The following is a 227,077-nucleotide window of genomic DNA, read 5'->3' as shown; positions in this document are numbered from 1 at the left end:
TAGAGGTCAGGAGCAGAGATTTGGCTTCGCAGGAGGGTGCCAGTGTTCAGGTAGGTGGTTTGAAGTGTGTCTACTTCAATGCCAGGAGTATACGAAATAAGGTAGGGGAACTAGAAGCATGGGTTGGTACCTGGGACTTCGATGTTGTGGCCATTTCAGAGACATGGATAGAGCAGGGACGGGAATGGTTGTTGCAGGTTCCGCGGTTTAGGTGTTTTAGTAAGCTCAGAGAAGGGGGCAAAAGAGAGGGAGGTGTGGCGCTGCTAGTCAAGGACAGTATTACGGTGGCGGAAAGGATGCTAGATGGGGACTCTTCTTCCGAGGTAGTACAGTAGTCCCCCTTTATAACGCGGGTGTTGGGGTCCAAGACCCCCACCCGCGTTGTAATCGAGCCACGGATATCCACGATGGGGGTTTTAAATTTATTTAAAATCTATGCTAGCGCTTCCCATTGTGAGTCTACGGGGGGCGGGGGGAGAGGCCAGACCCCCGTAGACTCACAATGGGAAGCGCTAGCATAGATTTTTAAATAAATTTAAAACCCCCATCGTGGATCTAATTAAAACAGTGTCAATTTCAGCGGCCGGCTCACTTTGATCCGGAGAGAAGCTGCTCTCAGTGAAATAATCAGCCGGCCGCTGAAATTGACACTGCCGGCTGCTCTCTCCCTCCAATCCAACTTTTAAGTTTTAATGTTTCTGATTGGAGGGAGAGAGCAGCCGGCAGTGTCAATTTCTTTTTTTTCCTCCGGCTTGCCCCCTCTCCCCCCACATCCTCCAACTAGAACCCCTCTCCCCCCACACCCTCCGGCTCGCCCCCTCCCCCCCCCCTCTCCTCCCCCGTCCCCCAACACCCGCAGGGCCCTCCTCTCTCCCCCAACACCCGCAGGGGGGTCTCCCCCACACCCGCAGGGGGGTCCCCCCCACACCTGCAGGGGGGGTCCCCCCACACCCGCCCCCCCTCCTCTCCCCCCAACACCCGCCCCCCCTCCTCTCCCCCCAACACCCGCCCCCCCTCCTCTCCCCCCAACACCCGCCCCCCCTCCTCTCCCCCCAACACCCGCCCCCCCTCCTCTCCCCCCCAACACCCGCCCCCCCTCCTCTCCCCCCCAACACCCGCCCCCCCTTCCTCTCCCCCCCCAACACCCGCCCCCCCCCCCCCCCCCCCCAACACCCGCCCCCCCCTCCTCTCCCCCCCAACACCCGCCCCCCCTCCTCTCCCCCCAACACCCGCCCCCCCTCCTCTCCCCCCAACACCCGCCCCCCCCAACACCCGCCCCCCCCAACACCCGCCCCCCCCAACACCCGACCCCCCCAACACCCGACCCCCCCCAACACCCGACCCCCCTCCTCTCCCCCCAACACCCGCCCCCCCTCCTCTCCCCCAACACCCGCCCCCCCTCCTCTCCCCCCCAACACCCGCCCTCCCTCCTCTCCCCCCCAACACCCGCCCCCCCTTCCTCTCCCCCCCCAACACCCGCCCCCCCTCCTCTCCCCCCCCAATACCCGCCCCCCCTCCTCTCCCCCCCAACACCCGCCCCCCCTCCTCTCCCCCCCAACACCCCGCCCCCCCTCCTCTCCCCCCCAACACCCACCCCCCCCAACACCCGCCCCCCCCAACACCCGCCCCCCCCAACACCCGCCCCCCCCCCAACACCCGCCCCCCCAACACCCGACCCCCCCCAACACCCGACCCCCCCCAACACCCGACCCCCCTCCTCTCCCCCCAACACCCGCCCCCCTCCTCTCCCCCCAACACCCGCCCCCCGCCTCCTCTCCCCCCCAACACCCGCCCCCCCTCCTCTCCCCCCCAACCCCCGCCCCCCCTCTTCTCCCCCCCAACCCCCCCCCCCCCTCCTCTCCCCCCCCAACACCCGCCCCCCCTCTTCTCCCCCCCAACACCCGCCCCCCCCTCTTCTCCCCCCCAACACCCGCCCCCCCCTCCTCTCCCCCCCCCAACACCCGCCTCCCCTCTTCTCCCCCCCAACACCCGCCCCCCCTCCTCTCCCCCCCAACACCCGCCCCCCCCCCCTCTCCCCCCCAACACCCGCCCCCCCCTCCTCTCCCCCCAACACCCGCCCCCCCCACCCAACACCCGCCCCCCCCCACACCCGACCCCCCCCAACACCCGCCCCCCCCAACACCAGACCCCCCCCAACATCAGACCCCCACCAACATCAGACCCCCCCCAACACCCGCCCCCCCAACACCCGCCCCCCCTCTTCTCCCCCCCTCTCTTCTCCCCCCTCTTCTCCCCCCCCCTCTTCTCCCCCCCCCCTCTCCCCCCCTCTTCTCCCCCCCCTCTTCTCCCCCCCTCTTCTCCCCCCCCTTCTCCCCCCCCTCTTCTCCCCCCCCTTCTTCTCCCCCCCTCTTCTTCTCCCCCCCCTCTTTCCCCCCCCTCTTCTCCCCCCCTCTTCTCCCCCCCCCTCTTCTCCCCCCCTCTTCTCCCGCCCCTCTTCTCCCCCCCCCTCTTCTCCCCCCCAACAGCCGCCCCCCCCTCTTCTCCCCCCCCAACAGACGCCCCCCCCTCCCCCCCCAACAGCCGCCCCCCCCTCCCCCCCAACAGCTGCCCCCCCTCTTCTCCCCCCCCCCAACAGCCGCCCCCCCTCTTCTCCCCCCCCCAAACAGCCGCCCCCCCTCTTCTCCCCCCCAAACAGCCGCCCCCCCTCTTCTCCCCCCCCCCAACAGCCGCCCCCCCTCTTCTCCCCCCCCCAACAGCCGCCCCCCCTCCCCCAACAGCCGCCCCCCCTCGGCAGTGTCAATTTCAGCGGCCAGCTGATTGTTTCAGTGAGAGAGCAGCTTCCCTCTCCGGATCAAAGTGAGCCGGCCGCTGAAATTGACACTGCCGGCTGCTCTCTCCCTCCAATCAGAAACATTAAAACTTAAAAGTTGGATTGGAGGGAGAGAGCAGCGGGCAGTGTCAATTTCAGCGGCCGGCTGATTGTTTCAGTGAGAGAGCAGCTTCCCTCTCCGGAGCCGGCCGCTGAAATTGACGCAACTGACAGTTGGGGTCCATCAGCCCCCCCGCGGTATATCGCGAACCGCGGTATTGCGGAGCGCGGTATAACGGGGGACTACTGTATGGGCTGAGGTTAGAAACAGGAAAGGAGAGGTCACCCTGTTGGGAGTTTTCTCTAGGCCACCTAATAGTTCTAGGGATGTAGAGGAAAGGATGGCGAAGATGATTCTGGAAAAGAGCGAAAGTAACAGGGTAGTTGTTATGGGAGACTTTAACTTTCCAAATATTGACTGGAAAAGATATAGTTTGAGTACATTAGATGGGTCGTTCTTTGCACAATGTGTGCAGGAGGGTTTCCTGAAACAATATGTGGACAGGCCAACAAGAGGCGAGGCCACATTGGATTTGGTTTTGGGTAATGAACCAGGCCAGGTGTTAGATCTGGAAGTAGGTGAGCACTTTGGAGACAGTGACCACAATTCGGTGACCTTTACGTTAGTGATGGAAAGGGATAAGTATACCCCGCAGGGCAAGAGTTATAGCTGGGGGAAGGGCAATTATGATGCCATTAGACATGACTTAGGATGTGTAGGTTGGAGAAGTAGGCTGCAAGGGTTGGGCACACTGGATATGTGGAGCTTGTTGAAGGAACAGCTATTGCGTGTTCTTGATAAGTACGTACCGGTCAGGCAGGGAGGAAGGGGTCGAGCAAGGGAACCGTGGTTTACCAAAGAAGTGGAATCTCTTGTTAAGAGGAAGAAGGAGGCCTATGTGAAGATGAGGCGTGAAGTTTCAGTTGGGGCGCTTGATAGTTATAAGGAAGCGAGGAGGGATCTAAAGAGAGAGCTAAGACGAGCAAGGAGGGGACATGAGAAGTCTTTGGCAGGTGGGATCAAGGAAAACCCAAAAGCTTTCTATAGGTATGTCAGGAATAAAAGAATGACTAGGGTAAGAGTAGGGCCAGTCAAGGACAGGCCCCATACGCTATTGAAGTAGCAAGCACCGACTGAACTCTTTCGGCCGTGCTCCTCCAGGATGCCATGACCAGTTACGACCCGTGGCATACGCCTCATGAGTTTTAGACCCTGTCGAGCAAGGATTTTCCACCTGTGAAAGGCGCCTGCTCGCAGTTTTTTGGGCAATACAATACTTTGCATACATAACAGGACTCAACCCCATCACCATCCTCACTGATTCACCCGAGGAAGGAGCAGTGCTCCGAAAGCTCGTGTTTGAAACAAACCTGTTGGACTTTAACCTTGTGTTATAAGACTTCTTACTGTGCTCACCCCAGTCCAACGCCGGCATCTCCACATCATCCTCACCGAACACACCCCAACACAGTTATTGTTAGACGGCCGACTTAAAGATGGAACAGTAAGCCAAATCCGCACCGCCCGTTGACCCTTCTTTTACAGGGACGGGACATCACAGTTGAACGAACAATGACCCACACTTTCCTCGCCGATAATTTACAGTACTCAGGTTCCCCTCATGAATGTGAGACCATCACCACACAACATAACACAGGCCCATTTATTCCAAAGACACCTCCCAAGAAAATAGGTAATACACCCCAGAGACGCCAGCCCACAGACACGTACGCACCCCTGAAGATTTATGTGGATGGCTCCTCCACAGTTTTGAATGGAAAAAGAATAACAGGTTGCGCCATTTATGTAGAGGACGTGCAGGGACGCGCCCAAGAAGAGATTTCCCTAATGTTGCCAGGGCACTTAGGCTCACAGGCAGCAGAGCTGGCAGCGATAGCATATATAGTAGACTACCCCGACTCGTTCCCGACCCCAGCAGACATCTATTCGGATAGCTTGTATGTCTTTAATAGTCTCACGGAATTCCTACCCCTGTGGGAAACAAGAGGATTTGTTTCCGCAGACGGAAAACCCCGACCCTCAGCCCCATTACTCCGCCATATTTTAGTGCAGGCAAAAGACAAACAAGATGGAATTATTAAAGTTCGCAGTCATCACTGTTCTTCCCCACCCTGGTAACGTTAAAGCAGATGCCCTAGCGATGGCAGGTTCTAGACACGGTTATTTTTGGAACTCCCCCGAAAGCACCCCAGTACACCGAGGTCTCACAGACTAACATCAGGATTTAGCACAGGCTCAGAAGGAAGATGAGAAACTCAGGGAAGTTTTAAAGGGAACCTTCCCAGTACCTTATGACAGGTTTAAGAATTCATTAACCACATATGACGGTGTGATTCTGAAGGACAGCATTTACGTAGTACCAAAGCAGGACAGGAACCAGATCATTTGTCAGTGACATGACAATCATGGACACCAAGGAATTGAGCCCACTTTAGCCCACCTCAGACCGCTCTACTGGTGGCCAAATTTAAAAGCCGACATCACCCACTATATAGAGAATTGCTTGGTCTGTGCCCAGAACAATCCGGACAGATATACAAAAAAGGCTCAACTTAGTCATACCTGCCCCGTTAATGGCCCCTGGACTAATCGCCAGATAGATTTCATAGGACCCCTACCCCCCTTGCAGAAACGGATGTAAGTATGTGTTGGTGGTCATCGACACATTCACAAAATGGGTGGAAGCTTTTCCATCGCAAACAAATACAGCAAAGACAACCGCAAAAATCCTAACCCACCACACCTTTACAAGATGGGGACTCCCCGGCAGTATAGAGTCCGATCAAGGCTCCCATTTTACAGGGCGAGTTATGAAACACGTCCTCACAATTTTTGGTATAACCCAAAAGTTTCATATTGCATACCACCCCCAGTCAAGTGGTATCGTCGAATTAATGAACAGGACATTAAAAGCCACCCTCAGGAAAATGGTACAGCAAAATAATAGCACCTGGGATTCAGTTCTCCCATTTGCGTTAATGTTTTTAAGAAACACGTAATCCACGTCCACAGGATACACCCCCCACACCTTCATTACCGGAAGCCCCAAGAAAGGGTCAGAATATTTATTAGGATTGGATTTGGCCAGCCCCGCAGTCACAGCCCTCACACATGAAAACGCTGTACAGCAGCTAGTAGGGAACATTAAAGCAGCCCAGCTCGCAGCATTTGTGAGACTGGGAACACGGAAGAAACAGAGCAAGGCTTGTTTCGATAAGACAGTGCGCGCCATTGAATTTGCAGTAGGGCAGCAAGTGATGCTTTCCCTATACAACCCAAATTCATTCCTTTCCCCAAAATTCTCAGGTCCGTACTCCATTTCGGACAAAGTAAGCCCCTCGGTATACAAGATCACATATTCCAATGGAAAGTCTGCGTGGTTTCACATAAACCAGCTCAAGGCTTATGGCTCGCAGAATAGCCACATACACCACATCCTGCTCGCAGCAGCAGACGAGCACTCCCCACCCATAGATGATGCATTCCAACCCTCCCCCAGCCAGTCCAGCCCGTCCACAGACACAACTTCAACTCCACCCCTAGAGACACAACTCCGCCTCTCCCCGCCTCCAACCAGCAGCGACAGCGACAGTGATTGCGACAGCACTGACGACAGCCACAGCACACCATGTTATGACTATCCCCCTGCACCAGGCCCCACTCCCAGCAATTCCGAGCATGATTCTAGTGATCCCTTCGAAATCACATACATAAAAGCCCCTGACGCAGACCCACCGCCCGACGATTACGGATTGAACGCCAGCAGTTCAAAACTTGACACACGATTCTGGCACCGATACAATTCATTCAGACTCACCCGGAAAGATGAGATGGACCCCAATTTGCCCCAAGCAGCTTTGGCAAGGTTACTCCAGTCGAGAGTATGGCAGCCGGGAGAAGATGATGATATTGTGTCTGACTCCCACCAAACAAATCCCTTTGCGACTCTGTTCGCTACCGAAAACTGAGGTGTCCAGATGATGGTAAAAAGGAACCGATAGAGAGATACGGTGTCCTTTCTGATGGAACCTGCACCATGTTTGTTGCATGTTTGTTTGTTTGTGTTTCTGTTAAGTGTTGATCGTTTAGAATTTGCACGTTTTTCACAGCCCCACGCCACCACTCCTTTAACGCCCCCTGGCAGTTAATGGAACACGTTTGACCACGGCAACCAGCTAGTTTGTCCGCAGAAACCTCTGAGAACTTGAAAGTTCACCCAGACACCATTTCGTAACTGCTCTTCTGATTCGAGAGAAGAGGCATTATTGCAACCCGCACGATGACCACATTTGTACCCGTTCTTGCCGGTTGCTCAGGCAGTGGAGAAACGGCACTAATTCCCGCCCTGCCTGAGGATCCCCCTCTGGTCAGCTACGCTCGGATAGAGCACATGCGGCACTGATCACCGTCCTACCCGAGGAATCCATCCATTTCTTACCCGCCACGGCCCATACGCACCTCATTTTGGCTCTTTTAGTTCAAACATTTTTTGGTTTGTTTTACGGCGACCCTTAGGTTGCTCTCCACATCCTATTTACATCCTCAAACATTGGGATGGTAAATCGCACAGGCTGTGAGACGGCTCGCACTGTGTCAGTATTTTTTTACTAGAATGTCTTGTCCAGCAATTCGGTTTTTAAAAAAATGAGGGAGTCACAGATGGTGACCAATTATAAAGGGTTATTGGCAATAAAGGACAGACAGACAAACACACAAGATCTTAAGAAAGATAATAACAGGTATTATGCTTGTGTTCACAGGACTCCAGAAACTGAAAGAATACAAGAAGAGAAGAAAAGAAGAAGAAGGGCAACAAGGTAGCATGGTGGTTAGCATAAATGCTTCACAGCTCCAGGGTCCCAGGTTCGATTCCCGGCTGGGTCACTGTCTGTGCGGAGTCTGCACGTCCTCCCCGTGTGTGCGTGGGTTTCCTCCGGATGCTCCGGTTTCCTCCCACAGTCCAAAGATATGCGGGTTAGGTGGATTGGCCATGCTAAATTGCCCGTAGTGTCCTAATAGTAAGGTTAAGGGGGGGAGTTGTTGGGTTACGGGTATAGGGTGGACACGTGGGTTTGAGTAGGGTGAACATTGCTCGGTACAACATCGAGGGCCGAAGGGCCTGTTCTGTGCTGTACTGTCCTATGTTCCACCCCTCCCATTTCCACCATTAGCCCAATCAATGCCTTTGATCACCCTACTCAAACCCACGTATCCACCCTATACCCGTAACCCAACAACTCCCCCCCTTAACCTTACTATTAGGACACTACGGGCAATTTAGCATGGCCAATCCACCTAACCCGCATATCTTTGGACTGTGGGAGGAAACCGGAGCATCCGGAGGAAACCCACGCACACAGGGGGAGGACGTGCAGACTCCACACAGACAGTGACCCAGCCGGGAATCGAACCTGGGACCCTGGAGCTGTGAAGCATTTATGCTAACCACCATGCTACCCTGCTGCCCTTTGATGTATGTATTTTAAATGATTTAGGTAAAATTGTGTTGCATAGTATAGGTCAGTGTAGAGCCTAGTCATGGGTGCCCCGTTTGGTCAGAGAACAAAGACGACGCGGTTATGTGATCCTTCACGCTTTGCATTGAGGATCACAAGGAGGGACTGTAGCCACCTGGGGTGGCCACGTCCCGATTACAAAATGGACACTTGCCGAGAATGAAGGGAAAATTGGACAATGCTAAGAAAGTAGGCAAGTGCAATGTTTGTCCGTGGATTGAAGTTTGCAGCTCCCAGACAAGACCGATACTGCAAAGCCATTAGCATACTAATGAGCTATCTCTGGGGACAAAAGAGAAACATTTAAGCAAACGATACCAAAGCAGACACCCCGGCACCGTGGAGACTAAAACAAAAGCAGGCCAACGGTCACCTAGGGCCCACCCAGCGATCAGTTAATTATACTGATTAACTCCTTTATTGGAGAAAATCAATACCGGTGATTAGGATATGGTCCAATTAATTGGGGCCAAGTTCAAGGCCCGCCCAAAAGCGCGCGAAGTCCCTTTGGGGTATAAGAGAAGCTCCCAAGACAGAATCATTCTTCTTGGCCTTGACTCTCAGCGACGAGAGACCTGCCCAGCTTCTTGGCCTTGGCTCTCAGCAGCGAGAGACTTTCCTAGCAGCTGCACCAGACAAGTAAGTCCAAAGTCAACGCACGCTACGAGATAGACGCTCCTAGCTACTATTCTATACAAGTTCGATGCCAGCAGCCTCAGAATCGGACAACGGCCATTGTTCCTCTGACTGAGTGGACACCCGAAGCTAAGTATAGGCTTTTAGTAGTAGTGATAGTTTAGTTGGTAGAGTTTGTGCATGAGTATAATTAACTGTGTGTAAATAAATGAGTATTGATTTTGAACTTACTAACTGGTGTATCGAGTCTTTGATCAGTATTCGGTTTTGAACCTTGTGGCGGTATCGAAAAGATACCTGGCGACTCTTGAGCAAGCTTAATTAGAATTAAGGACGGTGACCATATTAACCGCCATAAACAGAGCCAATTAAGGAGAGAGCATAACGAGCAACACACTGTCTAGTCTGAGTGAGGCGACCTGGTCTGAGCAAGACCATTTGGTCTGAGTGAGACTGTCTGGCCAGAGTGAGATGGTCTGGCCAATGTGAGACTGTCTTGATCTGCTGGGCGGCATGGTGACACAGTGGTTAGCACTGCTGCCTTACGGGGCTGAGGGCCTGGGTTCGATCCTGGACCGCAGTCATTGATGGTGTTGAGTTTGCACATTCTCCTCTTGTCTGTTTGAGTCGTAACGCCATAACCCAAAGATGTGCAGAGTAGATGGATTGGCCACACTAATTTGTCCCTTAATTGGAAAATAATAATTTGGTACTCTAAATTGTTTTAAAAAGCGTGTGAGTTGTGTATGTTGTGTAAGTGTGTAAGTTGCATGTACGCGTGTGAGCTGCGGATGTTGTGTAAGTGTGTGAGTTGTGTCAGTGTGACAGTTGCGTAAGTGTGTGAGTTGTGTAAGTGTGTAAGATGTGTAGGTGTGTGAGTTATGTAAATATGTGAGTTGTGTTAATTATGTAAATGTGTACATTATATAAGCTGTGTGTGTATGTGTAGCTTGTGTGGAAGTGTACGAGTTGTCTCAGTCATGTAAGTGTGTAATTGTGTGAGTGTGTACGTGTGTAAATGTATGAGTTTTCTCGGCTTTTGGACCATTTATTTCCGATTTATTAGTATTGTCCCTGTTGGTCTGTACTCTGAGCCACCACCACCCTCCTGTGATGCATTCCAGTAACTGCACCTGTATTTGTGAATCAAAACATTACATCAAACATTTGAATGTATAATGATATATTTCAAACGTTGCCTCATAGAATTAACAGTGCAGAAGGAGGCCATTTGGCCCATCGAGTCTGCACCGGCTCTTGGAAAGAGCACCCTACCCAAAGTTAACACCTCCACCCTATCCCCATAACCCAGTAACCCCACCCAACACTAAGGGAAATTTTGGACACTAAGGGCAATTTATCATGTCCAATCCACCTAACCTGCACATCTTTGGACTGTGGGAGGAAACCGGAGCACCCGGAGGAAACCCACGCACACACGGGGAGGATGTGCAGACTCCGCACAGACAGTGACCCAAGCCAGAATCGAACCTGGGACCCTGGAGCTGTGAAGCGATTGTGCTACCCACAATGCTACCGTGCTGCCTCCTGCAGCGTCCAGACATCATGGTCTGTTTGCGATGCCAGACAATGACTCCCGCATGCCACATGGCCCGTCAACTCCCGGGAATGCACTTGGGTTGTATGAAATGTTCACTTAACCACGATTGCCAATTCCCTCTTGGCAACAGAAATCAGCTTCACGGCCAGAGGCCTTAGCAGCCGGAGTGGGTTATGGGTGTTCTGGGGGCAGACAACAGGGACAAGGGTTGCCCCCCCGAACGGGTACAAATTATTCAGGGATTGGCATGGAGGTGCAGCGGCCGGTTGCCCCCACCCAGTGCCCCCCACCCTCTAACGGCGGCCCACCCCTGCGGAGGGTCCCGAGTGACTCCGTCCCCCACCGAGCACAGGGGAAGCTCGCCCAGACACCCGGGCTCTTTGTCTGTGAACAAAGATTGCTGCTCTCCCCTCGGAAGTCCTTCAGTCAGGTTCACGTTTTTGAAAAGGAGTACTAATCTGCGCTTGTGGCAGCACTTGATGGGTCGCTCGTTAATTGTGTGGAAATGGGGCAGAAGTGGTGATAATAGGTTTCTCATCATGGGGGGGGGACTCCAAATCCGCCGACAGGAGTGGGCTGGTTGCATCGCAAACTGTTTGTCGCCTGGTGTGTTTTCCGTTTTTAGCCTCTTCCGCTATTCACCAGCCTCGTTACGCTTGAGTGGGAGTGTAACAAGGCCGGAAGATCGCGCCCAGAAAATGCTGGAGAAACGCAGAAAAATAAATCGAGCAGGTTGTGTCCCTCCACTTCCACTTTTGAATCTCGCTGTATCTATCGTTCATTTTCCACCTCACCGAAAATCCTCTGGGCAGCAGCACCTTCCAAACCCACGCCCGCCACCATCTAGAAGGAGAAGGGCAGCTGACACATGGGAACACCAACACCAGGATGTACCCCTCCAAGTCGCTCACCACCCTGACTTGGAAACATATCACATCGTTCCTTCAATGTCAGTTGGGTCAAAATCCTGAAATTCCCTCCCTACCAGCACTGTGGGTGTACCTACACCTCAGGAACAGCAGTGGTTGAAGAAGGCAGCTCACCACCACCCTCCCAAGAAAAAATAGGATGGGCAATAAATGCTGACCTAGCCAGTGACACCCACATCCTAAAACATAATTGTGTAAAAAACGTTTTCTGTTCTTGTTCAGATTTCACAAACTCGCAATGGTGCTGCAATATTGGGACTTGCCACTAGGCGGTGCTATTTGCTCATTGAATTATCGAATGTTAAAGGTACAGATGGAGGCCATTCAGCTCTCAGTGCCTAGAACATACAGAACATAGAATATACAGTGCAGAAGGAAGCCATTTGGCCCATCGAGTATGCGCCAATGCACTTAAGCCCTCACTTCCACCCTATCCCCGTAACCCAATAACCCATCCTAATCTTTTTTGGGCACTAAGGGCAATTTATCATAGCTAATCCACCTAACCTGCACGTCCTTGGACTGTGGGAGGAGCCCGGAACACCCGGAGGAAACCCACGAAGACACGGGGAGAGACTCTGCACAGACAGTGACCCAGCAGGAAGTTGAACCTGGGACCCTGGCGCTGTGAAGCCACAGTGCTAATCATTTGTGCTACCGTGCTGCCCTGCAAGAACAACTCAGTAAGTCCCATCCCCCGACCTTTTCCTGTTGCCCTGTGAATATTTCTGCTTCAGGCCTTTTTGAGAGCCATGGTTCAATCTGCCTCTCACAAAGAAGTGCATTCAGATCATAACCACTCGCTGTGTTGAAAAAACATTTTGCCTCACGTTGGTTCTTTTGCCAATCACCTTACTTTAGCGTCCTCTCGGACTCGACCTTTCCACCAGCAGAAGTAATGTTTCTCTCTCTATCTATCTGGGCGGCACGGTGGCACAATGGTAGCAATACTGCCTCACAACTCCAGGGACCCGATTTCAATTGCGGCCTCGGGTGACTGTGTGGAGTTTGCATTTTCTCCCCGTGTCTGCGTGGGTTTCCTCCGGGTGCTCCGGTTTCCTCCCACAGTTCAAAGATGTGCAGGTTAGGTGGATTAGCCACACTAAATTCTCCTTAGTGTCCAAATGTTAGGTAAGGGGTATGGGTATACGGTGGGTGGGGTGCTTAAGTACAGTGCTCCTTCAAGGGCCAGTGCAGACTCAATGCTCCTTCTGCATTGTAAATTCTATGATTCTATCTCCTCTGATGAGGCCGCTCGTTATTTTGAACACCTTTGTCAAATAGCACCTCAGCTTTTTCTTCTCGATCCATGTATTCATTCCTCTCTGGAATCGTGCAGGCCTTTTGCAAGCCTTCACATCATTCCTAAATTGTGGAACCTCTCTGGATTCAATATTCAAGATTCCATTTCATGCTGAACAAGGTTCATTGTGACCTTTAGTTCCTTTCGTATTCTATGCCTCTATTTATAAAGTCCAGGATCCCAAATGACAATTTGTGCGCATATACATCGAGGTTGAAAAGTGGATGGGTAATTTGGTCATTGACCAGACCCTGGGCCTAGCCAAGGTGGCTAATAACAGGTCCAGGTGGGTGGTCGAAGAGGTTGTCCGATACAATTGAAGTCCGATTATTGTTACAGCCGTTTCCATCGCTCTCCTCCCCACTACCCACCAACTTCTCATTAGTTTAATTAATCGATCACTTGTTTAATTTTAAACGAGAATGCATCCAGGTTGAGGTGGGCAGGCAAATTCGAAGGCCTCCTTGTTGGACTTCTTCTGGGCCGAGACAAGGTGGCCATTAACAGGGCAAACAGTTGAGGGGGTCACTCAACCCCACTGTCTGCCCACTTCTGTGGTAATATCGGTGCCTGGGTACCCTTGGGGAGAGTGAGCACACGGTGTTCACTGGTACATTTGAGGCCTTCCATGATCAGTGGGTGCCACCACAGGGGTTGAAATGCATCATCAGTCCCAGGAACAATCTAAGATTGCTTCACAGTTTCCAACCCATCACATCTGGATTCACAAAAGGCAGTTGAGAAAGTTCCACATAGTAGACTTGTTCGCAAAATTGAATCTGAGGTAGTTAAGGGGTCAGTGATTTTGTGAATGAAACTGGATAGAAACAGAAAACCAAGGGTAGTGGTGAATAGTTGCTGGTCAGATTGGAGGTGAGTGTAACGTGGTGTCCCCAAGCCTGGCTGTTGAGAGCACTATTCTTTTTGATGTATATTAATGATCTGGACATGGATGGAAAGGACATAATTTCAAAGTTTGCAGAACTCAAAAATGTGGCAATCAGTGAAGAAGATAGTAAGAGTCTTCAGGAGCAGCCAGACTGGTGAAATGGGCAGACAGCAGGCAAATTAAATTTAATACAAAGAAATGTGAGATCATTCATCTGGGGAGGAAGTATGAGGAGAAGCAGTTCAAACAAAATGGTCCAATTGGTCTAATTTTAAAGGGAGAACAAGAAAATAAATTGCTGGGGGTAAATGAAGGTGGAAGGGCAAGTTGAGAAGATGTTAAACATGCTTACAGGATCCTTGGCTGTATAAATAAAGGCAAGAACCTGAATTGAGGAGGTGGGGGGGATGCAGACAGCATAGATCTGACACGCACCATGGTGACTGGCCCCGTGGTGGTAACGTGATGAGGGCTGGGCTCCAAGTGGGACTCCTGCCCCCTGGAGCTGCTGACCAAGCCAATTGACTATCAGTCCTGGAATAAGTAGGAGGGCATCAGTGGCTGGTGCCAGAACAGCTGGCAAAGAAATGGTCCCAAAGTAAGTCTGGGATCTTGAGTCGGGAGGGCTAGGGTACGTTAGCGACAGGAGTGCAGGGAGGGAATGGGTGGGTTGATGGGTGTGAAAGAATAAGAAGGATAAGAAAGCTAAGAAGGGAAGCACGGTAGCATGGTGGTTAGCATAAATGCTTCACAGCTCCAGGGTCCCAGGTTCGGTTCCCAGCTGGGTCACTGTCTGTGCGGAGTCTGCACGTCCTCCCCGTGTGTGCGTGGGTTTCCTCCGGGTGCTCCGGTTTCCTCCCACAGTCCAAAGATGTGCGGGTTAGGTGGATTGGCCATGCTAAATTGCCCGTAGTGTCCTTAAAAGTAAGGTATGGGGGGGGGGGGGTTGTTGGGTTACGGGTATAGGGTGGATACGTGGGGTTGAGTGGGGTGATCATTGCTCGGCACAACATCGAAGGCCGAAGGGCCTGTTCTGTGCTGTACTGTTCTATGTTCTATGTTCTAAGGTAGGCGAGGCTCATCCTATGGGTTCGTCCTATGGGGTGGCTGCCCCATGATCGGCAAAGGGCAGCCTATGAAGAGTGAATAGCCAGTTTCTTCATGTCCGTCAAGTACTGAAGGTGCAAAAATTGTGCTTCGCACTCCCACCGTGCTCCGCAGGCCAGAGCTTTTATGGTGTGGGCAGCGTCTTAGGTTCGATTGGCTTCTTAACCCTTAATTGTTCCATTAAGTGTGGTGAATGAGCTACCTACTTCAGCACCTGTCTGTCCCCCACCCTCCCCGCGTGGGAAACATGTCCGCCAGGGGCACGGCGAATTCAACTCACGGATGTGATTTTCCTCTTTTGACAAACTATCGACCCCTGATGACATTCTTTGGACCGTATATAGTTATTCTTTCTTTAGCAGCTAGTGGGTTACAGAGATGGGGACCGGCGTCAATCCCTCCCCACCGTGTCCCGAATTCTCCGACCGGCAAAATGTCGGCGAAGCGTCAATCCCGCCGCCCGCCTCGGAGAATGGCGGGGGCCAGTGGGAGGCCATGGGTCCCGACGCTGCCCATATTCTCCCGGCCGGATAGGCCGAAGTCCCGCCGACGTGACCACGGGCACGTCGGCGTAAATCACAACAGCTATTTAATGGCGTCAACCAGTGCTGATGGTTGCCGCCGTCTCAGCGCGGAGGTAGGACACGGCGTGGGTGGTGGCCGCAGGAGAAGAGACAGCATGGCTGCAGTCTGTGGGTGGGGGGAGAGGGGACAGGGGGGTGGAGTGGGATTGGTGGGGGGGGTAGTGGGAGTGAGTGCCGGGGGGGAGGTGGGGTTGGGGGGGCTGGCGAGCGTGAGTGCCGGGGCGGTAGTTGGGTGGGGTGGTGAGAGCGAGTGCCGGGGGAGGGGGGGGGTGGCGAGAGCGAGTGCCGGGGGGGTGGTTGGGTGGGGTGGTGAGCGAGTGCCGGGGGAGGGGGGGGGGTGGCGAGAGCGAGTGCCGGGGGGGGGTGTTGGGAGGGGTGGTGAGAGCGAGTGCTGGGGGTGGGGGGGGGGGGGGGCGAGAGCGAATACCGGGAGGGGGGGATGGGAGGGGTGGTGAGAGTGAGAGCAAGTGCCGGGAGGGGGCGGAGGTTTGGGGGGGTTGGCGAGAGCGAGTGCCGGGGGGGTGGTTGGGTGGGGTGGTGAGAGCGAGTGCCGGGGGAGGGGGGGGTGGCGAGAGCGAGTGCCGGGGGGGGGGGGGGGGGGGGGGGGGGGGGGGATGTTGGGAGGGGTGGTGAGAGCGAGTGCTGGGGGGTGGGGGAGGGGGGGGGGGGTGGCGAGAGCGAATACCGGGAGGGGGGATGGGAGGGGTGGTGAGAGTGAGAGCAAGTGCCGGGAGGGGGAGGGGGTTTGGGGGGGTTGGCGAGAGTGAGTGCCAGGGGGGGCTGCCGGGGACGGGGGGGAGAGTGCTGCGGAGGGGGGCGGAGAGTGCGAGTGCCGGGGTGTGGGGGGAGAGTGGCGGAGAGGGGGGGGGGAACGGGAGGTCGTCCGCCTGGCCAGGTGCAATCCTCCCACAGTTGCGCCGATGCAGCCAATGGCACCTGGCTGCCTGGGCGCGGGGGGGGGGGGGGGGGGGGGGGGGGGGGGGTCATAATGACTGCAGCCATTATGTCCCCCCCCCCCACAGCCCATCATATTTTCTGATCAGCCAGCGATGTTGGCCAACGTGGCGGCAGCCGCTATTCGACATGTTGCCCTGGAGGAGGAGCGTGGCAGAGAGGCGGCGTAGGCTGCCGCAGAGGGGCATGCTGCAGGCGCCCAGGCTGGAGGGCCACCCGCCCGACAGGACAAGGAGGAGGAGGAGGAGAGGAAGCACGAAGAGGAGGAGCACGGGGAGAGGGTGGAGGACGTCGTGGCGCCACGGCGACGGAGACGCCCGAGGATGCCCCATGTGTACCGGCCCCGTTCATTGTACCAGGACCTCACGGACCGGGAATGCAGGAGGAGACTCCGGATGAGCCGGGAAACTGTGGCACACATCTTCCACCTGCTGCCACACGTGGCACCGCGTGGCACTGGGGGTGGACACTCTCTCCCCGTGTCCGTCAAGGTTATGGTGGCCCTGAACTTTTATGCCACGGGGTAATTCCAGGCGCCGAGTGGGGACCTGTCCGGCATCTCGCAGACATCGGTGCACCGGTGCATCCAGGCAGTGACAGACGCCCTTTATGCCATTGCGGGCCGCTATATCCGGTTCCCTGTGGACCGGGCAAGCCAGGATGCCCGGGCAGTGGACTTCTCTGCCGTGGCCGGTTTTCCATGGTCCAGGGTCCGATCGATGGGATGCACGTTGCCGTGCGGCCACCTGCAGATAACAGGGCCGTGTTCACCAATCGGAAGGGGACCTATTCCGTGAACATCCAGGTGGTCTGCGACCACCGCATGATTATCCTGCAAGTCTGTGCCCGGTACCCGGGAAGTGTTCATGACTCATACGTGTTCTTGCGGTCTTACATCCCCGACATGTTCGAGGGACGTCACCCCCGGCTGAGGGGCTGGTTGCTGGGCGACAGGGGTTACCCGTTGCGGTCGTGACTGATGACGCCTATACGGAGGCCACAGATTGACGCGGAGAACAGTTATAATGATGCCCATGCAGCAAAAAGGGGTGTGATAGAGAGGTGCTTTGGGCTACTGAAGATGCATTTCAGGAGCCTGGACCTCTCTGGGGGGGCCCTCCAGTACCCGCCAGATAGGTTCGGCCACATCATTGTGGAGTGCTGTGTCCTGTACAACATAGCCCAGCAGAGGGGCGATGTGCCACAGGCAGAGGAGGGGGGAGTGGAGGAGCAGGAGGAAGAGGCGCAGACCTCCCCAGATGAGGGAGATGGGGGCAATGGTCAGGGCAGACGGGCTGGACATGGGAGGGTCCCTGCCCACCGTTACCGGCTGGGCCAGCGGGCACGGGACAGGCTGATAGCCGCCCGATTCACTGACTAGGGGGCGTGTGAATCGGCGAGTATGGCCACATACCGCACACAATGGCAACATCTGACCACCTTCACCCCCACCCTCACCCACCCAGCACCAACACCCTAACCCCCCCAACCACCACTAACCACCCCCACCCCACCCGCATGCACACCACCCCTCCATTGCACATCCACCTGCGGCACGACGGGCCGGGCTCACACGGTCGCTGGTGGAAGCATGTCTATTGCAGGCCATGGAGGATGATGACGACCCGCTCTGTGATGAGCTCCTGGCTCCACATCGTTGGACAATGTCTGACCCATGGCCACAGTACCACCATCCACTCGGACCATCCCTGCATGTGGCCGTGATACTGCAGTGCACGGTCCCGTCTTCTGCCCAGGGGGATGGAGAGGGCGGCCCAGGTGAAGGGGGGAGCACACTCACCTGGGGCCCACATCAGACCCCCCTCACACGCACACACTGGCGCTCGTTTCCTGGGGTGACCCGGCCTAGATGGGCCAGGCTGCGGCTCGGGCGACTGAGATGGTGAGCTGCCAGCCTGTCCTGCCTGCTGCCCACCAGATGCACCTGGGACAGAAGGGGGGGAATCCGACCTGCCGCGGTGTTCCGGGACCTCCCCTACAGGGGGACCCAGGACGGACGCAGCACCTCCTCCTCCCTCGGGGTGCCCGATGGCTCCCGGGCCTCTACATGGGTCAGCGGTGCGAGCAGACCGGCCATCCAACGCCCCCCCGACACCTGGTGCTGCCAGTCCTGGAAGCCCGTGCTGGTATCGACAAGGGTCTGCAGTTTTCAGCCATGGAGCTCAGGGAGTTGGCCATCCCTGTCTTTGTCTGGGCGACGCCGGCCAGCACCTGGGTATTGGGGCCGATGCCCTCAGCCATGGCCTGCAGAGACTGGGCCATTCCCTGCTGAGACTGGGCCATGGCCTGCTGAGACTTGGCCATGGCCTGCTGAGACTGGGCCATGGCCTGCTGAGACTGGGCCATGGCCTGCTGAGACTGGGCCATTGCCTGCTGAGACTGGCCCATAGCCTGCTGGGACTGGGCCATGGCTGCTGAGACTGGGCCATGGCCTGCTGAGACTGGGCCATGGCCTGCTGAGACTGCGCCATGGCCTGCTGAGACTGGGCCATGGCCTGCTGAGACTGGCCCATGGCCTGCAGAGACTGGCCCATGGCCTGCTGAGGCTGGGCCATGGCCTGCTGAGACTGGGCCATGGCCTGCTCAGACTGGGCCATGGCCTGCTGAGACTGGGCCATGGCCTGCTGAAACTGGGCCATTGCCTGCTGAGACTGGCCCATAGCCTGCAGAGACTGGGCCATGGCCTGCAGAGACTGGGCCATGGCCTGCTGAGACTGGCCCATGGCCTGCTGAGACTGGGCCATGGCCTGCTGAGACTGGGCCATGGCCTGCTGAGACTGGGCCATGGCCTGCTGAGACTGGGCCTTGGCCTGCAGAGACTGGGCCATTGCCTGCTGACAGGGCCGGCTCAAGGCACTGGCAACTCGGGCAGTCGCCCGGGGCGCCATGTGCTAGGGGGCGCCAGAGACTCGGGTCCCGCGCATGCGCAGTTGTGCCGGTGCCAACCAGCGCATGCGCGGTGGCCGCCCTCCCCTGCGGTCCGCCCCCTCGGCCCCCCCCCTCGGTCCCCCCCCCGCGGGTCCGCCCCCCCCCCGGGTCCCCCCCCCCCCGGCCCCCCCCCCCTCTCGGGTCCCCCCCCTCTCGGGTCCGCCCCCCCCGCCCCCCCCCCCTCGGGTCCGCCCCCCCTGCCCGGGTCCGCCCCCCCCCCCCCGCCTGGGTCCACCCCCCCCTCGGGTCCGCCCGCCCCGCCTCGGCCCTGCCCCCCCCGCCCCCTCACTCGGCCCCGTCCCCCCCTCGGCCCCCCCCCCCAAGGGCGCCGAAGTTCAGCTTGCCCGGGGCGCCAGCAACCCTAGGGCCGGCGCTGCCTGCTGAGACTGCGCCATGGCCTGCTGAGACTGGCCCATGGCCTGCAGAGACTGGGCCATGGCCTGCTGAGACTGTGCCATGGCCTGCTGAGACTGGCCTATGGCCTGCTGAGACTGTGCCATGGCCTGCTGAGACTGGCCCATGGCCTGCAGAGACTGGCCCATGGCCTGCTGAGACTGTGCCATGGCCTGCTGAGACTGGCCTATGGCCTGCTGAGACTGTGCCATGGCCTGCTGAGACTGGCCTATGGCCTGCTGAGACTGTGCCATGGCCTGCTGAGACTGGGCCATGGCCTGCAGAGACTGGCCCATGGCCTGCTGAGACTGGCCCATGGCCTGCTGAGACTGGGCCATGGCCTGCTGAGACTGGCCCATGGCCTGCTGAGACTGGGCCATGGCCTGCTGAGACTGGCCCATGGCCTGCTGAGACTGGGCCATGGCCTGCTGAGACTGGGCCATGGCCTGCAGAGACTGGGCCATGGCCTGCTCAGACTGTGCCATGGCCTGCTGAGACTGGCCTATGGCCTGCTGAGACTGGGCCATGGCCTGCTGAGACTGGGCCATGGCCTGCTGAGACTGGCCCATGGCCTGCTGAGACTGGCCCATGGCCTGCAGAGACTGGCCCATGGCCTGCTGAGACTGGCCCATGGCCTGCTGAGACTGGCCCATGGCCTGCTGAGACTGGGCCATGGCCTGCTGAGACTGCGCCATGGCCTGCTGAGACTGGGCCACGGTGTTGAGCGCCTCTGCCATCTGCCGTTAGCTCTGGCTCATGGCTTCCTGTGCGAGGGAAGCCAAGTCCTGGGCCATGGACGCCGCCTGCGCGGAAAGCCCCAGACCTCGCATCCTGCTCCCCATGTCTGACACCGTCGCACCTATTGCCTCCACCGCGGACGCCACCCTTGCGGCTTCGGCCTGGGTGGCACGCATGACCGGCACCACTCAGCTCCTGGACGCGGGTGGACTCCTCCACCTGCGTCTGCAGCCTCCGCAAGTCAGTCATCATCCTCTTCCTCCGTCCCAGATTTGGTGGCTGCATCGGGTCTATGGGTGGGTGTGGTAACTCCAGGAACCCAGGACCCATCTGGGTGGCAGATGTTCACTTGCGTCAGGATGCCCTCCGACCTCCCAGCCCCTCTGTGCTCTAACTTCACCTGCTGTACCGGTACCGCCGTGTTGTGCGCACCAGTGAGTGTACCAGACGCCTCATCACTAAAGTGCCCAACCGAGGTGAGTGTCTCTGCGATGGTGGAGGGTGTTGGAGAAAGCAGTGGCGTTGTGGCAAACGCAGCGTCAGACTCCGAGTCCATGGTCCCCTGGGGTGGCGCCTCGTCTCTGCCTATCCATTCTGTCTCACTGTCCTGTCGTCCAGTCTCATGTGTGTCCGTGTCCTGGGTAGGGCTCTCCTGGGTAGGGGTGTCCTGGCTAGGGCTATCCTGGGTAGGGCTGTCCTGGGTAGGGCTGTCCTGGGTAGGGCTGTCCTGGGTAGGGGTGTCCTGGGTAGGGGAATCCTGGGTAGGGGTGTCCTGGGCAGTGGTGTCCTGGGTAGGGCTGCCCTGGGTAGGGGTGTCCTGGGTAGGGCTGTCCTGGGTAGGGCTATCCTGGGTAGGGCTATCCTGGGTAGGGCTATCCTGGGTAGCGGTGTCCTGGGTAGGGCTGTCCTGGGTAGGGCTGTCCTGGGTAGGGCTGTCCTGGGTAGGGGTGTCCTGGGTAGGGGTGTCCTGGGTAGGGGAATCCTGGGTAGGGGTGTCCTGGGCAGTGGTGTCCTGGGTAGGGCTGCCCTGGGTAGGGGTGTCCTGGGTAGGGCTGTCCTGGGTAGGGCTATCCTGGGTTGGCTATCCTGGGTAGGGCTATCCTGGGTAGCGGTGTCCTGGGTAGGGGTATCCTGGGTAGGGCTATCCTGGGTAGGGCTGTCCTGGGTAGGGCTATCCTGGGTAGGGCTGTCCTGGGTAGGGCTGTCCTGGGTAGGGCTGTCCTGGGTAGGGGTGTCCTGGGTAGTGGTGTCCTGGGTAGGTGTGGCCTGGGTAGGTGTGTCCTGGCCCGGCTGCGACGGGGGCCTGTGGCTGCTCCCCTCGTCGCTGGGTGTCACACGCCTGCGTTGCCGCACCCGCACGAGATGCGGGCGTCGCCTCCGTGGTGCTCTATGTCTCTCCCTCTCCCGTGTCCTCCCTGGGGCATCCTGCGGGCGGTCGGCTTCCGCGGGAACGGTGCCTCGACATTTGGTTCTGCCATACACAATACAGCATGCATGGTTAGACACGCGGGTGGTGATCGGGGGATATGGGGGAGAGGGGTTATGGGGATATGGGGGAGGGGGGATATGGGGGATATGGGGGAGGGGGAAGGGCCGTGGGTGGCTCACTTTCTGGCGGGCCCCCAGCCTCTGCATCGGCAACCTCCCGGTCCTCAGGTCCGCTTGCCAGTTCCAGGGCCCTTTCCTCATGGACGGTGAGTGGTCTCTCATGAGCTGGGCCCCCTCCAGTCCTCTGACGCTTCCTGTTGTTGTGTGCACGCTTCTCCTGTGGGGGGCGGGCTGGTGGGTGTCAGGGATGAAGGGCAGCGACTGCACGACAGCGGTTGCGCGTATATTGGCAGAGGTCGCAGCACATTAGGGTTAGGGTTAGGGTAGGGTCAGGGGTAGGGTTAGGGTTAGGGTAGTGTCAGGGTCAGGGCCAGGGTCAGGGTCAGGGTTAGGGTCTGGATCAGGGTCAGGGTCAGGGTCAGAGCCAGGGTCAGGGTCAGGTTCAGGGTTGGGGTTAGGGCTAGTTGCACGTGGGGATGTGCCGCTCATCGGGCGGGGGAGGGGGGGGACTCACCCTGGCTGCCCTGACGAGGTTGTTCACCTTCTTGTGGCACTGGGCGCCGGTCTTCAGTGTCACAGCCACAGCGCTGACGGCCTCTGCACCTCCCTCAACAGGCGCCGGCTGAGGCGTGAGGTGAGCCTGCTGCCATGTCCGGGGTTCAGGGCCTCCCCTCTTTCTTGTACAGCATCCAGGAGCGCCTCGATGTCACGCTCCTGGAACCTCGGGGCTGCGCGGTGGCCGGCCATGTTTGCAGACCTTCCGGGGGGGGGGCCGTCTTTTGTGCTGTGACGCCGAATGGCATTGATTACGCCGCCCGGCGTCGAGTGACGCGCCGCGTCCACAACGGGTGACGCCGTCGCGAATGGCTTCACGCCGCTGCTAGCCCATTCGGGGCCGGAGACTTCGCGACGTTTGGGGGCCCGACGCTGGAGTGATCCGCGGCGTTTTGGGCGCCGGGTCCTGGCCATCGCACCGATTATCGGAGAATCCTGCCTCTGGTTTTTGATATTATCGGCACACATGCACTATATCCAATATTGTAAATCAGAGCAACATATGCAAATGCTGATGCTTCGTCAAGATTGCCATTAGTAATCAAGCAAGAAGCTGAAGACAATTTCGACAGCATCATATATTTCTCACATGTGGATAATGTACCTGTGACTTCATCCCAAGTTCAGAGATATACTAGAACCGATACAGTGATGGGGAAGGTTATGGACATGGTACAAAAAGCAACGGTGATGGACGTACGTTGTAGAATTCCTCTGTCACATGAAGACTTGAGTTGACATTCCAGAATAGAGTTTTATTTTGACGAATCCGAGTGATTATCCGCCCATGCATAAGTAATAATGTCCTTGACCAAAATGTACACAAAGAGCCACTAAAGGCAGCTGGTCTCAGAAGTATATAAGGGATGATGCAGAGCCTTGTGGGACAGAAGCTTGGAGTAGGTGGTAGGAGCAGGAGCTGGCTAGAAGGACCGAAGATAGTGAGAGAGCAAGAGAACATAGAACATAGAACATTACAGCGCAGTACGGGCCCTTCGGCCCTCGAAGTTGCGCTGACCTGTGAAATCATCTGAAGCTTATCTGACCTATACTATTCCATTTTCATCCATATGTCTATCCAGTGACCACTTAAATGCCTTTAAAGTTGGCGAGTCTACTACTGTTGCAGGCAGGGCGTTCCTCACCCCTACTACTCTCTGAGTAAAGAAACTGCCTCTGACATCTGTCCTATATCTACCACCCCTCAATTTAAAGCTATGTCCCCTCGTGTTGGTCATCACCATCCGAGGAAAGAGACTCTCACTGCCCACCCTATCTAACCCTCTGACTATCTTATATGTCTCTATTAAGTCACCTCTCAGCCTTCTCCTCTCTAATGAAAACAACCTCAAGTCCCTGAGCCTTTCCTCGTAAGACCTTCCCTCCATACCAGGCAACATCCTGGTAAATCTCCTCTGAAGGAGATGTTAGTGAGTTAGATGTAGATGAGTATAGTGAGCATAGTTTATGTGTGATCAATCAATTGTTTGTTTCTTAGTGATAAGTGTCGAATCCAATTAGTAGCCAAGGTTGGACAGGTCACGGCTACGCTCGCTGGTCCCATCAGGGGGTGCAAAGGCATTGGTTGGGCTAATGGTGGAAATGGGAGGGGTGGAACATAGGACAGTACAGCACAGAACAGGCCCTTCGGCCCTCGATGTTGTACCGAGCAATGATCACCCTACTCAAACCCACGTATCCACCCTATACCCGTAACCCAACAACTCCCCCCCTTAACCTTACTATTAGGACACTACGGGCAATTTAGCATGGCCAATCCACCTAACCCGCACATCTTTGGACTGTGGGAGGAAACCGGAGCACCCGGAGGAAACCCACGCACACACGGGGAGGACGTGCAGACTCCACACAGACAGTGACCCAGCCGGGAATCGAACCTGGGACCCTGGAGCTGTGAAGCATTTATGCTAACCACCATGCTACCGTGCTGCCCCCTTGGAGGTTTCTGCACTCGAGGGAGCGGGAGTACTCGTTTTTCTCGTCAGTCCATAAGGTATACTCGCGGGTTGACTTTTTCGTGGTGGGGAAGGCTTTGCTGGCTGTAACTCCTGTCTATGACTTATCCGCCACCTGCATGCTCCTAAGTGCTTCCAACGGCAAACCTGCGCGTTGTTCCTTATCAAATAACCATCTGAAGCCCTCTTGGATGCCTGAAGTGAACATGCCTCCACTACATTCCAGACCCCAACCACTCCCTGTGAGAAAACATTTTTTTCTCACATCACCTTTGATCCTTTTGCAAATCTCCTAAAATCTTTAAATAGAGTTGTTGTCCAGCCTAAGCAATTAGAGTTGTAAACCGGAAAGACCAGCTTTCCAGGCAAACCAGAGGAACTGTTAGCTTGACGAGCTGGAATTCGAGGACAGATTGACTGACCGTTTCAGAGCTGTTGCTTGGCAAAGCTGCATGGGTCCAGTTTCCTCTCCTGCTGCTCCTCCAGAAACAGAATCTATGGTTGGAAGAGCAATCAGGGCAGGCGAAAAGAAACATGTGGTTGGAGGAGAAGGAGCAGGTGTGCTGGCCATTTCCCTGGGCCACCGTACAGGAATCCTTCGCCCACATTTTTGGAGACATCTTTTAAGAGGCAGGTGGGAGCCTCCGCCAATAGCAAGGTGCTTAATGTGCCGCAAAGAGAAAAGGTACAAAAGTGCCACGCACTTGTATTTCTGACAAACAGGATACAAAGTTTATGGGGAAATATTGCTCATACAGAGTTAAGATGGAGAACTAAAGCCTGGGTAAATGCTCTGCTGACATCACTACAGGTCACGTGACTTTCCACCAGCGGGGAAGTATCACTTAAGTACATAACACCCCTCCCGCGTTACATATTTAGTATAAACGACAACTTTTCTTAATGTTTACACAATAGACCCAATCATACATTGGATACGTGCCTTTACACTATTATCTTTTCACATATGTATAACTTAACGACACAGTCTATCAATGGTCGTTTATTTATTTTGGGTTGTGCGCGACGTTCTCGAATCTGGCTACTCGAGGCCTTTGCAGTTTTCTTTTACTTCTGTTGGTGAAACTTCCTGTGACATTACTTCAGTGTCTGTCTGCATTGGTGTTGAAGATTCTTCAGAAACGGAATCAGAACTTGTCTGTGTGTTTGATCTCTGTTCACAAGTTTCACTGTTTAGATTTCCCGATGGAAATATTTCTGGAGATGATTCAGCGCTTTCACTTCGTGAAGATCGTATTTGGTCATTATGACTTAGCCAAACTCCTTCATCATCTGTCTGTATGGTGTATTAATTGGGCCTGACCTTGTGAGGATAATTGCAGGTACCCATTTCTCATTGGTAGTGTAACCTCTTGCTCGCACTCGCTCCCCTTGAGTGAATATTCACTTTTTAGTATTTTGTTACCTCTCAGCCATCAGTGCTTGCCGTTGTTGTTTGACAATCTCTGAAGTATCAGGTGGAATCAAAAGGTCAAACTTTGTTCTTGGCTTTCTTCTGAATAGCAGCATTGCTGGTGATCTCAGTGCCGTTGCGTGTGCGGTGTTCCAAAATGATATCAAGATATTCATCTTGACAATGTATCTTGGTCCTTTGATGCCTTGATTGGGTGTTTTAGTGACAGTATTAATGGTTCAGCCAATCCATTTGTTGCAGAATGGTACAGAGCTGACATGATGTGCTGTGTACCATTTCATTTTAATTAGTCTTCAAAATCCTTGGATGTGAACTGAGTTCCATTGGCACTTCTGACCTGCTCCAGCCGGCCAAATCTTGCAAATATTTCATCCAATTTCATAATAATTTGACCGATCATCATGGATTTCATAATCACTGCTTTGGGCCATTCAGACTGTGCATCCACAATCACGAGGAACATGCTTTCCTCCACTGGGCCAGCGTCACCTATGTATATTCTCTACCATGGCTGTGTCGGCCATTCCCATGGGTGTAAGGGTTGCAGTGGTGGAATGTTTCTTAGCTTTTCACAGCACTGACCTTGCCCCCAATTTCTCTTCAATTTGAGCATCTAATCCTGGCCATCAAAAATAACTTTGTGCCAGTTCGTTCATCCTCACCACACCAGGATGTCCCTAACAGGATTTCCCTATTCTGAGCTAACTGTGTGACAGGTTCAATAATCTCGACAGAAAATCTCGACAGATGCGAGCCAGGGTGGCATCGGCACAGTGTTGCTCCAGCGTAATTACACCTCATCCTGGGCACCGGTTGCCTACGCATCACGGGCAATGACACCCACCGACCAGCAGTATGCCCAAATTTAAAAGGAATGCCTGGGCCTGCTTACTGGAATTCTCAAGTTCCAGGATTATGTCTATGGCCTGCCGATCCACAAGGACCTGAACAACATGACGCCCCGGCTGCAGCGCATCCTCCTCAGACTCCGGAGGTATGAATTTGAACTCGTGTTCACGCCTGGCAAGGAACACTACCCCATCCCGAAGTGGGAGGAACTCACAAGTGCGATGGCACACACCAGTTTTTCACAAAGCTAGATGCGGCATATTATTGCGGATGCCTTGTCTCGCTCCGTAACCTTGCCTGCTGACCCGCCGCCATTTGTCCATCAGATCGAATCACAGGTGCAGCTGTGGGCCAGCAACCTCCCGGCGTTGGATGAAAATGTGATGCACATTCGCGAGGAGACAGCCAAAGACCCTCTTCTGCAGCGTGTCATGCGCCATCTCGCCAATGGCTGGCAAAAAGGGCAGTGCCCTCAATCCTTCAATGTGAAGAATGACCTGACGGTAGTTGATGGCATCCTCCTCAAGCTGGATCTCATTGTCATTCCACTCAGTCTCCAAAGCTTGGTGCCCCGGCAAATCCATGAGGGACACCTGGGTGTCGAGAAGTGCAGACACAGAGCCAGGCAGGCTGTCTACTGGCCTGGGGTTAGTCAGGATATCTCAAATATGGTCCTCAACTGTCCGACCTGTCAATGCTTCCAGCCAGCACAGGGCAAGGAGACGCTTCAGCAGCACAAAATTGTGACCTCCCTGTGGTCTAAGGTGGGCATCAACCCCTTTCATGCCAATGGTCGTGATGATGTGTTAATCAGTGATTATTTTTCTAACTACCCAGAAGTTGTGAAGCTCTCTGACCTCACATCCAAGACCGCCATCAAGCCCTGTAAAGCGACGTTCTCCAGGCATGGTATTCCACTCACTGTCATGAGTGACAACGGTCCTTGCTTCAGCAGGCAAGAGTGGTCAAGATTTGCCCAGCAATATCAGATTCATCACGTCACTTCCAGCCCACATTACCCGCAGTCCAATGGGAAGGTTGAGAAAGGGGTGCACGTAGTGAAGCAGCTCATCTGCAAGGCTGCAGATTCTGCTTCTGACATCAACCCTTGCGCTGCTTGCGTAACTGTTGAAGAAAATAATTGTCAGCAGTCCGAGTTTTCGCGAAAGGTTCTTTATTTAACATGAAGTTCTTGGGGGATTGGATAGACCAAAGTCATTCCAAATGTCCCCCCTCTACAGAGGTAAGGCAAGTAATTTATGGCTAAGAGCTAGTCTGGTTCAGTCAGACTGATTAATCACACTAGGTTAGCAGAGAGTCAAACTCACAGAGGATTGAGCTAACTGTGATACATTCAATAAATCATATTGAACTAACTTCAAGGTGTGGAGTATCTCTCGTGTAAAGCTGCATCCAATTGCAGCCCGTGTTCTCTTACTGTGCTTAACACGACAGCACCTTCCTTGACGACAACTATTTTCACATTTTAGTCTGCCAGGCGACACCTAGACTTCCCTCTGGTTGGCATTTCATAAGCTTGCAACAAAGACTTCCACAAAATCATGTGTGCGTAGACACCTGTATCTATCCTAAATGGTGTTGCTTTGCCATTCAGATCTATATTTTCATTCCATGATTTCTTCTGGAGAGGCGTAGTGGATTCTTCATCGAAACCCTTGAAGAAACCTCATTGACTGGTGCTATCAGGAAGGTATTCTCTGCTTCCAACTGCCCAAGTTCGCTATTTTCATTCAAGTGGCGATACATTTTTTCTTTACATTGGATCCTTCTGATCTTCCTATAGTCAGTGTGATATTTTTACATTTATTTCCTGGACCAACTGCTTCTTCATGCTATGTACTGTCATGTCAATACTGCTGCAAAAGTCTAACTACCCTGCTGCTGGTGGAGATTTACTCAGTTTTCTGCACTTTAAATCTGTTTTTTCAATTGCCGGGTACTGCCTCTTTAAGGGGGCGCGGTGACAACATCCTAAAATCATCACGTTCATGATGTCCCACATACACCCCCATTGCGCATGGGAAGGTCGATCCTCGTCCGGAGTGCGTTCTTATGCAAGTCCGCATGCGCAATTTTATGCGCATGCGCAGAACGGTCATCTCCCGAATCGTGTAATTTTTCAATGTGGGCATGTGTGAACTGGTCCCGCACATGCGCAGAACGTTCAACTTCCGAATCGTGTTTTTTTTCAGGTGCACTTGGCCTTCAGTGCAGACTGGTCTTCTTTTTCACTGCAATGAACGTTTAGCTGCACTACAGCTTTCCCGGCATTGCACACTTTTGTGCCACTTTCCAGATTCATTATTTGGGAACCTCTATTTTTCAGTGCGCGAGCAGCATGGGAGAATTTAGAATCTTCCAGCATTACTTTTTTTTGCTTTTGCAGTCGTTCACTCGGCTTTTCCTTTGTTGAAGACTACAATAGTCATCAAATTTTACCATGACCACTTTGAACTGAGTCTTCTCATCCTCATTCTGCAGCCAGCGGTCCAGCCAAATTTAAGAGGAGTGCTAGTTTCCTGTGTTCTGAGGCATCTTCAAGCACAGCAGCATAAAGAAAAATTTCAAACTGCTGCTTTAAAACGCCCAGTTTTTACATAGTTTACCACCTGTACTGAGATGATCCGGTTTCTGTAGACTCTCCATTTTGCTTCACGGATTTCCCTTAGATGTAGAGGCTTGATTGCTTTGTTCAATCGTCTTTTTCGTTTATGTTGTCCTCTCTAATCTACCTATTCTAGTATTGGAGGGACAACTCTTGGTACCATGTGTTGTTCTCTGCCTTGCTCTATCTGGACGGCTCCGATGTGTAATGTTGATCAATGAATAACGAGTCTTGTAAACCCACAAAACTATTTTATTATACACTACTAATTGGATTCGACACTTATCCCTAAGAAATAAACAATTGATTGATCATAAATAAACTATACTCATGATACTTATCTAACTCACGAGCATAATAAACTGCTCTCTAACTGTCTTCAGTCTTTCTAGCCAGCTCTTGCTCCCACCACCTACTCCAAGCTTCTGTCCCACAAGGCTCTGCATCATCCCTGATATAATGCTGAGACTAGCTCCCTCTAGTGGCTCTCTGTGTACATTTTATTAACCCTTACTTTACTGGCATGGATAATAATACCACAGAGAGAAGGCGGGATAATGGGGATGAAGAACATATCAATCATGATCGAATGTAGAGCAGACTTGATTGGCGAAATGGCCCAATTTTGTTACAAAATATTATGGTCTTATGGCCTAAGATGCTTAGTTGAGAGAACCACCTGTGCCACCAAACCATTTGATTTTGAAAAGAGGGGACTGCTTGTGATATGCTCCAAATCCAATGTATGTACAAAGTTGAGATGGATTGGCGAGCGTTGTCTGTCATGAGCCTCTGACGGATACCATATTTACTTATTCATGTGACAATGTGTCTCTTAAGGTTCATGACGATAGTGGTTCTCATCATGTTTGACACATAGTCAAGTTCAAATCACCCAGAATATGAATCAAATAAGACAAAATGTTGTTTACCATTACATTTGAAGGCATCAACTGCTGTGAATGATCAGGCGAGTGTTGGGATCTGCGTAAGTGGGATGGTCCCTTTATTTGATGCGGCTTTAGTGCATTGCATGCACTCAAACATCCCTTTCCTTGGCTGTGTACATGAGGAGCCAGTACAGTGATCCCTTGGCCCCGTTGTTACCAACCCGAGATGCCCCTGGTGAAGTTGTCGTGTGTTATACCTTTGGAGGGCAACAGGGATCAAGTGTCACTGGCCATGTTATATCAATCCATCCGGTATATTTGGTTCATTTCTGATGGCCAAGAGTGTGCAGAGCTCGTGAAAAAGTTCCTTGGAGGGCTCTGGTCAACCCCTCAAGGTGATGTTGTGTAGTTGTGATGTTTGCCTGTGAGGCAACTTTGCGTTCCTGAATGCAATGAGAAGACAGCATCTCTATTGTCATAATGTCTATGGGCAGGATTGTCCGTTTGGGAGACTATAGACTGGATTCTCCATCGGTGGGATCCTCTGTTTCGCCGGCAGTGCACTCACGCCCACCAAGGGGAATGGGAAACCCCATTGGCCGGCTGCCGGGACGGAGAATCTCGCTGCCGCCAGGGGTGCTCCACACCTGAAAACGGGTGTGGCAGGACAGAGTTTTCCGCCGTATGTTCTCCTGCCGGAGCTGAATTGCACCTGTTTTGTACTCCCACTGGAGCGCAAATCAGGAAGCGATTCCCAATTCTTAGTCATGAAACTTTTTGCATGGTGATAATTGCGAGGGATTTCCCAGGGAATGTTTAAGAGGTCTGTGGAGGAGGTATCTTTATTTAGGGGCCCTGTGGGGGCTCTCTTAAATTAGGGGATCTCTGGTGGGGGGGGGGGGGGGGGGGGGGGGCTCTGTTGGGGATGGGGTGGGGAGGTCTTGCATTGCTGGAGGTAGTTGCTGGCCCTTTGATGGTCTTTGGGGGCACACCCTCTACACCCATAACAGCCAATCCCTCACACCTTTCAGAGGATTAAGGCAGGTGGAACTTTGGCGAAAAGAGCTATACTGGTGACTATACATATTATTGTCCCGTGATCTTTACGTCCAACCTATGTGCTGCACCTGTACCAACTGAACTGGTGTCTAACTTCCTTATTTTACATGGCCTACCATTCCTTCCAGGTGTGACCTGAGACAGCACATCAAACATAGAGGCAGCCTGGTGCGTATATCGCTCTTTGACCTGAGGTGACTTTGGCAGCCAACCTCTCAAGGGTCTGGACCTAGATGGGCCAGGCTGACTTTTCAATGTCACAGGTGCGACTCTGTTCTGCCCACTGCCCATGAGATGCAAAAGTGTCAGGTGAGGGGAATTCAGAATATCTGAGGTGTTCCAATATTTTCCCTGCAGCAGGCCCCATTATTTCCTTCTCCCTCGGGGTGCTCGATGGCCCCCGGGACACTCCATGGGACAGAGGTGAGGCCGGAGTGAGATCCAGAGGCTCCACGTGGTGCTGCGAGTCGTGGAGGCCTGCTCTCATCTCAACAAGGGTCGCAAGGCCCTGAGTCACGGAGCACAGAGACTGAGCCAGATCCCTCAGCGAGTGAGTCTTGTCCGTCTGTGCCTAGTCCAAGTCGGACACTGTCCGGCAAATGATCTTGATGCCCTCAGCCATGACCCTTTGTGTCTGGGCCAAGTTCTGGGGTGCTACAAGAATGTCCATGTGGGCCAGGTACACAGTGTGCCCCAAGCTTGGATGGCTGTGACTTTTTGACACAAGGCTTTCACTGAGGACGCCACACATTCAGTGTTGGCCTGGGACCACATATTGTCGGCACTGCCTCTTGCTCCTGAAGGTGGCTTGACTCATCCAACCACACCTCTAGGCACTGAAAAACTGCTGACTCCACCACCTGTAGATCCTGGCTCTGCGTCTTCATCTCCACCAGCAATTGAGCCAATCTTTCCAGAAGTGCGATACCTGTCCAGAGTGCAGCTGGTTCTTGGGATCAGGCAGCCCTCCGGCAGTCCACTCCCTCGGGTATCCCTGCCTCCACCTGATGTGCTGCAGCATGTGTTACGTGCACACCCACATGGTGACCCAGGAGCCTCTTTATTACAATGCCTCACCGAGGTAATAGTGTTTGCTCTGGTGGAGGGTGCAGGCGAATGCAGTGCTGAGAAGTCAGTGTCATCCCCGACTGGTCCTCTGGGGTGTGCTGGACTTGTGACAGGTGGGGGGCGAGGTACTCCAGACAGGCCGGCATGACAAAAGACAGGACAAATGGTGAGATTTGGGAAAGGAGTTGTCTGGGTGAGAGGAATGACTCACTTGCTACAGGAAAATAATTTTGCATTAGGGGTTCATTTGGCATACTGACCTCCAGAGGATGCTTGCCAGAACATGGGACGTGGCAAGCAGTAGGTTACATCTATCTCTGATGTGCATCCTGGGGACACACCTAGATGCAGCGGCTGAGCACGGTAGGCTAAGCAGGTCGTGGATGACTGAGAGGGCACTGGAGGGAAGGGGGGAAGGATCACGGCAGGCTGTTAGATAGTGAGTCGTTCTCTTTAGTTGTATGGAGATGGCTTTAAGTTTGGTTTCTCGCCATGCCACAACGTTGCCAATGGGAGCAGGTTGGCTAGACAGTAAACCGATCGGCGTCCGGCAATCTGACGCTCCCACTCAAGCGTGACACTGTGGTGAAACTGTACAATTTGTCACTTTGTTTGGGCCCTGAGAAGTTTTTCTCCGCTCAAGCCTACACTTGGAATTATTTTTGGCACTGGGGAGCTGAATCACTGCTATGCCGGCTCCTCAGAGATCAGACACCATTTTGTCAGGGTACCCCAATCTCTAAGTGGGCTAGTGGGCCCCCCACACACCCAGGCCATGGGGAATGACACCATCTACACACATGGCATTGCCCCACTCGCACCCAAATGGTGGCATCTCACTGGGCCCCCCCTTTTCAGGCCTTCCAAGCCCCCTTTCGGGCCCCCCTTCCAGGTCCCCCACCCTTTAGCTTCCAACCTTACAGCGGTCGCTTCATACCCACTCTGCACCCCTTCCCCACCCTTCATACCTACCACCATCCTTTCATGGGCACAGCCTCCTTCAGCCCTAACCCTCGGCAGTGCCACCCTGATACCCAGGCACCATGGCACTGCCACCCTGGAACTATGGGAGTGCTCCTACCAGCTTTGCGTTGCTACCCGAGTATCTTGGCAGTGCCAAGGTGACAACCTGGCAGTGCCATGGTATCCACATTCCAGTGGGAGGGCCGGGGACCACCCCGCCCTACCCCTGACCACCCAGGGGCCTTCAATGACACCCAACCCACGTTTGTGTGGACTAGTACTCATCGGTGCCCATGTGATCACTCACTGTGGAGCCGGTTAGATGATGGGAGACTGTTAAGATATTGGGTCATTCCTTTGGGATGGGGATTGGCCTTGTGTACCCAAACCGGTGCAGGAATGTGGCGACTCAGAGCTTTTTACAGTAGCTTCATACTTGTGACAGCAAAAGATTATTATTATTAACTGGTAACCATTTGTTTCTCACCACGACTCAGTGGGATCTGGATATTGCCAACGGGAGGGTGTTGGTTAGATCGGAAACCCATCAGCACCTGCAGTGGTTCCCGATTTCGGACTCTCCCACAATCTAACCAGCTCTCGAATTCGTGCCCGGCACGAGGCATTCGTTAGATTGCACCCAAACCCTTTTCTTCTATTATCCCCTATTATTGTCTGATTCTTTGGTGCAATTTTACTTTCATACATTCTATCCCTTCCTTTTATTTTTAGCCAACAATTCACCTCATCATTAACCGGCACTCTCATCTTCTCCTCTTAATTGATTTTCTAATTTTCCATACAACTGACCTCCCCCCCCCCCCCCCCCCCCATTCAGTTCAAAGCCCTATCTACAGCGCGAGTTCTGCGGTTCGCCAGGACTCTGGTCCCAGCATGCTTCAGGTGAAGCCCATCCCATCGGAACAGCTCCCTCCTTCTCCAGCACTGGCGCCAATATCTCATGAATTCATAGCCATTACTCCCACACCAACCTTTGAGCCACACATTTACCGCTTAAATCTTATTGACCCTGTGCCAATTAGCTTGTGGCTCAGATAGTAATCCAGAGATTATGACCTTTTTGGTTCTAGTTTAACCCTTAGCTGCTCATATTCCTTCAGCAGAATCTTCATGCTTGTTTTACCTATGTCATTGGTATCGACATGGACCACGACAACTGGATCTTTACCCTCCCACTCCAAGTTCCTCTGCAGCCCAGATGAGATACCCCGAACCTGAGCACCAGGCAGGCAGCACAACCTTTGGGACTATCGACCATGGTCACAGAGAACCGTGTCTATGCCCCGAGTGAAACCATCCCTGATTATGACTACATTTATTTTCTCTCGCATTACTTGAATGGCTCCCTGTACCATGGTACTCGGGTTAGTTTGCTCATCCTCCCTGCAGTCTCCGTCCACACAGGGAGAAACAATCTAAAACTTGTTGGCAGGGTCAAGGGCCTAGATCCCTCAACCTACCTCACTCATATTCACACCCTCCTGTCCATTGACCACTGGCTGAATTCAAGGTAGTTAATCTAAGACTGCCTCTTGAAACACAGCATCCAGGTACCTCACCCCGTCCGTGATCTGTCGCAGTGTCCGAAACTCAGACTCCAGCTGATCAATTCTGAGCCAAAGTTCCTCGAGGAACCAACACTTGCTACACATGTGTTCAGCAGGAACCACGATGGGATCCACCAGATCCCATATCATGCGGGTACAACACATCGCCTGGCCTTGCATCTCTATTTTATTTAATTGTTTTTTTTTTTAATTTCCAGTTGGTTTTCAGATTTCCTAATCTGCAAAATATTTCTCCTTTTTACCTTCAATCTGAAAGCTACTGAAAGCACTGTAGCTGTCGAGAAACAGCCTGTTTAACACGCCCAACAGGAGAATTAGTTTTAAGTACATTGAAGGGCCTCACGGTAGCATGGTGGTTAGCATCAATGCTTCACAGCTCCAGGGTCCCAGGTTCGATTCCCGGCTGGGTCACTGTCTGTGTGGAGTCTGCACGTCCTCCCCGTGTGTGCGTGGGTTTCCTCCGGGTGCTCCGGTTTCCTCCCACAGTCCAAAGATGTGCGGGTTAGGTGGATTGGCCATGCTAAATTGCCCATAGTGTAAGGTTGATGGGGGGGATTGTTGGGATACGGGTTACGTGGGTTTAAGTAGGGTGATCATTGCTCAGCACAACATCGAGGGCCGAAGGGCCTGTTCTGTGCTGTACTGTTCTATGTAAATCTATATATGAATCATGCCTATAATCGATATTCTCAGGCTGGTGTGAGACGTAGATGGGCTGTGCGTCAATAGTAAAAGATTTTAATCTTTCTCTCGGAATAAGCTGATGTTGCCTCTTTTTTAATGACTTTGTTCTCAAAGAATGAGGCTTGTCTGGGGAGTGGATGTTTTGTAATAGAGAAATATGTGGAGTGCTTTGAATTGGATGACCGAAGAGTGCTAAATATTCCTGCACTGTCATTGTATGGTATAGGTTTCTGCATTGTTGCTGCATGGTATGGATTTTTGCTCTATTGCTATATGGTATAGGTTTCTATGCCATTGCTGCATGGCACAGGTTTCTGCGATGGTTAGACTCGAAAAAGTAGACAAGGATCAAGTGTGACAAATTCTACGCAGAGGCTTTATTGAAGATCTTAAAGACAGCCAGGGAATGAAGTCTACCTCATCCTACACGCAAGGTGTCAGACAAAAATCATCTCGGCTTACAGGCACAAGTTCAAAGAAGAAACACATTTTAGACATTCTTTACCACTCCTCTTTACTCCACCCACTATCCTAAGGCCTGACCTTTTCCTAACAATTAATGTTTATTCAAAGACCCTCAAGGTTTACATGGTGACACTATTATTCCCAATGTTCGAGGAGTGTTCCGTAACCTTTAGAATTGATAATAGGTCACGGTTCGAGATATTTGCTAGCCAGAGACTCCATCATCCTATAGTGGAGGAATTTATTGCTGCTAATTCATTCCCCTTGATAACAGCTAATGCCGGCAGCTTGGATTCCTAAAGAAACAAAGATTTCCGTATTTCTTATCAGCTCTCCGGCCATGAGGCCGCAAAAAGCTTTTTACTGCAGATCTTAAAAGTTACACTAGATCATTTCACTTTTATTACAAAGGGTAATATAGTCACGACTTCTACTTTCCAGAAAGTTTCATAATGCTTGGTATAGAAAGATTACAATACAAAATATACTTAGGGTTATACAAGGTGCATCCTTAGTAGAAGTCTGTAGCTGTAATCACAATTTATAAATGTTATACAGAGTGGCTTCATAATATGAATATATGGCATTAGTCACAGTTTATAATGTGGCCCCTGGTTGTGCAGAATGCCACCGGACATATGGGTGTCATGACCCTATTACGTCCCACACCCCAGCACTCCCGACTAAGCCCTTTCCCCCCAACCAGCCGCCCCCCCCCCCCCCCCCCACCCCACGGGTGGGGCTTTCACCCCCTGCAGACAATGGACTTCGAAATTCAATGAGGAATGGTGGCCTTCATCCTGGTGGACGCAGCCTGAAGGAATGCACTGAGACTGTATGAGTTAGAGCTGCTCGAGAAGCACCCTGCAGCAGCGGAGCCTGCCCCTGAGGAACAGGAGATAGCCGGTGAGGATTGAGAGCCGGCCACTCAACAAGTCGAGGAGGAGAAGGTGGGAAGGAGGCAATGCATGAGGCCTTGTGTGTACCGGCAGCATCTGTCATTCAGGAATCTGCCAGACTGTGCATGCTGTGGCTGAGCTGGAGCGCAGTATGACATACCTGGGGTATGGGGGTGGACATCTGCTTCCGGTGGCTGTCAAGGTGACAGTCACCCTGGAGGTTTACGCAATGGGGTCCTTCCAAGTGCCCACTGGGGATTTTTCTGGAATCTCAGATTTCGGTGCACAAGTGCATCTGCTCTGTCATGGAGGCCCTGTCGCCACAATATATCAATTTCAATATGAACCGAGCCCACCAGGATGACCGGGCAGCGGAATTCGCTGTCATCGTCGAGATGCCCCAGGTGTAGGTGGGTAATCGATGGGATGCATATTTCCTTACGTGTACGTGCAGATGAGACACAGGTCTTCTCAAATCATAAGTGGTTCCACTTGATAAAGGTGCAGCTGGTGTATGACCATGAGCTGTGCATCATGCACGTCTGCGCCAGACACCTGGGTAGCGCGTACGGCACCTTCATGCTGGCACACTCGATGGGTGAGGTGTTGGCTCCTGGGCAACAGGGGTTATACGCTGTGGTCCTGGCTGATGACGCCTATTCAGGGAGACCACAGACCGAAGTAGAAGCCGCAACAACAATGCCCTTGAGGTGACCAGGGGCATGATTGATGTGATCATCCGACAAAAAGGATGTGGGGTAGGGCGAGGATGCTCAGGCCATGGGCATGAACAGGCACAGAAGCCAGCACAACGTGTGACGTGTGTTGCAGGGCTGACGCACTCCAATCGTCTCCAGGTTCACCAATTAGGGGCTTGGCCAGTGGTATGGATGTCCCATTTGCCCCTCCCACCCCCACAACACCTGCCGACCACCTCCTGCAACCTCCTCCATGATACATACCTCCCGCACTACAGGGAGCGGACCCGGGGTTGGCAGTATCACTGGGTCCATAGGATGGAGGATGATGACAGCCAGTTCTGGAATTAGCTCCGGCTTTCTGCATTGTTTGACAATGTCTGAATCCTGCACATGGTAGCAGTTTCCACCTTCCACCTGGGTAATTCCTGCATGCAAGCTGGACATTACATCATACGGTCCCATTGAATGCCTGGGATAGCAGCGATGGTGACAGTTGGCGGGGGAGTGGGATGGGGGTAGGATACCAGAGTGGTAAGCGCTGTCTGAACTGGGGTACCGAGGCCACGCCCACCTCAATGTGATCCCATCCCTGCCCCCCTGCCCCTTCTGTGGCAAGGCCAGACCAGTCCATTCCTGACACCCTTCTGACAGAGCACAGAGGCAAATTGTGACTTTGTGCACAGGTGTTTAATGTGAATAAATATATACAGCTTTGTGCCCTAGCCCCTATTGCCATACTGTGCCCTGCACCCGGGCCGTCTTAACTGGTGTCTACCTTTCTGGCCTTATTGGCCTTAATGCCACACCTTGGTGGATTCCCAGACGTACATCAGAAATGGAGGCAACTTGCTGCAATTCCCTGAGTCCCCTTTGGAGCCCCTCATCTGGGGCGAAGGGACCTCGACAGGCCTGGTTGCTGCTCAGGTGTCCCTGGTGGCATGGTCTGCCCTGTTCTGTCCACTGTCCACCATTTGCACCAGGAACAGGAAGGAGGGAGTCTGGGGCTCTATGGTGTTCAGCACTTACCCTGCAGGAGTCACTGGCATGAACCCAATCACCTCCTCTTCCTTCGGGATGCCCGATAGCCCCGGACTACTCCATGGGATAGGGGAACGAGCAGAGCTAAACCATGAGGCTCCCCCATCAGTTGGAGCTGCCACTCCTGGAGGCTCATGCCCGCCCAGACCATGGACTTGCTGCTCGCGGCCATGGATCACATGGAGTGGACTACCTCCCTCTGCAACTGCACCACATCACACTGTGACTAGCCACCACCTTCTGGACCTGTGCCCCATCAGCCAGTAACAGCACCATCCCCCTCTGGATCTCTGCCACATCAGCCAGCACCCGGGCAATGCTGCTGACGCCCTCAGCCATGGCCCGCTGTGACTGGCAATGTTCTGGATTTCCTCTGCAGTGGTCAGGTGGCCCTGATACATGACTGCCTATGATAGGGCAATCCTTTCCCGGGCCTCGGCCACTGCCCGCACAGAATTCCCAGGGCCTTGACCTTCGTCCCCCAAGGCCTCCACCGCGTACGTCAACCATGCCATGTTTGCTTGGATGGCACTCATGGTTGGCACCACCTACTGCTCCGTCAACTGCACCCGCAGGCACTGGATTGTTGATGACACCCCTCACGCAGTCCGTGGCTCTGAAACTGCATCTCCACTAAAGATGGTACCACTCTTTCCAGAAGCCCGAATCCCGTCAGGACGGCAGCTCGTCCCTGGGTTCGGGCAGTCCTCCGATCATCCGCCCCCCCTTGGTGAGAGGGGTGAGGGGTTGTGGGATGAGTTGGGTGAGGGGAGTGTGGGGGGGTTAGGTATCCGCACATGTTTCATGGGAATCCACAACAAAGGAAGGTCTCACTTCCTCGCCCGTCGCCAAACTCCACCTTTTTGAATTCCCTTTCTGCCGACCACATCCAGTGCCCTCTGCTTGGGCATGTTGGAGGGCCGCAGTTCTGCTGGCCCCCCTCCGATCTTCTCCCTCTCCCGGCGGTTGTGCGCAGACTTCTCCTTGGGGGGGGGGCACGGAACACACAACTCATCCTGGCCACCCTGAGGAGGTCGTGGAGTTTCTTCCGGCACTGCCTGCCAGTCTGGACAACGTTGCCCATGGCGATGACTGCCTCTGCCACCTGTGCCCAGGAACGGTGAATGGCAACGCCTGGCAGCCTTCCTCCCGGGCCGGGGTACAGGGTCATCCTTTTCTCCTCCACGGCGCCTAGGAGAGTCTCCAGCTCAGCATCCCTGAACCGTGGCACTGCTCTCCTTCCCGCCATCTTGTTGGCTGTGTGGGGGGATGGATCATTTAACTGCGGCTGCGGCGTGTGAGCCTCATGTGTGCCAATCACGGACCCGGCAAATCCAGCACCGTTTTCCATGGAATTGATTGCATTCCACGTGCCAATGTAGCTAGCCCATTTGAAGTAGCTGAAACGGTGCAGCTGTTGCGCTGTTTGGGAAACTTAATACGCCAAGGGAAAAGAGTAAGTAAAGTGAGTTTTGATGCTCTAGAGAATGAGAATGGGGAGTTATTGGGAGATAAGGAAATGACGGATGAAATCCTTTGCTTCTGTCTTCAGTATTAAAGATACAGAAACAAGGGGCAGCACGGTGGCCTAGTGGTTAGCACAAACGCCTCACGGCGCTGAGGTCCCAGGTTCGATCCCGGCTCTGGGTCACTGTCCGTGTGGAGTTTGCACATTCTCCCCGTGTCTGCGTGGGTTTCGCCCCCACAACCCAAAAACGTGCAAGCTAGGTGGATTGGCCACGCTAAATTGCCCCTTAATTGGAAAAATGATTGGGTACACTAAAATTAAAAAAAAAGATACAGAAACATTTCAGTGACAGCTTGAAACCAAAAGGTGGAAAGGAGAGGGCAAATTGGTGAAATTACAATCACTAGGGAAGCTGTACTGAGAAAACTGATGGAGCTTCAAACTGATAAGTCTCCGGGTCCCTGTCAACTTCTTTTTTTTAAAATAATTTTTATTGGAATTTTTTACAAAAAATATAAAATATAACGACAAACAATGAAATGCAACAAAATAACCCATAATAACTGTAACACCCCCCAGACCATATCAACGCATGTATCATATCCCCCCCACCCCCCCAACCCCAATGAACAACAAGAGAACTTAAAAATAAATTAAAATTAAATAAACAAACATAGTCATCGTCGTCCCCGTCCCCCCTTTTCCCTCCCCCTAACCCCCCACCTCCCCCCCGGGTTGCTGCTGCTACTGTCCCCGTACCCTATCGTTGAGCCAGAAAGTCGAGGAAAGGTTGCCACCGCCTAAAGAACCCTTGTACCGATCCTCTCAGGGCGAATTTGACCTTCTCTAGCTTAATGAAACCCGCCATGTCATTGATCCAGGTCTCCACGCTTGGGGGCCTCGCATCCTTCCATTGTGGCAAGATCCTCCGCCGGGCTACTAGGGACGCAAAGGCCAGAACACCGGCCTCTTTCGCCTCCTGCACTCCCGGCTCCACCCCAACCCCAAAAATCGCGAGTCCCCATCCTGGCTTGACCCTGGATCCCACCACCCTCGACACCGTCCTCGTCACCCCCTTCCAGAACTCCTCCAGTGCCGGACATGCCCAGAACATATGGGCATGGTTCGCTGGACTCCTCGAGCACCTGACACACCTGTCTTCACCCCCAAAGAACCTACTCATCCTCATCCCAGTCATGTGGGCCCGGTGCAGCACCTTGATTTGGATGAGGCTAAGCCGCGCACACGAGGAGGAAGAATTAACCGTCTCCAGGGCATCAGCCCATGTCCCGTCTTCGATCTGTTCCCCCAGTTCCCCCTCCCACTTAGCTTTCAGCTCCTCTACTGACGCCTCCTCCACCTCCTGCATAACCTTGTAGATATCAGATATCTTCCCCTCTCCGACCCAGACCCCCGAAAGCACCCTGTCACTCACCCCCCTTGCGGGAAGCGAAGGGAATCCCTCCACCTGCCGTCTAGCAAATGCCTTTACCTGCAGATACCTGAATATGTTTCCCGGGGGGAGCCCAAATTTCTCCTCCAACTCCCCCAGGCTCGCAAACCTCCCATCAATAAACAGGTCCCTCAGCTGTCTGATGCCCGCTCTGTGCCAACCCTGAAATCCCCCATCAATGTTCCCCGGGGCGAACCTATGGTTCCCCCTTAACGGAGCCTCCATCGAGCCCCCCACTTCTCCCCTATGTTGCCTCCACTGCCCCCAAATCTTGAGGGTAGCCGCCACCACCGGACTCGTGGTATACCTCGTGGGAGGGAGCGGCCACGGCGCCGTTACCAAGGCCCCCAGGCTTGTATCTCCACAGGACGCCCTCTCCACCCGTTTCCATGCTGCCCCCTCCCCCTCCAACACCCACTTGCGCACCATCGACACATTGGCCGCCCAATAATACCCCGAGAGATTGGGTAACGCCAGCCCCCCACCATCCCTACCCCGCTCCAAGAAGACCCTCTTCACCCTCGGGGTCCCATGCGCCCAAACAAAAAATGATGCTGCTAGTCACCCTTCTAAAAAAGGCCCTAGGGATAAAGTAGGGCAAACAGTGAAAAAGGAACAAGAACCTCGGGAAAACCGTCATTTTGACGGACTGCACTCTACCCGCCAACGATAGCGGCACCATGTCCCACCTTTTAAATTCCTCCTCCATCTGCTCCACCAGCCTGGTAAAATTAAGCTTATGGAGAGTCCCCCAACTCCTGGCCACCTGCACCCCCAGGTATCTGAAACTCTTCACTGCCCTCTTAAACGGGAGTCTCCCAATTCCCTCCTCCTGATCACCCGGGTGTACTACAAATACCTCGCTCTTGCCTAAATTTAACTTATAGCCCGAGAAGCCCCCAAATTCCGCTAACAGCTCCATCACCCCCGGCATTCCCCCTTCTGGATCCGCCACATACAACAGCAGGTCGTCCGCATACAGCGATACCCGATGCTCCTCCCCACCCAGCACCAGACCCTTCCATCTCCCTGACTCCCTCAACGCCATAGCCAAAGGTTCGCCAATGCAAAGAGCAAGGGGGACAGTGGGCACCCCTGCCTGGTCCCACGGTAGAGCCTAAAGTACTCCGATCTCCTTCCATTGGTAACTACACTTGCCATCGGAGCCGCGTAGAGCAGCCTCACCCATGAGATGAATCCCCCCCCGAATCCGAACCGCACCAGCACCTCCCAAAGGTACCCCCACTCAACTCTATCAAACGCTTTCTCTGCATCCAGCGCCACCACTATCTCCGCCTCCCCCTCCACTGCCGGCATCATAATAACATTTAGCAGTCTCCGCACATTTGTGTTGAGCTGCCGTCCCTTGACAAATCCTATCTGATCCTCGTGTATCACCCCTGGCACACAGTCCTCTATCCTGGTGGCCAGGATCTTCGCCAGCAACTTGGCGTCAACATTTAGGAGCGAGATAGGCCTGTATGATCCACACTGCAAGGGGTCCTTATCCCGCTTCAGGATCAGAAAGATCAGTGCCCGTGACATCGTCGGGGGCAAAGCCCCCCCCTCCCATGCCTCATTGAAGGCTCGCACCAACAGGGAGCCCACCAGATGGGCATACTTTTTATAAAATTCCACCGGGAACCCATCCGGCCCGGGCGCCTTACCTGACTGCATTTGTCCAATCCCCTGACTAGCTCCTCCAACTCTATCAGCGCCCCCAGCCCCTCTACCAGCTCCTCTTGAACCCTTGGGAAACATAGCCTGTTCATAAAGCTCTCCATCCCCCCTCTCCCCATCGGAGGTTCCGACCGGTACAGTTCCTCACAGAAGTCCCTAAAGACCCCATTTACTTCTGTCCCCTTCTGCACTACATTCCCACCCTTATCCGTCACTTCACCAATTTCCCTAGCCGCATCTCGCCTACGAAGCTGATGCGCCAACATCCTGCTCGCCTTCTCCCCATACTCATATACCGTGCCCTGCGCCCTCCTCCACTGTGTCTCCGCCTTTCTGGTGGTCAACAAGTCAAATTTGGCCTGCAAACTACGCCGCTCCCCCAGCAACCCCTCCTCCGGTGCCTCCTCGTATCTCCTGTCCACATCCAGGAGCTCCCCCACCAGTCTCTCCCTCTCCTTCCTCTCCCTCCTTTCCCTATGGGCCCGGATGGAGATCAGCTCCCCCCGGATCACTGCTTTCAGAGCCTCCCAGACCATCCCCACCCGGACCACCCCCGTGTCGTTGGTATCAGGATACCCCTCAATACTTCCCCGGACCCTCTTACACACCTTCTCGTCAGCCAGCATCCCCACATCCAGGCGCTGGTCCCGCGCCTCCCCCATCTCCAGATCAACCCAGTGCGGAGCATTGTCTGAAATCGCTATGGCCGAATACTCGGCATCCTGCACCTTCGGGATCAATCCCCTGCTCAGGACGAAAAAATCTATTCGGGAATAGACCCTATGGACATGGGAGAAAAAGGAATACTCCCGCGCTCTTGGCCTCCCAAACCTCCAGGGATCCACCCCTCCCATCTGGTCCATAAATCCCCTCAGCACTTTGGCCGCCGCCGGTCTCCTACCCGTCCTTGAACTGAACCGGTCCAGTGTGGGATCCAGCACTGTGTTAAAGTCTCCCCCCATGAAATGAAAAATGAAATGAAATGAAAATCGCTTATTGTCACGAGTAGGCTTCAAATGAAGTTACTGTGAAAAGCCCCTAGTCGCCACATTCCGGCGCCTGTTCGGGGAGGCTGTTACGGGAATCGAACCGTGCTGCTGGCCTGCTTGGTCTGCTTTCAAAGCCAGCGATTTAGCTGTGTGCTAAACAGCCCCCTAAACAGCCCATGATCAGGCCCCCGCCTCCAGGTCCGGAATGCGGCCCAGCAAGCGCCTCATGAAGCCGGCATCATCCCAATTCGGGGCATATACATTAACCAGCACCACCTTCTCTCTCTGCAGCCTATCCTTCACCATAATATATCTGCCCTCCTTGTCCAACACCACCTCAGCCGCCTCGAAAGCCACCCTCTTCCCCACCAGAATCGCCACCCCCCCGGCTCTTCGCGTCCAATCCTGAGTGAAAAACCTGCCCCACCCACCACTTCCTCAGACGAACCTGGTCCGCCACCTTCAAGTGGGTCTCCTGGAGCATAGCCACGTCCGCCTTCAACCCCTTCAGATGAGAAAATACCCTAGTTCTCTTAACCGGCCCATTCAGCCCCCTCACGTTCCAGGTAATCAGCCGGATCAGAGGGCAACCCGCCCCCCTCCCCCGCCGGCTAGCCATAGCTTATCGACTGCTCGCCCCAGGCCAGCTCGCCCCGACCGACCCGTTCCCCATGGCGGTAACGCCTCTCCTCTACCCCCCCGGCCCACACCAGCTCCTTCCTGGCCATTCCAGCAGCAACCCGGTATCCCCCCCCCCCCCCAGGCTAGGACCCCTCCTAGCCGCGACGCACCCTCCATGGTCCTTCCGTGAGTCAGCTGACTTCTGCTGACCTGGCAGCTCCTGCCAGAACCCATCTCCTCCTGGCATGGGGTCATCCCCCTCTTGCCACACCTCCTTGGCACCGCTTCAGCGCGGGAAAGAAAACCAGTAGAGGCCACGCCCCCACCGCCAGCTCCGCCCCCCTGCCCCGCAGCGCGGGAAACCAGAGGAAAGCCCGCGCTTTCACACTGCCACACCCCACCCTTCTGACGCAGCTCCCCAAAATCCAGTTTCACCCCTAATAAACAAGTTTAGGGAGTTAGGCTGGAAGTTAAGGGCCAGGACAGACAGAGTTGTCATCTCTGGTTTGTTGCCGGTGCCACGTGATAGCGAGGCTAGGAATAGGGAGAGAGTGCAGTTGAACACGTGGCTGCAGGAATGGTGTAGGAGGGAGGGCTTCAGGTATTTGGATAATTGGAGCGCATTCTGGGGAAGGTGGGACCTGTACAAGCAGGACGGGTTGCATCTGAACCAGAGGGGCACCAATATCCTGGGGGGGAGGTATTCTAGTACTCTTCGGGAGGGTTTAAACTAATTTGGCAGGGGAATGGGAACCGGATCTGTAGTCCAGCAACTAAGGTAGACGATAGTCAGGACGCCAAAGCACGTAGTGATGCAGTGGGGAAGGTAACAATGACAAAGGAGAGTACTTGCAGGCAAGGAGATGGGTTGAAGTGTGTATACTTTAATGCAAGAAGCATCAGGAATAAGGTGGGTGAACTTAAGGCATGGATCGGTACTTGGGACTACGATGTGGTGGCCATCACGGAAACTTGGATAGAAGAGGGCCAGAAATGGTTGTTGGAGGTCCCTGGTTATAGATGTGTCAACAAGATTAGGGAGGGTGGTAAAAGAGGTGGGGGGGTGGCATTGTTAATTAGAGATAGTATAACAGCTGCAGAAAGGCAGTTTGAGGGGGATCTGCCTACTGAGGTAATATGGGTTGAAGTTAGAAATAGGAAAGGAGCAGTCACCTTGTTGGGAGTGTTCTATAGGCCCCCCAATAGCAGCAGAGACGTGGAGGAACAGATTGGGAAACAGATTCTGGAAAGGTGCAGAAGTCACAGGGTAGTAGTCATGGGCGACTTCAACTTCCCAAACATTGAGTGGAAACTCTTTAGATCAAATAGTTTGGATGGGGTAGTGTTTGTGCAGTGTGTCCAGGAAGCTTTTCTAACACAGTATGTAGATTGTCCGACCAGAGGGGAGGCCATATTGGATTTAGTACTTGGTAATGAACCAGGGCAGGTGATAGATTTGTTAGTGGGGGAGCATTTTGGAGGTAGTGACCACAATTCTGTGACTTTCACTTTAGTAATGGAGAGGGATAGGTGCGAGCAACAGGGCAAGGTTTATAATTGGGGGAAGGGTAAATACAATGCTGTCAGACAAGAATTGAAGTGCAGAAGTTGGGAACATAGGCTGTCAGGGAAGGACACAAGTGAAATGTGGAACTTGTTCAAGGATCAGGTACTGCGTGTCTTTGATATGTATGTCCCTGTCAGGCAGGGAAGAGATGGTCGAGTGAGGGAACCATGGTTGACAAGAGAGGTTGAATGTCTTGTTAAGAGGAAGAAGGAGACTTATGTAAGGCTGAAGAAACAAGGTTCAGACAGTGCGCTGGAGGGATACAAGATAGCCAGGAGGGAACTGAAGAAAGGGATTAGGAGAGCTAAGAGAGGGCATGAAAAATCTTTGGCGGGTAGGATCAAGGAAAACCCCAAGGCCTTTTACACATACGTGAGAAATATGAGAATGACTAGAGTGAGAGTAGGTCCGATTAAGGACAGTAGCGGGAGATTGTGTATTGAGTCTGAAGAGATAGGAGAGGTCTTGAACAAGTATTTTTCTTCAGTATTTACAAATGAGAGGGGCCATATTGTTGGAGAGGACAACGTGAAGCAGACTGATAAGCTTGAGGAGATACTTGTCAGGAAGGAAGATGTGTTGCGTGTTTTGAAAAACTTGAGGATAGACAAGTCCCCCGGGCCTGACGGGATATATCCAAGGATTCTATGGGAAGCAAGAAATGAAATTGCAGAGCCGTTGGCAATGATCTTTTCGTCCTCGCTGTCAACAGGGGTGGTACCAGAGGATTGGAGAGTGGCGAATGTCGTGCCCCTGTTCAAAAAAGGGAATAGGGATAACCCTGGGAATTACAGGCCAGTTAGTCTTACTTCGGTGGTAGGCAAAGTAATGGAAAGGGTACTGAGGGATAGGATTTCTGAGCATCTGGAAAGGCATTGCTTGATTAGGGATAGTCAGCACGGATTTGTGAGGGGTAGGTCTTGCCTTACAAGTCTTATTGAATTCTTTGAGGAGGTGACCAAGCATGTGGATGAAGGTAAAGCAGTGGATGTAGTGTACATGGATTTTAGTAAGGCATTTGATAAGGTTCCCCATGGTAGGCTTATGCAGAAAGTAAGGAGGCATGGGATAGTGGGAAATTTGGCCAGTTGGATAACAAACTGGCTAACCGATAGAAGACAGAGAGTTGTGGTGGATGGCAAATATTCAGCCTGGAGCCCAGTTATCAGTGGCGTACCGCAGGGATCAGTTCTGGGTCCTCTGCTGTTTGTGATTTTCATTAACGACTTGGATGAGGGAGTTGAAGGGTGGGTCAGTAAATTTGCAGATGATACGAAGATTGGTGGAGTTGTGGATAGTGAGGAGGGCTGTTGTCGGCTTCAAAGAGACATAGATAGAATGCAGAGCTGGGCTGAGAAGTGGCAGATGGAGTTTAACCCTGACAAGTGTGAGGTTGTCCATTTTGGAAGGACAAATCTGAATGCGGAATACAGGGTTAATGGTAGGGTTCTTGGCAATGTGGAGGAGCAGAGAGATCTTGGGGTCTATGTTCATTGTTCTTTGAAAGTTGCCACTCAAGTGGATAGAGCTGTGAAGAAGGCCTATGGTGTGCTAGTGTTCATTAGCAGAGGGATTGAATTTAAGAGCCGTGAGGTGATGATGCAGCTGTACAAAACCTTGGTCAGGCCACATTTGGAGTACTGTGTGCAGTTCTGGTCACCTCATTTTAGGAAGGATGTGGAAGCTTTGGAAATGGTGCAAAGGAGATTTACCAGGATGTTGCCTGGAATGGAGAGTAGGTCATACGAGGAAAGATTGAGGGTGCTAGGCCTTTTCTCATTAGAACGGAGAAGGATGAGGGGCGACTTGATAGAGGTTTATAAGATGATCAGGGGAATAGATAGAGTAGACAGTCAGAGACTTTTTCCCCGGGTGGAACACACCATTACAAGGGGACATAAATTTAAGATAAATGGTGGAAGATATAGAGGGGATGTCAGAGGTAGGTTCTTTACCCAGAGAGTAGTGGGGGCATGGAATGCACTGCCTGTGGTAGTAGTTGAGTCGGAAAATTTATGGACCTTCAAGCGGCTATTGGATAGGTACTTGGATTAGGGTAGAATAAGGGAGTGTAGGTTAACTTCTTAAGGGCAGCACGGTAGCATTGTGGATAGCACAATTGCTTCACAGCTCCAGGGTCCCAAGTTCGATTTCGACTTGGGTCACTGTCTGTGTGGAGTCTGCACATCCTCCCCGTGACTGCGTGGGTTTCCTCCGGGTACTCCGGTTTCCTCCCACAGTCCAAAGATGTGCAGGTTGGGTGGATTGGCCATGACAAATTGTCCAAAATTCTATGATTAACCTAGGACAAAAGTTCGGCGCAACATCGTGGGCTGAAGGGCCTGTTCTGTGCTGTATTTCTCTATTATCTATTATCTATAACCCCCAGCCCCGTAGAGAAGAGAACATATAAAACACAAACCTCCAACATTCCCCACATATCCCACACCCATACCCAACAGACAGACCCACTCGGAAACAGAGCAAAAAGAAAAACAGCATAAAAAACACACATGTCAAAGTTGAAGAACAGCAACAGCGAAAACAGCAACGGCCATAGTATGTCCCTAGACCCTAGTTCAAGTCCAGCTTCTCCGCCTGTACAAAGGCCCACGCCTCCTCCGGGGACTCGAAGTAGTGGTGCCGGTCCTTGTATGTCACCCACAGGCACGCAGGCTGCAGCATTCCAAATCTGACCTGCTTGGCATGCAGCACCGCCTTCGTCCGGTTGAACCTGGCCCGCCACTTAGCCACCTCCGCACTCCAGTCCTGGTAGATTCGCACTACCGAATTCTCCCACTTGCTGCTCCTCTCTTTCTTGGCCCAGCGCAGCACACACTCCCGGTCGCTGAATCAATGGAACCGCACCAGCACTGCCCGCGGGGGTTCATTTGCCTTAGGCCTCCTGGCCAGCACTCTGTGAGCTCCCTCAAGCTCCAGGGGCAAATGGAAGGACCCCTCCCCCATCAACGAGCTCAAAATCGTGGTCACATCCAACGGGAGATCCGACCCCTCCAGCCCCTCCGCCAGGCCCAGGATCCTCAAGTTATTTCGCCTCATGCGAACGTCCAGCTCCTCCAAGCGGTCTTGCCACTTTTTGTGAAGTGCCTCGTGCAACTCCACTTTCCCCACGAGGACCACGGCTTCCTCCTCCCGCTCAGCGGCCTGCTGCTGCAACTCCCGAATGGACGCCTCCTGGGCCGCCTGGGTCCCAAGCAGCTTGTTGGTAGTCGCATTCAGGGAGTCCAGCAGCTCAGCCTTCAGCTCCGCAAAACAGCGCAGAAGAGAAGCTTGCTGCTCCTGCGCCCACTTCCACCAGTCCTCGGGTGTTCCGCCGGCCGCCATTTTGTCCTTCTTCCCCCGCTTTTCTTGGGGAGCTGCTGCAGCTTTTTCCTTTGCCCCACTCCGGGTGAGCACCATAAATTATGGGGAATGCTCCTCTAGACAATTTCCCCCACCGGGATTTGTCGAAACAGCGCCGTTTGGGGCCCTCAAATCGGTCCAAAAGTCCTTAAGTAGCGGGAGCTGCCGAACGTGCGGCTTAGCTCCGCATAGCCGCAACCGGAAGTCTCGTCCCTGTGAACTTCATCCCAATGGCCGAAAAGAGGTTGATTAATGAGGGTAGCAAATATGTTCGAGTTAATTTTTCAAAATTGGCTAGGTGCTGGAAAGGTTCAACCGGGCTGGAAAGTAGCCACTATAAGTGTTCTATTCAAGAAGGTAGAGAAGCAGAAAACAGGAAAATATAGAACATAGAAGAGTACAGCAGAGTACAGGCCCATCGGCCCACGATGATGTGCCGACCATTTATCTTAATCTAAGATCAACCTAACCTCCACCCCTTCAATTTACTACTGCCCATGTGCCTGTCCAAGAGTTGCTTAAATGTCCCTAATGACTCTGACTCCACCACCTCTGCTGGCACTGCATTCCACGCACCCACCACTCTCTGTGTAAAGAAACTAGCTCTGACATCTCCCCTATATCTTCTGCCTATCCACTCTATCCATGCCTCTCATCACCTTGTACACCTCTATCAAGTCACCGCCCTTCCTTCTTCACTCCAGTGAGAAAAGCCCTAGCTCCCTCAAACTTTCTTCATAAGACATGCCCTCCAGTCTCGGCAGCATCCTGGTAAATCTCCTCTGCACCCTCACCAAATCATTCACATCCTTCCTTAATGAGGCGACCAGAACTGGACACAATATTCCAAGTGTGGTCTTACCAGGATTTTATAAAGCTGCAGCAAAACATTGCGGCTCTTGAACTCATTCCCCCAGTTAATGAAAGCCAACACACCATACGACTTGTGCTAGCGAGTCGAGGAATAGGGAGAGAAAGCAGTTGAACACGTGGTTGCAGGGATGGTGCAGGGGGGAGGGTTTCAGATTCCTGGACAATTGGGGCTCATTCTGGGGTAGGGGGGACCTCTATAAATGGGATGGTCTACACCTGGATCAGAGGGGTACTAATGTCCTCGGGGGGAGGTTTGCTAATGCACTTCGGGAGGGTTTAAACTAGTTCAGCAGGGGATTGGGAACCTGAATTGTAGCTCCAGTACACAAGAAGCTGAGAGTAGTGAGGTCATGAGTAAGGTTTCAAAGTTGCAGGAGTGTACCGGCAGGAAGGAAGGTGGTCTAAAGTGCATCTACTTCAATGCCAGGAGCATCCGGAATAAGGTGGGTGAGCTTGCAAGCATGGGTTAGTACCTGGGACTTCGATGTTGTGACCATTTCGGAGACATGGAGAGAGCAGGGCGAGGAATGGTTGTTGCAGGTGCCGGGGTTTAGATATTTCAGTAAGTTCAGGGAAGGTGGTAAGAGAAGGGGAGGGGTGGCATTGTTAGTCAAGGACAGTATTACGGTGGCAGAAAGGACATTTGATGAGGACTCATGTACTGTGGTAATGTAGGCTGAGGTTAGCAACAGGAAAGGAGAGGTCACCCTGTTGGGAGTTTTCTATAGGCCTCCGAAAAGCTCCAGAGATGTAGAGGAAAGGATTGCAAAGATGATTCTGGATAGAAGCGAAAATAACAGGATAGTTGTTATGGGGGACTTTAACTTTCCAAATATTGACTGGAAACACTATAGTTCGAGTACTTTAGATGGATCCGTTTTTGTCCAATGTGTGCAGGAGGGTTTCCAGATGCAGTATGTAGATAGGCCAACAAGAGGCGAGGCCGTATTGGATTTGGTACTGGGTAATGAACCAGGACAGGTGTTATATTTGGAGGTAGGTGAGCATTTTGGTGGTAGTGACCACAATTCGATTACGTTTACTTTAGCGATGGAAAGGGATAAGTGTAAACCGCAGGGCAAGAGTTATTGCGGGGGGAAAGGCAATTATGATGTGATGAGGCAAGACTCAGGATGCATCGCCTGGAGAGGAAAACTGCAGGGGATGGACACAATGGCAATGTGGAGCATGTTCAATGAACAGCTACTGCGTGTCCTTGATAAGTATGTACCTGTCAGGCAGGGAGGAAGTGGTCGAGTGAGGGAACCATGGGTTACTAAAGCAGTTGAATCACTTGTCAAGAGGAAGAAGGAGGCTTATGTGAAGATGAGACGTGATGGTGTAGTTGGGTCGCTTGAGAGTTACAAGTTAGCTAGAAAGGCTCTAAAGAGAGAGCTAAGAAGAGCCACGTGAGGACATGAGAAGTCTTTGGTAGGTAGGATCAAGGATAACCCTAAAGCTTTCTATAGGTATGTCAGGAATAAAAGAATGACTAAGGTAAGAGCAGGGCCAGTCAAGGACAGTAGTGGGAAGTTGTGCGTAGAGTCCGAGGAGATAGGAGAGGTGCTAAATGAGTATTTTTCATCAGTATTCACACAGGAAAAAGACAAAATTGTCGAGGAGAATACTCAGATACAGGCTACTAGACTAGAAGGGCTTGAGGTTCATAAGGAGGAGGTGTTAGCGATTCTGGAAAGTGTGAAAATAGATAAGTCCCCTGGGCCGGATGGGATTTATCCTAAGATTCTCTGGGAAGCTAGGGAGGAGATTGCTGAGCCTTTGGCTTTGATCTTTAAGCCATCTTTGTCTACAGGAATAGTGCCAGAGGACTGGAGGATAGCAAATGTTGTCCCCTTGTACAAGAAGGGGAGTAGAGATAACCCCGGTAACTATAGACCAGTGAGCCTTACTTCTGTTGTGGGAAAAGTCTTGGAAAGGTTTATAAGAGATAGGATGTATAATCATCTGGAAAGGAATAATTTGATTAGAGAGAGTCAACATGGTTTTGTGACGGGTAGGTCGTGCCTCACAAACCTCATTGAGTTCTTCGAGAAGGTGACCAAACAGGTGGATGAGGGTAAAGCAGTTGATGTGGTGTATATGGATTTCAGTAAAGCGTTTGATAAGGTTCCCCACGGTAGGCTATTGCAGAAAATACAGAGGCATGGGATTCAGGGTGATTTAGCAGTTTGGATCAGAAATTGGATAGCTGATAGAAGACAAAGAGTATTGTTTGATGGGAAATGCTCTGACTGGTGTCCAGTTACTAGTGGTGTGCCACAAGGATCTGTTTTGGGGCCGTGGCTGTTTGTCATTTTTATAAATGACCTGGAGGAGGGCATAGAAGGATGGGTGAATAAATTTGCAGATGACACTAAAGTCGGTGGAGTTGTGGACAGTGCAGAAGGATGTTACAAGTTACAGAGGGACATAGATAAGCTACAGAGCTGGGCTGACAGGTGGCAAATAGAGTTTAATACAGAAAAGTGTGAGGTGATTCATTTTGGAAGGAATAACAGAAAGGCAGAGTACTGGGCTAACGGTAAGATTCTTGGTAGTGTGGACGAGCAGAGAGATCTCGGTGTCCATGTCCATAGATCCCTGAAAGTTGCCACCCAGGTTGAGAGGGTTGTTAAGAAGGCGTACGGTGTTTTAGCTTTTATTGGTAGAGGAATTGAGTTTCGGAGCCATGAGGTCACGTTGCAGTTGTACAAAACTCTGGTGCGGCCGCATTTGGAGTATTGTGTGCAGTTCTGGTCGCCACATTATAGGAAGGATATGGAAGCATTGGAAAGGGTACAGAGGAGATTTACAAGAATATTGCCTGGTATGAAGGGAAGATCATATGAGGAAAGGCTGAAGGACTTGAGGCTGTTTTCGTTAGAGAGAAGAAGGTTAAGAGGGGACTTAATTGAGGCATACAAGATGATCAGAGTATTAGATGGGGTGGACATCGAGAGCCTTTTTCCTCGGATGGTGATGTCCAGCACGAGGGGACATAGCTTTAAATTGAGGGGAGATAGATATAGGACAGATGTCAGAGGTAGGTTCTTTACTCAGAGAGTAGTAAGGGTGTGGAATGCCCTGCCTACAACAATAGTGGACTCGCCAACACTAAACGCATTCAAATGGTCATTGGATAGGCATATGGACGATAAGGGAATAGTGTAGAGGGACTTTAGAAGGGTTTCACAGGACGGTGCAACATCGTGGGCCGAAGGGCCTGTACTCCGCTGTAATGTTCTATGTTCTATGTTCTATGTTCTTAACAACCCTATCAACCTGGGTGGCAACTTTGAGGGATCTACGTACATGGACCTCAAGAGCCCTCTGTTCCTCCACACTTCCAAGAATCCTGCCTTTAACCCTGTATTCAGCATTCAAATTCGTCCTTCCAAAATGAATCATTTCACATTTATCTAGGTTGAACTCCATCTGCCACTTCTCAGCCCAGCTCTGCATCCTCTCAATGTCCCGTTGTAACCTGCAAAAGCCCTTGACACTATCTACAACTCCACCAACCTTCGTGTCATCCTCATCCAAGTCATTTATAAAAACCACAAAGAGCAAAGATCCCAGAACAGATCCCTGTGGGACACCACTGGTCACCGACCTCCACTATCACTCGCTGCCTTCTTTCGGCCAGCCAATTCTGTATCCAGACAACCAAATTTCCCTGGTCTCCCATGCCCCCCAACTTTCTGAATGTACCTACCAAGGGGAACCTTATCAAATGCCTTACTGAAATCCATATACACCACATCCACTGCCCGACCTTCATCAATGTGTCTCATTGAGGAAGTGAACAAACAAATATGATGGACAGTAGGACCCTGAGGGTACAGACCATGTGGGGGTGTAGGAAAAGGTTGTAGGGGAGAGAGGAGGAATAGCAAGAGGACGGAATGAGTAAGAAGGGAGGCACGACCAGAACGCAAGTTATCAGGAGGTATACTTACTTCACTTAGGACCTAGAACGAAGGGAACATGGGCAGCATGAATCTCTTCTACCAAATCTACCACTGCATGTATGGTCAGGAGCCGATTGTCTGCTACCCAAACCCCGCATTGGTGTCTAGGTTATTTTCCGTCTCACCACTTTGGGGAACTCCCCGACACGGTGGCTCATTGTCAGAGTTCCGAGCCACCGCCCGAGCAAGTTACTCTTCCTTACGATCCAGGTTCGGCCCCACCAGCTATTCGCCTTCCCCTTCCTCGGGATAATTCCCACTCACAGTATGATAGTCTGCAATGGTGGAGGGCGTATGTACCTAGCCCCTTCACTCCCAATAGAGACTCCCGGTCATGCGAGAATTGTTTCAGCAGTGAGGGGTACGGCTGTTTGCTGGTAGAGATGAAAATGAATATAACATGTCTGTTCTCCACTTGTACTGATCCAAAGTGTTGCCCTGACATCAGGTCAATGCGCTTGGTACAATGCCACTTGTGTCCTGCTGACGCCAGGCATCCAGCTCCTTTGTAGATGGGCAAATGTCTCTCATATCACTGTTGGAACTAGGGCTTTCCGCATTGCTAGGAGGCCTGAATGGGCGTTCTGAAGTTGGATGAACTGGGCTACTGGGGAATCCCTACTTCACCAATATACTGATTGTGATGCTAGCCTGTACATGGAGCGAGGAACTATTTTTAATGGCACAGCGACCAATGTTTTGTCAGCCCCATTTCCCCACCAAATTGCTATCGGGACTCTAGTCCCTATTACGGTCCCTTGCCCCTCTGCGTGGATACTGCACCACCAGTTGGCACGCTGGGCAGGTTCAGTTATTTGTGGCCTTACCATCCTGGGCAACGAAACCTTGGGGGCTCTCGGGACAATAACCAAGGAATTATCTCAACTCAGGTTGTTTGCCATGCAGAACCGGTATGCTCTTGACTATCTCGCCTGCATCTTTGTGGGCCTGGCCATCCTTAAATGCGTGATGGGTAAAATGTAGGGTGCGCTGGAACGGATAGCCGCCCCTAGAGTCTTGACTGTTAGGGTCCACGAGGGTGCAGCGGCCGATGGGGTGCTGCAATAGGATTTGGAAATGCAGCAATGAGTTTTCTTAGCTGAGGGGCCACAGCTACAGCTTGGACCGATGGGTTATCATGAAATGATAAAAGGAGGGAATGAGGAAGTGAACAAACGAATATGATGGACAGTAGGACCCTGAGGGTAATGAGTTCACAGACAGAGAACAGCATGGCTAGGAAGGGGGAGGGGAGCTTTGCCTCGTGGAGAGAATAGTGAAAAGGATGCTGGGTAACAAGGGCCAGGACTGCGAAAATGCGAAGTGAGCCAATCAGGATATATGGCCAGGTCAGGAGGTGTGTAAAATGATCAATGGGAAGTTTGTATGTGAATCTTGATGTAATTTGAAGTATATCTCCAGTGTTCCTTTGTCCTGAGGTTCTCTTTATCCTGGGCTCTCAGAAGACAGTGTGTGTGTCCTGAGGTCCTATGGATTGAGTCAGCCTTGCAAGTTAGTTATTATTAAATGATATGATACCTGCAAATCCATCTCAGATTTTATTGAGTCCAGACCGGCCACAAAGAATCAGGAATTAACATCATCACATCCTCAAAGAATTCAATGAGGCTTGTGAGGCATGACCCGCCCCTCACAAAGCCACGCTATCTTTAATCAATCTATGTTTTTCTAAATAATCATGAACCCTTTCTCTCAGAATCCTTTCCAATAGTTTGCTCACCACAGACGTAAGACTGACTGGTCTGTAATTCCCAGGGATTTCCCTTTTCCCTTTCTTGAACAAGGGAACAACATTCGCCTCCCTATAATCATCCGGTGCTACTCCAGTGGAGAGTGAGGACGCAAAGATCATTGCCAACGGCGCAGCAATCTCCTCCCTCTCTTCCTGTAGTAACCTTGGGTATATCCCATCAGCTCAGAGGACTTATCTATCCTGATGCTTTTCAAAATTTCCAGCACATCCTCTTTCTTAATATCAACCTGTTTGAGTCTATTAACCTGGTTCACACTGTTCTCATGAGCAATAAGTTCCCTCTCTCTGGTGAATACTGAAGAAAAATATTCATTTCAGGCCTCCCCTATTTCCTCAGACTCTAGGCACAAGTTCCCTCCACTATCCTTGATCGGCCCTACTCTCACGCTGATCATCCCCTTATTTCTCACATAAACCAGTGAGCGTGACGTTTGTCATGGGAAAGATGTTCGGGAGGTTACAGCTGTAATTGGGAAGAGTCAGCTGTATGGGGAATCACTCTTAACCAATTTATTGGTGTTATTTGATGGAGTGACATGTGCTGTTGATAAAGAGGAGCCTGCAGACATGCTGTACTCCGACTTCCAGAAGACATTTGATAAGGTGCCACATCAAAGGTTATTGTGAAAAATAACTCATGGTGTAGGGGGTAACATATTAGCCTGGGTAGGAGATTGGCTGGTTGGCAAAAAACAGTGTATGCAGATACGGGTTGTTTTTTGATTGGCAGATCGTGAGGAGTGGAGTCCTGTCGTGGTTTGCTGTGAGGACTCAAATTTTACAATTTAAATGAGGGGTGTGAAGGCATGATAGTTAAATTTGCAGATGACAAATTTTGTTATGTGGAGCACAAAATGAGATTGCAGACAAATATGGATAGAATGTGACATTGGGGAATAAAACCTGGCAGATGGAGTGTACTGTGGTATTTACAGCAGTGCTGCGCTCTCTGATAGATCAACATAGGTACAGTGTTTACCGATGTACGTATTTACCGATAAGTCTGTCTGTCACAAAATGAAAATCTGTCAATGAAAACATATACTTTTAAAAGTGAAGGAACATCTGTTTCCTGATTTTAGAAAATGTAATCCTTGATAGACATGTGTTAAATTCAGTGATCAAGGAGCAGATGAGCCAATACAATCTTAAATGGCCACCCTAAATATATTGGTCAAAAATCTGTGTTTGAACTCTCACCGAAGACCTAATCAGGGATTGACTAGTTTGTGGAATATATAACGATTTGTTTGCAAGCAGTTACTACAAGAAAAATACTTCACATTACAGGCAGCTATCAATGTTTGGATGGTAAATGAGCAATCAGAGAAACAAAGCAGACATTTATAATGGGAAACTGAGGTATTCACAGTTCTGGGACCCCTTGCTCAAACTGCAGCAACCCACATCCAACAAAGAGAACCACCTTTTTTGCATATCGTGAAAGATGCACCAAATGCAGGAAATGGAACCACTTTGCTACTTGCTACAGGTCTGAATCACAGCAGTCCTCCTCTGCCATGAGCAACATGGTAGCTGCTTGATCTTCCATGGGTAGGAGTGTCAGTAAGGAGAATGAATTGGGGCTCAGCCAAAAAAGGGAAGCTGCAGAATCTCCAACAACACTCTATTGTGACAGTGTTGACAAAATCACAAGAAAGGGTGAAATCTCCACCACCCTCAACATAGTGACCACTAACTCCAGATTTAAAATCAAGGTGGACATAGGAGTGACGAATAATGTACTATCCAGACAATGGTTACAGGAAATAGATCCTTATGCATACTAGATCACAGCATCTAGACACACCTTGTGGCTTATGGCAGACAGACCATCTGCATCAAAGGTGCAGCAACCCTCTATTGCATACACAGAGAATTGAAGTTCCAGACAGTTGACCAGAATGTAAATGAAAATGAAAATGAAAAATGAATGAAAAGCCGCTTAGTGTCACAAGTATACTTCAAATGAAGTTACTGTGAAAAGCCCCTAGTCGCCACATTCCGGCACCTGTTCGGGGAGGCTGGTACAGGAATTGAGCCTTGCTGCTGGCCTGCCTTGGTCTGCTTTAAAAGCCAACGATTTAGCCCAGTGTGCTAAACCAGCACCCTGGTTGTAGATCCGCTACAAGGACTTTGGGACAGTATTGCATTGGGGCTCATTCAGCTTCATTCAGAAGTGCATGCTTTACAACACCAAGCCCCAGATATGAGACCATATGGAGACCTCTCCAACAGTGACATGATTGGTAAGCTACCTGGTGTATACTGCATGAGACTAGATGATTCGGTACCACCAACACTCTGTGCTCCAAAAAAAGTACCAGTAGCCATGAAACAGAAAATACAGAATGAGCTGCGTTGAGTGACAGCACTAGGTGCCTTAACTCCCATAGATCACAGCATCCAGACACACCTTGTTTCAACAATGGTGACGCAGAAAAACAAGGTGGCACGACCAAGATCTGTGTTGACTCAGTGCATTTGAACAAGGTGCTGCTCAGACTACATCAATCTATGAAGTCAGCCTATAATGACTAGCCTTACACTCACATCCATGAATCAATAGAAACCAATGCGTGTGCTCTGACTCATTGGACATGAGAAAGAACAGGTAGTTATTTTAAAACTAGTTAAGAACATAAGAACATAAGATCTAGGAGCAGGAGTGGGCCATCTGGCCCCCTTGAGCCTGCTCCGCCATTCAATGAGATCATGGCTGATCTTTTGTGGACTCAGCTCCACTTTCCCGCCCGAACACCATAAGCCTTTCTCCCTTTATTTTTCAAAAAACTATCTATCTTTATCTTAAAAACATTGAATGAAGGAGTCTCAACTGCTCCACTGGGCAAGGAATTCCATAGATTCACAACCCTTTGGGTGAAGAAGTTCCTCCTAAACTCAGTCCTAAATCTACTTCCCCTTATTTTGAGCCTATGCCCCCTAGTTCTGCTTTCACCTGCCAGTGGAAACAACCTGCTCACATCTATCCTATCTATTCCCTTCATAATTTTATATAAGATCCCCCCTCATCCTTCTAAATTCTAACGAGTACAGCCCCAGTCCATTCAACCTCTCCTCGTAATCCAACCCCTTCAACTGTGGGATTGACCTAGTGAATCTCCTCTGCACACCCTCCAGCGCCAGTACATACTTTCTCAGGTAAGGAGACCAAAACTAAACACAATACTGAACACAAGGCTTCAATAACACCTTATACAATTGCAGCATAACCTCCCTAGTCTTAAACTCTATCCCTCTCGCAATGAAGGACAAAATTCCATTTGCCTTCTTAATCACTTGTTGCACCTGTAAACCAACTTTTTGCGACTCATTCACTAGCACACCCAGGTCTCTCTGCACAGTAGCATGCCTCACTATTTCTTCCTTGATGATAGATTCCAGTATCTTCCCTACTACCGAAGTTAAGCTAACTGGCCTATAATTACCCGCTTTCTGCCTACCTCCTTTTTTAAACAGTGGTTTGCTAATTTCGAATCCGCCAAGACCACCTCAGAGTCTAGTGAATTTTGGTAAATTATCACTAGTGCATTTGGAATTTCCCTAGCCATCTCTTTTAGCACTCTGGAATGCATTCCATCAGGGCCAAGAGACTTGGCGACCTTTAGCCACATTAGCCTGCCCATCGCTACCTCCTTAGTGATAACAATCATCTCAAGGTCCTCACCTGTCATTGCCTTATTTCTATCAGTCACTGGCATGTTATTTGTGTCTTCCACTGTGAAGACCGATCAAAAACCTGTTCAGTTCCTCAGCCATTTCCTCATCTCCCATTATTAAATCTCTCTTCTCATCCTCGAAAGGACATAAATGTACCTCAGCCACTCTTTTTTGTTTTATATATTTGTAGAAACTTTTACCATCTATTTTTATATTTTGAGCAAGCTTACTCTCATAATCTATCTTTCTCTTCTATATAGCTTTTTTCGTAGCTTTCTGTTGCTCCCTAAAGATTTCCCAGTCCTCTAGTCTCCCACTAATCTTTGCCACTTTGTGTGCTTTTTCCTTCAATTTGATACTCTCCCTTATTTCCTTGGATAGCTACGGTTGATTTTCCCTCTTTCTACCGTCCTTCCTTTTTGTTGGTATAAACCTTTGCTGAGCACTGTGAAAAAATTCTTGGAAGGTTCGCCACTGTTCTTCAACTGTTTCCCCATAAAGTCTTTGCTCCCAGTCTACCTTAGTACATCCCATTGTAATCCTCTTTGTTTAAGGTCAGAACACTAGTGTTGGATTTTAACTTCTCACCCTCCATCTGTATTTTAAATTCCACCATATTGTGATCGCCCCTTCCGAGAGGATCCCTAACTATGAGATCATTAATCAATCCTGTCTCATTACACAGGACCAGATCTAGGACCGCTTGTTCCCTCGTAGGTTCAATTACATACTATTCTAGGAAACTATCGTGGATACATTCTATAAACTCCTCTTCAAGGCTGCCTTGACCGACCTGGTTAAACCAATCGACATGTAGATTAAAATCCCCCATGATAACAGCTGTACCATTTATACATGCATCAGTTATTTCTTTGTTTATTGCCTGCCCCACCATAATGTTACTATTTGGTGGCCTATAGACTACTCCTATCAGTGACTTTTTCACCTTACTATTCCTGATTTCCACCCAAATGGATTCAACCTGATGCTCCATCGCACCGACGTCATCCCTTACTATTGCCGGGATGTTATCCTTAAGTAACAGGGCTACACCACCTCCCTTACCATCCACTCTGTTCTTCCGAATAGTTTGATACCCTTGTATATTTAACTCCCAATCATGACAATCCTTTAACCATGTTTCAGTAATGGCCACTAAATCATAGTCATTCACGATGATTTGCGTCATCAACTCATTTATCTTATTCTGAATACTACGAGCATTCAGGTAAAGTACATTTATGTTTAGCACAGGGTTAAATCGCTGCCGTTGAAAGCAGACCAAGGCAGGCGAGCAGCATGGTTCAATTCCCGTACCATCCTCCCTGAACAGGCGCCAGAATGTGGCAACTAGGGACTTTTCACAGTAACTTCATTTGAAGCCTACTTGTGACAATAAGCGATTTTCATTTCATTTTATACCTTTGTTTTGAATCTTAACACCTTGATCTGTAACCTTTCCTAAGTTATTTTCCTCTTAACTTTTCTCCTAATTTTCCTTGTCGTTGTTCCCACATCTTCATGTAACAACCTGCTGCGTCGCTCTCGATTTATGTTTTTACTTCCTGTTTTATTCCTTTTAGTATTACTGGACCTATTCACTGATCTCCCCTCAGTCACTGGGCGGAATTCTCAGTTCCCCACGTGGCCTGGGAGAATCATGGGAGGGCCTCCCGACATTTTTTACGCCCCCCCACCGGCGCCCCTGCGATTCCTCCCCCCCCCTCGGAAAAATCGGCGCTCGCCGTTTTTCACGGCGAGCGGCGATTCTCCGAGCCTGACGGGCCGAGCGGCCGGCATTTCACGCCCGTTTCACCATGACAGCAACCACACCTGGTCGCTGCATTCGTGAAACGGGCACCGGATGCCCGTTTGGGGCATCCAGGGGCCCGATTGGGACGGGAGCACCGCGATTGTGCTCCGGAGGGTCAGGCCCGCGATCGGTGCCCACCGATCGTCGGGCCTGCGTCCAAAACGGACGCACTCTTTCCCTTCCGCCGCCCGGCAAGATCAAGCTGCCACATCGTGCCGGGCGGCGGTGGAGAAAGACGGCACCGCGAATGCGCGGGTTCGCGTCATCTGCGCGCCGATGTCATCCGCGCATGCGCGGGTTCCTGCGCATGCGCGGATGACATCCACGAAGCACCGTTCGGGCGTCATGTCCGGCGGCCGAGGTCGCGGCCGGAAAAGACGGGGGCCCACTCCTCGCCCCCCAGGTGGGGGTGAATTAGGTGCGGGGAGCGGGCCCCGAGGCCGTCGTGAACCTCGGCCGAGTTCACGAGCCGGTGGAGAATACCGCCCTCTGTACCTTGTACTGTCACCCTTTTTGATTTTTGACAATAGCTTCTCTGCCTTACGCTTTCCCCCTTACTGCCTTGTTTCTGTCCCTGTTTTACTAACTTCCAAATTCCTGCACCGGTACCCAGCCCCCTGCCACATTAGTCTCAACCACTCTAGCAAATAGCCCCCCCAGGTCATCAGTTCCAGTCCTGCCCAGGTGTAACCCATCCGGTTTGTACAGGTCCCACCTCCCCCAGAACCGTTCCCAATGCCTCAGGAATCTGAAACCCTCCCCGTGACACCATCCCTTCAGCCACGTATTCGTCCTATATATCCTGTCATTTCTACTCTGACTAGCACGTGGCACCGGTAGTAATCCTGAGATCACTACCTTCGAGGTCCAATTTCTTAACTTCCTTCCTAGTTCCCTGTATTCTGCTTTTAGGACCTCAACCCTTTTTTTTCCTATGTCGTTTGTACCATTGTGTACCACAACCACTGGCTGTTCACCCTCTCCCTCCAGAATGTCCTGTACCTGCTCCAAAACATCCTTGACCCTAGCACCGGGGAGGCAACACACCATCCTGGAGTCTCGTTTGCAGCAACAGAAACGCCTGTCTATTCCCCTTACAATTGAATCCCCTATAACTATTGCACTGTCACACTTACCAACCCTCCCCTCTGCAGCAGAACCAACCATGGTGTCACAAGTTTGGCTGTTGCTGTTTTCCCCTGAGAGGCCATTCCCCTCAACAGTATCCAAAGCGGTATATCTGTTCTGCAAGGGAATGGCCACAGGAGATTCCTGCACTACCTGCCTCACTCTCTTGCTCTGTCTGGTGGTCACCCATTCCCTTCCTGCCTGCGGTGTGACCACCTCTCTATACGTGCTATCCACGATACTCTCCACGATACTCTCCGACTCGCGGATGCTCCACAGTGTCTCCAGCCCGGCGCTCCAGCTCTGAAACTCGAGCTTCTAGGAGCTGCAACTGGAGACACTTCCTGCACACATGCTGACCCTGGGGACTGAAACTGTCCCCAGCCTGCCACATGGAGCAAGAGGAGCAGACCACACCTCAGAGCTGTCCTGCCATGAATTATTCCTTTAAATTAAACCTTTGAAATTAAACTTTAGAAATATGTTTTTGTGTCAGATTAAATCCAATCCCTGTGTACTATTTCATTCGATTTTTAAAAAACTGAGTATTTATCCCTCTTGATCTGACAACAAATTTAAAATAGTTATTTCATTGACATTAAAAAAGTTATTTAAATCAAATTAAAAATAGTAATTTAAACCAACCCAAAATAATTATTTAAGTCAAATTAAAATTTTAAAAATAGTAATTCAAATCAACTTAAAAATCAAAACTAGTATTTAAATCAGGAACTCCACATATTCAAATTTACCGAGTCTGACTTTTAGCCAATCAGGTCACAGTCCCGTGTGACATCACAATACTGTTTTTATTTTCAATTTTGAAACAAACAAACAGCTGTCTTACCCGAGAGCGCTCTTTACTGAAGTCTCACCTTCTCTCTCTCCGCGCTCTTTACTGAAGTCTCACCTTCTCTCTCTCCGTGCTCTTTACTGAAGTCTCGCCCTCTCTCTCTCCACCGCTCTTTACTGAAGTCTCGCCCTCTCTCTCTCTTCTTACTGAAGTGAAAACACATAATAGCACAGGAATCAGGCTGAGAAACACCTGCGATTTAGCCAACTAAAATGTTAAATGAATTACACCAGTTTTTCCAAGATTTGACAGTTAAACACTCAGCCCATGGGAGCGCGAAGGAGACTCAAAAAGAACTACTTAAAAATGACCTAAGAACATAGAACATACAGAGCAGAAGGAGACCATTCGGCCCATCGAGTCTGCATCGATGTGGGAGGAAACCAGAGCCCCGGAGGAAATTCTCGCAGACACGGGGAGAACGTGCAGACTCTGCACAGACAGTGACCCAGCGGGGAATCGAACCTGGGCCCTGGTGCTATGAAGCCACAGTGCTGTCCACTTGTGCTACCGTGCTGCCCAGTCGGCACACAAGCAGCTTCAGGACTACTGGCGCTGCTCATTCTGCAAATTGGACTGGCGGAATAATCGCGACGTTCTCTAGCCGGCTTAGCTCATCATCCACTTTTGACAGCTGGGTGTATGGGACTGAGCAGGCCCAGAAATACTGGGCATTCGGGTCAACGTCAATTTAGCCGCAGCCCCCTTTATCTTCCCGAAACCTTCCTAGTATTTTCCCAGAACCTCATACATTCAACCTGTACCCATTCTAAAGATCTGTTGTCAATCTAGGTGAAGTCTCTGTAACCAGAAGAGACTCAGAAGACTGGGTTCGGGACCCTGCACCACTACCTGTGGCAGTCAAACTGACTGTTGTCAATCGGTAACCGGGATCATCGTTGTCCCAATAGTTGTTAATGGTTCTCCAATATAGGACGGCAGCCAAGCCTTAATGTCCTTCAGGCCCAGGTGCTGGGTCCCCAAACTATCTGTTGTCCAGTGACTGAGATAGCAGCCCCGGATCGATTTCCATATCCAACGATTGGCTGTTCACCTGGATGGCTATCTTGATTGGGGCTACTTTTGGTGCCATAATACAATTTAGTTGTATGCGAAGAACCTCATCAGGCTGGGCAATGTGTAATGCTCTGGCAAGTGCAGCACCATTATGAGTCTTCTTCCTGGCCTCAGGGGAGATGTCCCGTCGGGCTGCAGAGGTTCTTGTCGAATAGGTCTGAGCATGACGCTGCTCAGGTGGTGACTGGCTCTGAAAGGCTGTGCTCTTGGGTGGGGGAAGTCTCTGGACCCCTTTTCCACATTACAAGAGAGGGATGATTCACAGAATCATAGAATAAAAGAATACCTGCAGTACAGAACGAGGCCATTTGGCCTGTCACGTCTACATCGACCATCCGAAAGAATACCCTACTGAGGGCTGTCCCCGTAACCCTGCAACCCAATTCAACTTTGAAAACTAAGGGGCAATTTAACATGGTCAGTCCACCTAACTTGCACATCTTTAGACTGTGGGAGGAAACCGGATCACCCAGATGAAACCCATGCAGACATGTGGAGAATGTGCAAACTTCACACATACTGTCACCCGAGGTTGGAATCGGTTCCCTGGCACTGTGAAGCAGCAGTGCTAACCAGTGTGCCACCATCCTACCCATGGCCCTTTTGAAATCCAACAATAGTTCCGTCAACGATTTCTGCAGGGTCACCATGCTATTAATGCCACACACTAGACAGTCTCGTAACATTTATGGGGGGGGGTAGGGGGAATGGGTCATCGTGACAATGCTCAGCCAGCTTGGAAAGGTGCGTCAGGAATCCCACTGATCCCCCGGGGTTCCCCTGGCTGTGTTGAACCAGTAACTATGCGCTATCACTGATGGTTTTGGGTCAAAATGGTTTGCAAAAAGTTCTACAAGCTCATTAAACAACTTTGAATCTGGAACTGCCGGCGAGGTAAGGCTTTTGATCACACTGAATGTTGGGTCTCTGCAGGCAGCCAGAAGTATTATTTTTTGTCAGTTGTCTCCTAACATAGCATTTCCCTGGAGGAAATGTCACATCTGTTCATCATACTGGTCCAACCTTCCATACCTGTGTCAAAGGCCTTTAGCCTTCCAAGACGCAGTGTCTTTTCATTCTCTCCAACCTCGGGTCCAACCTCCAGAATCTCAGCCATAGTTTTTTTCCTCGTCGCCAGTATTAAAGCTCAGGAGATCTGCGAAGGTGATTCAAATGGAGGTTTATTTATAAGCAAAAGAGTAGGCTGCAACTTGGGGGCTGCAGGGTGGCGCAGTAGTTAGCACTGCCGCCTCACAGTGCCGAGGACCCGGGTTCAATCCCGGTCCCTGTCCATGTGGAGTTTGCACATTCTCCCTGTGCCTGCATGGGTCTCACCCCCACACCCCAAACAGATAATCAGGGTAGGTAGGTGAACTGGCCACTCTAAAGTGCCCCATAATTGGAAAAAATTGGGTTCTCAAAATCAAGAAAAAAATAGAAGAGGCTGCCATTGGATGACAGCACAAAGATCCCAACTGGGACTACCGATCATGCCGGTCCCAATCCAGGCCGACTTTTAAGGGTTGATTCTATGATCACCAGCTGATAGTGGGGCAGCTCGTACTCCACGATCAATCGGGTCATCCATGTGGGTCTCTTGAGTGTTGATACAGAGGAGAAGAATTTAGGGGGAGTGCAAAAAATATTCAGGAGATTGGCTCCAGGGATGAGGGACGTCAGTGACAAGGATTGATGAATATGGGGACGTTCTCCTTGCAGACAAGAAGGTTGAGAAGAGATTTGTGAGATATGCTAAAAATCATGAGAGGCAGTGGAGTAAATAGGGATAAACTGTTCCCATTGGGGGAAGGGTCAAGAACCATTGGATATTGATTCAAAGTGATTGGCAAAAACAACTAAAGTCAACCTGAGGAAAAGATTTTGGAATATAAATGTAATAATCCAGGAGCTACAAAGGGGAAAGTTTAAACAGATTTATTGTGAGCTCAAATGAGCCACACCCTCAAAGTACAAAACGCATGCCCCAGCCCGGGACTAGCAGAACCCCGGTCTGGTCTGTGATGGCCTTTAAAGGGGTCAGCAATGCATTACAGCTTGGTGGGCTACCACCCATTACCATGGGAACCCATACCATGGTAATTATAGGCCAGTTAGCTGAACCTCGGTAGTAGGGAAGATGCTGGAATCTATCATCAAGGAAGGCATCTGATTGGAAATTGTCCCATTGGACTGACGCGGCATGGGTTCATTTGATTGGACTTGATTTAGATTTTGTTTATTTTCACGTGTACCAAGGAACAGTGAAAAGTATTTTTCTGCGAGCCGCTCAACAGATCATTAAGCACATGAAAAGAAAAGGAAATAAAATAAAATACATAATAAGGCAACGCAATGTCCACATGTAACAACATAAATACCGGCATTGGGTGAAGCATACAGGGGTGTATTCAGAAAGGGCAGCTCGTGCCGAACTAATTTAGTGGAATATTTTGAGGACATTACCAGTGCGGTAGACAACTTTGAGCCAATGGATGTGGTATATCTGGATTTCCAGAAAGCTTTTGACAAGGTGCCACACAAAAAGTTCCTGCATAAGATGATGATACATGGTGTTAAGGGTAAAGTAGTAGCATGGATAGAGGATTGGTTAATTAATAGAAAGCAAAGAGTGGGGATTAATGGGTGTTTCTCTGGTTGGCAATCAGTAGCTAGTGGTGTCTCTCAGGGATCAGTGTTGGGCCCACAATTGTTCACAATTTACATAGATGATTTGGAGTTGGGGACCAAGGGCAATGTGTCCAGATTTGCAGATGACATTAAGAGGTGTGGAAAAGCAAAAAGTGCAGAGGATACTGGAAGTCTGCAGAGGGATTTGGATAGGTTAAGTGAATGGGCTCGGGTCTGGCAGATGGAATACAATGTTGACAAATGTGAGGTTATCCATTTTGGTAGGAATAACAGCAAACGGGATTATTATTTAAACGATAAAATATTAAAGCATGCCGCTGTTCAGAGAGACTTGGGTGTGCTAGTGCATGAGTCACAGAAGGTTGGTTTACAAGTGCAACAGGTGATTAAGAAGGCAAATGGAATTTTGTCCTTCATTGCTAGAGGGATGGAGTTTAAGACTAGGGAGGTTATGTTGCAATTGTATAAGGTGTTAGTGCGGCCACACCTGGAGTATTGTGTTCAGTTTTGGTCTCCTTACTTGAGAAAGGACGTACTGGCGCTGGAGGGTGTGCAGAGGAGATTCACTAGGTTAATCCCAGAGCTGAAGGGGTTGGATTATGAGGAGAGGTTGAGTAGACTGGGACTGTACTCGTTGGAATTTAGAAGGATGAGGGGGGATCTTATAGAAACATATAAAATTATGAAGGGAATAGATAGGATAGATGCGGGCAGGTTGTTTCCACTGGCGGGTGACAGCAGAACTAGGGGACATAGCCTCAAAATAAGGGGAAGTAGATTTAGGACTGAGTTTAGGAGGAACTTCTTCACCCAAAGGGTTGTGAATCTATGGAATTCCTTGCCCAGTGAAGCAGTTGAGGCTCCTTCATTACATGTTTTTAAGGTAAAGGTAGATAGTTTTTTGAAGAATAAGGGGATTAAGGGTTATGGTGTTCGGGCCGGAAAGTGGAGCTGAGTCCACAAAAGATCAGCCATGATCTCATTGAATGGCGGAGCAGGCTCGAGGGGCCAGATGGCCTACTCCTGCTCCTAGTTCTTATGTTCTCATGTTCTTATCACAGAGACGTGGCTACAAGGAGATCAGGGCTGGGGTCTAAATATACAAGGATATCTAGGCAATATCAAGGAAAGTACAGGCAGATGGGCAAAGGGGTCTGGGTTGCATTGTGAGTAAGGAATGAAGTTAAATCGTGCTCGCTTCGGCAGCACATATACTAAAATTGAAACGATACAGAGAAGATTAGCATGGCCCCTGCAGAAGGAATGAAGTTAAATCGAGAGCAAGGAGCGATATAGGATCAGAAATCATAGAACCTCTGTGGGTAGAATTGAGGAATCGCAAGGTAAAAAGACCCTAATGGGAGATATGTCCAGGTCCCCAAGCAGTAGTCAGGATGTGGGGCAGAAAATAAATTTGGGAATAGAATAGGCATGTAAAAAACGCATTATTACAATAATCAACAAAGAACAAAGAACAATGCAGCCCTTCGGCCCTCCAAGCCTGTGCCGATCATGTGTCCCATCTAGACCAATCACCTGTATCCTTCTATGCGCTGTCTGTTCATATGCCTATACAGGAAAGTGCCAAAGGTTGCTAACGTATCTGTCTCAATCACCTCCCTTTTGGCAGTGCATTCCAGGCCACCACAACCCTTACATCTCCACTGAACCTTTCCCCCCTCACCTTGAAATTGTGATCCCTTGTAATTGTAATTTCCGCCCTGGGAAAAAGCTTCCAACTGTTCTCCCTATACCCCTAATAAGTTTATGAACTTCTATCAGGAATCATGGGGGACTTCAATATGCAGGTGGACTGGGAAAATCAGGTTGGTAGTGGATCCTAAGAAAAGGAATTGTCGAATGTCTAAGAGATGCTTTTTTGCAGCAGCTTGTGACAGCCTACTAGGGAACAGGCAATTCTGGATTTGGTGATGTGTAATGAGGCAGCCTTGATGAGGGAATTTAAGGTGACGGAATCCTGAGGGAGCAGTGACCACAATATGATAGAATTTAACCTGCAGTTTGAGAGGGAGAAGCTGGAATATGATGTAACTGTAATACAATTAAATAAGAGTAACTACAAAGACATTATGGAGGAGTTGGTCAGAGTTGATTGGAAAGGGAGCCCAGCATGGAAGACAGTGGAGCAGCAATGCAGGTGTTTTTGGGGGTTATTCGGGAAGCACAATAGAAGTTCATCCCAAGGAGGAAGAAACATGCTAAGGGGAGGACAAGGCATCCATGGATGACGAGGGAAGTCAAGGACAGCATAAAAGCAAATTAAAAGCATACAAAGTGGCGAGGATTACATAGAACATAGAACATAGAACACTACAGCGCAGTCCGGGACCTTCGGCCCTCGATGTTGCGCCGACCTGTGAAACCATCTGAAGCCTATCTGACCTACACTATTCCATTTTCATCCATGTGTCTATCCAGTGACCACTTAAATGCCCTTAAAGTTGGCGAGTCTACTACTGTTGCAGGCAGGGAGTTCCACACCCCTACTACTCTCTGAGTAAAGAAACTGCCTCTGACATCTGTCCTATATCTATCACCCCTCAATGTAAAGCTATGTCCCCTCGTGTTGGTCATCACCATCCGAGGAAAAAGACTCTCACTGTCCACCCTATCTAACCCTCTGACTATCTTATATGTCTCTATTAAGTCACCTCTCAGCCTTCTCCTCTCTAACCAAAACAACCTCAATTCCCTGAGCCTTTCCTCGTAAGACCTTCCCTCCATACCAGGCAACATCCTAGTAAATCTCCTCTGAACCCTTTCCAAAGCTTCCACATCCTTCCTATAATGTGGTGACCAGAAATGCACGCAGTACTCCAGGTGCGGCCGCACCAGAGTTATGTACAGCTGCAGCATGACCTTGTGGTTCCGAAACTCAATCCCCCTGCTTATAAAGGCTAGCACACCATATGCCTTCTTAACAGCCCTATTATCCTAGGTGGCAACTTTCAGGGATTTATGTACCTGGATGCCGAGATCTCTCTGTTCATTTACACTACCAAGAACCTTGCCATTAGCCCAGTACTCTGCATTCCTGTTACTCCTTCCAAAGTGAACCACCTCACACTTTTCCGCATTAAACTCCATCTGCCACCTCTCAGCCCAGCTCTGCAGCTTATCTATGTCCCTCTGTATCCTATAACATCCTTCAGCACTATCCACAACTCCACCAACCTTCGTGTCATCTGCAAATTTACTAACCCATCCTTCTACACCCTCTTCCAGGTCATTTATAAAAATGACAAACAGCAGTGGCCCCAAAACAGATCCTTGCGGTACACCACTAGTAACTGAACTCCAGGATGAACATTTGCCATCAACCACCACCCTCTGTCTTCTTTCAGCTAGCCAATTACTGATCCAAACCGCTAAATCACCTTCAATTCCATACTTCCTTATTTTCTGCAATAGCCTACCGTGGGGAACCTTATCAAACGCCTTACTGAAATCCATATACACCACATCAACCGCTTTACCCTCATCCACCTGTTTGGTCACCTTCTCAAAAAACTTAATAAGGTTTGTGAGGCATGACCTACCCTTCACAAAACCGTGTTGACTATCGCTAATCAACTTGTTCTTTTCAAGATGATTATAAACCCTATCTCTTATAACCTTTTCCAACATTTTACCCACAACCGAAGTAAGGCTCACAGGTCTATAACTACCAGGATTGTCTCTACTCCCCTTCTTGAACAAGGGGACAACATTTGCTATCCTCCAGTCTTCCGGCACTATTCCTGTCGACAAAGACGACATAAAGATCAAGGACAAAGGCTCTGCAATCTCCTCCCTGGCTTCCCAGAGAATCCTAGGATAAATCTCATCTGGCCCAGGGGACTTACCTATTTTGACATTTTCCAAAATTGCTAACACCTCCTCCTTTTGAACCTCAATTCCATCTAGCCTGGTCGACAGAACCTGAGTGTTCTCCTCGACAACATTGTCTTTCTCCAGTGTAAACACTGACGAAAAATATCCATTTAACGCTTCCCCTATCTCCTCTGATTCCACACACAACTTTCCACTACTATCCTTGATTGGCCCTAATCTTACTCTAGTCATTCTTTTATTCCTGATATACCTATAGAAAGCCTTAGGGTTTTCCTTGATCCTATCCGCCAACGACTTTTCGTGTCCTCTCCTTGCTCTTCTTAACTCTCCCTTTAGGTCCTTCCTGGCTAACTTGTAAACTCAAGTGCCCTAACTGAGCCTTCATGTCTCATCCTAACATAAGCCTTCTTCTTAGTGGGAAGCCAGAGGATTGACAATGCTTTAAAAGCAAGCAGAGGGCAATTAAAAAAGTATTATAGTGATATAAAAGAAGATAAGAACAAAGAACAAAGACAATTACAGGACAGGAACAGGACCTTCGGCCCTACCAGCCTGCGCCGATCTAGATCCTTTATCTAAAATCTGTATCCTATTTTCCAAGGTCTACTTCCCTCTGTTCCCGCCCATTCATATACCTGTCTAGATGCCTTTTAAATTATGCTATCGTGCCCGCCTCTACCACCTCCGCTGTTAAGCGTTCCAGGCACCCACCACCCTCTGCGTAATAAACTTTCCACGCACATCTCCCTTAAACTTTCCCCCTCTCACCTTGAAATCGTGACCCCTTGTAACTGACACCCCCACACTTGGAAAAAGATTGTTGCTATCCACCCTGTCCATACCTCTCATAATTTTGTAGACCTCAATCAGGTCCCCCATAAACCTCCGTCTTTCCAACGAAAACAATCCTAATCTACTCAACCTTTCTTCATAGCTAGCACCCTCCATACCAGGCAACATCCTGGTGAACCTCCTCTGCACCCTCTCCAAAGCATCCACATCCTTCTGGTAATGTGGCGACCAGAACTGCACGCAGTATTCCAAATGTGGCCTAACCAAAGTCCTATACAACTGTAACATGACCAGCCAACTCTTGTACTCAATACCCCGTCCGATGAAGGCAAGCATGCAGTATGCCTTCTTGACCACTTTATCAACCTGCGTTGCCACCTTCAGGGTACAATGGACCTGAACTCCCAGATCTCTCTGTACATCAATTTTCCCCAGGACCCTTCCATTGACCATACAGTCCGCTCTAGAATTTGATCGTCCAAAATGCATCACCGCGCATTTGCCTGGATTGAACTCCATCTGCCATTTCTCTGCCCAACTCTGCAATCTAGCTATATTTTGTTGTATTCTCTGACAGTCCGCCTCGCTATCTGCAACTTCACCAATCTTAGTATCATCTGCAAACTTGCTAATCAGACCACCTACACCTTCCTCCAGGTCATTTATGTAGATCACAAACAACAGTGGTCCGAGCACGGATCCCTGTGGTCTGTGTGTCACCCGTCTCCATTTTGAGACACTCCCTTCCACCACTACTCTCTGTCGCCTGTTACCCAGCCAGTTCTTTATCCATCTAGCTAGTACACCCTGAACCCCATACGACTTCACTTTTTCCATCAACCTGCCATGGGAAACCTTATCAAACGCCTTACTAAAGTCCATGTATATGACATCTACAGCCCTTCCCTCATCAATTAACTTTGTCACTTCCTCAAAGAATTCTATTAGGTTTGTAAGACATGACCTTTGTAAGACATTCCCTGCACAAAACCATGATGCCTATCACTGATAAGTCTATTTTCTTCCAGATGTGAATAGATCCTATCCCTCAGTATCTTCTCCAAGTTTGCCTACCACTGACGTCAAGCTCACAGGTCTATAATTCCCTGGATTTTCCCTGCTACCCTTCTTAAACAAAGAGACAACATTAGCAATTCTCCAGTCCTCTGGGACCTCATCCATGCTCAAGGATGCTTCAAAGATATCTGTTAAGGCCCCAGCTATTTCGACCCTCGCTTCCCTCAGTAACCTGAGATAGATCCCATCCGGTCGTGGGGACTTGTCCACCTTTATGTCTTTTAGAATACCCAAAATCTCCCCCTTTCATATGACAACTTGACCTAGAGTATTTAAACACCATCCCTAGCCTCAACATCCGCCTTGTCCTTCTCCTTTGTGAATACCGATGCAAAGTACTCATTAAGAATCTCACCCATTTCCTCTGAGTCCACGCATAAATTCCCTCTTTTGTCTTTGAGTGGGCCAATCCTTCCTCTAGTTACCCTCTTGCTCCTTACATACGAATGAAAGGCTTTGGGATTCTCCTTAACCCTGTTAGTCAAAGATATTTCATGACCCCTCTTTATTGCACGTTTGAGATTCGTCCTACTTTCCCCGATATTCCTCCAAAGCTTCATCAGTTTTGAGTTGCCTCGATCTTATGAATGCTTCCTTTTTCATCTTAGCTAGTCTCACAATTTCACCCGTCATCCATGGTTCCCTAATCTTGCTATTTCTATCTCTCATTTTCACAGGAACATGTCTGTCTTGCCTCTAATCAATCTTTCCTTAAAAGACTCCCATATTTCAAATGTGGATTTACCCTTAAACAGCTGCTCCCAATCCATATTCCCTAGCTCCTGCCGAATTTTGTTATACACTGCCTTTCCCCAATTTCGCACTCTTCCTTTCGGACCAGTTTTGTCCTTGTCCATGAGTATTCTAAAACTTACGGAATTGTGATCGCTATTCCCAAAGTAATCACCGACTGAAACTTCAACCACCTGGCCTGCATCATTCCCCAATACCAGGTCCAGTATGGCCCCTTCCCGAGTTGGACTATTTACATACTTCTCTAAAAAACTCTCCTGGATGCTTCTTACAAACTCTGCTCCATCTACACCTCCAACACTACACGAATCCCATTCAATGTTGGGGAAGTTAAAATCTCCCATCACAACCACCCTATTGCTCTGACATTTTTCTATAATCTGTCTGCATATTTGTACCTTTACATCATGCTCGCTTTTGGGAGGCCTGTAGTAAAGTCCCAACAATCTTACTGCACCCTTCCTATTTCTTAGCTCCACCCATATTGCCTCAGTGCTCGAATCCTCCATCGTGCCCTCCTTAATCACAGCTGTGATATCATCTCTGACCAGTAATGGAACTTCCCCCCCCCCCCCGCTTTTACCTCCCTCTCTATCCCTCCTGAAGCATCTATACCCTGCGATATTCAGTTACCAATCCTGCCCTTCCCTCAACCAAGTCTCAGTAATACCAATAACATCATATTCCCAGGTACTGATCCAAGCCCTAAGTTCATCTGCCTTACCTGCTACACTTCTCGCATTAGCAAATGCACCTCAGACCACCTGTCCCTTTGCGGTCATCAACTCTTCCCTGTCTACTCTTCCCCTTAGTCACATTGAGTTTATTATCTCGTACCTTACTGGCGTTAGTTGCTGCTTCTTTACTGACCTCTAACTTCCTAATCTGGTTCCCACCCCCCTGCCACATTAGTTTAAAACCTCCCAACAGTGTTAGCAAAAGCACCCCCAGGACATTGGTTCCGGTCATGCCCAGGTGTAGACCATCCGGTTTGTAATGGTCACATCGCCCCCAGAACCGGTTCCAATGTCCCAAAAATCTGAACCCTCCCTCCTGCACCATCTCTCAAGCCACGTATTCATTCTGACTATTCTTGAATTTCTACTCTGACTGTCCCGCGGCACTGGTAGCAATCCCGAGATTACTACCTTTGAGGTCCTACTTTTTAACTTATCTCCTAACTCCCTAAATTCGGAATGTTGGACCTCATCCATTTTTTTACCTATATCGTTGGTGCCTATATGCACCACGACAACTGGCTGTTCACCCTCCCCCTTCAGTATGTCCTGCAGCTGATCGGAGACATCCCTGACCCGAGCACCCGTGAGGCAACATACCATTCGGGAGTCTCGTTTTCGACCACAGAAACGCCTGTCTACTCCCCTTACAATTGAATCCCCTATGACTATAGCCCTGCCAGACTTTTTCCCACCCTTTTGTGCAGCAGAGCCAGCCACGGTGCCATGACCCTGGCTACTACTGCCTTCCCCTGGTGAGACATCTCCCCCAACAGTATCCAAAACGGTATACCTGTTTTGGAGGGAGATGACTGCAGGGACACCTGCACTGCCTTCCTGCTCTTTCTCTGCCTTTTGGTCACCCATTCCCTGTCTCTCTCACCAATCCTAATCTGCAGTGTGACCAACTCACTGAACGTGCTATCCACGACCTCCTCAGCATCGCGGATGTTCGAAAGTGAGTCCACCCGCAGCTCCAGAGCCGTCATGCGGTATAACAGGCGCTGCAGCTGGACACACTTCGCACACATGAAGAAGTCAATGGCATCGGCGCGTCCCAGAGCTCCCACATTGAGCACAATAGGAAGAGTTTTTTCAACATATAAAAGGTAAGAGAAAGGCAAAAATAGACATTGCACCACTGGAAAATGTGGCAGATGAACTAAATAATTACTTTGCATCAGTCTTCATGGTGGAAGACACCAGTGAGATGCCAGAACTCCAGGAGAATCAGGGGGCAGAGGTGGGTGCAGTGGTGAGTGCACTGAAGAGAAGGTTCTGGGAAGCTGAAAGGTCTGAAGATGGATAAGTCACCTAGGCCGGATGGACTCCACCACAGGGTCCTAAAAGAGATAGCCGAGGAAATTGTGGAGGCATTGGTGGTGAGCTTTCAGGAATCACTGGAGGCAGAAGGGTCACAGAAGACTGGAAAGTGGCAAATGTAACACCGCTGTTTAAGAAAGGTGGGAGGCCGAAGACAGGAAATTATAGGCTGGTTAGCATGCATTCGGTCATTGTTAAGATATTAGAGTCTGTTATTAAAGATGAGATTGCAAAGTACTTGGAAGTGCATGGCAAAAGAGGACTGAGTCAGCACGGCTTGTCAAAGGCAGGTCATGTCTGACAAATTTGTTAGAGTTATTTGAGGAGGAAACAAGGAAGTTGGACATAGGAGAACCAGTGGACGTGATTTATTTAGTTTTCCAGGCCTTTGACAAGGTGCCGCATTGGAGACTGTTTAATAATTTAAGAGCCCATGATGTTAATGGTAAGATCCTGGCATGGATTAAGGATTGGCTCACTGGCAGAAGGCAGAGATTGGGGATAAAGGGTCTTTTTTCAAGATGGCAGCCGGTGTCGCTGGTTGGGGGCCATTGAAAGTGGCCACTGCGGCAATTCTCCGCGGACATCTGACCGCGTTCCTGCTGCCGTGGTTCACGTATGTTTCCACCTGGAGGGAGCTCGGAGTCGCGGCTGCGGTGGCTGTCCTGGTGGGATGGTGGGGGATCTGACACCGGACGGGGGCATCCACGACAGCCAGGCCCTCGATGTAGGGCATGAGCGATCTGGAGGGGGACCTAATTCTTCGGTGCCGGCCCGCTGCATGGGTCCGCCATGTCGCGCGGGGCTGGCACCTCAGGCCTTCATGCACGGACCCACGGCCGGAAGTGCAGGGCCCCATATCGGCAGCTGGATCTGCTTGGATCACTCCGGACCCTGCAAACCCCCTTAAAAATGGAGAATGACCCAGATTTCCAGAACATAGTCCGGAGTGATTCATGTCCGTTTTCTCACCGGCGTGGGAACATAGCCCCATTATTGAAGAATCCCGCCCCTTGCTCACGATTTCTCCTAAGGTTATCATGCAGGTTTAGTCGGCAGTTAAGTAGGCAAATTCAATGTTAGCACTCATGTCAAGAGGGCTAGAATACAAGACCAGGGATGTATTCTGAGACTGTATAAGGCTCTGGTCAGACCCTATTTGGAGTATTGTGAGCAGTTGTGAGCCCCATATCTAAGGAAGGTTGTGGTGGCCTTGGAAAGGGTCCAGAGGAGGTTCACAAGAATGATCCCAGGAATGAAGAACTTGTCGTATAAGGAATGGTTGAGGACTCTGGGTCTGTACTCGCTGGAGTTTAGAAGGATGAGGGGGATCCTATTGAAACTTACAGGATACTGCGAGGCCTGGATAGAGTGGATGTGGAGAGGGTGTTTCCACTTGCAGATAAAACTACAATCAGAGGACACCATCTCAGACTAAAGGGACGATCCTTTAAAACAGAGATGAGGAGGAATTTCTTCAGCCAGAGGATGGTGAATCTGTGAAACTCTTTGCCGCAGAAGGCTGTGGAGGCCAAAACACTGAATGTCTTTAAGACAGAGATAGATAGGTTCTTGAATAATTAGTGGATCAGGGGTTATGGGAAGAAGGCAGGAGAATGGGGATGAGAAAATATCAGCCATGATTGAATGGTGGAGCAAACTCGATGGGCCGAGTGGCCTAGTTCTGTTCCTATGTCTTATCAACTTATGGTCTTATGGGATGAGGGACTTCAGTGACAAGGATTTTTGAATATGGGGGTGTTCTCTTTGCTAATGAGGAGGTTGAGAGGAGATTTGTAAGAGATATTCAAAATCATGGGAGTCACTGGAGTAGATCAAGAGAAACGGTTTCCATTCGGGGAGGGTCAAGAACCAGAGTGCAGTGATTCAAAGTGATTGGAAAAACAACTAAAGTCAACATGGGAAAAAGATTTTGGAATATAAATGTAATAATCGAGGAGACATGAAGGAGAAGGTTCACACAGATTTATTCTGAACTTAAAAGTAAAGCCACACCCTCAACATACAAAAGAAGTGCCCCAGCCCAGGAGTAACAGGACCTCGGCCTGGTCTGGGACGGCCTTTAAAGTGCTCAGCCATGAGTTCCTGGTGGGTAGGCCTCTGCCCGTGACCTAGGGAACCCATACTCCACCAGCCACAAGGGAGGTTCTTCATGAGGAAACAAATGATTAGGATCTGAAATGAATTGCCTGAGGACATGGTGGAGACAGATTCAATCATGGAATTGGACAATGGTGCAAAATGAGGAAGGTTCACCTGGTGACATGACAAGGGAGGGGCAATGGGACTAGCTGAGTTGCTCTTGCAGATTGGTTGCACATTTTAGATGGGCTGAATCCTCTCTCTCTCTGGTGTAGTCAGTCTATGCTTCTTTGCATGGCAATGGAGGGTTTTGCTATATCGGGAGGGAAATGAAGGTGAGAAGGCGTAACATCTAACTGAATGGTGGGGCAGGTTCGAAGGACTGAATGACACAATTCTGTTCAAGTGTTATTTTTGCTAGAGGCTCAATTTGAGGATGAATATTTGCAATTGCAGAAAAATTTTAAAAAACACAATGAGTTTAACCAGCACCGTCAGCATAAATAACACTCTAAACTGTACTTGAAATGAATATCACTTATTGTCACAAGTCAGCTTCAATGAAGTTACTGTGAAAAGCCCCTAGTCGCCACATTCCGGCACCTGTTTGGGGAGGCTGATACAGGAATTGAACCGTGCTCCTGGCCTGCCTTGGTCTGCTTTGAAAGCCAGCTCTTTAGCCCTGTGCTAAACTGTCGTATTCAATATTTTCCCCGCTTCTTGACTGTGATAGAGAAATTCAAACAGCATTCATTAGGTAAGCAAAACTGAACTTTATTTACGAATTAGAACTGACTGCTAGCAGTAATGGCTGAGACTTTTGAAGTCGGGAGGCAGTCAGTACAAACTGCTGAGTCCGTCCCAAGTCTGCGATATTACAGAAGAATAAGGCGATTTTTATACATTATAGGATCAAGATAATATGAATACAACTTGGTCAGGAATTTGATCGAAAGTAAAACATAAGTAATAATCGTTACAATGGCGTCACCTTGCTGACCTTTAGGGGAATGGAGTTTCATATCATTATCTTGTCTTTGCTTTAAGAAAGGGACAAATTTGTTTACGAACAGGAAGAGAACAGCTTGGTATTAATTGAGACTGCTTCTAGGTTCATGACGAACAAGCATTATCTAAAATGTCAGAGTCACCCAGTTCTCAGGTCATGTTGACCTCGGCTGTATCTGCGTATTTTGTATCTGTACCTTAGGTTTAAATTCAATTGTACCAAGAAGTCTTGCCTAGTTTTCCCATCATGCCATTATTTGCTTCACACAATACCGCACTCCCCCCTTTTGTCATATCATGACAACCAGCTAAATAGGTATATCCATGATTCGTTTGAAAATGCATTTACACAAGCAGGCAAGCAATCCTATCCCTAGTAGCATTAGTAGCAGTAGAATAAAGGCCTTAAAGATCCAGTCAAATAATCCATGACCCAACCACCCTAGCCAACCCGGCGGGTTATAGTCGTGAAATTCACTGCCAATTTCTTGAATTTGAGCAGCCTGTTTCTTAATATGGTCGGCCAGGTTAGTGATATTTTCAGAGCCATCTGGAATGTAAGTACAGCACTCTTGGCCTATGATAGCGCACGTTCCTCCCTGCGAGGCTAACAGATAATCCAAAGCCAGTCGATTTTGTAATGCCACGGTCCGGACAGCCACTAGCTCAGCTGAGACCTTGGCCAGTGCCTGTCCAATTTCCCTGGCTTCTGTTGCCGTTACGTTTGCCAGATGTTCCAATGCTGAAGCCATGTAGATCAGTTCGTTGGAAGCCTTGCCTGTTCCATACAAGGGAAACAATTCCATACAATTTTAGAAATTGTTCTTTTTGCTCGCGAGGGGGAGTGCTTAAGGGTGGGTAGGGGACGCATTTGGGGTACGACATATCCCAAAAAGCAGGATCCTGTCCAATCAATGGGGAGCCACGGATATGCTTTAGTGCCGCATATGAAATAGGTTCCATTGTAGGCTGTAAAATCATCAGATGATGTCATCCAGGGGATTATATTGGTAGGTTGTACCTACTTTGCCCCATTAACTTTCCTTTCCCTGATTTATTAAAACATATGGAACCTTGAACATTATATGAGTGGACAGTGAGGGAGGGTGGAGTCAGGGCATGATTATAGGTAGGTTGATACGAAGCTGAAAATTTAGTCATGTCATAGCCAGCAGATCTCCATATTTTCATATTCCCCCTATCTCCCCTGATGCCTGTTTGATTTTGTCATAAAATCCATTCAACTGTCTCTGCGGTATGAAAGGGGAGGGATTGGAGAGGTATTCCTTCCCTCGAATGGACGAGGATGTGGGTACAAACCCAACACTTACTTATGTTCAATTTTTCGGCGTAAAGATATGACATATGTAAATAGGTATTGGAAGGCAGGTCTCGTTTAGTTTGTTTTTTTTTACTACCGAGTGGCCATTAAGGCTAAGTAGTCCAGAAAGTCCAAAAATTATACTGAAGATCTTCATCCTGTGTTCTCGTCTGGGTTGGAGACTATCTTCTTGCAATCGGATAGATGTATCCAACTTGAACGTCCTTCAAGCTTGACCGAAGTTGGTGTCGTCAGTAGTACGAGGAAGGGTCCGCTCCAGCGTTGTCCTAGTTTCTTTCTGCCCCAGTTTTTTACCAACACGAGGTCTCTGGATTTGACCACTGGATATCGAGGGACGGCTGTCCCTGTCGTTACTGGTAGATGTACCTGTTTTACCTGTGAGTGAAGAAATTTCAAAGAAAGTGTTAATTGCATCAAATAGTTCTGCATTTGTTCCCCCATCACATGGAGGTCTACTCCCTCAAGGGGTTTTTCATGGGCATCCCAGGGAGTCCTCATTGACCGACCATAGACTATCTCTGCAGCTGACAGTCCGGTCCGCGAATGGGGAGTCACTCGCATGTGAAACAGTGCCAAGGGTAATACTTTTTGCCAATTTTACCCAGTTTCTTCAGTTAATTTAGATAATTATTCTTTTAAAGTCCCGTTGGCTCTTTCCAGAATTCCTGCTGCCTGCGGGTGATACGCGCAGTGCAGTTACTGTTTAATTACAAGTGCTTTGCACAGTTCAGTATTGAGCCGAGCTACAAAATGTGGTCCATTGTCTGAGCTCACCATTTTGGGTACCCCAAAACGAGGAATGACTTCCGTTAACAACAACTTCACTACTGTATGTGCCGTACAATTAGTGGTGGGGAATGCTTCAATCCATTTACTAAACACATCGACTATTACTAAACAATATTTATAGCACTGTGCTTTTGACAATTCGATAAAATCAAGCTGTATACAAGCAAAAGGATCATCTGGCAAGGGGGTGGTTCCCGGAGGGCATTTAATACCTTTACCTTTATTATGTTTCATGCAAATGACGCATCGATCCAGCCGCGTTTGCGCTGCTGTATTCAAATCTGGGTGCCACCAAGTTTTTAGGAGTAGCTGTACCATTCCCTCCTTGCCAAGATGGGTACAAGAATGCAAATAATCAACAAGTAATGGCAATAAAGAATTCGGAATACAAACTTGACCAACTGGAGTCAGCCAGAGGTCTCGTGTCAAGGAGTGCGAACACCTCATTGACTTCCATAGTGTTCGCTCAGAATCAGAGGCGTCCCTCTGCAAATTTTGAACTTCAGCTATCTCTGGCATACCGTCGTCCGTAATGCAGGTACCTGGTTTAGAGCCTGATTAGCCCCACTGGGAACAATTAAAGAGGTTGATGAAGCTGCAGTTTTAGCAGCTGAATCAGCACGGGCATTTCCTAATTGAACAGGAGTGTCACCCTTTGTGTGCGCAACACATATAATAATTGCCAATTGATGGGGAAGCTGAATAGCATCGAGGAGATTTTTAACCCAAAGTGCATTTTGAATGGGAGTTCTGGCAGAGGTGAGAAAACCTCGCTGTTGCCAGAGGCGGCCGAAATCATGGGGTCACGCCAAAGGCATACCTAGAATCAGTGTAAACATTAGTACTTTTGTCTGTGGCCAAAATACATGCTCGAGTAAGGGCGAATAGCTCGGCTTTTTGTGCAGAGACAGGGGTCTGGAAGGCTGCTGCTTCTTGCACGTCAGTGTCGGTTACCACGGCATATCCCGACTGTGGGACGCCAAATGGGGAAATGGAAGAACTGCCATCAACATAAAAAATTAGATCTGGATTATCAATAGGCCTGTCTGTTAAATCCGGGCGAGGTGCGGTAAGGAAGTGATTCCGAAGCAAACAATCGTGTGATGGGTCCGCAAGGTTATCGGGGGGCTGTTCGAGGAACACAGCAGGATTTAAGGTTGAACAATAATGAAAAGAGAGGTAGGGGTTTTGCAATAGTGAAACCTCAAAGCGGCTCAATCGCGCTTGAGTCAGATGCTGGGTTTGCTGAGACGTTAGGAGAGCCACGATAGTGTGTGAAGTATGCACTTGTACTGGTTGGTGAAGGGTTAGATTGGAGGCTGCCTGGGCTAACAAATGGACAGCAGTAAGAATTTGGGTGCAGGGAGGTAGACCACAAGCTACAGGATCTAATTTAGTAGAATAGTAGGCGACCGGACGACGCCGGTCACCGTGTTCTTGTGTAAGAACACCAGTGGCGCATTTATCAAGAACATTAACGTACAGCTGAAAAGGTCTGTCATACATAGGTCGTCCTAGCGCTGGGGCGGTAGCCAGGGCGTTTTTCAGAGTAATGAAAGATTGCTTTGCTGAATCAGGTAGTTCAAACTTAAGAGGAGCATTTTGAGAGGAGTACGGAGTTAATTCTTTAGTATATACAGTAACATTCGGAATCCATTGTCTGCAAAAGTTCACTAATCCTAAAAAGGCTCGCACCTGCTTGGGCGATGTAGGAAATGGGGTCTGCAATATAGGAGTCATGCATTCCTGAGTAAGCGAGCGATCAGTAGTACTTATTAGGACACCCAAAAATCTGACTTGTCGTTGACATTTATGAACTTTAGCGGGCGGGATCACATATCCCCATAAATGGAAACGGATGAGCAGCTAAAAGGTGTCACGCTGGTTAGCGATGAAATCAGGGCTGGCAAGGAGTAAGTCATCAACATATTGAATGATGGTGGAGCCACCAGGAGGTGCTAATGTCGCTAACTGGGAGTGACCAAATGCCATTCGGATGGTCTACCTATCTTAGGAACTGGAAGAATCGGGGTATTACAGGGCGATTGGCACGGTATCAAAATCCCCTGTTGAAGGAACGATTGAATCATGACCGAGACTCCTTCTTCAGCCTCGGGCCGCAAAGGGTACTGTGAAATTGAGGGCAAGGGCATATCAGGTTTGATTCTAATAACAACGGGAGGGACATTAGTGAGACCAACTTCGTGTTTGGAGGCTGCCCATAAATCTGCAGGTAGTTCAGGAGTCGTAGATTGGGTTGAATGATGATGGTGCAGTGTGCCAATGTGGACAAATGGGCGTTTAAAATATTCTAAAGTGCCTGCGGGTAGGGTTTGACTATTATTAGGAAAGGATCAGCTTGTCCTCTTAGTGCAGCTGCCAGAAATCCCAAGGACTTGGCACTGTAGCCTTCGTTGACAGAAAGGGTCACGTGGGGTGATACAAGTCTCGACTGACGCCATAGGTTGTGGGGTAAATCGACAAGAAAGGCAGACCCTTTTTTTGTCTTGGTAAATGCTCTCCAAATCGGGCGAGGTTACTGTATGATCGTAGCAAAGAGTGACATGTGGATTGGGAATATCTAAGGGAGGTGAAAAGTGTGAGGGATCAAAATCAATCGACCACCACTGTGGAGTAGTGAATAGGGGAAAGTTTCGAAGCTGGGCCTGCGGGATAGGTGATATAGTAATGCCGTTATCAAGGCTTGGGTCACTATATTCTCTCATCTGGACTCTATCGGGTGTTTTAAACAGTGGTACTCAGGGTTAACGTTAGCTGCCAGCATAGAACACAGAGCAATCAGGCGCAGGCACAGAAGTTATTAAATTCTGCAGCTGGTGACCTCGTATTTGAGACAGTTCTATAAACATACCATTATCAATGCACTGTATTACCGCTCCGAATTTGCAGTGTCTGTCTGTCTAATAAGGTCAGGTGTCGTTAGTTGTTGTACATCTTTACTGCGAGAAGGCTATGAGTGGGACATATTTCAGTCAATTTTCAATATTTGCTATTTAACCAGTTTTTTGGAACGAGACATTACTGGATGTTTATTATTTCTTTTTATTTCAAATGAACTGAACCACCGCCGAGTCTATCTGGACGGCCTGAAACGATCTGAAGTTATTTTAGACAAGAATCCATTGTTAAGTTCCTAACCGTAATCTTGTATTGACTTTGCTCCCCTTTTTTCATTTTGGGAGATTTGTCATCCTCAGATATTCCTGAACAAAAACTAATGGAGTGTTTTAGCCCCTTTCTGATCAAGGTGGATAGCCTAACTTGGTTCTTTTCCCATATGAAAAATGAAATGAAAAATGCGCATTCCGTTTTCAAGACCTGTCAATTCTATTCCCAATTTTAATTCTTTATCCTGCCAGCTGGCTAACAAGGAGGCATCCTTCAATTTTGGACAATATTCCCTCCATAGAGCAACTAACATTTTAGCAGTTGACCCCCTATTATTTTCCTAAATCACTTGTTGAGCTTCTATTACTGTTGATAGGTCTTTAGTTGTTCACACAGCGTTTGCAGTACGCTGTCATTTTAAAAAGTTGTATCTAAAGTTTTACCCATTGCACACTTTGTCTGATGCCAGATGGTCCTTCCGATTACAATTTTAACAATTGATTAAGGAAATTACGTGTGTGATGTTTTATGTCAGGGTCCGCACGCATTTTGCCCTGTTTATGTGTTATTAAGCAGAGTTATCCACATCTGCAGGAGATTATAATTTAAATCACGGAGTAATCGCACTCCGTACAAACCAATTAACAGCTCGAAGGTGACACTGTAAAGATTCTATGTCACCCGCCTTACAAAGTTAACGGGAACCTTTTATCGCGAAGGTTTCAGGTAATAACAAGGACCATGTTGGCATCGATATCTCTTTACCTCTTTCAAATCATCACAGCTTGAAACATAATTTTTAAAGTCAAAGTCTGAAAAATGAAATATGAATTCTTTCCCTCTCTCTTATCTCTCTCTCTCCCTCTCTATGTAACTCTATCTGTCTTTGGAACTCTTGTTGCTCTTTCTCTTTATCTGCCTACCTCGCCATCTCTGCCTCTCCCTGACTCGCTCTCTTTCGCTATCTCTAACAGTTCCTGTCTCTTGTCGCTGGCTCTCTCTCTCTCCTTCAATCTCTTCCTCTGTCTCTCTTTCTCTCTCTTGGATTCAGCCCTTGTCCTTGCCGACAAATTTTGAACAAAAATTTTTCATTCTCTTTCGAAAACTCTATCTGTGTTATTCCATTTAAGTCAATTTGCACTGATTAATCTTAGAGGCATTAGCTGTTCTCTGAGATGTATTTCTTTGTTTGTCAATTCAGAAAAGACCAACTGTCTGCTGAAATGGTTAATGTTTCCTGCAGAATCTAAGGGGCGGAGAACTTGGCGTGATGCCATTTACATCTTTTCACGCAATCTAAAAACTTATTCATATTTCAATTACTCTTATTCGTAAAGTTACTTTCTTTTAAACTGATATAGTGTGAACTGAACAACTTTGGGAACATTTGCAAGAGGAAATATGAATGTTTTGCCATTAGTTTTAAAACAATTTGAGTACTCATTTTGTTGTCCTTTAGAAGAACCACTTGTTATCATAATAAGGCCAGTACAACATTCCAAGCAGTAGTCAGTTTACATTATCTGATGTACTAAATTTCGTTCAAAAACAATGTTAAAATCCAGTCATTATTCCCAGCATGTTTCTAAATTGGAAACTCATTAACTTCACTTCTATAATTCCCTTATTGTGGATCTTTTAATCAACATCTTTTAGTCAATTATCATGTTTTCCGTAGAGAAGTGTTGTTCGATATTTACGGCTTGCATCTGTGACCGAGTGTGTGTCGCTAAGGGGGCTACGTTAGCGAGAGTTTCATTGGTAATGGGATCAGAAGTGGGAGTCAGGATTTGGGAAAGTGGAATTGTAGGATTGGGGAGCGCAAAATGAGGGTGGGGTCCAGGGTTCAAATTCTCCTTGTCTTCCGTATCGCTTGAATAGGGGAACATCGGCATGCCAGAGCAACTGGGAGGATCCTCCTTTCCTATAATCTGATTGGCCAGTCCTACTTTTCTGGTAACAGGAGATTTGTTATTGCCAGATTGCTTTTTTAGTGTTTTGACTGTTTTCTATCCCAAAGCTCACATTACAATTTTAAAGTCTTCCAATCTTTCAATTTACTGTTCACACACTCATTAATATCTCTTTTGCGGGCGTTATCTCTCCAACTCATTGTGATTGTTCGTTGCGTTAAGTGGACTTTTTTTTTCCACTGTAAAATTAAACAATTTGAAACCGGCATTTTTTTTTCCAGATTGCTTTTTTTTCTTTATCAATGCTATTGTCAAAGTTCCAAGATCCCTGTGTAACCTAGTGGCCAGATATCGTTACCTAATTTATTGTTTAAAGCAGCGCTGCAGACAGTCTTCGAATATTACGTTCTTGAGAAGGGGTTTCTAAACACATGTAAAATAGAGGGGAATTGCCGCTAGTTTTATCTAAAGTTTGTCCCATAATGTCAGTAAAAATGTGCCCCTGGCAAAAAATGTTCAAAACAATTTCTGGTACCAAATCAAATTGGAGGGTCCTTGACCCCAAAAATTTACTGACAGGGTCCCTGACCCCAAAAAATTACTGAGAGGGTCCCTGACACCAAAAAATTACTCAGAGGGTCCCTGACCCCAAAACATTACTGAGAGGGTCCCTGACCCCAAAACTTATTGACAGCCTGTATAAATCTGATGCGGATGAAAAACGAGATCAAAAAGGTCCCTGACCTGCGACTAATTACACAAAAAAATGTACTCACAGTCAAATTTAGATTCGAGAATCGTCACCTGTTTAGTTACTTCCGTCAGGGATGCGGGGTCGCAGCACAGATCCGAGAGAGAGAGAGACCAAGGTCAATCTTACCTTGTGCCGGCGTCTAGCTCTGTACTCCGGTCATGGCTTTGATCACTTTTTCTCAGTCCCTCATGGAAGCTCACTTCAGGATATTGGATTTTTTTCTCGCAGCGCCAAATGTCGTATTCAATATTTTCCCCGCTTCTTGACTGTGATAGAGAAATTCAAACAGCATTCATTAGGTAAGCAAAACTGAACTTTATTTACGAATTAGAACTGACTGCTAGCAGTAATGGCTGAGACTTTTGAAGTCGGGAGGCAGTCAGTACAAACTGCTGAGTCTGTCCCAAGTCTGCAATATTACAGAAGAATAAGGCGATTTTTATACATTATAGGATCAAGATAACATGAATACAACTTGGTCAGGAATTTGATCGAAAATAAAACATAAGTAACAATCGTTACAATGGCGTCACCTTGCTGACCTTTAGGGGAATGGAGTTTCATATCATTATCTTGTCTTTGTTTTAAGAAAGGGACAAATTTGTTTACGAACAGGAAGAGACAGTTTTTCAGCTTGGTATTTATTGACACTGCTTCTAGGTTCATGACGAACAAGCATTATCTAGAATGTCAGAGTCACCCAGTTCTCAGGTCATGTTGACCTCGGCTGTCTCTGTGTATTTTGTATCTGTGCGTCAGGTTTAAATTTGATTGTACCAAGAAGACTTGACTAGTTTTCCCATCATGCCATTATTTGCTTCACACAATACCGCAAAACCAGCCCTTAACTAAATAACGTCAGTTATTTGGAAACAGAGTGACATTCAGAAAGTTTCCTCTCTGGGAGTTGCCCTTCGAGAGATACAGTTGGCAACATTTTATTCAATTTTTGAGAAGAGATATTCGGAATTTGTGGTCCTGTTGACAACTGATTTCAATAAAAAAGTTTTCAGTTGAGTCATAAAGTGAAGCAATGTTCTCAGATTGGTGAACAGCTTTTGAAAATTCCTCACCAGCCCCCAACCCTGTGAGGTGGAGCAACAGGAACAATGGGAATCAATGAGAACACACGGATATAAACCTAGGTGCTGGGAGCTGAGTGAAGCTGACAGTCTGTCTGTGGGTGTGAAGGAACCTGTTTTGGTGACTCGGATTCTTCAGTAACGAGGTGAGGTTATCTTCAATAAAGTGGCACAAACACCAGCACAAATGCTCAAAAGACAAAGTTTCACTCGTTTGGAATGACAACCCTCATCCTTGAATAAGGTAAGACACAGTATTAAGTTAATGAGAGAGCTTAGAAAAATGCAAGAAAAGTGGATCCACCGAACCCGCACATCTTTGGACTGTGGGAGGAAACCGGAGCACCCGGAGGAAACCCACGCACACACGGGGAGGACGTGCAGACTCCGCACAGACAGTGACCCAGCCGGGAATCAAACCTGAGACCCTGGAGCTGTAAAGCATTTATGCTAACCACCATGCTACTGTGCTGCCCCAATATTGAGGGTATTAGGCGGGAACCTTCAAAAGTTGATTGGGGTTGCCTATTTGCAGGCAAGGAGACAGGTGGTAAGTGAGAATCTTTCAAAAAGGTGTTAACTAGGGTTCAAGGTGAGCACATTCTCTTAGGGTGAAGGGTAAGGCTCTTAGGAGGAGGGAACCCTGGATGGCTCGGGATATTGAAGCCATGGTCAAAAGTAAGAAGGAGGCATATGACATGCATAGGCAGCTGGATCAAGTAGATCTCTTGAAGAGTATAGGGCTTGTCGGAGTAGAGTTAAGAGAGAAATTAGGAGCGCAAAAAGGGGACATGAGATTGTCTTGGCAGATAAAGCGAAGGAAAATCCAAAGAGCTTTTACAGATACATAAAGGGTAAAAGGGTAGGGCCTCTTATGGATAAACAAGGTCATCTGTGTGCAGATCCACAAGGGATGGGAGGGGTCCTAAATGAATATTTATTGTTAGTATTTACAGTTGAGAAGGGCACAAATGTTTGGGAAATTGGGGAAATAAAAAGTGATGTCTTGAGGGGTGTACATAGAATCATAGAATTTGCAGTGCAGAAGGAGGCCATTCCACCCATCGAGTCAGCACCAATCCCTTGGAAAGAGCACCCTACTTAAGCCCACGCCTCCACCCTATCCCCGTAACCCAGTGACTCCATCGAACCTTTTTGGACACTAAGGACAATTTATCATGGCCAATCCACCTAACCTGCACATCTTTGGACTGTGGGAGGAAACCGGAGCACCCGGAGTAAACCCACACACACACACACAGATCGTGCAGACTCCACACAGACAGTGACCCAAGCCAGAAATTGAGCCTGGGACCCTGGATCTGTGAAGCAACTGTGCTAACCACTATGCTACTGTGCTGCCCTGTACATATCACAGAGAAGGAGGTGCTGGAGGTATTAAAGCGCATCAAGATGAATAAATAAAACAGGACCTGATGAAATGTATCCCAGGACGTTGTGGGAAGCTCGGGAGGAAATTGTCGGACCACTAACTGAGATATTTGAATCATCGACAGCCACAGGAAAGGTGCCTGAATATTGGAGGGTAGCAAATGTTGCGCCCTTGTTTAAGAAGGGCTGTAGGGATGTGCCTGGGAACTACAGACCGGTTAGCCTTACTTCTGTAGTGGGTAGTCTGTTAGAACGTATTCTGAGGGACAGGATCTACAGGCATTTAGACAGACAAGGGTTAATTCGGGAAAGTCAGCATGGCTTTGTGAGGGGAAAGTTATGTCTCACAAATTTGATTGAGTTTTTTGAAAGGATAACCACGATGGTAGATGAGGGCAGTGCAGTTGACGTTGTCGACATGGACTTCAGCAAGGCATTTGACAAGGTACCGCATGGTAGGCCATTGCAAAAGGTTAAACCTCACGAAATCCAGGGTGAGGTAGCCAATTGGATACAAAATTGGCTTGGCGACCGAAGCCAAAGGGTGGTTGAGGATGGTTGTTTTTCAGACTGGAGGCCGATGACCAGCAGTGTGCCTCAGGGATCAGTGCTAGGTCCACTGTTATTTGTTATACATATTAATGATTTGGGTGAGAATGTAGGAGGCATGGTTAGAAAGTTTGCAGGTGACACCATGACTGGTGGCATATCTGATAGTGAAGAAGGTTATATAAGATTGCACGGGATCTTGACCAATTGAGCCAGTGGGCCGATAAATGGCAGATGGCATTTAATTTGGGTAAATGTGAGGTGATACATTTTGGTAGATCAAATCAGGGCAGGACCTACTCAGTTAATGGTAGGGAGCTGGAGACAGTTACAGAACAAAGAAATCTAGGGGTACAGGGGTGCTATGTCTTTTCGTCCGACGTCATTTCGTCCAACGACACTTCGTCCACGTCTTTTGGTCCAATGTCTTTTTGTCCGCTCGTCTTTTGGTCCAACGTCATTTTGTCCGGTGATTTTTATCGTCAAAGAATTTTTGTGACTTTTTACGTGTTTTTGTCGGATGATTTTCTTGGTCAAAGAATTTTTGTGACTTTTTGAGTGTTTTTGTCGAATGATTTTTTTTGTCAAAGAATTTTTGTGACTTTTTACGTGTTTTTGTCGGATGATTTTTTTTGTCAAAGACTTTTTTAGTAGCATAGTAATTTAGCATGACCAAACTTGCTTAGTAGCACTCCACTCCACTTTAACTTTTGTAAATAGAAATCTTCTCAAATGCACATAATATACAATAAAAGGATCTTTATTACCAGCCTCTTTCCTTTAACGAGCCTCGTTAAAGGATAGTTATTATCGTTCTCTCCCCTTTAACGAGCCTCGTTAAAGGATAGATATTATCGGTCTCTTTCCTAATCCCGAATTCGCCCATCCAGAAATGGCAAAGTTCAGGGAAGGGCTAATAATAGGCAAAAAGGCTCAAATTCTTCGGGGAGATCAGTCGACGTCATGTACGCGATACAAGAAAATAACTGAACGCCTCAAAAGATTGGTCGTTGAATATGTTCCTACAGCGAAAATTGATTTCTTGAGGAATGTTGCTCACAAGTTACATCAATTTTAAGTAATTTCGGGAATTCATCCTTAGTAAACTTTGAGATCTTTTTAAATGCATTTTTAGATTTTTTAACTTTTTAACTGCATTTTTCAGCTTGCATTTTACTTGCATTTCATCAATTACTTGCATTTTAGCAATTAAATTCACTTGCTGTATTGTGCCTGCTTTCTATCAATTAAATGCTTTTATACGGAGTTGATTTGTAATTGGTTAATTGGACGAAGTGACGTTGGACCAAAAGACGGGCGGACAAAAAGACGTTGGACCAAAAGACGTGGACGAAGTGTCGTTGGACGAAATGACGTCGGACGAAAAGACGCGACACGGGGTACAGGTTCATAGCTCCTTGAAGGTGGAGTCGCAGGTGGACAGGGTGGTGAAGAAGGCATTCGGCGTGCTAGGTTTTATTGGTCAGAATATTGAATACAGGAGTTGGGACATCTTGTTGAAGTTGTACAAGACATTAATAAGACCACACCTGGAATACTGTGTTCACCCTATTATAGGAAGGATATTGTTAAACTAGAAAGAGTGCAGAAGAGATTTACGAGGATGCTACCAGGACTTGATGGTCTGAGTTATAAGGAGAGGCTGGATAGGCTGGGACTTTTTTCCCTGGAGCATAGGAGGCTGCAGGGTGATCTTATAGAGATCTATAAAATAAGGAGGAGCATAGATAAAGTCAACATCTTTTCCCAAAGGTTGAGGAGTCTAGAACTAGATGGCATAGGTTTAACGTGAGATGGGAAAGATACAAAAGAGACCAGAGGGGAAATTGTTTCACACAAAGTGTGGTGAGCATCTGGAACGGGCTGCCAGAGGCAGTGGTAGAGGTGGGGACAATTTTTTCCTTTAAAAACAGACAGTTACATTGGCATGGTTGGTATAGAGGGATATGGGCCAAATGCGGGCAAGTGGGACTGGCTGAGTGATAAAAGCTGGGCAGTATGGACAAGCTGGGCCAAAGGGCCTGTTTCCATGCTGTAAACATCTATGACCTGATGATTCTATACATGAGAAAAAGATTTTGGAATATAAATGTAGTAATCCAGGAGCCACAAAGGGGAAGGTTCAAACAGATTTATTTTGAACTCAGAAGCAAATCCACACCCGCAGCGTAAAACACAAGTACAGCAGCCTGGGACGAACAGGACCCCGGTCTGGTCTGGGACTGCCTGTAGAGTGGTCAGCATTGAGTTCCAGCTGGGTGGGCCTCCGCCCGTTACCATGGGAACCCATACTCCATCAGCCACACAGGGAGATTCCTCGTGAGGGTTATCACAAAAAACAAGTGATTAGGATCTGAAATTAACTGCCTGAGGATGTGGTGGCAGCAGGTAATTGGGCAAAATGGGAAAGGTTCGCCTGGTGACATGACAAGGGAGGGGCAATGGGACTAGCTGAGTTGCTCGTGCAGATTGGTTGCACATGTCCGATGGGCCGAATGCTCTCTCTCTCTGTTGTATTGCCAATCTATGATTCTTTGTAAGGCAATCGAGCAATTTGTTCCAAATGGGGGCAAATGAAGGTGAGGAGCCAAAACATCTAACTGAATTTTTTGTTGCTGGAGGCTCAATTTGATGATGAGAGTGTTCATTTGCAGAAAAATTTAAAAAAACAATGAGTTTAACCAGTACCTTCAGTGTTGAGAAATGTATCAGTGAGGAATTAAGAAATAATACAGTAAACTGTACTTCAGTTATTTGGAAACATAGTGACATTCAGAAAGTTTCCCCGATGGGAGTTGCCCTTCGAGAGATACAGTTGGCAACATTTTATTCAATTTTTGAGAAAAGACATTTGGAATTTGCGGTCCGGTTGACAACTGAGTTCAATAACAAAAATCTTTCAATTTGAGTCATAAAGTGAAGAAATGTTCTCAGATTGGTGAACAGCTTTTGAAAATTCCTCACCACCCCCAACTCTGTGAGGTGGAGCAACAGGAACAATGAGAAACAATGAGAACACACAGACTAAACCTAGGTGCTGGGAGCTGAGTGAAGCTGACAGTCTGTCTGTGGGTGTGAAGGAACCTGTTTTGGTGACTCGGATTCTTCAGTAACGAGGTGGGGTTATCTTCAATAAAGTGGCACAAGCACCAGCACAAATGCTCAAAAGACAAAGTTTCACTCGTTTGGTATGACAACCCTCGTCCTTGAATAAGGTAAGGCACAGTATTAAGTTAACAAAGGATTGCTCAAAAATATGCAAGAAAAGTGAAAACCATGTGGACTGACAGCTGTGAAAATACAAAAGGAGGAATAACAGCCACAATAAAATTCCAGAAGCGGCTGTAAGGCTAACAGTTAAAATTGTCAGAAATATATTCAGAGGGAAAGTACAGTCGAGGTTGTTGAGGAACTTTAAAGACAGACGCGCATAATATTGGAATCAACAATGTGCAAATGACAGACTTTGTAGCTGAGAGATTTTGCTTCAGACAAAGAGGGTAAAATACGAGAGAAGCAAGAAAAACTATTAAAGAAATTCATCAGCAACATATTCAGAGAGTTGGTCGTGAGAAAAGTGAAGATTTTTGTGCTTGAAACAGTGAAATGTGGTAATTACCCTGTGGACAATAAACTGTTCTTGAAGTCTGTGATCATGAAGATAATTGTGCATGTCGGAGCTTTACAGAGAGTGCTGCGATTGAGTAAATCAGAGAGAGAGAGAGGAATGAGATACTGGTCGGGGTTCTCCATTTGGGATATTATCCCTGTTTAGCACAGGCCTAAATCGCTGGCTTTGAAAGCAGACCAAGCAGGCCAGCAGCACGGTTCGATTCCCGTAACAGCCTCCCCGAACAGGCGCCGGAATGTGGCGACTAGGGGCTTTTCACAGTAACTTCATTTGAAGCCTGCTCGTGACAATAATTTTCAATAAATGAAAATTTATTAAATGACAATAAATGAATTTTCATTTCATTTCATTTCATCCTGCCGCGACTGAATAGCGTGCGGTTCATGTTCCCATTCAGGGCTCTATTCAGGAAGCGAGGCAGGAGAAGCAAATGGGCCAGCAATCTGCCCATGTGAATTCACTGCAATTCCCATGTCCACTGGCGTCAGATTTGCTGGGGCCGGAATTCGAGCTGGAGAGCCTGACAGTTAACGCTGCTTATTAGCACTCCATTTCGCAAATGATGATGGCTCCATGGAGACATGAGCCATGCTTTCTGGAAAGTGAGCTGGACAGGATGCTCGGCACAGTGGAGGGGCACTCTCTTCCACAGGGTGGGCTGCAGACTGCAGCTAGCTTTAGTTAACAGCGCCTGGGAGGTGGCAGAGGCAGTCAGTGTTGCCAGTGCCTCACGAGGAGAACTGGAATCCAGTGCTGCAAAAAGATGAATGACCTCCTCAGGGCAGCTCGGCTGCATCAGCATCTCTACGGCCCTGGCATCATACCCGTCCCTCACTCTTCACTCCCCAATCCCCGAGAGGCCAACAATACCCACCTTCTTGCATTTCCCTTGCAACCCACGCTCCAACAAATCCCAACACATGTATTGCCCTCTTTGACCAGGAGCCATACACACACATGCCATCAGCTACAGACCTCCTGTAGAACTCACCTCCCAGCATGCTACCATAGCCCTTCTGTATCCCCGAGAACAAGGTGGCCCATAGCAGACAAAAGTGGTAGACGAGCGGAGGGGTCATTCCTGACCTGCGTGTTCAAACCCCTGCAGAGGAGAGGGAATGCAGTGAGCGGGCAATGCCAAGGAAAGAGCCGTGGCAGACATGGAGGTTGGCAGGCAACAACAAATGAGAGCCCAACGCAACACTGATGTCCCTCTAGCAAGTGAGTCATCCCCTCCAACAAATCATTTCAACTCAACAGCCCACTTGTCTTCTGGTCTTGCATGATCACCAACCAATGAGACCGGATGTCTGGGTCACTGCCCCCCAGCCACATCCCCAGCAGACACCAGAGCACCAGTCCAGCGAAGGCACTGACTTCTCGTCATTGCTGTCAATTAAACCTCCACCATCGCAGAGGTTATCTTCTGGTGCACACTTCACAAGCTCTGCAGTACACCAGGTGGAGTCAGGGACTCTCGAGGGAGCGGGCATTCGGAGGGCTGCCTGATCCAAGGGAACAGCTGAAGTCCAGAGAGGTGTTGTGCCGATGAAAAGTATGATCCCATCATTGTGCAGATGCATAGAGCCAGGATTTACAGAAAGGGCTGTCAGCAACTTTCCACGTACAGGTGTAGCAGGAGCAGCATGGCAGCACAGTGGTTAGCACTGCTGCATCACAGCATCAGGGACCTGGGTTCAATTCTGTATTTGGGTGACTGTGTAGAGTTTATACTTTCTCCCTGTGTTCCGTGAATTTCCTTTGGGTGCTCCGGTTTCCTCCCACTTCCAAACATGATGTCCCTGTAGCAAGTGAGTCATCCCCTCCAACAGGTTAGGTTGGCCATGTTAAATTGGTCCGTAGTGTCCATAGATCTGCATGTTAGGTGGATTTTATACACATATTGGAACAAGCCAAGAGGAATCAGTGAGATTGAGCCCAATTGGAGAAGCTTTTATGAAGAATCAGCTTTAAGGATGATTGTGAAAATGAAAGAGGTTTGTTGATCGGATCTAGAATTTCTACATTTTGATAACTAGTTGGAGTATTTGAGGGAGAGACTTCAAAGAGATCAATACGGTAGAACATAGAACAATGAACATACATGCAGTGCAGAAGGAGGCCATTCGACCCATTGAGTCTGCACCAACCCACTTTGAGCCCTACACTTCCACCCTATCCCCATAACCCAACAACTTCTCCTAACCTTTTTGTTTGGACACTAAGGGCAATTTAGCCCTTAGGTACTCAGGGTTGTGTTTTAATGGAGTTAGGATATTTGAAATATGAATTTTGATGCAAAAGTATGATACTAGCAGGATGGAGTTTTATAGAAAGTTGGCCTTGAAAGAGATGTGTTTGAAAGTTCCAGAGGGTTGCCGTTTAGGTGGGAGAGTTAGAGTGCAGAAGTGATAGGTTTCGATGTATTTTAAGTATCTTCCTTGTCACAAGTAGGCTTACATTAACACTTCAACGAAGTTACTGTGAAAAGCCCCTAGCCGCCACATTCCGGTGCCTATTCGGGTACACAGAGGGAGAATTTAGAATGTCCAACTTACCTAACAGCACATCTTTTGGGAATTGTGGGAGGAAATCAGAGCACCCGGAGGAAACCAGAACAGACATGAGGAGAACATGCAGACTCCGCTCAGACGGTGACCCAATGTGGGAATTGAACCTGAACCTGGGACCCTGGCGCTGTGAAGCAACAATCCTAACCACTGTGCTGCAGTGCAATGTGAGAGTTAGTATACATGAAAGATGTGCTTGAATGGCAGAGTTAAGATCTGAGAAAGATCAATTTTGATAAAAGCTTTGAGTACGAGAGGGATAGGGTTTGATTCAAGTTTAGCTATTCGATGGGTAACATTTGATGAGGGGTTTGAATATTAAATGGTGGGCGTTAATAGAAAAAAAGAGTATTGGAGGGATTGGTTTTAACAGAGAATTAGAGCAGAAGGTTTGGGTTTGGTGAAAGATTAGGGCTTGGTTTTGGTGAAAGTGAGTGTGTGGAGGAATGGATTTTGCTCAAGTGTTAGAGCACGGGCGAGATATGGATTGATGAAGAGTTAGGGTCCTGAGGAATTTGCTTCTATGGGAATGATATGGTGCTGGAGGGAAAAGATTCCATGGGTTAAGGTTATAAAGGGATAGATTCCTCGGAGCGAGGTGAAGGACCAGATGTCAGACGTCAATGAGTGAGGCAAGAATACGGAGGACAGGTTCTGATATAAAAGGGAATGTACTGCAGGAGGTCTGAAATAGAAACAGGAAGTGCTGTAGAATGAAAAAGAGAGTTAACATTTCAAGATTTTCTTTCAGGGCAGGTTAATTTGGTTTCAGTGACCCTTTTCTGGCTATTGTCTTTTGAATTTTCCATTCTGAACAGACAATGATTTGCTGATTTTCCCATGGTCTGCTGGCGTAGCAAAGAGACCTCATTCGGACAAATGCAATTGAGGTTACCCCTGAGGTTATGTCCGTGAAACAGGAGAAGGTGTGTGTGAATTGGATTCATTTTGGTTCAAGTTCTCTTCCAAGTCACACACCAACCTAACTTAGAAATATTTCACTGTTTTCCATTGGAGATGAGTTAAAATGCTGGAACTCCTGAACAGCACTGTGGGGATGCAGTGATTTTAGGAAAGAGCTCACCATTATTTGCTCAGGACAGTTCGGAATGGCAGTAAATGCTGGCCTTATCAATAACATCCACGCTTATGAATCAATGGGAAAAAACAGCTGTGCCCTGACCTGTTGGGACGGGCTGCAAACTGGCAGATGGTTACTTGTGAGCGTTCTGAATGCCAAGGCACGGACTGGAGATCAAGCCACAAAATCACTGAACAGTTTAACGACTAACTAGTTTGGATCTTGGGGATAACAACCAGTATTGGGCAGCACGGTAGCATGGTGGTTAGCATAAATGCTTCACAGCTCCAGGGTCCCAGGTTCGATTCCCGGCTGAGTCACTGTCTGTGTGGAGTCTGCATGTCCTCCCAGTGTGTGCGTGGGTTTCCTCCGGGTGCTCCGGTTTCCTCCCACAGTCCAAAGATGTGCGGGTTAGGTGGATTGGCCATGCTAAATTGCCCGTAGGGTCCTAAAAAGTAAGGTTAAGGAGGGGGGTTGTTGGGTGACGGGTACAGGGTGGATACGTGGGTTTGAGTAGGGTGATCATTGCTCGGCACAACATCGAGGGCCGAAGGGCCTGTTCTGTGCTGTACTGTTCTACGTTCTATGTTCTATGTTCTATTTGCAAGATTTGACATTTAATCGACTTCCCCAGAGTCTCAAAAGGAACCGTAACAATAATTGTATGGAAAGAACACCCTAAGCAGTTCATTGACATGGAACAACCTGAGGGTCTAACAACAGGTTGTGACAACCTATTGTAAAGCAATAAATACAGGCAATCCTCAGCTGCTCCTCTTGCTGTTGGTTTCTGGAAAGTTCAAGCCAGCAGCATTAGCACACTTTGCAGGCTTGGTGGATTTCATGAAACAGCCTATCTCTCTTCCACCCTCATCCCACTTTTATTGCTGTCAATTTATTTTCATTTTTTCCATTGATCTGTTTATCCTGCAACATTGTTCCTCCTCTCCCCTACTCCACTTGGGCCAATGTTGACATACAGCTGAGTCCCGAAAGACATGCTGTTAGGTAATTTGGACATTCTGAATTCTCCCTCTGTGTACCCGAACAGGCGCTGGAACGTGGCGACTTGGGGATTTTCACAGTAACTTCATTGCAGAGTTAATGCATGCCTACTTGTGACAATAAAGGTTATTATTATTACCTTTGTTCTGCCATTCACACATTCTGATCTCTTTATGTGCCACTATCAACACCCTTCTGTAGTGATCTTTACATGGGTATGTACAGAAGCGGATGATGAGTAATGGAAAGACCATTAGGGGGCAGCACTGGCGTGTACAAAAGCAGGACGCAAGCAGCCCTCTGGTCTCTTTGGCTGATTTGTCTGTGAGAAGAACAGAGGCAGAGATTTAGCTCAGGGCTGCTAGCATGGTCAGGCCTAGTTGTAAAGCATAGAAAAACTGTAACCTTTCTACTAGTACAGTTCTTAAAGTAAGGGCTCACGCAGTTATTTAAGTTGTGTTGCGTAATAAACCTTCTGTAAAACATTTGGATGACTTCGAGCCTTCTTCCAAAGCCTCTACTGTAACTGAGTTGTGTAGCACAGAATACCTGCTTTACAGGTCACAAAACACCTCCTTAGCCCTGATCACCCCCATTTACCTTCCTTTAGTCTTTCTACCCTTCACATCTTTGTCAATCTCCATCTATTGCTGACTCACTATCCAGCTACGCCTCCCCCCCCCCCCCCCCCACCCCCACGACAGTATAAATCTGATCCCGTTTCCAGTCAGTCTCTTTAGCTTTGACAAACAATGATCCAGACTCGAAACTTTAGCTCCTTTTTCTCTCCGAGAGATCTGCTGAGATTGTCCAGTCTTTTCTGTTTTTGTTTCAGATTCCAGCATAGCAATTTGCTTTTATATTGGCCTATTGGGTTTGTTTGATGTGTGCAAAGGCTACCAGTACTGTCCTTTCAAAGAGGTTTCCATAGAATCACTACAGTGTGGAAGGAGGCCTATCAGCCCATCAAGTCTGCACTGACCCTCCGAAACAGCATCTCAACTAGGCTCACTCCCCTGCCCTATCCCTGTAAACTCACCTAACCAGTATATCTTTTGGACACAAGGGGAAATTTAGAATGGCCAATCCACCTAACCTGCCCATCTTTGGACTGTGGGAGGAAACCGGAGCATGCGGGGAAAACCCACGCAGACACAGGGAGAGAAAGTGCAAACTCCACACAGTCAGCCAGGGCCAGAATTGAACCACTGTGCCAATTTAGTCTAATTTTACTGTCAAGGGGTTTCAATGCCAGCAGTCACAGAGTGCATTGCGAAACGTAGAGTTTAACGTGCTCATGTGGGAAATATACTTACATTAATTATTTATTCACTGTTTTTGTATTGTTAAATAAATGCACTTGCAATAAGGTGTTAGTGTGATATCTTGCCTCATTCTATGGGCTGAAAGAATCTATATGGAGACACTTTAATTTAATATGGAGACTTTAATTTAAAGTCATTAAACTACCTTTGCCACATTACTGGGAGTGTACAGTTACGACCCCCTCAGAGGTCATAGGTTATGCACCATCCGGGTCCCCATGACCACGACACAGGATGAACTCCCGTGGTAAAATGGGGCGGGGCTTTCCTTTAACAAAGGAGAACCTCATTGTATAAAAATCCCAATCTGGGTGGAAGAGAGTTAGTTGTATATATCAAATAAACCTATGTTCATTACATCCTACTGTGCGTTCCTGTGTGTCTCTTTTGTTGGATTCTACATGTCCTAAGACATCAAGGTCAGTGAATGGAACTCACACAGAACAGTCACTGACCAGGGAGCACAGCGAATTCTCATATTGTGAAATGAGATGCAGCTTTCCCAACATTGCAACAATGAAATATTACTCAATCAACAAATATTGATGGGGGCGGGGTCATTTTGAGGGGCTGCTAGTCCCAGTCAGGAATTGCGATGGACTGTTGAATCGGGCGTGAGAGCAAAGGCTGGATTCTCGCCGGGTGTCAAACCCCTTGCGAGTCTCCCGGCCCGCCCCGCCAGCCCTTTGAGCTTCTCGTCCAGAGCGGTTGGGAACACTAAACAACTACTTTAAATTAGAACATAGAGCATAGAACTGTACAGCACAGTGCAGGCCCTTCGGCCCACAATGTTCGGCCCACAAACTAGTCTGAAACTGAGATCAAATGAACCTACTCCCAATCGTTCAAGTGCACTCCATATGCCTATCCAATAACCCCTTGAAAGTTCCTAAAGTGTCCGACTCCACTACCATAGCTGGGAGTGCGTTCCACAACCCAACCACTCTCTGAGTAAAGAACCTACCTCTGACATCCCTCCTATATCTTCCACCATGAACCTTCTAGTTATGCCCCCTTGTAACAGCTGCATCCACCCGAGGAGAACGTCCACTCTATCTATCCCTCTCATCATCTTATACACCTCAATTAAGTCACCTCTCATCCTCCTTCGCGCCAATGAGAAAAGCCCTAGCTCCCTCAACCTTTCCTCAGAAGACTGACCCTCCAATCCAGGCAGCATCCTGGTAAATCTCCTTTGCACCCTTTCCAATGCTTCCACATCCTTCCTCTAATGAGGTGACCAGAACTGCACACAATACTTCAAATGTGGTCTAACTAAGGTTTGTACAGTTGCAAAATAACCTCACGGCTCTTAAACTCAATCCCCCATTAATACATGAGAACACACTATAGACTTTCTTCATGACTCCATCCACTTGGGTGGCAACTTTCAGAGATTTATGGACATGAACTCTGAGATCGCTCAACTCCTCTACATTCCTCAGAACCCTGCCGTTAACCCTGTAATCCGCATTCAAATTTGCCCTACCAAAATGAATCACCTCACACTTATCAGGGTTAAACTCCATCTGCCACTTTTCAGCCCAGCCCTACATCCTATTAATGTCGCTTTGCAGCCTACAACAGCCCTCCACATTTTCCACTACTCCACTAATCTTGGCGTCATCAACAAATTTAATAACCCAACCTTCAACTCCATCATCCAAGTCATTGATAAAAATCACAAATAGCAGAGGACCCAGCACTGATCCCTGTGGTACACCGCTGGTGACTGGGTTCCAGGATGAAAATTTACCATCTACCACCACCCTCGTCTTCTATGTGATAGCCAGTTACTGATCCAATCAGCCAAATATCCCTCTATGCCACACCTCCTTACTTTCTGCATGAGCCGACCATGGGGCACCTTATCAAACGCCTTACTAAAATTCATTTATATGACATCAACTGCTCTACCTTCTTCTATGTACTTAGTTACCTCCTCAAAGAATACAATCAAACTTCTGAGGCAAGACGTACCCCTCACAAATCCGTGCTAACTATCCTGGATTAAGCTGTGTCTTTCCAAATGATCATAAATCCTATCCCTCAGGACCCTTTACAAACATAGAACATAGAACAGTACAGCACAGAACAGGCCCTTCGGCCCTCAATGTTGTGCCGAGCCATGACCACCCTACTCAAACCCACGTATCCACCCCACACCCGCAACCCAACAACCCCCCCCTTAACCTTACTTTTATTAGGACACTACGGGCAATTTAGCATGGCCAATCCACCTAACCCGCACATCTTTGGACTGTGGGAGGAAACCGGAGCACCCGGAGGAAACCCACGCACACAGGGGGAGGACGTGCAGACTCCACACAGACAGTGACCCAGCCGGGAATCGAACCTGGGACCCTGGAGCTGTGAAGCATTTATGCTAACCACCATGCTACCCTGCTGCCCAAAGATGTGCAGGTTAGGTGGATTGGCCATGATAAATTGCCCTTAGTGTCCAAAATTGCCCTTAGTGTTGGGTGGGGTTACTGGGTTATGGGGATAGGGCGGAGGTGTTGACCTTCGGTAGGGTGCTCTTTCCAAGAGCCGATGCATACTCGATGGGCCGAACGGCCTTCTGCACTGTACATTCTATGATAATTACCCTTCCCCCAGTTATAAACCTTGCCCTGCCATATGTTCCTATCCCTCTCCATTGCTATAGTGAAAGTCACTAAATTGTGGTCACTATCTCCAAAGTGCTCTCCCACAACCAAATCTAACACTTGGCCTGGTTCATTTCCCAGTACCAAATCCAATGTGGCCCCGCCTCTTGTCGGCCAATTCACATGTTGTGTGAGGAAACCCTCCTGCACACACTGGATAAAAACAGCCCCAACCAAACTATTCGAATTACAGTGGTTCCAATCAATATTTGGAAAGTTAAAGTCACCCTGACAACTACCCTGTGACTACCGCATCTATCCAAAATCTGCATTGCAATCTTTTCCTCCAGATCTCTGTTACTGTTTGGGGGCCTATAGAAAACTCCTAACAAAGTGACCGCTCCTTTCCTATTTCTAACTTCAGCCCACACGACCTCCTCAAACTGCCTTTCTGCAGCCATTATACTATTCTTGATTGGCAATGCTACTCCTCCACCTCTTTTAACACCTTCCCTAATCTTACTGAAACATCTAAACCCCGGAACCTCCAACAACCATTCCTGTTCTATCCACGTCTCCGTAATGGCCACAACATCTTAGTCCCAGGTACTAATCCATGCTTCAAGCTCACCAACCTTATTCCTGATGCTCTTCGCATTGAAATAGACACACTTCAAACCACCTTCTTGCCTGCAGGTCCACTCTTGTGACCTTGGTACCTTCCTCAGTTCTGCATTACCCTTGATGCACGAGTCCAACGGGGTGGAGGAGAATTATACAGAAGGATGATGTTTGAAGAGTCCCGATCAAGTCGGTCCGGAGCCTTGATCTGCCGCTGGGAGCGCTGCAGTGATGGCGGCGATTCCAGTGTCGGTCTGGACCTCGGTGACTCTGGGAGCATGCCGAAATCCTCGTCATCCTCGGTCTTGGGCAGGGGAAGGATGGATTGTCCTGGGGCAGGAGATGCGGCTGGGTGTGCCGGGGAAGGGGAGGGTGGCGCCAGGCCGGAGGGGTGTGTGTGTGTGGGGAACCTGCTGGCGCCAGGTCCCTGAGGGAGACAGTATCTTGGTGGCCGTCGGGGTACGTTACGTAGGCGTACTGTGGGTTGGCGTGGAGTAGCTGTACCCTTTCAACCAACGGGTCCGCCTTGTGGAGTCATACGTTCTTACGGAGGAGTAGGGGTCCTGGAGCTGCAAGCCAAGTTGGGAGTGACACCCCGGAGGTGGACTTCCTGGGGAAGGCAAAGAGACGTTCATGGGGTGTGTCATTAGTTGCAGTGCACAGGAGCGACCGAATGGAGTGCAGTGCGCGGGGAGGACTTCCTGCCAGCGGGAAGCCGGGAGACTTCTGGACCGTAGGGCCAGCTGAACGGCCCTCCAGACCGTCCCATTCTCCCTCTGCACCTGCCCGTTTCCCGGGGGTTTTAGCTGGTCGTCCTGTTCGAGGCGATACCCTTGTTGAGCAGGAACTGACACAGCTCATCGCTCATGAATGAGGATCCCCTGTCGCTGTGGACGTAGGCTGGGAAGCCGAACAGAGCGAAGATGGTGTTGAGGGCTTTGATGGCAGTGGCAGACATCATATCAGGGCATGGGATGGTGAAGGGGAATCTGGAGTACTCATCGACCACACTGAGGAAGTACATGTTCCGGTCGGTGGAGGGTAGGGGCCCTTTGAAGTCCACGCTGAGGCGTTCAAGGGGGCAGGAGGCCTTCACCAGGCACGCACGGTATGGCTGGTAGAAGTGCGGTTTGCACTCCGCAGAGACCTGGCAGTCTCTGGTGATTGCCCTGACTTCCTCGATGGAGTAGGGTAGGTTGCGGGCTTTGATGAAGTGGTAGAGGCGGCCATCTGCCTCAAGGACAGTGTATGGGTGGTCCGCATTACGGATGGGGAGCTGGTGGTAGGAGGATTTTAGGTCCACAGTTGAGAAGACCCGGTACTGTGCAATCTGATTGACCATATCAGATATGCGTGGGAGGGGGCACGCGTCGAGCTGTGTGTACCTATTGACAGTCTGGCTGTAGTCCATGACCATTCTGTGTATCTCCCCAGTTTTCACCACCACCACTTGGGCTCTCCAGGGGCTGTTGCTGGCCTCGATGATGCCTTCCCAGAGCTGTCGCTGGACTTCGGACCTGATGAAGGTCCTGTCCGGGGCACTGTACCATCTGTTCCTGGTGGCGACGGGTTTGCAATCTGGGGTTAAATTTGCAAATAGGGAATGTGGGTCGACCTTTAGGGTCGCGAGGTCGCACACAGTGAGGGGTGGTAGGGGCATGCCGAATTTCAGTGTTAGGTTCTGGAGGTTGCACTGGAAGTCCAGGCCGAGTAGTAAGGCTGTGCAGAGGTTAGGAAGGACGTAAAGGCGGAAGCCGGTAAACTCCATGCCCTAGACAGTGAGAGTGGCTATGCAGTACCCCCAGATCACCATGGAGTGGGACCCGGAGGCCAGGGAGATTCTCTGATTGGCGGGGTGTACCGCGAGGGAGTAGCACCTTACCGTATCGGGATGAATGAAGCTCTCGGTGCTCCCGGAGTCCAGCAGACAGGAGATCTCGTGCCCATCGATTTTCACCTTTGTAGAGGCGGTTGCCAGGTTGTGTGGGCGAGACTGGTCAATCGTGACCGAGGTGAGCTGGTCATCGATGGAGGAAGGCGATGGGATGCCCAGGGTGCATACGTCCTGGTACGATGGCGGCGCCCATGGGCCACACATGTCGTGGGGAAGACAAGATGGCGGTGCTTGATGCTCCTGGGGAGGACAAGACGTGGTGGAGGTTGAAGAAGATGGCGGTGCCCACGGGCCGCACCTGGTCCGAGAAGGGGAACGTGGCGGTGCCCACTGGCATACGATGGGTGGGTCGGAACAATAGCGGCGACTGAGCGGGCCTGGCACACCGCAGCAAAGTGTTACGGGCCGGGCAGCATTGTCAGGGGTGTTTTGGCAGCCCACAGAAGTAACATCTGGGGCCTCCGGGGTTGGTCAGCGGGCGCGCGGCACAGGCGTGGGGTTTGGCTGAGTGGGGTCCCCAATGGGGCGGCCGTCTGCGGAGTCCAGGATGCGTAGGAGAGGGCCGTACGGCCGGGGGTGTAGGCCTGGATGTTGTGAGAGCGCATGCTTTTTAGTTGCTGCGAGGTCAAGCGTTGCCCCTTCTAAGAGGTGCTAGCGGATGTAATCTGACCTTATCCCCGTAACAAAAGCGTCCCTCATAAGCAAGTTCGAGTGTTCTGTGGCAGTGACAGCCTGACAGTCACAGTCTCTGACTAGGGGAATTAGAGCACGCCAGAAATCTTCTATTGACTCACTAGAGAGTTGACTACAAGTGGAGAGGATGTGTCTGGCATAAAGCGTGTTAGTCCGCTGATCATAGTTTTCTTTCAGTAGCACCATGGCCTCGTCGTAGGTCGGCGCGTCCTGAATAAGCGGAAAGACGTTGGAGCTCAGCCGTGTGTAGAGGATCTGAATCTTCTGAGCTTCCGGTACAGGGATTGGTGCAGACCTGATGTAAGCTTCAAAACAGGCTAGCTAATGTTCTAAGTCCTTTTTGGTGTTGCCTGATTGCGGATCCAGCTGCAGGCGATCTGGCTTGATGCGGACGTCCATCTTCTGAAAACTTTAGTGCATTAAATTGATGCACAATCAATTACACAAAGTTGAGATGCAATCGAGGCTTTGATACACTAAGATGTGTGGCCTCCTACAGCAGCTGGCGAAATGGCTGTTGTACAGGCAGCACTCATATTTATACTCCACCTACTAGGCGGAGCCAACAGGCAGGGAACTACCCCCGTACCTGTAATACAGGGCCTTACCACAAATCACCTAATATATACATTAGTGGTGACTACCACAACCCTCAACTTCCTGAACTCCAGCAACGCTATCTCTTGGACTACAAATCAGTTTCCCATCACCCTGCCAAATTAGTTTAAACCCATCCCCGAAGAGCTGCAGCAAATTTCTCTCCCAGGATATTGGTGCCCCTCTGGTTCAGGTGTGACCCGTCCTGTTTGTAGAGGTCCCACCTTCCCCAAAATGGGCTCCAATTATCCAAGTAACTTAAACCCTCCCTCCAACACCATCCCTGTAGCCACGTGTTTAACTGCACTCTCTCCCTGTTCCCCACCTCGCTAGCACGTGGCACTGGCAACAAACCAGAGATGACAACATGGTCTGTCCTGGCTCTCAGCTTCCACCCTAGTCTTTGAATCCCTGTTGTACATCCCAGTCCCTTTTCCTATCTGTGTCGTTGGTACCGATGTGTACCACAACTTGTGGCTGCTCCCCCTCCCCCTTTAGGATCCTGAAAACATGATCAGAGACATCACGGACCTGGGCATCCGGGAGGCAACACACCAACGTCTATCATTGCCACAGAACCGCCTATCTGTACCTCTAACCACAGAGTCTCCAATAACTAATGCTCTCCTGCTTGTTCCCCCCCCCCCCTTCCCTTCTCAGACTCAGGGACAGACTCAGTGCCAGAGACCTGGTCGCCGTAGCTTCCCTGTGGTAGCCCCCCCCCCCCCACCCACCCAACAGTATCCAAAACGGTATACCTGTTATTGAGGGGAACAACCACAGAGGATCCCTGCACTGACTGCTTCTTCCCCCTCCTTTTAAACATCACCCAGCTACCATCATTCTTCGGAATAACTACATCCCTGTCGCTTCTATCTATAACTGACTCTGCCTCCCGAATGATCCTCAGTTCATCCAGCTCCAGCTCCAGTTCCCTAACATGGTCTTTGAGGAGCTGGAGATGGGTGCACTTCCCGCTGGTGAACTCAGCAGGGCCACGGATGGTGTTCCTCCCTTCGAACATCCTGCAGGAGGAACATTGCACTGCCCTCTCTGCCATCCCTTCCATTTATCCACTTGACAATTACAGAGAGAAAAAAAAGCATTGACATGTGATTATCGGGCAGGAAGCCAGATTCAACGGTCTCCAGGGACACTCCTGCCCCCCCCTCCCCCCCCCAAACCGGGAGTCACGCAAGCGTGATTTGGTGCATGATCTGAAAAATGGGAACCAGGCGCCATTGACTTCAAGGGGGAGCAAGGAGGCAAGTGCCCTTTGGTACTGTATTCTGGGCCACAGTGGGGGTTTGTCTAGTGACCTGGGCGTAGTATGGCTCATGCTGCTGGGAAGTGGTTGAACTCAGGTGAGTGTCCTCTTCCCCCTCCAGCAACGCCCCCCCCCCCCCCCCTGCACCCCCCCCCCCCCGTTCCCCGCCGCCACAACCCCGGGATGGGGGTGCTGTGGCTGAACCCCTTCATGCTGTGATCAAAGAGTCGAAACTCACTCCTTAGATGTTACTTTCAGGCACCTGAACGGTAATAGTCTTGAATCCTGTCAGATTTACATAGAAACATAGAACAGTACAGCAGAACCGTGAGGCCTCCTGTTCATTTAGAGTTCCACGCACCCCGAGCATCTGGGAAGCCTGACAGTTGTATCAAGGTCCAATTAAAATGTGGGGTTGGCCTTGGGTGCTTTCAGAATCAGCAGGTGTTTGCATACCCCATAGAACCCCCTTTATTGACAGCGTGAGAGCAGAAGAAAAAGGTGATTTGCCAATGTTAGTTGACACACGTAACGCATGCAACAATAACTGCTGAAACATTTTGTGGCAGACAGCCCAAGTCAGATTAAAGGCTTCATTGTTGAGAAAATTAGCTAATGTTGTCTTAAGGTGATTTTCTTTCAGCCCTGCAGCTTCTCGCCTCATCTCTATCACAGTTCGTTATTTTTTAAATCTTGGATCCTTCCTAGAGAGCAGAACTGCTTTCTGACACTGCTTTTATTTTAATCAGTGACTATATTTTTCATCGCTGGAAAGGTCCCAGCAAAGGCACACATCTCTTAATAATTTAGCCAGTGGTTTCACATCAGTTCCTTAAGCTAGGGCCACATGCTGCTCAGTATGAACATCTCCACCACACAAGGAGCTAGCACAGCTCAGACAAGAAAGCATAAGGGTCCCTCAATGAGGTCCCTGTAATTTTCTTGTTGGACGGTCCGATTTATATTATAAGAGCACTCATAGCTAAACATAAAGAATTGTGCCCAGCCATCTCAGATGTGATTTCCTTACGCTTTGGTAATTCCCAATGTTCTCTTTTGATATTCTCGTTAAGATCTTTGGGAACGATATAGATGCGAATGTCGCCATTATTTTTCTTTACACACACCATGGAATTTACCCAATCGGTAAGTTATTCTATCTCTCTGATTACTTTCAATTTTGTCATTCTGTCTAGTTAATTTTTAAGGCCATCTGAAGAGGTACAGGTACTCTTCTTGGTGCATGTGTCACAGGTTTTGCATCCTCTTTAAGTTGTATCTTGTAGGCGAATGGTAGTGCACCAAAATCTGTGAACACATCACTGAATTTGCTGATAATGTTCTCAGATTTGTTGAGGTGATGATCCAATCCTTTGTGGATGCACTCAACCTAATTCTTCACAGGACTGATCACGTAATAATGAATAAACTCTGTTCTTCACCACCACATTCAGGTCACAAGCACCATAACATTTGATGCTTGAACCATTAAAATCTCTCTGAGATATTTTTTGATTTCTTCAAATCAGCTGAATTTTTAGATTTTTAAAATCAGTCATGCTGACTAAATTGGCTGTGGCACCAGTATCCAACTTCAATTGGATCACTGTACCATTGACTTCAAGTGGTAGAAGCCATTTGACCTCATCAATCGCATTTATTTTAAATGGAGCATCAGTTTGCATTTTTTGAAGTGCTGGAGAATATTTTGATGTCTCAAAAACATTCCTCTTCTGTTATTACTCCAACAAACAATGATATTTCATCACTGGAGACTGTGTCGTCCACTGTGCTGACTGATCGAGGGTTGAGCTTAGAGTAACACTTCTGAGCAAAGGGATTTTTTTCCTTTGCATCTGAAACAAAACTTGCCAAACGTTGGACATTACCTTAATTTGTGCCTTTGACAACATCTTTTACACCGACATACTTCATCCTGATCTTTAACCTGTGTGTTGGTGCGCGAGGAGCTGCAGTAACCTTCCTGTTTTTTTTCGGTCATTTTTGTAAAAAGGGCGGCAACTAAAGAGCTTTTCTCGAAGAAGACGCCATCATTACTGAGAAATATTTTAGAATGTTGTGCTGCTAGCTCGTGAGCCTGACAAATCTTAACTGCTTGTTTCAAAGACAGCTCTGATTCCCTCAGCGACCGTTCCCTCAGCTTATTTTCATTCAGACCAAACACAATTTTGTCCCAATTCATGGAAGATTCCACTGCAGAAAAGTTACGAGTTTTGGCTTTTAACATTAAATCAGTGATGAAATGATCTACATACTCTTCTGTAATTGTGATCTAAACTCATAGCGGTCAGAAATTTCATTACTTCTGGGGTGCAAATGCATCAAATCTTCAAATTACTTTGTTAAAATTTTTACTATCTTCATCATTTGCAAATTTAAACGTATTAAACACAGCAATTGCTTTGGGCCCTGCCGCTGTTAGGAGCATCGCTACTTTACATGAATCTGATTGATCTCCCAAATTTACTGCAGTAAGAAATAAGCTAAATTGCGATTTAAACACACACCAGTTGCTGTCCACATAACCATGAAATCTGAGACTCTTTGCTGGCTTCAACGACGCCATATTGTTAATTCTTGCAGTCTGCAAAATCTTCTAATCTTTCTGGACCTTGTGGCAGGCTTGTTTTTTTTCTCAGTGTTTAATACGATCCAACTCTGGTACCATGTCCTTGTCGGATCGCCTGATTTATATTACAAGAACACTTGTAACTAAAGCAATAAACAATTTATTAACATTAACTGTGGGTCAACTACAAACAAAAGAACAGATGAATAATATTCTGATCATGCATAAGCAACCTCTCTCTTCCAGCTCTCCAGTCAGTCTGAGGTCACCTGATTCTAACATTCATTCTATACTAATGAGACTCCTAATGGTCAGTTGGTGAATTACAACACAGCCATGATGTCACCATACACCCCACATGTGACTCCATGGAAAATCCAGGAGAAGGGCCTCAAAGCCCACCACAAACAGCATTTGTTGTGGTCACTGGATCCTCATTTGGGTGGGAGAGATTGTGGGGATATTCTTTTTTTAGAGCAAGGGGTGGGTGCTCTAAAGTCACTGACAGGGACAGGGCTGCCATGTCAAGTCAATGTCAGTGGCTGCATTGCTGTTTGGAGTGTGGCGACTTGCCAAACGGAAGGTGGTGTGATGTTCAATCCTGATCATCCACTGGGATCCTTCTTCACCCAAGAGAGCAGCTGTGGCCTCTAACTTTACTGTCTCTATCAGCAGTCAATCATCAATGGGAATACAGGTACCCCCCCCCCCCCCAGGCTCCCTATCCAAATATGGCTCAGAAGAAGAAACAGTCATAGGCAGCACCTGAGGCCCACGACCATGGGTCCACAGAGGGGCATCCACTTTTACCAGAACTTGATACACACCATTACTGATGAAGTGAAGGGATGGGTCACCCAGTCCGGAGGTCATAGACAAATTTGAGTGAAATGGACACTGTCTGTGACATGTAAGCAAGCTGTTGTGGGCAGCAGATGCTCAAGGCTGCCCTGCGGGGCGTGAGTGAGGAGGTTTGGTCAACCTTCATATGCAGGATGACCATGCAATTTCAGGGGACTGGTGGATCAAGGGTTGCATGACCTTTCTGACTGCCTCTCCAATGCCTCACAGATTAAAGCTGAATATTGGGATCTAGCCAGTCCAGATCGCCATACGCCTGGTGATTGCTGTTGAGGCAGATAGATGGTGCGGAGCACGCCAGGGCCAGCCCAGGCTTGACCCAACACCACAGAAATTTATCCCCGAACATCAGGAGGCTGTTGGTGAGGCTCAAGCGCCGCCCACCCATCAGGCCAAGGAAGGGGTCATAATCAGTGCTACTGTAGTCCATGTGTTTACAGGAAGTGTTGGTCTTTCAATAAGCTGTTGGGCAACATGTGCCGACGAAGACTCTGGCTGCACAGGGAAACAGTGCAGCACCTGTGCCAGGTTCACGCAGAACTGACAGCAAGAGGAGGAGGAGGACACCCACTCCCGGTGCCTGTCAAATTCACGGCTGCCCTGAACAGTTTTGCCACTGCTCTTCCAAGGGCTTGAGGGTGACCTGTGTGGTATATCACAGACTTCAGCCACGATGTGCCGGATGCCCTGTATGCCCAATCTGGACCAGTCCCATCAGGGTGCCCAGGCAGCAGGTTTCTCTGCCATTGCCCGGATAACCCAAGTCAAGGGGACGATCGATGACACGCATGTCACCCTAAGAGCACCAACTCGATAGGAGGTGCCCTTCATAAACAGGAAGGGGATCCACTCCTTTAACATCCTGTCAGTATGTGAACGCCAAGCTTTTTTTTCATATACAGGATGTGGGTGTCGTTTATTAGGCCAACATTTATTGCCCATCCCTGGTTGCCCTTCAGAAGGTGGTGGTGAGCTGCCTTCTTAAACCGCTGCAGTCCTTGAGGTGTAGGTACACCAACTGTGCTATTAGGAAGGATTTTACCACAGCGACAGTGAAGGAATGACGATATAGAACATAGAACATAGAACAGTACAGCACAGAACAGGCCCTTCGGCCCTCGATGTTGTGCCGAACAATGATCACCCCACTTAAACCCACGTAACCCGTATACCCGTAACCCAACAATCCCCCCATTAACCTTACACTACGGGCAATTTAGCATGGCCAATCCACCTAACCCGCACATCTTTGGACTGTGGGAGGAAACCGGAGCACCCGGAGGAAACCCACGCGCACACGGGGAGGACGTGCAGACTCCACACAGACAGTGACCCAGCCGGGAATCGAACCTGGGACTCTGGAGCTGTGAAGCATTGATGCTAACCACCATGCTACCGTGAGGCCCCTAATATGTTTCCCAGTCAGGCTGGTGGGTGACTTGGAGGGGAAGATCCTGGTGGTGAGGTTCCCAGGTATCTGACGCTCTTCTCCATCTGGATGGTAGTGGTTGTGGGTTTGGAAGGTGCTTGTCTAAGGAGCCTTGGTGAGTCACTGCAGTGCATCTTGTAGATGGTACACATAGCTGCCACTGTTTGTCAGTCGTGGAGGGTTTGAATGTTTGTGGAAGGGAAACCAATCAAAGTGAGCTGCTTTGTCCTGGACAGCGTCGAGCTTCTTGAGTGTTCTTGGAGCTGCACTCATCCAGGCAAGTGGAGAGTGTTCCATTACACCTGGACGTGTGCCTTGTAGATTGTGGACAGGCTTTGGAAGGGTCAGAAAGAGAGTTACTTACCATAGTTTTCCCCCTGATTCCAATTGACTGAAGTTTACCTAGGGCTCCTTGATGCCATACTCGGTTGAATGCTGCCTTAATGTCAAGGTCAATTTCTCTCACCTCACCTCTGGCATTCAGCTCTTTTGACCATGTTTGAACCAAAGCTGTAATGTGGTCAGGAGCTGAATGACATTGGCAGAACACAAACTGCATACCCGCGAGCAGGTTATTGCTGAGTAAGTTCTGCTTGACAGCACTGTTGATGACTCCTTCCATCATTATGCTGATGATGGAGAGTAGAGTGATAGGGCATAATTGCTGTATTCTATTTGTCCCCTTTCTTGTGTATAGGACACGCCTGGGCAATTTTCCATATTGCCAGGTTGATACCAGTGTTGTAGCTGTACTGGAGCAGCTTTGTTCAGGGTGCAGCAAGTCCTGGAGCAGAAGTCTTCAGTACTGGTACCAGAATATTGTCAAGGCCTTTGCGGTATCCAGTGCCTTCACCCGTTGTTTGATATCACGCGGAGTGAATTGTATCAGCTGAAGACTGACATCTGTGATGCAGGGACCTCTGGAGGAGACCGAGATGGATCATCCACTTGGCACTTCTGGCTGAAGATTGCGGCAAATGCTTCAGCCTTGTCTTTTGCACAGATGTGCTGGGCACCTCCATTATTGAGGATGGGGATATTTGTGGACCATTCTCCTCCAGTGAGTTGTTTAATTGTCCACCACTATTCATGGCTGGTGTGGCAGGACTGCAGAGCTTAGATCTGATGCATTTATTGTGGAATCGCTTAACTCTGTCTATTGCTTTCTGCTTATGCTGTTTGGCATACAATAATAATAATAATAATAATAGCTTATTGTCACAAGTAGGCTTCAATGAAGTTACTGTGAAAAGCCCCCTGTCGCCACATTCCGGTGCCTGTTCTGGGAGGCCAGTTTGGGAATTGAACCCGCGCTGCTGGCCTTGTTCTGCATTACAAGCCAGCTGTTTAGCCCACTGTGCTAAACCAGCCCCTGTAGTCCTGTTCTGTAGCTTCACCAAGTTGACACCTCATTTCTCGGTATGCCTTGCTGCCCTCCTGCACTCTTAATTGAACCAGGGTTGATTCCCTGGCTTGGTGGTAATGTTAGAGTGGGGGATATTCTGGACCATGAAGTTGCAGATTGTGGTTGAGTACAATTCTGCTGCTGCTGATGTCCCACAGTGCCTCATGGATGCCCAATCTTGAGTTGCTAGATTGATTCAAAATCTATCCCATGTAGCACTTTGGTAGTGCCACACAACACAATGGAAGCTATCCTCAATGTGAAGATGGATTTTTCTCTCCACAAGAATTGTGCTGTGGTAACTTTTATAGATACTGTCAGGGACAGAGACATCTGCAGCAGGCATGTAGGTGAGGATGAGGTTAAGTATGTTTTTCCATCTTGTTGTTTCCTTCACCACCTGCTGCAGTCCCAGTCAGCGCCGGCTCTAGGGTTGCTGGCGCCCCGGGCAAGCTGAACTTCGGCGCCCTTGGGGGGGGGGGGGGGGGGGGGGGGGGGGGGCCGATGGGGGGCGGGGCCGAGGGGGGGTGGGGCGGGGCCGAGGGGGGGGCGAGGCAAGGGGGGGGGCGAGGGGGGGCGGGGCCGAGGCGGGGCGGGGCCGGGGAGGGGCGGGGGGGCGAGGCCGAGGAGGGGCGGGGGGGCGAGGCCGAGGGGGGGTGGACCCTAGGGGGGCGGACCCGAGGGGGGGGCGGGGGGGGCGGACCCGAAGGGGGGACTGACCCGAGGGCGCGGGGGGGCGGACCCGAGGGGGGGGGCGGACGCGGGGGCGGACGCGGGGGGCGGACCCGAAGGGGGGGGCGGACCCGAGGGCGGGGCGGGAGGGCGGACCCGAGAGGGGGGCGGACACGCGGGGGGGCGGACGCGTGGGGGCGGACCCGGGGGTGGGGCGGGGCGGGGGGGCGGACCCGAGGGCGGGGCGGGGGGGGCGGACCGAGCCGGGGGGCCGCCCTGGGGGCGGGCGGCCACCGCGCATGCGCTGGTTGGCACCGGCCCAACTGCGCATGCGCGGGACCCGAGTCTCTGGCGCCCCCGAGCACATGGCGCCCCGGGCAGTCGCCCGAGTTGCCGGTGCCTTGAGCCGGCCCTGGTCCCAGTCTAGCAGCTAGTCCTTTAGGACACGGCCAGCCTGGTCTGTGGTTGTACTATCAAGACACTCTTGGTGATAGACATTGAAGACCCCCACCCAGAGCATAATCCTCCACCTTTCCACCCTCAGTGCTTCTTCCAAATGGTGTTCAACATGGAAGAGTACTGATTCATCAGCTGAAGGTGGATGGTATTTGGTAATGGGCAAGAGGTTTCCTTGCCCATGTTTAACCTGAAGCCATGAGACATCATGGAGTCCAGAGTCGATATTGAGGACTCCAAGGGCAACTCCCTCCTGACTGTATACCTCAGTGCTCTCACCTCAGCTGGGTCTGTCTTGTGAGACAGGACATACCCAGAAATGGTGATTGTGGTGGCTGTGAGATTGTCTGTAAGGTGTGCTGTGAGCATGACTATGTCAGGCTGTTGCTTGACTAGTCTGTGAGACAGCCCTCCCAACTTTGGCACAAGCTCCCAGATGTTAATAAGGAAGACTTTGCAGGGCCTGCAGGGCTGGGTTTGTCGTTGTTGTTTCCGGTGCCTGGTTCGATGCTGGGTTGTCTGTCCGGTTTCATCTCTTTTTCGTGTTTTTGTAGAGGTTGTTTATAACTGAGTGGCTTGCTCGGCCATTTCAGAGGGCACTTGACAGTCAACCACATTGCTGTAGATCTGGAGTCACATATAGGCCAGACCAGGTACGGATGGAAGATTTACTCTTCTATGATCTATGAAAATGCTTTATTCCTATGCTATCCGTAACTTCTTTGAATAACTTCAACAAAGTGGATCTCTGATCTGATTGAATTTCGTTTGGTAGCCCGTGTCTAGTAAAACATTGGATTAACTCCTCTCCAACCCTCTTAGCTTTAATGTTTCTTAATTTCATCCGGAAATCTAGAAGATGCATCCATTATGGTTAACAGATGCTGATTCCTACCTTTGTTTTATGCAGGATCCAACACAATAAATTAAGACCCTAGTAAACGATCCCTCGAGTGCTAGGAATGGGTACTAAAAGTACTGTTTTGATAACCGCTTCGGGTCTCCCTATTACCTGACAACTGTGACTTGTATCGCAAAATTCAAGGACATCTTTATCCAGTCTAGACCAATACAAATGTATGTTTGCTTGCATTTTCCTTGCTCCTAAATGATCCCCTACTGGAACCTCAGGCACCACCTGAAAAATCTCCTTTCTATAAACCACCGGTAATACCACTTCATAAAGTCTGCCCATTTCTCATCAGCTTGAATATGTAAAGATTTCAATTTTCCCATTACTACATAATTTTGAATGTAAAAACACTCTGATGTACATTTATGCTTTGCATGCACGCTTTCCGATACAATTGTTTTATCTCTGACTCTTTCTGCTGTAATTCAATCTACTTTCTTGAACTAAAGATATCCGCATCATCCACCACTTCACCATTTTTCACCAGACTGTAACTTTACCTTACATAGTGGACACTACGGGCGCGATTCTCCGCCCCCCACGATGGGTCGGAGAATAGCGGGAGGGCCTTCCCGACATTTTTCCCGACCTCCAGCTATTCTCCCCCCCCCCCCCCCCCCCCCCCCCCCCCCCCACGGCCGCCCCCGACACGAATCGCTGCTCGCCGTTTTTTTATGGCGAGCAGCGATTCTCCCCGAGCTGATGGCCCGATTTCCCAGGCCTTTACGGCCGTTTTCACGAACGGCAACACACCTGCTATCACAGTTCGTGAAAATGGCCGCAAAGTGCCGTTCTGGGGAACCATGGCACCGATTGGCACGGCCGCACCACGGCCGTGCCAAGGGTGGCATGGGCCCGCGATCGGTGGGCACCGATCGCGGGCAGCGGGTCCGTACCCCGCGCACTCTTTGTTCCTCCGCCGCCCTGCAGGATCAGTCCGTGGGGCGGCTGAGGGGCATGATGGACCGCGCATGCGCGGGTTTGATGCATATGCGCGATGACATCATCTGCGCTTGCGCGGGTTGGACCCGTCCAATCCGCGCATGCGCGGCTGGCGTCATCGTGCGCGTCAGCCGCCATGAGTCTTGGTGGCCGGGCTTAGCGAACGTTCGCTAAACCCGCGATGCGTTCTTCACAGGGCCGCGATGCTAGCCCCGACCGGAGGGGTGAATCGGGTCCCGGGAGGGGGCGCGGAGGCTGCCGTGAAACACGGCCGGTTTCACGGCAGCCTTCACGACTCTCCGCATTTGCGGAGAATCGCGCCCTACGCCTCTCACCAATAATTCCACATATTATCACCATTTCTGGCAACATGCCTTCCAAACTACATGGCTGGGATCCTCCCTTCTGGGGACTAAGTCCCCACGCGAGTGGAAAAACCGGTGGCAACGGCTCCGGCATCAACAGCCCCCCAAGGTGAGGAATTCTCACCTTTCTAGGGGGCTAGGCGGACGCCGGAAGGGTTGACACCGCTCCAGCCAGCGCCGAAGGGACGAAGCGAGTTCGCGCATGCGCGGACCGGCCGGCCTGTTCTCCCACATGCGCGGGGGGTGTGGGGGGGGGGCGGGGGGTTCTCTTCTCCACTCTGGCCCCCGGGCAATACACCGGAGCCTACAGGGGCCCACGCAGAAGGAAGAAGTGTCTCCATGGAACAAAAGCCCGCCTGCAGATCGTGGGCCAGGCCACCGTGGGGCCTCCCCTGGGGCGGATCCCCCATGCACCCCCGAGGACCACCCATGCACACTCAACTGCCAGGTCCCGCCGGTGCGTGAGTTGAGTGTTTCACACCGGCGGGACTGGCCAAAAATGGACGGCCACTCAGCCCATCGGGCCCGGAGAATCGCCAGGGGGTCGCTGTCAACGGCCGTACCTCCCCCATCCGTAAAACGGCAGCCAGCATTGGGCACAGGGCGAGATTCGCGCCTCCCACCAGGGGTTCTCCGACCCAGCGGAGGGTCGGTGAATCCTGCCCATCTCTATATCACTCACCATTAAAGACTGACTTGCTCCTGTATCCCTTAAGATCTTAATTTCCTTACCTACTCCACCTTGTACATATGAGTAAACCTTACCCCAGCAAATAAAATCCTCAAAATGTTCCGGCACCTGCTCATCAACCTTCCTCTGAAGAGGCTGTACACTCTGTTACACTTCTTCTACTGGAACAATGCTTTTTCTTCCCACTTCAATAAACTTCACTGGCTTCTCTTGCTTTACTCTGTCCTCCCTGTACTTTTCTTAAGCCACCAACACTGTGAGTTTACATGTCCAACTTTATTGCAATGAAAATTCAGGCAGCACGGCAGCACAGTGGTTAGCGCAGTTGCTTCACAGTGTCTGCGTAGGTTTCGTCAGGGTACTCCAGTTTCCTCCCACAGTCCAAAGATTGGCATGAATTGGCCATGATAAATTGCCCTTAGTGTCCAAAAAGGTTGGTGGGGTTACGAGGTTACTGGGATAGGGTGTGTGGTGATATGCATCACTGTAGATACACAAGGGGTTAATATAAGTACACGAAGACTAGATAGACACTAGAGGGAGCACCAGAGACATGACACACAGACACTCAAACAATAGGTCAGTAAGATAGGACACGATCAATGGGCATTCACAATACACACAGAGATGACACTACCACAGGGGGCCATTCCACCAACCCATATATAAAGGACACAGCACACATGATCTTCCTTTTTCCAGTGGAGACACTCAGTGAGTACAGACACAGGGTTGATTCAACATCACACCCACCACGTGGATTGTACCAGACTGGTTCGTCAGTCTGAGTAGCTATAGAAGGATTAATGGTAGTGGCGAATCCGAGTAGGAGAACTGTAAATAGTTTAATAAACGTGTTGAAGTTATCTCCACATCTGAACCTTCCTTTGTCAGAGTGAACATCAAGGAAGCAGCTTATGCTACGCCAAGAGCATAACAAGACAGGGTGGAGGTATGGGCTTGGGTAGAATGTTCTTTCCAAGGCCGGTGCAGACTCGATGGGGCAAATGGCCTCCTTCTGCACTGTAAATTCTATGAATAGGTAGCAAAAAACACTTAGGTGCTCTTATCTATCTTCCATTGCCACGGGTTTCCTTTTTAACCTGAAGCAAAGTCTCCTTAACATCACCAGCTAAACCTTCTTTGCCTGCACTACATGTGACTTTTTAATTTCCCCCGCTTCTATCCTTCAGAGATTGAATTTGATGTTGAAAACCAGACTTTTGTTTGTGAACTAATGCAAATTCATCTACCATTTCTGCTGCCAGGCTAGCAGTTTTAATGTGTTGCTCTTCCACATGAGTTCCCATTATTGCCAGAGGTGATACACTAAAATCTTCCAAAATCATTGTTTCCAGAACAACGTCATACATTTGGTTTATGTTTACTGCTTTTATCCACCCATTAGAATTATTTTGTTACATTCTTTCAAATTCTGTAGATGCCTGACTTGGTCTTTCCTTAGATTTTTAAACCTTTGTCCGTGGGCTTCTGGCACTAGTTCATGTACTCCTGAAATATTTTTACCACCTCATCATAATCCCCAGATACCTCCTCTGATAGTGATGCAAACACTTCACTAGTTAACCTACCAACTTTGTGTGAACTAATGCTACCCACATGATTATTGGCAAATTCAACTGTCTCGCCACTTTCTCAAATGAGATGAAAAAGACTTCCACATTTTTCTCATCAAAGCTTGGCAATGATTAATATGTTTAAATATATTCCAACTAAATTTGAACTATGGAGTACTTCTTCCTCTAGACCTTCCTCAGTATCTGCCTTTAATGCCAACATTTTCTATTGATGTTCTCTTTGCAGTTCCTGTTTCCAAAGTTCAAATTATCTCTCCTTTTCCTTTGCTTCTGGCATTTCCAATCTTTTTCCTCATCCCATTCTTCCTTTGCTGAACTTTCCAGTTCTACATCAAACTTCCTTCTTTCCGTTTCCTTTTGAAAAGCCCTCCCTTTTTCCTTTTCTAACCTCTCTCTTTCCTTTTCTGCTATTTCTAATTTCTTTAGTTCTATTTCTTTCTGCTTTTCTTACTCCTGCATTTCTAATTATTTCATTTGCAATTGAATTCTAGCTAATTCTAATGATTCAGGCTGTGTCTGCCAAATTTAAATTCTGAGCTATTATTTGTATCATCTTTGCCTTCCTCATGCCATTTAGATAAGGCTAACAGAAACAATTTTTAACAAAACTAAATGAATTGTTTTAGTCACTCTTTGCTATCCACCCTGAGTAACCTCTTTTACACCCAGAAAACCTTTGCAATTGAAAGGGCCATCTCCAATCATTACCTTTTAAACTTCAAAACCTTAACGAAAGCAACCATTCCACACACACTTGAAGTGCAATAACTCCTGTGGTGAATGAATAACACTGTATATCACCGTGTCCCTGTGGGCTCCATCTGTGAGCCGTTGCGCGGCTCTGCCCACAAAGGAAGATGAGGAGCATGTACAGGGCTCCGCCCTTAGCTGCGCCCATGGCTCCGCTCCACCCACACCCGGAAGTATAAAGTGCTGCGGTCTTGCGAGCCTGCCTTCAGTTCAGCTAGTCGCAGGCAGGCTCAGTTGTAAGTCGATTAAAGCTACAGTTTACTTCAACTCGTGTCTCTGAGTGAATTGATGGTCGCATGAACTCCAAGACAAACAAGGAATCAAACTTTAAAACCTCAGCAAAGAGCCCCAATTTTTTTTTGATCCCAGACCAGACCCCAACAGTGGCTCGGATACTGGACAGTATTTTATTTTATTTTTCTATGATAGTGAGGCAAGGATAAATTGCTCAAGGAGTGATTTCTTAAAGAAATAGGGATTTTGTACATTAAAAAATAACTTTATTACTGTATTAAAGGGCGAAATTCTCCCAAAGGGAGACAAACAGCCGACGCCGGAGTGAAACCTGGGAGAAATAGAAAATGAGGGATTGGAACTAGTGGATGGTCTGGGATGGGCTGTGGTGTTGATGAGTTGTTGAAGCTTGCGTTCCTTTCCATCTGTAAGAAACAGGAAAAGATTCTTGTTAAGGCGTCGAATGATGCGAAGGATGAAATGAAACTGGGGATAGGGACAGCTTTGAGAGAGAGTAAGGTGGTGCTGTTGGAAAGAGATGTTGAGTGTCTTCATGTGGCGGCGATTGGCATTGAGTTTGGCTTTCAGGATGCGGTGAGAGCAGCAGTTGGAAGAATGTTGTATATCCTGGAGGTACCTGTAATCCTGGAGGTTACATGCAGGGTGGAATTTAAGTTGAAATCCCAGTGGGGTAAGTCGGAGGCGAAGACAGTCACTGAGGAAGGAAATATGGCTGTGGAAGCGAGTCTTGGTAAATACCTTGTCCAACACTAAGAGAGAAATGGAAAGCAGCGAAGTAGGATAGTGAGGGAGAGACTTAGGGAAATCCTGTCGGAGAGAAGAGCAGTACTTCTTCATGGTCGGCATTCCTGGAAGAGAGGGTGCAGTGAGTTAAACACTGGATAAAAGCAAATTACTGCGGATGCTGGAATGTGAAACGAAAGGGCATTTTAACAAAAGACCCTGCTCCCATGCCCACATATGTCTGTTCTTGGCCTGCTTCAATGTTCCAGTGAAGTGCAACGCAAACTGGAGGAACAACATCTCATCTTCCGGTTAGGCACGCTACAGCCTTCCGGCCTGAACATCGAATTCAACAACTTCAGATGATCAGTCCCACCTCAACCCATTTGTTTTCATTTCATTTTAACTGTCTTTTACCATTTCTTTCTTTCCTGCGCCTTTCCTACACCTTTCTCCTCTTTGCTTCCCCATTCCCCTTCCCCCAACACCTGCAGTTCATCCTCTGTAACATGTTAGTTTCCCTGCTGTTTGACTTTTCACATCTTTTGTCCTCTCTGGGGACTGCCATTAGCACTCTTTCACCTTGGTATCTGTGGCCATTAGCACCCGGTTTCCCTGGGTTTCTGTGGCTATGACTCATCTTTCATTCTCACTCCACAGTATAAATATTTTCCACTCTCTCTGTCTGTTAGCTTTGACAAAGAGTCATCGGACTCGAAACGTTAGCTCTTTTCTCTCCCTACAGATGCTGCCAGACTTGCTGAGATTTTCCAGCATTTTCCCTTTCGTTTCAGATTCCAGCATCCGCAGTAATTTGCTTTTAACCTCTGAAGAGCCTGGTACAGTTGGAAAAGCCAGGCATGAAAACCTACGATGAAATATGGAAATATTGCATGTTCACCAAAATCTTTTGTCATCGCAGAAAGGTTTAGGTTTCATAAGCGCCACCAAGAAGGTGTTGATTGAGACCCTACTCGATCGGCTTAGACACACACATGAAACCTACTGTATCTTTTACTGGGGACAGGTTAACAAAGGGAAATGACATAGCGTCTGAAATCAGGAACTACCAAATAAGGCTCTGGCTGGAATCGATATTGGGTGTCTGCCTGACTACTCAAGTCAGAACGAAAATTCATTATCACCGGATGGAACTTTGTAGTTATACAATTGCAGTATTGATCACATTAACACAAAAGGCAAAGACCAGGCTGTGCATATGTAACTAACTTGGAGACAATAGAACTTTGCAACATGAAGAGCAATAAACATTGGCGAATAGTTGGCCCGACATGAATGTTTCAGAGGACAATGGACCTTGATTAAATCACGCTGCTATGTTTATTTCCGTTAATGGGTTTAAGTCTTGATAACATTAAAGATAACTTTGAAAGTTGCTGTATACATGGAATTAGCAGCGAAAGAAGCTCAACAGTTGAGTTCAAGCACAAGAATTCATAACATACCGGTCAAAACACAAATAGAGACACAGACTTGCACCAGCCATAGGTGTGCACAAACTGAACACTCAGCAGCAGATCATTGGTGCATAGCTGTCATGTGCATGAACTGTGGCAGAAGGGGCAACATTAAACATGCTTGTTGGAAAAGGAAGCAGGCTTTAGGTAATAGTTGTAAGAAGCAAGAGTCGAATAAATCAAATAGGAAACTGAATAAAGGAAAAAGCGCTCAGGTAGTACAAAAAGGATGTGAAAAAAAAATTGATTCACAGTCTGAAGATGAACTGTCATTAAAGGTACTAGCTACTGCTGGTGAAACAAGTCATTACTGGGTCACTTCATTAATGGACGGTCAGCCAGTCAAGATGGAAATGGACACTGGGGTAGTCGTTTTGTCGGTACCAGAAACTGTTTCTCAAAAAAAGCTCCAACAAATCGCTCTGAAACCCTCGAAGACAGTGTTAAAAACCTACACTGGTGACAGGACGTATTGATGTAAAAGTGCAATTAAACGGATAGACGGAAGATTTGTCCTTGATTATAGCCAAAGGAAATTATCGAGCACTAATGAGAAGTACTTGGCTGGAAAAGATTAAATAAATTGGGAAAAGGTAAATCTCAGAATCTTGAAGAAACATGTCATTGTCTTAAACGGTGGGCCTTAGACCATGAAGCAGAGCAAGGAGGAAATGCTTAAAGATTGGGTTAGTGCCATATGCATTCAGACCGAATGCAGAGGCAGAATTAGAATTACTGGACAAAGTAGGAGTCCTTGAACCCATTAACACAAATGATTGGGTGATGAAAAAAGATGGATTTGTACATATTTGTGGCAATTTTAAAATCACTACTAATCCTGTATTGTCTGCAGAGCAGTATCCTCTGCCCTTGAATGAGGACTTATTCTCTGGGTTGGCTATTGGCCAACACTCCAGTAAAATTGACCTCAATCAAGCATATCTTCAAATCACCATGGATCCAGATTTACAACAGTGCTTAACGATTGTGACACACAAAGGGTTATTTCGATACAACCATTTGACATCACTTCCAAACTAGCATTGTTCCAATGAACTATGGATCACATTTTAAGCAGAGTAGATGGAGTCCAGTGCGATTTAGATGACATCTTGGTTACTGGAAAGTATGAGGAAAAACATCTCCGCGACCTAGATGCCACACTCCAGAAGTTTATGGATTAAGAGTCCGAAAAGGCAACTTTTCCAATCTTCAGTCAAACACCTGGGGCATGTTATTAATATCAAGGGACTGCATAAGTCGCCTTGAAAGTAATGCCATTATCAAAACATCCTCCCTTAAAATGTCAACAAATTTCAATCTTTCTTAGATCTCCTAAATTATCACGGAAAGTTTGCCCCTAATCTAGCTACTATTCTAAAATCCTTGCACAATCTACTGTGTCAAAATAAGAAGCGGACGTGGGTGGGTCAATATGAGAAAGCATTTGAGAAAGTAGATAACACCCCTTTAACCACAGGGTAAGTTAAGAAGCACACCAGAAATGTTCCAGTATGTCAGAGGTTATAAACATGGTGCAGTGAGGAAAGACGTCAGGAGCAAACTCTGAGTTAGAGTCATATTCCACTCGAAGACTTGAGTTATCCACACATGCAGGTTGTCTCCTCTGGTGATGAGAGTAATCATTCCACCACTACTAAGAAATGTGCATTAAGGTAATTACACTGTGGTATTGTAAGGATGAAGGAGATAGTCAGAAGTCAGTTTGAGTGGCCATGAATAGATGCCAGATTTGAGGAGATGGCAGGAATGCGTCTGTCTTGCGCAAAAGTACGGAACCTGCCGCCATTAGCCCCATTACAACCATGGGAATGCCCAGAAGTGGCCTGGCAATGGGTACATGTTGATTAAGCTGGACCATTTGAAGGGCGTATGTTTTTCATTCCAGTTGATGCTCACTCAAAATGGCCTGAAGTTGTCATCATGAAGACAATGTCCGCAGAGAAAAGAATTGAAAGATTGGGTGAGCTCTTCATCAGATTCGGTTACCCTGAACAACTAGTGAGCGATAATGGGCCACAATTCATTTCGTAAGAGTTCGCACACGACTTGAAAGCAGCACGGTAGCATGGTGGTTAGCACAATTGCTTCACAGCTCCAGGGTCCCAGGTTAGATTCCCGGCTTGGTTCACTGTCTGTGCGACAAACCACTCAAACTGCCCAAGGCAAAATAAATATTCGAGGAAAAGCAGCAGGATTAGTTTGTCTGGTGGGAGAACAAGGTGAAAGGTATGTTATTTGCCAGGGTCAAGAAATTCTGGCAAGGAACCATATCACAAGGGAAAAGTGGATACCTGCCGCCATTTTAGTATAGACAGGACTGGTCTCCTACACCGTACAAAACCAAGATGATATAATACGGAGGAGACATGTGGATCTACTTTAGCTAACAAGAATCAATCTGCCAACGACAGAACCAACAGAGAGTCCAAATCAAGTTGTGTCAAGATACGACCTGACCTTTCCGCGAACCTGACACTAATCAAAGCAATTGGAGCAGCAGTACCTTAGTTGGGAACTTGACACTGAGGCAAACTCAGAACCCTACATCAACACCTATTAAAATGACCACAGAAGATGTCCAAACCAAGCTAAAGATACCAGAGGTTGCAGCAAGCATTAAAAGGAAGACACCGTGGCAGCACGGTAGCATAGTGGGCAGCACAGTAGCATTGCGTTCAGCACAATTGCTTCACAGCTCCAAAGTCCCAGGTTCAATTCCTGGCTTGGGTCACTGCCTGTGCGAAGTCTGCAAGTTCTCCCCGTGTGTGCGTGGGTTTACTCCGGGTGCTCCGGTTTCCTCCCACAGTCCAAAGATGTGCAGGTTAAAAAGAACAAAGAACAAAGAAAAGTACAGCACAGGAACAGGCTCTTTGGCCCTCCAAGCCTGCACCGACCATGCTGCCCGTCTAAACTAAAATCTTCTACACATCCGGGGTCCGTATCCCACTATTCCCATCCTATTCATGTATTTGTCAAGATGCCCCTTAAACGTCACTATCATCCCTGCTTCCACCACCTCTTCCGGCAGCAAATTCCAGGAACCCACTACCCTCTGTGAAAAAAACTTACTTCGTACGTCCCCTCTAAACTTGCCCCTCACACCTCAAACCTATGCCCCCTAGTAATTGACTCCTCTACCCTGGGAAAAAGTCTCTCACTATCCACTATGTCTATGCCCCTCACAATTTTGTAGACCTCTATCAGGTCACCTCTCAACCTCCTTCGTTCCAGTGAGAAAAAAAACAAGTTTATTCAACCGCTCCTCATAGCTAGTGTCCTCCATACCAGGCAACATTCTGGTAAATCTCTTCTGCACCCTCTCTAAAAGCTCCACATCCTTCTGGTAGTGTGGCAACCAGAATTGAACACTATACTCCAAGTGTGGCCTAACTAAGATTCTATACATCTGCAACAATGACTTGCTCATTTTTATACTCAATGCCCCAGCCAATGAAGGCAAGCCGTATGCCTTCTTGACTACCTTCTCCACCTGTGAAGCCCCTTTCAGTGACCTGTGGACCTGTACACCTAGATCTCTCTGACTGTCAATACTCTTGACGGTTCTACCATTCACTGTATATTCCCTACCTGCATTAAATCTTCCAAAATGCATTACCTCACATTTGTCTGGATTAAACTCCATCTGCCATCTCTCCGCCCAAGTCTCCAAACGATCTAAATCCTGCTGTATACTCTGACACTCTTCATCGCTATCCGCAATTCTACCAACCTTTGTGTCGTCCGCAAACTTACTAATCAGACCAGTTACAGTTTCCTCCAAATCATTTATATATACTACGAACATCAAAGGTCCTAGCACTGATCCCTGCGGAACACAGGTTAGGTGGATTGGTGATGCTAAAATTGCCCTTCGTGTCCAAAATTGCCCTTTGCGATGGGTGGGATTACTGGGTTACGGGGATAGGGTTGAGGTGTGGGCTTGGGTAGGGTGTTCTTTCCATGAGCCGGTGCAGACTCGATGAACCTGAGGATTGTTGACAACCACATCGAGAACGACGGCCTCCAAGGCGTCTGGCCGATTGAACGTTGTTGATTGATTGTTTTTGTTTATTGTGTCAAGGAACTTTGATTTACAGGTGAATGAAATGTTGTGTATTTCTAGTATTTCCTCACTCACAGCCTTGCAGTGGAACAGGGGCTCTTTAAGTGACCAAACACGACGTTATGAGCCGTTTTCAGGCAGTGTAATAGAGCAGCATGTCGTGTCGGTATCTCCTGATTAAAGCTCTTCATTTTTTTAAACATCTGAGGCCTGCAGACTTGATTTTAAAACTACCAAAGAACCCCAAAATTATCGAAAGATATATAAATGGGAAGTGGAGAAATGAGTCCTATTAGAAATAAAGAGGGTGATTTTTCATTTATTCATTCATAAGATGTGGACTTTGTTAGTGGGGCCCAGCATTTATTGCCCATTTTTAATTGACCTTGAAAAGTTGCTGTTGAGCTACCTTCTTGAACCACTGTAGTCCATGTGATGAAGGTGCATCCAGAGTGCTGTTAAGGATGGAGTTCCAGGATTGTGATCCAGCGACAATGAAGCAACGACAGTTCCCTTGGAACGCGGTATCTGAAAAAAAGCAGCACTTACAGAAACTGCTAACAGAGATAGGACAATGTAAGGAGCAGAAAACAAGTCCCACAAGCTAATGAACAGATTGTTCTAGAACCAGGGAATGAAAAGAGGAGTCCCAGGAAGACTGAAGTAAAAGCCAAAAAGAACTCTGGAATCGATCCTGGGACCCTGGCACTGTGAAGCTACATTACTAACCACTGTGCTACCATGCTCCCATAAGGATTCTGTCACCTTAATATAACCGGTGGAGCCGTGGTGTTCTGCTGGTATGGCTGCATACCTAATAGATTGTGTGGAAGCGTACACATGTGTGGCAATCCAGGGGCAGAGGAATACTGAAGGGAGAGGTTGACATCCTGGATGTGGATCCTTGGTGAAAGGATCAGTCATAAAGCTCTGTGCGGGAGGAGATTTCAAAGTGCGTTCTTCAAGAATGGAGTTTGAAACACTCATGTGGAAGGCAGGGTTCCAGTGAGACTAGTTGGCTTACAGTGTGACAAGAATCTGGGGCGACTGGCTGTGAAATCCACAGAAGTTGACATCTGTCACCTGCTTTCACACTGCACAATGTGGTGTGTCTGACTACATTTGGTCTATTGGTTGACATGGGCTGCGTCCAAAATGAGAACATTATAATATGAGATACCTTTTGTAACTTGGTTATCCTTACATCTGTAAAGTTATAGATGGGGTGAAGGAGTAGTATGTTATAGAACATAGAACATACAGTGCAGAAGGAGGCCATTCGGCCCATCAGGTCTGCACCGATCCACTTAAGCCCTCACTTCCACCCTCTCCCCGTAACCCAATAACCCCTCCTTACCTTTTTGGTCACTAAAGGCAATATATCATGGCCAATCCACCTAACCTGCACGTCTTTGGGCTGTGGGAGGAAACCGGAGAACCAGAGGAATCCCACGCAGGCACGGGGAGAACATGCAGACTCCGCACGGACAGTGACCCAGCAGGGAATCGAACCTGGGACCCTGGCGCTGTTAAACCACAGTGCTAATCACTTGTCCTACCGTGCTGCCCCCGTGTTTATCATTTCTTGTTTAATAAAGATTTTCATGATTTGTTAGATGTTAATTGGCAGTCCTTTGACTTTGTTTATCCAAGTCACTAAATAAAAGTAAAGTTATGGGGCGGGATTCTCCGCAGCCCCATGCCGAAATTGTGTTTGGCGAAGGGGCGGAGAATCGATGTATACACGGGAATTGTGCCCGGAGAATCGCTCGCGCGCGGTTTACACAGCACGGCAGGGGGGGCATTGACAGTGGCCCCACTAGCTATTCTCCAGGAAAAACTGGCTGAGTTCCCGATGACATGGTTCTAATTCCGTATTGCCAGTCGGGAACCTCGGGTGGTGGCTGCGGACTCGGGGGAATCGAGCACCGGGGGAGGGCCTCATGGGCGACCGAGGCAGCGATCGGGCAGCTCAGATCCACAGGAGCGCGTTGTCTCGGGGGGGCCTAAATTGTCGATGTCGGTCCGCGGTTCAAGTCCGCCATGGTGCATGGCGCGGCCGTTGCAGTCAAGAAGCACTCTGGGGCCCTGCTAACCCCGTGCAGGCAAAGTGAATCGCTCTTGACTTTTTTGAGGAAAGTCAAGAGTGAAACGTAAACATTTTACGCCGGCGTGGGGACATAGCCCCATTTTTGGAGAATCCAGCCCTTGATCTACTGAGCTGGAGTTCTGCTCTGGAACTTGATTGCCCAAGAGTAACTTCAGTTGGGATCGTAACACTTGTCGTGATCTTCCAATGTTCTCTTGATTCAGGGGACGTACCAGAGGATTGGAGGGTGGCAGATGTTACATTTTTATTTAAGTATGGATACAAGGATATGCCCAGCAACCATTAACCAGTCAGTTAAACATAAGTGGTTGGAGATTTTCCAGAAACAATAGTCTGGAGGAAAAGACATCAACATGCACTTGGACAGGTTTAAGTTAATTAATGAAAGCCAACACAATTTGCAAAATGCAGATTGTGCTTGACTAATCTAATTGAAGTTCCTGATGAAGCAGTAGAGAAAGTCGATGAAGGAAACGTGGTGGATGTTGTCTCTCTGGATTTTAAGAAAATGTTCAACAATGCAACATATAAAAGGTTCATTTAAAATATCGATGCACATGCAATAGGAGAGACAGTGTCCAATTGAATAAAAGAATTTCAGACTGGAGGATGGTAAAGTGCTTTTCGTTCAGTGCGAGGACGGATGGTGTTTTTTTTGCTATATGAGTTGGATCTTAGAATGTAGAGTAAAATTTCTATATTTGCTGATGATACTAAACATGGAGAATTGAGAATGACACGAATCAACTGCAATGTGACTTAGATAGGTTAGCAGAAAGGGCAAATGAGTGGCAGATGGAATTTAACAGTGTACAGAGATGTGTAGGTGATGCATCTTAGCAGATGGGATGGGAAGAGGCAATATAAACTTAGTTCTTAGTAGTGGGCAGCAGCACGGTAGCATAGTGGTTAGCACAAATGTTTCACAGCTCCAGGGTCCCAGGTTCGATTCCCGGCTTGGGTCACTGTCTGTGTGGAGTCTGCACGTTCTCCCCGTGTGTGGGTGGGTTTCCTCCGGGTGCTCCGGTTTCCTCCCACAGTCCAAAGATGTGCAGGTTAGGTGGATTGGTCAGGCACAATTGCCCTTAGGGTCCAAATTGCCCTTAGTGTTAGGTGGGGTTACTGGGTTATGGGGATAGGGTGGAGGTATGGGCTTGGGTAGGGTTCTCTTTCCAAGAGCCGGTGCAGACTCGATGGGCTGAATGGCCTCCTTCTGCACTGTAAATTCTATGAAATCTAAACTTAGTAGTATACATGAACAGTATGTGCATGTGTCTCGATTTTTGAGGGTGGCTGGATATATCGAGAGAGTGATTTGTAAAAGAAATGGCATCTTGGGATTCACAAATAGAGGCATTGAGCACAAAAAATTGCAATGAACCTTTATAAAGCTGTGTGCTGAGGCTGTGACAAGAACATTGCATCCAGTCCTTGTACCACACTTTAGGATGGATATACAGGTTCTTCAGAAGGTTCAGGGTATATTTGCCAGAATGGCCAGAGTTGAAAGATTTTCATTACAAAGGTTAGGCTGCAGAAGCTAGGGTTATTTAACTTGGAGCAAAGCAGATTGAGGTCAAGTTTGATGGAGGTGTATAAGATAAAGACAAGTTTGGATGAGATGGACAAGGCAAATTCGTTCCCGTCAACTAATGATACAAGGCCGAGGGGGCCACAGATTTAATGTTTTGGACAAAACATGCAGGGAGAATTTTAGGAGGAACTTTCTTGTGCAACGAATGATAATGACCTAGAACTTCCTGTGAAAGCAGAAAAAAAATCAATAATTTTAAAAAGAAATTGCAAAGCACTTGAAGGAAATAAATCTGTGAGGTTACAGGGTCATAGTGGATTGACTGGACTCTGAATGGTCAGCATTGAGCAGATGGACTAAATGGCCTCCTTCTCTGTTGTAAATTACTCTATTCTTCAATGATGCTACGATTCATAAAATTGTGTTATGCTTTTGTAAGCAACGTTTTTAATTAAAACACCTTTCTTCTTTTACAGGTGAAATCTCCTGTAAAGCCCAGGACGTGGGAATTCTGGTGTTGCTTGGCTGGCTAATCAGGATGAAGTGTATAGCAAGTAGGAAGGTTTTTTTGTGCAACGCAGCCTCTGATTTCTGTCATCCATTAGCTTGTCTCGTAATCAAAACTGTACTTTAATTCATGAGTAACCATTGTGGCACATGTGGAGCTGGTTGCGACCTTACAGCTATGAGGCTGGGTGACCAAAGTGGCATTGTTATGGAGAAAGAAATGTTAAACTTACATTTATATAGAGCCTATCATGACCTCAGGATATCCCAAAGTGCTTCACAGAAAATCAAGTACTTTCTGAATTGAACCCACTGTTGTGATATAGGCGATGTCACAGTCTTTTTGATCACAATAAGCTCCGACACAACAATGTGATAATGACCAGATAGACCATTTTACTACTTTTTGGTTACCACTGGCTGATAGTTTGCCCTGTCAGCTGCAGGTAAACTGAGTCCAATATCTCACATGAAAGACAGGCACTTGGACTGTCCAACATGTGCGGGAGCGCCAGCGCTTGCTCGCATCATCCCCGCGCATGCGCAGAGGGCTTCGTTTCCGCACCGGCAAAGGCGGACTGCTACAGCCGCCGGTGCGGAACAATAGAGTGCCTCCACGGCACAGGCCCAGCCGTAGATCGGTGGGCCCCTCCTGGGGTCAGATCCCGCCGTGCCCCCTCAAGAACCCCGGAGGCCGCCCGCGCTGCCAGGTCCCGCCGGTAAGGACATACACCAATTTACGCTGGCTGGACTGGCAAAAAATGGGCGGGACTTTGGCCCATCGCGGGCCGGAGAATTCAATCAGCCTCGGGGCCCATTGAGTTGTGCTGGACCCCACCATTCTCCGAGGAGGGCGGCGCGACTCACACTGGGCCGATTTTTGGGGGGTGAGGGAGAATTTGGGGGACGGTGGGGCGGGATTCACACAGACTCCCGGCGATTCTCCGACTCGGCGGGCGGTCGGAGAATCCCGCCCATTATCTGAGGAAAAATGTCCTTGCTGTGGGGGAAATGCAGTGAAGGTTTACCAGGCTGATTGCTGGGATAGCGGGACTGTCATTTGAGGGGAATCTAAGTCTGTTAGGTTTATATCCATTGGAGTTTAGAAGAGTGAGAAGAGATCTCATAGAAACATAAAAAATGTGAACAGAATTAGACAGGATAGATTCCGAATGAATGTTCCCAATGGTGGGGGAGCCCACAATTAGGGGTTATTGTTTGAGGATATGATGTAAATCTTTTAGGACTGAGGTGAGGAGAAATGTCTTCACCCAGAGAGTGGTGGATCTATGAAATTCACTGCCACGGAAAGTAGTTGAGTTGTGTAATTTCAAGAATAGATTAGACATAGCCCTTGAGGCGAAAAGGATCAAGGGATATGGGGAAGGCAGAATCAGGGTATTGAACTTGATGATCAGCCATGATCATAATGAATGGTGGAGTAGGCTTGAAGGACAAAATGGCCTCCTCCTGCTTCTATTTTCTATCTATGTAAGACCAAGGATACGTTGGGACAATAGAGGTTTCGTTCAGATATTCTGTAAACTTCCCCTTGCTTAAGTTTTGTAGAAGGATCATTTAGTTATTTCTTAAAAATTCATTCATGGCATGTGGGCATCGCAGGCTGTGCCAGCATTTAATGGTCATCACTAATTGCCCTTGAGGGGGCTGTTCAGAGTCAACCACATTGCTATGGATCTGGAGTCACATGTGGGCCAAACCTAAAAACAGCACACACGTTCGATAAGGGGCCTCAATGGCAAATGCGTGGCCAAGGCTACAAATAGCCCTGTTTTGTACACTGAAGGAGATCCGCTTGCCGGACCTCTGGAGCCCCAGAAGTGACCCCAGACACCAGGCAACCCCAGCCCAATCACGCACGCAATACCCAGGTGGCACCAGCAGTGCCAGGGCACCACTCTGCCCACAGGGCATGCAGCTGGGAGACCTCCATGAACACTGTTCTGTCTGGTCCCCATTTATGGGAACCAGCGCTAAACAGCACTCACCCAAGGACTCTGAGGCGAAGGTGTTAAATCCCTAAACCTCAGGTACCTTGGGAATCTGCACATTAGAGTGAGGCTTACTGCCTCACTCTGATATGCAGATTTGCCAAAATGCAACATCTCGCAAAACCACGTTGAGTCTCGCGAGGCATGGCGAACTGGGTAGATCCCAGGAGTGGGGTCCCCGGCTTTCAATGGCCAGGCTGCACCGCAGCGAGCTGTTGTTTGGGCATAGTGTGGCCGTTGGATCGCACCCTAGCCAGGAAACAGTCTGGGACCAGTCTTCAGATCATTTGGCCAAGTATCTCTGATGCACCATCAATGGACACGAGACGAAGATGAGATCCAAACGATAGGCTTTAATGCACAAGATGTGTGCCCAGCAGCAGACGTACAAAAGAAAGGCCGACTGCCGGGAAGCACTGGTTCTTATATCCCGCCTTGTAGTGATATCAGTGACAGGCAGCATGGTTTTGTGCAGGGAAGGTCATGTCTTACAAACCTAATAGAATTCTTTGAGGAAGCGATAAAGTTAATTGATGAGGGAAGGGCTGTAGATGTCGTATACATGGACTTTAGTAAGGCGTTTGATAAGGTTTCCCATGGCAGGTTGATGGAAAAAGTGAAGTCGTATGGGGTTCAGGGTGTACTAGCTGGATGGATAAAGAACTGGCTGGGTAACAGGAGACAGAGAGTAGTGGTGGAAGGGAGTGTCTCAAAATGGAGAGGGGTGACTAGTGGTGTTCCACAGGGATCTGTGCTCGGACCACTGTTGTTTGTGATCTACATAAATGACCTGGAGGAAGGTACAGGTGGTCTGACTAGCAAGTTTGCAGATGATACTAAGATTGGTGGAGTTGCAGATAGCGAGGAGGACTGTCAGAGAATACAACAAAATATAGATAGATTGGAGAGTTGGGCAGAGAAATGGCAGATGGAGTTCAATCCAGGCAAATGCGAGGTGATGCATTTTGGAAGATCAAATTCAAGAGCGGACTATATGGTCAATGGAAGGGTCTTGGGGAAAATTGATGTGCAGAGAGATCTGGGAGTTCAGGTCCATTGTACCCTGAAGGTGGCAACGCAGGTTGATATAGTGGTCAAGAAGGCATACAGCATGCTTGCCTTCATCGGACGGGGTATTGAGTACAAGAGTTGGCTGGTCATGTTACAGTTGTATAGGACTTTGGTTCGGCCACATTTGGAATACTGCGTGCAGTTCTGGTCGCCACATTACCAGAAGGATGTGGATGCCTTGGAGAGGGTGCAGAGGAGGTTCACCAGGCTGTTGCCTGGTATGGAGGGTGCTAGCTATGAAGAAAGGTTGAGTAGATTAGGATTTTTTTCGTTGGAAAGACGGAGGTTGAGGGGGGACCTGATTGAGGTCTACAAAATTATGAGAGGTATGGACAGGGTGGATAGCAACAAGCTTTTCCCAAGAGTGGGGGTGTCAGTTACAAGGGGTCACGATTTCAAAGTGAGAGGGGGAAAGTTTAAGGAAGATGTGCGTGGAAAGTTTTTTACGCAGAGGGTGGTGGGTGCCTGGAACGCTTTACCAGCAGAGGTGGTAGAGGCGGGCACGATAGCATCATTTAAGAAGCATCTAGACAGGTATATGAATGGGCGGGAACAGAGGGAAGTAGACCTTGGAAAATAGGAGACAGGTTTAGATAAAGGATCTGGATCGGCGCAGGCTGGGAGGGCCGAAGTGCCTGTTCCTGTGCTGTAATTTTAGAACATAGAACAGTACAGCACAGAACAGGCCCTTCGGCCCTCAATGTTGTGCCGAGCCATGATCACCCTACTCAAACCCACGTAACCCAACAACCCCCCCCCCCCCCCCCCCCCTTAACCATACTTTTTTTTTTAGGACACTACGGGCAACTTAGCATGGCCAATCCACCTAACCCGCACATCTTTGGACTGTGGGAGGAAACCGGAGCACCCGGAGGAAACCCACGCACACACGGGGAGGACGTGCAGACTCCGCACAGACAGTGACCCAGCCGGGAATCGAACCTGGGACCCTGGAGCTGTGAAGCATTTATGCTAACCACCATTTTCTTTGTTCTTTGTTCTTTGTACCTCTCAGCCAATCGGCTGAGCGCCCATGACTTACCCGGGCCAATGGGCAGCGAGTCCTCTGCACCAATAGCAGCTCACTTCCAAGGTACCGTAATACCCCTAGTCATACTACCACAATCTCCTTGTACATCTTGTCACATTTTGTTCTGTATCGCTCCTGTGAAGCACCTTGGGACATTTTGTTAAATTATAGGTGCTATATAAATACAAGTCACTGCTGTTGATTGGCAAGATTTGAAGTCACTTATTTTGATTCTCAATTTACTCAGAGTGGAATCAGACCTCCTGCTTTCATTTCACTTCCGAATCCCTTCGCATTCCAATCAACGTGATGTGAAGTGGACAAATTGCAGTTCAATTTTAAGGAGATGTGCCCTCACACATTATGGTGCTGTAATGGTTAATGTACGGGTTTTACTGCTCATTGTCTGTCTGTAGCTGTAAGGAGTGCGATATGGAAGAGTGTGAGCGGCAATACAAAGTAACTTACCTTTCTCCTGTTATTTATAGATTGGAATATGGTTAACTATCTCATTCGCTGTTTATGTCTCATGCTGACCATACTCATTTTGTCCTGTCATTGGAATGCATTCCTTGGGTAAGTCCTTTCAAATGTGTCTCCATGCATGAACATTTCCCTTACTGGTACGGAATGGAAATAATGATTGTACTGGTTGAAGGTACGTTTCAACAAAACTCTGTTATTTTTTTGATAATTCAAAATTAGGAATTTTTTTCAGAAAGCTGACTTGGGGAATATGTTGTATAATAATGAGCAGTGATTCCCTTCCAGCCTTCAGTAATTACCCACTCAAGTCAGAGTGGTGAGAATTATAGTCACATTAAATATGAACAAACTTGTTTTGGGCTTTTGTATTACACTCTGTTTAATGTTATTTAATTGTACCTTTTGCCCACTAACACTCCCATTTCTCAAACTATTTCCTGGCAAGCAGGCTGGACAGCCAGCTTAGTTTGCTGAATCTGTGGGCTCTCTAACATCAGGGGCCACATCTCAGTTTGAAAACCGGTTCTTTAAAAATTCCCTGTATAAACTATTTCCACAGAAATGTGGCACAGCTGGGATGTTCCAGAAAGATATTTAAACTAATTGGACTGGATTCTCTGATCCCACAGCCCCATCTTTCTCTGCGGCATGCCATTCGCTGGTGGCAGGATTCTGTATTCTGCCACTTTCCAATGGGTAATTTCCATTGACGCCGCAGGGAAACCCACGGCTAACGGTGCGCTGCTAGCGGGAAAAGAGAATCACAACGGCCAGAGAATTCCGGCCAATATCTCCAACTCCCAGGCTTTCCTTTTGTCCTGGGAGACCACAGGGGTAATTTGAACCTCTTATTGAGACAGCTGACACATCCTATCTCCATTAGGTCACTCATTGCTGCTTCCAACATATCCCATTATGATCCGAGAAAATAAACATGGGCTATCCTTTGATGTGCCCGCCTCCCAGCCTTTGATTTATCCTACATTTAAAAATGTTAATTCTCTAAATAAAAGTCACAATCCTAAAATATATGCTGCATGAAATTAGACATTTGCAGCAACTGTCACTCTGATCATCAGATCAGATTTAGCTGCGATTGTATCAAAATATCACGACAGAATCAATGGGAGTAAATTCAAATCAACCTGCCCGATGGTAACTTTCTGCTTTAAAATCAGTCATTTTTTAAAAGAAGCGGATGTTCCAAAGTTGTCAGTGTCTTGGCAGGCAGGTGGGTTAGAATAGCACTCAGTATCAGTGAACAATTGAATATAGCTCTATATCACCGTACACTTAGCACTATATACTGTACACTCCAACCACTGTATGTTCAATATGTATCCTCGTGTATTTATCGTATGTTCTGCGTTTCATGTGTGGAGCGATCTACCTGGACTGTACGCAGAACAATACTTTTCACTGTACCTTGGTACACGTGACAATAAATCTAAATTGAAATCTAAATATCAAATGTGCAATCCCACATTCACAGTGCTCGGTATAATTGCCGCCGCAGTGGATGTGTTTGGTATCAGCTCACTTAGTTGGGACTCTGATCCCCAGTGTGAAAGCCCCGGCTAAGCGAAGAATATTTTTGGATTATGTACATTAAGGGGTGTGCCCATCATAACAGTGGAGTGAGAGACTGAGTTGATAAAATATCAGGGTCTGGATTCTCCGTTTGGGAGACTAAGTGCTCTCGGGACTGAATCGTGAGTGTTCCACATACACGAGAGCAGTTACCTTCCCCGGAAAATCCAACAAATTACTGGGCTAACACAGGCACCACATGGCATTCCAATGCATGCCGACCCTCATCCCAGCCAAGAACATGGCACTGATTGCGCTGGAGCCCACCCCTACTGTTGATGGGTCGGCTGGGGCCAGAGGGTACCTAGGTGGGTGGCCTGGGGGGCACCCAAAAGACCCACGGTGCTAAGTTCACCGTGGACAGTCAGCGACATGCGCAGCTGGATGGCAGATTTGTAGGCTGCAGCAATGGTGGTCCTTGCCCGGCCCACATCTCACCTCCTGCCCCCCTCCTCCCACAACTCCCTCCAGCCCTGGCAAATGCCCCCCAGCCAGCGACACAAGTGGCAGCACACGATAGCGATGTTGGGCACTCTTCTTACCCCCTCTCTTCCCCTCAGCAACCAGGCCTGTTTCCCGACTGCAGATACCACAAAAAATGAGCCTCGCCATCGATAATTCCTCCTGGCGGACGTGGAGCATCGCGGGAGGCCCAGAAAATGCTAAGGGCATGGTGTTTGCATGCCCACGCCGTTGTGCGGTGGAGAACGGATTCACACTGCTGTTGAGGGACTGGAGCATGGCATTCCGTTTGGCGCCCGGCTGCAAACTCAATTTTCGGCTGTCACCAATTTCTCCGCCCGATCATGTTTCACAATTCCAGCATCGCTGTGCAGAGAAACCCGCCCCAGGAATATGTAGCCTAATCATTATTGTTCTTTGATGTAACAGGAACTCACTCAGTCTATGTAATCAGTAAGCGTTTGGCTTCCTTATTTTAATGTTTTATTTTTCTCTTTCAGATTTAGAAAAGTCAAAATGTTTGATTTTGGTCGTTTGTAAGTGAAATTGCTTATTCGCTTAATTTTAATAAATTCCCTGTCATCTTACTCACTAACTGTATACTAAGGCTGTACAATCAACAGGAAGTAGTGAACATATCAGCTACGTTCTTACAACAACATCAGTCAGGGCCTGGGAGGACTGGCAATCCCTCATGTTTGTACCTGAGACGCCAATATTCTCCTTCTCATGGCTGCTTCCACAGTTGGATTTTCCTACCCATCTGAGCAGGGCGTCATGTCCACTAGTATTCTTCACCGCTGCCCTTTCTGCTCCCGCTCAGCTGGGAGAATTTACAGGTTCCATCTGTCCACCTCTGCCTGATATTTAAATTGGTCAATTCATGCCATCGCCAATACTGAAGGTGTCACAGGCTTCACTTAACCTTCACTGGGGTCATGTCTACATAAGCTGGGCATTCTCCCGTGCCGCTGGATCTCTTCACCATTTCCTGTGGTCTCTTCTGCTGCAAGGTGGGCAGGGCTGTGCTAAAAGTGGCCAGTAAGGATGTATGTGGATTTTGTGCTTATGGTGAAATGGAAAGTGAATCTTGACGAATGGGATTTATTTGTGGGGTAGGTTTGTGCACTGCCAACTTACATCAGTCAGTGCCTGGCAGGACTGTCAATCCCTCATGTTTATACCTGAGCCGCCAATATTCTCCTTTGTTGCTCGTTCTGGGTGAGTGTGCTTTACACTCAATTTGGCTCTGTTTCGTTCCTTAGCTCTAGAGTCGCCAGGTATCGTTAAGATACCGCCACAAGTTTCAAGTTCAAGTTCAGACCAATAACTCCATACACCAGTTAGTAAGTTCAAACAAGACACGTTTATTATAATAGTTATCTACTAATTATGCATATAAACTACAAGACTAGGCTAATCCTACCACTAACAGGCCAATACTTATCTGGAATAAGGGAACTGCCGGATCAGGGAACAACGGCCTCTAGCTTTGTCTTGGATCCGCAGGCTTCCAGTCGATGTGGACTAAAGGGGTCAGGAGTGTCTACTCTCATAGCGTGTGTTGTGTGACACTTACTTGATGGTGGCTGCTGGCCAGGCCTCTCCTCTCCGTGGTCAAGTTCGAGAGCAGCTACAAAGGTGTTCTTGTTGGGAGGGCCGGCTGAGAGAGAGAGCTGGGGTTGGGGTCTCTGTCTTATACCTCTCCCAGGATCTCGCGCCCACCTGGGCGGACCCTCTATACACTCGCAATCGATTGGGTCTCTTCCCAATCGATTGATTTGTATTTCCCCAATAACGGGGCAGTCCCTCGATCACTGGGCGGTTCTTGGGGCTTATTGTTTTGGACTTCTCTTGGCGCTGAGAAGTCTGGCCTTCTATTCACTGTAGCGATTTGAGTTAACTTGTTTCCATTGTACCTGGGAATCACCGGGTATCACCTCATTAGTATGCTAACTTGTTTTCTTTCACAGTGCTGTCTGGTTTCTGCAGCAGTCAGAATACACAAGTGCTTTTGCAAGCTGCTTGCTTTTGCAACATGTCCATTTTCCCTGTATTCTTTGTAATCTTCCATTTTGTGTAGGGCAGTGGCCACCCCAGGTGGCTACACTCCCTCCTTGCGATCTTCATGAGAAATCATGAAGGATCACCCAAGTTCAGTGTCTTTGTGTTCCCTGACCTCAGCGAGTCCCATGGCCTCTACACTTTCCTCAATTATGGCGCTATGTCAAAGGGGACATGCATTACGAGGGAACCTCTAACTATTCTTTGTAAACTACACTCCCTTACACATTTAAACATTCTAACTTCCTATCCTTAAAACATTATCATCATTATATTCCATTTCTGGCTCGGCAGTCGAGCTCAGAACATCACAATACGTCAGAAAAGGTCTTTATTTACAACAGCAACTCAAAAATTAAATCATTCATTACACATCAAGGGGTTGGGGGGACTGGTGGAAGCCGAAAATAGGGGATTGTACTCTGTATATGGTCGAGGCGCGAGAACGGGAGGCTCTCCTTCTCCATTTCCTTAACGTAAGTGTCTGTACTACGATGCAGAGAACTGCTATCGCCAAAAGTGATTCTACAACATATGATAGGGAGTACCAATTCATAGATTTTGTGCACCAGGTCGGGTCATCGCTGTTCGTCACCGGGCTTTGAGTAGTCGGTGTCTGGGAAACATTAACGGCCGGGGAGGGGGTAAAGGGATTTACGGTCGCCGCAAATGTACAAAAGTGAGGAAGAAAACTACAATAGCTGTCATCTTTCTTCTCTCTTCTCTTCCTTCTGTTTTCTTTCTTGTTGATCTTGCTCTGATCCTGCTTTGGTCCCTCCTTCGAACGTCCGAAAGCTAGGGGATCAAGCATGTCAATGATCCTTTTAATACCTTTAATGCTAGTGTATCTGTCCTCTTATTCCAATTGTCCATTAAATGAATGGCCAAGTCACTCCCTGTGACTCCCCTCATTTTCTTTTTTTCAAAAGCGAATTTAGGACCAGACATACACTTAACAACTGTGCTACTGCGAGCTGTTTCACAGGTTTTGCGATTTACCATCCCAATGTTCCTGGATGTAAATAGCATAAGGAGTGGCAGCCGAAGGGCTACCTCAAACAAAACAAATGAAACCAAACTTTAGAAATAAGATATACGAATGAGTTGCGTATGGGCCGCGATGGGTAAGATTTGGATGGAATCCCCGGTTAGGGCGTGCTGTGCTGTACCCGAGCTTAGCTGACCAGAGGGGGGATCCTCAGACAGGGCGGGTCCTCAATGCCATTTCTCCACTGCCTGAGTGACCTGGAATGAACGGGCATGAATATGGTGATCGTGGATTAGCAGCCTCTATTCCCAGAATAGAGGGGCACCTAAGAAAAAGGGGGAGCCAAGATGCTCCTAGTGGGGTAAAGGGTGAAGCCTTAAGCTGGGCTCCAGACATTGCAGCTGAGTCAAGTTCTCAGAGATATCTGCGGACCAACTAACGTGCATGTGAGGTGGTCACAAGCTTTTCAGCTGAAAGTCGTGTGGCCAATCTCCAAAAAACAAACATTAACAAACAAAAAAACATCACCAAACATTCTTGCAGGTTCCATCAGAAAGGACACCGTTTATCTCTGCAGCGGTTCCTCTTTTTACATCATCTGGATACCTCAATTCTCTTCATTCTCTGCGAACAGGGTCACAAAGGGGTTGCCGTGTCAGGGGTCAGACTCAGAGTCATCCTCTTCTCCCGGATCCCATACCCTTGTATGGATCAGGCATGCAATCATAGCATTATGTGACCGGGGGTCACTCTCGTCATTTCGGACAAGTCTACAAGAATTGTCCCTGTGCCAAAGCGTAGGGTCTAAATTTGTACGAATGTTGTCGGGGTCGTCATAGTTGGGCGATGGGACTGGGTGTGGGTCTGGTGTTTTAATGTAAGTGATCTCCAAATCACTGTAGGCGGGGTCGTAGTTGATGTGTGTGGGGTCTGTTGTATCAGGGCAGTAGAGAGGCATGCTGTGGCTGTCGTCAAAGTCACAGTCGCTGTCTCTGCTGTGGCAGCTTGTGGGCATTTTGGGGCGTGGTCTGAAGCCAATGGGCGGAGTCGAGGTCGAGTCCGATGAGGTGCTGGTCTGTGAGGGGGAGGGTGGAAATGTGTCTCCTGTGGGTGGGGCGTGGTGTTCTGCTGCATCTAGCAGTACATGGTGTGAGTGGTTGGACTGTGTTCCATATGCCTTTAACTGGTTGATATGGAACCAGGCAGTCTTCCCGTTGGGGTACTTTATCTTGTTAAGTACCCCAACTTTGTCCGCAATTGAGTACGGGCCGGAAAATTTTGGGGCCAAAAGCGTGCTGGAGTTATAAACAGATAACATAACCTGTTGTCCAACCTGACATTCTGTGGAATGGACAGTCCTGTCGAAACAAGCCTTGCTCTGTTTCCTTTTCTTTCCCAATTTAACTGCAGCTGCTAACTGAGCCGACCTTACAGTTTCAACTAATTGCTTTACTGCTGTCTCGTGTGTGAGGACCGTCACTTCTGGGCTGGTCATGTCGAGTCCTAAAAGGAATTCAGAATTAGGGCAGGACCTACTCAGTTAATGGTAGGGGGTTGGGGAGAGTTATAGAACAAAGAGATCTTGGAGTACAGGTTCATAGCTCCTTGAAAGTGGAGTGACAGGTGGACAGGGTGGTGAAGAAGGCATTTGGCATGCTTGGTTTCATTGGTCAGAACATTGAATACAGGAGTTGTGACACCGTGCTGAAGTTATACAAAACATTAGTAAGGCCACACTTGGAACACTGTGCACAGACCTGGTCATCCTATTATAGAAACAATATTATTAAAGTAGAGAGAGTGCAGAAAAGATTTACTAGGGTGCTACCGGCACTTGATGGTTTGAGTTATAAGGAGAGGCTGGATAGACTGGGACTTTTTTCACTGGAGCGTAGGAGGCTCAGGGGTGATCCTATATAGGTTTATAAAATAATGAGGGTCATAGATTAGGTAGATAGTCAGCATCTTTTCCCAAAGGGAGGGGAGTCTAAAACTAAAGGGCATAGGTTTAAGGTGAGGGGGCAGAGATGCAAAAGGGTCCAGAGGGGCACTTTATTCACACAGAGGATGGGGAGTAGCTGGAACGAGAGGCGGGTATAATTTTGTCTTTTAAAAAGCATTTAGACAGTTATATAAGAAAGATGGATATAGAGGGATAAGGGCAAAATACGGGCAATTAGGGCAAGCTTAGTGGTAAAAACTGGGTGTCATGGACAGGTTGGGCCAAAGGGCCTGTTTACTTGCTGTAAACCTATATGACTCTATGATTCAGTGTCAAATTTTGTTTGATGAAAATCCTGTGAAGCCCCTGGAGTTATTTTGCTATGCAAAAGGCGCTTTATCAATTCACATTGTTCCCGTAGTGTGAATGGTGCATGAGGGAGAAGATGGAATGGATCGAGAGCGATTGTTAAAAAGTGTTCGGTATTGAACTTTCCTTATAGAGTAAGATCATTGAGATTTTTCCAGCACTGGCTATAGATCTTGGCTTCATATTCTTGCTGTTGACCTTCTCAGACTTCTCAATCCAGACCTCCTTTGTTGTGGCAGCAAGTTTCTTCATGAAAACAATAACACAGTGAAGATTCTATCCCTCTTGGCCCTCAATGCATTCAGCAGGAATTCCAGTGAAACGTTACAAAACCTGTGGACCACAGATCCTCCCTTTCCAACTGTCGTAGTGAATTATCATAGGAATTGTAGAATGGTTGCAGCACTGAAGAGGCCATTTAGCCCATCAAGCCTGTGTGAATCTCTGCAAGAGCAATTTAGTCCCATTCCCCCATATCCAAAACGCTTCCCTTCATTGCTTAGAGAATAGAATATCCATAGAATCCCAACAGTGCAGAAGGAGGCCAAGAAAGAGGGAAAATCGACCGTGGATATCTAAGGAAATAAGGGAGAGTATCAAATTGAAGGAAAAAGCATATAAAGTGGCAAAGAGTGCTGGGAGATTAGAGGACTGGGAAATCTTTAGGGGGCAACAGAAAGCTACTAAAAAAGCTATAAAGAAGAGTATGAGAGTAAACTTGCTCAGAATATAAAAACAGACAGTAAAAGTTTTTACAAATATATAAGACAAAAAAGAGTGGCTAAGGTAAATATTGGTCCTTTAGAGGATGAGAAGGGAGTTTTAATAATGGGAAATGAGGAAATGGCTGAGGAACTGAACAGGTTTTTTGGGTCGGTCTTCACAGTGGAAGACACAAATAACATGCCAGCGACTGATAAAAATGAGGCTATGACAGGTGAGGACCTTGAGAGGATTGTTATCACTAAGGAGGGAGTGATGGGCAAGCTAATGGGGCTAAAGGTAGACAAGTCTCCTGGCCCTGATGGAATGCATCCCAGAGTGCTAAAAGAGATGGCTAGGGAAATTGCAGATGCACTAGTGATAATTTACCGAAATTCACTAGACTCTGGGGTGGTCCCGGTGGATTGGAAATTAGCAAACGTGACGCCACTGTTTAAAAAAGGAGGTAGGCAGAAAGCAGGAAATTATAGGCCAGTGAGTTTAACTTCGATAATAGGGAAGATGCTGGAATCTATCATCAAGGAAGAAATTGCGAGGCATCTGGATAGAAATTGTCCCATTGGGCAGACGCAGCATGGGTTCGTTAAAGGCAGGTCGTGCCTAACTAATTTAGTGGAATTTTTTGAGGACATTACCAGTGCAACGGGGAGCCGATGGATGTGGTATATCTGGATTTCCAGAAAGCCTTTGACAAGGTGCCACACAAAAGGTTGCTGCATAAGATAAAGATGCATGGCATTAAGGGTAAAGTAGTAGCATGGATAGAGGATTGGTTAATTAATAGAAAGCAAAGAGTTGGGATAAATGGGTGTTTCTCTGGTTGGCAATCAGTAGCTAGTGGTGTCCCTCAGGGATCCGTGTTGGGCCCACAATTGTTCACAATTTACATTGATGATTTGGAGTTGGGGACCAAGGGCAATGTGTCCAAGTTTGCAGATGACACTAAGATGAGTGGTAAAGCGAAAAGTGCAGAGGATACTGGAAGTCTGCAGAGGGATTTGGATAGGTTAAGTGAATGGGCTCGGGTCTGGCAGATGGAATACAATGTTGACAAATGTGAGGTTATCCATTTTGGTAGGAATAACAGCAAACGGGATTATTATTTAAACCATAAAATATTAAAGCATGCCGCTGTTCAGAGAGACTTGGGTGTGCTAGTGCATGAGTCACAGAAGGTTGGTTTACAAGTGCAACAGGTGATTAAGAAGGCAAATGGAATTTTGTCCTTCATTGCTAGAGGGATGGAGTTTAAGACTAGGGAGGTTATGTTGCAATTGTATAAGGTGTTAGTGCGGCCACACCTGGAGTATTGTGTTCAGTTTTGGCCTCCTTACTTGAGAAAGGACGTACTGGCACTGGAGGGTGTGCAGAGGAGATTCACTAGGTTAATCCCAGAGCTGAAGGGGTTGGATTATGAGGAGAGGTTGAGTAGACTGGGACTGTACTCGTTGGAATTTAGAAGGATGAGGGGGGATCTTATAGAAACATTTAAAATTATGAAGGGAATAGATAGGATAGATGCGGGCAGGTTGTTTCCACTGGCGGGTGACAGCAGAACTAGGGGGCATAGCCTCAAAATAAGGGGAAGTAGATTTAGGACTGAGTTTAGGAGGAACTTCTTCACCCAAAGGGTTGTGAATCTATGGAATTCCTTGCCCAGTGAAGCAGTTGAGGCTCCTTCATTACATGTTTTTAAGGTAAAGATAGATAGTTTTTTGAAGAATAAAGGGATTAAGGGTTATGGTGTTCGGGCCGGAAATTGGAGCTGAGTCCACAAAAGATCAGCCATGATCTAATTGAATGGCGGAGCAGGCTCGAGGGGCCAGATCGCCTACTCCTGCTCCTAGTTCTTATGTTCTTATATTCAGCCCATCAAGTCTGCACCAACGCTCTCAAAGAGCACCCTACCTAGGTCCACTCCGCCACCTTATACCCCACAACCCCGTAACACTGCTTACCCTGCAAGCCTTTGGACACAAAAGGACAATTTTAGCATGGCCAATCCACCTAACTTGCACACCTTTCGACTGTGAGAGGAAACCGAAGCACCCAAGGAAACGCATGCCGATACAGGGAGAATGTGCTAATTCCACACAGACAGTCACCCAAGGCCGGAATCGAACCTGGGTCCCAGGAGCTGTGAGGCAGCAATGCTAACTGCTGTGCCACTATCTAACATCCATTTTCCAGCCACAATTTACTGCCTCCACCACACTCTCAAGCAGTGAATCCTAGCAATACTCGCTGCATAAAAAAGTTTTACCTCCTGCTGTGTTTGGTTCTTTTGCCACTTTCCTTAAATCCGTGTCCTTTATTTCTTGATCCTTCCACCAATGGGAACAAGGTCTCTCTGCCTACGGTAGCACGGTAGCATGGTGGTTAGCATAAATGCTTCACAGCTCCAGGGTCCCAGGTTCGATACCCGGCTGGGTCACTGTCTGTGCACTCGGAGTCTGCACGTCCTCCCCGTGTGTGCGTGGGTTTCCTCCGGGTGCTCCGGTTTCCTCCCACAGTCCAAAGATGTGCGGGTTAGGTGGATTGGCCATGCTAAATTGCCCGTAGTGTCCTAAAAAAAAGTAAGGTTAAGGGGGGGGGTTGTTGGGTTACGGGTATAGGGTGGATACGTGGGTTTGAGTAGGGTGATCATGACTCGGCACAACATCGAGGGCCGAAGGGTCTGTTCTGTGCTGTACTGTTCTATGTACCCTACCGAGACTCCTTGTGATTTAAACACCTCAGCAAATCTCCTCTCAACCTTCTCTTCCCAAAGGAGAACAATATCAGCTTCCCCGAATTGTCCATGTAATTGAAGTCCCTCATCCCTGGAATGATTCTCATCAATCTTTTCTACACCCTCTCTGGAGATCTAAAGTCTGATGACCAGAATTGGACACAACAATCCAGTTGAGGCCAAACTCGTGTTTGTCAATATCCATTATAGTTTCCTTGTTTTTGTGCTCTGTGCCTCATTTACAAAGCCCAGAATGCCATGTACCTTTTAAATTATTTTCACAAACTTCTACCTTGTGCACATATACCCTCAGGCCTCCTTCCTCCTCCAACCCCTTTAGAATTGTATCCTTTATTTTATATTGCCTCTCCTTAACCTTCCATCAAAATGTATCATTTCAAACTTCTCTGAGGGACATCAGTTGGTTTATATCTGCCACATGACTGCCCAGCCATTGCACCAGCTAGTTGACCTCCTCGATGTCTATGGCGATCCTTTTCCACGTTCACAAAGCTTCCATGTTTCAGTTCTTCGGCAAATATTGAAACTGTACCTTGCACACCAAGTCAATAATACAGGTAATGAAAAGCAGCCTCCCTTGTACTGACCTGGGAAACCACACTGTGCACTTTCCCCTGGTCTGAAAAAACTTTTCATCACTTGCCTCTTTTTCCTGTCGCTTAATTTGGTAACAGTTCATTTCACTCAAGCCAAAGCCCCTGACATCAGACTTGTTCAGGGAAGAACACGCTTTGGAAACTGACATAAGTGGGTGCTTCATCTCCTCGCGTGTCTCCAGAAATGGAAAGCCATCTCAGTGTATTCTCTGCAACTCTGTCCTCAAATTATTTCTGAACTTCACTCACTCTGTCTTCCAACTTGAACAGGACTCCATCCTCCATCAATGTAATCCCAGCACGAGACTTTTGGCTTTCACACAGGACTCCTTCCTATTGGTTCCTTTCTATTCCCTTATTCTCCAATTACTATCAGCTGTTTAGTTACATTGATTATTAAGTAACCAGGCCCATAAAACTTATAGCATTCGCTTGTTCATTCACATGCACAGTTCAGCTGACACTCTGGATCAAGCCCATCATTCTATTTACATGCTTCCTTTTTTCTTAAATTCTTTTCTATTTTCCTGTCTTCAGTTCTCTTCTACAGCCAAACCACTCATGTTCCTCTCCTCCCCTCTTCGATGTTCTTCCTTGCCAAATTTCTATTCCAACCCCAGCATTATAAATACTGTAGCTACGAGAGCAGATCAGAGGCTAGGAATCATGAGTAACTCATCTCCTGACTCCCCAAAGCCTGTTCACCATCTACAAGGCACAAGTCAGGAGTGTGATAGAATACTCCTCACTTGCCTGGATGAATGCAGCTCCAGTAACACTCAAAAAGCTCAATGCCATCCAAGACAAAGCAGCCCATTTGTTTGCCAGCCCTTCCACAAACATTCACTCGATCCAGAATTGATGCACAGCAGCAGCCGTGTGTACCATCTACAAGTTGCACTTTAGGAACTGACCAAGGCTGCTTTAGACAGCACCTTCCAAACCCACAAATAAACTCTACCGTCAAGAAGAACAAGGGCGGCAGACATATGGGAACACCACCACCTGGAACCTCCCCTCTAAGTCATTCACCATCCTGACTTGGAAATATATCTTGGAGGGAGGGTCGGGGCATGGCCGGTAAATCGTGCCCACAGGGTGTAGTGGTCACACCGCAGTTTAGAAATGGGAGCTGGTGTGTTCTGCTGTAGGTGGATATAATTAAAACACGCAATTTATGATACCAAATATGAAGCAACATCTCTTTATGCATAAACCTGTCTGTTTCATTATAGTCAAGATACAGAATGTCCAACCTGGCAGTCAAACAAGCACAGTGGACAAATCTTTCCAAAGTAAGCTGCCTATTCATTTCCTCGGGATTTCAGCCGTTACACATTTTGACTGCTCCATTTTAATCTCTTGCCTCCTGATCTTGTGTTTTCTTTTTCAGATTTATTCGGAATACCAATTTATTTTTAAGCATTGCGGGCGATTGGTGGCACAAGCCAAACTACCTGTTTCACACATTCCCATATGGGATTAAGGGAAACGGTAAGAAACCATTCAATGCTCGGTCATTTGGTCTTTCTTCCTGAGGAAAGAATGATAGAATTCCCTCACTGTCTGAAATATAAACGCAGTCCACAATCAAACCTCACAAACCAAATGATAAATTTTTTTTTAAAAAATAGACAGTGTCACAGCCCCCTGGGTTAGTGCACAGTCAATTCCAGCCCCACTTGAACCTCAGTAGCAAAACAAGTGAACTTCGATGTTATTTAAAAATTATTGAGTTCTTTGGCTGAACCTAATAAAATCCAATCACCAGGTTTGTAGATTTAGTACAAATGACCTTTTATAATTTAATAGTAATGTATAATTACTGACAAAAATGTAACTGACTACATCAGACTACATTCCTTATACCCCTTTCCCAATCCCCCCAGCTTTTCAACTCAGCCACTCTGCACACACACACACACGACATAGAAGGAAGAGGGAAAGTGGGATGGAACTAATAATAAAATAAAAGGGATAAAGGATCTCTGATGCACTGGGATGGTTTCTTGCTAAAAGTCTTTCAGGTGTTCAAGATTTTGTTTCGATTCTACTTCCTTCCAGGCTTGAGCTGGTTTTCTCTGGCAAGGCTCTCTGTAGAAATGAAATGAAATGAAAAATGAAAATCGCTTATTGTCACGAGTAGACTTCAATGAAGTTACTGTGAAAAGGCCCTAGTCGCCACATTCCGGCACCTGTTCAGGGAGGTTGGTACGGGAATTGAACCATGCTGTTGGCCTGCCTTGGTCTGCTTTAAAAGCCAGCGATTTAGCCCAGTGTGCTAAACCAGCCCCAGTAGATTCAAGATCATTTCAAATTTGTAATAAAGATATACCAAGAACTCACTAGTTTTAAAATAATAAAACAGTGCTTCATTTCATCATCAAGAGAGCATGTTCATTCTTCATTCAAGGTCCAATCACTTTTGACCAACCCTCTCAGAAGCATCATGCAGGAACCAATCACTGACTGTTGTCAGGTAGAACACTGTCCCTGGCCAATCCACAGGTTGCCAGCCATCCAGCCAATCGAACTAACTTCCTCAAAAGCTGGTTCTTAAGATTCACCTGACGGGGCGAGTCTGTTGTTCCTCTCCAAAATACAAAACTTGGAACACATTGGCCTGACTAGCAGGTTGCTTCAGCTTGAGCCCCCCGCTTGAAGGTACATTCCGATTATGGATCCACGGACCAAAAGTAATAAAATAAAATAAATGGGAACAAAAGGAAATTAAAAGGATTGACCCCATCTGCAGGGTTTTGATAAGATGAACAGGGATGGAAATCCAGGGGCGAGGGGCTTGGGATGGGGGCGCTAGTCATCAATTTGTCCATCAGAGAAGTCAGGCACAGAGATGTTTCACCGCACAGGCATTGGACCGCTTGCCAAAGGGACGATGCAGCAGAAACTCTTTCATCTTTTAAAGGAAAACATGAAAATACTCAAAATAGATGAGGATGCTGGACTCAAGTGAGATGACGCGAAAGTGGGATTCGTTTTTGCTTTTGAAAGAAAACAGGAGAGATATGATGAGCTGAATGGCCTCATTTTGACCTGAAAGCTTTGAGGGTCTCATTTCAAAATCAGATCACCTCTGGTTTGGTTCAAAGTTTGAATTCGCTGATCATGGGTGGGGCAGGTGGCACAGGTTGTGCATTTGACGTCAGAACCCCTTGGGGTAAGAAATCTGACTGCCATCAAACTGATTCTTGCCAGAAAAATGTATTATTTGACTGAGCTTGACTGTATGTGATATCACCATAATTAAAATGTCCTGTCTACAGTTACAGGGAGTGCAGTATTGAAGCGCGAGGTTGACATTTATGAAACGGTATTCTGGTGAGAGATCAATAATTATAAGTAAAGGGAGGGTTAAACTGACAGTTTGATAAACAGAGAATTTGGGTGACTATGCAGCTATGAGAAAGTGTAAGCTGATATGTGTCGGGTACAGCTAACACCAGAAAAACCTGTTGTGCTTTTTGTCGGCCTAGCAGGACATTCCAGAACATTCTTGCTAAAAACTGAGTTTTGTTCTGAAAATGAACAAAGAAAAATTACAGGACAGGAACTGGCCCTTCAGCCCTCCAAGCCTGCGCCGATCCAGATCCTCGAGCTAAAACTGTCACCTATTTTCTAAGGATCTGTATTCCACTGCTCCTTGCCCATTCATGTATCTGTCTAGATACATCTTAAATGATGCTATCATGCCCGCCTCTACCACCTCCGCCGGCAATGCATTCCAGGCACCCACCACACTCTGCATAAAGAACTTTCCACGCATATCTCCCTTAAACTTTTCCCCTCGCACCTTGAACTCGTGACCCCTAGTAATTGAGTCGCCAACTCTGGGAAAAAGCTTCTTGCTATTCACCCTGTCTATACCTCTCATGATTTTGTAGACCTCAATGAGGTCCCCCCTCAACCTCCGTCTTTCCAATGAAAATAATCCTAATCTACTCAACATCTCTTCATAGCTAGCACATAAATATAAGAACATAAGAACTAGGAGCAGGAGTTAGCCATCTGGCCCCTCGAGCCTGCTCCGCCATTCAATGAGATCATGGCTGATCTTTTGTGGACTCAGCTCCACTTTCCGGCCCGAACACCAAAACCCTTAATCCCTTTATTCTTCAAAAAACTATCGATCTTTACCTTAAAAACATTTAATGAAGGAGCCTCAACTGCTTCACTGGGCAAGGAATTCCATAGATTCACAACCCTTTGGGTGAAGAAGTTCCTCCTAAACTCAGTCCTAAATCTACTTCCCCTTATTTTGAGGCTATGTCCCCTAGTTCTGCTTTCACCCACCAGTGGAAACAACCTGCCCGCATCTATCCTATCTATTCCCTTCATAATCTTATATGTTTCTATAAGATCCCCCCCGCATCCTTCTAAATTCCAACGAGTACAGTCCCAGTCTACTCAACCTCTCCTCATAATCCAACCCCTTCAGCTCTGGGATTAACCTAGTGAATCTCCTCTGCACACCCTCCAGTGCCAGTATGTCCTTTCTCAAGCACCCTCCATACCATGCAACATCCTGGTGAACCTCCTCTGCACCTTCTCCAAAGCATCCACATTCTTTTGGTAATGTGGCAACCAGAACTGTACGCAGTATTCCAAATGTGGCCGAACCAAAGTCTTATACATGTAACATGACCTGCCAACTCTTGTACTCAATAACCCTGCCGATGAAGGAAAGCATGCCGTATGCCTTCTTGACCACTCTATTGACCTGGGCAGCCACCTTCAGGGTACAATGGATCTGAATACCCAGATCTCTCTGTGCATCAATTTTCCCCAGGGCTTTTTCATTTACCGTACAGTTCGCTCTTGAATTGGATCTTCCAAAATGCATAACCTCGCATTTGCCCGGATTGAACTCCATCTGCTATTTTTCGCCCAACTCTCCAATCTATCTATATTCTGCTGTATTCTTTGACAGTCCCCTTCACTATCTGCTACTCCACCAATCTTAGTGTCATCTGCAAACTTGCTAATCAGACCACTTATACCTTCCTCCAGATCATTTATGTATATTATGGTCCCAGCACAGATTCCTGTGGAACACCACTCGTCACAGTTCTCCATTATGAGAAACTCCCTTCCACTACTACACTATCTCCTGTTGCCCAGCCAGTTCTTTATCCATCTAGCTAGCACACCCTGGCCCCATAAGACTTCACTTTCTCCATCAGTCTACCATGGGGAACCTTATCAAATGCCTTCCTGAAGTCCATGTATATGGCATCTACAACCCTTCCCTGATCAATTAACTTTGTCACTTCCTCAAAGAATTCTATTAAGTTGGTAAGACATGACCTTCCCTGCACAAAACCATGTTGCCTATCACTGATAAGGCCATTTTCATCTAAATGGGAATAGATCCTATCCCCCAGTATCTTCTCCAGCAGCTTCCCTACCACTGACGTCAGGCTCACTGGTCTATAATTACCTGGATTATCCCTGCTACCCTTCTTAAACAAGGGGACAACATGAGCAATTCTCCAGTCCTCCGGTACCTCACCGGTGTTCAAGGATGCTGCAAAGATATCTGTTAAGGCCCCAGCTATTTCCACTCTCACTTCCCTCAGTAACCTGGAATAGATCCCATCTGGACCTGGGAACTTGTCCACCTTAATGCCTTTTAGAATACCCAACACATCCTCCCTCCTTATGCCGACTTGACCGAGAGTAATCAAACATCTATCCCTAACCTCAACATCCATCATGTCCCTCTCCTCGGTGAATACCAATGCAACGTACTCGTTAAGAATCTCACCCATTTTCTCTGACTCCATGCATAACTTTCCTCCTTTGTCCTTGAGTGGGTCAACCCTTTCTCTAGTTACCCTCTTGCTCCTTATATATGAATAAAAGGCTTTGGGATTTTCCTTAACCCTGTTTGCTAAAGATATTTCATGACCCCTTTTAGCCCTCTTGATTCCTTGTTTCAGATTGGTCCTACATTCCCGATATTCTTCCAAAGCTTTGTCTGTCTTCAGTCGCCTGGACCTTACGTATGCTTTCTTTTTCCTCTTAGCTAGTCTCACAATTTCACCCGTCATCCATGGCTCCCTAATTTTGCCATTTCTATCCCTCATTTTCACAGGGACATCTCTGTCCTGCACTCTAATTAACCTCTCTTTAAAAGCCTCCCACATATCAAATGTGGATTTACCTTCAAACAGCTGATCCCAAACCACATTCCCCATCTCCTGCCGAATTGTGGTAGAGTTGGCCTTCCCCCAATTTAGCACTCTTCCTTTAGGACCACTCTCGTCTTCGTCCATGAGTATTCTAAAACTTACGGAATTGTGATCACTATTCCCAAAGTAATCCCCGACTGAAACTTCAGCCACCTGGCCGGGCTCATTCCCCAACACCAGGTCCAGTATGGCCCCTTCCCGAGTTGGACTATTTACATACTGCTCTAGAAAACCCTCCTGGATGCTCCTTACAAATTCTGCTCCATCTAGACCTCTGACATTAAGTGTATCCAGTCAATGTTGGGAAAATTAAAATTTCCTATCACCACCACCCTGTTGCTCCTACATCTTTCCATAATATGTTTACATATTTGTACCTCTATCTCACGCTCGCTGTTTGGAGGTCTGTAGTACAGCCCCAACATTGATTACCGCACCCTTCCTATTTCTGAGCTCTGCCCATATTGCCTCACTGCTTGAGTCCTCCATAGTGCCCTCCTTCAGCACAGCTGTGATATCCTCTCTGATTAGTAATGCAACTCCTCCACCCCTTTTACCTCCCTCTCTATCCTGCTTGAACCATCAATATCCTGGGATACTTAGTTGCCAATCATGCCCTTTCCTCAACCAAGTCTCAGTAATAGCAATAACATCATACTCCCAGATACTAATCCAAGCCCTAAGTTCATCTGCCTTACCTACTACACTTCTTGCATTAAAACAAATGTACCTCAGACCACCAGTCCCTTTGCGTTCATCATCTGCTCCCTGCCTACTCTTCCCCTTAGTCACACTGACTTCATAATCTAGTTCCTTACAGGCTTTAGTTACTACCTCATTACTGTCCACTCACCTCCTCATTTGGTTCCCACCCGCCTGCCACATTAGTTTAAACCCTCCCCAACAGCATTCGCAAAAGCACCCCCAAGGACATTGGTTCCAGTCCGGCGCAGGTGTGGACTGTCCAATTTGTAGTAGTCCCACCTCCCCCACAACCGGTCCTAATGTCCCAAAAATCGGAACCCCTCCCTCCTGCACCATCTCTCAAGCCACACATTCATACTACCTATTCTTTCATTTCTACTCTGACTAATACATGGCACTGGTAGCAATCCTGAGATTACTACCTCTGAGGTCCGACTTTTTAAACTTTTCTCCTAACTCCCAAAATTCTGCTTGTAGGACATCATCCCATTTTTTACCTATATCATTGGTGCCTATATGCACCACGACAACTGGCTGTTCACGCTCCCCCTTCAGAATGTTCTGCAGCCGATCTGAGACATCCTTGACCCGTGCACCTGAGAGGCAACACACCATTCGGGATTCTCATTTTCGACCACAGAACTATCTATCTACTCCCCTTACAATTGAATCCCCTATGACTATAGCCCTTCCACTCTTTTTCCCGCCCTTCTGTACAGCAGAGCCAGCCACGATGCCATGAACCTGGCTACTGCTGCCTTCCCACGGTGAGCAATCTCCCTCAACAGTATCAAAATGGTATACCTGTTTTGGAGGGAGATGACCGCAGGGGACACCTGCACTGCCTTCCTGCTTTTTCTCTGCCTTTTGATCACCCATTCCCATTCTCCCTCAGCAATCCTTATCTGTGGTGTGACCAATTCGCTCAACATGCTATCCATGACCTCCTCAGCATTGCGGATGTGCAGGTCCAGAGCCGTCATGCAGTCTAACAAGAGCTGCAGCTAAATATACTTCCCGTACGTGAAGGAACCAGGGACATCAGCTCCCACATTGAACAAGAGGAGCATAACACGGGTCTGAGATCCCCTGCCATTTTTAATCTTGAGCTTAACTTAGTCCAACTATAATATCAAATAATAGATCAATGAGACAGGGAGAAAAAAGAAAGATTGTTACCAATCACACGATAAAAAAACATAGAAATAGATAAACCTTACCGTATCAACACACCTCAGGGAAAAGAAAAACTACTTACCAGTCACCAGCCAATCACTTACTTGCTGTCACTTGACAACAGCTCCTCCACAAACCACCTTCTGGATACAGTGACCGCCTGCACTGATGCAAATTTTCCCCGCAACAGCCAATCAGCTGCTCCGCTCTGCTGCTCTCTGCTGGATGCTTGCCTTCACTTGAAAATGGAGGGTGTCTTGCTCAGGGACACCTTCTGGATACAGTAACCACAAGGCACTGATGCAAATCTTCCCTGCAACAGCCAATCAGCGGCTCCGCTCTGCTGGATGCTTGCCTTCACTTGAACACAGAGGGTGTCTTGCTCAGGTACAGCTCCTGGATATCGTGGCCACAAGGCACTGATGCAAATTTTCCTGCAACAGCCGATCAGCGGCTCCGCTCTGCAGCCCTCTGTTGGATCAAGGTGAGAAAAAATTTTGAGGCTCCTCAGTACTCACCTCACTCGCCTTCCCCCTCCCAATCACGAGTCATGCTGACACAAGAAAAGGTGTCGGTGTAAATACAGAAATAAAACCAACCCATGACAAAATTCAACACCCCTTCGAGAATGCAGGGCTCCGAATGCAAGGTAAATAGCTCAGAGCAATCTGATCGGGGGTTATAGCCCAAGGTAAACACTACTGATTACAAAGAACAGATAACACTAATGAGTTCAGTAATGCACTCCCGAGATCTGAGAACACACTGCACCAACACTACTGATGTCAGAAAAAGCTCGGCACTATCATCCCAGCGTTCAGAGAATGCACAGCACTAACACTCTGGAGTTCAGAGAGTACAGTACTAATATTACGAATGTCAGAGAGTGCACAGCACTAAAACTCTCCAGTTTCAGGCAAGTAATATCAGCAGAGAAAGGTACTGGAGAAATGTTGTCGACTAAAAGCCACCAAATTCCAGCAACCTGATGGGTTATGTTTTAGTGTTCTAAAAAAGGAAGCTGCAATGATAATGGATGTACTGGCAATGATATTCCAAAATTCTCTGGCGTCTCGAACTGTCCTAGTGATTGGAAGAAAGGAAGGAGGGAGAACATAGGGAACGAAAGACCAGTTAGCCTGACTTCAGTTGTCAGGAAAATACTGGAAACTATTATTAGGATATTGAAATAATTCACTTAGAAAATGATAATATGATCAGACCAGGTCAATAGCGTCTTATAAAAGGGAAATAGAGTTTGCCAAATTTATTTGAGTCATAGAGATCTATAGCACAGAAAAGTTCCTTCGGCCCATCGGATCTGTGTCGGTCAAAAACAACCACCTAAACTATTTGAATCTCATTTTCCAGCACTGACTCATAGCCTTATATGCTCTATGATCCTAAGTGCAAATCGAAATATTTCTTAAATGTTATGAGGGTCTCTGTCCACCACCCTTTCAGGCAGAGAGTTCCAGACTCCCACCACCTTCTGGGTGAAAAGGTTTTTCCTCACATCCCCTTTAAACCTCCTGCCGCTTACCTTAAATCTGTGCCCCCTGATTATTGATCTCTCCACCAAGGGGAAAGTTTCAAACTGTCCACTCTATCTAGGCCCCTCATAATTTTGTACACCTCAATCATGTCTCCCCTCAATCTCCTCTGCTCCAAGGAAACCAATCCCAGTCTATCAAATCTCTCTTCATAACTAAAACACTCCAGCCCAGGCACCACGCTGGCAAATCTCCTCTGCTCCCTTTCCAATGCTATCACATCCTTCCTGTAATGTGGATTCCAGAACTGCATACAATACTCCAGCTGTGATTTAACCAATGTTTTATACAGTTCCAGCATAATCTCCCTGCTCTTAAACTCTATGCCTTGGCTAATAAAGACAAGTATACCATATGTCTTCTTCACCACGTTATTCACCTGCTCTGCTACCTTAAGAGACCGGTATACATGCATACCAAGGTCTATTTGATGCGTGGTACTTCCCAGGGTCCTGTCATTGATCATGTATTCCCTTGCCATGTTCGTACTGCCCAAGTGCATCACTTCTGAGGATGGAACTAGTCAGGTAGATAAATGAGATAGATGGCGCGATTCTCCCAACGGGAGGCTAAGTGCCGATGCCGGAGTGAAACCCGGAGTGTTTCACTCCGGCATCGGAGGCTATTCCTCGCCCCCTATTCTCTCCCCCCCCCCCCCCCCCCCCCCCCCCGGGGGGACTAGGAGCGGTGGCGCATGAATTCCGAGCGCCCGGCCTTGACGTTTGCGTCAAAGCGCCGCGCCGGGAATGATGCGGCCGGCGGCTCCAAAGTGACATCAGCCGCGCATGCGCAGGTTGGCTGGCTCCAACCCGCGCGGTTGCCATCTTCCCCTCTGCTGCCCTGCAAGACATGGCGGCTTGACCTTGCGGGGCGGCGGAGGGAAAAGAGTGCATCAGACATCTGCTGAGCACGCCCGTGGTGCTCGATTCTCCCTCTGCCCCCCACAGGCCCCACACTCACCTGTCGCGTGCTGTTCACGCCAGCAGCGACCAGGTGTGGTTGGCGCCGGCGTGAACCGGTCGGGTTCGGCAAGCCGCTCGGCCCATCCAGGCCGGAGAATCGGCGGTCGCCGTGAGAAACGGCGAGCGGCAATTCTCCAAGCGGCCTGTCGAAAAATGCGACGCCATTTTTGGGGGGGTGGGAGAATCACGTGGGGTGCCAGGGTGGCGTGGCGTGATTCTCCCGGCCCTCCCGCGATTCTCCCACCCAGCGTGTGGGGCGGAGAATCGCGCCCAGAGTCTACTCGGATTCCCAAATGGCAGTCCATAAGTACCTCATAAAAGCTAAATGCACAATAAAAGGGTTCATCACATTGACGGAAATATGTTACCATGAATGGAGGATTAATTACTGGACAGGAAGAGACGGTGGGGCGGGGCGGGCGGGTGGGGGTGGGTGGGGTGAGGGGGGGGGGGGTGTAATTGGGACATATTCCAATTCGCAGGCTGTGACCAGTGAAGAGCTGCAAGAATGAGTGCTGGGAACTCAGCTATTTACAATCCAAACATAGTTGATTTGCAGGAAGAGACTGAGCATAATGTGTTTACTTTTACTGAAGTCACAAAGTTAAGTGGAAAAGGAAGCTGTGAGAAGGGCAAAAAGAAACTGAAAAGGTACATAGAAAGAATAAGAGAGTGGGCAACAAGGTAGCAGTTGTAGCTCAATGTGAGTAAGTGTGAGGTTAATCACTTTGGTTGTAAGAATAGAAAAACAGAATGGGCGGGATTCTCCGTCCAGCTACACCGGAATTGTGAAATGCGATTGGGCGGAGAATTGCGCATGAGCCGAAAATCCTTTTATCCTTGATTTTGCACTGACGTTAATACTAACATGTTGTCGAGTTGGCGTTTCCCAAACCCACTGGATTGGTGTGATCCCATTTTCTATTAATAACAACGTAGCAAACCTGAGCTAGGATGAACATCAAAAGGGTTAATTTATTTCCAAACACTCAGAACGCAAGATGAACGTTGCAACATTGCTTCGTTTGAAATCATACAGTAAAAGATGGATAGAGATAAGAAAGATTTAATGGGCAGAGAGCACAGAGAAAAGAAATATCGTTCCACGCATGTTCCAGAATCCAGAATCAAAGACTCTTCCTGCCAGCAGGCCCTTCCGGTACTGCAAAAGTCAACCCTACAAGCATCCCAGCATCAGGACAGGCGAGCCATACAAATTGCCACTGACGCATGCGGGATCGTAAGATCTCATTGGCGACCCACCTCCACTATGGGAAAATATGTCATGGGGAGCGGGAGTGAGGTTTGTGGGGGAATTCCAGTCAAAGCCCAATCAGATGTTCCTTTGTGGAAGTTGGCAGGCTCAAAATCGATGCTGTATAATTCAGTTTCCTGGTGATGTTGGCATAATACGGTGAGATAGACATGCAGAGGTGAATCAATCCTGCAGGCAATGGTACAGACGTGTTTCTAGCAGATGGGGCCAGATATCCACCCTGGGCTCGAACTCCTTGTCGGATAAGGCTGCTAGTCAGATAATTAAAAAGGCAAACTTGAACTTTGAAGTTCAGCACAGCTATATTACTACTTCCAAAAACTAAAAGCTCATGGCTTTTGATTCCCACCTTTCCATATTGTCGTTTGTATCACTCACCTGGGTTCCAGAAATTATTAAATGCCTCAACCATTAAGGATTGAAAAGAAGATTGTGGAACCTTTATATTAGCAAATGATCAAACTCCTTAGTAAGCCTAGGTTATGAAATGCAGATGAATTTGATCGGTTCAGCCCACCAGGGCAATCAGCATAGCTCTATGTGTTTTATCGGAAAAATATGTGGGGTGAGGTCATAACCCCTCACATGAAGTTTGCAGATAAAATGGCTCCAAGTCAGAATAGAAACAGCAAATTTTGTACTTAATTTTTGAAAACCTGCTCAAATCTTGAAATGTGGTGCCTGTGGTGTGGTTTCCCGAGAGTGTTGACTCATGTATCACACCTGAAACGTGATGGACGCTTTCATAACTTAGGTGTAAATAGCAGTTTGTGTAAAACAAACAGGATAGGAAGGATCAGTTAGAGGGGGAGTTACATGCACTCTAAAACATTGATTGTCTAAGGGTAAACATTTTCTTTATCTTCCAGAACTGATTGTCAAAAAGATATTGGTCCGAACACAGTCCCACATGCCAGGTGTGATAGACAGGTAAACTCTGGGATCCAACTTTTCAGGTTCTGAATGTCTTTTATTACTTTTGAGCTCCCAATGCAGAGTAGAACATGTCAATGAACAGATTGTGTGTGGTGATTCAAGTACCTTTACACAGCACTCAGGGACAGTAAATTAGGCGGATTGTGTAATAGGGTCATTACTGTTCATGTCAGATATTGTCCTATGCATTCATGTTGCGTGTTGGAGGGACATAACCTGGACAATGAATCCTCCTCTGTCTCAACTCAACAATTTACTTACTTAGAAAAGTTATGATCTGACTAAGCTTTGGGTAATGTACCCAGCAGCTGAACAGTGAACCCTAGCTGGTAATTGCTTTAATTATCTGGAGCGATGGAGCACCAGTCAGGGAGTCTTTTTTTTGTGGTGTCCAAGGTCAGGATTTATTGCTAAACAAGCATCATTAAAAATGAGTCATCCAGCCATTCATCACATGGTTCTTTAAGGGATCTTACTGTGCACAACTTAGCTGCTGTGTTTCCTACATCACAACAGTGGCTATAGTTGAAAACTACATTAGCTGTCAAATGGTTTGGGATCACCTGACAATCAGAAAGATGCTGTTTAAATGTAACTTTTTTTCTTCTACCCAAGTTCAAAACAATCTATCGAATTAATTGCACTAAAGTTGAACAAGCCAATCAGAGGCAGTCAATGTATTTATTATATCAGGCAATCTTCCAGCTAACTCACTGGACATACAAAATAATAAATACCTCACAAGGATGAAAGTAGTCCTTTTCAAATCAGTTTTAAATGTGTAGGAACTTCTTCAGCGTTACTCTTGGCTGTCCAATTCTATCCGATTATTCACTTGACCTTTTAGTCTCTTTTTAACCACACAATTACAATTTCTGACAAACTTTGAACAGGATCGGAGCCATGGAATGGAAGCGATTCTTTTTTTTCCAATTAAGGGGCAATTTAGCGTGGCCAATCCACCTAACCTAAATATCTTTGGGTGGTGCGGGTGAAACCCACGCAGATATGGGGAGAATGTGCAAACTCCACACGGATAGTGACCCAGGGCTGGGATTCGAACCCAGGTCCTCAGCGCCGAAGAACTAGTGCTATCCACTGCACCACATGCCACCCTGGAATGGAAGCAATTCTGAGGAAAACTGAGCACTTCTCCTTTCATTTGGGGATATTAGGATATTAGGATATTAAATATCAGTGGCTTATTTGTAATTACCGACTGCTGTGACTCGATGAAATTTGCACATTTTTCTGAGTCAACAGAACCCTACTAAATATTGAACCTCCCATTCAGAGTTATTTTGAATATCTGGCCCTGCAAATTCATAAAAGGAGTTGTCAGTCCAATAGAAATTGAACCGGCCAAACAGCGCTGTTTAAATTTCAATCACTTCACACAAACAAAACCAGTCAGCTAGGAATTAAGCTTCAGGCCATTTCTGAATCCATGTATAAGTTCAAAGGGTCCAAAACTGGACAGATGTGCCTCAAGAGTATAATAACATAAGAACCAGGGGTAGGCCATTCAGCCCATTGAGTTTGTTTCTCCATTCAACAAGATCATGGCTGATCCCATCTAGGGCGCATCTCCACCTTCCTGCCCCCTCCTTTTAATCCCTCATCCCGCTACTAATTAAAACCATCTCTAACTCCTCCTTAAATTTGTTTACTGCTTCGGTGTCCACTGAAATCTGGAGTAGAGAATCTCACGGATTCATGAGGATTTGAGTGAAGTAATTCCTCCTAATTTCTGTTTGAAATCTGCCACCCCTTCGCTGAAAACGATGTCCCCTCATTCTAGAATGTCCAATAAGGGATGGGACAACACCAGCCCATGCCAGTTCTTTTTGATTTATTCAAATTCCACGTGGATCCTTCTTTTCCTGAAATAAAGTCTCGGGATTATTTTGCTCGCTATGGGAATAAAAAACAAATACATATTACTATTTGGTGAGGAGCTTTATGCACTTACAACAGACTTTGCTTAATTTCCCATCTATTTAATTAGACCCAGAACGGACATTAGAATATAAATTTACATTGGGGGTAGGGCAAAATGAGTGGCATCACATTGGCCTCCTGTTGTGCTCTCCAACCAATAATCATCCCCATTAATCTCAATTCCATTTAGCTAAACAATGGGCAGGGCATGTATCGGGCCACAGCCAAATGGCACTTGTTTCATTCCTTCTCCTAGGAGTAGACTCCTTCCCATGTCAGGAACTTAGCATTTGTGCAGATGTTCATGAGGCCTCTCTCTCTGGACTTAATTGGATGGAGGTGGGATGTTAGCGGGGTCACCACCTTCCCACCTGATTCAATGTCCCTTCCCCTACCAGCCCCACCTGTGGACAAGGTCTCCACAATCAATACAGTAGATGTGACTACTGGGTCAAATATCCAATTGCCATCTCCCACATAGATTCACAACAGGATTAATTCAAACCTTGTGCTCGGGCTTTATTTGTCAGTTTGTCACCCTTCACCTTGCTCCTGTTCTAATCCTTTATTCAAGCACTGAAACACTGATCTTTCGGGGCATATCAATTGGCAAACTCTCAGGTGAATTGACCCACTTTAACAATGGAGCTTCCATATTGTTCGTTACGACTGTTCAATGTTCGGCTCCAATTTTTTGTTTATGCAAGTTGACTCTGGCAGGAGTTAATTGCATCATCCAAGATCACATCACCAGTTTCAAAATGCGTATTGACAATGCCCATCCTTCCCCACCACCTGTTTGACACTGAGCACCGTGCAGAGTATTGGCCTTTAATATCAGAGAAAAAAACAGCCCTAGAACCTTCCAGAATCTCTGTGATCCTCCAAGCTGCTCCCTTTCCCCACTTCCTTTCCCCACCATTGAAGGCTTTGTGTTAAAAGCTGCCTCGGCCCTAAGATCTGGGATTCACTCGCTAAGCCTCTTCCCTCCCCCACCCCTCACTTGCTCCACTTAAGACATTCTTTAAATCTTAACTCTGACCAGACTTCTGGCAGCCTGTCCTAATGTCTGATTCTTCAGATTGGTGTCAATGTTTTTTATCTGATCACACTCCTGTGAAATGGATGGTGATGATTTGCTATGTTAAAAGTGCTACATAAATGCAGAATGTTGTTGGTTTCCAAGCTTTAACTGGTGATTGTTTTCAAGTTACTAATACCTCCATTCAACTGACAGAGTAACATCCACCAATGCATCGAGCATTCGCTCCACTGGTATCCACAGCAATCATTTCCAGGCTTCCGGAGAATGAACGGGTGCTCCAACTGCTGCTCTTAAACAATTAGAAAGTGGGAAATTCTCTGATAAAAATGGTTCAAGTTTACAATGACCCCATTGTTCATTGTTTTTTTCCATTGGATGGTCAGGAATTGTTTGCAATGGACATTCGGCAGATTCCACCTCTGCTTCATCCTATTAATGAATAAGTTTAGGCATCAAGTTTCCACCACAGACAGACCATTGGATGAACATCGGATACGCTGAGCTTAACACTGGATATCTTTCATTCAAGCTTACTACAGCTCACTGAGACACACCGATGTGTACATGCACGAACCACACTAACCTGACAAGCTAGTCTCCATGATTGTTTGTGTGCGTACCTACAGGAATGAGAATGATTGAAAAACACTTTGATGGATAGAAACAAAAATAAACAATTCACATTTTTATAATGCCTTTCGCAGCCTTAGGGCACCACAAACACTTTACAGCTAATTAAGTGCTTTCAAAGTATAGTCACTGTTGCAATATTGGAACCACGACAGCCAATTAGAGTTCAACAACCTTCCAAAACCCACAACATAGTAGACAGTTGTTAACCTGTTTTATTAATGATGTTGGTTGAGAATGTAATATTGGCTGAGAAAATCCTCCTGCTTTTCCCGGGATGCTACCATAGTTTAATATTCCATGTTAAGGACAGATCCAAGAGTGCTGCGCTTGCTCTGTACTGACCCTTCTGCAGTCCAGTACTGCCACTCCAGCATTGCCCCTTTACTGTCTGTGGTGAATGTATTCACCTAAGTACGCTGTCTGTATAGTGCTGTGACCTATGACCTTCTACTGGAACCCCGGTGGGCTCCGCCATATAGACCGGCCACCTGTGGGTGCCACTCATTTGTACAGCCAGGGCTGGCTCAAGGTACCGGCAACCCGGGCAGTCGCCCAGGGTGCCATGTGCTAGGGGGCGCCATCAAGGAGAGCGGGTCCCGCGCATGCGCAGTTGGGCCGGTGCCAACCAGCGCATGCGCGGTGACCGCCCTCCCTCAGGCTGCCCCGCACAAACATGGCAGATGGATCCAGGCTCGCCGGTGGTCACTCCGCCCCCCCCCTCGGGCCCCCTCCGCCCCCCCCCCCTTGTGCCCCCTCCGCCCCCCCCTCCCCTGGGGCCCCCCCCCCCTCCGCACCCCCCTCGGGCCCCATCCGCCCCCGCCCCCCCCCCTCGGCCCCCCCTCCGCCCCGCCCCCGGCACCGCCCCCCCCGCCGGCCCCGCCCACCCCCCCCCCTGCCGGCCCGCCCCCCGCCGGCCCCGCCCCCCCCCACGAAGGGCGCCGAAGTTCAGCTTGCCCGGGGCGCCAGCAACCCTAGGGCCGGCGCTGTGTACAGCCGACACTGGCAGGCAAGTTCCTGAATAACAAAGCCTAATGTTGGATTGGATGGGATTGGATTGGATTTGTTTATTGTCACGTGTACCGAGGTACAGTGAAAAGTATTTTTCTGCAAGCAGCCCAACAGATCATTCAGTACATGGGAAGAAAAGAGAATTAAACAAAATTCAAGAAAATACAAGAAAATACATAATAGGGCAACACAAGATGTACAATATAACTACATAAGCATTGGCATTGGATGAAGAATACAGGGTGTAGTGTTAATGAGGTCAGTCAATAAGAGGGTCATTTAGGAGTCTGGTGACAGTGGGGATGAAGCTGTTTTTGAGTCTGTTCGTGCGTGTTCTCAGACTTCTGTATCTCCTGCCCGATGGAAGAAGTTGGAAAAGTGAGTTAGCCGGGTGGGAGGGATCCTTGATTATGCTGCCCGCTTTCCCCAGGCAGCGGGAGGTGTAGATGGAGTCCATGGATGGTGATGGAACCATCAATTCAGCGAACACGTGTAGTTGGATCTGAACAGAGGCTTTAATACACTTCCAATGGAGCCAGCCTATTCGTCATTGAACTTCAGGTGAAATGGCAGGCTGGCTCTAAGGCACTGATCTTTATACATCGGTCCCGGGGGAGGAGTCCTGGGCGGAGCCAAGGGAGAAGCCCAGTACAAACTCTTGCGTACTCCCCGAGCGACTCCCCCTGGTGATCGGATAGTGCAACTGCACTTACAATGGGTAGATAACGAACATATATACATGGAGTGATATTGGCAACTATATATAGTGTGAATCACATTCACCACAGATGGGAGGCAGGTTTGTATGATGGACTGGGCGGTATTCACGACTCTCTGAAGTTCCTTGTGGTCCTGGGCCGAGCAGTTGCCATACCAGGCTGTGATGCAGCCCGATAGGATGCTTTCTATGGTGCATCTGTAAAAGTTGGTAAGCGTTAATATGGACATGCTGAATTTCCTTAGTTTCCTGGGGAAGTATAGGTGCTGTTGTGCTTTCTTGGTGATAGCGTCGACATGAGTGGACTAGGACAGATTTTTGGTGATGTGCCCCCCTAGGAATTTGAAACTGCTAACCATCTCCACCTCGGCCCCGTTGATGCTGACAGGGGTGTGTACAGTACTTTGCTTCCTGAATTCAATGACCAGCTCTTTAGTTTTGCTGGCATTGAGGGAGAGATTGTTGTCGTTACACCACTCCACCAGGTTCTCTATCTCCCTCCTGTATTCTGACTCGTCGTTATTCGAGATCCGGCCCACTATGGTTGTATCATCAGCAAATTTGTAGATGGAGTTGGAACCAAGTTTTGCCACGCACTCGTGTATGTACAGGGAGTAGAGTAGGGGGCTAAGTACGCAGCCTTGCGGGGCAACGGTATTGAGGACCGGCTCACTCGTTCACTCATTCTCACGGTCTCACAGTGAATTGACGGTATAACAATTTATTATCCAGCGACAGCACCATGGAAGCCGCTCTCAAGCCAGATAAACTCGAGCTCGACGCGCGAGCAACAGAAGCCAAAGATCTTCGAACATTGGCTGCGCTATTTCTAACCCTACCTCGACTCCTCCACAACGCCTCCCTCTGAAATCCTCAAGCTGTGACTCCTCCACGCACGGTGAGCCATCAAATCTCCATGATGATAGAGAAAGCTGCCACGTACGAGGTGGCGGTCGCGACCCTCAAAACACATTTTGTGAAACCCGCAAACGGGGTGTTCGCGCGACACCTCCTCACTACTCGCCGTCAACGCGCCGGGGAATCTCTGGACGAGTACCTTGAAAACCTGACCCTACTCGCAAGGAACTGCAACTATCGGGATGTGACGGCGGAGGAGCACATGAAGCTACAGATCCGGGACACCGACGTGGCTGGGGTCCAATCAAACTATATCAGGCAGCGCCTGCTGGAAAATGGGACCACTGACCTGCGTGACATGGTAAAACTAGCCACCTCGTTAGGGGTGGCCTACCAGAGCCTCAGTACGTTCCCCGCGGGCCCGGCGAACCCCTCGTGGACACCATTGTCACGGCCCCGACTACGCCACAGGCCTGTGCCACGCGGCTGCCCGTCCAGACCGGGGAACCGCAGTGCTACTACTGCGGCCAGGGTCAACACCCCCGGCAGCGTTGCCCAGCCAGCACAGCAACGTGCAATGACTGTTCCAAAAAGGGACACTTCGCCAGAGTCTGCCTGGGCCGACCTAAAGCCCAGAAGTCGAAAACTCACCAGGCCCAACCCATGGACTCACAAGCCCGCAGACCTCGCAATGTGGCTGCGTGCCAGCAGGGAGCGTCATCAGCCACGTGCGACTCGTGGGGGCCGCCAACTTGGCCGCCGGAACGTGCGACTCATGGGGGCAACCATTTTGGCCTCCGGCTCCGGCACCGGCCGACACGTTCGACCAATGGGGGCGGCCATCTTGGTCGCCATCTTCGACCCAGTCCGACACGTGCGACTCATGGCGGCCGCCATCTTGGCCGCCAGCTCCGGCACCTGCCGACATGTGCGACCAATGGGGGCGGCCATCTTGGTCACCACCTTCGACACAGTCCAATATGTGCGACTCATAGGGGCCACCATTTTGTGATAACGCCGACCACAGAGGCTACCCGCAGCTGGGCGCAGTCACCCTCGACCAGTGGTAGCCAAAGCACCTGAAAAATCCCATGATGGTCGTCCGTGTCAACGGGCACGAGACCCCGGGAGCACGGAGAGCTTTGTTCACCCTGACCCAGTAAGGCACTGCACCCTTCACATAAACCCCGCATCCCAAACAATCTCCCTTGCCTCCGGATCCCATTCGGTCCAGATCCGGGGGTACCGTATCGCTAACCTCGCGATGCAGGGCGCCGAGTACGCTCGTTTTAAGCTGTATGTCCTCCCTCACCTCTGTGCCCCCCTACTGCTTGGATTAGACTTCCAATGCAGTCACCGAAGCCTGATCCTACAGTTTGGCAGACCCTTACCCCGCCTCACGGTAAGCAGCCTCGCGACCCTCAAGGTCCTCCCCCTTCACTCTTTGTGAACCTCACTCCCGACTGTAAGCCTGTCGCCACCAGGAGCAGGCGGTACAATTCCAAGACAGATTTTTATCAAGTCGGAAGTTCAGCGACTCTTGAAGGAAGGGATCATCGAGGCCAGTAACAGTCCCTGGAGGTCACAAGTGGTGGTCGTCCGGACCGGGGAAAAGAATCGGATGGTTGTGGACTACATCCAGACCATTAACCGGTTCACGCGACTGGATGCATACCCCCTCCCCCGCATAGCGGAAATGGTCAACCAGATCGCACAGTACCGGGTGTTCTCAACGGTCGATCTGAAGTCGGCCTACCACCAGCTCCCGATCCGCCCGGAAGAGCGCCACTACACTGCCTTCGAAGCAGCCGGCCGGCTTTTCCACTTCCTCAGGGTCCCTTTCGGCGTCACTAACGGTGTCTCGGTTTTTCAGAGAATGATGGACCAAAAGGCTGGTTTAGCTCAGGGCTAAATTGCTGGCTTTGAAAGCAGACAAAAGCAGGCCAGCAGCACTGTTCAATTCCCGTACCAGCCTCCCCGAACAGTTGTCAAACATAAAGGCTACCGACCGTTGGTCAGTGACGAGGGTGAAGCTCCTACCGGCTAGGTAGTGCCTCCAGTGCCACACGGCTTCCACTATGGAATAGTGGCGACAAGGGGCTTGTCACAGTAACTTCATCTGAAGCCTACTTGTGACAGTAAGCGAATTTCATTTCATTTCATTTCATTTCGAATGGTGTACCAGTACGGGATGCGGGCTACATACCAGTACTTGGACAATGTTACCATCTGCGGCCATGATCAGCAGGACCATGACGCCAACCTCCAGAGGTTCCTCCAGGCCGCCCAATCCCTCAACCTCACACATAACAAAGAGAAGTGTGTTTTCCGCACTGCCCAACTGGCCATCCTCAGCTACGTCATGGAGAACGGGGTCCTAGGGCCCAACCCCGACCGTATGCGCCCTCTCACGGAACTTCCCCCTCCCCACAATCTCAAGGCCCTCAAACGATGCCTGGGGCTGTTCTCCGACTATGCCCAGTGGGCCCCCAACTATGTGGACAAAGCCCGCTCACTTATCAAAACCACCACATTTCGCTTGACTGCTGAGGCCCCCTCGGCCTTCAGCCGCATCAAGACCTACATCACTAAGGCCGCAATGCATGCGGTGGACGAGTCCGTCCCCTTCCAGTTAGAGAGTGATGCATCAGACGTTGCACTGGCCACCACCCTCAACCAGGAGGGCAGGCCGGTAGCCTTTTTCTCTAGAACCCTCCACTTGTCCGAAATCCGACACTCCTCGGTCGAGAAGGAAGCACAAACCATAGTGGAAGCCGTGCGGCACTGGAGGCACTACCTAGCCGGTAGGAGGTTCAACCTCGTCACCGACCAACGGTCGGTAGCCTTTATGTTTGACAACGTACAACGGGGCAAAATTAAGAATAACAAAACCTTGAGGTGGCGAATCGAACTCTCCACCAACAATTACGATATCAAGTATCGTCCTGGGAAGCTCAATGAGCCCCCAGATTCCTTGTCCCGCGGGACATGCGCCAGCGTGCAAGGTAGTCAACTTCGGGCTATCCATGATGACCTCTGTAACCCGGAGGTCACCCGGCTTACCCACTTTATTAAGGCCCACAATCTGCCCTACTCCACTGATAAGGTCAAGGCCATGACCAGAGACTGCCAAGTCTGCGCGGAGTGCAAGCTGTACTTCTACCGGCCAGACAAGTCCCACCTGGTAAAGGCCTCCCGGCCCTTTGAGCACCTCAGTATTGACTTCAAAGGGCCACTCCCCTCCATCAACCGTAATGTATACTTCCTAACCGTCGTTGATGAGTACTCCCGCTTACCCTTCGCTGTCCCCTGCCCCAACATGACCTCAGCCACTGTGATAAATGCACAGCATCTTCACACTGTTCGGTTTCCCTGCCTACGTCCACAGGGACTGGGGCACATCGTTCATGAGTGATGAGCTGCGTCAGTACCTGCTCAGCAAGGGCATCGCCTCAAGCAGGACTACGAGCTATAACCCGCAGGGAAATGGGCAAGTGTAGAGGGAGAACGTGACGGTATGGAAGACCGTCCTTCTTGTCCTCCGGTCTAGAAGTCTCCCGATCCCCCGCTGGCAGAAGGTCCTCCCCGACGCCCTCCACTCCATTAGATCATTCCTTTGCACAGCCATGAACGAGACCCCTCACGACCGTTTGTTTGTCTTCCGTAGGAAGTCCATTCCCTAGGTCTCGCTTCCATCCTGGCTGACAACGCCGGGACCTGTCCTTCTCCAGAAGCATAAAAGGAGCCATAAGACCGATCCCCTGGTCGAGAGGGTCCAGCTGCTGCACGCCAACCCCCAGTATGCGTACGTCACACACCAGGATGGACGGCAGGATACTGTCTCCTTACGGGACCTGGCGCCAGCTGGTTCCCCACCAACGCGCCCCCCTCCCTGCAGCCTACCACCACCCCCAGTGCCCCTTACGCCTCCCTGGGTCTCCTGTACTGTCCCGAGCCTGCACTGCTGCTTCCCACCACCCCCCTGCCTACCCCCACCCCTCAACCGGCTCCGACACGCCAGACTGAAGCACAAGCTCCAGACAACACGCCCCCGAAGTTTCCACCTGCAACAACCATGCCCGCCATATTGCCAGAACTGAGGAGGTCTAAAAGAATGATCCAGCCTCTGGACAGATTGAATATTTGTCGACCCCACGTTGCCCCCGCTGGACTTGATTTTTTTAACAGGGGGTGAATGTGGTGAATGTATTCACCTAAGTATGATGTCTGTATAGTGCTGTGACCTATGACTTTGTACTGGAACCCCGGTGGGCTCCGCCTCTGGCTCCGCCCTCACCGGGACGATATATAGACCAGCCACCTGTGGGTGGCACTCATTTGTCCTGGATAATAAAGCCATATATTCACTCGTTCACACGGTCTCATAGTGAATTGACGGTACAACAGTGTCCCTTTGCTCCCTGAACACTGACCCTCCTACAGTGTAGTGCTTCCTCTCTACTGACTCCCGGATAATGCAATTCTCCCTCAGCTATAACCATCCAACTGCAGCATTCTCCCATACTGACTACACAGTGCTGCTTCAGCCCTTACCCTTCCACAACTCAGCACTCCCTTCGTACCATCCTTCTTGTCAGTTCAGTATGACTTTGGTACTCCACATTGAATGGGCGCTACCTCAGTATCACCTCTCCGACAGTGTAATACTTTCAAAATACTGACCCACTGATGAATGCGGTACTCCCTCATTACTGACCATTCAACAACGTAATACTCCTTCAGTCTTCACCTCGGGTAATGCAGCACTCCCTCAGTGCTGCACCGTCCACCCAGACTCAATTCCCTCAATATTCCCTGCCAAAAATTCAACACTCTCTCAATGCTGCCCATCTCTCAATGCAACATTCCCTCAATGTGGTGCTCCCTCAGTCCTGCACTGGAATACATTCATGAGAAATCTAGACAAGGGTAGCATGTGGCGCAGTGGTTAGCACTGGGACTGTGGTGCTGAGGACCCAGGTTCGAATCCTGGGTTACTGTCCATGTGGAGTTTGCACATTCTCCCCACTTTAACTTTCCCCCTCCCCCGCCCCATACACAAGACAGACAAACACAGAGGGGAAGAAAGAGGGGAAAAAATCATAACTGAAAGGAAAAAAAGAGTCTTTGTTTCAGATGGTGTTTTTTTTTAACACTTTAATCACTTTCCTGTCAGTTCAAAGTCTTTGTTGCAGATTCTTCAGACCTCTGTAGTTTCAGAAATATGGCACCCACAACTTTTCCAGAGAGAGATAGCAGGTTTTGGTCTTTGGATGCAGCTTGTAATGGTTTTCCTGTGGATTGATTCATTCAGGTTCTCTGCCGCCCCAGGGATACAGCATTTCTGGAGAGAACACGGCAGAGAGGGAGTAGCAGGACCTTGTCCCTGTGATGCCAGGATCAACTGAAACTCTTTGGGACACAGCACCCAGGGCCCGGGTTCGATCCTGGCCCGTGGGTCACTGTCCTTGTGGGGTTTTCACATTCTCCCTGTGTCTGCGTGGGTCTCATCCCCACAACACAAAGATGTGCAGGGAAAGTGGATTGGCCATGCTAAATTTCCCCTTAATTGGAAAAAATAATATTTAAACAAGAAGCTTCTTGGGGCTCTAAAATTAATTCCACTGGGATAGGATCCAATCACCACCTGTTACCAGGCAGAGTTGGTCTTTTGGACCAATTCATTGGCGACCAACCACTCAATCAAGCTGAGACCCATCCCATCACTCTCTCTCTCTCTGATGCCAACGAGCCTGGAGCTCCTGTTTAAACCAACAGAGACAAACAGAATATTCTCTCCTGTAACTTCTGACATTTGCTGCTTTTTAATAATAATCTTTGTTTATAATCTTTATTATTGTGTTATGGGCCAGGGTTTAGAGAACCCCAAAGTGTATCATGGAGTTCATCTGAACCACAACTTTTAATCGATTGTGATATAGGGAGCACACGACCCACTCTTCAGGTGTGGTACAGCAGAAATGGAAAGATATTTTTTAAAGCAAAACAATGTTTATTCTATGAACTCAAGTTAATCTTTTTAAAACATACAGTGAACATCTTAGCAAGTATTAATTCAAATACAACCCCCAAAGAATACAACACTAAGTAATCCTTAAGCTGTTCTTTTAACATCCAGAAGACTTTTAAAAAAAGATCTTTAAAACAGAAGCACATCAGGTTAAAGTCACTACTGAGAGCAGTTATTAGTTTTAAATCACCAAAGGATCGATTTACAGTCTTTGTATTACAGAGAGAGAGACTCATACACCTTCTCACTGTGACTGCAGCTATCCAGCTCTGGAAACGAAACTAAAACACACCCTGCAGCAAACAGCCTAAAACAAAAGTAAAAAAACTGACAGACAGCCCAGCTCCACCCACACTCTGACATCACTGATAAACACCCATTTCTTTAAGGTACATTTCTTAAACACCCATTTCTTAAACGTACTCTCACATGACAATTGTCACAAGTAGGCTTACATTAACAACACAATTAAGTTACTGTGAAAATCCACTTGCCTTAAAGGTATATGTCCATTAATCATCCATTGAGAAAAAATAAGAATGACCAAATTAAAGAAAAGGGAAGTGAGAGAATAAACAGGAATGACTTTGTCATATAAATTGGCTGTTATATTTGTAGCAGATGATCAGTGACTAATAACCTGGGTAGTAAATTGCACGCAAAATCAAAACAGCAATTGTTGTTTGTGATCATATGCCCATTGATGGTGTCTGCTACTCATTTTAATTTAGTAATTAAAAATGTAATTAGCCATATCTGAATTCCCATTTAGTCACAAGAGGCTCGTGGCTAATGTGCATTGCTCCAAAACAGAGAACTTGGATTGATTTGAAGAATATAGACTTACAAACCAGGTTACAAGCACAGAGAGAATAATTGATTTAAATAGTTAGCATGCTCTGTTGGAATCTATCTCAAGTCCTGTATAATTATTTACCTGCCACAAACTATTGACCATAACATACTACATGGAGGTAATTGGCCAGTTAAATAGCTTTGAATTTGTCATGAGCGGCACTTTGTAATGTTCAGTCGCAATATTTACTGTTCCTGGTTCAATATAAATGTTTGTCTTGTCAGGTTGAAGTGTAAACGATGCGTTATTGTTGGCAACGGGAACACCCTGAGGAACAGTTCCATCGGGCAAACAATCAACGAATACGATGTTGTTATTCGGTGAGTGATGTGCAGCTTGGTGTCAACAGAGGCTCAGTGGTTGTACTCTTGTTGTTGGATCAGCAGATCAAAGGTTCAAGGCTCATTCCAGAGACTCAAACACACGTTAACAAATTGGTTGATTTCTTTTAATCAATTAACCCGATTCACTTTATTCCACTGGAGCGTTCTGTGATATTGAAAAAAACTTCATTTTTTTTACTTCTACTTTCGACTGTTGGAGGAATTTGGACTACAGGAGGTTTTTCATACTCTCCCTTTGTCAGATTTCGTCTTTCAAGAAAATGATCAACATTATACTAATGGATTCTTTTGTCAAATTGTCATTAAATATGCGAATTGAACTAGTCTCTTTCTAACAATTGCAAGCACAAGATTCTCTTTATCACCTCAGCAACCTTTTACCATGTCCTTCTGACCAGCACTGAATTCTCTAAGTTTATGCCTCATCATTTCTCACACTCACTTTATCTTGCTTTTCTCATACTTTGCTATGATGTCAGGCTTAAACAATCAAAATCTTGTACTGGATTCTCCGGTGCCCCAGCTGAATGCTTCTCGGCAGCATGCCGTTTGCTGGCGGTGGGATCTGTTCCTGCCGCTGTCAATGGGATTTCCTATTGAAGACGCTCCAAATCGCCGGTTGCGCTGCTGGCAGAAACAGAGAATCCCAAAAGCAGGAGAATTCCGTCCCACGTCTTAAGAACATCTTTAAATGCTAAGGTGAGCAACTGATGTAGTTTGTGGTTATTCCGCAAGTGGGCAGAAAATTGTCCAGCCTAACAGGAAAGGAATTCCCTTGTAATCAGTATCAATGATAATGAGCTGCTCTGGAGCGGCAATCACCATCAGATTGCCATGTTGCTCCTTTTCTACTTACCTTAGTCTGGAGTTGCACATTTCTCACCCAGCCATGAATCTGAGGCCTGGTGACAAATATTCAGCACAGCAGCTCCGGGAGTTTCCAAATGCAGCGCAGGATATCGAGGGAAATGAAGCTACACCCCCTTTTTATGGCACTATCTGTTGGCCAGCTATGTTTAAAAATCCCACGGCTTTGCGAAGCCGGGGAGAAGGTAAGTGTGGATGGTAAGTGGGTCAGGTGTCAGGTTGGTTGGGGGCAGGGGGGGGGGGGGGGGGGGGGGGGTGGATGAACAAAGAACAAAGCAAAAGTACAGCACAGGAACAGGCCCTTCGGACCTACAAGCCTGCGCCGACCATGTTGCCCGTCTAAACTAAAATCTTCTACACTTCCGGGGTCCGTATTCCTCTATTCCCATCCTATTCATGTATTTGTCAAGATTCCCATTGAACGTCACTATCGTCCCTGCTTCCACCACCTCCTCCGGCAGTGAGTTCCAGGCACCCACTACCCTCTGTGTAAAAACATTTTCTCTGAACCTTTCCCCTCGCACATTAAACCTATGCCCCCTAGTGATTGACCCCCCCTCCACCCTGGGTAAAAGTCTCTGACTATCCACTCTGTTTATGCCCCTCATAATTTTGTAGAACTCTATCAGGTCGCCCCTCAACCTCCTTCGTTCCAGTGAGAACAAACCAAGTTTATTCAACCTCTCCTCATAACTAATGCCCTCCATACCAGGCAACATCCTGGTAAATCTCTTCTGCACCCTCTCTAAAGCCTCCACATCCTTCTGGTATTGTGGTGAACAGAATGGAACACTATACTCCAAGCGTGGCCTAACTAAGGTTCTGGATGGCCTGGATGGGAAGATGCTGGGTGGTCAGGTGGTAATCGGGTGACTGCTCCAGTATCTGAGGAGCTGCAAATGGTGCTCACTCCCCACTCCTGAGTTTATGATGGAGGGAAAGTCAGTGATAAAACTGCTGAACACAATTTATCCCAGGGAAAGCCAGCCACTTGCCACTTTTGGTGACTGACTGTCACTTAATATGCAAGGCCTTGCCAAAAGGTGGTAACGCGAGGATTTGAGGGGCTCTTCAGCCATTGGGAAATATCCCCAAAGCCTGGATTAAATTCTGCCCTTGGATTCTGTACCACCATTTTCCTGTCATTAATTAATCTAAGGTTAACTTTTAACAAATGCTAAATCATCTACTTTCTGTGACAAGTGGTTTTCTGTTTAAGTGGGAGTGGGAATTGTCTGGATGGGCGCTGGCTGATTGGTACAAAGCAACACCATATCAATCTCACTGTGGTTGAAAGAGCTGAACAGGAAGAGAAGGCAATCTGAATGTAGATGTGTCAGGCTCCTGAATCACAAACAATGTCTTATAATGAAGAGTATTTTGTTCACTAGTTTTGCAGGTACTTGAGATCCACCCACGCTCCAGGGGATAACTTCCACGCTCCCATCATCACGTGACCATTCGGTCTACGCTGAATATACTAACACATCTCGCTGTGCCAGGGCCCTGGTCTCACCAACTCTGACACTGGCTGCTTTCTGTCTTCCTGACATGATCAGCTGCGGGTAACACATTTCCTGTGGGTTTTAGGCTGACATCCTCAGGGAGTGATAGTGCTGCTGTAGTGCGACTGTTATCACCAAATCATTTACCCCCCTACTCCACTGGCACCTTTTCCTCCTTTGATTATCTTACCTTACCCCATACTCCTTTCCCAACCTTTGAGCTCCTCATTCTCTGTCACCCACCATGCTACATTTCTCACTGAGATTCTTTGCTGCTTTCTTCCCCCAATCGCTGTACTGAGCGACTTCTCATCTTGCTGCTTTTAATCCCCATCTTAATTCATCATTCATTCTGTCCTCTGATTTCGCTCCCCCACTCCTAATCATGATTACCCCCTTGACCTTACCATCTCTTGTGGTCTGTCTATTGCCATTATGTCAATTACAGCTAAGACCATCTCTGATTACATCTTTGTTTTACTCTCCACTCACATTTATTTCTTCCCTCCCAATCCCTTTTCCTCCTGTGTCTGCCCTGAAGGAAACTCTCTCCAAGACACTCATGTTGGTTTTTTTCGTATTTTCTACTGTCCATACTTTGGCTCTCCATTCACCATCACATTTTTGCTGATACCAATTTGCTCACATTCTTACTCCACTCTTATTCTCTCACTCCCTGGTTATTTTCTTGGTGTGATCCTTATTCCCATCCCCTAATCCTAATTCACTTTAACATAAACATTGATAGCAGGCGGTAGGTTGAACTCTTGTTCCGACCCCCTGGCTAGTGCACGGTCAATTCCAGCCCTACTGGACCCAGAGTCGCAACACAATTGAAAGTAATAAATATTTCTCAGGACGACACTCAAAGTCTCTGCTCCATGGTTGCCCCATAAACTACGTTTGTAAGTTTAAGCATGATTACTTTTCATTAATAACAATAACTATAATTAAATATGCAGCAAATGCAACAGGTAAACTATTATCAAATTCCTAACCCCCTCACTTAAACTCGTCCCACCCTCTAGGGCACGGTAGCATTGTGGATAGCACAATCGCTTCACAGCTCCAGGGTCCCAGGTTCGATTCCGCCTTGGGTCACTGTCTGTGCGGAGTCTGCACATCCTCCCCGTGTGTGCGTGGGTTTCCTCCGGGTGCTCCGGTTTCCTCCCACAGTCCAAAGATGTGTGTGTTAGGTGGATTGGCCATGATAAATTGCCCTTAGTGTCCAAAATTGCCCTTAGTGTTGGGTGGGATTACTGAGTTATGGAGATAGGGTGGAGGTGTTGGCCTTGGGTAGGGGGTAGGGTGCTCTTTCCAAGAGCCGGTGCAGACTCGATGGGCCGAATGGCCTCCTTCTGCACTGTAAATTCTATGTAATCTATATACACATGCACACATATGCACAAGGCAGACAAACACAGAGGGAGAAGAGCGGGTAAAATAATCAGTAAAAGGGATAAAAGTCTTTGTTAAAGATGGTTGTCTTACAGAACACATTCCTTCAATGTAGGATTTCAGTTTGAGTTTTTCACTGTGGATTCATTCAGATTCTGCGCAGGGTTATATGTGTCAGAGGTGAGAAGGGAGCCTTTCTCTTTATAGGTAAGAGTTAATTCTTCAAAAAATGAAGGGAAATTCTAATTTTAAAACCCTTCCATCCTCCCAAAGAATGATGCTCTTTCCTGAGGCACAGTTTTTCAGTCCCTTCCACCAGCGGGATAAGAAGTCAATAGACTTCTCCATTGACCATGGACATGGTCACGCCCTGATTCCACCCCTGGAGTTCAAAGTTGTCAAATCTAGTTGCTCTGAGCTGCAAATAACCCCTCCTTCAACCACCCCTGAAAGAGTGTCAGTGACTATGATTGCAATGGGAGGCAGCATGTCAGGGCTAGAGGTCGGGACATGACTACTGCAACACAAGGTCTCTTTTGCAAATGACAAAGTCATGTAATGGTAGATGTTATTAAGATCATTTAAAATGGATTAGTTTATTGGACGCAATGTCATTAAAAAAATTCTATGTGCTCTCTGTTCCTAGGTTAAACAATGCTCCAGTGAGAGGCTATGAAAAGGATGTTGGCAACAAAACAACTCTAAGGATATTTTACCCGGAATCAGCAACTGAAGATCCCACCGCTGAAAACAACCTCGACACGCTCTTTGTGCTTGTACCATTTAAGACAGTTGATGTCCATTGGCTAAAGGCGATCGTGTACAATGAAACAAAAGTAGGTATCCTGGATTGGAACGGTGATGATTCCCACGGGCCACATCCAGAGACAGAGACATTCGGAATTACTCTGTGGTGCTTCTGGTCTGCTGTGTTCATGACGTGGTTAAGAATTGCATCCAAACATTGGCCCTCGAAAACCCTCACTGGATTTTTCCAGTGCCTTAGTTGCTGCATCATGAAATGGTGGGGTGAATGTACACCCATTTATGCAATGAGATGCCGACTCAGTCGGAAACCAAGTATCAAATGCCCAGAGGAAGTAGGGATGGGAAATCAAATGTATATCCTAGTGAGTATCACTATGCATTTATATATAGGGGCTGGTTTAGCACAGTGGGCTAAACAGCTAACTTGTAATACAGAACAATGACAGCAGCACGGGTTCAATTCCCATACTGGCCTTCCCAAACAGGCGCCGGAATGTGGCGACTAGGAGCTTTTCAGAGTAACTTCCTTGAAGCCTACTTATGACAATAAGTGATTATTATTATTATTATATGGTCATTTGAATGAAGACATAACTCAGGTTCAGTCTACTACACTCCTGTATGCTTCTCCCGATGCCGGTGTCTATGTATTTACATTGTGTACCTTGTGTTGCCCTATCATGTATTTTCTTTTTCTTTTCTTTTCATGTACGTAATAAGCTGTTTGAGCTGCTCGCAGAAAAATACTTTTCACTGTACCTAGTACACGTGGCAGTAAACTAACCCAAATCCAGTCACTATAGATAATCTCAGTAAGGATAATGGTGGAGGTGGGGGAAACAAGCAATTTGCCTCATTGGTCCTGGGTTGGTGGTGGGACGATGCCTGCTTTCAATAGATCCAGTAGAAAAAGGGCAGCCTGTCAGTGTAATACTTGATCTCAGTATATTCCTGTCCCAGTAATTTTTAACCACGGAATTGTAGAACTTTTTCAGGCAGAACAAAGCCATTCAGATTATTGGACTTCTGTTAACTCCACCATGGAAAGATTTCCTGTAACCTGATTTTGTAGTATCGCCATCAAATATGATGTAGGAACATAAGTTGGTCATCTGGTCCATTCTGCCTCTGTTGGCACTTAGTTGGGCTAGCACTGGCGACACATGGTACATGAGCGATTCCAATGAAAAATGGTGTCTGGTTCACTGGCGTCGGGATTACCACTCGAGAGGCTGACAAGCTGCAGTTGCATATCAGCTCTCCACTCCCCACACACACACTCATTCCAGCCAACAAGATGGCAGCAAACAGAGCGGCACCCGGTTTTGGAGATGGAGACCCTGTTGGACGTGAAGGAGAGGCGGGCAGCCCTGTACCCCAGGGTGGGAAGGAAGCTGCCACCCGCTTGGGCACAGGTGGCAGAGGTTGTGAGCGCCATGGGCCCCACCGTCAGGACCAGACAGCAGTACCATAAAACGTTGCACAACCTCCTCAGCGCAGCCAGGGTGAGTAGGCAGCATCATGCTCTTGGCACTAACCCCGTCCAGCACACACCTATGGCCCCTGGCTCCTCCACATGGAGGATCATCGAAACCCACCAGCTGGCAGTGTGTGTGTGCATCTCACCCTGCACCAAATGCCAGCACCCATGCCAAACCTGATTTGAAGGTCACCAGCTGTGCTGCATGCATCCCACTTCCCCCAGGAGAAGGTGACACATGACTGCAGGGAAAGAGAGCAGACCGGAGGGGGACAGCTGGATCATGGCATCTTGCCACAGCAGACCAGCGGGCACTGAAGGTGGAGGTTGTCATCGGCCAAGCAAGTAAGCCCCTGCTGAATTGCGGTTCCCCTTGGCATGTGCGGCAAGTCGCCTTCACCACCCCCACACCACCATCTCACCACACCCACACCATCCCAACACGTGCTCCAATCATGTGTCATCCCTTGTGCCTTGCAGGATCACATGGTGACGAGGTGGGCCCGTCTGGTGTCCCCGCCCCAGCCCCAACCACATGAATACCAGCAACGAGGCAACAGACAATGAAGCAAGCCCCCAAACCTCAGCCTGACACACCCCAAAGCACCAATCCGGGGACGACACTGACTTCCAATCATAGCTGTCTCCAACACCCTCCACCATTCCACAGACACTCACCTCAGTTGGGAGCACCTGAGTGAAGAGGCACTATCTGGTGCGCACCACATACGTGCAGCGGTACATCAGGGGGGAGGTAGGAACCCCCAAGAGGCTGATGGTCAGAGGGCTAGTCCCCAGAGACGAGCTTCCATCTAGACTAGTCTCGCGCTTCTCGAAAGGGCAGTCCCATCGATAGTGGAGATACAGACACAGAGTCAGGGACTACGTTCTATGTTCTATGTGAATGTTCTATGTTCTATGGACGATAGGGAATAGTGTAGACTGTAGAGGGACTTTAGAGGGGTTTCACAGGACGGCGCAACATCGTGGGCCGAAGGGCCTGTACTGCGCTGTAATGTTCTATGTTCTATGTACATAAGGGATTATCAGCAGCCATTCAGCGCCTGCTGGTGCAGTTGAAGGAGTCCAACTGCCTGCAGGGGCAGGAGGAGGTGCCGACCATGCCTGCCACCCAGGCCAACACCTCTTGGGTGGTGTCCACAGTGGAGGACTTGAGGGCTTCGGGATCGACCATCGGTCAGGGTGACCAAGGCCTGGGGCACTCTGTGCGGGCGGTGGCCGAGGCACAGAATAGGGCTAGCTCACATGCAGGCAGATGATAGAAAATGGTAGTCGGCAGGAGTCAGACGTTTTGGAACAATGTAGAGCACCAGAGCTCATCGCAGAGAGGGCTGTCATCATCCACTATCCCATGGACCGGGCCCGCTGACACTGCCAACCTCGCACCCCATAATGAGGCAGGTAGGAATCACAGAGGGGGTTGCAATGGGGTGAGGGGGAGACCGCCTGTCATGGGCCGGTGCTCGTAGGGTGCCATACATTCCATCGATCATTCTCTGTACCTGGGGCATCCTGATGATGGTGACAAACCTCACTGCCCAGGGCATCCTGGTGGGCACGGTCCAAATTAACTTTGATATATTTTGCCACACGGATATATAGGGCCTCCATGATGGCAAGGATGCACTTGGGCATTGAGGTCTGTGAGATTCCAGACAGGTACCCACTCCGCCCTGGAAGGACCCTCTGGTGTAAAGGTTCAGGGCGACAATCAGCTTAACGGCCGGGTCGGAGAATCCCGGCCTTCGGGCGCGATTCCCCGCAAATGCGGCGAGTCGTAAAGGCTGCCGTGAAACTGGCCGTGTTTCATGGCAGCCTCCGCGCCCCCTCCCGGGACCCGATTCTCCCCCCCCGGGCGGGGCTTGCAGCGGGGCCCTGTGAAGCACGGCATCGTGGCCTTAGCGACCGTTGCTAAGTCCGCCCGCCAAGGTTCACGGCGGCTGACGCGCACGATGACGTCAGCCGCGCATGCGCGGGTTCGACAGCTCCAACCCGCGCATACGCGGATGACGTCATCATGCAGACGCGTCAAACCCGCACATGCGCGGGCTGTCATGCCCCTCAGCCGCCCCGTGGACTGATCCTGCGGGGCGGTTGAAAAACAAATATTGTGCGGGTATCGGACCGGCTGCCCGCGATCGGTGCCCACCGTAAAATTGGCACGCCAATCGGCGCGGCATGACTCCCGCTCCCACCGATTCCCGGGTGGCGGAGGCGGGATTTACGCCGGCCCCGGGCCATTCCCCGAACATGCGGGCGGGTCGGAGAATTCTGCCCCATGACTCCGACATTCTCATCCAAATCATTTATATATAAGGCCTCACTGGGGAGGTCTCGTATCTAATGACCTCCCCAGAGAGGCCCCAACCGGGCACCATTTAAATCGTTGCCCAGGGTATGTGCCCAGATCCAGCAGAGGGCAGCAGAGCGGAGCTACTGATTGGCTGTTCCGGGGAGATTTGCATACGTGCAGTGCGGTCAGCGTAATTTGAAGGTGTACTTGTGGAAGAGACCCGACTTGTTCGAGTGAAGTCAAGCATCCAGCAGAGGGCAGCAGAGCGGAGCTACTGATTGGCTGTTCCGGGGAGATTTGCATACGTGCAGTGCGATCAGAGTAATTTGAAGGTGTACTTGTGGAAGAGACCCGAGGTGTTCGAGTGAAGTCAAGCATCCAGCAGAGCGGAGCTACAGATTGGCTGTTCTGGGGAGATTTGCATACGTGCAGTGCGGTCAGCGTAATTTGAAGGTGGTTTGTGAAGGGGCTGTTGTCAAGTGACAGTCAGGATTGCTACCAGTGCCACGGGACAGTCAGAGTAGAAATTCAAGACTGGTCAGAATGAATACGTGGCTTGAGAGACGGTGCAGGAGGCAGGGGTTCAGATTTTTAGGACATTGGAACCGGTTCTGGGGATGGTGAGACCATTACAAACCGGATGGTTTACACCTGGGCAGGACTGGAACTAATGTCCTAGGGGGTGCTTTTGCTAACACTGTTGGGGAGGTTTTAAACTAATGTGGCAGGGGGATGGGAACCAGATTAGGAAGTTAGCGGTCAGTAAAGAAGCAGCAACTAAAGCCAGTAAGGTACGAGACAATAAACTCAATGTGACTAAGGGGAAGAGTAGACAGGGAAGAGATGATGAATGCAAAGGGACAGGTGGTCTGAGGTGCATTTGTTTTACTGCGAGAAGTGTAGCAGGTAAGGCAGATGAACTTGGGGCTTGGATCAGTACCTGGGAATATGATGTTATTGGTATTACTGAGACTTGGTTGAGGGAAGGGCAGGACTGGCAACTGAATCTCCCAGGGTATAGATGCTTCAGAAGGGATAGAGAGGGAGGTAGAAGGCGTGGAGGAGTTGCATTACTAGTCAGATTTGATATCACAGCTGTGATTAAGGAGGGCACGATGGAGGATTCGAGCACTGAGGCAATATGGGTGGAGTTGAGAAATAGGAAGGATGCAGTAACATTGTTGGGACTTTACTACAGACCTCCCAAAAGCGAGCATGAAGTAGAGGTATATGCAGACAGATTATAGAAAAATGTAGAAGCAATAGAGTGGTTGTGATGGGAGATTTTAACTTCCCCAACATTGAATGGGATTTGTGTAGTGTTGGGGGCGTAGATGGAGCAGAGTTTGTAAGGAGCATCCAGGAGAGTTTTTTAGAGCAGTATGTAAATAGTCCAACTCGGGAAGGGGCCATACTGGACCTGGTATTGGGGAATGATCCCGGCCAGGTGGTTGATGTTTCAGTCGGTGATTACTTTGGGAATAGCGATCACAATTAGAATACTCATGGACAAGGACAAGAGTGGTCCGAAAGGAAGAGTAGTAAATTGGGGAAAGGCAGAGTATAACAAAATTCGGCAGGAGCTAGTGAATGTGGATTGGGAGCAGCTGTTTAAGGGTAAATCCACATTTGAAATGTGGGAGTCTTTTAAGGAAAGGTTGATTAGAGTGCAGGACAGACATGTTCCTGTGAAAATGAAAGATAGAAATGGCAAGATTAGGGAACCATGGATGACGGGTGAAATTGTGAGACTAGCTAAAATGAAAAAGGAAGCATACATAGGATCGAGGCAACTCAAAACTGATGAAGCTTTGGAGGAATATCGGGAAAGTAGGACGAATCTCAAACGCACAATAAAGAGGGCTAAAAGGGGTCATGAAATATCTTTGAGAAACAGGGTTAAGGAAAATCTCAAAGCCTTTTATTCGTACGTAAGGAGCAAGAGGGTAACTAGAGAAATGATTGGCCCACTGAAAGACAAAAGAGGGAATTTATGCGTGGACTCAGAGGAAATGGGTGAGATTCTTAATGAGTACTTTGCATCGGTATTCACAAAGGAGAAGGACAAGACGGATATTGAGGCTAGGGATGGATGTTTAAATACTCTAGGTCAAGTTGTCATACGGAAGGGGGAAGTTTTGGGTATTCTAAAAGACATTAAGGTGGACAAATCCCCAGGACCGGATGGGATCTATCCCAGGTTACTGAGGGAAGCGAGGGTTGAAATAACTGGGGCCTTAACAGACACCGTTGCAGCATCCTTGAGCACGGGTGAGGTCCCGGAGGACTGGAGAATTGCTAATGTTGTCCCTTTGTTTAAGAAGGATAGCAGGGATAATCCAGGGAATTATAGACCTGTGAGCTTGACGTCAGTGGTAGGCAAATTGTTGGAGAAGATACTGAGGGATAGGATCTATTCACATCTGGAAGAAAATAGACTTAACAGTGATAGGCAGCATGGTTTTGTGCAGGGAAGGTCATGTCTTACAAACCTAATAGAATTCTTTGAGGAAGTGACAAAGTTAATTGATGAGGGAAGGGCTGCAGATGTCATATACATGGACTTTAGTAAGGCGTTTGATAAGGTTTCCCATGGCAGGTTGATGGCAAAAGTGAAGTTTTATGGTTTTCAGGGTGTACTAGCTAGATGGATAAAGAACTGGCTGGGCAACAGGAGACAGAGAGTAGTGGTGGAAGGGAGTGTCTCAAAATGGAGAATGGTGACTAGCGGTGTTCCACAGGGATCCGTGCTCGGACCACTGCTGTTTGTGATCTACATAAATGACCTGGAGGAAGGTATAGGTGGTCTGATTAGCAAGTTTGCAGATGACACTAAGATTGGTGGAGTTGCAGATAGTGAGGATGACTGTCAGAGAATACAACAAAATATAGATAGATTGGAGAGTTGGGCAGAGAAATAGCAGATGGAGTTCAATCCAGGCAAATGCGAGGTGGTGCATTTTGGAAGATCAAATTCTAGAGCGGACTATATGGCCAATGGAAGGGTTTTGGGGAAAATTGATGTCCAGAGAGATCTGGGAGTTCAGGTCCATTGTACCCTGAAGGTGACAACGCAGGTTGATAGAGTGGTCAAGAAGGCATACAGCATGTTTGCCTTCATCGGACGGGGTATTGAGTACATGAGTCGGCAGGTCATGTTACAGTTGTATAGGACTTTGGTTCGGCCACATTTGGAATACTGCGTGCAGTTCTGGTCGCCACATTACCAGAAGGATGTGGATGCTTTGGAGAGGGTGCAGAGGAGGTTCACCAGGATGTTACCTGGTATGGAGGGTGCTACCTATGAAGAAAGGTTGAGTAGATTAGGATTGTTTTTGTTGAAAAAACGGAGGTTGAGGGGGGATCTGATTGATGTCTACAAAATTTTTAGATGTATGGACAGGGTGGATAGCAACAAGCTTTTCCCAAGAGTGGGGGTGTCAGTTACAAGGTGTCACGATTTCAAAGTGAGAGGGGGAAAGTTTAAGGGAGATGTGCATGGAAAGTTTTTTACGCAGAGGGCGGTGGGTGCCTGGAACGCTTTACCAGCGGAGGTGGTAGAGGCGGGCACGATAGCATCATTTAAGAGGCATCTAGACAGGTATATGAACGGGCGGGAACAGAGGGAAGTAAACCTTGGAAAATAGGAGACAGGTTTAGATAAAGGATCTGGATCACCGCAGGCTGGGAGGGCTGAAGGGCCTGTTCCTGTGCTGTAATTTTCTTTGTTCATTGTTCTTTGTTCTAATGGCACCTGTGGGGTCTCCCAGGCCTCTCCTTCTGGCACCCGGTCACTTTGATACATAGTGGAGTGTCCTCACTTTGGGTGAGTGGGATAATGGGTTATGAGAGGGTTGACAAGGGCAGCACGGTGGCCTAGTGGTTAGCACAACCGCCTCACGGTGCTGAGGTCCCAGGTTCGATTGTGGTTCTGGGTCACTGTCCGTGTGGAGTTTGCACATTCTCCCCGTGTCTGCGTGGGTTTCACCCCCACAACCCAAAAATGTGCAGAGCAGGTGGATTGGCTATGCTAAATTGCCCCTTAATTGTAAAAAATAATTGGATAATCTAAATTTATAAAAAAAAAATTAAAAAATGAGGGGGTTGAAATTGTCTGTGGGTGTGGGGGCGTGGGGGACTCTAAAGCTCCTCAGAGATTGGGGCATCCTTTCAAAATGGTCTCACCGGCGAGTTCAGCTCCCATTGCAGAAACAATTTCCCTGGGCGGGATTCTCTTGCCATGTTGCACTCAAGCGAGTGCACAACGCAGTTCCTGGGAGAGGCCCTCAGCGGACCTCCCAACATGCACCGCGCCTCGCAGGATTCACCCAAGTTCCGCAAAACATCAGAGTCGGAACTGCATCCAAAATGGGCGGGACCAAATGATGTTTGCGGATGCAGGTCGTAAACCTACTTCCACCGGCCTCCCTCGATTCACCAGCCTTCCCAGGGATGCAACAGCCGGGTGCCGTCAGTGCTGCTCCACAGAAACGTGGACCAGGTGGGATGGCAGCCGGGGGTGGGAGGGGGATCTCCAAGGTCATCGGATACCCCTAGATTTAAATAGATTCCATTCACTCCAGAGCGCTGTTAAGAAATGAAATGAAATGAAATGAAAATCGCTTATTGTCACGAGTAGGCTTCAAATGAAGTTACTGTGAAAAGTCCCTAGTCGCCACATTCCGGTGCCTGTTCGGGGAAGCTGTTACGGGAATCGAACCGTGCTGCCAGCTTGCCTTGGTCTTCCTTCAAAGCCAGCGATCAGCCCAGTGAGCTAAACAGCCTTCGTCTGTTGGCTTAAATAGATTCCATTCACTCCAGAGCGCTGTTGAAGTCTGTTGACTGTACTGTTTTTATTGGGCTGGCGATGAGTTGGGCTGGCGATGAGTTGGCTGGCGATGAGTCGGCGGCGATGAGTCGGCCGCGATGAGTTGTCCCATTCCCCCACAGAAAGCATCCTATCGGGCTGCATCACAGCCTGGTATGGCAGCTGCTCAGCCCAGGACCGCAAGAAACTACAGAGAGTCGTGAATACCGCCCAGTCCATCACACGAACATGCCTCCCATCCATGGACTCCTTCTACACCTCCCGCCGCCTGGGGAAAGCGGGCAGCATAATCAAGGATCCCTCCCACCTGGCTTACTCACTTTTCCAACTTCTTCCATCGGGCAGGAGATACAGAAGTCTGAGAACACGCACAAACAGACTCAAAAACAGCTTCTTCCCCGCTGTTACCAGACTCCTAAATGACCCTCTTTTGAATTGACCTCATTAACACTACACCCTGTATGCTTCAACCAATGCCAATGCTTATGTAGTTACATTGTATATCTTATGTTGCCCTATTATGTATTTTCTTGAATTTTGTTTAATTCCCTTTTCTTCCCATGTATTGAATGATCTGTTGAGCTGCTTGCAGAAAAATACTTTTCACTGTACCTCGGTACGTGTGACAATAAACAAATCCAATCCAATCCAATTTCAAGGATGCCTGGATGGTACCCGGCGTGACAAACCAAATGGTGGAAAGGGCAACTGGGCTAGGTGGCTACTTTTTCATTGCCACCACAGACACGATGGGATAAATGGCCTCCTTCTATGCCATGAATCTTTTATCATTCTATCCCTGGCATAGCAGCTTTGGTGTCATCGCATCCATTCCTGCTGTAAGTTAAAACTATCTGTAAGGAGGAAGTGATCCATCATTGAAGTCTGCTTACTGCTATCAGCCAATGGTGAGGTTCTGAAAGAATACGAAATGTTGTAGTTTTCCTAGGCAGCACGGTAGCATGGTGGTTAGCATAAATGCTTCACAGCTCCAGGGTCCCAGGTTTGATTCCCGGCTGGGTCACTGTCTGTGCGGAGTCTGCACGTCCTTCCCGTGTGTGCGTGGGTTTCCTCCGGTTGCTCCGGTTTCCTCCCACAGTCCAGAGATGTGCGGGTTAGGTGGATTGGCCATGCTAAATTGCCCGTAGTGTCCTAAAAAGTAGGGGGGGGGGTTGTTGGGTTACGGGTATAGGGTGGAAACGTGGGTTTGAGTAGGGGAGATCATGGCTCGACACAACATCGAGGGCCGAAGGGCCTGTTCTGTGCTGTACTGTTCTATTCTGCACCACTTATGAAGAGTTATGAAGTGATTAGCGGTTGTGACCAATGAGTGATTGATCTTGCCAAACCTTTTACGCTACAGACAAGAGATTGGCACATTGCTGTTCAACATTCAAAAGTAAGGGCAAAGATTTTGGAAAGATTTCTTTGGTGCAATGATTAGAAGAACATTCAGCCTCACATTGGCGACGGACCAGACTGTCATCTAGAACCACCTTATCCCACATTGAAAGCTGTCATTGTCGCCGTGCCCCCAGATTGAGATGTCTTTTGAAAGAGTGGTTATCAGTCTGGTAGATTCTGTAGAGAAATCAGCCAAAGGTCGGCTATGGATATCAGTAGATTATACAGCCTGATAAACTGAGGCTATTTGGCTGTATAATACTTCATGAAAAACATTTTAGTTAGTGTGTTATCTCAATATGGTCTCTCACAAGAAACTATTCACCAGTCTGTGCACCCTATTTATATTGAAATAATTGATGTAAATTAGTTATACTGGAAAGATTGTAAACTTCTGCAACAGAGAGTTCAGTGGAGCTCTCAACTAATCAAATGATTCAGAAGTTTGTGTGGGAGCATGGCAAAGATTGAATCCACCCTGCTCTATAATACCCGCAATTGGGCCAATCCTCAATTCTCAGAGGGATTATCCTCCTGTTTCTCTCTAACGGGGTTAGAACTTCATGGTGTCTTGGACCTGAGACCAGATGGCGGGCATCATCCACTCACCCTGGCTTCAGTTCCCAATAATATCAGGGGGGATGCACACTTCATCACAGTTGGAAGACAGACACTACTTTTCAGATGGTTGTACATGTGGAGGAATGTATGAGAACACCTGAGACAAGGGTCTTCAAAAGCTCTCATTGAATCCCCCTCTTCAAGCTGATATTCACATATTTGGATGAGAGATAATGCTGGAAACACGTCTGCATATGTATCCACATTTTAGTGTTTAATTTCATAAATTTCCCTAATCTAGGAATATTTCCCACACTAGGTCACATCAGGATTCTGGAGGAGGCCAGCCTTTTTAAAGAATTTGGATCCTGCTAAGGTGCGGATGCTGAACCCTTTTTATATGTATCAAGCTGCAACACAATTCCTGGGGAAAATGGACATGATCAGAAGGGTAAGGATATGATTCTGTTCTGTAAAGACATTGTAAAGTCTCTTGGGAAGGTAGTGCCAGAGAACCCCCAATCTCCCAAAATATGGAGAGATCATTAACAGTAGAGCAAAGGTTGTAGATTTTTTATTTTGCCCTCAGTAAAAACAAATTGCTCTTATATCGTGTTTTGAACACAGTAAAACTTTTTAATATGGATCGCAGGAAAGCATGAAGGAAGGCATGCTGTGTTGCACGTCAGGTTATCAATTCTGTCTCCTATTGGTGAGAGGAACAAAGAAAGTTTTGCATGGCCTCAGGGTGGCCCAAAGAATCTTACAGCCAATGATGTACGTTTGAAGTGTAGTCACTGTTGTAAAGTCAAAATTGAGTCATATTAAAGTTTCGCTTCAAGTTAAATAAGTTTGGAAAAGATTAGCAATCTCTTTGCAGTCACAAGCTGGGACATAGTTGGACTGCTATTTTATCAACTCACCTGATTGATAATAATCATAGAATCATAGAATTGACAGATGGAGGCCATTTGGCTCCGGCTCTTTGAAAGAACATAGAACATAGAACAGTACAGCACAGAACAGGCCCTTCGGCCCTCGATGTTGTGCCGAGCCATGATCACCCTACTCAAACTCACGTATCTACCCTATACCCGTAACCCTTAACCTTACTTTTATTAGGACACTACGGGCAATTTAGCATGGCCAATCCACCTAACCCGCACATCTTTGGACTGTGGGAGGAAACCGGAGCACCCGGAGGAAACCCACGCACACAGGGGGAGGACGTGCAGACTCCACACAGACAGTGACCCAGCTGGGAATCGAACCTGGGACCCTGGAGCTGTGAAGCATTTATGCTAACCACCATGCTACCCTGCTGCCCTTATAACACCATACTTAAAACCACGCCTCCACTCTCAGCCCGGAAACCAGTAACCCCACCTAACCTTCTAACCTTTTGGACACTAAGGGGCAATTTAGCATGGCCAATCCACCAAGACTGTGGGAGGAAACCAGAGCACCCGGAGGAAACCCACGCAGACACGGGGAGAAAGTGCGAACTCCACACAGTCACCCGAGGCCAGAATTGAACCCTGGTCCCTGGAGCTGTGAGGTAACAGTGCTAACCACTGTGACACCGTGCTGCCCCTTAATAAGCAGTCATTAAAAGAATTACCATAAAAATCTCTGACAGTTGGAGATTCATTCTCATGTTTCAGATCCATTCCATCTGACATTCACACTTAAGGTTGGGCTGGGGTAACACCATGCATGAGATGGCTTTCTGTGGGGTCAACATCTTGTTTGAGTGGTAGCTTTACTGAGCATCTCCTATAGGCAGAGGGAGGTTCCTGGTTCCGAGGCTGCCTCCCCTATGGATCCCAGGGAACGAAGCCCAAAACCAAAAGGTCGGTGTTGGATCGAAAGCTGTCTAATGAGGCAAAGAGGAGTCTCCTCAGGGGAAATAAAATACAATATATTGGATAAACTCATCAGGCCTGATAGCATCTGTGAAGATGTTTCGGATCAACATGATCTTTCCAAGAACCTTAGAGGAAAACTGGCTTAAAAATAGTTGTTCAGGATTTAGAGAAAAAGATTTATGAAGAAAAGTGGATGTTTATGTCCCACTGAAAGGTAGCATCATTTTTGTGTTCTGAAAAAAGGACACAATATCAAGTCAGAATCATATCAAAGGGTGGTTCAAACACAGGAAGAGACCATTCAGCCTGTTGTGTCCATGCTAGTGCTGTGATGGAGCAATTTACCTAGTTCCACCCCCTGATCTTTTACACAAAGCCCCGCATTGTTTTTGTTTTCAGATAATGATCCAATTTCATGTTGGGTACCTAACAGAAATTCCTCAGACGGGATTCTCTGTCCCGCCGCATCCATTTTCTGGTGTGTTGCACCCCCGCCGGCAGCGGGACCCTCCATCCCGGCAGTCAGCCAATGGGGTTCCCCATTGTGGGCACCACCCCATGCCGTCGGGAAATCCGCGGGCATGAGTGCACTGCCGGCGAAATGGAGGATCCCGCCGACGGAGAATCCAGCCCCTCATCCCTAGAACCATTCTCCTGAAGTTTTCCTGCATCCTCTCTAATGCAGTTCACATCTTTACAAAACTGTGGTGCCCAGAACTGGACACAATAGACCAGTTGAGGCTGAACTAGCATTTCATACAAATTTAACAAGTTCTGCTTGTTAATACTCTGCATCTCTATTTAAAGTGTCCAGCTCCGAAAACTTTATAAATCACTCTCTCAATCTGTCCTGCCACCTCCAATGATTTGTGCACATATACTCCTAGCTCCCCCCTGCTCCTATGTCCCTTTTAAAATTATATCATTTATTTTGTATTGTCTATCCTTATTCTTCGTCCCAAAATCAATAGCTTCACACCTTTCGTTCTTCAAGCGTTCTTCAAAGCAGCCTTCAGGACACGCGACACGCAGAATTGCCTAGCAAAAACTTATAGCTAAGTTCCGCACGCATGAGTGCGGCCTCAACCGAGATCTTGGATTCATGTTGCATTATATCCACCCCCCATCATCTGGCCTGGACTTGCAAAATTCCACCAACTGTTCTGGCTTGAGACAATTCACACCTCTTTAACCTGTGATTATCCCTCTCTCTGGATCTGTAATGATTTGATTACCTGCAAATGCTCGCATTCCAAGCATTGTCCAGCATCTCTGACTTTGTCTATATAAATGTTTCTGGACTATACCTCTCCATTCACCTGAGGAAGGAGCTGCGCTCCGAAAGCTCGTGTTTGAAACAAACCTGTTGGACTTTAACCTGGTGTTGTAAGACTTCTTACTGTGCTCACCCCAGTCCAACGCCGGCATCTCCACATCACACCTTTCAATAGTGATATTCTTGTGCCACTTAATCATAGAATTATAGAACCCCTACAGTGAAGAAGGAGGCCATTCAACCTATCGGGTCTACACTGACCCTCTGAAAGAGCACCCTACCCAGGCTCAACCTCCCACCATATCCCCGTAACACCACAAAACCTTTGGACAGTGAGGGGCAATTTATCATGGCCAATCTACATAACCTGCACATGGGTCTTTGCACTATGGGAGGAAACCGGAGCAACTAAAGGAAACCCACACAGACACAGGAAGAATGTGCAAACCCCACACAGCCAGTCACCCAAACTGGAATTGAGTCTAGTTCCCTGGTGTTGCGTGGCAGCAGTGCTAACCACTATGCCAGCGTGCCACACTAATTTACCTAGAGCAACAGTCTGTTGTTTTGAAGATCTGCACTATCCTCCTCGTGGTTCATAATATTTCCAAGTTTTCTGATATAGAATCACAGAATCTCTGCAGTGCAGAAGTGGGTCATTCAGCCCATCTATTCAGCACTCACTAGCTGAAAGAGCATTCTACCTAATCCCACTCCCCTGACTTATCCCTTCAACCTTGCACAGAGTTTCTGCACACTAACTATTGAGGAGGCATGCACTAGAACACTTAGATTATTTTGCACCTCAGAATTCTGCAGCTGTTTTCCATTTAAATAACACTCTGCTTTTTTATTCTTCCTACCAAAGTGAATAGCTTCATATTTTCCCATATTATACACCATCTGCCAGATTTTTGCCCGCTCACTCAACTTGTCTCTGCCTGCAACATCCTTGTGTCTTCTTCACAACATACTTTCCTACCCATCATTGTGTTACTTGCAAATTTAGTTACCGTGCCTTTACTCCCCTCATCTAAGTCATTGACATAAATTATAAAATATTGAGGCCCCATCTCAGACCACTGCGGGACTTCAATTGTCACATCTTTTCAGTCAGAAAAAGACCCATTTATCAATACTCTCTGTTTTCTGCCAGCCAGCCAATCACCTACTCATGCTAGCATATCATGGCTGATTATACTCTAATTTCTTTCACAGATTCATGGAATTATAGAATTCCTACAGTGCAGAAAGAGGCCATTTGGTGCATTGCTTCTGCACTGGCCCTCTGAAAGAGCATCCTATCTGAGCCCACTCCCCTGTCCTATCCCTATTACCCCACCTCAGCTACGCCATGAGTTTTTATTTTACACACTAACCTTCGATGTGGCACCTTATCAAATGGCCCAGGAAACCCAAGTACAACGGATTGGATTCTCCATTGGCAGGATGCTCCGTTTTGCCGGCAGCCCGGAGGTTTCCCGACAGCGTGGAGCAGCCCCATAATTAAGGAAGGGGCAGCACGGTAGCATGGTGGTTAGCATAAATGCTTCACAGCTCCAGGGTCCCAGGTTCGATTCCCGGCTAGGTCACTGTCTGTGTGGAGTCTGCACGTCCTCCCCGTGTGTGCGTGGGTTTTCTCCGGGTGCTCCGGTTTCCTCCCACAGTCCAAAGATGGGCGGGTTAGGTGGATTGGCCATGCTAAATTGCCCGTAGTGTCCTAATAGTAAGGTTAAGGGGGGGGAGTTGTTGGGTTGCGGGTATGGGGTGGATACATGGGTTTGAGTGGGGTGATCATTGCTCGGCACAACATCGAGGGCCAAAGGGCCTGTTCTGTGCTGTACTGTTCTATGTTCTATGTTCTAATTGAAAACCCCATTGACCGGCTGGCGTAACTGAACATCCCGCTGGCGGGGTGAAACAGAAATGTGATGTAGCAGGGCGGAGGATCCAGCCAGTATGCCCACAGACTCCTGTTTATTCACAGTGCATGCTACTTCTTTCAAGAACTACAATAGTTTGTTTGAATATGATTTCCTTTCCAAAACCATGTCGACTCTACCCGATTACCTTGAGTTTCTCCAAGTGCCCCAGTATCACTTCTGAAATCAATTTGAGTATCTTCTCCACAACACACGTCAAGTTAACTGGCTATAGTTTCCTGTTTTCAGCCTCCAGGAGGAGCTATTTCTGGAATAGCGGTGCTATATTTCTACTTTCCAGTCTGATAGAGCCTTTCATGAATCTAGTGGATTTTGGAAAATTAACACCAATGCATCTATTATCTCATTAGTCTTATCTTTTAAGACCCTAGAGTAAAGTCCATTGGGATCTGGATACTTATCAGCCCGCATCTCCATCACTTTATTCAGTACCACTTCCTTAATGATTGTAAGTTCACCAAGTTCCTTTCTTCCTTCCACCTCCTGATTTGCAGCTGTTACTGGGATATTTTTGCAGCTTCTAAAGTAAAGACAGAAGCAACATATTTGTTCAATTCATCCACCATTTCTATATAATTTACCATTAACTAGATACTGTGAGGCCTGGATAGAGTGGATGTGGAGAGGATGTTTCCAATTATAGGAAAAACTAGAACCAGAGGACACAATCTCAGATTAAAGAGACGATCCTTTAAAACAGAGATGAGGAGGAATTGCTTCAGCCAGAGGGTGGTGAATCTGTGAAACTCTTTGCCGCAGAAGGCTGTGGAGGCTAATTCACTGAGTGTCTTTAAGACAGAGATAGATAGGTTCTTGATTAATAAGGGGATCAAGGGTTGTGGGGAGAAGGCAGGAGAATGGGGATGAGAAAATATAATTCTGCTCCTATGTATTATGGTCTTATGGGTACCCAGTCTTGAGTCGCTTGATCTGTTCGAAGTCTATCCCATTTAGCAGGTTGGTAGTGCCACACAGCATGATGATTGGTAAAGGGTTACCCCTGATGATAATTACTGACCATGTATAAAATAAGGTGTGTCACAGTGATTGTGTTCACTGAGGGAAATGACTAAGTAGATGGCAGCTCGAGCTATGTCTTTCCACCTCATCTCAGGTTTCACCTCATCTCCAATAAACTACCATTATTTCCTCCCTTACAAAAGTTGCCTTCAGAAAGTCCTCTTTCATGTCAAATATTTATTGTCTATTCATAACTACCTATGTCTTTGTTAGTTAGGATATAAATAAATGTTTTTTGTACAAAGACCAAGATCTCTTCTAGAGTAAGAAGCTAACAAATTCTGAGATCAAACTGCAATATCAGTGTATAATTAATCTTTGGCAATATCACTAAATGTTTCACTATCTCTCTTGATCACAAGGAAGTTACTGCAACTCAACCTTAAGCCCATCCATCCAGAATGAGCCTCAAGACTTTAATAGGTTGTCTTCATTCTCAGAGTGTTTTGTTTTGATCCTTCTTTATAATGAGCAACTTATTGATAACATGCTCAATTCGACTTTTTGCTGTTTCGAGTCTCTGATCCCTTAAACCACATTCAGATTTTAATGAAAAGTTATTTTCTCACATTACCATTTCCATACTGAACACAATCTTATACATCTCTGGAAAATCGCCTCTGAGGTGCATTGTTTCATGGACAAAGAGGTCATATTTCTCTGTTCACTGCTCATAACTCAGACATTCAACATAAAGCTCTTTTCTGTGGTAGCCTTAATGCCTCAATGTCTTCCATACATCCTAACGAGCAGGACAGGCACCATCAGCATTAAACCATGACTTACTTTGACTTTTACTCTTCTGTTTTGTCTATTAGAATTCATCATTTTGTTGGTTTTATTGATTGTTGTTCTGACACTGGACTGAGCTTCCAGTCAATGAAGGTCCCTGAGTTTCTCTAAACTTTATTCTAGCTCTTTCACCCCAATTCATGGAGTTTGCGTGTTGCCCATGTTTCCTTCCCTTGAGCATTTTCACTTGTCCAAATTAAATTTCACCTCACCCCAAAGAAGTTTCCATTATCTCCTCCATTACAAAAGTTGCTTTCAGAAAGTCTGAATTTCTCTTTCACGTCAAATTATTATTGTCTATGAAAGGCTACTTGCTACAAATAGGTTGCAGTTTGTTGCTGGACTAGTGGTCAGTTGAGTTGCTGTTGAAATATATAGGGTGAGATTGTCTCACCCCGGGGTCGGGCCGAAGAATCGACGGACGGGCGGGAATCGTGCCACACCGCCCTGTCGCCGGTTCGCCGATTCTCCGGAGAGCGGAGAATTGTCGCTAGCGCGGCGACGGTTGGGGGCCGCTGTAGGGGCCCCACCCCCGGCGATTCTCAGCCCGCTATGGCTACGCAAATAAAGCCGGGTCCCGCTGGCGCCATTCACACCTGCACTTGCCCAGCGGGACATCGGTGTGGATGCATCCGGAGGCGGCCTGGTTGGGGGGGGGGGGGGGGGGGGGGGGAGGTGGGTCCGACCCCGGCGGGGGGCCCTCCGCTGTGGCCTGGCCCGTGATCGGAGCCTACCGATCAGCGGGTCGGCTCTCGGGCTCTCGGTCTCTTTTGTTTCGTGCCGGCCCCTGTAGCCCTACGCTATGTTACGACGGGACCGGTACGGAGAAGGGAGACACTGTGCGTTGGCGCCGGTCCCACTGCGCATGCACAGACGTGCAGCGCCCGTCTGACAATGGGGATCAGCAGCTGGAGCAACATGTGTCACTCCAGTGCTGTGCTGGACCCCTGTAGGGATCAGAATTGCCGCTCATGAGGCCATGTTGACGCCGTCGAGAAACGCGACGGCCTTTACAATGGCGTCAACACTTAGCCTGAGGATCACAGAATCGCACACAGAGTGTTGGATTTTCTGCCCAGGGATGCACGGATCGTGTTCCCTGGTGGGACGGAAAATTGGGCGTCGGGGCAAAATCGGGATCAACGCCCGGCGCCAAACCCATCGTGACGCTCCGATACTCCGATCCCTGCACGCCGGCAGGGGGATTGATCTCAATGACACATTTACATCCATTTCGCATGCCCAGAACCCTATATCACCACAGTCATGAATTACGGATCACTTGTGCTCTCCACCGGTATGACCCTAGCATGGTGGGTTTTGCGGTGGACCAAGGGGTTAACGACTCCAACCCTTTCATAGCTTTCTAACCGTGTTCTGTGATTGACAGATTCTACAAACTTTACAGCTTTGATCCATTATTCTCCCTTCATGATGCTGTAGCCCAAGTGGTGAAACCCCAAAGTTTACCCCAGCAGACTCTGCCACCAGAGACCACTATCAGAGACTCACATCAGAGATCCCCCCCAGAGATTCCAAACCGACCCTCTACCAGTTACCCCCACCAAAGACCCCACCACAGTCTCCCCCATAACAGAGAATGCTCACACCAAAGAACGCCTCCATAACAGGGGACCGCCCCATAGCAGAGGAGGGAGGGACTGCCCCAATGGGGGGGAGGATGCCCCTACTTGCAGGGGGGACATTATATGTGTTGTGCAGGGAAGGGAAGCTAACTGCCCATTCATGATTTAATGCTTGATTTTATTTTACCCTTATTCTTTCCACTGCCCTATCTTATCGGCCTTTATTCTATATTAGAGTGTCTTCAATTCAACTGTCGCACCATCACCAACAGTCTGTCCTACTCCACTCACGTTGATGCAACAGTCAAGAAAGGCCAACAACGTCTCTGCTTCCCACTAAAGCTAAAGAAATTTGGCATGTCTGCATCAACTCTCACAAACTTCTACAGATGTGCGATAGAGAGCATCCTAACCGGCTGCATCACAGCCTGGTCTGGCAACTGCTCAGCCCAAGATCGCAAGAAACTGCAGAGTGTGGTGAATGCAACCCAACGCATCACACAAACTTGCCACCCCCTCATTTATTTTGTGTACACCTCTCACTGCTTCAGGAAGGCAGATAGCATTATCAAAGACCCTTCCCACCCAGGCATTGCCTTCTTCCAGACCCTTCCATCAGGCAGAAGGTAAGAAAGTCTGGAGACCCGCACATCCAGACTTAGGAACAGCTTCTTCCCCACAGCTACAAGACTCCTCAACAACTCCCCCTCAGACGGATCGGTTCCCTGTAAGAACACTATTCACAACAACCGATGCTGCTCTTGCTCATGTATTTGCTTTGTTTGGCCCCTTGTTCCTGACTGTAACCAATCACTGTTTGTCGATGTACCAGTTGTCAATGTTCTCTGTTGATTATTCTTTTTGTCTACTATGTACGTACTGTGTCCGTTCCCTCGGCTGCAGAAAAATACTTTTCACTGTACTTCGGTACATGTGACAATAAATCAAATCAAATCAAATTTATTTTCTGCTGTCTCCACGCTCCTCACTCTATGAGCACGATTCAGTGGCCTCATTGGTTTGGTTTGGTATTGGGATGAGGCTATTGAATCTCGTGAGACGCTTCTCCCGAGATTTGCAATGCTCGAAACGGAATCTCATGAGACCTCGCGATCTGGACCTTGCCTCACTTGCCCTCAACATATGGCTCATTTAAACATATTCACCAGATTCACCTGGCTCCCGGGCACCAACTCTGGGAGACTGTGTCAGTGCACCGTTTAGTCCTGGTCCACACAATGGTTAATCAGGTGTAATGGCATCAAAATGATGCCCCAATTTGTGAGGAGCCCTCTTAGTGCGACCTGGGTGGAGAGAATCTCCTTGAGGCCAAGCAAACTGCACAGAGAAACACCTTGCTAAAAGCGCCATTCAGCGGACTTTAACCCATTTTATTATTTTCCTTTTTGGCCCTCTCTGTTCCATCCATCTCTCTTATGCACTCTTCCCCATGCCATATTCATATCCTGCTAAAGCAGGGGTGGGCAAACTTTTCCGTGCAAGGGCCACATTCAGAAATTCACAATTTTAAAGGGCCGCATAGTATATTAAGTAAAATAATTACTTCACCCGGTTATGATTCTGGGCGCCTCATATAGGACATAGAACAGTACAACACAGAACAGGCCCTTCGGCCCTCGATGTTGTGCCGAGCAATGATCACCCTACTCAATACAACGTATCCACCCTATACCAGTAAGTAACCCAACAGCCCCCCCCATTAACCTTAAAAAAAATAATAAAAAAATTTTTTTTTAAACATTTTTTTTTTATTTCTTTTTTTTTTAATGACTTGGTGGGCCGCATAAAGACCTTTGGCGGGCCGCATGCGGCCCGCGGGCCATAGTTTGCCCACCCCTGTGCTAAAGTCTTTCGCTTTGTTACATATGCTAATTTATTTTCTTTCACATCCACAGAGACGATCCCACCCAACCACAGGGTTTTTAGCCATCACGCTGGGTCTGAACTATTGCGATGAAGTTCACCTTGCTGGATTTGGTTACCCACTGAATCAAAAGGATGGATTGATTCATTATTTTGATCGGCTACAAATGAGGCAGATGTCTGTAAGTATCAGATGGAAATGATCCCCTGGTTGGTTCCATGTTCTACAGTTGTCTGAACATTTTACTTTTGTGGGTGATGTCTTGCCCTGCATTTGATCTTGTTGAGTGACGCAGAGACCTCAGGGCAAAAGTACTGAAACTCCTGAATATCCAGGTATTCGAGAGATTAACAATGGATGAGATGAACTTTGCTTTTATGTGAAGTTGCTTTATTCTAGTGTATTGAAATATACATGGTTATTGAATTCAGTCTGTACAACATACCACCACAAAATGATGCAACAGTAAAAGGTATGTGACGAACTTCACTGGATGATGTGGCTGAATTTAAGGAATCTCTTTATATCCTGCTGTAAATCCTGGGATGGAACCACTCTCACTATGGACCCTTTGACTTTGGCAGACATTTATTGCTACCCTTCCTGGATCTAGGGGAGGGGCCGCTATCTACATGACCTGTGCGGCTTTGTTCAGTGAAATCGCTGGAGGAATCCGCATGGGTTTTTTCCAGGGTGCTGTTTACCCCTGGGAAATCTACATAGTCAAAGGGACACTGAGCAAACAAAATTTTCTCCCTCTATTTCCAAATGTGTATCTGCCTTTGTGCTATCTGTGTTCCATTCTTAAAAAGATCCTCTTCCTGTGTCCATCTCACAGGATAACCAAGATCAAAGGATTCCCAAATACCCCAACAATGAATAATTGATTAATTTTTTGTGTCTGGGAGTAACAATTTCTGGTTATCACATGAACCACTTTTCATCTCATTGCCCCCATGTTTGGATCTGCATTCCACCTGGAGTTTATATTTGCCAAATGGGGCAGGAGTTTCCATGAGGTAGTGCGATCCGGAATGCAGGATTTTCTTCCCTTCTTCACTCCCCTAGTCTCCTCCTGCCTTATCATTAAGATGCTGTAACATAAAGCGTGATTCAGCTTGATGGACAAGTTTTCACCATTCTGAATAATAAGCAGCAAGCTCCTCCCAGTTGTTGAGGTCAATACTGCCTTATTTCAAAGAAACCTTTGGAGCCTCTTTGAAGCATTTACTGTGACCTCCCTGGAATGTTGGTCATTTGAGAGTTGAGAGTACAGGATCTGGTGGGGAGAAGGTTTTTTTAGTCCATCAAAATTGATTTAGCAGGAATATTGCTTGAATGTTTGTGGATGTGGCTTAAGAACGACATTAACGTTTGTCCCTTTGACTATGTAGATTTCCCAGGGGTAAACAGCCCCCTGGAAACAACCCATACGGATTCCTCCAGTGATTTCACTGAACAGAGCCGCACAGGTCATGTAGATAGCTGCCCCTCTCCTAGATCCACTGGATCTAGAGGGTGCAGCTTATAGAATTTCTCCAGCATACTCATGTTTCGCTGATACACAGTCCAGATCTCACTGCAGTACAGGAGTGTGGTGATGAATACTGCTCTATACACTAAGAATTTGCTGACTTGTGCAGATCTTTGTTCTCAAACACTGCATAAGACCATAAGACATAGGAGCAGAATTACGCCACTCTCCCCATCGAGTCTGCTTCGCCATTCAAGCATGGCTGATATTTTTCTCATCCCCATTCTCCTGTCTTCTCCCCATAATCCTTGATCCCCTTATTGATCAAGAACCTATCTAGCTCTGTCTTATAGACACTCAGTGATTTGGCCTCCACAGCCTTCTGCAGCAAAGAGTTCCACAGATTCACCATCCCCTGACTGAAGAAATTCCTCATCTCTGTTTCAAAGGATCATCCCTTTAGTCTGAGATTGTGTCCTCTGCTTCTAGTTTTGCCCACAAGTGGAAACATCCTCTCCACGTCCACTCTACCCAGGCCTTGCAGTGTCCTGTAAGTTTCAATAAGATCCCACCTCATCCTTCTAAACTGCAACGGGTACAGACCCAGAGTCCTCAACGGTTCCGCATACGATAAGCTGTTCATTCCAGAGATCATTCTTGTGAACCTCCTCTGGACCCTTTCAAGGTCAGCACATCCTTCCTTCGATACGGGGCCCAAAACACCTCTATCCATGAGAGGATCTTACCCTTAACACCCTGGGCTCTTAACTTATTTAACAGTCTCCTATGCGGCACCTTGTCAAAGGCCTTCTGGAAATCAAAATAAATCACGTCCACTGGTTCAACTTTGTCTAATTTCCTTGTTACTTCGCCAAAGAACTCTATCAGATTTGTCAGATTTGACCTCCCCTGGGATGAGAATAGAGGGATAAGGAATCCGTAATTGTAATATTTTAATTTAGACGGGCAGCATGGTCGGCGCAGGCTTGGAGGGCCGAAGGGCCTGTTCCTGTGCTGTACTTTTCTTTGTTCTTTGTTATTTGAAGACGTGCATACTCAGTCCCTTTTTATCATGCACTTCCATGCACTCCGTGATCTCATCTTTAATAATGGGCTCTAAAATCTTACCAATGACCGAAGTCAGGCTAACCGGCCTATAATTTACCATCTTCTGCATCCCTCCCTTCTTAAACACTTTCCAGCCTCTGGGACCCTTCCTACTACAGTAATTCCTGAAAGATCATCACCAATACCTCCACAATCTCCTGAGCTATCTCTTTTGGAACCCTGGGGTGTAATCCACCTGGTCCAGATGATTTATTTACCTCAGACCTTTCAATTTCCCTAGAGCCTTCTCCGTAGTGATGGTCACTGCACTCACCTCTGCCCCCTGGTTCAGCTGGAGCTCTGGCATCCCACTGGTGTCTTCCTCTGTGAAGACTGATGCAAAGTAACTATTCAGTACGTTTGCCATTTCTTTGTGTCCTGTTAATATTTCTCCAACCACATTTTCCAGTGGTCCAATGTCTATTTTTGCCTTTCTCTTACCTTTTATATATTGAAAAAAACTCTTCCTATCTTCCTTTATATTACTAGCTAGCTTGCACTCATACTTCACCTTCTCCCCCTTATGGCTTTTTTAGTTGTCCTCTGCTCACTTTTAAAGTCTACCCAATCCTCGGCTTTCCACTAACCTTCGCCACTTTGTATGCTTTTTCTTTAGCTTTTATGCTGTCCTTGTCTTCCCTCATCAGCCATGGATGCCTTGTCCTCCCCTTAGCATGTTTCCTCCTCCTTGGGATGAATTTCTGTTGTGCCTCCTGAATAACGCCCAAAAACAACTACCATTGCTGTTCCACTGTCTTCCCTGCTCGGCTTCCTTTCCAATCAACTCTGGTCAGTTCCTCCCTCATGTCTTTGTAGTTACCCTTATTTAATTGTAGTACCGTTACATCTGATTGCAGCTTCTCCCTCTCAAACTGCAGGATAAATTCTATCATATTGTCGTCACTGCTCCCTAGGGGTTCCTTCACCTTAAGTTCCCTAATCAAGTCTGCCTCATTACACATCACCAAATCCAAAATTGCCTGTTCCCTCATAGGCTCTGTCACAAGCTGCTCCAAAAAAACACCTCCTAGACATTCCATAATTCCTTTTCTTGGGATCCACTACCAACCTGAATTTCCCAGTCCACCTGCATATTGAAGTCCCCCATGATTATTGTGATATTGCCTTTTTTACATGCATTTTCTGTCTCCTGATTTATTCTGCCCCATATCCTGACGACCGCTAGGCGGCCGGTACATAACTCCCATCAGGGTCTTTTTACCTTTGCGATTCCTCAACTCTACCCACAGAGATTCTATGCCTTCTGATCCGATATCGCTCCTTGCTATTGATTTAACTTCATTCCTTACTAACAATGCAACCCCGCCGTCTTTGCCCATCTGCCTGTTCTTTCGACAGGACACATATCCATGTATATTTAGATACCAGCCCTGACCCCCTTGCAGCCAAGTCTCTGTGATGCCCACTACATCATACCGGCTAATTTCAATGTGCGCAACAAGCTCATTCATTTAGAACATAAGAACATAAGAACTAGGAGCAGGAGTAGGCCATCTGGCCCCTCGAGCCTGCTCCGCCATTCAATGAGATCATGGCTGATCTTTTGTGGACTCAGCTCCACTTTCCGGCCCGAACACCATAACCCTTAATCCCTTTATTCTTCAAAAAACTATGTATCTTTACCTTAAAAACATGTAATGAAGGAGCCTCAACTGCTTCACTGGGCAAGGAATTCCATAGATTCACAACCCTTTGGGTGAAGAAGTTCCTCCTAAACTCAGTTCTAAATCTACTTCCCCTTATTTTGAGGCTATGCCCCCTAGTTCTGCTGTCACCCGCCAGTGGAAACAACCTGCCCGCATCTATCCTATCTATTCCCTTCATAATTTTAAATGTTTCTATAAGATCCCCCCTCATCCTTCTAAATTCCAACGAGTACAGTCCCAGTCTACTCAACCTCTCCTCATAATCCAACCCCTTCAGCTCTGGGATTAACCTAGTGAATCTCCTCTGCACACCCTCCAGCGCCAGTACGTCCTTTCTCAAGTAAGGAGACCAAAACTGAACACAATACTCCAGGTGTGGCCGCACTAACACCTTATACAATTGCAACATAACCTCCCTAGTCTTAAACTCCATCCCTCTAGCAATGAAGGACAAAATTCCATTTGCCTTCTTAATCACCTGTTGCACTTGTAAACCAACCTTCTGTGACTCATGCACTAGCACACCCAAGTCTCTCTGAACAGCGGCATGCTTTAATATTTTATCGTTTAAATAATAATCCCGTTTGCTGTTATTCCTACCAAAATGGATAACCTCACATTTGTCAACATTGTATTCCATCTGCCAGACCTGAGCCCATTCACTTAACCTATCCAAATCCCTCTGCAGACTTCCAGTATCCTCTGCACTTTTCGCTTTACCACTCATCTTAGTGTCATCTGCAAACTTGGACACATTGCCCTTGGTCCCCAACTCCAAATCATCAATGTAAATTGTGAACAATTGTGGGCCCAACACGGATCCCTGAGGGACACCACTAGCTACTGATTGCCAACCAGAGAAACACCCATTTATCCCAACTCTTTGCTTTCTATTAATTAACCAATCCTCTATCCATGCTGCTACTTTACCCTTAATGCCATGCATCTTTATCTTATGCAGCAACCTTTTGTGTGGCACCTTGTCAAAGGCTTTCTGGAAATCCAGATATACCACATCCATCGGCTCCCCGTTATCTACTACACTGGTAATGTCCTCAAAAAATTCCACTAAATTAGTTAGGCACGACCTGCCTTTTACGAACCCATGCTGCGTCTGCCCAATGGGACAATTTCTATCCAGATGCCTCGCAATTTCTTCCTTGATGATAGATTCCAGCATCTTCCCTATTACCGAAGTTAAACTCACTGGCCTAATTTGTTCCGTATACTGCGCGCAATCCTGCATTGACCTCCCTTTTCCCACTTGGTCACCTTTTTGCTCTGCCTGAGGGTGATGTTGTTGTTCTTTTATTTTGGTTCTCTATTTCCCCTTCAGTTATTACACCTTCTAAGCTCACATTCTGATTCCCACACCCTGCCATACGAGTTTAAATCCAACTCACTGCTGTAGTTTGTAGAAGGCTGAGCTGACGTGGTGTTGGATCTCCTCGTCAAAACATTGGCAGCCACCTCACCAATGCTTTAACGGTCGGCTGACAGACACGCTGGAGAAACGGCATCAGCAAGCATTTACATTCTCTGGGAATACTGTCAATCTTACTCTCAGATTCTGCTGGGAGATCGAGGAATTACTGTCGGTTGAAGAAAGGTTGAGTAGATATGAAGAAAGGTTGAGTAGATTAGGATTGTTTTCGTTGGAAAGACGGAGGTTGAGGGGGGACCTGATTGAGGTATACAAAATTATGAGAGGTATGGACAGGGTGGATAGCAACAAGCTTTTTCCAAGAGTTGGGGTGTCAGTTACAAGGGGTCACGATTTCAAGGTGAGAGAGGGAAAGTTTAAGGGAGATAGAACATAGAACATAGAACGATACAGCGCAGTACAGGCACTTCGGCCCTCGATGTTGCACCGACATGGAAAAAAAACTAAAGGCCATCTAACCTACACTATGCCTTTATCATCCATATGCTTATCCAATAAACTTTTAAATGCCCTCAATGTTGGCGAGTTCACTACTGTTGCAGGTAGGGCATTCCACGGCCTCACCACTCTTTGCGTAAAAAACCCACCTCTGACCTCTGTCCTATATCTATTACCCCTCAATTTAAGGCTATGTCCCCTCGTGCTAGCCACCTCCATCCGCGGGAGAAGGCACTCGCTGTCCACCCTATCTAACCCTCTGGTCATTTTGTATGCCTCTATTAAGTCACCTCTTAACCTTCTTCTCTCTAACGAAAACAACCTCAAGTCCATCAGCCTTTCCTCATAAGATTTTCCCTCCATACCAGGCAACATCCTGGTAAATCTCCTCTGCACCCGTTCCAAAGCTTCCACGTCCTTCCTATAATGAGGCGACCAGAACAGTACGCAGTACTCCAAATGCGGCCGTACTAGAGTTTTGTACAACTGCAACATGACCTCATGGCTCCGGAACTCAATCCCTCTACCAATAAAGGCCAACACACCATAGGCCTTCTTCACAACCCTATCAACCTGGGTGGCAACTTTCAGGGATCTATGTACATGGACGCCGAGATCCCTCTGCTCATCCACACTACCAAGAATTTTACCATTAGCCAAATATTCTGCATTCCTGTTACTCTTTCCAAAGTGAATCACCTCACACTTCTCCACATTAAACTCCATTTGCCACCTCTCAGCCCAGCTCTGCAGCTTATCTATGTCCCTCTGTAACCTGCAACGTCCTTCCGCACTGTCTACAACTCACCGACTTTAGTGTCGTCTGCAAATTTACTCACCCATCCTTCTGCGCCCTCCTCTAGGTCATTTATAAAAATGACAAACAGCAACGGCCCCAGAACAGATCCTTGTGGTACGCCACTCGTAACTGAACTCCATTCTGAACATTTCCCATCAACTACCACTCTCTGTCTTCTTTCAACTAGCCAATTTCTGATCGACATCTCTAAATCACCCTCAATCCCCAGCCTCCGTATTTTCTGCAATAGCCGACCATGGGGAACCTTATCAAACACTTTACTGAAATCCCTATACACCACATCAACTGCTCTACCCTCGTCTACCTGTTCAGTCACCTTCACAAAGAACTCGATAAGGTTTGTGAGGCATGACCTACCCTTCACAAAACCATGCTGACTATCCCTAATCATATTATTCCTATTTAGATGATTATAAATTGTATCTTTTATAATCCTCTCCAAGACCTTACCCACCACAGACGTTAGGCTCACCGGCCTATAGTTACCGGGGTTATCTCTACTCCCCTTCTTGAACAAAGGGACCACATTTGCTATCCTCCAGTCCTCTGGCACTATTCCTGTCGCCAATGATGACCTAAAAATCAAAGCCAAAGGCTCAGAAATCTCTTCCCTGGCTTCCCAGAGAATCCTAGGATAAATCCCATCAGGCCCCGGGGACTTATCTATTTTCACCTTGTCCAGAATTGCCAACACTTCTTCCCTACGCACCTCAATGCCATCTATTCTAATAGCCTGGGTTTCAGCATTCTCCTCCACAATATTATCTTTTTCTTGAGTGAATACTGACGAAAAGTATTCATTTAGTATCTCGCTTATCTCCTCAGCCTCCACACACAACTTCCCACCACTGTCCTTGACTGGCCCTACTCTTACCCTAGTCATTCTTTTATTCCTGACATACCTATAGAAAGCTTTTGGGTTTTCCTTGATCCTACCTGCCAAAGACTTCTCATGTCCCCTCCTTGCTCGTCTCAGCTCTCTCTTTAGATCCTTCTACTCTTCCTTGTAACTATCAAGCGCCCCAAATGAAACTTCACGCCTCATCTTCACATAGGCCTCCTTCTTCCTCTTAACAAGAGATTCCACTTCTTTGGTAAACCACGGTTCCCTCGCTCGACCCCTTCCTCCCTGCCTGACTGGTACGTACTTATCAAGAACATGCAATAGCTGTTCCTTGAACAAGCTCCACATATCCAGTGTGCCCAACCCTTGCAGCCTACTTCTCCAACCAACACATCCTAAGTCATGTCTAATGGCATCATAATTGCCCTTCCCCCAGCTATAACTCTTGCCCTGCGGGGTATACTTATCCCTTTCCATCACTAACGTAAAGGTCACCGAATTGTGGTCACTGTTTCCAAAGTGCTCACCTACCTCCAGATCTAACACCTGGCCTGGTTCATTACCCAAAACCAAATCCAATGTGGCCTCGCCTCTTGTTGGCCTGTCAACATATTGTGTCAGGAAACCCTCCTGCACACATTGTACAAAGAACGACCCATCTAATGTACTCGAACTATATCTTTTCCAGTCAATATTTGGAAAGTTAAAGTCTCCCATAACAACTACCCTGTTACTTTCGCTCTTTTCCAGAATCATCTTCGCCATCCTTTCCTCTACATCCCTAGAACTATTAGGTGGCCTATAGAAAACTCCCAACAGGGTGACCTCTCCTTTCCTGTTTCTAACCTCAGCCCATACTACCTCGGAAGAAGAGTCCCCATCTAGCATCCTTTCCGCCACCGTAATACTGTCCTTGACTAGCAGCGCCACACCTCCCCCTCTTTTGCCCCCTTCTCTGAGCTTACTAAAACACCTAAACCCCGGAACCTGCAACAACCATTCCTGTCCCTGCTCTATCCATGTCTCCGAAATGGCCACAACATCGAAGTCCCAGGTACCAACCCATGCTGCCAGTTCCCCTACCTTATTTCGTATACTCCTGGCATTGAAGTAGACACACTTCAAACCACCTACCTGAACACTGGCACCCTCCTGCGAAGTCAAATCTGTGCTCCTGACCTCTATACTCTCAATCTCCCTTACCCCAAAACTACAATCCAGGTTCCCATGCCCCTGCTGAATTAGTTTAAACCCCCCCAAAGAGCACTAACAAATCTCCCCCCCAGGATATTGGTGCCCCTCAGGTTCAGATGTAGACCATCCTGTCTATAGAGGTCCCACCTTCTCCAGAAAGAGCCCCAGTTATCCAGAAATCTGAATCCCTCCTGCCTGCACCATCCCTGTAGCCACGTGTTTAATTGCTCCCTCTCCCTATTCCTCATCTCACTATCACGTGGCACGGGCAACAACCCAGAGATAACAACTCTGTTTGTTCTCGCTCTGAGCTTCCATCCTCGCTCCCTAAAGGCCTGCCTGACATCCTTGTCCCCTTTCCTACCTATGTCGTTAGTGCCAATGTGGACTACGACTTGGGGCTGCTCCCCCTCCCCCTTAAGGACCCGGAAAACACGATGTAAGTGGAAAGTTTTTTACGCAGAGGGTGGTGGGTGCCTGGAACGCTTTACCAGCGGAGGTGGTAGAGGCGGGCATGATAGCATCATTTAAGATGCATCTAGACAGGTATATGAACGGGCGGCAACAGAGGGAAGTAGACCTTGGAAAATAGGAGACAGGTTTAGATAAAGGACCTGGATCGGCGCAGGCTGGGAGGCCGAAGGGCCTGTTCCTGTGCTGTAATTTTCTTTGTTCTTTGTTCTTTGTTCTGCGCATTGCTTTAATAATCCACCTCATTTCTGTGAAAAAGTTGATCAAGAAAGTCAAAAATGCGGATACTTCTTTTGTCCAAGACATTTGGATTCTCCATCCATTCACGCCGGCGCCATGTTCTCCGTCCTCGCTGCCAACGGTAACGGTCGAATTCGGAACAGAGAATCCCGGCCCAGACTTTCTAAACTGGTCTCAGCTCAACCTCGCTTTTTAAATTGTTCTTTCAGCCAGCTGAATAGTTTTGAAACACCCAGGCCATTGCTGAAAGGGGGGGGCTTCAAAAGTGGCAGCCTCAATCCAGTTGTTGGGAGAATTGCTATCTCTGGAAGTTCAATGGGTAGCTCTTCAACCCTGAGTCGGAAATGTGTGGGTTCTGCCAGTCTCCTGGACAATATTTATCCTTCAAACAACATAACTGAAAAATCAAATGACATGGGCACTCTCAGATTGTTGTTTGTGGGAGCTTGCTGTGTATCAATTTGGGTGTAATTGTTGTGGTCATCCGGCTGTTCACACCGGGTTTCCCGGCAGCGTGGGATGGATTCAATGGGAAATCACATTGACAGCAGCGGAACCAGAAGATGGTACTGCCGGCCAATGGCAGGCCCCCTTCTGCCGCTGTGAAACACACCGCGGGGAGGGCAAAGAATCTTCTCAAAGTCTTTTACATTACAACATTCCAAGTAGTGGGATGTGCAGCACATTGAGCTGTGAGTAGTGGGTGCCTGGAACTCACTGACAGAGGAGGTGGTGGAAGCAGGGACGGTAGTGACATTTAAGGGGCATCTTGACAAATACATGAATAGAATGGGAAGAGAGGGATACGGACCCCGGAAGTGTAGAAGATTTTAGTTTAGACGGGCAGCATGGTTGGCGCAGGCTTGGAGGGCTGAAGGACCTGATTCTGTGCTATACTTTTCTTTGTTTTTTGTTGTGAGCTCATGAAAGATATTATTGAAATGCAAGTCCATTTCTGTGCAGGAAAGTTGTGAATTTAAGAAAACAACAGACATAAAACATGTGAAGGACACACAGAGATTCCTAACTGTGTAGCAGTTATATTTGTATTGGTGATGTTCCCCATACATGGACTCTAATGCAGCAATTCCCATCTTCAGGAAGATGGATCCTCCAGCAAAGTGGTGTAAGCATCCATTTGTAGCTGCTGGCACCATTTCACTTGTTGGTGAACCCGCTCAGAAATCACAGATCTTGAGTGGAGAAAAATGGCCTGAGGCGATTCACAGACACAGGAAGAAAAAACGGTGCTGAGGGAAGATTAGAAGGAGCTGACAAAACCTGGGTCTAAGGCAGGAGTTTTAAGCAGGGTTGTTAAAGGAAGAGAAGGAGGTGCAAAAATAGAAGGACATTGAGAGCGAGATCCAGAGTGTGGATTCTGGGAAGCTGCTGGTGAATGTCTATTGGCTGGGAAAACAATGGGACATGGACAAGCTGAACAGAGCCTTTGGACAGGAGTGGTTATAGGCTGGAGGACATTACAAGGTTAGCGAAGGAATATTCCGCAGAGGCACGAGGACATAAATTTTAAATTTGAGGCACTGGAGTTCCAGGAGGTAGAGTAGATCAGGAAGACCAGAATTGTTTTTTTTTTTGGCAATTTAGCGTGGTCACTCCACCTGCCCTGCACATCTTTAGGTTGTAGGGGTGAGACCCATGCGGACTTGGTGAGAATGTGCAAACTCCAATGGACGGCGACCCAGGGCCGCGATTGAACCCGGGTCCTCAGCGTCCTGAGACAGCAGTGCTAACCAGTGCACCACCATGCTGCCCTACGTAATCCGAATTCCTAGTGACTGGTCGATGGTGCAGAACAGGATATGGGCAACTTTGGATGAACTTTTGATGAACAATGTTGATGCAGGATAGTGAACGAAATAACCCAGCATCATAGAATGAGAAAGCTCAAAGGGAAGCCTTTTGGCACATTGTATCATAGATACGTAGATACATAGAAGATAGGAGCAGGAGGAGACCCTTTGTCCCTTCGAGCTTGCTCCGACATTCATCACGATCATGGCTGATCATGTCCGTGATAAAATCATCCAGTCCCACTGCCTTACCTTATATTTGAACTAGAGGTGGAGAGAAGATTAGAATTGAAAACGAGGGAATGTTACCTCAGCTTCATTTATTCTGAGTTTCTTTCAGACTTAAATTTATTACTTCCCGAGACTGTGATTGGTAGTAATATGATCATTAAGCAGCTATTAAACATGAAGTAAATTCGGTGTTGGAGCCAATTGTACATAAAATCTATGCACAATGTGTTGAGCAAAAAACAGAGGGAACTTACTTCACTGAAATGGATTTTAATGTTTGCAATTATAAAGTAATCAGGAGAAGAAATCTGAAATGCATGCCGTAAGAAAAGTCATGCGAATGACCTGGAATTATTGACCTCTGGCATTTTGAAAGTCAAGAGCAGCGGGTACGTGATGTGAGTATGGGAGCGGCTGATTTTCACAAACTCTGGGTCTGCTCATCTTTTAATCTATCTTTTCATCCTAGTTCACATTTCTTCTTTATCCTTTCTTGGGTTACATGGCTTGCGCTATGTCCCAAAAAGTGTTTGGCTGGTGATAAAGCCGAGATAGAACGTTTAAATGTGTATTTGTTTGTGGCGGCTGGAGTATGCCGGGTTGGGGCCCTAGTAGTGCAGTTGCTACCGAGTGGGCTCGTGCCCTGACGGTGCTGGCTGCATTGACAGATGATGGCTGCCAACAAAGGTGTTGTTCTGGCTGAACATCTCAACCCTGCAATAAAGATCGTCAAAGCCCAATTCCAGGAATTGAGGAGTGTTTTTATCATTTGTCAGGATGAGCAGAGCCAAAGCAGGGAGAGAGTAGAGAAGGTTAGGGTTGGTAGGGTCAGTTCGTCCTCGTTATGATAGAAGGCAGCAACCTCCCCCAGTTTGAGAGAATTAGTTTGGGGTTTTTCTTTTAGTTTTGTGAATCCGTGCTATTATCCTTGTTCGGCTCAGGCAGACTGTGTGTTCTGTTCTGGGCCTGGACGAGCGTTGAATTGCGTGTCACACAACAGAGAAAGGGAGATAGTGTGAAAGTACAGCTGCCTGTTATCAGGGGCTTTGTGGAAGCCAAACCCATGACATTACTAAAAGATGTTGGCTGAAGCTTACCAAAAAATGGCCAGTGAAAGAAAGCAATGTTATTCCCACATCGCTGATGCGAAATCTCATGGAACCTTAAGCCTCTTAAGAAGAACATTTTTTTCTTCACATGAATCATGCAGTGCTCTTGGTGGCTTCCCGCTGATTCACTCGCCCCTGGATTACTGCAATTACTGGCAGTTCCTTTTGAACGCCTTCCCGGCAATCCAGAACACTTGTTCCAGACCCAGTTGGGGGTGGCAGCCAGGAAGCCTGTACTGTGTTTCTCGGAGAGAGCTCTTGATGCACTATCAATTACGACGAGAGGAGAGTAGAGAGTAATCGAGGCTTTATTAAGCAGAGATGTGTTGCCTCCTGTAGCTGCTACCGAAATGGCTGCAGCTCGGTGAGCGCACACATTAATACTCTGCCTACTGGGCGGAGCCAGCAGGTAGGGATCTACCCCCGTACCCATAGTACAGGAGCCTTACCGTATTACCTCTCATATACACATTATACAAACAGTGGTGACTAATTCACCCCCTGTTAAAAAGGAATGCAGCGGGGGAGGTGGAAAAACTATTTACATGGTACATGAGCATTTTTAAAGTGTACAGTTTGGTGAACATTCACAAATTTAGCCGGTCTGGTGCCTTGATCCTCCGTTGTGAGTGCCGCAGTCCCGGTGATGATGCAGGCGCCGGCTTGATCACCTGTGAGCGTGTAGTCCTCATCTTCATCCCCGGGTGGAACCAATGGGAGGACGGATTATCCTGGAGCGGGGGCTGGGGTGAAGTGCGCTGGGGGGAGGATTGGTGGCGCCGGGGCAATTGGAGAGGGGGGGTGGGGAACCAGCTGGCGCCAGGTCCCTGAGGGAGACTGTGTCTTGGCGGCCGTCAGGGTGCGCCACGTATGCCTACTGCGGGTTTGCATGCAGCAGCTGTACCCTCTAGACCAACGGGTTCGCCTTGTGGGGCTGCACGTGCTTTCGGAGGAGGATGGGTCCTGGAGCTGCCAGCCACGTTGGGAGTGAAACCCCGGAGGTGGACATCCTAGGGAAGGCAAGGAGGTGTGCATGGGGGGGTTTCATTAGTCGCAGTGCAAAGTAGTGATAGGATGGAGTGGAGCACATCGTGGAGGACTTTCCTGCCAGCGGGAGACCGGGAGATTTTTAGACCGTAGGGCCAGCAGGACGGCCTTCAAGACCGTCGCATTCTCCTTCTCCACCTGCCCGTTTCCCCGGGGGTTGTAGCTGGTCATCCTGCTCGAGGCAATGCCCTTGCTGAGCAGGAACTGATGCAGCTTGTCACTCATAAAGGAGGGTCCCCGGTCGGTGTAGAGGTAAGCGGGGAAACCGAACAGGGTGAAGATGCTATTGAGGGCTTTGATGACTGTGGCAGACGTCATATAGGGGCATGGGATGGCGAAGCGGAATCTGGAGTATTCATCGACCACGTTCAGGAAGTACATGTTTCGGTTGGAGGAGGGAAGGGGCCCATTGAAGTCCATACTAAGCCTTTCAAAGGGGCGGGAGGCTTCACCAGGTGCGCTCGGTCTGGCCGGTAGAAGTGCGGGTGTGGGAAAATAATGCCACGGGTCTGCCTGCCTGGTTGAGGGTGGCGGCCAGAGTGACGCCCGATGCATCGCTCTCGACCTGAAAAGGGAGGGTCTCGTCGACCGCGTGCATCATGGCCTTGGCGATGTCGGCCTTGATGTGGTTGAAGGCCTGACGGGCCTCAGCCATCAGGGGGAAAACTGTGGGCTGAATGAGTGGGCGACCCTTGTCCGCATAGTTAGGGACTGACTGGGCATAATAGGAGAAAAACCCCAGGCATCGTTTCAGGGCCTTGGGGGAGTGGGGGAGTGGGAGTTCCATGAGGGGGCTGTTGCAGTCGGGGTCGGGCTAAGTGGTTGGTGCTGAACACTCACTTCTCCTTGTTATACGTGAGGTTCAGGTGTTTGGCGGCTTGCAGAAATTTGAAAAGGTTAGCGTCGTGGCCGCAGCTGGTGGTGTTATCTAGGTACGGAAAGGTGGCCCGCAGCCCACACCAGTCAACCATTCGGTCCATCTCACGTTGAAAGACTGAGACCCCGTTAGTGACGCCTAAGGGGACCCGAAGGAAATGGTAAAGGCGGCCATCTGCTTCGAACGCAGTGTATTGGCGGTCCGCCTTGCGGATGGGGAGCTCGTGGTCGGCAGATTTCAGGTCCACGGTCGAAAAGACCCAGTACTGTGCAATCTGATTGACCATATCAGATATGCGTGGGAGGGGGCACGCATCGAGCTGTGTGTACCAATTGATGGTCTGACTGTAGTCAATAACCATCTTCTGTTTCTCCCCAGTCTTTACCACTACCACTTAGGCTCTCCAGGGGGTGTTGCTGGCCTCAATAATACCTTCCCGCAGAAGCCGCTGGACCTCCGACCTGATGAAGGTCCTGTCCTGGACACTGTACCGTCTGCTCCTGAAGGCGACGGGTTTGCAATCCGGGGTGAGATTTGCAAACAGGGAAGGTGGGTCGACCTGAAGGGTCGTGAGCCTGCAGACGGTGAGGGGTAGTAGGGGTCCGCCAAATTATAGAGTTAGGCTGTAGGGGTTGCACTGGAAGTCTAGGCCAAGTAACAGGGCAGCACAGAGGTTGGGAAGGACGTAGAGTCGGAAGTTGCTGAATTCTACGCCCTTGACGGTGAGGGTGACGATGCAGTACCCCCAGATTACAACGGAATGGGATCCGGAAGCCAGGGAGATTCTCTGGTTAATGGGGTGTGTCATAATATACACACAGGTATATGATGGTGCACAGACAGGCAGTGATTGACACACAGGATGACCAGTGAACACACACAACACAGCAGCCAATCACCAGACAGGACATGACCACTATAAAGCCAGAGGGCACTAGTTTTCCCGCTCTCTCGGGATCCAGCCTCTGAGTCAGTCAGAGCTCGTGTGCAGCAACGAGAAAATACACCATGTGGTAGTAAGATAGTCTGGTCAGGTTAGCCTCAGGTCTCCAGTCAAGTCAGCATAGTGTCAACCCACAGTTAAAGCATGTATGATAGTTAAGAGTTCAATAAAATCGAGTTGCATTTCTTCAAGTGTTGGAAGCCTGTCTCTCTCACCACTGCAGTAAATGCAGTCCTCGCAGACCCAGCTTACCCAACACATCAGGGTGTGCCGCGAGGGAGCAGCGCCTTACCGTATAGGGGTGGATGAAGCTTTCCGTGCTCCTGGAGTCAAGAAGGCAGGATGTCTTGTGCCCATCGACCTTTACCGTCATCGACGCGGTTGCGAGGTTGTGCGGCCAGGACTGGTCGAGCGTGATGGAGGCAATTTGCGGTTAGTGTTGGTAGGGGTCCTGAGGTGCCGTCCAAGGTGACGCCAAAGATGGTGGCGCCCATGGGGCGCACATGGCGGGCGTCGTTAAAGGTGGCGGCACCCACGGGCCGCACGTCGTCTGCTGGGAGGAAGATGGCGGCGCCCACGGGCCGCACGTGTTCTGTTGGGAGGAAGATGGCGATGCCCACGGGCCACACGTGGTCTGTGAGGATGAAAATGGCGGCGCCCACGGGGCCGTACGTGGTGGGTGCAGGAACAATGTGCCTGGGTACAGCGGCGATCGACAGGGCCTGGCACATGGCAGCAAAATGTCCCTTCTTTCCGCAGGCCTTGCAGGTTGCGCTCCGCGCCGGGCAGCGTTGTCGGGGGTGCTTTGTCTGCCTGCAGAAATAGCACTTGGGCCCCCCGGGGTTGGCTGGCTGCCTCGCTGCGCAGGCTTGGGGTTGGCTGTGGGCAGCCGCTGGTGTGGTCCACGATGTCCATGAGGGCGCCGTGCGGTCGGGGCGTACGACTGTACGTTGCAGGAGGCGATCGATAGTGAATTCGCTAATTGCCTGGTCACCACGAGGTCAAGCGTACCCCCTTCTAATAGGAAGGGGAGAGAGGAAGGAGAGGGAGAGATGGATTAGAGAGAGAATGTATGTGCTGGAGGGGTTTCCTGAGTCAGGTGGATAACGGGGTTGTGTTGATACCAACTTTTGGAACTAACAGTTCATTGAATTAGTCTGGTGCCTCAGCAAGGATGCCACTGAAATGTTTCCATTGCAGGAAACTTTAATCTAAGTGTCCCACATAACCCTCTTCTTTCAACTGACTGCATGCTCTGTGCCTGATCTAATAGCAGTTTCAGAATGTTGCTGTTGTCAGTCCAGTTAGATTAAAAGCAGATTAAGGTTCGAGTCTGGTTCACAGGGGTAGTCAGAAAATGGGGCAAACTCTTCACAGGAGAGTACGTACTCACTTACACCCAGCTTTACAGAATCTTGCAGCACCGGATGAGGTCATTCAGCCCATCATGCCTGTAGCACATCTGTAAAACAGCTCCCAAATTAGACCAGTTGAGATACTCTTTGCGGCTGTCTCTCTGCAAGTGTTTCCATTTCTATGACCTATCCAATTTATTTTTGAAATATTGAATAGTCCCTTTTTGAAGGTGCTTTCACCACATTTTGAACCAAAGCAAATCTGAACATAACAACTCACCGTGAAAGAAAAATTCCTCTCATCTCCACTTTGAATCTTTAGACAATTATGTTCATTTGGTCAACAATCCACTGACCAATGGGAACAATTTCTCCTCCTTGACTATTAACATCCCTGGTAATTTTGAACACCTCTATTCAATGTCCCCTCTTCTTTCTGGTTTAACTTATGTTCTGATCTATATTGGGAAGCTTTCACCCTACTCCAGATAGACTCAGAAAAGTTTCTTCAAAACAGCTTTATTTACACTGTGGTCGAATTTTCCAGCTGTTCATGCCGGTGGGATCTTTCGACCTCACCAACGACACACTCCCGCCATGGGATTCCTAGTGGGGGGGGGGGGGGGGGGGGTTGGGTTCAATGGAAAATCCCATTGGCAGCAGAGAGACCAGAAGATCCTGCCATCGGCCAATGACGAGCTGCCTCACGCAGTCGGTAAACACACCACGGGGAGACCAGAGGATCCCACCCGATATAAATGATAAGCGATTGGGTAAAGACATCACTCTTGTGTGTAGCTTATTCCATTTTTCTAACAGAGCCTCTGGTACATGATTGCTAATGTCACTGTTTTTGTTATAAATTTAGAGTACCCAATTCTTTTTTTTTCAATTAAGGGGCAATTTAGCGTGTTCAATCCACCTACCATGCACATCTTTGGGTTCTAGGGGCGAAACCCACGCAAACACGGGGAGAATGTGGAAACACAACACAAACAGCGACCCAGAGCCGGGATCGAACCTGGGACCTCGGCGCCATGAGGCAGCAGTGCTAACCCACTGTGCCACCGTGCTGCCCGCTAATGTCACTGTTAACATCACCACCTCATTGCCAGCAGTAGTAACCCAGGGAACGACAATCTCTACTCCAATGTAGAACAAAGCCGCCTTCTCCAGTCTCTCCACATGGCTGAAATTCCTCACTCCTGAGGTTCTTTGTCAAACCTCCTTTTCAGCCTCTTTAAGGCCTTCACACCCTTCTGAAAATGTGGTACCTAAAATGATAATACTCCAGTTGGGGGCTAACCGGCGATTTTTAAAGTTTTGGAATATCACAGCTGCTTTGTTTTCTCAGCCAAGGGGATAACATTTTATTCCTCTGATTCCTGATGGTACCTAGATCCTAGTTTTCTTGGTTTCTGTTTAGGTTTTTGTTACAACCCCCCTGGGCTAGTACATGGTCAATTCCAGCCTAACTTGACCCAGTGTCGCAACACAATTGAAATTAACAAATAGTTCTTTGAAAAACACCCATGTCCTTGGCCCTTAGAACATAGAACATAGAACATAGAACAGTACAGCACAGAACAGGCCCTTCGGCCCTCGATGTTGTGCCGAGCAATGATCACCCTACTCAAACCCACGTATCCACCCTATACCCGTAACCCAACAACCCCCCCTTTAACCTTACTTTTTAGGACACTACGGGCAATTTAGCATGGCCAATCCACCTAACCCGCACATCTTTGGACTGTGGGAGGAAACCGGAGCACCCGGAGGAAACCCACGCACACACGGGGAGGACGTGTAGACTCCGCACAGACAGTGACCCAGCCGGGAATCGAACCTGGGACCCTGGAGCTGTGAAGCATTTATGCTAACCACCATGCTACCGTGCTGCCCTTAGCTGCCCAATAACTACAGTCACCAGGGGCAGAATTCTCCGACTCCCCGCAGGGTCAGGGAATCGCCCGGTGCCGACGTAAATCCCGCCCCCGCCGTGGCCGGAATTCTCCGCCACCTGGGAATCGGCAGGAGCGGGAATCGCGCCCCGCCGGTCGGCAGGCCCCCCGCGGCGATTCTCGGCCCGCGATGGGCTGAAGTCCCACCGCTGTCAGGCCTCTCCCGCTAACATGGTTTAAACCACCTCTGTTCCGGCGGGATTGGCGGCGCGAGCAGGCCCCCGGAATCCGGGGGGGGGGGCGCGGGGCGATCGGACCCCGGGGGGTTTCCCCCACGATGGCCTGGCCTACGATCGGGGCCCACCGATCGGCGGGTGGGCCAGTGCCGTGGGGTCACTCTTTTTCTTCCGCCGCGGCCTCCACCATGGCGGAGGCGGAAGAGACCCCCTCCACCGCGCTTGCGCCGGTGGTGATGTCAGCAGCCGCTGATGCTCCGGCACATGCGCGGACTCACGCCGGCCGGTGAAGGCCTTTCGGCCAGCCCAGACGCCGGCCAGCGTAGCGCCAAACGCCTTTGGCGCCAGTTTTGGCGCCAGTTGGCGGAGCGGGAACCACTCCGGCGTGGGCCTAGCCCCTAAAGGTGCGGTGCACCCCGCCGGGTAGGGGAGAATTTCGCCCCAGGTTTGTAAATGTAAATACAATTAAGTTTATTACTAACAACAACCATAATTAAATAAGCAGCATAAACAACAGTTTATGACCAGACGAAGCTGATTGAACATTATCCAATTCCTAGACACCTCCCTCACTTAAACTCTACACACAAACACACACACATGACAGACAAACACAGAGGGGAGAAAAGAGGGGTAAAATAATAAATAAAAGAAATCAAAGTCTTTTTTTCAGTGGTTGTCTAAAGCAGACATTCCTTCTCTTCAATCTAGGCTCTGAAATTGAGGTTATCGTTGTAGATTCATGCCGATTCTGTGTACAGCAATGTAATTTTTCTTCCTTCAATCTAGGCTTTCAGTTGGAAATATCTGCTTTCAATCAGTAATGATTTTCACTGCAGATTCATTCAGGTCTCTGCAGTTTCAGAAATACAGCTGCTATACAGCTCTTCTGGATAACGTCAAGGAAGAGAGACTTACACAGCCTCTTTCCTCTGACTGCGCAGAACTCAACCAACTTCCCCTGACTCCCTGAAAATCATTCCACTCAGGCAGGACCCAATCACCGACTGTTGCCGGCAGAATATGGCTTTTCGGCCAATTCATTGGCCAATATCCAACTAAACGAACTGAATCTCACCAATCTCTCGGGTGCCAAAAAGTCTGGTTTCTGCTGTCCGAAGGCCAGCATGATGTATTATGTTGTAACTTTTGAGCTCCTCAAAGTGATAGCAACAAAAATAGAGGGGAAAAAAGTGAATCAACGGGAAGGGCCCTTACACTTTGTACATTTGTCATTCGTCACTTGGAATTTGAAGCTGTGGCCAACTTAATCATTCTGATTACTTTTGTTTTTCAGTCAAATGTGCACAACGTCACCCATGAAGACGTGTTTTTAAAGAAGCTCCGGAATGCTGGAATTATCAAATACCTCACTTAAGCACAGTGATCACCTTTACATTTTTGAGATGAAATGCTTTCAGCCAAGCTGCTGAGAATTTACTTTACTTGTATCTATTCCTTCCCTCCAGCGCGCTCAGAATCACAACACTCTGTGCCTCTCATTGCCACCCTGCACATCCCTGTTTCTGCTTCAGCCTGGTGGAGGGTATGTGGATAGTGTGCTAACCTCTCTACAGTGAGGTAAATGGAGGAAAGCTAATATATGGTGGGGCTGTGCCAATATTCATCCAGTGTGAATGGTAAGGCTATGTAATCAAGGCACAGGATGGTCAGTAAAATTTTGTGCAGGGCGTTAATGAAGTTTTCTCACATTATGGGAACTGATGGACCCATCACTTTTAACACGATTCAGTGCATTGCTTTGCAACAGGGGAAGTGGCAATGAAACCCCCGCTCTGACTATTGATCGCTATTTTCTGACTGGTTTGAGGGCAATGTGACCCACATCGGGTAGTGGAAAATCCACCTTAAGGTCTAAAATGGAAAGAGGATGCACAGGACTGGGGAATGGGAGAGAGGTGAATGGGCTGGAGAAATTGTAATGGATAATGAGGTGTGGGGGAGTTAGAGGGAGGTGCGTAGGAATGGGAATTAAGACACTATAGGTGGAGGGACAAGGTTATCTATCCTTTAACTGTTGTCGATCTGTTTCTTTCTCTTGATTTCACTTTCCAAGAAGTTCAGAAATAGTTTTGTTTCCAGAACATAGAACATAGAACAGTACAGCACAGAACAGGCCCTTCGGCCCTCAATGTTGTGCCGAGCAATGATCACCCCACTCAAACCTTCTATCCACCCTATACCCGTAACCCAACAACCCCCCCCTTAACCTTACTTTTTTTAGGACACTATGGGCAATTTAGCATGGCCAATCCACCTAACCCGCACATCTTTGGACTGTGGGAGGAAACCGGAGCACCCGGAGGAAACCCACGCACACACGGGGAGGACGTGCAGACTCCGCACAGACAGTGACCCAGCCGGGAATCGAACCTGGGATCCTGGAGCTGTGAAGCATTTATGCTAACCACCATGCTACCATGTTGCCCATTCTCTCCCTCTACCAACAGCTGTTGGCTTCTCTCAATGGCGATGGGCATTTTCACTGGACTGTGGGCTCCTGAGTCTCAGCCCAGTGGCAAATACTGAAATATGTGTCAGGCCCTAAAAAAAAGACAGGTGTTGTTCTCACAACAATGACTTGGGCAATTAGAAGATATCTTAGGCATCACATCCTGAAAATATGAACACGGAAGAGCAACAAATGTGCAATAAAGAACAATTTTGATGGCTGAAGGAACGATTACAGAGTAAAGCATTCAATTCTGAATGTTCATGGTGCAATATTACAATGTACGCGTACTGCAGAAGAACCAGGTTAACAATAATATTTCACAGTGGCAATGGAAAAGAAAACTCAATGGCTGGAAATCACTGTTCATGCTGACGGTGCAGCACTAGTTGGGCCGGAGGTCCCAACAGTATGAAAAGCCAGAGAATTCCAGCCAATAAGAAACCCCATTGGCAGTGGCAGGTCCAGAAGATCCCACCACAGGCAAAAGGTGCCCCATCACTCCCATCACGAGAAGCACACAGCGGGGACGGCAGAGATTCTTGGCCATGAGTTAAACATAGAACATATAGTGCAGAAGGAAGCCGTTCGGCCCATCGAATCTGCACCGGCCCACTTAAGCCCTCACTTCCACCCTATCCCCATAACCCAATAACCCCTCCTAACCTTTTTTGGTTACCAAGGGCAATTTATCATGTCCAATCCACCTAACCTGCACTTCTTTGGACTGCAGGAGGAAACCGGAGCACCCGGAGGAAACCCACGCAGACACGGGGAGAACATGCAGACTCCACACAGACAGTGACCCAGCAGGGAATCAAACTTGTGCTACCATGCTGCAAACAATCTGCCCGCCCCGTGTCATGTTTCTCGGCAGCAGAAGGTGGCTTGCCATTGGCCAGCAGCGGGATCTTTGGTACCGCCGCTGCCAATGGGATTTGCCATTGAATCCACCCTGTTCCACTGGGAAACATGCGGCAGGCATCCGAGTCAGCAAGACTGCAAGATCGCACTCGCACAAACAGCCATAAGGCCTCACCCTTGAACTCAGGTGATTAAAAGCTCCATCTGAATGTTTATTTAACCTTCAAAAGGAAGGAATATGAAGGAATGTTTCCAGACTGTCAGGTAAAAGAAGTTTAACTCATTTAATTGGAAAATCAGTGAACTGTAGTCAAGATAAAAAGAAAGGCCGTCAATACTGTTCGCCAGGAAGGTGACACCTACTCCTGGAGCAGAGCACAGGTTTACATATGGGACTCCTGTACTTTTAAATTGTAGATTAGTGAGCTAGTACTGTCTTAAAGGACCAAATGGTCCATGCTGATGTCAAGAGCTCTTTGTAACTCATTGAAAAACGCGAATGTACTCCAGTTAATGAAAACCTCATGCAACGCCTCCTTCTCAGATGAAAGTATTTCTTTAACTTCAGTAATTTGAGATTGTGTGCAGTACCTGTGCAATTTTAACTCTGAAGAGTCAGTCGCTGATGGATGAACAAATGAAGAAAGTTCTGGAACTGAACATTGACAGTCTGATGTGAAGCTGCAGGTTCTACGTCTTGAGCTTCAACAAATAAATAACTTGTGCCAGGGCACTTGTGATAAAAAATGTGAGCATTTTCCATGAAGATGATTGTCCTCCCAGTGACTCCCAGAAAGGGAGAGATTCACTTTGAGCCGCATTGTTTCTCCAATATGGCCCCATTGCCAGGATTACTCCTTCATTTGTGAATCTGATAGAATGCAAGGAGATATCTTGGGAGTCTTTTGGAGAGGTGCTTTCTCTAGAACGTTCACTGACAGGGGCCTTACCACCTAGCCCCCAAACATTTCAATCCACCTGTCCCCAATCAGGTTTCTATGGAGCCAGCGGATTTTGACCATTGTTCTTGGGATCCCTGTTTGAAACAAGCACAGAAAGAGCAGCTGGATTTAGATAGAATGAAACATGCACAATTTGAAGAGCCAAGCATTGAGGCCAACACTTGGGAACATGGCCATATCATCAATATTGCATGTATATAGCAGATTGCCCAACACTTTGAATAACAGTTGTCGATCAGGGAATAAGACAAGAAAATATGAGACATTATTTATTGTGATATCTTCAGTTATTTTTAAAAGAGCTTACTTGACAGATGGAGCAGAGGGTTCCTTGGCACTGGAATGTGATATGAGTTGAATTTAACTAGCCTCCGCTGACTTCCTACAGTCCCACTGCCACTGTCCAGTACAATGGAAAGAGCACAAAACCTGCCCAATACTAGATACAAAATAATTAAAAGGCAGTTTGATTCAGACAGAGTGGAGGGCGGCTGATGTGGGAAGTGAGGAAAATGTCATTATGGTGCATTAAAGGACATTCTGCTGATATTGGAATGAGAAATATATCTGGGACAAATATTGGAAAGGCTCTCTCTATCCTCATCCAGCACTACATCCCTTACAGAACTTTGTGTCATCCCCCGCACCCTTCTCCTCACCATTGGCAACCATGTCTTAAACCTTCTCATCTCCAAGCTCATCAACTCCCTCAAGAATCTGCCCTCTGCCTCATAAAGAACTTCCTTAAAACTTGAATAAACCTTTCAGCCACTGGCCATCATGTCTTCTTACGTGGTTCAGTGTCAATATTTGTGAAATGTCTTGGATTGTTTTATTAAGTTATAGATACCATGTAAAAGCAAGTTATTGTTCCAGGTCCTTTTGTGCACACATGGGTTGAATCGGGAATCTTTTTTACGACCTCGATGTACTATTTAAAATACCACTAAATAAATGTTTGCTCTGTGGGTCATTGATTAATTTTGATTAATACCGTACATTGTTCAGATCTTACAATCCCAACAATTATGTCCAAAAAACAATTTATGCGGAAATCAGCACTCTGCTAATTTGTGCAATTAATGTTAAGCCAGCAATGTAAAACTCATCTGTTGTTGCTTTCAGGAGGTTAGGACGCAAATGCATGTCGCCTTGAATGTATCAGGAAGCGTTAAGTGATTATGACCTAAACATACACTCGCAACAGCATTGCTACAGTTCGCTGTTACATTTGTTACTTCCAGTCTTAGTCATGGAGAGACTAGGGGCGCGATTCTCCCGAGTTACGAAAAATTGGGAAGCTGGCGTCATAAACGGGCGCGTTTGACGCCAGCCTCCGCCCCCCCGACCGGGAACCGATTCATCGCCCCGGTCGGGGCTAGCATCGCGCGGCCGTGAACTCCAGCATCGCGGGCTTAACGAATTTCATTAAGCCCGCTAGCCAAAGTTAGCGACGGCTGACGCGTCAGATGACGTCAGCCGCGCATGCGCGGATTGGACGACTCCAACTCGCGTATGCGCGGATGACGTCATCATGCATATGTGTGAAACCCGCGTATGCGTGGGCCGGTATGCCCCTAAGCCGCCCCGCGAATGGATCCAGCGGGGCGGCGGAAGGAGAAAGAGTGCGCGGGGTAAGTACCCGCTGCCCGCGATCGGTGGGCACCGATCGCGGGCCCATGGCACCTTTGGCACGGCCGTGGTACGGCCGTGCCAATCGGTGCCATGGTTCCCGAGAACGGGACTTTACGGCCGTTTTTACGAACGGTCAGAGCAGGTGTGTTTTACGCTTGTAAAAACGGCCGTAAAGGCCTTGGAAATCGGCCCATCAGCTAGGAGTGAATCGCTGCTCGCTGTAAAAAAACGGCAGGCAGCGATTCGTGACGGAAGGCGGTCGTGGGGGGGGGAGAATAGCGGGAGGGCGTCGGACCAGCGTGTCCGTAAAAATTTACGCCGCCCGCTATTCTCCGATTTTTCGTAAGTCGGGAGAATCGCGCCCTAGGTTTCTACTGGAGAGGCAACTGCACTGAATTAATTAGGTAGCTGATTTCTCTGCAGCCAGCAATGCAGAGTACTCCCTGTCGAATTTCAGCTGTTATAAATACGTCCTGCTAAGAGCACAAAGTTAGCAAACACAAAGACGGCAGCTCGTCACTGAGGGCAGCTAGACACAAAGGCCGGGATGTTCCAGCCCCCACCCCACCCTCCGGTGTCTTGTTTTGCAGCAGTGTCAGCGGCTCGCCGTAGGCCCGATGGCTGCATCTTCCGCTCCCGTCGGTGTCTATGGCGTTTTACGTGATTCGTCCACCCCGCTGCTGGGGATCCCGCGGTGCCGACGGCGAGGCCAGAAGATTCTGCCAACGGGAAGGCTGGAAAATCCCACTCAAAGTGGTCAGGTAGGAATTTGATGAGTGAGGGTAGCAGTGCTGCTTCACAACTACCTTAGCTATCTTATAAAGAAAGTTCAGGAAAATGGTCTTTCTAGACTCCGATAATTTTAATAATTATAAGGTTTTAGTAGTTCGGGAAGGTTTAGTAATATTGATAAAACTTATCAGGGACACAGAAAGAGGAGCAGGAGTAGGCCATTCCGCCCCTCGAGCCTGGCTCTGCCATTCAATGAATCAATGGCTGACTTTGATCTTAATGCCATTTGCCCGTACTACCCCTGTATCCTTTCGATATTTTTAATAAGTCTATCCATCTTGGTCTTGAATATACACAATTACTGAACATTCACACCCCTCTGAGTGAAATAACTCATAAGATTCTTCACCTCTGAGTGAAGAAATTCCTCCTCACTCAGTCCAAAACAGCCTACTTCCTATTCTGGGACTGCGACCCCTGGTTCTAGAACCTTCCAACCAAGGAACGCATCCTTCCTGCATCTACTCTGTCAATCCGCAGAACCATAGAAAAGTTCCATTAAAGAATGAAACACTTTTTCCCATCATGTCTACGTTGGCTGGAAAACAAGATGGCCGCGCATTCCAATCCCACTTCCAGGAACCGGCCCATAGCCTTACATGTCACAATACATCAGGTGGAGATCCAGGTATATTTTCAATCAGTTGGGTGTTTCTCCCTCAACCATCAATCTAAAAAGCAACTTCTAGATACCGACCATACTCTGGGTGAAACAGTGTTCCATAATGTCCCTTCTAATCCTTCTACTAATCAGCTGAAATCTATGTCCCCTGACAATTGATCTCTCTGTTAGAAGATACAATTTTTCCCTGTATACCCTATCTAAGCCCCTCATAATCTTAGCAGATTTAAAACAGAAACAAGGAGGAATTGCATCACTCAAAGGAATACTCTGCCCCAGTGTGTCGTGGACACCGGAACATTAAACAAATTTAAGGAGGCGATTAATACATTATTATTTAGTAGCAGGATAAAGGGTTATGGGGAGGGGGCATGGAAGGTGGAGATGAGATCAGCCATGATTGTATTGAATAGCAGTGCAGGCTCAAAGAGCTGGATGGCCTACTCCTGTTCCCAGTTCTTATCTTGATATCCTTATTAAAAAGCAAGGGGTGCATCACTGAGCCCTGTGGAATGCCACTGGGAACCGTTGTCCAAATACAAAAACATCAATTGAACATTACTGCTCGTTATGTGTCACTGAGCAATTTTGGTATCTAACTCACCACCATCGCCTGTGCCCCATGGCCTTTTACTTTTCTGACCAGTCTACCATGTGGGACCTTGTCAAATATTTTCTTATAATCCATGTAGACCGCATCCATAGCATATCCACAGCAGTATCCTGTAGTGGTTAGTAAGTTTGCAGATGACACCAAGATTGGTGGCATAGTGGATAGTGAAGAAGGTTATATAAGATTGCGACAGGATCTTGACCAATTGGGCCAGTGGGCTGATGAATGGCAGATGGAGTTTAATTTGGATAAATGTGAGGTGATGCATTTTGATAGATCAAATCAGGGAAGGACCTACTCAGTTAATGGTCGGGAGTTGGGGAGAGATACAGAACAAAGAGACCCAGGAGTACCGGTTCATAGCTCCTTGGAGGTGGAGTTGCAGGTGGACTGGGTGTGGTAGTATGACTAGGGAGATTACGGTACCCTTGAACCAAGTGCCATTGGTGCAGAAGACTCGCTGCCCATTGGCCCAGGCAAGTCATGTGCCTCTCTGCCAATTGGCTGAGGCTAGTCATGTGCGTCCCTGCCGATTGGCTGAGAGGTAGGTAACTCCGCCTACGAGGCGGGGTATAAGAACCCGTACTGGCTGGCAGTCGGCCTTTCTCTGTACGTCTACTGCTGGGCACATATCTAGTGCATTAAAGCCTGTCGTTTGGAACTACTTCCCGTCTCGTGTCCGATTGATGGTGCATCACTGGGTGATGAAGAAGGCATTCGGCACGCTAGGTTTTATTAGTCATAATATTGAATACAGGCGTTGGGACATCTTGTTGAAGTTGTACAAGACATTGGTAAGACCACACATGGAATACTGTGTTCAGTTCTGGTCATCCTTTAATAGGAAGGATATTGTTAAACTAGAAAAATTGCAGAAGAGATTTACAAGAATGCTACCAGGACTTGATGGTCTGAGTTATAAGGAGAGGCTGAATAGGCTGGGACGTTTTTCCCTGGAGCGTAGAAGGCTGAGGGGTGATCTTATAGAGATCTATAAAATAATGAGGGGCGTAGATAAGGTAGATAGTCAACATCTTTTCCCCAAAGCTGAGGAGTCTGGAACTAGAGGGCACAGGTTT

General features: G+C 48.3%; 1 protein-coding gene and 1 non-coding gene across 5 annotated transcripts; both read left to right on the top strand.

Moving 5' to 3' along the window:
- The first annotated feature begins 68,906 nt into the window (after positions 1-68,906).
- LOC119954590 lies at positions 68,907-69,012 on the top strand. Its single transcript, XR_005458272.1, has one exon. It is a non-coding gene; the product is annotated as a U6 spliceosomal RNA (small nuclear RNA).
- Positions 69,013-88,480: 19,468 nt separating this feature from the next.
- Positions 88,481-220,239, top strand: LOC119954558 (CMP-N-acetylneuraminate-beta-galactosamide-alpha-2,3-sialyltransferase 4-like). Of its 4 annotated transcripts, none has more exons than XM_038779894.1 (12): positions 88,481-88,617; positions 130,964-131,041; positions 135,596-135,683; positions 138,146-138,181; positions 148,315-148,374; positions 148,473-148,573; positions 159,833-159,893; positions 173,214-173,309; positions 177,750-177,939; positions 188,778-188,909; positions 198,860-199,009; positions 219,335-220,239. In XM_038779894.1, the coding sequence occupies exons 2-12, from the start codon at positions 131,026-131,028 to the stop codon at positions 219,413-219,415; spliced, it is 1,011 nt and encodes a 336-aa protein (XP_038635822.1). In that variant the 5' UTR covers positions 88,481-88,617; positions 130,964-131,025; the 3' UTR covers positions 219,416-220,239. The 4 variants fall into 4 exon arrangements, with proteins under 4 accessions (XP_038635822.1, XP_038635821.1, XP_038635819.1 ...); XM_038779893.1 differs by lacking the exon at positions 88,481-88,617 and adding an exon at positions 93,384-93,550; XM_038779891.1 differs by lacking the exon at positions 88,481-88,617 and adding an exon at positions 124,671-124,740.
- Positions 220,240-227,077: the final 6,838 nt, after the last annotated feature.

This window comes from Scyliorhinus canicula, chromosome 19, assembly GCF_902713615.1.
Source record: "Scyliorhinus canicula chromosome 19, sScyCan1.1, whole genome shotgun sequence".
Lineage (NCBI taxonomy): Eukaryota > Metazoa > Chordata > Chondrichthyes > Carcharhiniformes > Scyliorhinidae > Scyliorhinus > Scyliorhinus canicula.
Note: the sequence above shows the minus strand (reverse complement) of the source record. Positions and strands in the feature narration are given on the sequence as shown.

What these genes read in the sequence shown, in the direction of transcription:
- LOC119954558 (XM_038779891.1), top strand. Translation starts at nt 124,701, where the DNA reads ATGAAGACAATGTCCGCAGAGAAAAGAATTGAAAGATTGG. An exon ending in ATGCCAGGTGTGATAGACAG is followed by an intron (nt 159,894 to 173,213) that starts GTAAACTCTGGG and finishes TTGTCTTGTCAG; the next exon opens with GTTGAAGTGTAAACGATGCG. An exon ending in TACAAATGAGGCAGATGTCT is followed by an intron (nt 199,010 to 219,334) that starts GTAAGTATCAGA and finishes TTTGTTTTTCAG; the next exon opens with TCAAATGTGCACAACGTCAC.